General features: G+C 43.7%; 9 protein-coding genes, 2 long non-coding RNA genes and 2 other non-coding genes across 32 annotated transcripts; 8 read left to right on the top strand and 5 right to left on the bottom strand.

The window, feature by feature from the left end:
- Window positions 1-39,302: 39,302 nt before the first annotated feature.
- On the top strand, window positions 39,303-68,089 carry SRCAP (Snf2 related CREBBP activator protein). 6 transcript variants are annotated; one of them, XM_017642709.3, is made up of 34 exons: window positions 39,303-39,580; window positions 41,036-41,109; window positions 41,682-41,944; window positions 43,085-43,336; window positions 44,572-44,757; window positions 44,995-45,135; window positions 45,482-45,704; window positions 45,820-46,097; window positions 46,724-46,817; window positions 46,959-47,048; window positions 47,535-47,723; window positions 47,814-48,139; window positions 48,241-48,418; window positions 48,940-49,076; window positions 49,311-49,480; window positions 49,600-49,792; window positions 50,906-51,042; window positions 51,128-51,314; window positions 52,760-52,929; window positions 53,319-53,584; window positions 53,812-54,099; window positions 54,653-54,817; window positions 55,103-55,288; window positions 55,506-55,769; window positions 56,115-57,622; window positions 60,488-60,753; window positions 60,888-61,090; window positions 62,622-62,791; window positions 62,939-63,135; window positions 63,234-63,348; window positions 63,546-63,665; window positions 64,487-64,681; window positions 64,835-64,918; window positions 65,028-68,089. In XM_017642709.3, the coding sequence occupies exons 3-34, from the start codon at window positions 41,891-41,893 to the stop codon at window positions 67,692-67,694; spliced, it is 9,699 nt and encodes a 3,232-aa protein (XP_017498198.3). In that variant the 5' UTR covers window positions 39,303-39,580; window positions 41,036-41,109; window positions 41,682-41,890; the 3' UTR covers window positions 67,695-68,089. The 6 variants fall into 6 exon arrangements, with proteins under 6 accessions (XP_017498198.3, XP_073071405.1, XP_073071406.1 ...); XM_073215304.1 differs by lacking the exon at window positions 39,303-39,580 and adding an exon at window positions 39,736-39,874 and having other exon boundaries at window positions 45,820-46,088; XM_073215305.1 differs by lacking the exon at window positions 39,303-39,580 and adding an exon at window positions 39,736-39,874 and having other exon boundaries at window positions 53,929-54,099.
- LOC118972626 (small nucleolar RNA SNORA30/SNORA37 family) lies at window positions 46,499-46,627 on the top strand. Its single transcript, XR_005061679.1, has one exon. It is a non-coding gene; the product is annotated as a small nucleolar RNA SNORA30/SNORA37 family (small nucleolar RNA).
- A 1,556-nt stretch (window positions 68,090-69,645) lies between the features above and the next one.
- Window positions 69,646-73,230, top strand: TMEM265 (transmembrane protein 265). The gene is given in 2 exon segments (XM_017642829.3): window positions 69,646-69,815; window positions 71,080-73,230. Coding segments are annotated over 2 exon segments (330 nt in total). The 5' UTR covers window positions 69,646-69,647; the 3' UTR covers window positions 71,242-73,230.
- A 2,681-nt stretch (window positions 73,231-75,911) lies between these two features.
- On the top strand, window positions 75,912-85,864 carry PHKG2 (phosphorylase kinase catalytic subunit gamma 2). The gene is made up of 10 exons (XM_017642777.3): window positions 75,912-76,063; window positions 76,389-76,501; window positions 81,074-81,249; window positions 81,507-81,561; window positions 82,600-82,665; window positions 82,752-82,915; window positions 84,649-84,739; window positions 84,832-84,985; window positions 85,058-85,183; window positions 85,287-85,864. The coding sequence occupies exons 2-10, from the start codon at window positions 76,407-76,409 to the stop codon at window positions 85,578-85,580; spliced, it is 1,221 nt and encodes a 406-aa protein (XP_017498266.2). The 5' UTR covers window positions 75,912-76,063; window positions 76,389-76,406; the 3' UTR covers window positions 85,581-85,864.
- Window positions 85,865-85,979: 115 nt separating this feature from the next.
- Window positions 85,980-89,677, bottom strand: CFAP119 (cilia and flagella associated protein 119). 3 transcript variants are annotated; one of them, XM_017642818.2, is made up of 9 exons: window positions 89,315-89,677; window positions 88,922-88,953; window positions 88,287-88,352; window positions 87,947-88,116; window positions 87,251-87,321; window positions 86,970-87,086; window positions 86,817-86,886; window positions 86,632-86,721; window positions 85,980-86,158 (listed from the first exon to the last, which is right to left on the bottom strand). In XM_017642818.2, the coding sequence occupies exons 1-9, from the start codon at window positions 89,339-89,341 to the stop codon at window positions 85,980-85,982; spliced, it is 822 nt and encodes a 273-aa protein (XP_017498307.1). In that variant the 5' UTR covers window positions 89,342-89,677. The 3 variants fall into 3 exon arrangements, with proteins under 3 accessions (XP_017498307.1, XP_017498288.1, XP_036875498.1); XM_017642799.3 differs by having other exon boundaries at window positions 89,247-89,658; XM_037019603.1 differs by lacking the exon at window positions 86,970-87,086 and having other exon boundaries at window positions 89,247-89,656.
- On the top strand, window positions 89,666-108,343 carry RNF40 (ring finger protein 40). 4 transcript variants are annotated; one of them, XM_037019600.1, is made up of 20 exons: window positions 89,666-90,024; window positions 90,116-90,319; window positions 97,136-97,303; window positions 97,439-97,580; window positions 98,204-98,410; window positions 98,964-99,085; window positions 99,207-99,353; window positions 99,449-99,523; window positions 100,309-100,428; window positions 100,525-100,704; window positions 100,903-101,038; window positions 101,881-102,002; window positions 102,094-102,521; window positions 102,607-102,724; window positions 102,845-102,994; window positions 103,173-103,385; window positions 103,462-103,587; window positions 104,530-104,670; window positions 104,783-104,884; window positions 107,101-108,343. In XM_037019600.1, exons 2-20 carry the CDS (start codon window positions 90,188-90,190, stop codon window positions 107,275-107,277), a joined length of 3,006 nt encoding a protein of 1,001 aa, XP_036875495.1. In that variant the 5' UTR covers window positions 89,666-90,024; window positions 90,116-90,187; the 3' UTR covers window positions 107,278-108,343. The 4 variants fall into 4 exon arrangements, with proteins under 4 accessions (XP_036875495.1, XP_036875494.1, XP_036875493.1 ...); XM_037019599.1 differs by having other exon boundaries at window positions 89,666-90,034; XM_037019598.1 differs by having other exon boundaries at window positions 89,666-90,319.
- Window positions 108,344-108,806: 463 nt separating this feature from the next.
- Window positions 108,807-120,870, bottom strand: ZNF629 (zinc finger protein 629). 4 transcript variants are annotated; one of them, XM_017642749.3, is made up of 3 exons: window positions 119,529-120,870; window positions 116,970-117,077; window positions 108,807-116,815 (listed from the first exon to the last, which is right to left on the bottom strand). In XM_017642749.3, the coding sequence occupies exons 2-3, from the start codon at window positions 117,040-117,042 to the stop codon at window positions 114,279-114,281; spliced, it is 2,610 nt and encodes an 869-aa protein (XP_017498238.1). In that variant the 5' UTR covers window positions 117,043-117,077; window positions 119,529-120,870; the 3' UTR covers window positions 108,807-114,278. The 4 variants fall into 4 exon arrangements, with proteins under 4 accessions (XP_017498238.1, XP_017498245.1, XP_017498251.1 ...); XM_017642756.3 differs by having other exon boundaries at window positions 119,600-120,870; XM_017642762.3 differs by lacking the exon at window positions 116,970-117,077.
- Window positions 118,728-127,502, top strand: LOC108385406 (uncharacterized). Its single transcript, XR_001850281.3, has 3 exons — window positions 118,728-118,855; window positions 124,353-124,479; window positions 127,051-127,502. It is a non-coding gene; the product is annotated as an uncharacterized lncRNA (long non-coding RNA).
- A 4,003-nt stretch (window positions 127,503-131,505) lies between these two features.
- LOC140844065 (uncharacterized) lies at window positions 131,506-199,079 on the top strand. The gene is made up of 3 exons (XR_012122228.1): window positions 131,506-132,166; window positions 186,676-187,829; window positions 191,592-199,079. It is a non-coding gene; the product is annotated as an uncharacterized lncRNA (long non-coding RNA).
- Window positions 166,458-166,568, bottom strand: LOC118972629 (U6 spliceosomal RNA). The gene has a single exon (XR_005061682.1). It is a non-coding gene; the product is annotated as a U6 spliceosomal RNA (small nuclear RNA).
- On the bottom strand, window positions 189,240-222,188 carry BCL7C (BAF chromatin remodeling complex subunit BCL7C). Of its 2 annotated transcripts, none has more exons than XM_073215303.1 (6): window positions 221,856-222,188; window positions 221,123-221,201; window positions 220,684-220,792; window positions 220,429-220,590; window positions 218,898-218,983; window positions 189,240-189,455 (listed from the first exon to the last, which is right to left on the bottom strand). In XM_073215303.1, the coding sequence occupies exons 1-6, from the start codon at window positions 221,945-221,947 to the stop codon at window positions 189,255-189,257; spliced, it is 729 nt and encodes a 242-aa protein (XP_073071404.1). In that variant the 5' UTR covers window positions 221,948-222,188; the 3' UTR covers window positions 189,240-189,254. The 2 variants fall into 2 exon arrangements, with proteins under 2 accessions (XP_073071404.1, XP_017498347.1); XM_017642858.3 differs by lacking the exon at window positions 189,240-189,455 and adding an exon at window positions 218,178-218,371 and having other exon boundaries at window positions 221,856-222,178.
- A 2,162-nt stretch (window positions 222,189-224,350) lies between these two features.
- On the top strand, window positions 224,351-242,421 carry CTF1 (cardiotrophin 1). 6 transcript variants are annotated; one of them, XR_012122226.1, is made up of 5 exons: window positions 224,351-224,462; window positions 225,637-225,755; window positions 226,583-226,981; window positions 231,674-231,856; window positions 235,849-242,421. XR_012122226.1 is itself a non-coding variant. In XM_037019474.2 (4 exons), the coding sequence occupies exons 1-4, from the start codon at window positions 224,438-224,440 to the stop codon at window positions 231,779-231,781; spliced, it is 651 nt and encodes a 216-aa protein (XP_036875369.1). In that variant the 5' UTR covers window positions 224,351-224,437; the 3' UTR covers window positions 231,782-232,255. The 6 variants fall into 6 exon arrangements, 3 of the variants coding, with proteins under 3 accessions (XP_036875369.1, XP_017498375.2, XP_036875373.1); XR_012122225.1 differs by having other exon boundaries at window positions 235,840-242,421; XR_012122227.1 differs by having other exon boundaries at window positions 224,365-224,462; window positions 225,640-225,755; window positions 235,840-242,421.
- Window positions 228,501-230,651, bottom strand: LOC108385428 (cardiotrophin-2; the record flags this gene model as incomplete). Its single annotated transcript, XM_017642875.3, has 2 exons — window positions 228,501-228,959; window positions 230,502-230,651. Coding segments are annotated over 2 exons (609 nt in total), but the record flags the coding sequence as incomplete, so codon positions are not given.
- Window positions 242,422-258,562: the final 16,141 nt, after the last annotated feature.

The following is a 258,562-nucleotide window of genomic DNA, read 5'->3' as shown; positions in this document are numbered from 1 at the left end:
ACTTTGCTGAATTCAGATGTTAGGTCTAGTAGTTTTGGAGTGGATTCTTGAGGGTTTTTTATTTACAATATCATGTCATCTGCAAACAGGGACAGTTTAACTTCTTCCTTGCCAATCTGGATGCCTTTTTTCTTTGTGTTGTCTTATTGCGGTGGCTAGGACCTCCACTACTATGTTGAATAGAAATGGGGAAAGTGGGCATCCTTGTCTTGTTCCCTATCTTAATGAAAAAGCTTTCAGCTTCTCTCTGTTAAGTATAATGTTGGCTGCAGGTTTGTCATGTGTGGCCTTTATTATGTTGAGGAACTTGCCTTCCCTACCCATTTTGTTTAGAGTTTTTATCATGAATGCATGTTTGAATTTTGTCAAACGCTTATTCAGCATCTATGGAGATGATCATGTGGTTTTTGTCCTTGTTTCTGTTGGTGTGGTGAATGATATTGATGGATTTTCGAATGTTGTACCATTCTTGCATCCCTGAGATGAATCCTACTTGATCATGTTGAATGATCTTTTTGATGTATTCTTGAATTCTGTTTGCTAATATTTTGTTGAGTATTTTTGCTTCCATGTTCATCAGGGATATTGGTCTGTAATTTTATTTTCTTGTGATGTCTTTGCCTGGTTTTGGTATTAGAGTAATGCTGGCCTCATAGAATGAGTTTGGAAGTATTCCTTTTCTTTTTTTTTGGAAAACTTTAAGAAGGAAGAATGGGTATTAGGTCTTCACTAAATGTTTGATAAAATTCAGTGGTGGAGCCATCTGATCCAGGAGTTTTGTTCTTAAGTAGTTTTTTCATTACCAGTTCAATTTCATTGCTAGTAATAGGTCTGTTCAGATTTTCTGTTTCTTCCTTGGTCAGACTTGGAAGGTTGTATTTTTCTAGAACATTGTCCATTTCTTCTAGGTTATCCAGTTTGTTAGCACATAGTTTCTCATAGTATTCTCTAATAATTTTTTGTATTTCTGTGGTGTCAGTAGTGATTTTTCCTTTCTCATTTCTGATTCTGTTCATGTGTGTAGACTCTCTTTGTATCTTGATAAGTGTGGCTAAGGGTTTATCTATTTTGTTTATTTTCTCAAAGAACCAGCTCTTGCTTTCATTGATTCTTTCTATTGTTTTATTCTTCTCAATTTTATTTATTTCTGCTCTAATGTTTATTATGTCACCCCCTTCTACTGACTTTGGGCCTCATGTCTTCTTCTTTTTCTAGTTTCATTAATTGTGAGTTTAGACTTATATGGATTGTTCTTCTTTCCTGAGGTAGGCCTGCATTGCAATATACTTTCCTCTTAGCACAGCCTTGGCTATGTCCCACAGATTTTGTGGTGTTGAATTATTGTTGTCATTTGTCTCCATCTACTGCTTGATCTCTGTTTTTATTTGGTCATTGATCCATTGGTTAGTTAGGAGCATGTTGTGAAGCCTCCATGTGTTTGTGGGAATTTTCTTTTTCTTTGCATAATTTATTTCTAGTTTCATACCTTTGTGGTCTGAGAAACTGGGTGGTACAATTTCAATCTTTTTGAATTTACTGACTCTCTTTTTGTGGCCTAGTATATGATCTATTCTTGAAAATGTTCCATGTACACTTGAGAAGAATTTGTATCCTGTTGCTTTTGGGTTTAGAATTCTGTAGATGTGTGTTAGGTCCATCTGTTCTAATGTGTTGTTCAGTGCCTCTGTGTCCTTACTTATTTTCTTTCTGGGTGATCTGTCTTTCAGAATGAATGGAGTGTTGAAGTCTCCTAGAATGAATGCATTGCATTCTATTATCCCTTTTAATTCAGTTAGGATTTGTTTCACATATGTAGGTGCTCCTGTATTGGGAGCATAGATATTTATAATGGTTATATCTTCTTGTTGGATTGACCCCTTTATCATTATGTAATGTCCTTCTTTGTCTCTTGTGATTTTCTTTGTTTTGAAGTCTATTTTGTCTGATAGAAGTACTGCAACTCCTGCTTTTTCTCTCTATTAGTTGCATGAAATATCTTTTTCTATCCCTTCACTTTTAGTCTGTGTATGTCTTTGGGTTTAAATTGAGTCTCTTGTAGGCAGTATATAGATGGGTCTTGTTTTTTATCCATTCAGTGACTCTCTGTCTTTTGATTGGTGCATATAGACCATTTACATTTAGGGTGATTATCAATAGGTATGTTCGTATTACCTTTGCAGGCTTTAGATTCTTGGTTACCAAAGGTTCAAGGTTAACTTCCTTACTATCTAAGAGACTAACTTAACTCACTTATTATGCTATTATGAACACAATCTAAAGATTTTTTTCTTTTTCTCCTCCTTTTTCTTCCTCCTCCATTCTTTATATATTAGGTATCACATTCTGTACTTTGTCTAACCCTTGATTGACTTTGGGGATAGTTAATTTAATTTTGCATTTGCAAAATTAAATTAGCTGTTCTACCTTCTTTGCTGTGGTTTTATTACTTCTGGTGATAGCTATTAAACCTTAGGAACACTTCCATCTATAGCAGTTCCTCCAAAATAGACTGTAGAGATGGTTTGTGGTAGGTAAATTCTCCCAGCTTTTGCTTATCTGGAAATTGTTTAATCTCTCCTTCAAATTTAAATGATTATATTGCCAGATAAAGTAATCTTGGTTCCAGGCCCTTCTGCTTCATGACATTAAATACATCATGGCACTCCCTTCTGGCCTGTAAGGTTTCTGCTGAGAAGTCTGATGTTAACCTGATGGGCTTTCCTTTGTATGTGATCTTATTTCTCTCTCTGGATGCTTTTAATAGTCTGTCCTTATCCTTGATATTTTTCATTTTAATTACTGTATGTCTTGGTGTTGTCTTCCTTGGGTCCCTTGTGTTGGGAGATCTGTGGATCTCCATTGCCTGAGAGACTATCTCCTACCCCAGATTAGGAAAGTTTTCAGCAATTACCTCCTCAAAGACACTTTCTATTCATTTTTTCTCTCTCTTCTTCTTTTGGTACCCCTATAATGCAAATATTGTTCCATTTGGATTGGTCACACAGTTCTCTCAATATTCTTTCATTCTTAGAGATCCTTTTTTCTCTCTGTGCCTCAGCTTCTTTGTATTCCTCTTCTTTAGTTGCTATTTCATTTATTGTCTCCTCCACCATATCCAATCTGCTTTTAATTCCCTCCATTATGCTCTTCAATGATTGGATCTCTGACCAAATTCATTCCTGAGTTCTTGAATCGTCTTTCTGTACCTCCATTAGCATGTTAATGATTTTTATTTTGATATCCCTTTCCGGAAGAGTCATGAGGTCCATGTGGTCTTTCTCAGGAGTTATATTAATTTTACTCTGGACCAGGTTCCTTTGGCATTTAATATTTGTATATGGCACCCTCTAGTGTCCAGAAACTCTAGTCTCTGGAACTGCTCAGCCCCTGAAACCATGTCGGGGGTCACAGGGGAGTGGTATTTGTGCCTGCGGGAGGACAGAGCTGTTTCCTGCTTCTCAGCCGCTATGCCTGTCTCCTGCCTGAACCAGTGGGCTGAGCACACAGGTATAAGCCTCTATGCTTTGCGTTTGTAGTTGCTATAGACAGGTTTTCCCTCTGGCTGTCCTAATGCCAGGGTAGGGTTTCCCGGTTTGTGAGCCAGGTCTGGCTGGCTGAGAGAAAGGCACAGTAGGCTGCCTATCACAGAGGGGGTCCCTGGAGCTGCGTAGCCTGCCCGAGCTGGAGCACCTGGTAATCATGAAAGCTCCCACCCTGCTGGACAAGGTGCACCTGGACAATTTTGTCTACCTGTCTTTTCTCCTGAGCAGTAAGCTTTGTGCAATCCTTGCCCCTTTAGCAGCCCTCCTGCTAAGGCCTTCCTTGTTAGGAAGTCTCTCAGACCATTCGCCCTTCCTTTGTCCCAGAGCAGCCGGACATGGATCCCTGCTTTCCACAAGTGGCCAGAATCTCAGTCTCTCCAGGAATTTTGCCTGTCCTAGTTTTCCAATCCCCCAATCATGAGAGTATCATGAAAACCCCATGAAATGTAGGTTTGTGCTCCCAGAGCAGATATACAGAGTTAGGTATTCAGCAGTCCCAGGCCTCTATTGTCTTCCTGTTATGTTTCTCTTCTTCCCGCCATTGAGCTGGGTGGGGGAAGAGCTCGGGTCCCACTGGGTCACATCTTTGGTATGTTACCCTGTTCCGTAAGGTCTGTTCTTTTCTCCAGGTGTATGCAGTCTGGCACCGTCCTCCTTCCTGGTGCTCTTTCAGGATTAGTTGTATTAATTATATTTTCATATTATATGCGGTTTTAGGAGGAAGCCTCTGTCTCACCTCTCATGCCACCATCTTTAATCCTCCGGTTCCATATGAATTTTATAACTATTTTTTCCAATTCATTGAAGAATGCTGTTGGTATTTTGATAGGGATTGCATTGAATCTGTAGATTGCTTTAGGCAGGATGACCATTTTGACAATATTAATTCTTCCTACTCAAGAGCATGGGATGAATTTCCATTTATTAGTGTTCTCTTTAATTTCTCTCATGAGTGTCTTGTAGTTTTCAGGGTATAGGTCTTTCGTTTCCTTGTTTAGGTTTATTCCTAGGTATTTTATTCTTTTTTATGCAATTGTGAATGGAGTTGTTTTCCTGATTTCTCTTTCTGCTAGTTCATCTTTAGTGTATAGGAATGCCACAGATTTCTGTGTATTAATTTTGAATCTGCAACTTTGCTGAATTCAGATATTAGTAGTTTTGCAGTGGATTCTTTAGGGTTTTTTATTTACAATATCATGTCATTTGCAAACAGGCACAGTTTAACTTCTTCCTTGCCAATCTGGATGCCTTTTATTTCTTTGTGTTGTCTGATTGCCTTAGCTAGGATCTCCAGTCCTATGTTGAATAAAAGCAGGGACCATGGGCATTCTTGTTCCCAATCTTAGATGAAAAACTTTCTGCTTCTCTCTGTTAAGTATGATGTTGGCTGTGGGTTTGTCATATATGGCCTTTAGTATATTGAGGTACTTGCCCTCTATACCCATTTTGTTGAGTTTTTATCATGATGGGTGTTGAATTTTGTCAGATGCTTTTCCAGCATCTATGGAGATGATCATGTGATTTTGTCCTTCTGTCCTTCTTTTTGTTGCTACAGTTGATGATGTTGATGGATTTTTTAATGTTGCACCATCCTTGCATTCCTGGGATGAATCCCACTTGATCATGATGTATGAGCCTCTTGATGTATTTTTGAATTTGGTTTGCTAATATTTTGTTGAGTATTTTTACATCTATGTTCATCAGGGATATTGGTCTCTGTAGTTTTATTTTTTAGCTATGTAATCTTAAGCAGGGTGCTCATTTCTGTGCATGGTTTCTTTATTCATAAAATGGAGAGTTTTTAAAACTACTTTCCTTAGAATAAATCCACATACTTACAACTCACCAGTCTATAACTGATTTGTTTCACTTAGCCTTATAAACATGCAGGGTTCATCCATGTCACAGCTTCATTCTTTTTTTATTGTGCAGTAATATTCCATTATATGGATATACAAATTGTGTTAATCCATTCTTCAGTTCATGGACATTTGAGCTGTTTCTTTTGACTACTATGAATAATGTTGCTGTGAATATCCATGTACAAGTTTTTGTATGAACACGTTTTCAATTCTCTTAGGTATAGAACTTGGAGTGGAATTGCTGGGTAATACAGTAATTTTATGTTTAACATTTTGAGGAGCTACCAAACTAGTTTCCAAAGTGAACTATTTGACTTCCTATGAGCAATGTATGAAGATGGAGTTTAATGGTTTCTCCCACCATTACTATATGAATTCACCAAGTTAATAAGCATGAACTTTTAACAACAGTGCCTGGTGCAGAGTAAGTGTTCATAGAATGATTGCTATCATTGCTGGTGATGCCTTTCTGATCAGAATCTCTGAGAAGCACAGTATTAGAGCTCGGTTAAGGAGAATGCTTACATACATGCACTTCATTGGAAAGGAACATCTTTCCAAAAGAGTTTTGAAGTGGGCTCCATCTGTCTGTGGGCATAGAAGGAAGGAGAAGCCCAAGCCAGGGAAGAACAGGTTTAGAGCCTTTGACATCAGACAAATCAGAATTTGAATTTGGCCTCCATCTACCAGCTCTGTGACTTTGGTCAGTTGTAGCCTATTTCCATGTTGGACAAACAAGGAATTATAACCCAGCCCACAAATTCATTCTGATGGTTACATGGGATAATGCATGTAAACGATGCTTAGCACTGACTTTTGTACACAGTGAACACTCACTAAATTAGTGTTATTGATTGTAGTTGAAAAGACTAGAAATAATTCCTTGATTTCAAGATGGGTAAATTGAAATTCAGAAAAGTTACATAACTTAGGGAGTTAGGAGAAGAAAGAAGCCATACTTACCTGGGCAAGAGGTTTTAAAAAAACTTCATTATTTAGAATGGTTTTAGATTTACAGAAAAATTGCAAAGATGGTACAAGAAGTTCCTATACACCCAGAACTCAGTTTCCTCTATAACATCTACTTAACATTTCACATTTGTTCTAATTAGTGAATCAGCATTGACCCATTATTATTAAGTCCATACTTTATTCAGATTTTCTGTTTTTATTTAATGTTCTTTGTTCTAGGATCTCACAAGGACACCACATTACATTTACTCTTTGTGTCTCCTTGGGCTCCTCTTGACTGAGTTTCCCAGACTTCCCTTGTTTTTGATGAAGTACTGGTCAAGTGTTCTAGAAAATGTCCTTTAACTTGGATTTGTATATTGTTTTTCTTAGAATTAGATTAGAGATACGGGTTTGGGGAGGAAGCAGAGGCAAAGTGCCATTTTCACCTCATCATCTTATGGGTACATGCCTTCAAGATGATTTATCCTTGTTGATGTTGACCTTAATCACGTAGCTGAGGTAGTGCTTGTCAGAGCCCACTGCAGAATTGTTCTTTCCCCACTTCTATCCCTATTCTAATCTTTGGAAGGAAGGCATTATGTAGAGCCCATACTACAGTGGTTGGGAAATTATGCTATACCTCCTTGAGGGCAGAGTACCTACATAATTTATTTGGAATTCTTCTACACAAGAAATTTATCTTCTCTCCATTTATTTATTCAATCATTTATTTATATTATAATAAATTCATGGGTATTTATTTTATAGTTTAGGTTACACTCCAATACTACTTTATTATGCTCCAGTTTCAGCTGGCTCATGTACCTTTGACATATCACCATTATGGTGGGGTGTTTGTTTTAGCAGAGACTGACTTTTTACTGTTTATCCTTTTGTGTCTATTTGGATTTTTGTGTCCTGCAGGTATTACCTCTTTTTAAAAGTTGAAAACAACAGCTAATGATCATCTGTCATAGGATTTATTCCAGGGATGCAAGGATGGTACAGCATTAGAAAATCCATCAACATCATCCACCACATCAACAAAAAGGACAAAAACCACATGATCATCTCCATAGATGCTGAAAAAGCATTTGACAAAATTCAACATCCATTCATGATAAAAACTCTCAACAAAATGGGTATACAGGGCAAGTACCTTAATATAATAAAGGCCATATATGACAAACCCACAGCCAACATCATACTCAACAGAGAGAAGCTGAAAGCTTTTCTTCTAAGATTAGGAACAAGACAAGAATGCCCACTCTCCCCACTTTTATTCAGCATAGTTCCAGGGGTCCTAGCCATGGCAACCAGAAAACACAAAGAAACAAAAGGCATCCAGATTAGCAAGGAAGAAGTTAAACTGTCCCTGTTTGCAGATGACATGATATTCTACATAAAAAACCCTAAAGAATTCACTCCAAAACTACTAGATCTAATATCTGAATTCAGCAAAGTTGCAGGATACAAAATTAATACACAGAAGTCTGTTGCATTTCTATACACTAACAATGAACTAGCAGAAAGAGAAATCAAGAAAACAATTCCATTCACAATTGCATCAAAAAGAATAAAATACCTAGGAATAAACCTAATCAAGGAAGTGAAAGACCTATACTCTGAAAACTACAAGACACTCATGAGAGAAAATAAAGAAGATACCAATAAATGGAAATACATCCCTTGCTCATGGATAGGAAGAATTAATATTGTCAAAATGGCCATCCTTCCCAAAGCAATCTATAGGTTCAATGCAATTCCTATCAAAATACCAAAAGCATCCTTCAACAAACTAGAGAAAATTGTCCTAAAATTCACATGGAACCACAAAAGACCCCGAGTAGCCAAAGCAATCCTGAAAGGGATGAATAAAGCAGGTGGAATTATGCTCCCCAACTTCAAGCTCTACTACAAAGCCACAGTAATCAAGACAATTTGGTACTGGCACAAGAACAGACCCATAGACCAATGGAACAGACTAGAGAGTCCAAATATAAATCCAAGCATATATGGTCAATACACAAAAAAGGGAACATGGATATACAATGGGGGAAATGACAACCTTTTCAACAACTGGTGTTGGCAAAACTGGACAGCTACATGTAAGAGAATGAAACTGGATTATTGTCTAACCCCATATGCAAAAGTAAACACAAAAGGGATCAAAGAAGTGAATATAAGTCATGAAACCATAAAACTCTTAGAAAAAAACATAGGCAAAAATCTCTTGAATATAAACATGAGCAACTTTTCCCTGAACACCTCTCCTCAGGCAAGGGCAAAAGCAAAAGTGAACAAATGGGAATACATCAAGCTAAAAAGCTTCTGTACAGCAAAGGACACCATCAACAGAACAAAAAGGAATTCAACAGTATGGGAGTATATATTTGTAAATGACATATCTGACAAGGGGTTAATATCCAAAATATATAAAGAACTCACACCTCAACACCCAAAAAGCAAATAACCCTATTAAAAAATGGATGATATGAACAGACACTTCTCCAAAGAAGAAATTCAGATGGCCAACAGGCACATGAAAATATGCTCCACATCACTAATTATCAGGGAAATGCAAATTAAAACCACAATGAGATATCACCTCATACCAGTTAAGATGACCAACACAGAAAAGACTAGGAACAACAAATGCTGGTGAGGATGCAGAGAAAGGGGAACCCTCCTACACTGCTGGTGGGAATGTAAGCTAGTTCAACCATTGTGGAAAGCAATCTGGAAGTTCCTCAAAAAACTAAAAATAAAAATACCATTTGACCCAGGAATTCCACTCCTAGGAATTTACCCTAGGAATACAGGAGCCCAGTTTGAAAAAGACATATGCACCCCTATGTTTATCACAGCACTATTTACATTAGCCAAGAAATGGAAGCAACCTAAGCATCCATCAGTAGATGATGAATGGATAAAGAAGAGGTGGTCAATATACAGAATGGAATACTATTCAGCCATAAGAAAGAAACAAATCCTACCATTTGCAACAATCTGGATGGAGCTAGAGAGTATTATGCTCAGTGAAATAAGTCAGGCAGAGAAAGAAAAATACCAAATGAGTTCTCTCATTTCTGGAGTATAACAATGAAGCAAAACTGAAGGAGCAAAGCAGCAGCAGACTCACAGACTCCAAGAAGGGACTAGTGGTTACCAAAGGGGAGGTGTGCAGGGCTAAGGGGATTGAGGGATATTATGATTGGCACACATGGTGTGGGTTGGGGGGGGAGTCAGGGGGAAAACGGTGTGGCACAGAGAAGCAAATAGTGACTCTGTGGCATCTTACTACACTGACGGACAATGACTGCAATGAGGTATGGGGGCATACTCGATAATATGGGTGAATGTAGTAACCACATTGTTTTTCCTGTGAAACTTTCATAAAAGTGTATATCAATGATACCTTAAAAAAACAGGTAGTGTAATTAACATAAAAAATTTGTAGCTTATAAAAAAAGGTAGAGTAAAAAGGTTCCGTCCTTCCCTATTTCATTTCCCCTTCCCAGAGATGCCATGTTGATTTGTCGTTTGTTTCTCCAGACAATGATTTTTTTTGTTATTCTAAAGATATAAAAAAGATATAAAAAAACATATAGTACACACTATTCTGTATACTGCTTTTTTCTGTAACTGTCTTTTGCAGGTTATTCCATCTCAGCTACATAGAGGTCTACCTCCTCTTTAGCCTCCTCATAGTATGCCATTGTAAGGCTATATGATAATTTATTTAACCAATCTCTATCTCTATCATCAGGCATCTTTCCAGTCTTTTACTAGGACGGAAGTGCTGCAGTGAATACCCATATCTTTGTATACTTGAGCTAATAAATCTGCGGGAGAAATTTCTAGACATGGAGTTGATGAGCCAAAGAGTATATATGCTTTCAAAATTGAAATGTTGCTAAATTATCCTCTACAAACCTTATACCAATTTTCACTCTTACCAGCAATGTATGAGAGGACCTGTTTTCCCCACACCCTTGCTAACATGGGGAATTAACAAGCTTTTTGATCTTTGCTAATCTGGTGGTTGAAAGATGGTGACTCATAGAAGTTTAATTTGCATTTTTAAAAATTGTGAGTGAAGCTCAACATCTTTCCAGACATTTACAAATAATTCATATTTTTGTTTTCTGTGAATTATCTCTTCAGATCCTCTGCTGGGTTCCCCCTCTCCCAGCCCTTTGTTTTGTGCCTCTGTGAAAGCTACTCATTCATTTGTTCCATCAACAAATATTTACCGATCACCTACTGTGTATCAGACTCTGTTTAAGCAATATGGCAGTGAACAGAAAAGACAAAGGTATTTTTCTCTGGGAGATTAAAATTCTAGAGGGGACAGACAGAGTAAAGAAATAAATATATGTGTGTTGGTGATAATTGTTATGGAGGAAAAGTAGGGTATGGACTAAAAAGTTCTGAGGTGCTATTTTATATAGAGGGATTAAAGAAGGTTTCTCTAAGGGATGCCACAGGAGCAGAAATGGGAGAAGAGTCAGGAAATGAACCATGCAATTTTCTGGGAGAGGAATGCTGTAGGCAGAGGGAGCCTCAGTGAAAAGTGTCTGAGGTGGGAATGTGCTGGGTGAGCTAGAGAGTCAGCCAGGGGGCCAGTGTGGCAGGAGCAGAGTGAGCAAGAGGGAGACGTGTGGAAGATGAGGTCACAGAGGTGATCATTTAGTGTCTTGTAGGCCTTTGTAAGGACTTTGGCTTCTACCCTGAGTGTGATGCTAGCTATTGCATAGTTTATTTATTTTGGCTGCACTTTTTTGGGGTAGAGTTTTGTAGCTGAGGAATGGCATTACCCAATTTAGTTTTTTTAAAGGCCCACACAACAGGACAGTCTGGAATTGGGACATTACAGTACATGTTATTGGGGCATTTCCCATCATTAGCCTGCTTTAACTGGAGTTAGCCTGACCTGCTTAAAGCAAATCAAATGTGTGAAAATCCAGATGGACCTAATTTTTCTAAGGGACTGGGCAGTCATTGCCATAGGTAAGTGCTCAGTATGGTGGGGGTAATGTGGTGATCCCAAGCCACCTGGCCCAGAGCTTTTGCTTGTGGGTGATGAATAAGCCCCACCTTTTTTTGTCATTTGGGAGTGAGGAATTGGAAGGAATCATCTCCCCAGAGCTCATCAACTGCAACTCTAGAAGAGCCTCCTGCAGACACATTCATAAAGGCTATTACATTGTGTCCAAGAATGTTCCCAGAATTAGATAGTGCTAATAATTGTACTGTTTTTTGAATATACTAAAAGCCCATGAATCGTATATTTTTAAAGCGTGAATCTATGGTATATGAATTATAAAATGATTATAGTAGTAGTAATAGTAGTATTAAAGAATGTTCTCAGAAACCACCTTTGTCATAGCACAGACTGGAAACAACCCAAAAGTCTATGCACAGGGATCTGTTAAATGAATGTGCATGATCATCAGTGGACAAATAGAGAGGTTTTTAAAAAATGAGGTGTGTCTGGATTTGCAGATGAGGGAGGTAGGGATAGTTCTCTGTGATGTAGTGTTAAAAGAATTAAGGTGAAGAACTGCATGCATAGTGTGCTACCATTTCTATTAGAAGAATATATGCACATGTACAGGAGAATAGTTCTTAAGATATCTGACAATTTCTTAATGGGAACTTGCAGGGAGTAGAGATAGAGTTTCATTTTTACTGATAATGTTAGAAGAAAAGGCTTTGAGGAATGTTTGTGGAATGCTTTCTACATGCCAGTAATTTTGTTAGGAGTTGTGGGGAAGACTGACAAATGCCTTCGCCAAGTCCCCAGTTTCCCCCCAACCCCTCCCAGAGCTGTGGGGAGCCCCGCCCTGGGTCTTGGAGAGAGTCCTCTCTTGCCTTGCTTCACTCTTCTCCCACCTTTTTTTCAGGGCCCTTCAAATCCAGAGTAGGTACTGAACCTTGAGCAAAGAGTTCACCTTTCTGAACCTTAGTTCCCTCATCAGCAAAATGGGAATTATAATAAATCCTATCTCAATGGAGTTGTTGTGAGGATTACTGGTGGTCTGGAAATGGTTAGAATTATTACTAATACTGTATTAGTCTGCCTCCAGCACTGACTTGCTTGGGTTAGCTATTCAGTAATAATATAATGCTCATGATTATACAGAGGCAGGCAAGACTGGCATGACTATCCCATTTTGTATAAGCACAAAAATGAAATGGGCTCATCCAAACAGCCAAAAGTACAAGATTAGCAAAGTTAAGAATTGGGCAAAATATGGGTTTACATCCCAGTTTTGCTAGTTATTTGCTTTGTGATTTTAGGCTATTTACCTCTCTGAGCCTGAGTTAACCACAACCAGCAAAAAGGGACAAGGCCTCAGACCTCACAGGACTTGGATGATTAAAAGTTACTGCACAAGTAAAAGCTTCCCACAGTTCCTGGAGCAGGATAGAGGCCCAGGAAATAGCAGCTATTAGGGTCATTATTCTGTAAATGTTCTGAATGATAATAATATTCATAGAGCTAGGTGTCAGACTGGGTTAGGTGCCAAGATTAGAGGAACTGTGACCTCTAGCTCTTTCCCTAACACCAGCTCGACCCTCCCAATCCCCACTGTGAACGAGGGAGAGGCCCTCAGAGATGCAAATGATGTTGACTTTTTCATTAACAAAAGAAGGAGCCAGTTGATGTGTATAAGAGAAATGTTTAGAACTTTGAAAGGATAACAAGTGTTTATTGATAAACTCATACCCCTCTCTACTTGTCAACGAACATTCCTCAGGCTTGCTGGGACAACCCAGGTTGTAATCCGGGTGGGGTCTCTAAAATGCTTTGTGAACTGGGTCCTCAACAATGTCTTTGTCTAGTGTAGGAATAACAGCGAGGTAACAATGTTAACTTCTCAGGGCTGGTAGGTCACTTTAATGAAACATGTATGAAAAACTTGGCAACCCTTAGAAATGAAGCAATTTTTCCTTTCTAAAGAAATCAGTTTATTTTACCCCAAATCTCCCTACCTCACCCCTAACATCAGAAATGATTGTAGACTCCCTAGCAGACCCTGATCCCAACCCTTGGGGATCACAGAGTCACTGCCAGTCTCCTGGGAAAGACTTGGGAAGGAATATGGTGAGGAATAAGGACTGAGGATACCTAGTGCCATAATGTTGAATGCAGAGTAGTCTGGTTAAGTAAGTAGTAAAGAGATAATTAAAACACACACACGCTGTCATATACATAAAGGCAGATATTCACTCCAAGTGTATCCACTAAAATGTTGTTTCTAAAGATAGACAATGAAAATAGTTCAAGTGTCCAAAATAGAAAATTGATTAAATAAATCATTTGACAATCACACAATAGACTAGTATGATCTTTTAAAATATAGGGTGGATCCCAACCTGCAGATCTGGGATAATCTTTAAGATTTTTTAAATAAGTAAATGGAGATAATCTTGTGTTCATGGATGGGAAGACTCAGTATTGTAAAAACATAGTTCTCTCCAAATTGATCTCTAAGAATCAGTGCAATGCTAATAAAAGTTAGAACAGGGTTTTCATGAGACACAACAAGCCAATTAAAAAATATATAGGGAGGAATAAAATAATAAAGTAAAGAGATTTGCTTTATCAGAATTGTTGAAAGGCTATAGTAGTGAAGACAAGATGGTATTGGTAGCAACAGGAATTCACCAAAATCAACTCATGAATATAAGAAACTTTGATAAATGACAGGGGTGACATGGCAGATCAAAAGAGGGACTATTCAGTAAGTGGAGCTGGAAAAAATGGTCATCTATATGGGAAAAAATGAAATTAGACCACTGACTCACACTACACAGGAAAATCAACTCCAGGTACTTAAGGGCTTAATTATTAAAAGCAAAACTTTAAAACTTTTAGGAGACAATATAAGGGAATTTCTTCTGACCTCGTGGTCATGAGGAATCTCTTAAACAAAGCACAAGTTAGTTATAAAAGAAAATATTGATAAATGAAACTATTAAAATTAAAGAAAATGAAATTATAAGATACAAATTTGAATAAGATATGTGCAAATAGCAATAACCATTCAAAGATATATATTAAGATATTCTGAACACCTTCTACAAATCAGTAAATGACAATAAGCCAGTAGAAAAATGGGAAAAGACTCAAACATATGTTCCAAAGAAGAAGAAATATGGCTAAAAAGCTCTTGAAGAGATGCTTGATATCATTAGTAATGAAGAAAATACAAATCAGAATTGTAATGAGATACCGTATCAGTTTACATCCCATCTATGGAAAAAATTAAGAAGTTGGTAACACTAAATATTGGAGAAGAACAATAGGTCTTTTATACATTGCTGGTGAGAATATATATCCATACAACCATTTTGGAAAACGATTTGTCATTTTCTTGTAAAATCAAACATTTACATACCTTAAAACCCAGCAGTTTCTCTCTTGGGCAAATATCCAGGAGCATGTCTAGCACAAGTGCTCCAGGAGACATATGCGTGAATAGTCAAAACAGCAGTAAACAAATGATGAACAGAACCTGAACTGCCCCTAAGCAGGAGAATGGATAAATACATGGGGGTACCTTGACAAAATGAAATATTACGCAAGAGTGAAATCTGAGTGAACCACAGCCAGACACGATGGTATGGATGATTTTTATTAATATAATATTGAGTGTAAAAAAAAGAAAGACCCCAAGGAATACCCACACCACTATACCCTTTTTCTAAAATTCAGAAACAACTAAAGCCAAACAATATATTGTTTAGTTATCATATAGAACACAAAACCACAAAACCACAGGCAAAAAAACAATAAATGCAAAGTTCAAGATCATGGTTTCCTGGTTTGGGGAAGGGGAAAACAGCTTGAATAAGATAGGAGTAGAGTCCATCAGAGGATGTGAATTGTTGTCAATATTACTATAATATTAATAAGTAAATATATAAATAAGTGAATAAGTAAGTAGAAAAACAAGTAAATAAATAAAAGAGGGCCATGAACAGAAAATAACAACTTGTCACAGATTAAAGATTTTAATTAATCCAACTTTTTGTACCTGAGGTCCTTTCTTTTAAAAAAGCATGCAACATCCACTACTCTTTGTGTAAAAATTAGTGGGGGAAATGCCCATTATCCATACATATGAAACTGTGTTTTCATAGAACAGCCTTTCTCAGGGTAACAGGGTTGGATGGGGTGGGAGATCATGGATAGGGAAACTTTCTTTTTACTCTATACTGTTGTATACTGTTGGGGAATTTTGTTTTACCTTAGGCATAGAATAGTTTTTCAACAAGAGTTTGTGTCAAGATAAAAAACTAAAATAAAAACAAAGCTTTCAATTCAGTACAGTTGATGTTTTGCAGCAAATCTTTCAAGAGCTTACTAATTAATGAAATAGGCCAGGAAGTGGCAAATAGGCACCTTTCATGCCCTGTTGGTGATGCTAGAAATTGGTGCAGCCTCCTTGGAAGGCAATATTTAGCAGCGTCTATGGAAATCTTAAATTCACATACTCTGACCCAGTAACTCTTCAACTTTAAGAATTTATCTTACATATTTACTTGCACAACTCAAGATATAAATATGCGAGGTTGTTTATCAGAGCATGGTACAAAGTTAGCTACACATCATGGTATAGCTACATAATTGACTAGTAGTCCAGCAGTTATGTAAAAGTAAGAGGCAAATCTATATGTATTGTCCTGGAAAAATGTCACAATACATTAAGTGAAAAAAGGCAAGATGTAGAACAATATATATAGTATGTCATTTGTAGACATAAAAGACACATTCATGAAAAATTTATGAGGAAGTGCAAGCAATTGTTAACATTGGTTACTTCTGGGAAGTGGAACCAAGAAGGTGAAGGGAAGGACATATTTTTTTTATTTATAGTTCATAATACATAGAAGTAGAGTCCATCAGAGGATGTGAATTGTTGTCAATATTACCATAATATTAATAAGTAAATATATAAATGAGTGAATAAGCAAGTAAAAAAACAAGTAAATGAATAAAAGAGGGCCATGAACAGAAAATAACAATGTGTCACAGATTTTATATTTTATAAAGAGCACACACTTATTACTGCTGTAAGAAAATGTATTTTAGAAGTTCAAAATGACAATGTTATATGTCAATTATATCAATAAAGCTGGGAGGCAAGTTAATAAATTAAAAAGAAACAATGTGTGCTCACTGAAAAAAATATTTTTAAAGAAAATATAGGAGAATATAAAGAAGAAAAGATCACAGTTTTTGCCTTCTTATCCTCAACAAGATCACATTTAACAGTTTGGGGTATATTTTAAAATTTTTGCCTACTTTTTTGTTTACTTACTTGGATATATTTATTTCTACAAAATAAAATCATATACATGTTAGTTTTTTTCATATTTTATCATGTCAGTAATATATATCTACAGCATTTTTTCCAAAACAAGAAATAATTGTATTTTTTTCTGATTATACAAGTATGATTCACAAATAAAATATCTCTTTAACTGCACTGCTAAATAAGAAATGCAAGCTGTAGAATAATGTACAGTGTCATTTCACTTTTGTTAAAAAGAGAAAATGTGTGTGTGTTGGTGTAAAGGTCCAAAAAACAGTCTGTGAGGAGGATAGTGGGTAAACTCTGGTCAGACTAGTTACATGTGGGAGATTGGATTGAGATGGTTTGTATTTTTATTGTGTGTTGCTTTTATAATGATTTTCACATGTGATCAAAATGTTTAAAATTCAAGCAAACATACAAAACGTTGAAATTATACCCATATCCTACCACCCAGAGATAAGCCCAGTTAACATATGGGTGAACCCTTTCATATTTACTTCTCTACCTATACAAACATATTCATTCTCTCAATTTATAAATTGGACTTATACAAAATATACTACTACTCTGCACTCTGCTGTTTTCAGTATGTCCCATGTCAGTACATCACTCTAATGATTGTATATTATGCTATTATAATAGCTCTACCCTAATGTAATCAAGCAATCCCTTACTGGTGCATGCTTTTTAAAAACTTAATTGTAAAATATAAAACACATCAGAAAAATGTATAAAACATATGTACTTTAAAAAATATGTACGTTTTAAAGAGTAATTAGAAAGCAAGCTTTGTGTTACCTCTACTCTAGAAACATTTTTGAATTGTTTTTAAGTTAAAAAATAAGAACAGTATAAAAACACCTATGTACCACTCTCCTAGAATTAACGCACACACATTCCATTATTTTTTACTACCTTTTTTCTTTAACTAACAAGACAACAACATAAAGTACTATATATGTTCCCTCTTATTGACCTTAGGTCAATATTTGCCTTTTGAGGTTTCAATGGTTTTTGCACTGGCCAGTGGGAGCCCCCTTGTGAAGCTTCTTGTATTTTTGCAACAAGACTTCATTTCACTATTTTGAAAACTGCTTGCTTCCTGGTTTAGCCAGATGTTCCAGGCTCAACTTGTTTCAGCCCTAGTCACAGACTCAGCCTTTTCTGCAACAAGTCCTTTCAGAGACCATAATTTGGGGTGTAGAATTGTTAAATAAAATGCAATTCTACAGATAGAGGCAAAGTCCTCTCTGCTCTGTGAAATTGTGTTTTCACTTTATATTTCTCTGATTATTCGTGAAGGTGACCATATTTTCAGTATATTTATTGGCCATTTGAACTTTCTTGTCTCCCAACTACTTCATCCTAACTTGTCCATCTTTCTTTTGTTGAACCTTTATGTCATGTCCGATTTTGTTTTGTTTTTATAAATAATGCTGTGATGAATATCTTTGTGCATCATATTTGCTCATTTTTTCTAATTCATTCCTTAGCATGCATTTATAAAAGTGGAATTTCTGGATCAAAGGATATTTTTTAATTTAAAACATATTTTCTTTTTAAGAAACAGTTTTAAAAAAACCCAAATAAAAAAAGAGAATGCACATTTACACTCCCCCCAGCAGCATGTGAGTGCCTGTCTTTCCACACCCTTCCTAGAACTGGATGTCATGATTTTAGTTTCCTTCTTTTAGGGTAGGGTGGTTTCCAATTGGTGAGCTTGATTACGATGTGCTGGATTCAACCTGGGAAGTTAGCACTCTTGGCTGTGATCTAAGAAGTTCCCAGTCCTCCCAGAGAGAAGAGACATGTGCTAGCAGCTCCTTCCCCACACTCTTCTTGCCTCCTGGGACCTCAGCACTCTACAGCTGCCTTCTGGAGGGTCTTTTCAGAGGTCCCCCATTAGAGTTATTTGCTAAATCTGGCAACCCTGCCCTCAGATTCCCATTCTGCTTAAAAATTTCAGGCTCTACCAGCTCTCACCTAGACTATAGCAATCATGTTAGAATCTCACCACCGCAGTCCATTCTCAGAACTGCCTCTGCTCAAAGCCTTTTAGCTCACACTTGGAATTCCATTCAAAGTCCTTAATTTGGCCTTCAAAGCTGTGCTAGATCCCGGCCTGGCCCTCCTCTCAGACCTCATCTCCTCCTCTTTCTCTTTCCCTGGCAGCCTCCTGCTTCCTGTCAGGATAAGCTGGGGTGGCCTCAGAGTCCTTGTAGTTATTTACCTCTGCTTAGAATGCTCTTCCCTCAAAGCATTTTCTGGTCAAACATCACCACACCACGGATGCTTTACTATACCACCTCATCTAAAAATAACACTTCTTGTGTCCCTCACAACCTCCCCCCAGCCCCACTTAGTTTTTTCATAACACATATTACCCGTCATTATTTTATACTTTTACTTGCTTATTTGTTAACTTTGTCTTCCCCCACAAGGCATATAAGTTCAATAAAAGCTGGAACTTTGAGAGTTTTTTTACTGGTTTGTTTTTCCAATATTATTTTCTTGGTGCCTAGATTAATATCTGACACTCTGCAGATCTGGATTGACAGGTTGTCCTGCACAGCAGATAAGCGCATACACATAAGTGAGTTTCTGGGTTCAATCCCTGCCCTGCTGTTTTCCAGCTGTGTCACTGGGGACAATTATTTAACCATCCTTTTCACTATCTGTGAAAGAGGGGTGACAATCTACTTAATAGGGTTATTGTGAGAATTAAGTGAAATAATTTGTGTAGAAACACAGGTTGATGCTTAGTATTTATCACTATAATACATTTTTGAGTGAATGTAACACACACACGTGGACATCAACCAACCCCTATCTTTTGATATTCACTCACCCAGACAACAGGCTCAGACACATGCACAGAAGTAAGACAGATAGAGGTGACCCCTTTCTTATCACGAGTCTTTTGGAACTCAAAGAATTATTCCTACTGTTAAAGTGCTGAAAGGCAAAAAACTCACAGAATGTTACAGGAGATGGAACATAGTTGGAGGGCCAGGGAGGGATTCTGGAGGTGGTAATGTTACCCTCTAGGTTTGGACTGGGTGGAAAGGAAAGAGAGAACATGTGTAAGAAAGCCCAGAGTGGAGAAACAACCTGGGAAGAGACGCAAGTGGGAGCCAGCATGGCTGGAGAGCAGCGAGCCTGCAGAGATGAGGCCGGAGAATGTGGCAGGGGCCAACATGAGAGCCTCAGAAAGGATTTCATGGGAGCCTTGGAAGGACTTGAAGTAGAGTGTGGCTACATCACAGCTGCTGTTGGAAAAGATTTCCCTGGAGGCTGTGTGGAGAAACTTTCATGTCTCTTTTCAACTGTTCCCTCACCAGAGACCACCTTTTCAAGAATGGCATCTGCTCTGCCCTTCATCTCTGATCCCTCCACCTGCCTTATTACGTTATGAGCCCTCATCAATCCCTGACATTATATTACATTCTCACATGCTTGGTCTCTGTTGACCCCATTGGAATGGAAACCCTCAAGAGCTGGGACTTCACGGAGGAGGAGAGACAGGCCTCGGGGGGATGGATTAGAATGTTGGTGCAGATGGCCCAAGCTCTAGAATTTTTTTAAGGTATCATAGATATACACTTATGAAGGTTTCACAAGAAAAACAATGTGGTTACTACATTCAGCCTTATCATGTCCCCCCCATACCCCATTGCAGTCACTGTCCATCAGTGTAGTAAGATGCCACAGAGTGCCTATTTATTTTCTCTAAGCTATACTGTCTTCCCCATGACCCACACACACCCTGTGCACCAATTATGATACCCCACAATCCCCATCTCCATCCCTCCCCACCTGCCCTCTCACACCACTAGTCCATTCTTGGAGACTGTGTGTCTGCTGCTATTTTGTTCCTTCAGTTTTGCTTCGTTGCTATAGATTCCCAAATGAGGGAAATCATTTGGTATTTGTTTTTCTCCACCTGACTTATTTCACTGAGCATAATACCCCTCTAGCTCCATCCATGTTGTTGCAGACTGTAAGATTTGTTTCTTTCTTATGGTTGAATAATATTCAATTAAGTATATGAACCACCTCTTGTTTATCCATTCATCTACTGATGGACAGGTTGCTTCCATATCATGGCTATTGTAAATAGTGTTGCAATAATCATAGGGGTGCATATGTCTTTTTGAATCTGAGAAGTTTTCTTTGGGTAAATTCCTAGGAGTGGAATTCCCAGGTCAAATGGTATTTCTATTTTTTGTTTTTTGAGGAACCTCTATATTGCTTTCCACAATGGTTGAATTAGTTTACACTCCCACCAGCAGTATAGGAGGGTTCCCCTTTCTCCACATCCTCGCCAGCATTTGTTGTTCCTAGTCTTTTCTTTTATTTGTATATATATTTTTTAATTTTGGTATCATTAATATACAGTCACATGAGCCAACACTGTGGTTACTGAATTCCCCCCATTATCAAGTCCCTACCACATACCCCATTACAGTCATTGTCCATCAGTCTAGTAAGATTCAATAGAGTCACTAGTTGTCTTCTCTGTGCTATACCGCCTTCCCCATGCCCACCCCCCTGTGTTATGTGTACTAATCATAATGCCCCTTATTCCCCTTCTCCCTCCCTTCCTACCCATCCTCCTCAGTCCCTTTCCCTTTGGCAACTGTTAGTCCATTCTTGAGTTCTGTGAGTCTGTTGATGTTTTGTTCCTTCACTTTTTGCTTTGTTCTTATGCTCTACAGATGAGTAAAATCATTTGATACTTGTCTTTCTCCGCCTGGCTTATTTCACTGAGCATAATACCCTCTAGCTCCATCCATGTTGTTGCAAATGGTAGGATTTTTCTTCTTCTTATGGCTGAATAATATTCCATTGTGAATATGCAACCACGTCTTCTTTATCCATTCATCTACTGATGGGCACTTAGGTTGCTTCCATTTCTTGGCTATTGTAAATAGCGCTGTGATAAACATAGTCTTTTTGTGCATATGCCTTTTTGAAACTGGGATTCTGCATTATTAGGGTAAATTCCTAGGAGTGGAATTCCTGGGTCAAATGGTATTTCTATTTTGGGTATTTTGAGGAACCTCCATACTGCTTTCCACAATGGTTGAACTATTTTACATTCCCACCAGCAGTGTAGGAGGGTTCCCCTTTCTCCATATCCTCGCTAGCATTTGTTGTTCCTAATTTTTTCTATGTTGGTCATCCTAACTGGTGTGAGGTGATATCTCATTGTGATTTTAATTTGCATTCAATTTTAGTGATGTGGAGCATCTTTTCATGTGCCGGTTGGCCATGTGAATTTCTTTTTTGGAGAAGTGTCTGTTCATATCCTCCACTCATTTGTAAATAGGGTTACTTGCTTTTTGGATGTTGAGGTGTGTGAGTTCTTTATACATTTTGTATGTTAACCCCTTGTCAGATATGTTGTTCAAAAATATTGTTGTTTAAAAGTAAGAATTTAGAATATTCTCCCATACTGTAGGAATATATGTTGTTTAAAAGTAAGAATTTAGAATATTCTCCCATACTGTAGGATTCATTTTTGTTCTGCTGATGGTGTCCTTTGCTGTACATAGGCTTTTTAGCTTGATGCAGTCCATTTGTTCATTTTTGCTTTTGTTTCCCTTGCCTGAGGAGATGCATTCAGGAAAAAGTTGCTCATGTTTATATTCAAGAGATTTTTGCCTGTGTTTTTCTCTAAGAGTTTTATGGTTTCAGGACTTACATTCAGGTCTTTGATCCATTTTAAGGTTACTTTTGTGTACAGGGTTAGACAATAATCCAGTTTCATTCTCTTGTATGTAGCTGTCCAGTTTTGCCAACACCAGTTGTTGAAGAGGCTGTCATTTCCTCATTGTATATCCATGGCTCCTTTATCATATATTAATTGACCATATGTGCTTGGGTTTATACCTGGACTCTCTAGTCTGTTGCATTGGTCTATGGGTCTGTTCTCATGCCAGTACCAAATTCTCTTGATTACTGTGGATTTGTAGTAGAGTTTGAAGTTGGGGAGCGTAATCCCCCCTGCTTTATTCTTCCTTTTCAGGATTGCTTTGGCTATTTGGGGTCTTTTGTGATTTCATATGAATTTTAGAACTATTTGCTCTAGTTCATTGAAGAATGCTGTTGGTATTTTGATAGGAATTGCATTGAAATTGTAGATTGCTTTATAGGCAGGATGGCCATTTTGACAATATTAATTCTTCCTATCCATGAGCACAGGATGTGTTTCCTTTTATTGGTATCTTCTTTAGTTTTCCTCCCGAGTGTCTAGTAGTTTTCAGAGTATAGGTCTCTCACTTCCTTAGTTAGGTTTATTCTTAGGTATTTTATTCCAAGCTCTAGAATTTTCACTTGCGAGGAGGGTTTGGAGCAGCTGTTTCACTGATAGAGATTAGGAGGCTAGAGAACCTGACTCAGTTTGAAGCTTCATTTGCATAGCACTTCAGGGAAGACTGATAAAAGAGCAATTGTCCATATCAAAGAATGGGGTGGGGAGGCAAGTGGAGATAATGGTAGTAGGGAGGGTGACTAACGTCCCAGCAGTCCCATGAACCAGAACTGTCACTGACTGTAAGTCATCAAGAGGTAAGGATTGGCTATGGGACTGGAGAGATTGATAGAATGAAGTATTTAAGATACTGTAATGGACATGACTTAGTGGCTGGATGTGAGGCATGAGGGAAAACAGAATGTGATGCCCACTTTTCTAGATTGAGCAACTGGGCAGATGGTGGGCCAACACTCCAGAGCAGATTTTGTGGTTCAGATCATGAATGCAGTTTCAGATGCATGAGTCTGAGGTGCCTGGGATGCCTGCAGGAGGAATCCAGGAGTTAGACAGATGGGAACCCATGTTCCAAGCTGAGATGGTCCTTGGCTTAACAGATGGTAATGGAATGCACGGTGAAATCATGACAAATAACTGGAGCCTTAGGGATTAATGCCATTTTCTTCTGAGATCTCTTTAGGCAAATTACTAGAATGCTTAAATGTAAATGCTTTTTTAATTTTTATTATTTATTTTGGTATCATTAATGTACAATTACTTAAACAACATAATGGTTACTAGACTCCCCCTATTATCAAATCCCCACCATATACCCATTACAGTCACTGTCCATCAGCGTAGTAAGATGCTGTAGAATCATTACTTGTCTTCTCTATACATACTGCCTTTCCTGTGTCCTCACCCACTACATTATGTGTGCTAATCATAATGCCCCTTTTACCCCTTATCCCTCCTTTCCCACTCATCCTCCCCAGTCCCTTTCCCTTTGGTAACTGTTAGTCCATTCTTGAGTTCTGTGAATCTGCTGCTCTTTTGTTTCTTCAGTTTTTCCTTTGTTCTTATACTCCACAGATGAATGAAATCATTTGATACTTGTCTTTCTCCGCCTGGCTTATTTCACTGAGCATAATACCCTCTGGCTCCATCCATGTTGTTGCAAATGGTAGGATTTGTTTTCTTCTTATGGCTGAATAATATTCCATTGTGTATATGTACCACATCTTGTTTATCCATTCATCTTCTGATGGACACTTAGGTTGGTTCCATTTTTTGGCTATTATAAATAGTCCTGTGATAAACATAGGGGTGCATATGTCCTTTTCAAACTGGGCTCCTGCATTTTTAGGGTAAATTCCTAGGAGTAGAATCCCTGGGTCAAATGGTATGTCTATTTTGAGCTTTCTGAGGAACCTCCATACTGCTTTCCACTATGGTTGAACTAGGTAACTGCTTTTTGGTTGCAATCTGGCTTCCCCACCTCCTCTAGACTGCTCTATAATCCCCAGATACTTCTAGCAATAAAGGCTCCTTGTACAGAAGGGGTTCTGAAGCTTAAGCTTCATTAGCTTCAGTGTATCTGCCTCTGCCCTTGAGAACATGTTGAATGAGAGAAGGCAATCGGGGAAGAATCCTGAGGAACTCTTACAACTGATGGAAAGGTCTAGAAATGGCCTGTAAGGGAGACAGAAGGAGCATCCAGGAAGGAAAGTGGTAGGAGGTAGAGGAAGACTGGGAAAGGCTGGCTTCACAGAAGACAAGAGGAAAGGCTGCTTAAGAGGCTTATCACTAGAGCAAATGAACTGTCTGCCGAGTTCTGCTAATTCTTCCTCTGCGGTGTCTCCCTCCATCTCCACTGCCACCACCTGGCCAGTAGCCCCCACTGCAACTGGGTAATTACTCAAACTTTTATGTCTCCAGGCTTACACCTAAACTATCTTTACAGCCATCCCATACATCGTTAGATGATCCTTTGGAAATTGGAGCCTGGACCATGCCAACCATTGCTCAACAACTTGAATTGCTCTTTGTCACTTCCAAATTAACTCCTACTACCTAACCTGGCATGCTGGGCCTTTGACTGCCTACCTCCTGGTGATCTATCTGTCTCAGTCTGCTCCCTTTTAAGATAAGAAGATAAGCTGGTTCTATTCTTTGTCCCCGCAGTCCTGAACCTTGTTGAAGCTATGTAATCTTCCTGAAGTGCCTACCCTTTATGTCTATATTTTTCAAGGCCAGGCACTCAAACAACACCTTCCCTAGGAAGCCCTTCCTGATACCCCACAGAATCTGACGTGACCCTGGACCACTTTCTCCTGTGGCATCAAACATGCTGCTCTTATCTTAACCAAGCTAAATTCTTGAGAGCAGGGACTATGACATCTTCCCTCTTTCCTCTCCCACTTCACAAAGTAGGAGGGTTAACACTCAGTGGGTAGAGGAAATACTGGTGAGGAAAGTACAACCACTTACATTCATGGGTGAGGAACAAGGAGTCTCAGATTCAACTGCCTTCTGGAGCCAGACAGATATGACAATGTACAAAGTTGCCCAGTGCAAGAAAGTTTGGCATGGTGGGGCCTGTGGCAAGTAGGAAACTTCATTCTCTTGCTTTAAGTTTTAATAACATGCAGAACATTAAAACATGCTGTAAAGCACATTCGAAGGCTAAACTTCTCCTGAAGATCACGAGTTTGAGACTGAAATATAAGTCCAAAATACACCGTTGCATTGAGGTGGTTCTTTAGAGCTTTCAGAGCATTTTTCTATCAGCAACTCTATCCCCACTTTACAGATGAGGAAAGTGAGACTCAGAGAAATGAAGTGAGTTTCTGAAAGTCACATAGCAAGGAATTAGTAGCATAAGGCTTGGTCCAACCAATTCAGACTCTGGCCTGATCTCTAGTTTTTTTGGTTTTTTTTTTTTACTATTTTGTTATCATTAATCTACAATTACATGAAGAAGATTATGTTTACTAGGGTCCCCCCTTGACCAAGTCCCTCCCACAAACCCCATCAGTCACTGTCCATCAGCGTAGTAAGATGCTATAGAATCACTACTTGTCTTTTCTGGGTGTACAGCCCTCCCCATGCCCGCCCCCCCATTATACATGCTAATCATAATACCCCTTTCTTTTTCCCTGCCCTTATCCCTCCCTTCCCTCCCATTCTCCCCAGTCCCTTTCCCTTTAGTAACTGTTAGTCCATTCTTGGGTTCCGTGATTCTGCTGCTGTTTTGTTCCTTTAGTTTTTGTTTGTTCTTATACTCCACATATGAGTGAAATCATTTGGTATTTGTCTTTCTCCGCCAGGCTTATTTCACTGAGCATAATACCCTCTAGCTCCATCCATGTTGTTGCAAATCTGACCTCTAGTTTTGAGAGTGATGGGAAGGGGGTCTAAAAAGATGAGCATCATTAACTTAAAAAATAATTAAGACTATTTTTTAAAAGCAGTTTTAGGCTCACAGCATTGAGAGGATGATACAGTGATTTCTTAGATGGCCCCTGCTCCCACACATGCACGATGTACCCCATTAACAACATCCCTGATTAAGCAGTACATTTGTTATAGTTGGTGAAATTACACTGACACATTACAGTATTCCCAAGTCCATTGTTTATGTTATGGTTCACTCTTACTGTTATACATTGAATGGGTTTGGACAAAGCATAATGTCATGCATCCACTATTACAGTATCATACAGAATATTTTTTGCTCTAAAAACCCTCTGTGCTACTGCTGTTGTCTCCCCACCCCCCAAAAATCTGACAACCACCGATCTTTCTACTGTCTCCATAGTTTTGCCTTTTCCAGAATGTCATATATGTAGAATCATACAGTGTGTAGCCTTTCCAGATTGGCGTCGTTCACTTAGTAATATGCATTTAAGCTTCCTCCATGTTTTTTCATGGCTTGATAGCTCACTTCTTTTTAGTGCTGAACAATATTCCATTGTCTGGGTGGATCACAGCTTATTTATCATTAACCTATTGAAGAACACCTTGGTTAATTCCAAGTTCTAGCAATTATGAGTAAAATTGCTATTAATATTTGTATGCAGGCTTTTGCATAAACCTAAGTTTTTAACTCTTTTGGATTTGAGAGGAGCATGATTCCTAGTTTATATGGTAAGGGTATGTTTGCTTTTGTAATAAATCACCAAACTGTCTTCTAAAACAGTTGTATCACTTTTCATTCTCACCAGCAATGAATAAGAGTTCCATACCCTCCATTGCTCCATACCCTCATCAACATTTAATGTTGTCAGTATTCTGAATTTTGGCCATTCTACACACATACCAGGTGTGTAATGGTATCTTGTTTTACTTTGGACTTCCCTGATGACATACAATGTGGAGCATCTTTTCATGTGCTCATTTGTGATCTGTATATCCTTTTTGGTGAGTTGTCTGTTAAGGTCCTGGGCCATTTTTAAATTGTGTTGTGTTACTTTATTTTATTTTTTATTTTTTAAAATTTTTTCTCCTTTTTTGAATTAAGATATTATTGATATACACTCTTATGAAGGTTCCACACAAAAAACAATGTAGTTACTATATTCATCCATATTATTGAGTTTCTCCCCATACCCCACTGCAGTCCCTGCCCATCAGTGTAGTAAGATGCCAGAGTCACTACTTGTCTTCTCTGTGCTACACTGTCTTCCCCATGATCCCTTGTACACCATATGTGCCAATCATAATGCCCCTTGATCCCCTTCGCCCTTCCCAACCCCTCCCCTTTGGTAACCATTAGTCCCTTGGAGTCTGTGAGTCTGCTGCTATTTTGTTCCTTCAGTTTTGCTTTGTTGTTATACTCCACAAATGAAGGAAATCATTCGGTATTGTCTTTCTCCTCCTGGCTTATTTCACTAAGCATAATATCCTCCAGCTCCATTCATGTTGTTGCAAATGGTAGGATTTGTTTATTTCTTATGGCTGAATAGTATTCCATTGTGTATATGTACCACCTCCTCTTTATCCATTCATCTACTGATGGACACAGGTTGCTTCCATATCTTGGCTATTATAAATAGGGCTGTGATAAACATAGGGGTGCATATGTCGTTCTGAAACTGAGAACTTGTTTCTTTGAGTAAATTCCTAGGAGTGGAATTCCTAAGTCAAATGGTATTTCTATTTTTAGTTTTTTGAGGAACCTCCATATTGCTTTCCACAATGGTTGAACTAGCTTACATTCCCACCAGCAGTGTAGTAGGATTCATCTTTCTCCACATCCTTGTCAGCACTTGTTCTTAGTCTTTTTGATGCTAGCCATCCTAACTGGTATAAGGCGATATCACATTTTGGTTTTTATTTGTATTTCCCTGATAATTAGCGATGTGGAGCACTTTTTCATGTGCCTGTTGGTCAGCTGAATTTCTTCTTTGGAGAAGTGTCTGTTCTGCCCATTTTTTAATAGGGTTATTTGCTTTTTGGGTGTTGAGGCATGTGAGTTCTTTTTATATTTTGGATGTTAAGCCTTGTTGGATATGTTGTTTACAAATATATTCCCCCATACTGTAGAATGCCTTTTTGTTCTGTTGATGGTGTCCTTTGCTGTACAGAAGCTTTTTAGTTTGGTGTACTCCCATGAATTCATTTTTGCTTTTGTTTCCCTTTCTTAAGGAGATGAGCTCAGGAAGTTGCTCATGTTTATGTCCAACAGATTTTTGCCTATGTTTTCTTCTAAGAGTTTTATAGTTTCATGACTTACATTCAGGTCTTTGATCCATTTTGAGTTTACTTTTGTGTATGGGGTTGGACAATAATCCAATTTCATTCTCATGCATGTAGCTGTCCAGTTATGCCAACAGCAGTTATTGAAGAGGCTGTCATTTCCCCCATTGTATATCTATGGCTCCTATATTGTATATTAATTGACCATATATGCTTGGATTTATATATTTGGGATCTCTAGTCTGTTCCATTGGCTATGGGTCTGTTCTTGTGCCAGTACCAAATTGTCTTGATTACGGTGGCTTTGTAGTAGAGCTTGAAGTCGGGGAGCATAATCTCCCTCCCCACCCGTTTTATTCTTTCTTCTCAGGATTGCTTTGGCTATTCGGGGTCTTTTGTAGTTCCATATGAATTTTAGAACTATTTGTTTCACTTCATTGAAGAATGCTGTTGGTATTTGATAGGGATTGCATTGAATCTGTAATTGCATTAGGCAGGATGGCCATTTTGACAATATTAATTCTTCCTATCCATAAGCATGGGATGTGTTCCCATTTATTAGTATCTTCTTTAATTTCTCTCATGAGTGTCTAGTAGTTTTCAGAGTATAGATCTTTCACTTCCTTGGTTAGGTTTATTCCTAGATATTTTATTCTTTTTGATGCAATTGTGAATGGAATTGTTTTCCTGATTTCTCTTTCTGCTACTTCATCATTAGTGTATAGGAATGCAACAGATTTCTGTGTATTAATTTTTTTAAAATTTTGGTATCATTAATGTACAATTACATGAGCAACATTATGGTTACTAGACTCCCCCCATTATAAGTCCCCATCACATACCCCATTACAGTCATTGTGCATCAGCATACTAAGATGCTATAGAATGACTACTTGTCTTCTCTGTGTTGTACTGTCTTCCCCATAACCCCCCAAACATTATGTGTGCTAATTGTAATGTCCCTTTTACTCCTTATCCCTCCCTTCCCACCCATACTCACCAGTCCCTTCCCCTTTGGTAACTGTTAGTCCATTCTTGGGTTCTGTGAGTCTGCTGCTGTTTTGTTGATTCAGTTTTTTCTTTCTTCTTATACTCCACAGATGAGTGAAATCATTTGATACTTCTCTTTCTCCACCTGGTTTATTTCACTGAGCATAATACCCTGTAGCTCCATCCATGTTGTTGCAAATGGTAGGATTTGTTTTCTTCTTATGGCTGAATACTATTCCATTGTGTGTATGTACCATATCTTCTTTATCAATTCATCTACTGATGGACACTTAGGTTGTTTCCATCTCTTGGCTATTGTAAATAGTGCTGCGATAAACATAGGGGTGCATCTATCTTTTTCAAACTGGAGTGCTGCATTCTTAGGGTAAATTCCTGGGAGTGGAATTCCTGGGTCAAATGGTATTTCTATTTTGAGCTTTTAGAGGAACCTCCATACTGCTTTCCACAATGGTTGAACTAATTTACATTCCCACCAGCAGTGTAGGAGGGTTCCCCTTTCTCCACATCCTCACCAACATTTGTTGTTGTTTGTCTTTTGGATGGTGGCCATCCTAATTGGTGTGAGGTGGTATCTCATTGTGGTTTTAATTTGCTTTTCTCTGATGATTAGCGATTTGGAGCATCTTTTCATGTCTGTTGGCCATTTAAATTTCTTGTTTGGAGAAATGTCTGTTCAGATCCTCTGCCCATTTTTTAATTGGATTATTTGCTTTTTGTTTGTTGAGGTGCATGAGCTCTTTATATAATTTGGATGCCAACCCTTTATTGGATATGTCATTTATGAATATATTCTCCCATACTGTAGGATGCCTTTTTGTTCTATTGATGGGGTCCTTTGCTGTACAGAAGCTTTTTAGTTTGATATAGTCACACTTGTTCATTTTTGCTTTTTTCCCCCTTGCCCGGGGATATATGTTCATGAGGAAGTTCCTCATGTTTATGTCCAAGGGAGTTTTGCCTATGTTTCTTCTAAGAGTTTTATGGTTTCATGACTTACATTCAGGTCTTTGATCCATTTCCAATTTAGTTTTGTGTATGGTGTTAGACAATGACCCCGTTTCATTCTCTTACATGTAGCTGTCCAGTTTTGCCAACACCAGCTGTTGAAGAGGCTGTCATTTCCCCATTGTATATCCAAGGCTCCTTCATCAAATTATAATTGACCATATATGTTTGGACTAATATCTGGACTCTGTTTTCTGTTCTTGTGCCAGTACCAAATTGTCTTGATTACTGTGGCTTTGTAGTAGAGCTTGAAGTTGGGAAGTGACACCCCCCTGCTTTATTCTTCCTTCTCAGGATTGCTTTGGCTATTTGTGGTTCCATATGAATTTTAGAACTATTTGTTTCACTTCATTGAAGAATGCTCTTGGTATTTTGATAGGGATTGCATTGAATCTGTAGATTGCTTTAGGCAGGGTGGCCATTTGACAATATTAATTCTTCCTACCCAAGAATATGGGATGAATTTCCATTTATTAGTGTCCTCTTCAATTTCTCTTGAGAGTGCCTTGTAGTTTTCAGAGTATAGATCTTTCACTTCCTTGGTTAGGTTTATTCCTAGATATTTTATTCTTTCTGATGCAATTGTGAATGGAATTGTTTTCCTGATTCTTTTTGCTAGTTCATCATTAGTGTATAGGAATGCAACAGATTTCTGTATTAGTTTTATTCCTGCAACTTTGCTGAATTCAGGTATTAGTTCTAGTAGTTTTGAAGTGGATTCTTCAGTTTTGGTTTTTATGTACAATATCATGGCATCTGCAAACAGGGACAGTTTAACTTCTTCTTTACCAATCTGGATGTCTTTTATTTCTTTGTGTTGTTTGATTGCCGTGGCTTTCTTGATAATTCTGGCTAGGGGTTCATCTATTCAAATATGTTGAATAACAGTGGGGAGAGTGGGCATCTCTGCCTTATTCCCGATCTTAAGGAAAAGCTTTCAGCTTCTCGCTGTTAAGTATGATGTTGGCTGTGGGTTTGTCATATATGGCCTTTAGAGGTACTTGCCCTCTATACCCATTTTGTTGAGAGTTTTTATCATGAATGGATGTTGAATTTTGTTGATGCTTTTTCAGCATCTATGGAGATGATCATGTAATTTTTGTCCTTTTTGTTGATGTGGTGGATGATGTTGATGGATTTCCTAATGTTTTACCATCCTTGCATCTGTGGAATAAATCTTACTTGATCATGATGGATAATCTTTTTGACATATTTTTGGATTCAATTTGCTAATATTTTGTTGAGTATTTTTGCATGTATGTTCATCAGGGATACTGGTCTGTAATTGTCTTTTTTTGTGGTATCTTTGCCTGGCTTTGGTATTAGAGTGATGCTGGCCTTATAGAATGAGTTTGGAAGTATTACCTCCTCTTCTACTCTTTGGAGAAGTTTAAGGAGGATGGATATTAGGTCTTTACTAAATGTTTGATAAAATTCAGTGGTGAAGCCATCTGGTCCAGGGGTTTTGTTCTTAAGTGGTTTTTTGATTACCAATTCAATGTCATTGCTGGTAATTGGTCTGTTCTGATTGTTTGTTTCTTCCTGGGTCAGTGTTGGAAGGTTGCATTTTTCTAGAAAGTTTTCTAGAAATTTTTCTAGAATATTTCTTCTAGGTTATCCAGTTTGTTAGCATATAATTTCATAGTATTCTCTAATAATTCTTGGTATTTCTGTGGCGTTCATAATGATTTTTCCTTTCTTATTTCTGATTCTGTTTATGTGTGTAGACTCTCTTTTTCTTGATAAGTCTGGCTAGGGTTTTATCTATTTTGTTTATTTTGTTGAAGAAGTGGGTCCTCCTTTCATTGATTCATTTATTCTTCTCAATTTTATTTATTTCTGTTCTAATATTTATTATGGCCCTCGTTCTACTGTCTTTGCACCTCATTTGTTCTTCTTTACTAGTTTCATTAATTTTGAGTTTGGACTGTTTATATGGGATTGTTTTTCTTTCCTGAGGTAGGCCTGTATTACAACATACTTGTGTCTTAGCACGGTCTTCACTGCATCCCAGATTGTGCGTTGTTGAATTATTGTTGTCATTTATTTCCGTATATTGCTTGATCTCTGATTTTATTTGATCATGGGTCCACTGTTTATTTAGGAGTGTATTGTCAAGACTTTTTGTTTGTTGAGGTGTATGAGCTTTTTTGTGGGCTTTTTGTTTTATTTGAGTAATTTATTTCTGATTTCATGCCTTTGTGATCTGAGAAGCTGGTTGGTACAATTTCAATCTGTTTGAATTTACTGAGGCTCTTTTTGTGGCCTAGTATATGATCTTTTCTTGAGAATGTTCCATGTGCGGTTGAGAAGAATGTGTATCCTGCTGCTTCTGGGTGTAGAGTTCTGTAGACGTCTGTTAGGTCGTCTGTTCTAATGTGTTGTTCAGTGCCTCTGTCTCCTTATTTTCTGCCTGGTGATTGGTTGATCTGTCCTTTGGAGTGAGTGGTGTGTTGAAGTCTCCTAAAATGAATGCATTGCATTCTATTTTCCCCTTTAATTCTGTTAGTATTTGTTTCACATATGTAGGTGCTGCTGTGTTCAGTGCATATTTATAATGGTTATATCCTCTTGTTGGACTGAACCCTTTATCATTAAGTAATGTCCTTATTTGTCTTGTGAGTTTCTTTGTTTTGAAGTCTATTTTGTCTGATACAAGTGCTGAAACTCCCACTTTTTTCTCCCTATTAGTTTCATGAAATACCCTTTTCCATCCCTTCAATTTTAGTCTGTTTATGTCTTTGGTTTTGAAGTGAGTCTCTTCTAGGCAGCATATAGATGGGTCTTGTTTTTTTATCCATTCAGTGACTCTATGTCTTTTGATTGGTGCATTCAGTCCATTTACATTTAGGGTGATTATAGGTAAGTATGTACTTTTTGCCACTGCAGGCTTTAGATTCTTGATTACCAAAGGGTCACGGGTAACTTCCTTAGTATCTAAGAGTCTAACAACTCACTTAGTATGCTATTAGAAACACAATCTAAAGGTTCTCCCTCTTTTTTCTTCCTCCTCCATTCTTTATATATTAGGTACCATATTCTGTATTCTTCATCTATCCCATGAATGACTTTGGAGGTAGTTGATATAGTTTGTATTTACTTAGTAATTAATTGTTCTACTTTCTTTACTGCAGTTTCATTACCTCTGGTGATAGCCATTTAGCCTTAGGAAAACTTCCGTCTTTGGAAGTCCCTCCAAAATACACTGTAGAGATGGTTTGTGGGAGGTAAATTCTCTTAGCTTTTGCTTATTTGGAAATTGTTTAATCCTGCCGTCAAATTTAAATGTTAATCTTTCTTGGTAGAGTATTCTTGGTTGGAGGCCCTTCTGCTTCATTGCATTAAATATATCATGCCACTCCCTTCTGGCCTGTAAGGTTTCTGCTAAGAAACCTTAATAGCCTGATGGATTTTCCTTTGTATGTAATCTTTTTTCTCTCTCTGCCTCTTTTTGATAGTCTGTCCTTATCCTTGATCTTTGCCATTTTAATTATTATATGTCTTGGTGTTGTCTTCCTTGGGTCCCTTGTGTTGGGAGATCTGTGCACCTCCATGTCCTGATCAGATTGGGGAAGTTTTCAGTGATTACCTCCTCAAAGACATTTTCTATCCCCTTTTCTCTCTCTTCTTCTTCTGGTACCCCTATAATGTGAATATTGTTCCATTTGGATTTGTCACAAAGTTATTTCAATATTCTTTCATTCTTAGAGATCCTTTTTTCTCTCTGTGCCTCAGCTTCTTTGTATTCCTCTTCTTTAGTTTCTATTTCATTTATTGTCTCCCCCACCATATCTAATCTGCTTTTAAATCCCTCCATTGTATTCCATAATGAATGGATCTCCATCCTAAATTCGTTCCTGAGTTCTTGAATATTTTTTACACCTCCATAAGCATGTTTATGATTTTTATTCTGAAATCTCTTTCAGGAAGATTGATGACATCAGTTTCACCTGAACCTTTTTCTGGTGTTTGTGGGATTTTAGTTTGAACCAGGTTCCTTTAATGATTCATATTTGTACATGGCACCCTGTAGTGCCCAGAAGCTGTACTCTCTGTAGGTGCTCAGCCCCTGGAGCAATGTCAGGAGTTGCAGGAGAGTGGTGCTGGTGCCTGTGGGGAGGAAAGAGATATTTCCTGCTTCCTGCCTGCTATGCCTGTCTCCACTGCCAGAACCAGTGGGCCAACCTCATAGGTGTAAGCCTCTATCATTTGCATTTTTGGCTGCCATAGGCAGGGCTTTCCTCTGGCTTGCCTGACGCCAGGGCAGGGGTTGGTGTTTGCAAGCCAGGTGTGGGCTGGCCAGGAAGAAGGTGCAGCAGGCTGCTATCATGGTGGAGGGCCTTGGAGCTGCATAGCCAGCCAGGGGGTTGGAGCACCTGAAGCTCCTGAAAGTTCCCAACCTGCTGGGCAGAGCATACCCAGAAAATTTTGTCTACCTGTCCTTTCTCCTGAGAAGTAAGGTCTGTGCAATCCTTGCCCCTTTAGCAGCCCTCTCGCTGTTAGGAAGTCTCTCAACTTCCCACCTTTCTATTATTGTCCCAGAGCAGCTGTATATGGATCCCTGTTTTCCACAAGCGGATGGAATCTCAGTCTCTCCATGTATTCTGCCCATCTTAGCTTTCCAACCCCACTAATCACCAGAGCACCAGGCAATGTAGGTTCACGCTCCCAGAGCAGATGTCCAGGGCTAGATGTTCAATAGTCCCAGGCCGCCACTCCTTCCTTGCTCCGTTTCTCTTCCTCCCACTGGTGAGCTGGGGTGGGGGAAAGGCTTGGGTCCTACTGGATCACGGCTTTGGTACTTTACCCTGTTCCATGAGGCCTGTTCTTTTCTCCAGGTGTATGCAGCCTGGTGCAACCTTCTTTCCTGTTGCTCTTTTAGGATTAGTTGTATTAATTATATTTTCATATTAAATATGGTTTTGAGAGGAGGCCTCTGTCTCACCTCTCATGTTGCCTTCTTTAATCCTGTCTGCTGTGTTACCTTATTTTTAAGTCTTTTTAGGGAATTGTATTTTGGATAACAGTTCCTTATCCTTTTGTTGTTGTTACAAAATATCTTTTGCAAACATTTCCTTCTAGTCTGTGGCTTGTCTTCTCATTCTCTTGACATTGTCTTTTGCAGACCATAAATTTTTAATTTCAGTGAAGTTCAGCTTATCTATTATTTCTTACATGGATTATTCCTTTGTTGTTGTATCTAATGTTATTATAGTTATATGCAAGGTTATCTAGGTTTTCCTTATTTTATCTTCTAGGATTTTCATTGTCTTGTACTTTAAGGTCTGTAACCCAATTTGAGTTAATTTTCAGGAAGAGTTTTAGATGTGTGTCTAGATTGTTTTGTATGTGGATGTTCAGTTGTTCCAGCACCATCTGTTGAAAAGACTCTTTACTCTATTGTATTGCCTTTGCTCCTTTATCAAAGATCAGGTGACTACATTTATGTGGGTTTATTACTGAGCTCTCTATTCTGTCCCATTGACCTATTTTCTATTCTTTTGCCAATGTCACAGTCTTGATTTCTGTACCTTTTTAGTAAGTCTTGAAGTCAGGGAGTATCAGTCCTTCAACTTTGTTCTTCTTCAATATTGTGGTGGTGACTCTCGGTCTTTTGCTTCTCCATATAAACTGTAGAATCAGTTTGTTGATACCTACAAAATAATGGTTGGATTTTGATTACACTGTATCTACAGATCAAGTTGGGAAGAACTGATAATTGCCAGTACTGGGCCTTCATCATTCACTTTTCATTCAACAAAAGTTTCATTTGTCAAATGGAACAAACAAGCTATTCTTCACAGTGTTGTTTGAAATACTTTTTATTCATTCAGTAATTGTCTAGAGGGTACTGTTTACCCTGTTACAATGTCTGTTCTCTCAAGGAACTTATCTTTTAGTGGGCAGGGGGGCAGACAATAAGTAAGCATACAAATAAATGCATAATTTCAGGTATGTGTTGTAAAGAAAGCATGTGACAGAGAGAGTGACTGGCAATGAAGGGCTATTTAATGTCAGGGAACTTCTCTGAGGAAGCGTTTGAGCGAATGCATTCATGAAAAGTGCTGTGGGGGTGCTAGCCATGAGAAAAAACTTTCTGAGGGGGAAAAAAACAGAAGGCCCTGGAAGATTAAATGAACTTAAGGGATAGTGTGGAGAAGAGCATTCTGGCTGTAGAATAGTGAGCAGTGGTGAATGAGGTTAAAAAAAAAGGTAGACAGGGTTACTTTATTTTTTGATTTAGGTATAAAATACATGCTGTGAGGTATGTAAAGTGTACTTTACATACAGACTTTAAGTGCACAGCTCAGTGAACGTTTACATCAGTATATACCCATGGATGTGACCTCACCAACATCAAGATATAGAACAAGGGTCAGCAAACGTTTTTTGTAATGTGCCTGAGAGAAAATAGTTTAGGCTTTGTGGGCCTCTGCTGCAACCACTCAGCTCTGTCATTGTAGTAGGAAAGCAGCTATAGATGCAATGTAAATGAACAGACATGGTGGGGGTCCAACATAGTTATGGACACTGAAATTTGAATTACATAGAATTTCTATCCATCCCAAAATATTTTTCTTTTGCTTTTTCCTCAACCATTTGAAAATGTAAAACTATTTTTTGTTTGTGGGATGTACAAAAATCAGCAGTGGGTTGGACTTGCCCTTTGGGCCATAGTTTATCAGCCTCTGATATATTTCTACTATCCCCCTTGTGCTTCCACGCAAGTTAAAATCCCTCTTTCTTAATGGTTATTGTCTTGATTTTTATCACCATCAATTAATTTTGCCTGCTCTTGAACTTTATATAGTGGAATCATATGTATATAACCTTGTGTCTGGCTTCTTTGGCTCAACATGTCTGTCCTGTGGGGATTTTAAACCATGATACATAATTTGGGTTTTCATTTAAATGGACTAAGATGCTATCTGTGGGTCTTAAGAGTGAGAGCAACATGATCTGACTTAAAGGGTCACTCTGGTTGCTGGGATGGAGAATGGAGTAAAGGGAAACAGAAGTGGAAGTGGGAAGTCCAGTCAGGAGTAATTCAAGCAAGAGATGATGGTAGCTGGGTCAGGGTGATAGTCAAGGAAATAGATATTTTGGATTAACTTTGAGTTTGAGCTCATTAATCTATTATCAGTTGTTTTTATTTTTAATAAAGTGTTATAAATAACTCACACTAATACATTTTTTGAATAATCTTTTTGAGACTGGCATAGTGTATTTTCATGTATAAACCATGCCCCTACCCTTAAGGGGTTAGTAATGTTTTTCTGGGATGGGTTGGACAGTTCATTAATACAGATACACAGCAATCAATACTTCATGAAACCCAAGAGGCTATGGGAGCCAAAAGGGATATTAACCAGCCTGAGGGTGGTCAAGAGAGATCACCTGGGGGTTGTGGCCCTTCAGCTAAGTTTTGAAGGAATAGTTGAAAAAAGGATGAAAAAGCATAAGGGAAGACCAAGAGATGTGAGTTCTCTTGGGAGTTCCATGTGGTTCTATAATGTGGTCTCAGAAATATGTAACCTTGGTGCGGAAAATACTTTGAACAGGGCCTAAATGGTTGGGCATTCATCCACTTTTTAAATCAAACAATCTGTCCTGGGTGCTTCTAAGTGCCTTGAGGCTTCAGCATAGGCCAAAGGTAGCAAACTGGCAGCCTGTGGCTGAATCTGACCCTTAGATGTATTTTGGCCCACATTCCTATACAGTGACCACTGGAATTGTGGGCTGAACAGTTGCTGCTGCTTTTGGACAGAACATATATATGGTCTGATCCTCACCTGCCCCTTTTCACTTTATTTCCATTACTTCCTGGACCTTTTGGGTTTTTAAGTTTTCAGTCTTTGGCCTTCGCTGTGAGAAAAAGAGGACTTCAAATCAGTGACAGAGAATGATTAAGTCTTTGAGCAGAATAGGGAAGAGCTAAACTGAGTGGATGAAAAAGCTGAATGAGAGCTTTATCATGGCTTTCTTATCCGGCACGTAAGGGGTATTTAGGTGGTAAATTTTGAGAGTGTGCATATCCTTGTGAGAGACTGCTTGGGTATGAATGCTGTTCTGCCGCTGGATATCCATGAGCCTCAATCCATCTGTAAATTGGGTCATTGTTGGGATTAAAAGATTAATCAGTGCACAAAGTGGCCCCAGTAGAAGGCAGCTGTTATTACTCTAAGGGTGAGGGTATCAAAGTCTTAAAAGGGTTCTTAACCTATTAAGTTGGCCAACAGGTGACTTAGGCGCTTGGAAGCTATTGGGAATACCACCAGAGTTAAACGCAGCAGCTCTGTATAAATGGACCGCCATGGGAATCTACAGGTCTATGCTTCACTGCTAATTTGCTGAAGGTATCTTGACGAATTGCTTCAGCTCTCTGGGTTATCTATTTTTAAAAAGGAGTAAATGGTCCGGGTTCGCAGTTGCATGGCAGCTCTCCTGTCAGGGCAGCTTCTGCGGGAAAGACGCGCTCTTCTGTGAGCTAAACGCATAGCCTCCGGACGGACTACATCTCCCAGCCTGCCTTGCGCCTCCGGCAGCACCCGACGCTAGCACGCGAGCCTCCCGGCTCCAACCTCAGTTAGTCTCTCGCGAGAGGACGAGCCGCGCCGGCGGCAGCGATAGCGAGCTGTGTTGGTGGTAGTGGTGGTGGTGGTGGCGGCCGAGACGGCGGCGGCCATTTTGGCGAGGCCTCGGAAGCAGCGGCGGCAATTCCCTGGGAGTAGCGTCTCCCATTTTCCCCACCCACCGCCTGCATCTCTGTGCCGTGAGAGAAACCAGTGGAAGCAAGGCGGTGGCAATAGCCGTGGGCCCCAGGGAAATTTAAAGGCCGCGAAGGCGGTGGCCAAGAGGGGGCCCTCCCCCCTCCTCGGCGGGAGGGGGGTGGTGCGCACGCCCCCGAGGACACAGGTAAGGAGAGGGAGACAAGATGGCGGACGCTCCACAGTTCCCCCTCCCCTGACGGGTGACTGCGCGCGCAACTTTCTACCGCCGCCTCCCCTCCCACCTTCCCGGGTTGCTGCGCGCGCACCTTCGGCCGTGGCCCCGGGCCGGTGCGCGAGGCTGTCGGCGCGCGCCCATAGAGACAGGCTGAAGTGGGGCCATGCAGGCCGGTACTGGGCCGGGGCGCGTCTCTTCTCCCCTCCGTCCCGTCTGCGCACGCGTGCCCGAGTGAACGAACGAGCCCTGAAAGAACGGACCCAGGTGCGCTCCTGCCCGCTCGCTAACTCCAGCCCCCTCGCTCAGGGGCGCGCGGGAAGAGAAAGGGGGGCGTGGGACGAGCAGTCGGGGCGCGCGCCCACCATATCCAGTCAGAAACCAGGACTTGGCGGCACGAACCCTTCCTTATCTCAGCCTTTCGCGGTCTGGTGGTGGTGGTGGTGGTGGTGGTGGTGGTGGTGGGGGCTTCTTGATGGGCAGGGATGAGAGGATCCCCAGCCCTGCGACCCTTCCGTGCGTGGGTTTAGGTTCCGGCGGGAGCCCCCGGGCGGTGCGCGCAGCCGGAACACTCCGCCTCCAGGCGCGCACGCGCGGGCCCCTCCCCCAGTCAGTTGCGCACGATGGGTGGGGTGGGAGTCTGGGAGGGGGCGGGGCTATTTTAGGGCTAGTGGTAACTTGGGGCAGAGGTCGGGGGTGACGTTTGGTCAATCTGTTGGAAGGGGTTGGGGGACGGTACTGAAGCCTGGGGTCGAGAGTTCAAACGTCTTGGATTCTGGTTAGTTTGGGTCTGTGAATCTGTTGTGGAGGAGGGAGTGAATCAAAGGCTGCACGATAGTTAAGGAATTACCTTAGACAGTGGGGAAACACTTCCGGGCCTTGTGTGGGTTTACCCTGCCTGTTTCCGGGGCAGGTTCTTTACAGTTTGTGGCTTTCCTCCCATCTGACTGATCCTCTGTTGTCTTTTGCTCAAGTTCTTGTGTTTGTGGAAGTACGGCACAGGTATAGGAGTCACAGGGCCCTGACCTGAAGAAGAGAGGATTCTCCTGTGACTATGTTAAGCCCTCACTGGAACGGAGAGCAGGCAGCCAGCACCTTTTTTAGCTCTTCTAGATGCGACAGCTCTTTTGCTTTATTTGCCTTCCATTCAGTGGTTGGGGCCTTAAGCTTTTTAAGCTTTTTTGTTGTTTCACTTCCCTGCGCCTCCCCATATCTTAACGTCCCTAGGGAATTACATTTTCATAAAACACGATTTGCTTTTATTATTCCAAAATGTGAGTTTTTCCTGCTACTGTAACTCTTCTTTTAAGCCTTTGAACTGACTTAATTATGTTTAAAAACCTCAAAAATTGGTGTAAAGAAGGCTTTGATGGATGTTGGTGAATGGGATTGGTTCCTCAGTCGTATTTTGCTGCTCTTCTGTTGCAGGCCTGATTCTCCTCAGTACGGCGGCACCGTGGAAGTACAGACTTCCACAGGGGCTGTGGTCTCAGCTCACAAAGGTGAGGGTTCAGATACCATTTTGTGTACTGATGTTTGAGATAATTAGTGAAAGAAGTATCTCTCGTTTGATAACAGTGACACAACAGAACTGGGACTATGTATAAAGATCAAATTACCCTCGCTCTATCAAGGAGTAGCATTAGTACGTCCTCCGTGGTTTTGACATAAGACTACGTAGGTTTAAGTCTTCCTACCACTTTCCTCTGTGTGACCATATGCAAGTCATTTGGTCTCTTTGTGTCCTTATTTCCTAATTTATAAAATAGAGAAATATTAGAATAGAAGCTCCATTTAGGTCAGGGATTTTTTTCTGCATGGTTTTCTCCTCATTGTGTAGGAGAAGCTAAATAAAGGTCAATTTTATTACTGTGTGAAAAGCATCTTGTTCATAAGGTAAATATGAGGATTGTAGAACACATAAGGTAAGTACTTAGTAGAATATGTGGTACATAGTAGATGCTCAAGAAATGTAGGCTAATATTACTGTTGATATATCTTTTTTCCTTAATTTACTCCTGTTTTCTTTTTTAATTTTTTAAAATACCATTTCTACTCTTTTTCCCAACTGTAGTTGCTCCAGAGGCCAGTGGACCTGAGCGGAGGCTGGGACGCCCTAGTGGGCCCCGGGCCCTGGAAGGCGGGTCCCGGTGGCCGGTGGCCCAGAATGAGGCCAGCTCCCAGCATGCCCTGCAGTCGGACGCCAGCCCCTCGGCCAGCAGCAGTGGTGACAACAACCCAGTCATTCTTCAGGCATCCAAAGAGGAGCCTGGGAGTGGGACCATGCAGAGCAGCCCCTCCCCTGCTCACCCTCAACTCCCAATCCTGCAGACACAGGTTTGAAAGTGGGGAGGGTTTCTTCTGTGCTTCTGCCTTGTGGGCTGCCAGCTCTGAGGCAGAAGGAATGTGGCAGGTTTTAGCCACATTTCTATGATTCTAGTTACCTGGATAGCTGAGTTTGTAGAATCTTTGGTGATCAGGTGGGCTGTCAAGCCTATTGGATACTCACATTCTACTTGTATCATTGAACTCTCAGAGTGTGAAAACTCATTACCTGAAAATGCTTGAATTAGGCCGGGTTGGAAATGGAGATTGGGACATGCTTCTGAGACTGTGGGCTTTGAGGATAGCTCAGTTTCTTTTGGAACTGAAACAAGGTAGGCATTATTTGATGGTGTGTAGTGTTCATTCTTTTTTCATACCAAAGAAGTGCAGGGGGTAGGAAAAATGGCTTTTGTCATCAGACAGACCTAGGTTTGCATACAGTAGGCCTTTAATGGTTATGGATTTGATACTTATAATTTTCATGAGCAGCTAGGAAATTTTGTGACATACTGTCTTGTTGAAATGAGGTAGTAATTTGAGTGCACACTGGCAAGTTTGTGTGCTGGAGTGAATTTCATGAGTTCCCTCACTATCCACATTTAAGTAGGAACTTGAACTCTACTTCTTATTGCCTGTGCAGTAGCTTGTAATAGGTGGATGTTTAAGAACAATGGCCAGTCCCACCTGCCTCCCCAGTATAGGAAACTACCAAGATTTGTGATGAACATAAAGAGAGTTAGGTAATTTTGGGGGGTTTTTGATGCCATTTGAATTTGGTGGCTTTTGGAATTCATTTGCATAGGTGAATCTGCCATACTTGCTGTGGAAAGGAGGGAAAAATAGTTGTTTCTGTGAGTGAAGTCATTGAATTTCTGAAAGGACCATTAAAATTTGAAGTCATATGCTATAGTAGTATTCTTGAACTTGGCAACTGCATAAATGTCAGGCTGTGATGATTCTTGCATGCCAACCATCCAGTATAAACTTGGTTCTGCCATCTTGAGTACTTTATGGAACCTATCCCAAATGTTTGTATTTATAAAAATGAGAATACCTTACTCCAGGGTTTTTCCCTTGTGAAGGTTAGAATGATAGGAAACTCTTGGTACAGTGATAAGTATTCATTTTATCAACCATTTTCCCCTTTTCTAGATGGTGTCGGACGGCATGACAGGCAGCAATCCTGTGTCTCCTGCCTCATCCAGTTCCCCAGCCTCTAGTGGGGCAGGTGGCATCTCCCCCCAGCACATAACTCAAGATTCCTCTCTGGATGGACCTTCAGGGCCCCCAAATGGTGCCACAGTGCCCCTGGAGGGCCTCAGCTTACCCCAGGCTGCTGACTTTGCTAACAAGGGCCCAAAGTGGGAGAAGAGCCATGCTGAGATTGCAGAGCAGGCCAAGCATGTATGTATTGGGAAGGTCCATGAGGCTTCTTGGTAGTCTTCTTCCTTCAATTCTTAATGTCCCACGGGCATTTACATTTCTTTCCTTGTCATACACTTAAGATTATAGGCTCTGTCTTACATGATCTTGAGCAGGTTACTTGAACTCTGAGCCTTATTTCCTTTTCTATAAGAGGGGGAGAGTGTAATAATCTCCAGACTATTATGAAGTTTAAATTAATGGGGAAAGTATACATGAAAGTGCTTTGTAAATGTGAGGCTCTTAAGATTTATTCATTTCTACTTCTCATTTCTGTCTCATAGCCTTTTAATACTTATGCTGTGGTAAGTGCGGTCCCTAGGCCAGCAGCTTCATTATCACCTGAGAACTTGATAGAATGCAAATTCTTAGTGCCCCTTTTCCACTTACTCATTTTAAAACTGTGGGTGGGGCCCAGCAGTCTGTCTTACAAAGCACTCCAGATGATTCTGGTGCATGCTCAAATTTGAGAGCCATTGGTTTACCACCTATGTCTGTCATGATGTTTCCTTCATCAGACCACTTAGTTCCCTGTTTTATCTCTGGTCATTACTTCTTCTGATATAGATTTTGTCAGGAGAGGACAAGAGTAAAGCAGTTGTCATGAGTTCTTAAGTCACCTCTGTTAAATTAAAAAAAAAGCTCAAATGCTGTTATTTTTTCCTTATGAAATATAATCAGTATAGAAAATGATCTTTTTATTATGCTAACCACTGTTAATATTATCATGTGCAACTTGTCAGTATTATCTTCAACAAAATATGCCATTTCATAAAAATATTTTTAAAAACAGAAACCAAGATTGTGTAAACTGCACTTTATAGCATATTTCTAAGCATGAAGAGATCCTTGCATAAGTGGAATTCTATTGTGATAAAAATCCTTTGAATCTAGAGTCAGTAAGGAAGCATGCACTCCCTGCTCTGAGAAGTTCCCCTTGGGGTGTTTTCCCACATCTCCCTTATATTCATGGGGCATGGAAATTTCAATGGAAATAATGGAAAGAGCATGAAATCTGGCATCTGAAGTCATTAGAACTGTTTTTTTTACTCACCTGAAGAGAGTGGTATGTGTAGGATTGGTATGTGGATTTAAAACAAGCATAAAACAATCAGTCCAGTCAGTGCCTATGTGTAGTCAATGCTCAGGAATTCAGCCATGGTAATGAGGTGGAGTATATTTCTGGTAACTTGACTGACCTAGCTCTTTCTCATTAGGAGGCTGAAATTGAGACTCGGATTGCTGAGCTGCGGAAGGAAGGTTTTTGGTCACTGAAGAGACTGCCTAAAGTGCCTGAGCCTCCCCGCCCCAAAGGCCACTGGGACTATCTGTGTGAAGAGATGCAGTGGCTCTCTGCTGACTTTGCTCAGGAGCGCCGTTGGAAACGGGGTGTGGCTCGTAAGGTATGTCCTCAACTGGGCCTACCTTCCATTTCTTTCCCAGGTTTGCTTTTCCTTGGTAGGTGGATTGGTTGGAAGGTAACCAAACAACAGTAGAGATTGTTTATCAATTCCCAGTCCCAAGAGGCAAGCTCTGACTTCCCAGGTTTCTTAGCATTGATTTTTCTCTTTGCCTTTAACTTGGGGAGGGGCGAGGGACTGACCTTGGAGTGTTTTCACACTGGATCCTCATTCCTGCAGGTGGTGCGCATGGTGATCCGGCACCACGAGGAGCAGCGGCAGAAAGAAGAACGGGCTCGGAGGGAGGAGCAGGCCAAGCTGCGCCGAATTGCCTCTACCATGGCCAAGGATGTCAGGCAATTCTGGAGCAATGTGGAAAAGGTAGGCAACAGGGATTGGGAAAGAAATGCCTTGGGTTTGGTTGGTGGGTAGTATGGTAGCATGAATGATCAAAACTTTTCCTTGAGAGAGTGGGTGTTACAATTTTGAGAATTTTAATGACATTTCTGTTGCTGTCTCATCTCTTAATGACATTAAGCTGTCTCATCTCTCCCCTGTACTTCTTTATGCTTTCTTCAGAAGCACGCTTAGGGTCTTTTAGCTCTTCTCTGCTGAAAAGCCAGCCCAGGGCCTACCATAGAGGAGGCTTCCCTAAATGTTGGGTAAAAGAGCACATGAATACATAAATGATTATCTTGGTGACCTGTCCATTTCATCCTTGTGGCAGGTGGTGCAATTCAAACAACAGTCTCGGCTTGAGGAAAAGCGCAAAAAAGCTCTGGATCTGCACCTAGACTTCATTGTGGGGCAAACTGAAAAGTACTCAGATCTTCTGTCTCAGAGCCTCAACCAGCCACTAGCCTCCAGCAAAGCAAGCTCTTCCCCTTGCCTTGGCTCCTCCTCAGCTGCCTCTAGTCCTCCACTCCTGGTTTCCCAGCTGGATGATGAAGGTGTGTGTCCTCTTTAGCTCTGTTACTATTCCTCATGTGCCCTTTCCAGAGCTGAAAACCCACCCTGTGGCTTGCAGGGCCCCGTGGACTTTGTGACCTTGTTCTCCTGCTATAGATGGGGACTTCCAACCCCAAGAGGAGGAAGAAGAAGATGATGAGGAGACGATTGAGGTTGAAGAACAACAGGAAGGAAATGATGCAGAGACCCAGAGGCGTGAGATTGAGTTGCTTCGCCGTGAGGGAGAACTGCCACTGGAAGAGCTTCTCCGTTCCCTCCCCCCTCAGCTGCTAGGAGGGCCTTCCAGCCCCTCTAGAACCCCCTCATCTCATGATAGTGATACCCGAGATGGGCCTGAAGAAGGTGGTGAAGAAGAGCCCTCTCAGGTATTAAAGGTAAGGACAGTGGGAGGGCTCAGAGTGGGAGCAGAGGGAGAGAGATTCAAGGACTGAGTTCTGCACTTACAAGTTTGTGGTTTTTAGGAGTCCTCCCTGATTAAGGGCAACTGGCTTTCATTTGGGGATGGATAGGGAAGAATTATGGTTTGGGGCAAGTTGGAGTCTGCGGTGAGCAGTTTCTGATGCTGTAGTGGAAGAGTGTACTGTACTATTCTTTAAATAGTGTGACCTTGAAAAAATGCTTTTTCTGGCCTTTGCCACTTGTCTGAAATGGCCCTCATACTCCCTTACTGGTTTGTAGGTTTGGGTCTTGGATGGTAACCTTAATATCTATTGCAGACCTAACCTCTGTTTTTCCATGTCTGAGTGCTTTGGGATGGTGTTAGGAACCTACATTTCTAGCACTTTCATAGGTCCTTCCCCAGGCAGTGGGGCCAGGATTTGGTAGCTGGTGCTGAAAGAAAACCCTTGATTTCATCCTTGCCCTGGGACTATGCCAGTGGCAGCTGTCACTCAGTGGGACAGAGAGACTATGTTGTGATATCTTATTCAGTATCGTGCCTTTCTCTTGTTCTAACCTTGGGCCCTCTCCCTTCTCTCCTTTTTCATCCTTTGCCATGCAGGTAAAGCGCCCACATTCCTCTGTCACACAGTGCAACAAACAGCCTTGGCATCCAGATGAGGATGATGAAGAGTTTACTGCCAATGAGGATGAGGGTCAGGCCTGTTTTTTTTTCCTATTGCCTCTTACCCCTTGAATTGTCTGGACCTAATATTTCAGGCTTTTTCTTACCTTTTCCACTTAGGCTTTGTTTTGTGGCTCTGTCCTCACTGATCTTGCTTCATTCTTTTCTGTAGCGGAAGATGAAGAGGATACCATAGCAGCTGAGGAGCAGTTGGAAGGGGAGGTGGATCATGCCATGGAGCTGAGCGAGTTGGCTCGAGAAGGTGACATTCACTAGACATTTTACTGAGCATCCACTAAATGTCTCCTCTGTGGAGAGTGCCAGGGATAAAGATATGAATAAGATATTTTTTATCCCCCTTGGAGGAATTTCAGGTCTAATGACAAAGATTTATAAACAAATAATTACAAATAGAATATGATGCCTGGTTATGCCGGGCAAGTGATGTGATAGCTCAATGGAGGGAAGAGTATTGTAAGAGGGTATTGGTCACGTTTGACTTGAACCTTAAAGGGAAATTCATAGATTGATAGTGGCCTTCTCAGCAGAAGACAGCATTATCCACGGTTCTAGCCCAGGTTGTAGGGCTTGGTTTTAGTAGCTGGTACTGAAAGTAAACTTTTGTCTCTCCTCAGATGTGGGACTAGCAATGTCTACAGAGACTTAGGTAAAATGAACTGACACCACTCAGATCTCTCCTTCTTCCTCCTCCTCAAGCACCCAAAGCTTAACCCCATTTCTTCTCCAGGTGAGCTATCTATGGAGGAGCTACTGCAACAATATTCAGGAGCCTATGCCTCTGATGCCTCTCTCCCAGGTTCTGGGAGTAGCGAAGAGGAAGATGAAGATGAGGTTGAAACTAACAGCTCTGACTGTGAACCAGAGGGGGCAACAGAAGCTGATGAGGTTCCTCAAGAAGATAGTAGCAGTCAATTAGGTGAGTGTGTGGTCATGAGACAGGAGCTGGGGAGGGCAGGCACTGGAAGAGCAGTTATGTTGAGCAATAAGCCTTGGTCTTGTGTTTTAGATTCTGCTGAAGAGCAAAGCGAGGAAGTGGAAGATGAGCATTCAGAGGAGGAAGAAATAAGCAGTTCAGAATCAGAGGAATCTCAGTCTGATGAGTCTGAAGAGTCCCAATCACAGAGCCAAGTAGATGAAGAAGAGGAGGAAGATGATGACTTTGGAGTGGAGTACTTGCTTGCCCCGGATGAAGAGCAGAGTGAAGCAGATGGAGGGAGTGGACCTCCCACCCCAGGGCCCACCACCTCTCTAGGTCCTAAGAAAGAAATTACTGACATAGCTGCAGCAGCTGAAAGTCTCCAGCCCAAGGGTTACACCTTGGCCACTACCCAGGTATCCTCAGGCCAACCTTCTGTTTTTGCATATCTTGACATTTCTGTTGCTCAGTGACAGATGCCTCAGTTCCACCATGATACCTCTCTTCTTCCCACCAGGTGAAGACACCTATCCCTCTGCTCTTGCGGGGTCAGCTCCGGGAATACCAACACATTGGGCTGGACTGGCTGGTTACAATGTATGAGAAGAAGCTTAATGGCATTCTTGCTGACGAGATGGGACTAGGCAAGACAATCCAGACCATCTCCCTGCTTGCCCACTTGGCCTGTGAGAAAGGTAACTAGGCAGGTTCTTTCCTCTTGGGTCTCCTTGGCCAACTCCCTGGGAAGCTTGTTTAGTGGTGACTCCAGCTGCAAGATAGTGAAACACTCTTACTACCTATCTTAGCTTCATTCTGGTCAGTATTGAGAGGCCAACATAGGTGCTAGGATTCTTAGGCAGAGCCTTTAGGTCAGAGTGGTCAGGGTTATACCTGAGGAAACAGAACCTCAAGTTTGTTTTCTTGGCATCTCTCATTTTTGTTTTTTAATTCTGTATTTAAGACCTTTCTTATTTTTTAAAATTAAGGTATAATTGACATAAAACATGTTTCAGAGGTACAACATATTTCCATATTTGTATATGTTGTGAAATGATTTCAGTAAATCTAGTTAACATCTGGAATCACAGTTACAAAAAAAGTTCTTTTTCTTACGAGAATTTTGAAAATCTACTCTCTTACGAACTTTCAAACATGCAGCGTCATATTATTAACTATAGTTACCTTGCTGTACATCTCTCATTCTTTTGCTGAACAGGTAACTGGGGTCCCCATTTGATCATTGTCCCCACCAGTGTGATGTTGAACTGGGAAATGGAGCTGAAACGTTGGTGTCCCAGCTTTAAAATCCTTACTTACTATGGAGCACAAAAAGAGAGGAAGCTCAAGCGGCAGGTTTGCTCCTTCATATGATCACTTCCGCTCACTCCCTGTTGGTGCCTGTTAACTTTTAGGCCTCTTTCCTCAGATGAGTTCCTTTCCCTCCCTTTTTTGTTGCTACATTCTGCTCTTGGGACTTTCTCTTTTCTCCCAACCTCAATTCTGTCCCTTGAGGACTTTAGCATGTCTTCCCTTTGTCCTTTCTTTTTTTTTCACCCCACTGTCTGCTACTTTCTCCTGATACCTCAGGGCTGGACCAAGCCCAATGCCTTCCATGTGTGTATCACGTCTTACAAGCTGGTGCTGCAGGACCACCAGGCCTTCCGCCGCAAGAACTGGCGCTATCTCATTCTGGATGAGGCTCAGAACATCAAGAACTTTAAGTCACAGCGCTGGCAATCACTGCTCAACTTCAACAGGTGGAGATGGAGATGATGGGGATTTGTTGGGATGGTTGCCTTGGCCTAAAGGGTGGGATGCTCAGATGTTGGGGACCTTACTGACCATCCTCCCTCTTATTTCCTCTCATTTTTTGCAGCCAGAGACGCCTGCTCCTGACGGGAACCCCCTTGCAGAACAGCCTTATGGAACTGTGGTCCTTGATGCACTTTTTGATGCCCCATGTCTTCCAGTCTCATCGCGAATTCAAAGAATGGTTCTCTAACCCCCTAACTGGCATGATTGAGGGCAGCCAAGAATACAATGAAGGTCTGGTCAAACGCCTACACAAGGTAGGGCCTTAACATTTTGCCATAGGTATTGGGGAATGGTGAGGAACCAAGGGCAATTCCCAGAAAACTTAGGGAGAGGGAGGTCAACAATGAGCTGAATTCCCCTAGTTATCAGGCTTCAGTGTTCTAATGACTAAGCCTTTGCCAAATTGAGTGACCTCATCTTAGGCATTTTTTTAATGGTGATATTTCTGTTCTTCTCTGAGTAGAATCACACTGGTGATCAGTCCCTGCTTGGATTTCTTTACATCCGGCTTTCTTCAGCTTTATATTTATGTTTTCTGTCTCATTGTCTCTCTCCTTTCTTTTTTTTTTCAGTCTTCTCTGATTCCTCTTCCTTTGTCCAGCTCTTCAGTAACATCTCTCGGCATTCTGATCTTTACTTTTTAGTTTTCCAATTTACATATATCATAGGCATAATCATTCATAAGGCTTTAAGACTCTTCAATTCATATTTTTAATCCCTTGACTCTTTGAGTCACTTGACCTGTATTCAGACTTCTGACTTGATGTCTTAAATTGAAAGTTCCTCTTGAACTCATTCTGTCCTTATCATTTTGACTTCATTTTGGTCAATCACACTATCATTTTGGTAAATCAAATCAGAAACCAAGAAGTCATTCTTGATTATACTTGTTCCTTCATTTTATTCCCTTATTTAAATTTTTCCATGTCAACTTGATGACTATGTGCTGTCAGATTTTACCTCCTAAGATCATAGATTTGCCTTTTGTTTTCTATGCTGTTGTCAGTGCCTCAGTTTTTATTCTCCCCTTCTCTACTGGCTTTACTTTTGTAATCTTATAAATTTACAGTTACTCCTTGAATGTAAGTTGAGTCGTCCCTTTTGCATAGTTAGTTGCTCTGCCCTTAGTTTTATGATCTCAGATGTTACAGTATCATCAACTTTATATCTGCTTCAACAGAAAGTAAATTCCTTGAGAGAGGAGGGCTTGCACCTGACTCATCTTTGTGTTATTGGTTCCTCGTGTTGCTCTATGAGTGTTTACTGATGGGCTAAGCTACTTCTTAGTACATCATCAGGGCAAGGCCCAGCTAGAAGGACTCAGTGCCTGCTGTTCTTCTGTCACCCTCCTGCTTATTTGCTTTTAGGTTTTGCGGCCTTTTTTGCTGCGCCGAGTTAAGGTGGATGTTGAGAAGCAGATGCCTAAAAAGTATGAGCACGTTATCCGCTGCCGGCTATCCAAACGCCAACGCTGTCTCTATGATGACTTCATGGCACAGACCACGTAAGGGAGAACTGAGGGTGAGCCCTGGGACCCTAGATTAGAGCAGAGGTGACAGGATGTCCCATTTATTTTTCTTCTCTCCCAGAACTAAGGAGACACTAGCCACAGGCCATTTCATGAGTGTCATCAACATTTTGATGCAGCTGCGTAAAGTCTGTAATCATCCAAATCTATTTGATCCTCGACCTGTTACCTCCCCGTTCATCACACCAGGCATCTGCTTCAGCACCGCCTCTCTAGTGCTAAGGGCCACTGATGTTCATCCCCTCCAGGTAAGTAGTTGCTTCCAAGGTTATTAGCATTAATCCATCCCTGTTCCTTTTCCTTAGGCTAGAGTCTGACCTGCATCCTTACCTCCGGGTCATCTCAGCATGATTTCCCTAGTTTTTTTGTTTTCTAGCTGTGTGGCTTGGGGCAAGGTACTTATTAACCTCTAACCATAAGTTTGTTTGCACTTCAAAATAGTGATCAAAAGGCCTGTTCTGCAGTGTTTGTGAGAATTGTGTTAATATTTTTGGAAGTCCCTGGCATATTAATAGTTGTTAGATATTATTTTTCGTACCTACTCCTTCCCTCTTTATGGCCACTTACCACTCCCATAAATTTTTGTTCTTATTGTGGTGAAATATGTGTAGTAAGTTTTTACCATTTTAACTGTATGGTTCAGTGGCATTAACTACATTCACATTGTTGTGCAACCATCACCACCGTCCATCTTCAGAACTCTTATCATCCTTCCAAACTGAAACTCCATACCCATTAAATAATAACTTCCCCTTTCCCCCTGCCACCTCCTCCCAGCTTGATAGCCACTATTCCTTTCTGTTCCCATGACTACCCTACGTACTTACATAAATAGAATCATACAATATTGTCCTTTTGTGACTGGCTTATTTCACCTAATAATGTCTTTAAGGTTCATCCATCTTGCAGCATGTGTCAGAATTGCCTTCCTTTTTAAGGTTGGGTAATATTTCATTTTATATATATATACATGTATATATGTAAAATTTATCTGTGTATAGAATATTTTATCTATCCATCAGCGTACACTGGGTTGCTTCTACCTTTTGGCTTTTGTGAATAATGCTGCTATGCACATACGTATACAAATATCTGTTCAAGCCCCTGCTTTCGTTTCTTTTGGGTATATCCTTAGAAGTAGAATTGCTGGGTCATATGGTAATTCTAATTTTAATTTTTTGATGAACTGCCATACAGTTTTCCACAGCAGCTGCACTGTTTTACATCCCCACCAGCAGTTCATAGGAGTTCCAGTTTCTTCACTTCATTGCTATCACCTGTTTACTGCTTTTTGATAGTAGCTATCTTAATGGGTATGAGGTGATATATCATTGTGATTTTGATTTGCATTGCCCTAATGATTGGTGATGTTGAACATTTTTCATGTGCTGAATTTGTATCTTCTTTGGAGAAACGTCTATTCAAGTGTTTGCTGTTTTTTTAATTGGGTTGCTTTTTTGTTGAATTGTAGGAATTCTTTATATGTTCTGGATGTTAATCACTTAGCAGATACATGATTTGCAAATATTAGTTCCCTTCTAGTGTTGCCTATTCTCTCTGTTGATAGCATCCTTTGATGCAGTGTAATTTATCAATTGTTTTTTTCGTTGCCTGTACTTTTGGTGTATAGCCAAGAAATCATAGCCACACTGGTTCCTCTGACACCATGCTTTTGTGCCCCTTCTTGTGCCAGCGGATAGACATGGGTCGGTTTGATCTTATTGGCCTGGAGGGTCGTGTCTCTAGATATGAGGCTGACACTTTTCTGCCCCGGCACCGCCTCTCCCACCGGGTACTACTAGAGGTGGCTACTGCTCCTGACCCCCCACCCCGACCCAAGCCAGTCAAGATGAAAGTCAACAGGTACCAGGGCTAAGGCATAAGGGGGTGGGGTTCCTAGAAAAAATGGCTATAGCTGGCTGAGAGGAATTGGGATGGAAAGAAAAGAGTTGGAGGCTAGGCTAGAATGTTTATATGGGATGCATGCAAAATACTGTGGAAGGAAAGGGAAGAGAATGACTAGAAGAGGGTCTTGGGATGGGCCCTTGTGTTTGTCATTGATTTTCTTCCCCCTCCATCTGTTTGGTGCTTTTCATTTATCTCTGATGTCTTTCCCTTTTTCTCTTTTGGGTCTTTTCCATTTTTCCCCTTTCCTTTTATAATCTCTATTTTTCTGCTTCGTTTTCCTTATTCCTTTCTTTTTCTACTTTTTATTTGTCTTCTCCACCCATCCCTTTGTTTTTTCCTCATAGGATGCTTCAGCCAGTGCCCAAGCAAGAAGGCCGGACAGTGGTGGTGGTGAACAGCCCACGGACCCCTCTGGGCCCCGTCCCAGTCCGACCCTCTACAGGCCCTGAACTCTCAGACCAGCCCTCTCCTGGCCCAACACCTCCAGTTTTGCCAGCACCACTGATGGTGTCGGCCTCACCTGCTGGGCCCCCACTTATTCCAGCATCCCGGCCTTCTGGCCCAGTGCTGTTGCCCCCACTGCAGCCAAACAGTGGGCCTCTCCCCCAGGGTGAGTTGCAAGAGAGACAGGATGTTGGGGGCGGGGATTGGGGTGGCAATAGTACTTAACTAAATTATTCAGACTGGGGAAGAAGAAGTGAAATTAGGGTGTTTGAGGAGCTGGTTTAGAGACAGGTGTGGTATTTGACTGGTAGAAGAGAATATGTGTGGTGGTTTCTGGGAGCAGGCTAAGGCTCCAGTCAGTATATCTGACAGGTGGTTGCTTTGTATCTACAGTGTTGCCATCCCCCCTGGGGGTCCTGAGTGGGGGGACCTCACGGCCTCCCACCCCAACCCTATCCCTGAAGCCAGCCCCACCTGCCCCTGTTCGCCTGAGTCCTGCTCCACCCCCAGGCTCCTCCAGCCTATTGAAGCCCCTGACAGTGCCACCAGGCTTCACCTTCCCTTCTGCTGCCACCACCACCTCTACCACCACAGCCACTGCTCCCACCATGGCAGTGCCAACTCCTACTCCTGCACCACAGCGCCTCATCCTGTCTCCTGATATGCAAGCTCGCCTGCCCTGTAAGTTCCCAAGGCTTTGAAAGGGTAAAGGACTTGAGATAGGAAGAAAGCTTATCTGCCATGGAGCTGGAGAAGAAAAAATCTCAGGGACATTAAGAGTGTCCTCAAAGGATATCCTTACATTCTTACATTATCAGCCTTTATGTTTCTTACATTCTAGGTAGCTAACATACATTATGTATTTTACCAGACATTGATAATTTGTAATCAAGTAAGGGCCCTCCAGGAGTGGGGCGGATGACACATAGATGGGTAAGTAGGTCAGTCTAGCAGTAGAAAATTATTTGGGATAAAAGTTCAGCATAGACGAGGGGGTGGGATTAGCTCAGTATGGTGGCAGGCCATTAGAGGATGTAAAGTAGATTGCTAAGCAGCTAAGTGGGACTGGAAGGAGTAGTGTGTCAAAAGCTCAAAGGCTGTAGGTGAAGGCTATTGGGACATGGTAAATTGAGGGAAAGGGTTGAAGAACTGGAGACTTCTGCCTCTTGAGAGTCTGTGAGGTGGTCCTGAGCAGAGTGAGCTGTGTGTGCATTAAGCCCTTCTTTGTTTGTAGCAGGTGAAGTGGTCAGCATCGGGCAGTTAGCCTCACTGGCACAACGTCCAGTGGCTAGTGCAGGGGGAAGCAAACCTCTCACCTTCCAAATCCAGGGCAACAAGCTGACTTTGACTGGTGCCCAGGTGCGCCAGCTTGCTGTGGGGCAGCCCCGCCCGCTGCAAAGTAGGTAAAACCCACCCCCTGTCCTGCCTTTTTCCTTTTTTTCTTTGTCCCCTTGTTTTTGTGGCTCTTTTCAGATGTTAGTCTTTATGTTTCTTTGCCTAGCTTTTGGTGGGTGGCGCCAAAGGGAATGTTTGGAGGGGGTCTTTTGGTAAAGATAAAGATAAAGATAAGGTCATTCTAGAAAAGTTATCCCCTCTCTGTTCTTTCCCTCTCCTATTGCCCTTGCCTCTGCCCTCCTCTGGCTGATTAGCTGCTTCTCTCTCTTTCTCTCTTCCCTTAACCCAGGGAATGTGGTGCACCTGGTGTCAGCAGGGGGGCAGCACCACCTCATCAGCCAGCCTGCTCATGTGGCCCTCATCCAGGCTGTGGCCCCGACCCCTGGCCCCACCCCTGTCTCTGTGCTGCCTTCTTCGACCCCCAGCACCACCCCTGCCCCCACTGGCCTCAGCCTTCCGCTTGCTGCTAACCAGGGTGAGGCTCCTGGCCTTCCTACTTACTTAGCCCTTGCTGGCCTCAGTCCTTCCAGGCATGCCCTGGGCTATTGTCCTTCTAGCCTTCCCTCAGTGTTGTTTTCCTTTGCCAGTATCTCCAGTATCTGTCTGCTACCCTCTCCTGCCCTGGACTTCTTCCATTCTTTGGGTCTCTTGTTTCTTTTCTACCTTCCTCTCAATGTAGCTTCCTCTTGCAGTGCCACCAACCATGGTGAATAATACAGGCGTGGTGAAGATTGTAGTAAGACAGGCCCCTCGGGATGGACTGACTCCTGTTCCTCCGTTGGCCCCAACACCCCGGCCTCCGAGCTCTGGGCTTCCAGCTGTGTTGACTTCACACCCCACATTAACCCCTGGCCGGCTACCCACACCTACGCTGAGTACTTCCCGGGCCCCCATGCCCACATCCTCTCTGATGAGACCCCTTCTCAAGCTGGTCCACAGCCCTCCTGAAGTCAGTGGTGAGTCCAGGTGGCTGAGGCCAGAAATTTTTGTCAGGAACAGAAATAGGCTGATGGTTCTCAGGGTTTCTTAGTCAAAACAGATCCCTTCATTATCAGCATAATGACTCCCTTTGCAGTGGGCCCCAGAACTAGGCTGCTGAGCCCTTGCCTAATTCCAAGATATGTTTGTTGGAACCACAAGGGAAAGGAGATGTCACATTCCTTGAATCTTTGACCGTATGGCATGGGAGCAAAGGTTTTCTAGGAAACAGGTGAAGCTTTGGGTTAAGAGAAAGGGTGGGTCAGGGTAATAGAAGGAGCAAGAAAAGAATTCTGGGGCTAACTCATCCTCTGTCTCCACAGCTTCATCACCCGGAGCTGCTCCCTTGACCATCTCTTCTCCTCTCCCTGTGCCGTCCTCACTCCCTGGGCCAGCCTCTTCTCCGATGCCAGTTCCCAACTCCTCTCCCCTTGCTAGCCCTGTGTCCTCTACAGTTTCAGTTCCAGCGTCATCTTCATTTTCCATCTCTGTCTCCACCACGCTTCCTGCCCCAGCCTCAGCTCCACTTACTATCCCCATCTCTGCCCCCTTGCCTGTTTCGGCTTCGGGCCCAGCTCTGTTGACCAATGTGACTCCAACACTAGCCCCTGTTGTCTCAGCGGCTCCTGGACCTCCCTCTTTGGCACCAACTGGGACTTCCCCATCAGCGTCAGCCTTGACTCTAGGTTTGGGCACAACTCCATCCCTCTCCCCATCTCAGGCACCTGGTCACCCTCTGTTGCTGGCTTCAGCCTCTTCACATGTTTCAGGGTTGAACTCAGCGGTGGCCGCAGCATGTTCACCCGTCCTGGTGCCAGCTTCTGCTCTAGCCAATCCTTTTCCAGCAACACCAAATCCAGCTCCAGCTCAGGCTTCCCTTCTGGCTCCAGCACCTTCTGCATCTCAGGCTCTGGCCACCTCTTTGGCTCCCATGGTGGCTCCACAGACAGCAATCCTGGCTCCTTCTCCAGCTCCTCCTCTGGCATCTCTTCCAGTCCTGGCTCCATCGCCAGGTCCTGCTCCTGTCCTCGCTCCATCACAGACTCCGGTTCCAGTTCTGGCTTCATCATCTACTCCAGGAACTCCTTTAGCCTCAGCTTCTTCACTGGTGCCAGCTGCAGCTCCTGTCTTGGCTCCATCATCAACTCAAACTGTGGTACCAACCCCAATTCCATCACCTCTCCCAAGCCCAGCTTCTGCACAGACACCGGCTTTAGCCCCAACTTTAACATCCACTCTTGGTGGCTCATCTCCATCTCAGACACACTCTTTGGGAATGGGGAACACCCAAGGGCCCTTTCCAGCTCAGACATTGTCATTAACTCCAGCAGCATCCTTATTACCAGCTCCAGCACAGACACTGTCTTTGACACCAGGACCACCCCTGGGTCCATCTCAGACGCTGTCTCTGGCTCCAGCACCCACTCTGGCTCCAGCTTCTCCAGTGGGCCCAGTCCCAGCTCACACACTGACTTTGGCTCCGGTATCATCATCTGCTTCCCTCCTGGTCCCAGCTTCAGTGCAAACACTGACCTTGAGCCCTGCCCCACTTCCAGTGCCCACCTTGGGCCCAGCCACAGCCCAAACTCTGGCACTGGCCCCAGCTTCAACACAGGCCCCAGCTTCCCAGGCATCATCCCTTATGGTTTCGGCATCTGGTGCTGCTCCCTTGCCTGTCACCATGGTATCCCGGCTGCCTGTTTCCAAGGATGAGCCTGAGACACTGACATTGCGCTCTGGTCCCCCGAGTCCTCCCTCCACTGCTACCTCGTTCAGTGGTCCTCGGCCTCGACGCCAGCCCCCACCACCACCTCGTTCCCCTTTCTATCTGGTAAGTTTTACTGCCTCAAAGGAGAGGGAACAGGAAGTTGAGTTTCTGTGGAATGTTGGTAGTGTTGGTTTAATAAAATTATGCCACTTTTATCTTAGTAAATTACAAAGCTGAATTTTGTGGATCTAATACTTGAATGACATTGGACAAGTCCCTGCTCTTCCCATGGGCCTGTACTCTTACCTGTAAAATGGGAATAATCATGTTCTTTTCTCAGAGGAATAATTGAGAAGTTAATGTTCTTAAAACAGTGAATTGCTGATACGTTCAAGGTCACTGTGTTATTACTGGTCTCTTTGGTTCTTGCTTATTCTTTTGAGTTAGTGTTGCTATCTTATTGCCGCACTTGACAGAGGAAGAAACTAGTCCATTAAGTGATGGTACAAAGGTTACAAAATTTATGACAACACAGATGTGTGGATTCCATTGCTTTTTCCTCTTCCCCACAGAGGCAGTCCTCAGAGACAGACTTTCTCAGTTGCTAAGACCTCACCATTGTCAAGCATTTGGACTTCTAAGGGAGGGCTGGCACCACAAAAAATCATGAGCTCTGACTTTGATGGTTATTATCTCTTACAGTTTTTTTATCTCCCTGGTGATTAAGTAGGCAATAAAAAGAACTCTCTTTTTTTTTCTGTCATAGATAATAGGTCCATATGTGTTTGATTAAGTTAAACTTAGCAACTCAAATTAAACAACCCAAGAACTAAAAAGAAGAAAGGTCTAGTCAGTCTCTCCAGTCACTCATGTCTTTTTCTCACTCTGTTTTCAGAGCTGATTTTTACTCTTTGCCTCAGCCCCAGTTCCCTACCCTTTGTCAGTGTCGCTGACTCCACCTTTAGTCTTTTTCTGTTGTCAGGTTGGTCTGGCTTGTTACAGTAGAGAGAAGAGAGCCTCAATCCTAGTCCAAGGGTGGCAGTCCCACCTGTGCTAAATTTTGCTCTCTCTGCAATTAGCAGATTCTTGACACTGTACTGTTTGAGATATAAATCATATACCATACAGTCACCTATTTAAAGTGTGAAATTCAGTGACTTTAGTTCATTCACAGAGGTGCAGCTATTGCCACAGTCCATGCTAAAACATTTTCATGGCCCTAGGAAGAAACCCTACACCCTTAGCCATCATCCCTGAAGCCCCCTCCATCCTTTCTAGCTCTAGCTAGTCACTAATCTACTTTCTGTCTCTCTAGATTTGCCTATGGAGTTACATAACGTGTGGTCTTTTGTAACTGTTCTTTCCCTTAGTTTAGTGTTTTTGAGGTTCATCCTGTGTTACAGCATGTAATTAATACTTCATTTCTTTATGTTGAATAATAATCCATTGTATGGATATGCCATATTTTATATAGCTATGTGGGGGCATTTGGATTATTTCTGCTTTTTGGCTGTTAATGAATAATGCTGCTGTGAGCATTTGTGTGTAAGATTTTTGTGTCTTTGATATATTTGCATTTATAATGGGTGTATACCTAGAAGTGGAATTTCTGGGTCATTCAGTAACTATTTAATGGTTGCAGAAGTGCCAAACGGTTTTTCAGAGTGGCTATGTCATTTTACATTTCTGCTAGGCCTGTAAAGGTTCCAGGTTGTCCATCCACATCTTTGCCAATGATTGTTGTCTTTGTTGTTATAGCCATCCTGGTTGGTGTTAAGTGGTATCTTGTGGTTTTGATAAGCATTTTCCTAATGACTAATGATGTTGAGTGACTTTTCAGTGGTTGTTGGCCATTTGTGTATCTTCTTTGAAGAAATGTCTGTTCAGATTTTGCCTTTTAAAGTTTTAATTGGTTTATTTTAATTTTATTACTGAGTTATAAGGGCTCTTTATAAATTCCGGATACAAGTATCTAGGTATATTTTCTGATACATGATTTGCAAATATTTTCTCCTTTGCTACTACTTTTGAGAGCTGGCCTATATTGATTTTTTCCCTCTGCTTGGATGCTTTCCTTGCTCACTTGTATCACGAGGAGCCAAGATGTCAAGCTTAAGGTAGCAGTCAAGGGAAATTTGGGATGCTGCCTTTTTTTAGGACCTTTCCTAAGGTCCACTCTCCTTCATTATTTGTGTATTCTAATAACAGATACTTATTGTGAGCCTACTTTGTGCCAGATACTGAGCAGAATACTGGGTGATTAAAGTTAGCAAGATCAGATACAGTTCATGTTATATTGGGCTTTTACAGTTTAGTGGTAGAAAACATTAATCAGAGAACCATGTAAGTGTAAAACTACAAGTGTGATAAATGCTACAAAAAAGAGTTTGGTTTTATTGCCTGTGAAACTGGAAGCACAGAGATGGGAAAGGTTTGGGTCAAAGTCGTATGATTTCCTGTCTGCTAGGGCACTCCCTGTTTCTCAGGATGCTGATACCTAGATGGTTAGTTAGCCTATCCAATCCCAGCCCATTCCATTCTGTCCCTTGGCAGAAACCAGCTGTGGATTTGATTAGCCCCTCTGTTCTGGTCAGTGATTTCAGGAAGGCTTTTCATGATTGTTCTGGATCCTCTGCAAGAAGGTAAATTTAACTTGGATGTTCCAGAGTTATGTGTTTTATAGACTGGATGATTTGTGGGTATTTTCCTATATACTTGCTGGATATGTGATCTTAATTTAGAATATTCAGGCATTCTGCTTTGGTATGCAAGGGAAGATTAATTTTCTCTTGCAGAGAAGTTAATTCATTTAACATTGTGAAAGGAATAACTTCCATTATTGACAACTTGGCAAATTACTAAAAGCATAGTATATTTTTTAATCTTACGATTTCCATAGGTTATGTTTAATTCTGGGAGGAGCTGTCAGGTTTTCTGTTGAGGACACCAGTGACTTTTCTTTTTTTTTTTTTTTTCTGTGATCCCCAGGACACTCTGGAGGAAAAGCGAAAGCGACAGCGGTCTGAACGCCTGGAACGGATTTTCCAACTTAGTGACGCTCATGGGGCCCTGGCACCTGTGTATGGAACTGAAGTCCTGGATTTCTGTACCCTGCCCCAACCTGTTGGCAGTCCCATTGGTCCTCGTTCTCTTGGCCCCAGCCACCCCAGCTTTTGGACTTATACTGAGGCTGCCTGCCAAGCTGTACTGTTTCCCCAGCAACGACTAGACCAGCTGTCAGAAATCATTGAGAGGTTGGCAGGGCTAAGTGCTAATGGGAAGTGGGTCTTGGGGCCTCTGAGTAGATGTAGTAGTAAGGGCTGGTGGAGGTGCTAACTTTTGGGGCCTTTCAAAGTTCCATCTTTTATACTACTTCTTCCTTTTGCAGGTTCATCTTTGTCATGCCTCCTGTGGAGGCACCTTCCCCTTCCCTGCATGCCTGCCACCCACCTCCTTGGTTGGCCCCACATCAGGTAGCCTTCCAGGAGCAATTGGCCTGTGAACTCTGGCCCCGGGCTCGTCCTTTGCACCGTATTGTGTGTAACATGCGCACCCAGTTCCCTGACTTGAGGCTCATCCAGTATGACTGCGGTGAGTTCACTGGACAGTGAGCGTCCCTTGACCTCTTCCTGTCTTGGTAGCGAGAATGTTTTATATCAAAAGAATGCTGTACATAAGGTTTCTGTGGATTTAATTAAACATTAGACAGTTTTATAAATTCTGCTTACAGGCAAGATGGAGAAATAGAGTCTTTATGTTGTATTCTTGGCATTCATTAATTGACAGATGAAACTTGAGATGTGTGCTAACTCATTCAGTGATTATTTTATGAATATCTGATAATTTGGGACACAGTGGCAAATAAGATAGCACAGCATAGAGTTTTCAGATTAATGGGGAAACGTGTGTGGTGGTACAAGACGGCACAGTAAATAGTACATTTTGTTTGGGGAAGAGGCAAGGCTATTTATTGGTTGTAATGCATTTGGCTTCAAATAACAGAAAACCAACCAACAGTGGCTTAAACCACAGGGGCATTTATTGTTTACTTAATGAGAAATTCTGAGAATAGTGGTGTATTCATGGACTTAGGACCTTCTGGTCTTTGTATTTTGCCTATCATCCTTAGCTTTTATCTTTTTATTCTCATGCTTATTTCTTCATGGTCTTAAGGTGGCTGCATAACTTCAGGGAGGACACCAAGGCCCCAAGCAGGAAAAAAGGGTTTGATAAGTCTTCTTTTCTTGGAAAGAAATTCTTACCAGTTGACTGCTTCACAGCTCATTGGCTCAGATTGGGCCACATGCCCATCCCTAGTCACTGAAAAGGGGAAGGATGGCTTATTTAGACCAAGTATAGTTCATGTTCTTGGGTTGAACTGAGGCTTGCCTTCCCTGGGAATCAAGGAATCTCTGCCAGGTCTTCATGGTGTTAATCAGGTTCTGTTAACCAAGAATGGTTGGACAGTAGTGGATAGTTTCTGCTACAACCCTGCACAGATATGTCTATAGTAACATGTTAAGGAGATTTCCTAAATGTCTTAGAATATAAGAAAGTCAGTAGATTTTTTTATTAATATGTGCTCAATAAATATTTTAGTAAAATAATTTTATAACATTTGAAGTCATTCAGAGTAGATGAAGTCTTGTTAAAAGTGTTCAAAATGACTTAATCCAAAATGTTATAGAAATTATTTCTCTGTTATGGGAGGTTGAATTAGGTAGATTCACAAGATCCTGCCTTTGTGGTTCTGATCTCAGTGACCTTCAGTCCCTGTCTATAAGCCATAACATCAATAAATCCTATGAATCAGTTTTGGTTTCAGTTGGTATAATTCAGCTGGTAGTACTTTAAGGTTTCCTGCTTATGTACCACTCAGGATTCCTTTTCCCCCCTGAGAGTCTGTATTATCCTACTCCTAGTTAGAGAGGCTAGATATAACACAGGAGCAGACTGGAGAAGGGAATCTAGGGAAGTAAATATATAAAAAATATTTTTGATTTCTCAGCTTAATTGAAAACTCTGGCCCAAAGCTTTGATTATCTTTCATCTACAGCCTTCAGTGCTGTACATTCTTCCCATTCTAGCTTCTAGCTCCCTGCACTTCTTCATATCTCTTTAGGAAAGTTGCAGACATTGGCTGTGCTGTTGCGACAGCTCAAGGTGGAGGGCCACCGGGTGCTCATATTCACCCAGATGACCCGAATGCTGGATGTACTGGAGCAGTTTCTCACCTACCACGGCCACCTCTATTTGCGTCTGGATGGCTCTACTAGAGTTGAACAGAGACAGGTAACCCAGGCATCTGCATCCCTTAGAGGCTCACCTTAGCTTCTGCCTCCTTTTTCTAGGCCTGGGTGTCCCAGGAGGGGCCCACTAAACCTTGAGTCTCTTTTTGAGATATGTCTCCCAATACTATCTTTGTTCCTTTCCCTCTAGGCCTTGATGGAACGATTCAATGCAGACAAACGCATTTTCTGCTTCATCCTTTCAACTCGGAGTGGGGGTGTAGGTGTGAACCTGACAGGAGCAGACACCGTTGTTTTTTATGACAGCGACTGGAATCCCACCATGGATGCTCAGGCCCAGGATCGCTGTCACCGAATTGGCCAGACACGAGATGTCCACATTTACAGGTATTGCCTAGACTCTCTTCATTTGTTTCCTCTTTGCTGATAGGGTATTATTGATGTATTTGGTTATTTATACATACATGGCCTTCATCACCCCCTAGGCTTATCAGTGAACGGACAGTGGAGGAGAACATTCTAAAAAAAGCAAATCAGAAGAGAATGTTGGGAGACATGGCCATTGAGGGAGGCAACTTCACCACAGCCTATTTTAAACAGGTACTCAGATTTCGCAGCCTATGTGAGAGAGAAAGAAGCAGTCTGCCTGTGGGAGTTACTCCTGCTTATTATAAAGAGAATGCTTTGGCCTCTTCAGTGATGCTTCTGATACTTTCAAGAGCTATGAGCCTTATAGCTGTAGACCTAGGACCAGCATTCCATTGGCTCTGACACTTTTTCCTCTGTTCTCTCCAAAGCAGACCATCCGAGAGCTGTTTGATATGCCCCTAGAGGAACCATCTGGCTCATCTGTACCTTCTGCCCCTGAAGAGGAGGAGGAGACTATGGCCAGCAAGCAGACCCATATTCTGGAGCAGGTGAGAAAAGAATGAGCAATGTGTAGAGTAGAGCTAGTTGTTATAGTGTGTTTTGTATCATAGACTGTTGACTTTGTCTGGTGGTGGAAGAACTGTTCCTGCTACTTCCCAGATTACAGTTGGTCTTTGTTAGCTGTGAGTACATTGCATATTGGTTCACATGATTTTACAGAAAAAAGACAGGATTTGTAGTCCTTAGTTCTAGGTTGAATTTGATCAATGCTTCTTCATAATTGTGTTTGTTAAGCCAAGTCTGTTTAATCTTCTGAGCCTCACTTTCCACTTTCCTGAAAAGCTAATGAGAAGGAGCTAAGAACTAAATGGCATAGTGGACCTAAGAAATGATTTTTGTACATAATGTAAAACTATTTTCCAAACATTGATGCATAATAGGATCACTTGGAAAACTTTTTGGAAGGTTTAATTGCTGGGTCCATCCCATCTCAAAATCCACTGAATTCTGATTTTGAGGGATTGTGGTCTAGATGTTTTATTTTTCAGAAGTAGATAGTTATTTAGGAACTATAGATGTAGAGTATCAAGGATATGTTTTTCTCTACCAATGCCTTCCTCTTACTGCTTAGCGCAGTGTAGTCTACTTCCCTCAGTGACTTTGGTGTAAGCGCCCCTTGTAAGATCAGATGTAGTTGATTGGTCTGTTGTCAGGAGGCATCTCAGTGAAAACAATTACAGATTTCAAAAAAGAGTTGAATTTTGTTGTAAACTTGGTTTGGTGTAAATTTGGCCTCAAATTTTTGCCATAATCAAATCACAGGATGTAGAGTTCTATTTTCATGTTTTTCTTCCTCACACCCTTGTAGGCATTGTGTCGGGCAGAGGATGAAGAAGATATCCGTGCAGCCACCCAGGCTAAGGCTGAACAGGTGGCTGAGCTTGCAGAATTCAATGAGAACGATGGGTTTGCTGCTGGTGAGGGAGAGGAGGCTGGTCGGACTGGAGCTGAGGATGAGGAGATGTCCCGGGCTGAGCAGGAAATTGCTGCCCTTGTTGAACAGGTCATTTTCAGACCCACTGGTTCTCAACTTCACCTTCCACAACTCCTTCCTCTAGACTCTGTGACCCTCCTTCTTTCTTCCCTGGTGAAAATCAAGGGTGATGGGCCCTGGGCCCCAAGTCCCTGTGTTCATCACCACTGCTCCTCCCCACAGCTGACCCCTATTGAGCGCTATGCCATGAAATTCCTGGAAGCCTCATTGGAGGAGGTGAGCCGAGAGGAGCTCAAGCAGGCAGAAGTGAGTATTTCCAGGGGATGGAGATGGAAATGGGAAGCTGCTTGCTTTCTGTTCACTCCCAGCCCTGCTTGTCTCTCTCTGACCACCCCTTGGGCTCTGCTGTTGGTAGGAGCAAGTGGAAGCTGCCCGCAAGGACCTGGACCAAGCCAAGGAGGAGGTGTTCCGCCTACCCCAAGAGGAAGAGGAGGGGCCAGGGGCTGGAGATGAGGTTTCCTGTGGGACTGGTGGAGGCAGTCACCGGCGCAGTAAGAAGGCCAAGGCCCCTGAAAGGCCAGGGACTCGCGTCAGTGAGCGTCTTCGTGGAGCCCGGGCTGAAACCCAAGGGGCAAACCACACTCCTGTCATATCCACCCATCATACCCTCAGTACCTCCACACACCCTCGCTGCAGCCCTTCCAGGGAGCGAGTTACCCGGCCAGCACCTAAGCCTCGACCCACTCCAGCTTTAGCTCCTATAATTCCTGCCCCAATCCCCACACCAACCCCCATTTCAGCCCCAAATCGAATAACCATGTTTCCTGTCCATATCTTGCCTTCTCCACTTCCTCCTTCACAGATTCCTCCCTCTTGTTCTTCTGCCTGCACCCCTCCTCCTGCCTGTACCCCTCCACCAGCTCATACCCTACCTCCAGGCCAAACTTCTCTCTTAACTCCTTCCTCCCCTCTTCTGCTTAGTCTGCCTTCTTTGCCCATCTCCCCTCCAGTCACCAACCTCCCTTTGGGCTTGGGGCATGAGGCAGAACTGTGTGCACAGGCATTGGCATCTGCTGAGTCCCTGGAGCTGGATGATATGGCCAATTCCGAGACTTCCCCACTTACTCTTGTGCCCCCTCAGGATCTCTTGCCACTTGCTGTTGAGATCCTGCCTGTGTCAGAGAAGAACATTTCTCTCACCTCTTCTGCACCTAGCCCAACTCTGGAGGATGACAGCATCCCCAACGGTCAAGAGCAGGAGGTGCCAGAGCCTGCTGAGGGCACCGTCCTCACAGTGCTGCCTGATGGTGAGGTGCCCATGTGTCAGAGTGAGAGCAATGGGCTGGAGCTCCCACCTTCAGCAGCATCTGATGAGCTACTTCAGGAGCCGTTGGAGGCTGACAGGAACTCAGAAGAGCTGGTGGAGGCCCAGACCCCAACCTCCAGCCCTGAGAAGCTGCAGGAACTTGTTTCACCTGAAGTCGTAGCCCCATCAACCTCATGCTCAGCCACCTCCTCACCTGAGGGTCCTTCATCTGCCCGACCCCCTAGGCGTCGCACCAGCGCCGATGTAGAAATTAGGGGTCAGGGAGCTGGTCGGCCAGGGCAGCCTCCAGGCCCCAAAGTGCTTCGCAAGCTGCCAGGACGGCTAGTGACTGTGGTAGAGGAAAAGGAACTGGTGAGGCGACGGCGACAGCAGCGGGGAGCTTCCAGCAGCCTAGTGCCTGGGTTCTCTGAGACTGGTGCCAGCCCAGGAAGCCCATCTACCCACAACATGTTGGGGCTGGAATCCTCACCTCCCACCGGTGGGCCCTGTGAAGCTGCACCCCGATCCACACTGCCCACTTCAACCCAGCAGCCCTTCATAGCTCGCCGTCACATTGAGCTGGGGGTGACCGGTGGGGGCAGCCCAGAGAATGGAGAAGGGGCACTGCTTGCCATCACACCTCCAGCTGTGAAACGTCGGAGGGGGAGGCCCCCCAAGAAGAACAGGTCTCCAGCAGATGCTGGGCAAGGGGTGGATGAGGCACCTTCATCCATCTTTAAGGGAAAAACCAATGGGCCTGACTCAGTCCTTGGGACTGAGACCCTTATTGTTGCAGAGCCTGCCCTGGGAGCCCAGCTAATTCCTGGGCCCCAGCCTCTTGGACCTCAGCCAATTCATAGACCAGAGCCCATCATCCTATCACCTGTGGAGAAAAGAAGGCGTGGCCGGCCCCCTAAGGCACGAGATTTACCCATTCCGGGGACCATTTCCTCTCCAGCGGATGGCAGCTTAGAGAGCCGGACACAGCCACCCCAGCTACCACCACCCCTGCCACCACTCCCACCACTCCTAGCCTGTCCCACTGCTACTGTCACCAACACTGTCACCACTCTAACCATTTCAACATCCCCACCCAAGCGGAAGAGGGGCCGGCCTCCCAAGAATCCACCATCACCTCGGCCCAGCCAGATCCCAAGTTTGGACCGTGACAGCTCTTCTGTCCTTGAGAGTTGTGGATTGGGGAGGCGGCGGCAACCCCAGGGCCAGGGGGAGAGTGAAGGTAGCTCCTCTGATGAGGATGGAAACCGCCCCCTCACTCGCCTGGCCCGCTTGCGGCTTGAAGCGGAGGGAATGCGGGGACGGAAGAGTGAAGGGTCCATGGTAGTGGCTGTAATTCAGGATGACCTGGATTTAGCAGATAGTGGGCCAGGTGGGATAGAATTGACACCACCTGTGGCATCATTAGCTCCAAAACTGCGTTCAACCCGGCTGCGTCCAGGGTCTCTAGTTCCCCCACTGGAGACTGAGAAGGTGCCTCGCAAACGGCCAGGGGCTCCAGTCAGTGGGGGTCCTGGGATGGCAAAGCGGAGCCGCTTACAGCCTCCAAGTCCCCTGGGACCTGAGGGTTCAGTAGAGGAGTCCGAAGCTGAAGCCTCAGAAGAGGAGGAAGGGGATGGGACCCCACGTTCCCGGCCTGGGCCCCGCCGGCTTGCTGGAGCCACCAACCAAGGGGACCAGCGCATCTTGCGCAGCAGTGCCCCTCCCCACCTGGCTGGCCCTACCATTAGTCACAGAGGCCGCAAGGCCAAGACGTGAGAGGGCTGCCCTTCCACCTAGGCTTTCCACCATGGCCCCTCTTCCTCTATGACCAGGCCTGACTCTGTTAACCACTACTTGAAGTCTTTTGAGGGGGAAAGCCTCCAGGGAGACAGAGGGGCCTTCTCCCTTCTTTCCACCAAAGTAGGGGGTAGGCAACTGGTTATCATGGAAATGGGGCTCTTCACGTATCCCCTTCCCTTCCACCCCACATGGCTGGGCAGTGTTAAGGGTGGCAAGATAGTCTCTTTCCCCACCCCCCTGTACTTGATTCCCCAGCTATCTTCACAGTCCCCCACCCTTAGGGAAAAGGGGAGGGGCTCTCTACAATGAGGTTTTTTTTTCTTTTTTTTTTTAAGAAGAAAAAAATAATAAACTTAGTTTCTGTATGAGCATCCGCGTAAGGAGGCTTCTGATTTTCTGGTCTGGTGGAGGGCTGGGTGGGAACTTGGGCATTGTTTTTCTCTCTCTTGCTCTTGCCAAACCCTAGTCTGATCATTAACCCAGAATGACATATCTTTGAGGCAGAAATCACCCAGCACCCAAGACTAGGGGAAATTGGTCAATCTGATGAAAGGTTCCTTTCCCTAAAGTTTCAGTTTGTCATTCCAACTCATAGTTTGTCCCTCCTTCCATTTCCTTGGTTCTGGACTTTATCCCAGAGCTCTCTGATGCCTCAGACTTTTACCTGCTTTTATCCCTGTTAGGTGCTTTCATTCCTTTTCCAGAAGGCGGGTATCCTACCTCTAGTTCCATCTTTTGTCCTTGATTTCCTCTAGCCAAACTGGTTTGAGGCAGTCACACCCCTTTACAAGCTCCTGGGGCTTTAAAGGTGGTGGCAGGCCACCCAACCACACCGCTGGGCTTGTGTTGGAGCCCTGAGTCAGCTCCATCTCCACCCAAGCCAAATCAAACCTGAGGCAGAAGCTGAAACTCAAAGTTCCTCAAGGCCCATAGCCAGGTAAGCGCCCCTGTTTGTTTTTTCCTTTTCTCTGATCTCAACTCGGTAGACCCCTGTGTTGTCTGAAGACTGTGTTTACCTCATCTGATTTCTCATGCCCACTCACCTGCAGCTTTATAGCACATTACCATTCTTTGCTCTCTGCTTACCCTCCCTCTTTCATCCTTTCTATCCTTGGTTACTGCTATTCAAAGAACTGCAAATGGTTCCATTTTGTCTAGGATGTAGGGGAATGGTTGGAAATGAGGGTGCCAGAGCTCAGTGGACTTGGGGAATAGGGAGATGACAAATGATTAAGTAGGGCATCATGCAGCTTTCTGTTTGGGCTATGAGGTCATTTAGACTCAAGAGTGTTAATCAAACTGTGTGGCTTGGGTTAAAATGGAGAGGAGGTGGCAGAGAGCATAGTAAAGGAGGCCCCAGTTGGGGGAGGTAAGGTTTTGCTGATGTTTCTCCCACCATAAAGAGCTCAGTTGGTGGGTACTTTTTCCTTTCTTTACCCCATTCCAGAACTTTTCACATGAAATGACTGTTTTGTTTGAAGGGCCCAGGATCTAGGGTGCCATTCTCTGACCCAATTGGGCAACTTCTGAGGAACTTAAGGGAATTTTAGGGCCCTTTGAAATACAGTGTAACATCATTAATTTGGATAGTCTCAGATTCTTAGCATCTGAGATTTGTTGTTTCTCTCCTGCTTCAATGGTCACCTGTCATTTTGCTTTTCCCCACTTGTCAAAACAACAAGTAATGCAGATAATGCTGTGTTCACACTGGCTTGCCTGTAAAGATTCAGAATCTTAGGCTGAGAAAAAGGATTCCAGCCACACATACCCTCTCTTGCTCTATGAGTCACTAGAGGAACTCCCCAGTAAGGCAGCATTCCTTAGGGACTAGGCCATGAGGATATGATCACAGAGGGGTGGAGTCTGAGCAAGACAGACCGAGGGCTCAGTTGTTGGGCTTACAAGTACCTTGACTATCGCCCACAGGTGATGGAGGACGAGGAGAAGGCAGTGGAGAGCTTGATGAGCAACATGGAAGCTGCTTGTTCTCCATCCCCCATTCACTGCTGCTGGCTCCGCCTCCACTGCTGGGCAGCTACTAGCATTATCTGTGGCTGCTCTTAACTGGGAGTCCTGGCACTTGTGTTTGCCATCAAGGTGAGGAATGCAATTCCTATGGGAGCATGGGGCGAGTATAGCCAGGCAGTAGTTTCATATATTTCATCCATTTACATTAATCAGTTACTAAGTACCTGTCAGAGCTCGGCTCTGGGCCTAGTACCAGAAACAATAAGACATGGTTCCTGCTGTCAAAGGGCCCACAGTCAATGAAAATGATGGCTGTGAAAATGGATAATTACAAATGAATGCAGCTGATGAGTACTATGATAGGGGAAGCACAGCATGTTCTGGGAGTTAAGACAGGATACATATGTGTGGTATGTGTGTATAGTAGAGTAGGTGAGAGGAAAGGCATCCTAGGGGAAGTGAAAGGAGAGTAACCTTAAAGGATGAGTGAATAAGAGTGAAAGGGCATTCCAAATAAGGGGGACAGTATGTACAAAGACCTGGATTATTATCAATTCAGCATGATGAGACCAGGGAGAAATAGTGAGAGAGGAGGTCAGAGGGCTCCCATATCCAAGGGCTTCCAGTGTTGTGTTTTGGAGTTACAACTTTATATTGAAAGTACTGGGGAGCTATTCAAGGTGTTTTGCAGGGGAGAGTGATGCGGTCAGATTTGTTTTCAGTAAGATATGCTCTCAAGGCCTACATGGAAGGTGAATTGGAAGGGGCAAGACTTGAGGTAGCTGTGCAGTGATTAGAACCATTTGAAGGAGTTTGTAATGAAGCTATGGAGTTTTTGACAGGGCTTTACCATTTCAAAACACCTAACAGAAACTGCACATGTACCTTTTGAAAGGCCACACAGGCTAATACAAACATCCTGCTCAATTTTTCTTAACCCTAGTTATATTTTAACAATCAGAAACTGTATTCCTATAATCATAAAAATTTCTGAATTTCATTAGGGCAAAATAATAAAAAGAATCCTTAATGAAAAGCTGAGGCCCACTGGGCTAATGAGAATGGGGTGTTGTCTAGACATGAGTGAAAAACTCCAGGAATTCCAAACTCTGAATGAATCTTGGATGAATAGAAAAGGATGGAGAATGAAACAGTTTAAAAGTACTTCCCTGTATGTGATCCTTTGTGCTAACAATGCCACCCTGAAAAGTAGGTAGAGCAAAGTGGCTGCCTTACTTTGCAGACAAGGCATGAGAAATAGAAATTAGAAAGGAAAGTAAAAGGTTTGGGTGTGAGGTTGTGAGCTGGAACAAGAATGGAAGATTGGAGTGGGGCAATGGGCACTTTGGGGCAGAAGCAGGGGAAGAACCTAACCAAAAACCTGCCCCCACAGGCGGAAGAGCGGCATAAGGCAGGCCAGTCCGAGGAGGCAGTGCACTGGGGGGCCCAGGCCCGGAGGTTCATCCTGGTCAGCTTTGCTGTCTGGCTTGCTGTCTTCATTCTGGGTTCCATGCTTCTGTGGCTGCTTTCCTACGCCGTCGCCCAGACTGAATGACTCTTGGTGGCCTCTGCCTAGAGTCAGCCGAGACCTCCTGGATCCTGCAATGTGGTATTGCTAGGATCCAGTGCCAGCAGTTGTCCTTCCTGGAAGGATAGTTCCCCTTTCAAAAGGCTTTGGAAGAGCTCTTCTAGCCCTTTATATAAGGAGGCAACAGCTAGGACCAATGAGGGGAGATCAGTCTGCTCTCTTCTTTCAGTGCCTACCATCTATCTCCTCTTCCCCCCAGCCTCTTCCATCCTGGGGGCCTCTACCCAGAGGTGGGTCGAAAACCAGGCCTGATTTTATTAGAATTTGTTTTGTAATAAAAACCTTTCTTTAGTGGTGAAATGCTCCTAATTGTTCTTCCCCTGCTTTTCCCTCGGCCCTTGGACATCTGACTGATAGCAGAAGTCTGCATTTCCCCCTCCTAGGAGTTCCAAGAGAAGGAAAGTCCTCCCCTTTTCCTTCTGGAAGTTTCCTTCTTGGAAAGACCCCAGCTTTTCTCCCTTACACATCAACAGAGACCCTGGAGGAAGGGAAGAGAACTAGTAGCAGCAGCTACTTACTTCTTAAGTGCTCATTGTATTCCAGGCTGTGTTCTCATACTTCCTATTTTTTAACTCCTTCAGTCCTCACATTCACTCAATAGTAGGATCATTGTTTTCATATTATAGTTGAGGAAACAGGCACACATTACCCAACACTACACAGCTAGTAGGTGGTGGAGTTGAGATTGAACCCAGCAGTTTGGTTTCAGGGTTGAGAGAGGAGTGAAAGGGTTGGATAATAGCAGCCACCACTCTGTATATGGAAATTTGCATGATTAATGTATTTTCATATCCTTTATCTTAGGCCTAATATTTTAAGCATTTTGTGAATCATGAGATAGATCACAATATAGGAAAATATCCAAAAAAAAATACACAGCTCAATAATTTAACACGAATCAAACATCTGGAAGCCAATATTTAGTCAAAAAATTGCTCTGCCAGCACTCCAAAGCCTCCTTTATACCCCTCCCAATCACTAGTCCGCCCTTCCTTCACAGGTAACTACTGGTCTGACTTTTAACAATGTATTTTAGTTTTGCCTGCATTCAAACATTGTATAAATGGAATCATATATATTCTTTGTATGTCTGGCTTCTTAGCATTGTGAGAGTCATCACTATTTGGAGTAGCTGTAGTTTACGTTATTGTATAGTATACCATTATAGGAATATATTACGATTTGTCCATTTTCTGTTAGTGGACTTCTGGGATATTTCCAGTTTGGGAATATTATGGGTCATGCTGCTATGGACGTTCTTGTACATGTCTCTTGGAGTACACGTGCCTTGAGAATGGAATTTGTGGGTTATTTGATCACCACTCAGAGACCAGCAGAGCGCCCAAAGGAATTAGGAATGTTGCACACTGAAGAGAGAAGATTAAAGGGGAAGGAGAGGCACATGATGGTTGTCTTCAGTGTTACAAAGTGCTCCAAGAAGAAATGAAGACAATCTGTAGTTGGTCCCAGGGGTTAGAATTTACAGCAATGGGTAGAAGCCATACATAGGGCAGTGGTTTTCAACTTTGGCTTCACAATGGAACCAATGGGGAGCCTTAAAAATTATTTATGCCTGGCATTTACCCTTAAGAGATTCTGATACAATTGGTGTGAGGTGTTGCCTGGGGAAACAACATTTTAGAGAAATTTTTACAGAAACTTTCACAGCTAATATTTGATCAGCTTTAAGTTTACTAGAATAGAATATCCCATTCCCCCAAACTGAATAAATGAGGTTTCACTATTTTTTAACTCTTTATTTTGAAAAGATTTCAGACCTGCAGAACAGTGATACAGTATAATTAAGTCATGTATTTTTCACCTAGGTTTATTATTTATAATTTTTAACCTTTCACCTATTTGCTTTACACAGGCATACTTTGGAGATATTGCAGGTTCAGTTCCCAACCACTGTAAAAGAGCAAATATTGCAATAAAGCAAGTGAATCAAATGAATTTTTGGTTTTCCAGTGCATACGTGTAAAAGTTAGGCTTACACCATACTGTAGTCTATATCTAAAAAACAATGTACATACATCAGTTAAAAACTTTATTCCTAAAAAATGTTAATCGTCATCTGAGCTTTCAGCAAGTCATAATCACTGATCACAGATCACAAGAAATACAGTGAAAAAGTTTGAAATATTGCAAGAAATACTAAAATATGACACAGAGACTTGAAGTGAGCAAATGCTCTTGGAAAAATGGCACCAATAGACAACATAGGGTTGCCACAAACTTTTCAATTTGTAAAAACAGTATCTGCAGAGCACAATAGAAAGTGAGCAATAAAATGAGGTATTCCTATGTTTTTCTAAATATACTTACTATTATTGCTGAACCATTTGAGGGTAAGTTGAAGGCCCTTCATCCCTAAATAGTTCATAATCTGTCTCCTCAGAACAAGGATATTCTCTTACATAACTCGAGTACAATTATATAATTCCATGAAGTTAACATCAGTACAATATTCTAATATATACTCAATATTCAAATTTGGCAGTTGTTCCAATAACATCCTTTATACCAGTTTATTTTCTGCTTTAGTTCCAGTGTGTGAATACTCTGCATTTAGCTGTCAGATCCTTAGTCTCCTTCAATTTTTAGTAGATTCTCATCCTTTCTATTTTTGCCTTTCATGGCATTTTTGAGGCAAGGCCCATTTGTAGAATATCCCTCAGTTTGGGTTCTTATGAATGGATTTAGGTTATGCATTTTTGGCAGAAATATGGAAGTTTTGTGTCCTCAGTATGTCACATCAAGGGCACATGATGTCAGTTTGCCCTTACTGTTGATGGTAACATTGACAGTTTAGTTAAGGTTGTGTCTGTCAGATTTCTGCAAAGTAAGGATAACTTTTTTCCATTTTAATTAAAAAGCAATCAGTATATATAGTCTGTTCCCCAGCAAATTTTCACTAATAATTTTAATGCCTATTTTGCCCAAGGCAGTTATTAAGAGGCTTCAGTTATGTGTTGTTATTCTGCCTATGTTTATTAGTTTGCATTATGTGAAGTCTTTTTCTCCATTAATTTACAATTTTTAGTGTTAGTATGGTCTCGTTTTTTTAGTTCATTATATGCATTACTGTCATTTTCCTTAAAATGTTTTGTTGAGGTACAATTTACAGTAAAGATACAAAGCAGATCTTAAGTGCACGGCTTGGTGAATATTTTTATATGAACACACCTGTGTAATTACTACCTAGGCTAATTAGACCATTTCTAGCACATTAGAAGGCCACCTCATGGCCCTCTCAGTCTCATTGTTCTTATCTATGCTTTTGATTTGTGGAAACCCCTTCAACCTAGTTCTTGTGTCCTTCTGGTAAGTCCCCATCTTCCTTCATTTACTTTCTGACACCAATTATTTCGTGCTCATCTTACTTCCTCTGCTCCAGCCTGAGAACTAGCTGTTGTCTCCCAAGGAATACTGGTTCCTTTTATTGGGTACTGTTACTTTGAAACCAGTGTCAAGACACTAGCTGTGCTCCTTCTACTGGGATGTTACTGTTTCTAGGCCCTTCGAGAGGTTGGAGCTAGCCTAATTTTACCTATTTTTAAAAATACCTCCAATTTCAATCAGTCATAAGGTTGTCTTTCCCCATTCCAAATTTGGTATTCCCACAGTAAGGACCTTGACAGCCAACTACATCAATATGTTCCCTTGCTCAATTTCAGCATAATTAGCCCACTTATACTACCAAACAAGTTTATTCAATTTTTCTTTGCAATTATTTTGTCATTAGATTGATGGCATAAAAGTCAAATGATTCTGTTAAAAAGTTACTTGGATTCGTTTTTCTCCTATATGGTTGAAATCCCAAAATGTGACATTTTAAAGACATGTGTTAGAAGATTATGTGAATTCCATCTGTGCCTCTCACCAGACTATACCTTCACAAGAGTAGGAACTTTCCTTTGTCATTGCTGTTACTTTGGTGCTTAGGCAATAAATATTTATTCAAATAAAAACATTCACCAAGAGAATGCCGGGTTTAGCTGGGCACTGAGGCTTGTGAAGTCGCTCCTGGCCGAATTGCACAACCTGGCAGGCTTGGAACGAGGGTGATACTTCTCAAGGCTTTTGGAAGTGGGTGGTGGAAGATTAGGAAATGTATAACCCCAGACGGTGAGCATTAGACTGGAGGAACTGAAGAGTCGGAGCAGCCACAGAACGAGAGAACCTCTTCTGACTGACCGTCCACACCAAGTTGACCAAGTTAGGGTCCAGGATGTCTGTGCGAAGCATTTTAAGAGCTGGAGTCTGCCTCTCAAGGCTTTGGACTAAGCTGCTAACATTTAAAAGCCGAATTCAGATAGGGATGCTGTGAGGAGTCTGAAGGCGCCATGTCCAAGCCCAGAGCGACAAATCCCGCGTCCAGATCAGATACCTAAAGGTCAGGCGTCTCTGTAAACCTAACTTCCGGGTCCTGCTCCATGCCTTCAGCACTACCCGTAAGCAAGCTCCACCCTCTGCTGCCTCCAAGCAGACGCCGATTGCTGATTGGCAGCATCCAAAGCTCTGCCCTAGCGTCGCAGCCTTTGGTAACTGAGGTCCAACGTCTGCGCCAGGCTCGAAACTCTGGGCTTCCTATTGGACTACCAATTACCAATTGGAAGGGTTTTTGAACCTTCGTTTTCGGGCGGTGCTGGTCATTGGCAGACAAGATAGGGGCGGGGCCTAATGTTTTTGCCGGCCCCGCCTGGGCGTAAGGTAAACGAATACAGACGAACCCCGAAACCTAGCGACCTAGTGTTGACCCTGGCTTCTTTTCCCGCCCCTGCAGGTAAGCCTGCACGAGACCCCGCGCCCCATCCCAGGACCCGCCCAAGTGCGCCTGCGCAGCAACAGCCAGCTGCCAGTGTGCCCCTTCCCTTCCTCCGTACCTTTTCCCCTCACCTCCCCGTCCCTGTCCCTGTCCTGCCACCTCTCCCGCCTCCTAGGCCTTTTCGTGGGGTCTCCCCAGTCCCGATCCTTCCCCCACCCCGTCCCCAACCCCCAGGTTCCTGGCGCCCCAGACGCAAGGGCTGCGCGTCCGGGAGCCACGATGTGCGTCCTCTCAGAGCACATGGGCCTCCCTGCCCTCACTGCCCTCCGTTTCCTCCACAAAGGCCCCCACCGCCTACGGAATGACGCTGGACGTGGGGCCAGAGGATGAGCTGCCTGACTGGGCCGCTGCCAAGGAATTTTACCAGAAGTACGACCCCAAGGACGTCATTGGCAGGTGAGGCGTAAGCCAGGGAAACGGAGGTCCAGGGAGGTCGGGTCCTAGCCAAGATACACAGCCGCGTCTGAGGGAGGGGTCAGCGGGTAACCGAGGAACATTCGGTGACTAGATTCGTATTCTGGGTCAACCCCCACTTTTTCACAAATTCATTCATGTATGTGTTCAACAGACGTAGTTAAAGCACCTGTGTATGCCAGGCACAAAGCTGAACACGGAAGAGATGTTTAAGCCCTGGAGGTACACCAGAGGAAGTATCTGAAAGAGACACAGGAGCATTAAAAAACTATCAGGTTTTATAAAAGGTGCCATGGGGACTCGGAAAACCACAGCTTCCTAGAAGCCACGATATTTGAGTCTTGAAGGATGAGTAGGAGTTAAGAATACAGAGAATAGAAAGAAGGCCTCACATGTGAAGGCAGTGGCAGATGACATTTGTTCATCAAAGGTTTCCTAAGCATGTACATTGTACTGGGTGCACTGTACTAGGCACTGGGGATACAAGACCCATAAGGTTTCTGTTCTGGAATTTATATTCTAGTGGTAAAACAGATAATAAACAGGAAAACAAGATAAAGATCAACGTGAGTGCTGGGAGGAAATAGGGTGATGGAATGAGTGTAATTAATGGAGCTGAGACTTGTTCATTCTTGAATGAACAAGTAGAGAGCCGAATCAAGATATATTTAGGGCAGAGGGAACAGCAATTGTAAAGGATCAAGGCAGGAAAGGGCTTATGCATAAAATAGGTAGATAATCATAGTGACTAGAATGTAATAAGGGAGACAAGGAGGAGAAAATTAAGTTGGAGAAGTAAATAGAGGTAGTTTGTATGGGGCCTTTAAGCCATGATAAGGAACTTAAATTTTATTCTAGTGAAACTCATGGTTTCAAGCAGGGTAGTAACATGATCTGATTGACATTGCTGTGATTTGGGGGCTAGGAACTTAACCTTTCTGTGCCTCAGTTTCTCTATTGTAAAATTGTGAGTAAAAATAGATCCTACCCTCTTCTGTGAGGAGGGAAAGAGTTAAGATACTCTTAGAACACTTTCTGGCACATAGTAAGTACTCAGTACAGGTGTATTACTGCATTTTAAAAAGATCATGCGGGCTCTTAGGCAGAGAATGGAGAGGAGAGGAGCAAGAATGAAACAGAAACCAATTAGGAAAAAGAAAAAAGAAGAAACCAATTAGGAAGCTATTGATGGTGTTGGTTTAGACTGGTGATGGTAGAGATGGAGAGAACAGATCGAGTTAGGTGATGGTTTGAAAGGAGATTGATGTAGTTTCCTCAAGGATTGGATATGGACCACGATGGAAAGGAGAGAAACAAAAATAACTTCTAGGATTTAGATTTGACCATTTGAGTACCATTTACTGAAATGAAGGAAAGGATTAGATTAGGGGGAGCAAGTCAAGAGTTCCGTTTTGGAAGTTAGGTTTGACATATCCAACTGGAGCTGTCAAGTGAGTATATGAGTCTGGAACTCAAGGGAGAGAGCTGAGCTAGAGCTATAAATTTGGGAGCCATCAGCATATAGTTGACTAGAAAATAGTGACAGAGAAGTGAAAGGGGCCTAGGCTCAGGCCCTGGGGCATGTTACTATTTAGGGGTTAGAGGAGGAGGAGCCAGTAAAGAAAACTTAAGGAGAAGCCATCTGTGAGTTAAAAAGAAAAACAAAAAAGAAAAGAATGTGCTTCTGGAAGGTTGGCATGGTCTGCTATGATGAATGCTGCTGAGGCCAGGAAAGCAGGCAGGGGTGTGACGATTAGAGTTGTTCAGACTCCTTTTGGATATTGCTTGGAGATGTCAAAAAGGCTATTAGGGTCAGGAATTCTGAAGTGAAATCAAGGCTTGAGACAGTTTAGCAGGAGTAATTTTCACATAGTTGGTATTTAATTCCCTTGGGACTGGATGGAGGTTACCAGGGGAGAGAGTATTGGGAAAGCTGAAATACAGGTCCTGAGATGCTGCAGAGATTCAGGATCAGGTAAGATAGGATTCACAGGCTGGGAAGAGTCCTTAGGCAAGAGCAGTGGTTCCACTGCCGAGGTGTGCAGAAAGAGCCTTTTTGGAGAAGACAAGTCAGAGGGTAGGGTCCTTTTCATCCCATCCCCCCATCATTGTGGTGGTATGATCCCTTGTCTCTCTCCTCCTCTTGTCTGTTTCTCTTGTACTTTAAAGTACCTGTACATGCTCACTAAATTACTTTTCCCAGAGTATTAGTTTCTTCATGTATAAAGGCCTGAGGCTTTAAAGGAGCTTTGCGCATTCTGGAACGTGGTGATAAGTTCCAAGTCACTGAAACAAAGATTGGATAGCAGAGTCTTAGCCAGAGATGAGGCTGAAAAGAGACTAAGACTGTTTGGTGAAGGCCTCGAATGACAGATGAAGGAATTGGTATTTGATTATTATCTTTTAAGTAATAGGAAGGCAGTATGGAAAGAAATGTTGAGTGCATTCCGCAGTTAACTAGGTGGTTGAAAGTATTAGGTCTTTCATTTAAAAAGAGAACAATTACTATAGGGCTCTGCTGAGTAATGAAGAACACTTAGAACTTACTAGAGAATTAAGCTGGGAAGTGTTTAAGCAGCAAATGATATGATTGAGGCTGTTTTAAGACGCTAATTCTAGAAGCATTATGGCAGATGGGTTGTAGTGTGGTTGAGATTGATAGCAGGGAGATTAGTGAGGAGGCTGTTGTGGTTGTGGCGGTGAAGTACTAGGAAATAGATTTGAGAGGTATGCAGAATGGACTGGACTGGTTGATTGTGGTGGATTGTGAAGGAGAGGGAGAAGCCAAAAATGGTACCAAGATTTCTGTTTCTAGTTTATGATTCCAATGGAATGGTATTGCCATTAATTGAGCTAAGGAATATGGATTGAGAAGCTAGTTTCGGCAGAAGATGAGGTGTTCAATGCTCATAATGAAAGTGAGATCTTTCTAGGACCCTCAGGAATAATCTTCAGTGAGACATGTTAGCCTGACACCTAAGGGAGACTACAGGGCATGAGGGTTGAAGTCATGTTGATGGGTAAGATTACTGAGGGAGAGTGTACATAGCCAGAGAACAGGGCCAAGGATGGGATTCTGAGGAAGCTTTAACATTTAAGAGGTGGTCAGAGAACAAGGTACTAGGGTGTATCAATAGAACTAGGACTTTGAATCTGAAGACCTGGGTTTCCCATGTAGATAGTCATGGTACACAGTAGGAAGGCTTAATGAAGAGTGAATGCTTTTACAGGTAAGGTGCTATGGGATGCCAGAGAAGGGAATGGCCCCTTCCTCCTGGGGAAGACACAAAGAATTGGTGGAGGGGTCATTTACATTAGGTCTTAAAGCAGGGATTCTTAGCTGGATGGCTTGGAGGGTCTTTGAACCCCCAGAAATTGTAAAACGGTTGTATGGGCCAGAGGTCTCCAGCTTTCAGCAGATTCTCAGAGGTTGTTAAAAGATGATTAAAAATTAGACAAGGAACCACAAATCAGATGCCCTTAGTGATCGGGCATGAAATCAAAACTGTGAAGTGGCCAAGAGTAAGATGGTAGTAAATGGTGAGCACAGTGGCAGCTGGAGAGTTCTTGTCCCCTCTAAGATATGTGTGTTCAGATTTGTAAATAATAGTGCACTGACTAAAACAGAACACATCTGTGGGCTGTATGTCTGGAAGGTCGATAGTTTGCATCTCTTGACTGAACCACAGATGTGGGTGAGTTATTCCAAGCAAAAGGAGTTGATGTAAGGAAAGGAGGCCATGAGAGCATAGCAGTAAAGTTGTGTGAAGGCAGTCAGAGAACTAGCATACAAAATATGTGAGGTCTGGTCCTGGAGAGATTTGCACCTTAACCTAAGGTACTTGTAGGGTCATATGGAGTCAGTGACAGAATCTAAGCAAGGTAATCCCCATCTATGACTTTCTCTTTACAATGCCAAATGGGCTTCCCTGTCTCTACCTCATTAAAACCTTTTGACATCCCTCGACGGTATCTTTAGCCATGTTTCAGAGCTGGCAAAGTGCAAGCCCAGACACTTCATGTCCGTGGGTCACTTGGAGATTAATCAGTGGCAAATCTGGAGCCTAAACTAAGGTCTCCTAATTCTCAATTTGGTCTTCCAGTCAGTGGCCCAATACTTGTGTGGAGCCTCTGACACTTGGGTTATATAGAGGAACTCTGGGATTTGGTGGCATTATCAGGGAAGTGTGAGTATAATTTGGAGGGAGCCTTACATAATTTTTTCCCACATTCTCCTTGGAGGATCCCAGGGCAAGGGGCAGATTTTGGGGCTCAGTGTGGAAAATATTTACCCATGGAGGGTGTTGCAGACTGGATTTGAATCCAGGAAACCCCTGCCTTTCCTTTGAGCTTCATATTGCACCTTGTGGGTACCTAGGTTGCTTGCTGAGGCTGCAGTGAAGCTGCATGAGGCCAGGGTGAGCTCCACCCTGGTTGCATTGTTGTCTGGATGGGTCTTCAGCGTCTGGTGTGTGGGTATCCAGATGCTGAGGCTCCACTCTTGGAGATGGGAGAGCAGGAGTCCATGACTTGGGTGTTGTCTGACTCTGGCAGAGGAGTGAGCTCTGTGGTCCGCCGTTGTGTTCATCGAGCTACTGGGCATGAGTTCGCTGTGAAGATTATGGAGGTGACAGCTGAGCGACTGAGTCCTGAGCAGCTGGAGGAGGTGCAAGAAGCTACACGCCGAGAGACTCACATCCTTCGCCAAGTCGCCGGCCACCCCCACATCAGTGAGGCTGCATTCCCTGCTACTGTTAGCTGATAGCCACCTCCTGCTAGCCCTGCCCACAGCCCACTTTCCCCAACACTGCCTCCACGCCTCTGTTCCCTTCCTCCTGGCTCTACTCCCCCTCAAAGTGGGTCCCTACTGTGGCCTGTGGTTCTTCCTTCCCAGGAACAGCCCACTGCTGCCTCAGGGTGGAAAGCCCCTTTAACATGCAACCGCTCCTTTCCAGCTCTGTCTCTGCCTTTCTGCCTCTTTCCCCAGTCACTCTCATCGATTCCTACGAGTCTTCTAGCTTCATGTTCCTGGTGTTTGACCTGTGAGTATCTCCCTGCCCTGATGTGAGAACCCTCCTCCTCACCAACATGCATGGCTCAGCCTTAGAGCACAGTGGGCTGTAGATCACTCTGCTCACACCTTCCTCTACTCTAGCTAGGCCCTGCCTGCCCTACCTGTGGCTCTGGCCCATCTTCCTAAGTGCCCTGATTGAGGCAAGTTCTTCAAGAGTAATCATGACCAGCCAAATACAATGGGTCACTGTCTCAGTCACCCATGGTTATAAGGTTAGCAGGGAAGAAAAGGCTGTTTTAAGAGGAGAGTGTCTGTAAGGTGACCACTTATAAAGATTCTTGCTCACCAGTCTCTCACTGTTTAACACCCTACACTGGTGTCTGTCTCTGCCCAGCAGTTCTTTTTCTGGTCTGAATCTGAATGTCAGAGATTGTACAATATAATGCAAACCAGTTGCAAAGGTACTTCAAAAGAGAATGATTTGAATACCAGATTTTTAAGAGAGGCCCTTGGAAAAAATGCAGAGTCTTCATAGAGAAACAACCCTCTGCAGAAGTCAGAGGGGAGGTAGGAAGTATCTGTTCCTCTGTGCAACTTTGCAAAACAGTGCTACTCCCTGAAACAAAGCCTGATGTGTTCTTCACTTCAAGGATTGATGGAGTTAACCTCAATTGTTAAAGACAAGATAAAATAAGCAAAATTAAAAATAAAGTCCATTTTTGGTCACTGTTAACTGAAATTTTGGTCCGTGGTCTAAATAGATTAACTTTAAAAGGACTTTTTTGAGTGTGGTTATTCTTAGTTAACAGGGATCTCCTCCTATAAACTACTTTCACAAGGAGGCACTGATTCTTGATAAAATAGTATAGATATTTCAACTGCCAACCCACTGGGTCAAATTGTCCCTGGCATCCAATTCAGTTTTGGAGGACTCTCTCTTGAGATCCTTCAGTTTATCCACAGAGGAATCTCTTTAACTGGGCTTCTTTCAAAGTATGGGCACTGGCTTATCTTCTCAGCCCCCACAGTGAGGTACACCTCCCTTCCAACCCCTCCTATCCCTTAGGATGCGGAAGGGAGAGCTGTTTGACTATCTCACAGAGAAGGTCGCCCTCTCAGAAAAGGAAACCAGGTAATGGCTGAGCCTGTCTGCCGTGGGGTGAGCAGGGAGTGGGGCAGGGCAGGGAGCAGCAGAGGAGGAGACTGCACCTCCCCCAGGTCCATCATGAGGTCTCTACTGGAAGCAGTGAGCTTTCTTCATGCCAACAACATTGTGCATCGAGACCTGAAGCCTGAGAATATTCTCCTAGATGACAATATGCAGATCCGACTTTCAGATTTTGGGTTCTCCTGCCACTTGGAACCTGGCAAGAAGCTTCGAGGTGAGGGGACCTGGTTCCCTTAAGAGGCTTGGGAGGGTAGGAGACCCAGCCTGAGGCTTGTTGGCTGGGTCTGACAGTTGAGTCCCAGATACCAAGAAAAGGGGAGAAGTCAGTGAGCGCTTCCCAAGTACCCTCTGGGTACAAAGCCTGGTATGCAACTCAGTGGGCTTCCTGACCTGTGGAGGATGGAGATGGACAAGGGAGCAGATAGTGTCATACAGTGTGCAAGGGGCCATGCTGGGGAAGGCCAGAGAAAGAGCACCTAATTCAGGTGGAGGGGCCCATGAAGGAGGAGGCTCTGGATCTGGGCCTTGGGAGGCTGGGCTCGTCCCAGAAGGAAAAATAGGGAACAGGGGATGACAGGGCTCAGCTGCATGTTAGGGTTCTGGCAGAGGTACAAGGCCATGGGGTGCTGCTCAGGTGCCAAGGAGCCTGATGTGGCCAGGCAGCACTTCTCACCTGGTGCCCTGGGACTTGGGCTTACCCATGTCCATACCTGTTGTGACAGAAATATTTCTAGTGCAATTAGAAAACAAGTTTCAACTGTGGGGCTCCTCAGAGCCTTTAGTGTGTCACCTTCTCTCCCTTCATGGCTTTGTACTAGACGTACTGATAGCTAACATAAACTGGGCATTTACTGTGAGTTAAGCACCAGATTAAGTCTTTACATGGCTTATTTCTCAAGATTCTTTCAACAACTCTTTGAGAGAGATAGTATTTGTGTCTCCAGTTTATAGATGGGCTTAAAGAGGTGAGGTGACTTGCCCAAGGTCAGGTAGCTGGGATTTGAACTTGGATAGTCTGACTGGAGCTCATGTCCCCATCCTGTGGGCTTACACATCTGTCTTGTAGATGCTGTGCTTTGTTTCCCTTTGGGCTTCCACATACACTTTACCCCCTTCTGGATTCATCTTTGTCCCTGCCCACTCCATCCTTTCCCTTGGCTTTGGTAATTCTAGATCCCCTACATTTTGTTATTATATATTCTCCCTGCATGACACACCTTTTACTCTATTATTTGTCATTTGCTTTCTGGTAGACAGTGGGCTTGGTAAGGGCCCATGTAGTTCACCACTGTGTTTAGTATGGTATTTGGTACATGGTAGGCATTCTTAAATACTTGGTGTAGGAATGAATTTCCTCAAAGATTTGTTTTTAAATTTAGGCCTATTTTAGAAGTATGCCATGGAACACAGTTTAGAAATTGCTGGAATAGAAGAACTGATGTCTGAAAGTGGTAGAAGCAGCTAAAAATTGAGGCTTGGATCAAGTCATGGAGGGTTCTGTGCAGCAGGAGTCTAGATCCTGAGGCCATAATGGGGAGCCAGGGAAGGGATTTAAACAAGGGACTTAACCAGCATGTGCTTTAAGAAATCCCATATTCCCTGTTGTTTGCTTTGGTTTGAGTGGTGGTTCTACTAACCAAAGAAAAGATGACAAGAGGAGGAATAGATTTAGGCAGAAAGGAATGCAGAAAAGACCTAAGTTTTGTTTTCTGTGTGTTAGGTATGTAAAAACCTGGTAACAAGTTGTGTGAGGAGTGGGTGGGTTGGCTTGGCTGAATGTTTGGAGAAGGCAAATGATACGGTTAGGTAGGACCTTGAAGTCAGTCCAAGTCAGGTTTCCCCAACAAGGCCACCAGGAGCCTTGGTGGGTATTTGAGTTGTTCAGCAGGGGTTAAAGGCCATGAGGGGGCTGGTAGCATCCCATCAATCTCAGCCCTCTCTCCCCAGACTTGTGTGGGACCCCCGGGTATCTGGCACCGGAGATCCTTAAGTGCTCTATGGATGAAACCCACACAGGCTATGGCAAGGAAGTCGACCTGTGAGTTTCTGGTCTCCCCCTTCCCTTTGTGTACTGTCCTTTAACATGTTTCCCTATTACCTAGTCCTGTCTGACTCTGGTCTCTTCCCCAGCTGGGCCTGTGGGGTGATTTTGTTCACACTCCTGGCTGGCTCACCACCATTCTGGCACCGACGCCAGATCCTGATGTTGCGCATGATCATGGAGGGACAGTACCAGTTTAGTTCACCCGAGTGGGATGACTGTTCAAATACTGTCAAAGACCTGGTGAGCTGGGGCTGTGAGAAGGTAAGGAGGGAGGCCCAAGAGCTGCCCCTCATGCTCTGGGGTTTCCCCTAGATCTCAAGGCTGCTGCAGGTGGATCCTGAGGAACGCCTGACAGCTGAGCAAGCCCTACAGCACCCCTTCTTTGAGCGCTGTGAAGGAAGCCGATCCTGGAACCTCACACCCCGCCAGCGGTTCCGGGTAAGCCTGAGTGTGTCAGGGGCTGGGCCTGCTCTTCTGTCCCATGCTTTTTGTCCTGTGATTGATGCTCCACTGGAGCTCACACTGTGCCCCTCCTTCCCAGGTGGCAGTGTGGACAGTGCTGGCTGCTGGACGAGTGGCCTTAAGCATCCACCGTGTACGTCCACTAACCAAGAGTGCACTGTTGAGGGACCCTTACACACTGCGGCCAGTGCGGCACCTCATTGACAGCTGTGCCTTCCGGCTCTATGGGCACTGGGTGAAGAAGGGTGAACAGCAGAACCGAGCAGCCCTCTTCCAGCACCAGCCCCCTGGGCCATTTCCCATCATAGGCCCTGAAGAGGAGGGAGACTCAGCTATTATCCCTGAAGATGATGCCATGGTGGTACTGGGCTAGCACCTTAGCCCTGGGGAATCCCAGAAGGCAGGAATCTCCAGGAGGAGAATCTTTATCATTCCATTCCCTCTGGGCTCTGGCCTCAGGCCCCTCCCACCCCAACATTCCTGGCCAGGCCCACGACCGATCATACTACCATAAAGACCAGCCCTGTACACCTAACCTCACCAGTCAGGGCTTTGGGCTGAGAGCTGAGGTGGAAGGGAGCCACTCAGAATGCTAAGCCGGGCCTTGTCAGTGCTGCCTGTGCTGCCTATGCAATAAAGTCTGCTGCGGACCAGGGAGCCAGTGCCCCATGTCTGATGTCTGGCTTTCGCAGGAAAGTCCAGAAGGTGCTTAGGAGGTGGGGCAGGGAGGGGGCCATTCTGGCTCAGGCCTTTATTGGGGAAAATGTTGGGGTCATTTGGTCTTGTTCTTGCCTTTGCTGGGAGGTGGCTGGAAGGGCCGCTCTAGTATGGTTAACTTGCTGCTGAGTCTGTCCTCGCTGGCCTTGAGCCTTTCTCCCACCAGCTGTTGGAGCTGCCTTAGCTCCTCATTCAGCTGGGTCTTGATGTAGGCTTGGAGGTTGGAGACCTGGCCTGTGGGGCATGGAAGAAGGGGCATGTCAGGAGAGAGGCTTCTGGAGGTGAGTAGAGTGGCTATGCCTGACCTTCTGGATTGCTGCTTAGTGTTGTGTGGCCTTAGGCAGGTTATTTAACCTTTCAGTCCCTCAGCTTCCTATGTAAAATGTGGATTATGATAGCACCTAGTGCCTAGGATTGAGGGGGAGTAAATGGGTTAACATGTAAAATGCTGAAAACAGGGCCTCTCTGGCACATGGTTTGCCAAATATGTGCTGGCTGTTATTGTCATCGGTTTTATAATAATCTCTTTCTGGAGCTCCTGCTTCACTGACAGCAGCTGTGCTTTATCTGTCATCTTGGACTTAGGAATAATTTGGAGAAAGGACACCATAACCAGAACAAAAAGTCTGAAGCCCTGATGTGGTCTAAACCCTTAATTTTACATCTGCCCCAAGTCACATGGGATCCTACCCCCTCCAGATCCTCACTTGGCTCTTGCTTTGGCTGGACCACTGTTTCTGGTATCTCTTCCTGTGGGGTTACTGCCTGCTCCTCTACCTCCTTGCCTTCTTTTTTCTCTGCAAGCCAGAAGCAGAAAGAGGCTTCAGCCCCAAAACCAGCACCAGCTCAGCCGCAGCCTAGCCCTAGCCCTATTCATGACATTCTCCCTTACCCATCTCATCTTCTGGCTGGAGCTTGGGTGGCTGGAGTCCCATGTAAGTCAAAGATAGATCCAGCCGCACCTGCGAAGACGGAGGAAGAGGGCATCTGCACTGAGGGAAAGGGGAGCTTGAGGAGTGGCCTCTTCTAGTTTGTGGCCCAGTACCTGGGGCCTGAAGACATATTTGTAGAGCTTGAAGTGTCGGAAGTAGGTGTTGACCACGTAATTTGCCAGGGTCAGCAGCTGTTCCTCCTTAAAGAGGTCAATACTGAAGGGGGGCCGCTGTGGGATGATTGGGAGTTAGAAGCCCTGGCCTTTTCTCCAAGTGCCCAGCATCAGAAGCAGGGAGAGCCCACTGAGGCCTTCAGAGGAAGATGAGGGTGAGTGAGGAGAGGGTGAGAGATTGGGCTAGCCCTTGTCTGGAGCACAGTGAAGAGGGAACTGACCCTGACTCCATGGCAAAAAAGAACACTGGTGAAGTAGCGGTAACATTCCTCCACGTTGCCCAAGGGGGTTGCTGGGAGTGAAAGCAAGATGTGACAATGAGACCTCTCCCTGACAATCATTCGTTTCACTCACTAAACAGTGACTTTATTGAGCATGAGCTTTAGAAGGGTGGACATATCTAGGTTTAAGTCTTGATTGTTTTAATTTCAACAAATACTGAGTACCCACATATTGAGCACTGTTCTATGCACTGAGCAAGACAGACAAGGTCCTGCCCTTAAGAAGCTTATAGTTTAGTGGAAATAACGTACAATAAACTAACATAAAATAACATACAATTTCAGCTCTTGTCAAACATTCTGAAAGAAAATCAGTTCCAAGAATAAGGGGAGGGGGTAGGTGGGGTTAGGAGATATTTTATTGAGCACTATACATAAATTAGCATATAATATATATATAATATATATAATATAATATATAATAGTATTTCTCAGAACAGCCTCATAAAGTAGTGCTGTATCTTATTATATAGATAAGAAAATGGAGAGTTTCAGAGTTGAAATAACGTGTGTGGTAATAACACTGCTAGTAATGACAGAACAAAGATTCCAGGTGGTAATCCCCCTACTTCTACTTCCCACGGTCACTTTTGCCATCCTTCGGGCTGAAACCCTCTGGTAGCCATCTCCTCTCACCAACACAGGCCTTGTGAAGATCTTGGAGCAGGGCACAAGCCGTTGATGTCTGTTCCAGTGAGAAGCCCTGCTGGCGGCAGAAGAGAAGTGCATGGGAGAAGAGGTCCAGGGTGATGGCATTCCTCAGGCTCTGCTTAGGACAGCCTAGCCCTAGCAGCTCAGCCAGCACCCTTGGGAGGGAGGGAGGAAGGAAGGAGTAAATGACAAATGGAACCTCCTTTCACCACTCCACACTAGTGCCCCACATGATTTGGTGGTAGGCATTCCTCATGCCTTTCAAGCCCACCCCCCACAGCCTTCCCCAAGAGCTAGCTCTTTCCCCCTCCGTTATCCCCCATACTCCCTCATCTCTTCAACGGTGGCTGTCTCTTCTAGCCTGTGCATGGAGTGGATGTCCAGGTACTTCCTGTCAGGAAAAGAGGAGAAAAGATGGTGGTGGTCATCATGCATTTGTCTCATGACAGTGTTATGAGGCCTGGAGCATTGAATTGGGAACCAGACAGGAGTTTGGGGTTTGGCCCTTCCACTAACTTGCTGTGTAGCCTTAGGCAAGTCACTTCCCTCTCTGGGCCTCCATCTTTCTCCATCTTTAATAAGGGGAATAGCTTAATGACCTTTTGTGATCCTTTTCACTTATAAAGCCTAAGGTTAGGAAACTTTGGTTCTTGTCTCTGCTCTGCCACTCCCTTGCTATATGACCTTGGGCAAATTCCCCCTGTGGGCCTCAGTGCCCCATAGCTATGATGTTTTGTTTATATCCTCAGTCTTTGGTTCCCTTCTTCTCACACAACCTCTTTGAGCTGGGGAGGCGGGACTGCTGGCTTCTAGTCACTTGGGGAATTGCATCTCTGGGCCTCAGTCTCCTCATCTGCAAAATGGGGGTGCCCTGGCTGTGTGACAGGACTGTCGGGGAGGCACTAAAGGAATAATACAAGTGTGAAGTGTAACTTTCCTCCAAGTCTTCCTCACACTCACCACATGCAGATCCGGGGCTGGGGCAGCGGCGGCTGCGGAGAGAAAGTAGGTTGGGAAAGGCAGAGCTGGGTTGTCCCTGCTCTCTAGTCCCTGGCCTGTTGCGAATTTCCAGCAGGTCTGAGAACGCGCAAACTTGCCTTCTCATTCTAAAGACTATAAGGAACGCCATTGGGCTAGGGTTCAGCAGGCCCTAAGTATTCTTGAGCCTCCTCGCCAAGGCAGCCCGGGAAACGTCTTTGACGTTAGTAAACAAAAGACGAGTGGCGCCCTGGCGGGGAGCTCTTTTAGAAACCTTCCGAAGCAGACCACTGTCTCCCGCCCTCACCGGGAACAAGTTGGCTGCAGGATCTTCATCTTCCACCGAAGCCGCGGTCCCGGACTCAGTCCGCACACCTGTTCCAGTCCGCGTAGTCGATTCATTGACTGAGCTGAGGTCCTTCTCGGGTTCCCGCCGTAATTCGGAGGCCTTTTGAAGTTCCGATTGTATCCTCAGTCCCAGGAATTGGCTGGACTTCTGGCGGATCATGTCGTTGCTCCGCTGTATCACCACAGACTCTCTCCCGCCTGGGTTCTGGGATAGTCTGTTCTCTAGCAGCGACTGCTAAGCCTGGCCCTCTACCGACGATCCAGCCAATCTACGCCGCAGAGAGCCTGGTGTAGCCAATCTGCCGGGGGCGTCTCCCTCCGTCTCGGCGGCGACCGTTGCTAAGGGAGTTCGTGAAGGAAGGGAAAAAGTGTAGGGCGCTCACCTATCAGTGAGAGGGCGATGCGCGTGCGTAATAAGCCGCAGACCCAACCCCCGTGCCCCCTCTGCAGCGGTAATAGGCAGGTGATGTCAGGGCTCGGGAGAGGAAGTGTGGGGGTCAGTTACTACGGGACCTGAACGCTGGCCAATCGCCGAGAGAAGGAGGAGGCCTTTGGGAAGAAACCAAACAGGACCCGAGAGGCGGGACAAAGCGTGACCAATAGAAATAGGAAATGAAGTTTCGCCACATCCGGCACTGCCTCTGGCGCCTGCGCTGGATGCTGGGGAGGCTGATGCCGACCGGTGAAGTGCAAGATGGCGGTGCTGGGCTGATCCTGCTGCTGCTGAGGGGCCCAGGGCAGGCGGGGGTGGGGATCGACTAGGGAGCTGGTGCGGAGCTCGGGCTTGCGGAGCACCGGCAGCTTCGGCAACTTTGCTCTCTTATGTAGGTGACAGAAGTGCCGTCTCCGCCTGTCTGACGTCCCTCGGGAGACCCTGCGCTGCACCTTGCTGCCGCAGCCATGTATGGGCCCGGCAACAAACGAGCCGCTGGAGATGGGGCATCGGGACCCCCAGAGAAAAAGCTGAACCGTGAGGAGAAGACCACAACCACGCTTATAGAGCCCATTCGGCTTGGAGGCATCTCTTCCACGGTTCGTGGGCTCCTGCCCCAGCTTTTTTTTTTTTTTTGGTATCATTAATCTACAATTATATGAGGAACATTATGTTTACTAGACTCCCCCCATCAACCAGTCCCCCTGACAAACCCCATTACAGTCATTGCCCATCAGCATAGTAAGATGCTGTAGAATCACTACTTGTCTTCTCTGTGTTGCACAGCTCTCCCTGTGCCCCCCAACACATTATACATGCTAATCGTAATGCCCCCTTTCTTCCCCCTCCGCCCCCCACCCCCGCCCCTTATCCCTCCCTTCTCACCCATCCTCCCCAGTTCCTTTCCCTTTGGTAAGTGTTAGTCCATTCTTGGGTTCTGTGATTGTGCTGCTGTTTTGTTCCTTCAGTATTTTCTTTGTTCTTATATTTCACATATGAGTGAAATCATTTGGTACTTGTCTTTCTCTGCCTGGATTATTTCACTGAGCATAATACCCTCTAGCTCCATCAATGTTCTTGCAAATGGTAGGATTTGTTTTCTTCTTATGGCTGAATAACATTCCATTGTGTATATGTACCACCTCTTCTTTATCCATTCATCTACTGATGGACACTTAGGTTGCTTCCATTTCTTGGATATTGTAAATAGTGCTGTGATAAACATAGGGGTGCAGATGTATTTCTCAAACTGGGCTGCTGCATTCTTAGGGTAAATTCCTAGAAGTGGAATTCCTGGGTCAAATGGTATTTCTATTTTGAGCTTTTTGAGGAACCTCCATTCTGCTTTCCACAATGGTTGAAATAGTTTACATTCCCAACAGCAGTGTAGGAGGGTTCCCCTTTCTCCACAACCTCGCCAACATTTGTTGTTGTTTGTCTTTTGGATGGTGGAGATCCTTACTGGTGTGAGGTGATATCTCATTGTGGTTTTAATTTGCATTTCTCTGATGACTAGCGATGTGGAGCATCTTTTCATGTGTCTTTTGGCCATCTGAATTTCTTCTGAAGAACTGTCTTCGGCTCCTATGCCCATTTTTTAATTGGATTATTTGCTTTTTGTTTGTTGAGGTGTGTGAACTCTTTACATATTTTGGATGTTAACCCTTTATTGGATCTGTCGTTTATGAATACATTTTCCCATACTGTAGGATATCTTCTTGTTCTATTGACGGTGTCCTTTGCTGTACAGAAGCTTTTCAGCTTGATATAGTTCCACTTGTTCATTTTTGCTTTTGTTTCCCTTGCCCAGGGAGATAAGTTTATGAAGAAGTCATCCATGTTTATGTCCCAGAGATTTTTGCCTTATGTTTTTTTCTAAGAGTTTCATGGTTTCATGACTTACATTCAGGTCTTTGAACAATTTCGAATTTACTTTTGTGTATGGGGTTAGACAGTGATCCAATTTCATTCTCTTACATGTAGCTGCCAAGTTTTGCCAACACCAGCTGTTGAAGAGACTGTCATTTCCCCATTGTATATCCATGGCTCCTTTATCATATATTAATTGACCGTATATGTTTGAGTTAATATGTGGACTCTCTATTCTGTTTCACTGGTCTGTGGCTCTGTTCTTGTGCCAGTACCAAATTATCTTGATTACTGTGCCTTTGTAGTAGAGCTTGAAGTTGGGAAGCGAGATGCCTCCTGCTTTATTCTTCCTTCTCAGGATTGCTTAGGCTATTTGGGGTCTTTTGTGGTTCCATATGAATTTGAAAACTATTTTTTCCAGTCGTTGAAGAATGTTGTTGGTATTTTGATAGGCATTGCATTGAATGCAGATTGCTTTAGGCAGGATGGCCATTTTGACAATATTAATTCTTCCTAGCCAAGATCATGGAATGAGTTTCATTTGTTAGTGTTCTCTTTAATTTCTCTTAAGAGTGTTTTGTAGTTTTCAGGGTATAGGTCTTTCACTTCCTTGGTTAGGTTTATTCCTAGGTATTTTATTCTTTATGATGCAATTGTGAATGTAATTGTTTTCCTGATTTCTCTTTCTGTTAGTTCATCGTTACTGTATAGGAAAGCAACAGATTTCTGTGTATTAATTTTGTATCCTGCAACTTTTCTGAATTCAGATATTAGTTCTAGTAGTTTTGGAATGGAGTCCTTAGGGTTTTTTATGTACAATATCATGTCATCTGCAAATAGTGACAGTTTGACTTCTTTACCAATCTGGATGCCTTGTATTTCTTTGTTTTGCCTGATTGCCGTGGCCAGGACCTCCAGTACTATGTTGAACAACAGTGGGGAGAGTGGACATCCCTGTCTTGGTCCCAATCTTAGAGGAAAAGCTTTCTGCTTCTTGCTGTTAAGTATGATGTTGGTTGTGGGTTTGTTGTATATGGCCTTTATTATGTTGAGGTACTTGCCCTGTGTACCCATTTTGTTGAGAGTTTTTATCATGAATGGATGTTGAATTTTGTTGAATGCTTTTTCAGCGTCTTTGGAAATGATCATGTGGTTTCTGTCCTTCTTGTTGATGTGGTGAGTGATGTTGATGGATTTTCGAATGTTGTACCATCCTTGCATCCCTGGGATGAATCCCACTTGATCATGGTGTATGATCCTCTTTATGTATTTTTTAATTCGGTTTGCTAATATTTTTTTGAGTATTTTTGCATCTATGTTCATCAGGGATATTGCTCTGTAATTTTCTTTTTTGGTGGGGTCTTTGCCTAGTTTTGGTATTAGTGTGATGCTGGCTTCATAGAATGAGTTTGGAAGTATTCCCTCCTCTTCTATTTTTTGGAAAACTTTAAGGAGAATGGGTATTATGTCTTCTCTATATGTTTGATAAAATTCAGCGGTGAATCCATCTGGGTCAGGTATTATGTTCTTGGGTAGTTTTTTGATGACTGATTCCATTTCTTTGCTGGTAATTGGTCTGTTTAGATTTTCTGTTTCTTCCTTGGTCAGGCTTGGTAAGTTGTATTTTTCTAGGAAGTTGTCCATTTCTTCTAGGTTTTCCAGCTTGTTAGCATATAGATTCTCATAGTATTCTCTAATAATTTTTTGTATTTCTGTGGGGTCTGTCATGATTTTTCATTTCTCATTTCTGATTCTGTTGATGTGTGTAGATTCTCTTTTTCTCTTAATAAGTGGCTAGGGACTTACTTATTTTGTTTATTTTTTCAAAGAACCAGCTCTTGGTTTTTTAAATTTTTTCTGTCGTCTTATTCTTCTCAGTTTTATTTATTTCTTCTCTGATCTTTATTATGTCCCTCCTTCTGCTGACTTTGCACCTCATTTGTTCTTCTTTTTCCAGTTTCAATAATTGTGACTGTAGACTATTCATTTGGGATTGTTCTTCCTTCTGTAAGTAGGCCTGGTTTGCTATATACTTTCAACTTAGAACTGCCTTCACTGCATCCCACAGAAGTTGGGGCTTTATGCTGTCATTGTCATTTGTGTCCATATATTGCTTGATCTCTGTTTTAATTTGGTCACTGATCCATTGATTATTTAGGAGCATGTTGTTAAGCCTCCATGTGTTTGTGAGCCTTTTTGTTTTCTTTGTACAATTAATTTCTAGTTTTATGCCTTTGTGGTCTGAGAAGTTGGCTGGTAGAATTTCAATCTTTTTGAATTTACTGAGGCTCTTTTTGTGGCCTAGTATGTGGTCTATTCTGTAAAATATTCCATGTACACTTGAGAAGAATGTGCATCTTGCTGCTTTTGGGTGTAGAGTTCTGTAGATGAAGTCCATGTGTTCTAGTGTGTTGTTCAGTGCCTGTGTCCTTACTTATTTTATGTCTGCTGGATCTGTCCTTTGGAGTGAGTGGTTTGTTGAAGTCTCCTAGAACTAATGCATTGCATTCTATTTTCCTCCTTTAATTTTGTTAGTATTTGTTTCACATATGTTGGTGCTCCTGTATTGGGTGTATATATATTTATAATTGTTATATCCTCTTGTTGGACTGACCCCTTTATCATTATTATGTAATGTCCTTCTTTATCTCTTGTCACTTTCTTTGTTTTGAAGTCTATTTTGTCTGATACCAGTACTGCTACACCTGCTTTTTTCTCCCTATTGTTTGCATGAAATATCTTTTTCCATCCCTTGACTTTTAGCCTGTGTATGTCTTTGGGTTTGAGGTGAGTCTCTTGTAAGCAGCATATAGATGGGTCTTACTTTATTATCCATTCTGATACTCTGTTTTGATTGGTGCATTCAGTCCGTTTACATTTAGGGTGATTATTGAAAGATATGTATTTATTGCCATTGCAGGCTTTAGATTTGTGGTTACTAAAGGTTCAAGGGTAGCTTCTTTACTATCTAGCTGTCTAACTTAACTCTCTTATTAAGCTATTATAAACACAGTCTGATGATTCTTTATTTCTCTCCCTTCTTATTCCTCCTCCTCTGTTCTTTATGTTAGGTGTTTTATTCTGTATTCTTTTGTGTTTCCTTTGACTACTTTTGTGAGTAGTTGATTTTATTTTTTGCCTTTAGTTAGTATTTGGTTGGTCTGCTTTCTTTGGTGTGATTTAATTTTCTCTGGTGACATCTATTTAGCCTTAGGAGTGCTTCCATCTAGAGCAGGCCCATTAAAATATCCTGTAGAAGTGGTTTGTGGGAGGCAGATTCTCTCAGCTTTTGTTTTTCTGGGAATTGTTTAATCCCTCCTTCATATTTAACTGATATTCATGCTGGACATAGTATTCTTGGTTCAAGGCCCTTCTGTTTCATTGCATTAAATATATCATGGCATTCTCTTCTGGCCTGTAAGGTTTCTGTTGAGAAATATGATGATAGCCTGATGGGTTTTCCTTTGTAGGTGACCTTTTACTCTCTCTGGCTGCCTTTAATACTCTGTCCTTGTCTTTGATCTTTCCCATGTTAATTAATATATGTCTTGGTGTTGTCCTCCTTGGGTCCCTTGTGGTGGGAGTTCTGTGGGCCTCCATGGTCTGAGAGACTATTTCCTCCCCCGGTTTGGGGAAGTTTTCAGCAATTATTTCTTCAAATACACTTTCTGTCCTTTTTTTCTCTCTCTTCTTCTTCTGGTACCCCTATAATGTGGATATTGTTCCTCTTGGATTGGTCACACAGTTCTCTTAATATTCTTTCATTCCTGGAGATCCTTTTATCTCTCTCTGCCTCAGCTTCTCTATATTCCTGTTCTCTCATTTCTATTCCATTAACGGCCTCTTGCACCTCATCCAGTCTGCTCTTAAGTCCTTCCAGAGATTGTTTTATTTCTGTATTCTCCCTCCCTACTTGATCCTTTAGCTCTTGCGTATTTCTCTGCAGGTCCATCAGCATGGTTATGACCTTTATTTTGATTTCTTTTTCGGGGAGATTGGTTAAATCTATCTTCCCAGGCCCTCTCTTGGGGGTTGTCTGGGTAATTCTGGAGTGGACCAGATTCTTCTGCTTTTTCATGGCAATAGAGGTAGCTGTAGGCAGGTAGCACGTGTGTCAGCTGGGAGAACAAAGCCCTTTCCTGCTTGCTGGTCACCTTGCCCTTCTCCGCTGCGTGTGTTGGGTACCCGCACTCCTGGAGCAGCCTCCGGATTAATTCCCTAAGCTGCCGTGGGCAGGGTCATTGTCAGGGTAGCCCAGAGCACTGCAGGAAGTGGCACCTGCGCCGGATGTGCTCTCGTGTAAGAGCGGCGCCCCTTCGCACCTTGCCCTGTTTCTTCTGCTTGCTCTAGGGAGCTGCGCACTGGCAGTAGCCTTGGGTCTGGCCCAGGTGTCTGTGCATCAGGAGGAGATCCTGGGCGGCTGCTAGAGGCATGTGTGCTCCTGGGGTGGTACCCTGCTGCCGCAGGCACGCTTGGCTAGTTCTACCGCCAGCACATGCGCCCGTTTCCAGGCCACTTGGCCACCACCGCTTTCAGGCTACTGGGCCGCCCTGTTGGGAGCCTCGCCAGCCAGGGGAACAACTGGCAGGCTGCTTATCACCATGAGGGGCTTCAGAGCTGCCCTGCCACCCAGGATTAGGGTGCCTGGAGTTCCCTGGGGTTTCCAGCTGCTGGGCTGAGTATGCCAGATGATTCTGTCCAGCTGTGAGGTCCCTGTCCCTTTAACTCTTGCAAAGAGCCCTCGCTTTTCTTTTGTCCCAGGGAGCCGGTTGTGGGGACCCACTCACAGATTTTGCTTTTCTGTTTCTCTAATATCCAGCACACCGTGCACTGTATGTCTGCGCTCCCAGTGCGGGTTACTAGAGCTGGTTGTTTAGCAGTCCTGGGCTTTCACTCCCTCCTGCTCCAACTCTTTTCCTCCCACTGGTTAGCTGGGATGTGGGGAGCTCTCGGGTCCCGCCGGGCTGCAGCTTGTATCTTACCCCCTTTGTGAGATGCTGAGTCTCGCAGATGTAGATGTAGCCTGGCTATTGTACTGTATCTTCTGGTCTCTCCTTTAGTTGTATTTGTTGTATTTTTAAAAATATATATGGTTTTGGGAGGAAATTTCCGCTGCCCTACTCATGCCACCATCTTGGCTCCTCCTTGCCCCAGCTTTTATAACTTGCCAGCCTCCCATTTCTATTCTCCACCCAAATCATCAATAACCTTATTCCCAGTTCCCCAAGCTTCACAGGATCCACTTTACAGATTACTCCATTGAAGGAAACCCAGGACATGAAGTCTGCCTTCCCGTTACAGATAGGAAACAGTTTCCCATATGGATGTGATTTGTCAAAGACTTGAAGAGGCAGAAGCATAGTGTGATCCCTCTCACAACCAAGATGTTTTCTTTGGTTGCCTAAGCCTCTTTAAATCCTTTTAGGAGTTTGTCTGAGGATACTTCCCTTTCACACCTATTCTAGTTGCTGTTCTTTGTCTGTCTCTCTCTCTGGTTCTTGGGCCCTGCTTGCCCCTCTCCTCAGCCTCTTCATTTTCTTTGGTAGGAGGAAATGGACCTGAAGGTTCTGCAGTTCAAGAACAAGAAACTAGCAGAGCGGTTGGAACAGAGGCAGGCTTGTGAAGATGAACTCCGAGAACGAATTGAGAAGCTGGAGAAGCGGCAGGCCACAGATGATGCCACACTCCTCATTGTCAACCGCTACTGGGCCCAGGTGGATGTCCCTCTGCTTTCCAAGAACTGGCCTTGATCCAGCTGTCAGTTCTCAGACTCCTATGCTGGGAAAGGACTATCATGCTGGGAAAGCAACTGAGGGATTTATAACATTTTTGGTGCTTTCTCCCTCCAGCTGGATGACACTGTGGAAGCCCTTCTCCGACACCATGAGAACCAGGGGGAGCTGTCTTCGGGGACAGAGGCACCTGGAACCCAGGAGGGCCCGACACATGATGAAACCCCTCTCACAGAGCCAGGGACATCGGAGTTGAGGGGTAGAGCTGGAGCCCTAGGATCCGGGGAGCTTAATTAAATTCTGGGAAAGGTCTTAGAGAGGAGGGGAATTTGATATTAGGCTCCTGAATCCTCTGCCTCCCCTCCCACACACACAGTTGATTTCAGTTTCGGCAGCAAAGTGCATTGGGTAAGAACACAGGCTTTAGAATGTTCATGACTTGGTTCATAGTGCAGTTCATGTTTTGACACTCATTTAGTTCAAAAAAGTATTAACAAGTGTGAACTATATACTTGGCTTGAAGGAGACAAAAATAAGCAGAAAGAAATACTACCCCTACCATCAGGAAAGAAGTGATCATAAGCCATAAGTAAAAGCTGCAGAGGTTCCTCAAAGGGGATTAGTGTATGTATACACAGTGTGGTTCTAATTTAGATAGGAAGCAGACAAGGCTTTCTTGAGTGATTTGGGAGTTCTGTGGCTTTGAGGAAGTTACTCGCTCACTCTGAACCTCAGTTGTTTCATTTTCAAGGTGGGGCTGACTACTACAGGTGTTGGTTATGTTGACTCAGCAGTAGTGTTGAAGGGCTTAGTCCTGAGCTTGGTACAGAGTGGTGATAAATGCTGCTGTTGTCTTCATAAGGGTTTGTCCATCCCTCCCAGAATCTCTGCCAGTGCAGCTGCGGCCGCCTCTCAGTGAGCCAGCCTTGGCTTTTGTGGTTGCTCTGGGTGCCAGCAGTAGTGAGGAGGTGGAGTTGCAGCTGCAGGGCCGCATGGAGTTCTCTAAGGCAGCTGTGTCCCGTGTGGTAGAGGCCTCAGACTGCCTACAGCGTCAGGTGGAGGAACTCTGTCAACAAGTATACAGCCAAGGTTAGTTCTTTGTGCCCCCACCCCAGGAGTGTCTGTTCTCATTTGCATTGTTATATTCTCTCATCAATGCCCTTGGCCCACAGGCAGCCACAATTCCCCAAGGAATAAATCAGTCATGTTCTCAAGGAAAGGATTATGTTGTAGATGGGAGATTCTGCCTTGATTCCCAGAATTGATCTCTAGAGAGGGTGGGAGGAGTTGTTGAAGCTTGTGAGACCACCCTCTTATGACTGGAGACCTCTGGAGCACTTTGCATAAATCTTGGTGGCAGTTACTGATCCACAAGGCATAGCAGCAAGTGCCCAGGCTTTGCAGACTGACAGGTTTCTCCCAGTCTTAGGTGTCATTCTGGCCTAGGCATTTTGAGCAAATGGCTCTTCTCTCTGAGCTGGTTTAGTCCTTTGTACAGTGGGGATAAAGACTCCTGGCTTTGTCAGGAGAAATTGGCAAGACAGCTAGTGGATCACACTGAGCACATAACAGACTCCAGAATGAGTTAGTACTTTGACCCATTGCCCTGGACTTGGCTCTTAACCGAGCCCTACCTTTCCAGGGGACAGTGAGCCCCCCAGTGAGGTGGCTCGGGCACACACCCGGGAGCTGGGATGTGAGAACCGGCGGCTACAGGACTTGGCCACCCAGCTACAGGAGAAGCACCACCGCATCTCACTGGAGGTGGGATTTGGGCTTTTGGGGTTGGGATTAGAACCAGGGCAGGGTTTGGGTCAGATGGGCACCCGAGGCCCTTGGAGCCAGGACCCCTCGTCTAAGCATCTGCTCCTTTCATTGTCTCCAGTATTCTGAGCTCCTGGATAAAGTGACATCAGCAGAAACTAAGGTGCTGGAGATGGAGACCACGGTAGAGGACCTGCAGTGGGATATTGAGAAGTTGCGCAAGCGTGAGCAGAAGCTCAATAAGCACCTGGCAGAGGCCTTGGAGCAGGTGAGGCTAAGAGTTCTGGGTCCCATGGAGCCGGGGCTGGGTAAAGCCCTAGCTTCTCCCCTTCCCACCCACTTCTCTCTCTCTCCTCTCCACAGCTCAACTCTGGCTACTATGTGTCTGGGAGCTCATCAGGCTTCCAGGGGGGCCAGATCACACTCAGCATGCAGAAGGTGAGCAGACTTCATTCTTTCTAATCTCTCCCATAACCTTTTTCTCTATGCCACTCTTGAAATTACCCTCAGAATTAAGGACAAACATCTGCTCACAGTCTCTGAGTCTTTTCCCCTTTGCCTGTCACTCACCTTGTTATTTTTTCATTCATTCACATATGTATTCAGCAAATAATTGCTGATTGCTAAGTCTTAGGCACTGTGTTAGGGAGCGGGCATATTGGAGAACAAAATAAATAGAAATCAAAGCTTACATGGAGCCTAGATTTTATTTAGGGGAATAGACAAAAGTAAGTAAAGTGACGTATCAGTTGGTCAGAGTTACAACAAAGGAAAAACTTAGGAAAGAAAGAAACAGAACTATGTTGGAGTCAGTTGGCATTGTCATTGGGTGGCTGAGGAATGGTCTCACTGAGAGGGAGCATTAACTCACTGTCTCTTTCCCTGTCCTGCCTTGGCTCTCTTGCCTCTGGGTTATTGCATATTTTCTTCATTCTGTGGGGGTCACAGTGCTGTTTCCCTTTACTTCAGTTCACTTTTCAGGTCCTTGAGGAAGGCTTCCCTCACTCTTTGTCAGTTACGAGTGTTGGTTCCCAGCACTGATTGTGCAGTATTAAATTTTCTCTCACTTGCCTGGGAGTCTGGCTTGGGTCTGGCTTGTTCCTGGGTCTTCAGAATCCATTGCTGTACGTAAGAAAGCTGGATGGATGGGGCATATGGTAGAGATGTGAGGGAAGCATGATTCCTGGCCTGGCCCTGCCTCCCATAGTGCTCTCACCCCACAGTTTGAGATGTTGAATGCAGAGTTGGAAGAAAACCAAGAATTAGCCAACAGTCGCATGGCAGAGCTAGAGAAGCTGCAGGCTGAACTTCAGGGGGCTGTGCGGACCAATGAGCACCTCAAGGTAGGCTGCGTTTGGGGCTGGGAGGCCTGAGCCGGCAAGGTAGGGGCTGAGCCCTAAATCCTCTTACTGATCACTTTGGGGCATCCCCACCCCTAGGTGGCGCTGCGGAGCCTCCCTGAGGAAGTGGTTCGGGAGACAGGGGAGTACCGAATGTTGCAGGCCCAGTTCTCGCTGCTCTACAATGAATCACTGCAAGTGAAGACCCAGCTGGATGAGGCCCGAGGGCTACTGCTGGCCACCAAGAACTCCCACCTGAGACACATTGAGCACATGGAGGTATGGTCCAGGAACAGGGATAGGGTAGACCCTGAGAGTTACAGTGTTCCAGGACTTTGAAAAGGCTTTGTGTCCTGCCAGGGGTCCCTTGGGAATAAATTCTTTCTAAGCCACTAAGGACTGAGACCAAAGGAAAAAGGGAGGGTTTTGCCAGGGGGGCTAGGGTGTTATATGGGTCCTAAATGCTTCAACCCCCAGAGTGATGAGCTGGGGCTGCAGAAGAAGCTACGCACAGAGGTTATCCAGCTGGAGGACACACTGGCCCAGGTACGCAAGGAGTATGAGATGCTGCGCATCGAGTTTGAACAGAACCTGGCAGCCAATGAGCAGGCAGGTATGTGGTGAGGACAGGGTGGAAATGGGGCCTTGCCTGAGATGGTGGGCCCTGGTGTGGGGCTGCTACTTAATCAGATGCAGGAGGTTAAGCCCCTTCCTTTCCCAGAGCTTCATCTCCCTGTGGAAAACAGCGATCACACCACCTGGCTCCAAGGCACAGCCAGCTGAGGCCACTGGTAGAGCCAGCTCAGCCCGAACATGTGCTCTTGGCCCCATCTGTGGTTCTCTAGCCTTAGGATGTCTTCTCTTAGAAATAGTCACTCACTTTACGAAGATTTATTGACCACCACCTGTGAGCCAGGCCCTGTTCTAGTCTTTGGGATTGTGCCTATGGACGAAACACAAAGAATGCCTGCCGTTGTGGAGTAGAGTTGTAATGAGGGAGGACAGACAACAAAGAAGGAAATAGAATGTGTATGTTACATAGGAACAAACACGACAAGGAAAGTAAAAGCAGAGAAGGAGGATAAAGAAGTATTAGGAGAAAGGGTATTGCAATTTTGAGTGGGAAGGCCAAGAAAACATAACTTGTTTAAAAATCTGAAGTAAGTGAACTAACTAACTTTGGTAAATGTTGCAGGTATGTGTTCCTGAAGGAAATTTGGAAATATTTTTAAAAGTCTATATTAGTGGGAATAACACAATTAGGCAATATAGAGTTTCTTTTGGGTGGATTTCCTTCAAGTCTACCTTGTTACTTTGATGAGATCACACTCTCTGAGGCCTGAGTTTGTCTTTCCTCCATAATGGCAGTGATAACTCTGGCTCTGCCTCTTCCCCCATTGAGGATTGGGCCCCTATATTAGTGGCCAGTTCCACCCCTTCCTGACCCTCCCCCAGGGCCTATCAACCGTGAGATGCGCCATCTAATCAGCAGCCTCCAAAACCACAACCACCAGCTAAAGGGGGATGCCCAGCGGTACAAGCGGAAGCTGCGGGAAGTGCAGGCTGAGATTGGCAAGGTGAGGAGGGGACTGCTTGGGGAAAAAAGCCTTGGCTAATCCCCAATGAGCACTGTCTCACTTCAGCCCTGTGCTCCCTCTGTCTTTGCAGCTCCGGGCCCAGGCCAGTGGCTCTACCCATTCCATCCCCAACCCGGGCCACCTGGAGGACTCCAGCCTCAGTGCCCCAGCCCCAGGGAAAGAAGAGGGTGGGCTAGGCTCTGTCAGTTTCCCTGATGGTAGAAAGGAAATGGCTTCAGTGCCTGGTGCCACCACTCCCACCACCTCAGTGAAGAAGGAGGAGCTGGTCCCCTCTCAGGAAGATGTCCAGGCCATAACACTGGGATCCCAGGGCCCCTCCTCCCGGGGCCGAGAACCTGAGGCCAGGCCCAAGCGGGAGCTTCGGGAGCGGGAAGGGCCTGGCCTAGGACCCCCAACTGTGGCCTCAGCTCTATCAAGGGCTGATCGGGAGAAGGCCAAAGTGGAGGAGGTGAAGAGGAAGGAGTCAGAACTCCTCAAAGGTCTCCGAGCAGAGCTCAAGTGAGGCCTTATTCCTGTCTCCTTTCTACCCCTACCAAGTGGCCTCCAGCCTGACTCACCAAGCCTGTCTTTGTGCCTCCCCCAGGAAGGCCCAGGAAAGCCAGAAGGAGATGAAGCTCCTGCTAGACATGTACAAGTCAGCACCCAAGGAGCAACGGGATAAGGTGCAGCTCATGGCAGCTGAACGTAAGGCCAAGGCTGAGGTGAGGGCAGGTGGGGCCCATGGGGCATGCAGAGATGGCCCCAAGGGGTTCTGACCAAAGCAGAATCCTAGGTCAGCAGGGGGCAGTGACAAGAGTGCTCCCTCCATCTGGTGGCTGTAGGTTGATGAACTGCGGAGCCGCATCCGGGAACTGGAAGAGAGGGATCGAAGGGAGAGCAAGAAGATTGCAGATGAGGATGCCCTGCGGCGCATTCGGCAGGCAGAGGAGCAGATAGAACACCTGCAGCGCAAGTTGGGTGCCACCAAGCAGGTATAACCCCCATTGTTGTTCTGCTTGCTTCTGGAGGTTGGGATCCCTTAAGCCCCTGTTGGGTGTTCTAGCAGGTGGCGTGGGTTCACGCCATGATTCTCAGGCATGTTTTCCTGTGGGTTCAGCTGTGTTGACCTGTCCTAGCACATTCCATCTCATCCCCGCCTACTTGCTGCAGGAGGAGGAGGCTCTGCTGTCAGAGATGGATGTGACAGGGCAGGCTTTTGAGGACATGCAGGAGCAGAATGGACGGCTGCTACAGCAGTTGCGGGAAAAGGATGATGCCAACTTTAAGCTGATGTCAGAGCGGATCAAGGCCAACCAGATTCACAAGCTACTGCGGGAGGAGAAGGATGAGTTGGGCGAGCAAGTTCTTGGCCTCAAGTCCCAGGTATGGCTACCCTGGACTTGGGTGGAGCTGGAGAGGCAGGAGCTCCTTAGCACTGAGTCCCTACCTCTGTCCTTAGGTGGATGCCCAGCTGCTGACAGTGCAGAAACTGGAGGAAAAAGAACGGGCCTTGCAAGGTAGCCTTGGGGGCGTGGAGAAGGAGCTGACACTGCGCAGCCAGGCCCTGGAGCTCAATAAGAGGAAGGTGAGGCCAGAGGGAAGCAATGTGCCTTCTCTCCCAACCCAGCTCACTTCTCGAACACTTAACTGTGTTCCATACCCTGTGCTGATGGCTTTCTGTGATTAGTCACATCATGGTCTCACAATAATCCTAACATGGTTTTTGTTGTTATCACCTTTCATAAGTGAGGAAATTTAGACTCAAGGAGGTCAGTTGACTTGCTTGAGAAAGAGTGGACCTGGGATTTGGGTCTGGGTCTCCTTTGGCCCCAGAACCCACGTCTTGACCACTGCAATGGTTAGTTGTAAAATGGGGATGCTGGGTCTCATCATGTAGTTGTATTAAACCCAAGAAATATCTAGCTTCTAGTAAGAGTTTAAGGTTAACATTGATTTTTATCTTTCCCTTACTGGGCTTTTATTTTCTTCATTCATTTAAGCAGTATTATGACCTTGTTACTTACCAGGATCTGTTCTGTGTGCTGGGGAGACCATGCAACAAGAGGGTTGCCCCATAAGTGAGAATTCCCAGTTTTGAGGTGCAGATAGCAAACCAATAATCCCACAGATAAAATGATGTTATAGATCAGTAAGCTTTATAAAGTAAACTAAGGTGTTATGAAAGAATAGCAAGGGAGCCTCTTCTCAGCAGCTATTGGAGCTGACACGTGAGGGAGTTGCAGGAAAAAGTGTGTGTCGGGGGAGTCAAGGGGAGCAGAGAGGAGCCTGTGAAGGTTCACAGACAGGAGGGAGCATTTGCAGGTGACGAACTCTTAAGTGTTAGGAGTGAGGGAGAATAGAAGGTGGTGAGGGTTGAGTGGTTAGGAGGCAGGATCAGCTCCAGTGAGGATATTAGATTTGATCCACTAGAACATTTGACGCAAGCACCCATGGACCATGACTCCAAACACCTGACTCCCCAGGCTCAGGCGAATGGTGCCCTCCTCCCTGTCCCACCCACTTTCAGGCTGTGGAAGCAGCCCAGCTGGCTGAGGACTTAAAGGTGCAGCTGGAGCATGTGCAGACACGGCTTCGAGAGATCCAGCCTTGCCTGGCAGAAAGCCGGGCTGCTCGAGAAAAAGAAAGCTTCAACCTCAAGAGGGCTCAGGTGTGTGCATGGGGTGGTGGCAGGGTGGCCCAGGGTCACTGATGTAGCCTGGGGATATGGGTGGTTCAGGATGAAGTACTTTGCATTTAGTCTAGCCCCTCTCCTGCCCCAGGAGGATATCTCACGACTACGGCGCAAGCTGGAGAAACAGAGGAAGGTGGAAGTTTATGCAGATGCTGACGAAATCCTCCAGGAGGAGATCAAGGAGTACAAGGTGGGACTGTGGGGCCAAGTTGTGCCACAGCAATCCGGGAATCTTAGCTGGGAGGTTGGTGAGAGCTATAGTGGGGAACCTGGAAATAAGGTAGAATAGCGGAAAATGAGTAGAACCCTGGTTGTGGAGGTCAGACAACTAACTGACCAAGGATTGTACACATTTTACATGCCAGGCATAGTGCCTGGCTAGGTGTGGAAGGACTGAGAATTAGACCTGGTCTCAGACCTATTGAAACTGACAGTCTTTTGGAGGAGACAGCCAAGTAATTCTCCTGTTCAGTGGGTGAACAATGTGATGGCAGGGGAAAGAGGGACCATAGGAAGTCAGCGGAGGCACTTAAACCAGCCCTGGGGGTCAGTAGGCTTCCTGGAAGGAATATCATCCAAGGGAAACCTGAAGAATGTGGTTCAGAGTTGGCTGTGAGGAATGAGGATGGGGTTCCAGCAAAGGGAAAGGCAGAGGTGGAGACCCCTAGTTGAGAGAGGCATGCAAGAGGACAGATTGCTGGACATTGCAGTTAGAGGACAACATGGTTTTGTTGTGAATGGCAGGTCTGGGGATGTTGGGCAGTGTCAGATCCTGAAGGGCTTGGTGAGCCAGATTGAGGTGCTTGGCTTTTCCTGTAGGCAGTGTGGAGACATCAGAGGATTTTAAACCAGAGTGATGTGGTCTGATTTGCTGCTGGATTTGGGCTAGAGAGGGGACAGACTAGAGGCAGGTAGATGTATTCAGCTTTTGCCATTATTGAGGCAAAAACAATATTCAGCTAGCCTAAGGTGTTAGAGACAAGGAGATCAGAAGTTATTTAGGAAGCGCAAGTGCTTGGACTCTGGGATGGATTGAATGCATTGGAGTGAGGGAGAGGGAGGTACTGAGGAGAACTGGATTCCTGATTTGAGAAATTAGGTGGATGACAAATGACACTTAGTGGAATTAGGAAGGCTGTGGAGGAGCAGGCTTTTGGTGGACAATGCTCAAGGATGCTGACAACAAGGTTCCTGTGGGACCTCTTGGGAGGCTATTTAGGAAGGCACTCAAAGCAAAAGGGCTGGTTTGGAGAACAGAGGCTTGAGATGGAAGCCCCATTTTGACTGTGGTCACCCAGGGAGGGAGTGTGACATGAAAAGGGTGGGTCATCCTTTTCCTTTATGGAGGAAGAGAGAGAAGCCTGTGGTTCCAGAGGAGGGAGTGATGGAGAGCAGATTGGTAGGGAAGAGTTTTCAATCAGCTGGGGCAGGCAGGGTCCAGGCTGGCAAGAAGGCAAATAACATGAGTGTTGAGAGCTGCCCTTGAACTTGGTAGTCTTGGTGGGAATGGTTCTTTGGTGGAGGTGGAGCTTGGATCACCTGCACTGTCACCAGCTAGATGGAGGGGGGAGCAGAGGGTGAGTCAGTAAATAAGAAACCTTTTAAAGCAGTTTGGTCTTGATGGGGCAGAGGCATCTGCAGGCAACCATGGGGAGAAGGGAAGGGTCTCCCAGGAAGAGACTGACTTGGGAGCCTGTTATGCTGTGAGGAAGGTTCTAAATGACTGGGAAGAGGTGAAGCTGGGGGTGTTGCTGAGGCAGTGGGTTGGGCTGGGACTTGATGATTGGAGGAGGAATGTTCTCATTCCTGGTCTCAGGGAATCATGTCTGGTATTGGAGGTAAGACCTGGTGGCAGGTGGAGAGATCTGTGAAGCCTCTGCAGTGAAGTGAGCCCAGGAACCCATAGCAGGATCTCTGGGCAGCACCAGGGGCAGGCCAGATGAGGGTAGAGACAGCCAATTTCTTGTAGCACTGCCATATCCAGCTGTGACTTAAGAGGTACAACTGAAGAGAAAGTAGATAGTTGGCTTATGCTGGGATTGGGGTTTTGCTGGAGAAGGCAGAAGGGCAACAGATGAAACCCCTGAGTAAAGGAGCCCAGGCTGAGCCTGTGAGTCATTGGTCTTAAGAGGAGACATGTTGACCACTGGCTGTCACTGTCCAGTTTAGAATCTGGACTCAGCTTTCTAGTTCTAAGGCCTCTGCCTCTGAGCCTCAGTTCTTCATCTGGAGAGTGCTCATTCCCACCTCCCAGGTTATAGGGAGAGTTAGATGTAGTCAGCCCCTTAGCTGAACCAAGATCATCAGGTTATAGGTTGGGCTTTAGCCTGGACCATCTCCTGCTGTCAGCATGGGGTCTGGGCACCATCAAGATTGTTCCCGAGCTGATGCCTTTGCCCGGCCCAGGCGCGGTTGACCTGCCCCTGCTGTAACACCCGCAAGAAGGATGCAGTCCTTACCAAGTGCTTCCACGTTTTCTGCTTCGAGTGCGTGCGGGGCCGCTATGAGGCCCGCCAGAGGAAGTGCCCCAAGTGCAACGCAGCCTTTGGTGCCCACGACTTCCACCGTGTCTACATCAGCTGAACCCGTAACTCAGGGGACTTTGGAATACCCATGGACCCTGGGGGCTGTGCTTCCAGTCCTTCCTCTGCCCACATCCAGTTGCCCCTGCCCTCCATTCCAAATTCTGTGGACCCAGCCCCTCTGTACTTGGGTGGTTTGGGGGCCCCAGTGCATGCCAGTGGGAGTGGGATCAGCCAAGCTCAGTTCTACCTTTCCTATGGTCACAGCTTCAGCCTAACGGGTACCTGTACTGCAGGAAGGGTCTGCTATGAGAGGCTTGAGGGTCCCAGAAACTCAAGTGAGTCTCCTGGAAGCTGGCCCTAACCTTTCCCAACTATTTCCATGGGCCCACCCTAGCCCAAAGGGGAAAATTCTACCCCCTCCCTGAGAGGAAGCTCACTTGCTGCTTTACATACCCACAAATGAGGATCAGGGGTGGACCAGATCCCCAGCCCCTTGCTCTGAAACAGCTCTGGGCCCCAGGGAGACTTTCTTCACCCACTGCCTCCCAGGCCTGAGCAGGGCTTCCCTTCTGTGGAGTTCCCTGGGCTCTTTAGTCTGGCTCTTGTGCTGAGGGATGAAGGAGGTACCCCCTTGGCAGGGCACTGGCCTGTTCCTCTGGGAAGCTCTATATTGCTGCAGTCACCCTGCCTTCATCTTGGGAATGCTGAACCAAGATCATCAGGTTATATTCTTATCAGGCCCCTCCCAATCTCTCTCTCTCTCAAGCCCACTTACCCCCACCTCATGCTTCCCAAAACTTCACTGGGTCCCCAGTCCTGACCCTGCTTTTATCCTGGTGGACTTAATTGTAGTGGAGGTGAAACTTCCAGCAGGGAAGAAACAGACTAGCCACTGGGCCAACTTCCAGTCATTCCAGGTAGAAGAGCTTCATCTAATACCCTATGACTGAGCCCCCCATTATACTTCTGTGCTGTCTGGCCAAGCAAACTCCAGGGCCTGGAAGGTGGAGCTGCTGACAGGTGCAAGGGTCCACCTAGACCCACACCCCCTGCTCTGGAGAAGTCTTGTGTAGGCTATTAATTGTTATGAATAAACGTCCAGCCCTCAGGCTGTGGTCCCAGTAGCCAGTCTTCCTGTGCTAAACATGGTCCCAGATTTTACCTGCTAACACCTGTCCAGGAGCTGTCCTGGCTAGTGTGTGAACCTGGAGGACGTGTGCAGATGAGAGACCCTGCTCCTGCCCACTCCCAATACTTGGTTATTACACTTAGACCTAACTGCGATCTGGGGTCATGGACTGGGTCCTTGGGAGCAGTTTGTTTGCAAAGAGCGTGGTCGAGGCCTTTTGCCAGTGGATCTTCCCGCTCCTACGGGAGTGGACTGACTCCCAGGATACGCTTTTTGGGCTGACTCGCCACGTCCCCTGCAGTCATTGCCGGGAACCACGAGTTGCATCCTGGAAAATGTAGGCCTTTATTGTCACTTAGCAGCGAGGTCCTCAGAGGGGCAGGCAAGGACTTTGTCCCGTCCCTCCCTAGCAGCTTTAACCCACCCCTCCCTCTCGGACAGACTGATTAGGACACCTCAGCGAGTGACTTCCTTCATTACAACTTTGCGCAGGCTGAGTCCATGGACACCGTGCGTTGAGTGGCGCCTGTGATTCAGGGCGCTGTCAGGCCTGTGGAAGGAGCCCATCATTGAAGCTGTCCTGGAGCCTGCGCTAGGCTGGGTGCTGAATGTGGTTGGTGTTGCAGCTGGAGTTGGGTACATGGCCACAGTAGCAGCCGCGGGCTTGGCAGCAGTCGTACCTTCAGGCCCCATCTGGCATGCAGCATTTCAGTGTAGCCGCAGTGGCTGGACCAGGTCGGACTAAAGACTGAGATACATGCAACAGTGATTTCCGGCGCTGGGCTGGTGGTGGTGGGCATGCTTGCTGAGGCACGGGCTGCGGCAGGGGATGGCAATGGTCCACCAAGGAAGTGGCCTGTGGCTGGGATGAGCTGCGGCCAGGGGTGGGGAGAACGCTGCATATTACATCATAGAGATGGGGCAGGACAGCTGTTCCCAGGAGCGGTTGGAGTCAGCCAATCCTCTGGGCTCTACCCTGTCCCAGGAGTCACCTCCACATGGGCCCTTTAAGTAAATGCAGGTAATCACACATCACCTTTCCAAGTATCTGCCCTAGGCCGGTCTTCATATCCACAGGGCCTAAAATCTTGTGAGTCCTCATACCTAATAAAGTAGGCATCAAGCCACTTTTTCAGGCTCAAGTTCAAAGGAATAGTATAGATGCCAGAATTTCAGTGGCAGGAGAGTAAACTCCATTAAAGTTGATTTGTAAAGAACCTGCCCAGTGCTGGGAGGATCTGCTATAGGAGCTAGTGAGGCTCCTCCACCAGCAGACCCAGTGGTCTCAGTGGCAGTGAGGCCCCCCCTGGGATGGGTAGGCCAGAGCTCGCAGTGGACCAAACTTGACTTTGGCCTGTTGGGGGTGAGCAGATGTTGGTCTCAGTGGCAAAGGTGCTTGTTTTAGCCAGAACTAGGGCTACTGTCTGTGACTGGCTACAGGCTCTAGTGAAGCATTTGACCTTGACTACTCTCTTCAGACTTCCCTTGGGCCCTGTAGTGCTACACTCTCCTGGTTCAAGAGAACTTGCTGTCTTCTGGGGTCCTCTTCCTCTACCCCTAAGCTGGACCCTCTTTCTACTCTGCCACTCTCCCCAGGTGTGCCAGTCCATTGCCATGGCTACAGCTAAGCTGCTATGGCCGAATTCCTCCAGCCCAGTTCTCTTTCCTGAGCTCCAGACCTGGATAATCACCACTGCAGGTGGAGTGGGGGTAGGAAGGTGGAGGGGTGGTTGTTGGGGTAAGATCATGTCACTCTCCTTAAGAAATTCCCCATCGACATTGGTGCCTGATCCCCAAGACCCTCAAACAAGACACTTCACATTTGGCCTCTACTCTCCATCAGGCTCATGCATCTGTGCTCTTAAGCTGCCACCTATTATGCACCACCCATCTCCCATCCCACCCCTGGTCGCTACCTGTGCTACTTACTGTTACTGCAACCCTCATCCCTCATCGTGTTTACTGACTCACCGCTGGGCAGGCACTATCTGGGTTCATGGCTCCTTCTGCTAAGTCTGAACCAACCACTGCACCAGTGCCTACTCTTTTCCTCACTTCCCTGGGGACTCCTGTGCTGGGACCAGTTCTGATGTACTTAGGTGCCCACAGCCTGGCAACACAGGGAATGTAGGAGAACCTTCATTACCCCTGTGTGAAAAGCAAGTCCCTTCTTTCCACTACCTCCTTGCTTTCCAGATGGGGAAGGGGAAGGACAAACAGGGAGCCTGCCTGGGGAGTCTGGGTCAGAGAGGCACAGGAAGGTGGAGGCAGCTTCCTGGATGGGGCAGAGGCAGATGATGGGTTTGAGCAAATCACAGCCACTGAGGTGCCATGGCCAGATGTAGGCCCAGGAGATAGTGCTGAGGCAGGCCTAGAATTGAGGATTTCAAGCAGTCCTGCCTGGCCCAGACAGGGTGGAGCCCAGGTTAGGCCTGGGCAGGCCCAGCAATGGGGGAGGCTTGGTTGGCAGCAGAGCCTGCTCCTGGCCATTCTGGTTTCCCTGTCTGCCTTATTGGGGATCTTGGGCAAGTTGCTGCCCTTCTCTGAGCCTCAGTCTGGACCTAGCTCTGGGAGAAGACAAGCTCTTTCAGCTTGCTGTAGGCTTGAAAGAGAAGACAGCAAACACCCAGGAAATCTTATTCCCTTTATTCTCTTCAACTAATCAACATGACCAACGGTGACACAACACTGTTATGGACACACAACACTCTAAAGTGGGGCCGCTTTTCACTCCAGGGGGACAAATCAGGTGAGGGGACTTAATGGGTGCAAAGGAGTCTGGGGGCTGCTCATCTCAGGGGCAGCTGTCATAGAACCCCACCTCTTGGTTGTGATGGTTTTAAGGTTCCCCATCATTCAGGATTCATTCCCAGTTCATTCAAGTTGCTGTCTGATCTCCATATCCATAGCAGTTTCAAGTCTCACCCAAAGCTCAGGATCAGTTTCTACTCTCCCCTCTGCTTTCACCAATGACTGTGACCTTGTCTGTTGGGCCCCTCCATTGGGGTACTTCTGGAGTCAGGCCTGGATGGAGTTGGATAAGAGGGTTTGGCAACAATTGTGCCTTCCAGACTTTTGGTGGACAAGTGCTGCGACCCCTGGGTCTCTGGCTCAGTTGATGAGGGATTCTGGACACTGCCACCTCCCCCAGCCTGCTTAGTTCCTCCCAAGATGTAGCTTGCTCTGGGAGGGAAGCACTTGGCTAAAGGGAGTTTGAGGGCAAGAGAAAGCAGGCCACACCCCCAGATTCTCTGATTCTGCCCCTTTCCTTCTATGAGACCCCAGACCCCAACTAAGAAGTGTCCACATGATCCATCAGTACCAGGACTGACAACCCTGGCCCTCACCCATGCCTACAACACGCGAGTATCCTATATATGCTACACCCTAGTCCTCAAGAGGCCTGCAGTTGGCCATTGACCACACTGACCACTTCCCCACGGACTGTCCACTGAGCCCAAAAGACTGCTCCCCAGGGCTCTTCTGGAGACAGATCTCAGCCTTGTTTCCAAGGGGATCTGCTGCTGCTTTACAAGGGGTTTGTTTTTACAACTGAAGTTTCTTTCTGCTACCATCTTAGAGGGGGGAAAAAATCTGCTTTGCTTGGAGGATTGTCTCCTTTTTCCTCAGTCGCAGGGATACTCCCTTTGTTGATGCTTCTGTCAGCAGAGATTCAGCAGGCTCCTTGCCTCTCAGCAGTGCTTTCAAGCCTGGCACTTGGGTGGGTTGAGGCTTTATGCAGATGTTAACAAGGATCTCCCCACAGACAAGGCCTTCCTTTTCCTTATCCCCAGCAGACCTGGGTTTTTCCTCCTACAATATTCTAGATTTTGATCCTTGAATTTGAGGGTTATCCCTTTGGGGGCAAGAGAAACGAAGGGTGAAGACTTTCACCTTTTAAACATTAACATAATGGAATTAGAGGTCTCTTCCACAGCTGTGTAGAAATTCGGGTCACCTCTTCAGGGATGCAACTCCTGAAGGGCCACCTCACCTGGTATCTCAGTTCTTACTGCAGACCACTGGTGCCAGTGTGTGTCAGTGGCACTTCTCTGGGTCCAGCACAGGACAGAGCCCTCTCCTTTTTTAAGGGTCTCTAGGGCTAGGGGGTAGGGTTCTGTTACAGATGTTTCAAGAGATTTCTCTCTTCAACCATTTCACAGGGCAACAGTTTCTCTTGCCACACACACCCATTCACGTCAGCAGCTTTGGCTGGGTTTAATGCAGGTGTGTAATTGTGTGTGATGTGTGAGGACAGGAGACAGGCCTGGCCGGGAATGTTTCTCATCCTTCCATTTCCCTCTGAAGGTTTCTGGCTAAGGAGAGGAGCCAAGTGGGTGAAATGAATCCCTTCCCAAGACCGTGATTGGATGGGGTTGTCACAACCTCAGAGGGCTCCGGGTACCAGGGTGAGGAAGGTGGTCAGGCCTCCATATAGTCTCCAGGGACCTGTGGTGCAGTCTGTGGGATGTTGGGACACCCACTGCTATATGCAAGCTGGCTCAGCCTGCCAGCAGCCTTGCCAACAGCTCAGATGAGAGGTTTAAAAGCATGTTGCTGGCTAATCAAAGCTCTCTGTTCTGTCGACTTGCTGTTCTTTGTTGCCACAGAGAACCCACAACTGGCTCTTGTTGACTTGGAGAAGTCTAGGGAGGATTTAACCACACACAGGCCTTGAATCTCTGAAGGGCTTTATTCTTTGGAGGACGACTAGCAGCAATTCTCCCTCTCCACTGAGGACAGAGGAAATGGGCTGCCACTGCAGCAAGACTGGTGGCAGTTAGATGTCAGGAGAAGCTTCCTGACAGTGAGACCTGAGAATGTGGCAGGAGGGACCCTCCATCCCTGGAGGTCTCTCAGAGTACAAGGCCCCAGCTGGGCTGGGGAAAGGGTGGTCCTATCTGGCTGGGGGAGAGCCCTAGTGGTCTGAGCTGCAATCTGCTTGTACTTGAAGTTTAACAAGCTCCCAGAAACAGGGAGGATAAGGCAGCCAGTTTGCTGGGTTCTGTCTGAACACAGCTTCTCCACCTAAGTTTGCTTTCCTCAAAGAACTCTAACAGAAATCCCCCTAATTTGTGTGGTAATTTCCCAGTATTCTTAAAATTTATATGCACCCCAAACTTCAGCTTTTAAAAAGGCTTGGCATCATTTTTTCTCCTTCCCCATATTTGGGCTCTTTCTGATAAGGAATTCCATGGGCCTCTTCCTCTAACACACATTTAAGATTGGCCTCATACCCCAAGGGACTCCCAGTGCAAGGAGCCGGACTTTCTCTTCCTAGCTCCTGGGTTGTTTCCCCTCTGTGGATCTGAGTGCTCCTCAGCACTTAGTTTTCTCCTGTTTTCTTCCCTTTTCCAGTGCCTCCCAATTCCTACGCTACTCCCCAGCTGAGCATTTTCCTCAGTGTCATTGTCCAAGGCTTCTGGGAGAGAGGCTCCCCCGTCATCCAGTGGGAGAGAACGCTGGGACAAGTCCACGGGAGGTTCTTCTATACCTCCTGAGGGTCACTCCTTCCAAGTCAAGGCCATCATACTCCCTGCACTTCCCTGACCCTACAGTTTCACAAGGATTTCAATACAGTTTTATAGGGTTGTCTAGAGACATATTGGGACCTCTTCCTACAATTAATAGGGCTTTTATCCACTATGGTTTATAGGTTTTTTTCTGCTAGACTTAAAGGGCTTTTTTTTTTCCTACATATTTATAAGGTTTCTAACCCAACAGTTTTTCTCTACTGCCTTGTAAGTGGTTCCCACCAACAATTTTATAAGGTTTCTCATCACTGATGTAAAAGCACTATTTTTACCCAGGGTTCTTTATCCTCCACATCTCTACAATCTGATAGGGTTTTCCTCCTTTCCCCATGTAATTTTAGGGGAGATCCAGTGTTCCTCTCAATTAGAGAGAGGCTCCTGGTCTCCAGACCCATTTCACAGGGTGATCCCTGGGTGGCAGCTCCTATGGAGGAGGAGGGCTGCGACTTCTTTGAAGCCATTTCCACACTCAGGGCACAAATAGGGTTTTTTTTTCAAGAGGGTTTTGGGGTTTTCCCCTTCCCCTTCCTGGTGGCTGCTGCTCCCTGTTAGGGTTGGGGCTTCTCCCTCATCTTCCTGGTTTGTGGTCTGCGTGGCTGGCGCTGGAAGGGGGTCCTCGGGTCCAGGGGACTTTTCTGGGGTGTGGGTCTCCTGGTGCTGGGTGAGGGCCAGGCAATCAAGGAAGGAGGACCCACAATCTGAGCATCTGTAAGGTCTGGCCCCCAGGGGGCTCCTCAGGTGCTCCAGGAGGACAGAAGAACTCTTCCCCAGCTCTGGACTCTTCGGGGGTTTCCCACCTGCATGGACTTTCTGGTGCAGCAGCAGCTCAGAGCTGAGGCCAAAGCTTTTTTTGCATTCAGGGCATTTAAAGGGCTTCCCACTTAGAAAGCGACTGGGACCAGCCCCTTCCCCTAGGCCAATCCTATAATCAGGAAAGAGAAAGGGCTTTTCGTTGCCATGGGTGAGCTGATGTTGGAGGAGCACAGCACGATCCAGAAAGCTTTCTCCGCAGTGGGAACAAATGTAGGACTTGGAGGAGAGCAGGCCTAGCCTCTGGCTGAAGCACTCCTGCCCATCAGGCATCTTAAAGGACTGTCCAGGAGGGTCAGCTCTGCCCTCTGCAGCACCTGGATAGGAATTCCCTCCAAAAGGGAGCCTCGGAGGTCGGAACTGAGGTGGCTTGGGGGCTGGGTTTGCAATGAGGCCATCTGCATTTTTGTAGGGGTTTTCTCCAATATGGATCCTCTGGTGCTGCATGAAAATGCCCTCATCATTGAATCCTTTTCCACAGACAAGACACTTATGTGGTTTGGCTCCGGGAGGTGGGGTCAGCAGGGCAGGGTCCCCAAGCCCCAGTAGGGTGTCACCCTGAGCTCTTCGGGCTGGGGTCTTCCCCCTCTCGTGGACCACTCGGTGCTGCTCCAGCTCGTGCGCCTCCAGGAAGGCCTTCCCGCAGTCGGCGCACACGAAGAGGTTCTCATCCATGTGGGTGCGCACGTGGGTGATGAGGTTTGAACTCTGGCTGAAGCTCTTGCCACACTCCGGACACTTGTAGGGCTTCTCGCCCGTGTGGGTGCGCCGGTGCTGGATCAGGTGGGAGCTGCGGATGAAGCTCTTTCCGCAGTCGGAACACTTGTAGGGCTTCTCACCTGTGTGGATGCGCTGGTGGCGGATGAGGGTGGAGCTCATGATGAAGCTCTTGCCGCAGTCGGCACAGATGTAGGGCCGTTCACCGCGGTGGATGCGCTGGTGGTTGATGAGGTTGGAGCTGACGCTGAAGCTCTTACCACACTCCGGGCACTTGTAGGGCCGCTCCCCAGTGTGCGTGCGCTGGTGCCGCAGCAGTGTGGCGCTCAGCGTGAAGGTCTTGCCGCACACCGGACACTTGAAGGGGTCCTCGCGTAGGTGAGTCCGCTGGTGCTTGATGAGCGTGGAGCTGTGGCCGAAGCTCTTGCCACACTCCAGGCACTCGTAGGGCTTCTCGCCGGTGTGCGTGCGCTGGTGCTGGGTCAGTTCTGAGCTCTGGATAAAGCTCTTGCCACACTCAGTGCAGCGGTATGGCTTCTCACCAGCATGGATCTTCTGGTGCTTGAGGAGGTTGTGGTTCTGGCCGAAGCGCTTGCCGCACTCGGGGCACTTGTAGGGCTTCTCACCCGTGTGCGTGGCCTGGTGCTGGATGAGGTCCGAGCTGCGGTAGAAGGCCCGCCGGCACTCACCACACTTGTACGGCTTCTCGCCCGTGTGCGAGCGCTGGTGCTTGATGAGGTTGGTGCTCTGGGTGAAGGCCTTCTCACACTCAGTGCACTTGTAGGGCTTCTCGCCTGTGTGCGTACGCTGGTGCTGCACCAGGTTGGAGCTCCAGCTGAAGCACTTGCCACAGTCGGGGCACTTGTAGGGCTTCTCGCCAGTGTGCGTGCGCTGGTGCTGCACCAGATGCGAGCTCTGGGTGAAGCTCTTGCCGCACTCAGAGCAGGTGTTGGGCCGCTCACCTGTGTGGATGCGCTGGTGCCGGAGCAGCTTGGACCACTGGCTGAAGCTCTTGCCGCACTCATTGCAGATGTAGGGCTTCTCCGCCCCAGATGGGCGGCCTTGCACCAGTTCCCGCAGGCTGGGCTCGTTCACTGGGACTGAGGGGCTGTTCCATGTGGTCAGGGTCCCCCACTGCCAACTGGCCTCACAGGCCTTGGTCCAGTCAGATGCGGTGGGTTCTACTTCAGGGGTAGGGGTATCCAGAGGGGTCTGATGGTCCAAGGGGTTGGAGTCACCCAGTGGGGTTGGAGAGTCCTGGGGGACTGAGGGATCCTGGGAGGCTCTCTCCAGGGGCATCTCTGATGGGTCCTTGAATTCTGGACTCTGAGCTGGATCTCCCAAGATGATCTCCTCCCCAGAACTTTCCTGCTGAGGGCTCTCCTCTTCGTTCCCACTGTCGGCACCTATAGAGAGAAAGGGAGTCTCCAGCCCCCATCTCCTTCCAGAACATGGGGTTGGGTCTCTCTTCCCTCCCCTGGGTTTCCCCAGAGTCTGGGCCCCTCCCTAAACTGGGTCCACTGTCTTGTCAGGACTACAGTCCCTTCTTGTGCCCCTCACCTCTGTGAGCATCGCTGGGGCTCTGCTCAGAACCCTGCAGATCTGGGCCCCACAGTGCCACCTCAGGCTCCATCCCAGAGCTCAGGACTGCCCAGTGTTGCAGGAACCCTGGGGAAGGAGAGAGGAGCACACATGGGAGCCGATCTCCAGCTTCCCATCACTCCCCAAGCCCTACTCCCCCACCTGCCCACTTGCCATCCCTATTCTTCCTTATGTGAACTTCAGATTCCGATTCCCCAATTTAGGGGGCGTCAGGTCTCACTGTGGCTCCCACAGGCCTGATTCCCACTCCAGATCTTAAGATCACAACTAAGCAAGTAGGTGAATTTAAGAGAGTAATTAAAAGCTCATCAGTCATAACCCTTTGAACCCAGACTGGGGGCTGAAGAGGTATCCCACACCCACAGAGGAAGAAGGCACTCACCCCACCCCTGTAATGCCCAGAGGCTGGGAAACCTGTTATTTTGCAAATCAGAGGAAGCTCATTAAGGCTCTAATTTTCCTCCTTAATGGGGCTGCTAATTGGGACCAATAAACTTCCTTATGAGCCCCACAGAGAACTGGAACCCTTGAAGTTAAAAAAAATCCAGAAGAAACCACCACAATTTCCCTGAGGGGACAGAGGCCTCCAAAAGGACAGGGCCCTTTCCCGTTATCCCAGCACAGAAAGGTCAAGCAGGAGGTAAGGGAAAGGGGCAGTTTGAAGCCATCAGGGGCTTCTGCAGGGATGACCATGAGAGGGAAACAAAGGAAAAGAGAAGGGACAAAGCTTGGACAGTACCCAGCAGCGGACACAGTGCCTGCTGTGCTGTCCTTGTTTTTTCACCCAGTCCTCCCCCTGTCCTGTGAGGAGGCCCAGGAATTGGACTGTCCATTTTACAGATTAGGAAATCAACGCCCAGGGAGCTTTCTCCAAGGTCACAGGCTGGGAAGTGACAGAACTAAGACCAGAAACGCAAGGCTGTGTCTGGCTTGCCCCGGACTCAGAGAGAGAGAGATGACCTTGGGAGTCATGTGAAACTCATAAATGTGGGCTGCTGGTAGGAGTTGGGTGATGAGGAAAGCTCAGACATAGTCTGCTGGCCATGAGAATGGGGTGCAGGAATTCCTGGGACCAAGAGGATTCCTTAGCTGTAAAAGGAGGGATTGGATCCAGTGATTAGGCCCAACAATCTGCGTCCATGAACTCACAGTCCTCCCGACCAAAGCCTTTCATTATCATTCCCATCCTGGTACCCCTTCTTCTAGGCTGTTTGTTTTGTTGCTGTTGCATCCCATGCCTACAATGATGCCTAACACATAATAAGTTCTTGGTAAATTTTTGTTGAATTAATGTGATGCTCCTTGCTCCTGGAAAATCTGTTTGTTTCATTGTCTTTAAAGTTCAGTTGGCTAGGGGATGGCAGCAAAGGAACAGGAGTTCAGAGTGTCCTCCTGGTAAAACTTTACCAGCATCCCTCCAAAAAAGCTGCCGTGATTCCAGGATGAGGGAACAGGGCCACAAGAGCTAAGTATACAACTTCCACAGTATTTAGACCCTTAAAAGAGTCCCTGGGGGAGGACCTGGGCTTTGGGTGGTCGTGGGGGGTGGGCACTGTGTGTCTTGGAGGCAGAGGTGCAAGGAAATATGGGCAACAACCTGGAGGCAGCACAGGGAGGCAACCAAAATGAAGCATGAGCTAGCTGAACCCTGCCAAACAGCAGGAGGAGAGAGAGCAGTTAGACTTGGGGAAGTAATTAATTTCTTCATCTCTGCAGCAGCTCAGGCTATGAGAATCCTCCTCCCCCATCTGTAAGTGTCTTTGGGGAGGTGGAAGCAGGAACCTCTGTTAAACTGGGGGCTGCCTGACTACTTGGAAGAGGCCTGCTGTGTTTGCTGAAGGCAGGTAAGAGCTTCTGTACCTTAATTGTTCAGAGAAATTCAAACTCAGAGGTCCAGAGTAAAAGGGAAAGGGTTAATGATAAGGCCCACATGCAGGAGGAAAGTGGGAAGACCGAGGGAGGCAAGATGTGCTTGGAGCCGACCCAGGCCTGGTCCTCAGAGTACCGGCCTCCGACCTCGCCCAGCCCCGTTGCCGCGGTAGGGAGGGAGAGAAAGAGGCTGCCCCTCAGAGGTGTGCAGAGCGGCCTAGGGTGACCCTGACATGGAGGCAGCTACAGGAATGAAGCCACCCTTGCCCCAGCCCCCCCACGCCCGCCCCGGCCCACACCCTGGACTTCAGCTCCCGCTGGTTTCGCGTCCCTCTTCTGGCTCCCAGGGGGAGCCGGCATCCTCCCCTCCCCGCCCCCGGGGCACCCGGCCTGGCTCGGAGCTGCAGCCGGGCCGAATTCCCTCTTCCCAGAATGCTCACGCCCTCCCCTCCCCCATAGCCAGACCCTCGCGCTCTTCCCAGAATCCCCGGCCCTTCGCGGCCCCTGCCGGGCCCCCACCGCCCGGCGCCCGACGGGGAAGGGGTTCGGGCCCAGCGCCCAGCCCCCGCCTCCCACGCCCCATTGTTCCCGGCGGCCGTCCCGGGCCCTCCGGGCCACCCCCCAGGAACCCAGGCGTCCCCAACTCACGGCTCTGGGGTCTGGGAAAGGCCGGAAGGCAGAATTCAGCCCCAGGGGACTTAACCCCTTGAATGCCCTACCTCGGGGGGCAGGCTAGACGCCTAGGACTCTGGGGTCCTCCTCAAGGGGTGATCCCAGGCTGAGGACCCGGGGACCAGTTCAGGGTGACTGGGACAGAGCAGGAAGTGACCCCAGCTTCCCGGGCCCCTCTAGCCTGGAGTCAGAGCATCAGCTCTATGGGATTTAACCCTTTGCCTTCCACAGCCTGGGAAAAAAAGAGGATAGGGGAACAGCGAGGTGGCTGAGATGGCACCCTGCTCTCTGTCTCCAGTGGAAGCAGGTTCTCGGGGGAGCCCAGAAGCCAGCGAAGGTCTCCGGATTCCTGGGCACTTTCCATCTCCCAGGGGCTCTGCCAGCTGCTTCTGGAAAGCCCTATCTCGGATTTGGTGGCTGCTGGTCCCCTGGGGCCTGCCTTTGTTGGGACTCCAACGTGGGGATAGGGCTCCGAAACCTGGGTTGTGGGGTGGGAGCAGGGGCTGGCAAGGTGGACCAAGAGAGGGAACATTCTACAGGCTAAAAATGGCTTAACTGAAATAAGTCATGGCAACAAGAGTTTGGGCTGAGGGGACACGCAGCCAGAAGGGATTTGTGGCTGCGTCTGCCCCCCGGTTACCAGGACAGGTGTAAGGCTCCTCTTTCTCCATGAATTCCCCTCAGAGGAGGAAACTGAGGCTCCTCTGGTGGCCTGAGCAGAGTCAATAGGAGGTTCCCTGATCAAGGAGGGAAAGAGCCTTTCACAGTAGCTCAGGGGGCTCCCAGCTCATAGCAGGAACACCAGTGACCTATCACGGCCCAGGTTATCTGGACTTTGCATTTTTTAGCCTTTATCTCATTTCCTTATCACAATCTGTGATTATCCCCCTTTTACAGGAGAGGAAACTGAAGTAACATGCTTAAAGCCATGTCATTATTTCAATTGAACACATTTTCATATTGAAGCCTATTATTTCAGGGCCCTGGGGAGAACATAGAGGTAGGGGGAGCTCAGAATTGAAAAAGAATCAAGGCTTTCTATCCTCAAGAACTCAAGAAGTTTGGTAGTGTGTGTGTGTATTATAGACACAAAGGAATTACAGGAGAATGTGAAAAGGTTATCTGTCCAGAGATGGGGAGGGGGGAGCAAACCATATGTCAGAAATTGTTCAGGATAATGCAGCTCCTCTGGGCCTGCCTCTGGGGTTCAGAGAGTGTGTCCACCAGGAAAAGAGGGCCTCATGGGCCCTGCTTTTGCTTACTTCTCAACGTTGTCTCCACCCATCTTCCTAGCCAGGCACATCTCCGTCTTATCCTGGGCTCCCTTTGACACCACTCTCAGTTCAGGGCCTTTGCCCCTCCTTGGTCCTTGCCTGCTCTGTTTCTCACAGCACGTATCAGAACTTTTGCAGGTTTACCATCTATCTCTACCTGCACCTCCCCCTCCCAACCTGTATGCATGCACATGGGTTAACATCAGTTCCACCCAAGTAGGGGCTTGGCCTCTCAAACTCACTGCTGTCTCCCCAGTGCCTAAAACAGTGGCTGGCGTGTAATAGGTGCTCAATTGACCCAATCGGTGGAATGAAGTCACTTTCCCGCCTCTTTAGTGTTTCTGAATCAATCTCCAGACTGGACAGATGGCGTAACGTTGGGCAGAATCCCCACTGCAGGGCTCCCGCAGCATAACCACACTCTTTCACAGACACTCTCCCACCCCTCACTCAGAGAACTGGGTGAGAAGAAGGCCAGCTTGGGATTAATCAATCGGTGGAATGAAGTCACTTTCCTGCCTCTTTAGTGTTTCTGAATCAATCTCCAGACTGGACAGATGGCGTAACGTTGGGCAGAATCCCCACTGCAGGGCTCCCGCAGCATAACCACACTCTTTCACAGACACTCTCCCACCCCTCACTCAGAGAACTGGGTGAGAAGTAGGCCAGCTTGGGATTTGAGAGGCTTGGGAATATATCCCGCCTTCACTACTGTCTCCTCCCTTGAAGGGCTATGGAGGCCTGACCTGGCCTTGGAGCAGTGAGTGTACAGGACAGCTGCACCATGGAGACTCAGAAGAGTGGCCTACACAGTATTTGTTTTTAAACTGAATTAATTGCCACATTTAAAAATCAGTACATTTCATATGTAAGTCCAAACTTTTCCACCTCTTTAGAAAATCCAAAGATGTGGCAATGTTATGTTGCCAAATTTTCACTTGGCAGCACCTGGCTGGGCAGTAGCTTCCTTTTTTAGAGGGGCACTGGCTTTCTGATTGTCACAGTCCCTACCATTCTTATGTCCCCAGCCATAAAACTGAGAGGTGGTTTCGGTATATCAATTATCTTTCCCTGTTGATGCTCCAATACCCATCTAACTGTAGGTGTTGATTCTGTACCCTTTGGTCTATGTCCCTCAGGTTCAGAGCAATAAATAAATATGAGGATGATGTTGTCTGACATAATTACATTTGTTGAGTTATTTACTATGTGCCAGGCACTCTTCCAAGGGTTTGCATGTAGTAATTCCATGACCCTTCACAACAACTCATGAAGCCGATACTACTATCGTCCCAAGGGTAGTCACTTGTATACCGCTTACTAGTGACAGAGCTGGATTCAAACCCAGGAGTATTGACTTCAGAGCCACCATGGCTCCTAACCACACAATTCTCAGATCGGCTCGTGTGTGCCTGGGACCACAGGATAAGCCTTTCAGCCCTGCCATCTTGCTCCAGGACCTAAAGAGAGGAACCAGGTGGAGGTGGGGGCACTCCTGTATGGGCCACACCATTCCCTGGAAGAGTTTGCATGTCCTGCTCCTAGGGAGGCACAGTATACTATGTAGGCAACAGAGGCCATGAAGGAGCCCCTTCTGACAGGATGAAGATGACCCACCCCTCTACTGCCATGCCTTTCCTGGACAACCATCACCGTGCTCTTGTTGGTACCAGCTCACCAGCCTCCCAAATGATCTTTTAATGCACGCCCTTGGGCCTGAGGGCCCAGGTTGCTGAGAGAGCAGTGAGGTCCTGGAGGTAGACCCTAGTCCAAACCCTGCTCCATCCTCACTGTCTGGTGTGATTTGGGGCAACTCACTTTGCCTCTTGAAGATTCAGCTTCCTCTTCTTTGGAAAGGGGATGAGCCTTGGTTCCCAAGGGCAGGAGGAATAAATGTGATTAATTCAGTAATTCAGAGCTGACCAGCTCTAGCCAGGTCTGCCTCACTCTCACTCATCAGAGTACATGGTCCTTAGCCTGGTGCTCAAGAGAGCCAGAAGTCTGGAAACTGCATTCTGAGACACTCAAGGGGTGTGTAGCCTGGGAGGACTTGGGGCCGTGACCAGATGCTCCAACCCTCTGACCCATGGATGGGAACACTCTCAGGGTGGGATGTGAAGGCTGGGAAGGTGAGCCTGAGAAGGTACCTCACCTCACCACCCAAGGTGCCTTTCCACCAGGATAGCTGTGTAACCACAGGTAGGGGAGGGGGCAATGTGCTGCTGCCAGGAAAGGATGGGGCCTTCTTCTCTGAGGTGTGTATGCCCACAGGGTGTATGTGGCCAACTTTTCAGGAATAGTTCTCAAATGTGGGACAAGAGCTGGGTCCAAGGACTGAGAGGTCCCTTCCACCTCTGAGAGTGGGATTCCAGGATCAGCTGCTCTGCTCCAGAACCTGCAGGGGCTGCCTGAGTATTTTCTTATCAAGTCCTACCCTTCTGGTGCCTCCTAGCCACTGTGTTCCTTCAGGCTCAGAAACAAGTCCTTTATGTTTCCATCCTCAAAAATCTCCTACTCTGATGTGGTCAGTTCCAAAATCCTTAGATGTTAGCTGCCCAGCCCTGCCCCTGTCCTTGAGGGCTTGCACTTTCTCTCCATTTGCTTAACAAGATTGTCCACTTCACACTCAACCCAGACTCAGCTGCTCCATTTCCTGATGTGATACCTAGACATCCTGTTCCCAATGGCCTGGGCAGTGCCCTCCTCTGCATGTCCCTAGTCAGTAGGTCCTCAGGCCCATGGCACCTCTGCTGAGTCTGCCCACCAGTTCCAGCCCCCTGCTCCAGGCTGCAGTAGCCCCTGCTTCTAATTCCTACACTGCTGCTATAACTTTCTGAAGGGTCCCCCTGACTCCAACCCCCTTCACTTCTCCCCTCCCATCTGATAACAAGGTCTTCCCAAAAGCACCATTGTGTTCACCCTCAGAACGCCTCCACCATCCTCCATCCTCATTATCAATAGAGAGTTGGGGTTTTTTTTTTCATTACTTTGGAAGTTTCAGAACTTTCATATTTTTGAAAAGTCAAAATAACTTTGATTAAGCTATAGAAAACTGTATTTATAATTGAATAAATAAAACAAATTTACATGTTAAGTTACTGTTTTGTAAGCAAATATTTGCATTATGGAGTGATCTGAAATAAGTCACTAACTGCTGGGCCTCAGTTAACTCATCTGAAAAATGACAGGGTCAGATCAGAGGTTCTCCAACCATAGGTGTCTGGCTCCATGAATAACTTTTATGTAAATCTTGACTGTTTTGGAGAGGATATGTAAGTGCCTGGAAGCAATAGTTGCTTCTGGGAAGAAGGTCTGAGGATCTGGGGAAAAAGGAAGACAACTTTGTAAACTTTTGTTCTGCTTAATGATTTCCAAGTTTTAAAAAAAAAGCTTTTTAAATGGTAAATATTTAGAGGATGAAGTTAATCCTGGGTTTAAAACATACTGATTTCCTTTTCAGGTTTGTATTGACCCAAGTCATGTTAAATCAAATTTAGCTGATTTCTTACTCATATGTGACCCATAGGCTAGCCTTTTGGAGAGATCCCCATCATCCCTGGGGACACAGCTCTGTTGTGGCCTCAGCATGGGAAAGGAGATTGAAGACAGATGGAGAGATGATATTGCCACACACAGTTTAAATACTTAATACGGTAAGCTCTCCAAACACTTGAAGCCTGATTCTACCCTGGCATACCCAAGGAACCTAGAATTGTGCCTGTAGAACAGTGCCATCCAACTCCCCACTCCAGGGCCTGGCCCCAACTGCAAGCAGCCTTTCTGCCTCCCTGCACAGTGCTCTCCTAGGTAGTACCTGCTGCCATGCAGCACCAAGCTCTTCCACCCAACCCTCCCCAACACAGTCAGGACTGTCCAAATTCTGGGCCTCTCACCAAGCCCTGACTCACTCCTGTTCCTCTAGAATGCTTCCCCTCCTCCTCTCCTCTTGGGCAATTATGTTGGCTGGCATGTGAACAGGACTCTGAAGTTCACCTGCCAGCCAACGTAAGTCTAGGCTCTGATACTCACACTGATGAAGCATTTTACAACTTATACTTTCATGTGATTCAAGGCATTTGGTTGTCTTGAGACCTCTGAGAGGCTGGTGTTATCCTCCTCTTTTTTACTCATAAGGGAACAGGACTTCAGATAGGTCAGATAGCATGTTGCAGTCACAGAGCAACTGTGAGAAATTGGCATCTGGGGGTTTGGATTTTCTGACTTCATGTCTTGGGCTTCCTTCTTCAAAATCCAGCCAAGTCCTACCTTTCCTTCCTGACTGCAGCTTCCCCTGGATAACCGCCCTTATCTTTATCATGGTCTGACTGCAGGATCCTAAGTTTTACTCACCATCTTTGCCACATCTGGGCACCCTCTGTACTGTTATTTATTTGATATTTTTCATCAATTTGATTTATTTTTCTTAACTGCAAGAAGCATATCTGAGGAGGAAACTCAATGTCAGAATAATAAATAGAAAATTTCTTGTTAAAAGTATAAAAATAAATACAATGCAAAACTAACTCAAAATGGTTCAAAGGTCTAAATTTAAGACCTGAAACTCTAAAACTTTTAGAAGAAAACATAGGGGTACATCTTCATGACCTTGGATGTGGGCATGGTTTCTTAGATATAATACAAAAGTACAAGCAAAAAAAGAAAAAATAGGTAAATTGGACCTCATCAAAATTAAAAAAAATTTATATATCAAAGGAAACTATCAAGAAAGTGAAGACAACCCACAGAATGGGAGCAAACATTAGCAAATCACATATGTAATAAGGGACTTAATATCTAAACTATATAAAGGTATTATATTCAACAATAAAGACAATCCAATTTAAAAATGGGCAAAGAACTTGAATGGACATTTCTCCAAAGAAGATATACAGATGGCCAATAAGCAAATGAAAAGATGCTTATCAGGGAAATGCAGAATCAAAACCACAATGAGATACCACTCTGCACCCACAAGGACAGTTATAATAATAACAACTTTAAAAACTATGAAAATAACCAGTGTAGTTGAGGATGTGGAGAAATTGGAACCCTCATACATTACTGATAGGAATGTAAAATGGTACAGGCACAGTGGACAGCGGTTGAGTGATTCCTCAAGAAGTTAGACATACAATTACCATATGACCCAGCAATTCCAGGTGTCTACCCAAGAGAAATGAAAACATATCCACACAAATACTTGAACACAAATGCTCAGGGCAGCACTATTCATAATAGCCAAAAAGTAAAAACAACTCAAATGTCCCTTAACTAATGAATGGATAAACACAATGTGGTGTGTTTCTAGATTATGGAATATGATTCAGCCATAAAAAGAAATGTCATACTGACACATGCTAAGACATGGAGGAACCTTGGAAATGTTATGCTAAAGGAAAGAAACCAGATAGAGAAGGCTGCATATTTTATGATTACATTTATATGAAGGTGAATCCAGATTTGTGGTTACTGGGGCTAGAGGGAGGAAAGATGGGGAATGACACGATTTTCTTTGGGGAGATGAAAGTGTTTTGGAACTAGATAGTGGTGATGGTTGCACATCACTGTAAATGTACAAGATGTCCCTGAATTGTATGCCTCAAAATTGTTGAAGTCATGAATATTTTGTGAATTTTACCATAATAAAAAATTCAATATTAAATTATGTTAATAAATGCCACCTATATATTGTTGCGTAATCAAGGCAAAGGCTCTGGGTCTAAGGGGCTTGTTTTGTGTGTATGCATGAGAGAGAGTGGCAGAGACAGGCACACAGAATTGAGAGGTGTTACAGGCCTACACCTGACCTGAGACTCTCTCCTGGTGGAATCAAATGGCCTGAAGGAGAACAGAAGGATGCCTTTTTTGTGGTGGTACTATCTCAGAGAGAGCACTGAGGGACCACCTAAGATCACCTGGGCACCATCTTGCCTGCTAGGTGGGTGCTGGTGCATTTTATGTCTTGCACAGAGCTGCTAGTGACAGGGACAGATGTGGTTGCATTTCAATCGAGGCTTAGTCCAAAAGCCAAAAGCTGTGGCACCAGCTGCTTCTGCCCAGAGGAGGGGCCTTTCTGCAATTCCTCTGCACCTAAGGGGCACCTTTCTGTAAATGGCCCAAAGGCACCCTCTTCTATGTGGTGTGGGGGAAACCTGGTAGGGAAAGGCTATGAACTAGAAAACTAGTCAGACCTTGTCACAACTCTTGTTCCTACCACATTCTAGGTGTGAAACCTTGTTCTAATTTCTGGACCTTCTCTGAATCTCCATTTCTTCATTCATAAAACGGAAACAACTTCTCAGAAGAGTGAATGAGGTGTGTCCACACACTGACATGAGTTTTCTTCCCGTCTTCTTGTTTCTCCCATTAATTAACATCATATTTCATCTTCAGCTCATATACATTTTTTTGCAACAGAAAATTAAAGAAATATAAAGAAAGCTCTCATTTTCACCTGCCCCTAGTTAAACCATTTTTGCCTTTTGTTGCATTTCCTTCCTGTATTTTTTCTAAGCTTATTAGTTTTCGTTGCTTTACTGTATTCACATTCATAATTTTAATGGCTGTATATACAATTCCTTCCACATATATTGTATTTTGCTGATGTTTGCTGCTATTGAATATTTACACTGCCTCTATGTTTTGCTTTTATAAATAAAACTTTGATGAACATCTCTGAGAATATATGTCTCTGAAACTTTGACTGTTTTCTTAAAATATAGTCTCAGAAGAAGAAATATTAGGTCAAATCTATGAGCATTTCTTTGGCTTTAGTGACACATAATCTTGTGATTAGTTGTGACTCTAAATGCAGGATATCTCACCTGTATCTTTCTACTGTGTAAAAGATTAGAGGAGGGATTTTATTAAATGCGTTGCTGAAATTTATACAAACTAGATCTTGAAAATTTCCTTGGGCTGTGAACCTAGTAACTTTGTAACTATAGAAAATAGAAAATAGTTCCTACTTGATAGGGTGGATATGAGGATTAAACTCATTAACGCAGGACAGTTCTTAGACCAGGACCCAGCATGAGTGACCACACGGCCACTGCCACTCCCCATTTTGTTGTTTCACTATATAAAGGCCATGAGAGTAGTCTGGTATTGGGGTTTTCTGTGGGCCTCCAGTGATCACTGCATTCCTTATTGGGGCCTTAGGGGTTGAGGTTTATAATGATTTTATCACTTTACTAATGGCCCCTGACTGCTAAGAGGTTCTTGTTCTGCTTTGTAGATTTGTTTATTCCCAAATTACAGGTTCATAGGAGAACTATGAAATCAAAGAAGTGCAGCCTTTCTTTAATATATCTGGTTCAGATATTAAAGATGCTCTAAATGGGTGCCAGATGAGGGAATCTGGCAGTTGTGTTTGTTTGTTTCTTTGTTTATACCTTGCTTGGTTTCAAAAAGGACTGGAGGCATTTATAGATTCATATTTTATACAACAGGTGCCTGGCATCGAGTAGGACTGATAGCTGCTGAACACTGGCCATTATCTCTGATAGTAGCAGTAGTAGCAGAGTGTCATTAACAAGACAAAAACTAAAACAGCAAAGAGAAAATAAGGGGGAAAATGATAACATGCATCCAGGGTTAGCACACAAAACAGATGATATAAAGCTTTGTTTATATAATTGCTAAAAGTGGGTTATGGATTTGCAGAGCTTTCTAGAGGCTCTAGCAAATATGGGTTGCATAATTCATGTGAGGCTCAGGAAAAAGTTCTCCTTTGAGTCCTCACTAAGATGACATTTTGTGATGCAGAGGGCCATGTCTTCAGTCCCATTCCCTAATTCTGGATCCAGTCCAACAGAGAGCCAGATGGGAGAACAAAGCCCCAGTGGTGTCTGACATGGAGCATGGCTGGATAAGTCCAGTCACTCATGCTTTTAAAGCCACTGTTTCAAATTACACATTCGGCCGTAAACGATCCCAATAAGAGGATTAGCTACAATATATATCTTTTTGCTCTATGGGGTTGGTAGAAAGGTACACAGTATTTCCTCTTGACAGCTCCAGGGGCCATTCACAAGGAATGAAACATGGTGGGCCCTAGAAATACCCAACTGGTAAGATGGTTTTGTTTCACACTGTAAGGGGGATAGTATTTGGAGGTTTGGAGGTTTTGTGGTTTGTCTGTTTTTTTACCCCTGGGATCTGACCATTAGGTTTGGTGCAAGCCCGCCTTTTACCAGGCAATCAAAGCTGTGCTGGCTTTCAGCTGTTCAATCTCCAGGTTATCTGTCCAGCCTTCTTCCCTTTTTCTCGGGGCCTGGGGCCTATAACCCCAGAGGGTTTGGATTTGACCTTCTTCTTTCCATTTTAACTAATATCTTTTGTGCCAGGCATTTTACATGAATTATTTTAGTTTTTGCTGTAACTCTGGCGGCTGGCTCTGCTGTTCCTATCTTATTCTGAAGAAATAGAAGTACCTTGTCCAAGGTCACCCTGCCTGTAAGTGCTGTGATTTAACGCAACCCTGCAGGGTCAAGGCCCTTCCCTGCATCATACCATCTCACTGACAAATCACCCATTTCATGATGTGATTTAGAATTCCAATTGAAAAGAACATCAAGCTTCCTGGTATTTGGTTTGTATTATGAATATCTTTCCCCTTGTATTACTTGTCCAAGGAGTCAGGTAACTTGGAGTGCTTATTGACAAAATTTTCTTATTTTACTTGTCTAAGTCAGACCAGAAGACATAGATTCATTCAAAGCAGCACAATGCTTTCCTAAAATTTTATACCTCTGAGTTAGGTTTCAGTTTCCTCTTACCAGTGTTTGTTACAAAACAAATCTCCTAATGCAAATAAAAACAATCATGAAATACTATTTTTAACCTAAAAGTTGATCAAATATAAAAAAAAAAGTTTATATGCTATGTGGAAAAATAGGCACTCTCAAACATTATTATTAAGAGCATACATCTGCACTGTCTCTTAGAAGGAAAGAAAATTTGGTTACAATGATTCAAAATTCAAACACTCTTTGACCCAGTAAGTCCACTTCTAGATCTTACAGGCTTGGTGACACATGTGCACAAAGATGTGTGCACAATGATAGTCCCTGAAATGATGTTTGCATAGAAAAAGATAGAAGTAATCTACATGTTCACTGGTAGGGAAATTGATTAATTATGCCAAATCCATATAATAGGATACTCGGCAGCTGTGAAAATTTAAAGCAGATGTGTACAAACTGACATGGAACATTCTCCAAAATATGTAGTCATGTGAAAAAAAGGGGAAAAGCAAGTAACTACAATGTCCTATCATTTTTTGGTTTTTCTAAAAGGACACTCTCACATATTCAGACTATCTCTAGAAAAATGCACAAGAAACTGGTAACAGTGTTCACCTCAGGAGTTGATGGTAGGGGATGGGGAAATGTATAGGCAGAAGGGTGGCCTGCTTTTCAGTTTTATCTTTTTATATTGATTTTTTTTTCAAAATATAGAAAAGTGAAAGGAAAAATTTAAAAGAAGTCTTACAGGAAAACACCCACCCTGTACTCTTCAGGCATGCTCTTCCTTAATGGAGAAAGTGTGTAAGGTCTTTGAACTAGGGCAGCACCCCTGTCCTCTTCATGCCCTTGGGTACATTTTGCAAGCTGCTCAGTGCCCCGTTCTATCTAAACCACTAACCTGTGGAGTGATCCTGGGAAAGCCCACACTTTCTCTGCATTAGGGTGCAGAAGAAAAGATAGACAACATCCTGTCCTCTCAAAGCTTAAACCAGGTGATGGGAGCAGCATGGTCAAGGGTATGAAGGTGAGAAAGTCTGCATCATCAACTCCAGCTCCTCATCTTGCCCTGGCTTCTCATCCTTGTCAATCACAGTCTTCATCCCCACACTTTCCTGGGCCCCCTTCTTATATGTCTAGTTGTTAAATCCCTAATGCATGAAAAGATGAAAGGACAGCCTGACCGTGTTATCCAGGCTTTCACAAACTTTGAGGACCTTTGGTACTAAACACTGGAGCTGAATGGAAACTGCCCAGAGAGATATTGACAGTGGAAACGGTAGATAATGGTCCATCAGACTGGCCTGTGAGGTTGTGTTAAAGGTCAGACTGCACAGTAACCATTTTTGCCATAAAAGCATGATTTTATTTTATCCTTAAAATATATCCTCAGTGCCGTTCTCTCTTTGGATGTCTGCACCTTGCTTCTTCTTAAGGTCACAAGATCCTTTTCTCTAAGCAAGGATGGTGTCCATTCTGGGACGGCACCATTCATTATTGTGTTCGTTTGTTGCAGGAGTTAGGATTTTGCATGGCCTCTTCAACTCTGGACTAACTAGGCATCCGTGTTTGTGGCAGCACCATGGGCTATGATGCTGTAGTTTGGAATTCCCAGGAAAGGTCTCCAAAATCAGAAATGTAGTGTGGGGGAGAGGACAAGGCACAACACTGAAATCAGAGGGTCTTAGTTCAAATCACACTCTGACTCACACCCAGTTCTTCAGCATAAAATGGGAATGCCAATCATACTCCCTTCACAGAACGGCCCTCAGGCACTGAGATATGGTTGGTAAGGGACCCATCACCCATCACAAAGAAGGCTGTCAATAAATAGCAGCTCTTACTATCATTTCTGTCATGCACCTTATTCTCATGTCACAAAACTAACCCTCTACCAACCGCCCTTTTTTTCAAAAGGAAGCAGTAAAAGAATAGTGATGACGCCTTTATTGAGCACTTTTTATGTCAGGTACTCAATTGTAACTGCTTTACGTGTATTAATTCGTTGATTCCTTACAGCAAGCCTTTGAGGTGGATACGGTTATTTTACAGATCAGAAAGCCGAGGCTCGAGGAGGTGAAATAACTTCCCAAGGTCGCTCACACCTTACTGAGCTGGGATCTGAACCCGGGCAGTTTGACTCTGCCCTCTGAATACAGGTGCCGTAATCATCCAATCGTTGCTCTACGTTGCAGGGCGAACCCACTTCTCCAGCAGTAGATTAGCCTGCTGGGGCCGAAGGGGTTATTCCCACAGAGACGCCGGCGCCCGGGGCTCCTAGAGAGGCCCGGTGTGGGCGAAGGAAGAGGAGCTTCCGGCCGCGGCCGGGACTCCGGGAGTCCTCAGGGCGCGCTCCCGGCTCGGGCTCGGCCTGACGTGCCCGCGGAGAGCGCGGTGCAGCGACCGGCGGAGGACGCGATTCCCCGCGAGGCAGCCCTGCCCGCGAGTTCCAGAGGAGCGGCTGTGAGCTGCGATGGGGCGCACCGGGGGTCATGGCAGGGTGACTCTGAACTTGGCCCCGCGCTGCCTTCGTGTCCTCTCCCGGCAGGCTGGCCGCCCCCTCCCTGAGACCTGGAGCCTTCCAGAGCCCCGGGTAAGAAAGCTTGTACCTCCTTCCCCCAAGCGCACACCCGTCCGCCGCCTCCTAAATCCCCACAACCACCCTAAGAAGTCGGTGGCATCATCCCCTTTTACAGGCGACTTGCTTTAAAGTCCATTTTATAGACGGGGTGGTCCTTGACGCTCAGCGTGCAGGGAGTGGAGCCATCACTGCTTCGCGCTGTTAAGCCCTCCCCCTTTGGAGTGATGACTCAATCATCAGGCTAACTTTTCTAAACCCAGCGGACCCGAAACAACCTGACTGGCCTTCCTCTTCCCAGCAAGAGAGATGGTTCGTTCTCAGTCAAGTGGGAGTTCAGTTATCCTTTTTCCTGCCTCTCTGCTTTGCTCCGTCTCTCCTTACCATTTTTTTTTTTTTTTGGTTCAACCAATTTTTCCAATTCCATTGCCACCGTCTTTCAACCACATTGTCACAAACCTGTGTTATTGCAGTAACCTGACTGCTTCCATTGCCACGCACACCACTCCACCAGTCCCCAGACCCTTGCATCAAGCCATTCCCTTGTTCAAAGAACGCTTGGAGCCTGTAAAATTAAAGCTGTCTGTAAGTGCAAGTCAAAACTCTTTAGCTTGGCATTCAAGGCCATTTGAAACTTGGCTTCAGCCCACCTCTCTAACCTGACCTCTCTTGGTTCCCTAAGTAGAGGTTACAGACTCGTAGCTACTACTGGAAAATGTGTTTCAGCTGGTCAGCAGAGTTTCTTTTTAAAATTCAAGTTGATATTTACTTTAAAATTGAGAGATTTTATTTTGAAAGAAACTAACAGATATCCAGCTTTTGATATATCAGTAGAGCTGGAAACAGTTGGCCCACATTCTTGTATTCAGCAGCTGGTTGGAACTGAGAAGGGGCTGCCCCTTTTAGATGGGGCTGTGTCCTCAGGTCACTTTAGTCCCCTCCACTCCCAATTACTCCCTGTCTCTCAGCCTGAGGATCAGCTGTTGTGCTTACAACCATGTTTTTCCTACAATAGGGAAACAGGTTTTTGATACCTGGGTCTCTATTAGAGTACATAAAGGGAAAGTAAACCAAGAGGAATTCATTTGAAATGACAGCACAGTAAGCACCCGGCCTCCGTCACACATTTCTTTTCTTTCTTGGACTCCACAGGCATTTGAGTTTCCACTCAGGCCCTACAGGAAGCTTCACAGACAGCTAGATTAATTAATTACCTTGCAGCCTCTCAAGTGAATTTGAGGACCATATCTTTGCACCATCTTCTCCAGTGAGTAAAATCTATATAGTAAGGTCCATGGCTAGTTCTACTCTGTGAAACTTTCCCTGACAACTAGTCATCAAACCAACTCCATCCATTGATCTCATCAGCTTTTCTGGAGGCCAGGCATTGGGTTCACCCGGTATAACCAAACCACCACCGTTTCTCCTTCCTTGAAGTTTCTGTTGCTGAGCCTGAATCAGTGTCTTACACAATGTCTTGCACATGGTAGGTGATCCATAAATAATTATCAACTGGGTAAGGCACACAGCCACACACATCTTCTCCCCCTAGTTAGATTGTAAAATTCAGGGCAGGGTCCAGATTTTATCTATCTTTGCATTGCCCCAGCATCCAGCACAGTGCCTGGCATACAGCAGACATTTGGTAATGTCTGACGAAATATGTGCCATAGGGAGGTGCCCCAGACCAGCACTAGATAGTGACTACCTGGAAGCAGCAACCCACCCCGCAAGCCCTCCCAAGCCTTGGTGGTGCAGATGAATGGAAGGTGGCCCCAGAGAACAGGCCTTAATCAGTCCTGAGAGGCAGGAGCACTTCACAGACCCCTTGAGCTGAAGGCTCTGCTCGGGATCCAGCCGAAGCTATGTCTGGGACCCAGCTGTATCCATGTGACCTTGTGAGCAAAACCCAACCTGATTCTGATTCTGAATTCCGAGCTCTAGAATAACAAACAATGGTTAACATGTACTGAGGCACTCTGAGCCAAGTACTGCCAAGTGCTTCATACCCATGGCTTCCTTCCAGCCTCCCCAGCCCTGTGGAGCCAATACTATGAGTATCTCCTCTTGGCAGATGAGAAGGGTGAGGTTCCAGTGCATGAGTAACTTGCCTAAAGCCACAGAGTAATAGGCCCAGCTGGGAGTTTGAGTCCACATGGACCCATACAGGACTCCTGTGCATAGCACTGTGCTCCTTCCAGACATCTGAGGCTGTGTTTAATATCACTGAACTTCACACTTAAAATGGTTAAGATGGTAAGTTTTATGTGTATTTGAACTCAACAACAAAAAAAAAGGCAGAAAAAAATCTTGACTGTGAAGAGGCATGTTGGGCAGGACCCAGAGACTCAGCTGTCAGCTTATTCAGGTTTTGGGCGATATGCCAAATAGTAAACCTAGAGCAAATGCCAAACCCCAACTCCTTTCTACTGTTTTTCTCTCACATCCTTTAACTCCCTACCAAAGAATTAGGATATATATCTTCAAAATCAATAAACTCTTTTAGAAAGTCCAAAGAAAAAACTTCAGATTTTAAAAAATATCAGACTGATAATGTAGCTTCAAACTCTTGAGTAACAAGCCTGTATTCACAGGAGAAAATCACAGAAGGGAGTTGTAGCTTCCCCAACAAGGTACTGCAGAGAGGGAAAGAACACCTACTGTGTGCCAGAGACTGATTAAACACTTTCATCTTTTATCTCACCTGATCCTTATAACTATGAAGGTATTCTGTTATGCAGAAGAGGGAAATGAATCTTAAAATGTTATGCAATTTTGCAAACATTATACTGATACTGACAGCTACAGCTTGGATCAGAATCCAGTTCTCATCATTAGAAGGGTGTCTGGCATTCATCCTTTACTGTGTGTCTCTATATGAAACAGTCCAGTCAAAGTGCATTGTATATATAAAAAATAAAAGTGCATACTGCAGTGTATGTTATTACTATCTCAGGATCCTCTGCCTCCCCTGCCTCCTGAAAGTCTACCCTTATGGAATTTAAATGATTTTAGTGTTATCTTTGGCTTAAAAAAGCCCTGGTTCTGTGAGCTTTGTTATTTCTTGAACTGGAGGCTGGTTCCAAAGGAGTGTTCACTTAGGAAAATCCAGTCTACACTTAACAATATGTACACTCATATATGTATATAGTATTTCAATACGCTTTTTAAAATTGTACTCTAGAATGTTGCAATTTTAGTTCTTGCAATTTAACTATCTGCATTGAAAAATATAATCTAGGTTTCTTAAATCCTACTCCCCTCTGTGTTCCAATCTGGAATGTCAGCATTGCTAATAAATTTCTTCTGATCCCCAAAAACAAAACAAAACAAAACAAAAAAACCCTAACCCTAACTGTTGACTTCTGGGTTACGAGTCCATCACCCTAGCCCTTCACTGCCCAAATGTCATTTTAGACTTTTCTTTCCTTGTACTCAGGACCTTTTTTTAAGTGGATCCAAATGAGAAAAAAGTCTCATGTATTTATCTTCCTTGCCTCCTTGCTACATATCTGCCAGGTTTACAAGATACTCTTTTAAGATTTTCTCTCTTCATTGCAAAAGAGCTCGGCATGGAGTAGTTTCATTAGTTCACTCATTCATTCAATCAATACATACTGAGTACTTTGTGCTGTTTTAAGCATGTAGATATGGTTGTGAATAACACAGATAAAAGTTAAAACAATGAAAAAATTACTTCCCTTACAGTGGTTAAATTCTAAGAACAGATAACAAATAACAAAAATTACATGGGGAGAAGGGGCAGGAAGTGTCAGGGCCAAGGAGAGTGCTGGAGTTTTGGACAGGGAAGTGGGGAGATGGGGAGACCCGAGGAGGTAAACTTTTAGAGAAGACTTAAAGGAAGTAGTTGTGTAACTACCAGCTGTGTGATGCTCCAAGAACCCCAGCAAGAAGACAATGTAGACCATGAAGGAAGCTACTCAACTACTACTTGCCGCCCCCAAAATAGTACAGGATGGGAAAAAAAATCACAAAAGATGGAAGCTAATTATTTTCCTTCTCAGAAGTCCCTTTTGTTCTTTCTGATTCCCCCTGTCTGAACAGTTTCTCACTTCTTCAATCTCTTGCAAGACTCACCTCTGTTTTGCCATGTATATCTTTCCTTTCTTTATCCCAGTTCTATCCAGGGTAGCCAAGAAGTGAGGTGACAGCTGAGCGGGTGATCAGGGGGGCTAGCATGCTTCCTTCCGTTACATGGTGCTGGGCACAGTGTAAAGCGGTGGCTGGGGCAGGAGGTCCGCAACCCTCGGGGTGACACACTGGGAGATGCAGAAAGCTTCTGCAAGGGCAGTTGGCCCAGAACAGCCAGCCAGATCTAAGAATGAGAGTATGAGGATGTAAACACACAGAAGTAAGGGAAAAAGCAAATGCAAACGCTGGTTTGTTGTATTTGCTTTGTGGTACATCTCTTGTAAGAGCTTCATTGAGAGATAATTCACATTCCATACACTTCACTTCACTTAAAATGGACAATTCGGTGATTTTTAGTCTATTCAGAGTTGTGCAACCATCACCATAACTTTAGAACATTGTTATCAGTCCCAAAATAAACTTCATGTTGACTAGGAATCACTTCTTATTCCCGTTCATCCCCTTCTTGCCTCTGCAGCTCACATACCCTGCACTCCAGGCAACCTTCCATGTAGTGTCTAGATTTGCCTAGTCTGGACGTTTCACATAAATGGCATGTCTTGTTTTTGGCTTTAATTGGCTTTTTTGGGGGAAGGTAGGTGGGTGACCACTAAAGAATATCACAAAGAGGCATTGAACATCAGAATGTAGCAGCTCTTCCAGGAGATAAGGGTAGAAAGAAAAACAAGAGGGAAATAACTTGCTTCTGTTTTATTTTTTATTGCGCTGTTACTACTCTGTAAGTCACCCCAAATGTAGGCCGGATAGAAATCCTAAGTAAGTGAAAGTGTGAAGTGCTACAAATTAAAGTGTTTGCTTTTATTTCTGTGGGCAATTTACCTGTTTTTACACATTTATGCCTTTTGTTTGCCAATACAACATATAAAGGGACTGATCAAGGAGTCGAGTAAAAAACCTGGATTCTTCCTCATATTAGCCTGAGAAGTTGCTCTCAACGTTTTCTCTTCTGTAAAGTGAGGGGGTTAAAGTATAGCATATAGAGGATTATCCCGCTCATCTCCAGCATCACCTCCTTAGCTGCAGGCAATCAGCCTTTCAGGTATCTGTTGACAGTCTCTTGTTTTATTTTGAGGTGCCATTCTAGACTTTTCTCTATATATCTGGAACTTCTATTGTCTGGCAGCTGCATCTGGGGAGGTTTCTCCTTGTGAACTAGGTGAAACCTCAACCTGGACCGGGGAAGGTTCTTGACTGTGGTCGAGGAAGAATTCTCTAAGAGGTTGGATGAGTGTAGGTAAGGAAGAAATTCTTTAAAGCGAGAGTAGTACTAAAGGGCAGCAGCCATGAAGGCAGCAGAGAGCAAGGGAGAGCAGAGGGAGGAAAGGGGAGCTCATTGAAGTCTTGCTTGGTTTGGGCAAATCCCTTGCCAAATTCTAAAGCCAGGGTTACCTGGCGTCCAGTGATCACTTAAATCTGCATGGCGTGGGAACTAAGCCCCTTATACCCCAGGATTTGGGGGAGCTGTGGAGTGAGGTTATGTTCTGAGAACTTAACTAAAGCAAAGAAAGGAAATTTTCGGGTAGGCTGCTAAAAAGCATGATCTTACAGCTGCAGTCTCCTCTGGGTCACCCAGGCAACAGGAACTTGAAAGCCCAAATCAGAGATCTCAGTAACCCTTCCCTACTTGTCTGAAGTAGAACAGAGAGAGAGAAGACTAGTGCTTAAGTCTAGAAAATAGAATGAAATAAATAGCAAAGATGCTTACCACGGAAGAGTGCAGAGACAAAACACAGTAGGTTGAGCAGAAAGAAGTCTATTTAAGGCAAAAAGTACACACTTGAAGAAAGGGGAGTACACACCAGCAACCTCAGAAAGGAGGTGCACTTAAGGGCTTAGGATTAGTTTTTTAAGGCTTTCAAGAATGGGACAAAGGTGAGAGGGAAGGGGAGGGAGTGATGTGTGTGAGCTTGACATATGGTCTCATGATGTCTATCTCCAGTGAGAGAGAGACATATCACCATCCATATTCAGTCCTCTAGATATTCTGTAAGATAAACTTGGCACAAGGAATTTCTTGATTCTCTATTTCTCCAAGACACTGGTTACCTTCAAGCTGTGGGGACATTATCATTTAGGACTGCTTTTCCTGCCTTAGCATATGGTCAGTTATTGGCTGATTATCATAAGATATTTTAGGAATCTTACCTCCTAACTCCCCGGTTTTTAAAATGTTATCTTATCCTTAAGATGGAGTCCCTTCTGCTTTCTTACTATATTATTTACATCTTGGCATTTTAAATCATAGGTAGGAAAAATTAATCATGATGCTTGTCCGGTGTCCCTGCCCTACCTCACTTCTGAGTACAGAAAGCGGAGGAGGATAGGGAGTTAGCAATATGAATTGCTTACAATTTGTATATACATCAAACATTTACAAAGAACCTTTACACATGTTATCATGTCTGTTTCATAGCTAGGAAGAACTAGAAGGGACTTAAGAGAACATCTAGTCCGATCCCTTCACATTGAGATGAGAAAACAAGCCTAGAAATAAGGTGACATGTACAAGGCTACGCAGCAAGTAAGTGCTGGAACCACGGCCGGTTCTGAATGTTTATTCATTTACATCTGAGGAAGCCAAAGCCCAGAGAAGCTCAGGGACTTCCATGGACAATAGGGCCCGTCACACAAGGCTGGCTCCTCGGAGATCATCTATTGAGTCCGATCCCGTTTCAACAGATGCTTAGAAGAGGTGCTGCCATGCACCGAGGTTTCTCAGAATTTACTAGCCCTCGCACGGCGGCCTGAATCAATAACCAGGGAGCCTATGTTCGCAGGGTCCGGGGAACAAGCACCTCTCCCTGGGCCGGGCCAGGGCGAATACTCGGGGAGGCGCTAAGGTGTCCTGGCCTTGGAAGTCCCCTCCGCATGCAGGAGCCTTGGAACCTATCCGCAGCTGCCAACCGTTGGGGCGCGTAGCAACGCCGGGGGTTCGGGGCGTGGCTAGACAGTGGCGAGCCGGTCCCGGCCGCGCCGTGGGTAGAGGCGGTGTGTCTATCTCTCCGCCCCGCCTACTTTCCTCAGCTACGGGAAGGCTTTGCGGTGACCTAGGCGACCGCCCCAGAAGAAGGCCCACCTGCTGTTTGCTTCGCCCCGCCCCTCTTGGCACAGCCGTTTAAGGGGAAAAAAGGACAGAGATTTTGATTGGTTGGTTGATGAGTCGAGTACCATCACCGGAGTGACCCTGGCGCTGGGGGAAAGCGGACCTCGGCCAGGTTGGACGCGATGAGCCTCAGACGCCCGCTTTTGAGAAGCTGAGCAGAGAAAGGGCTTTGGTGAACTGAAAATTCCGTGTTTCCATTCAAAGTAGCTGCTCTCCTAGGTGTGGGTGAAGTAGAGGGAGTCTAAGAACCCCTGGGTTCCCCACCCCCATATTGTTAGTTATACTTCTTAGCTGGAGTATTGGGAATATAGGCACTTACTGTCTAAATTAAATATTTATTGAGCTACTTTGTGTGCTGGACACTGTTCAAAGTTTTGGGGCTCAGTGAACAAAACAAACTTCTTGTAGCTTGTATTCTAACAAGGGAGATAATACATTATGTAGTGTTAGAAGACCGGACGAGGCTGTGGAGAAAAAAACAAAAAAGCACAGTCATCGCCCCTTATCTATGGCAGGTATTTTCCAAGAACCCCAGTGGATCCCTGAAACTGCAGATGGGTCCTTGAAACTACAGGAACCCTGTATCTACTATGTTTATTCCTATACATACATACCTATGATAAAGTTTAATTTATAAATTAGGCACAGTGAGAGGTTAGCAATAATAACTAATAATAAAATAGGACAGTTTTATAACAATATACTGCAATAAAAGTTTTATGTGAATGTGGTCTCTCTCTCAAAATATTTTATTGTACTGTACTCACCCCTCTTGTCATGATGTGAGATGATGTAGTGCCTATGTGATGAGGTGAAGTGAGGTGAATGACGTAGGCTTTGTGACTTAGTATTACGCTATGTTGACCTTCACATGACGACCTTCACATGACCTGTCAGAAGAAGGATGTCTGTGTTCATCTGCTGCAACGGCCCTGGGCAACAGAAACTGTAGAAGGTGAAACTGTCGGTAAGGGAGGACTACTGTGGAGCAAGATAAGAGGGAGCAGGTTGCATCATTAAGTGGGTCACTGCCAGGTTAGACAACAGTGAGAAAGGAAGATCTGATCAAAGAATTTAAGGAGGCCAATGGGCTATCTGGCAGAAGAGCATGCCAGGCAGAAGGAATGGCTGACTCAGGTTACTGAAGAACAGCATGGAGAAGAGAGTGACTGGAGCATGGCGAGTGAGGAGAGTGGTGGGAAACAAGGAGGAAGTGCAGGTCTTGTATTCTTGGCCTTTGCTCTGATACAGGGAGACACTGCAGAGTTTTGAGCAGAAGAGTGACATCGTCTGATTTATATATTAAAATAACCATTCTGGCTGCTATGTTGAGAACCAGTCAAAGAAGCAAGGATAGAAGCAGGGAGGCTTGCTAGAAGGTTATTGAAATAATGCAAGCCACAGTGTGGAGGAGATGATAGTAGTTTTTATCATGGTGAAGTGATGAGAGGTGGTCAGATTCTAGATATGTTTTGAAGGTAGAGCCCACAGGATTTCTCGAAAGATTGGAAATGGAGTATGAGATAAAGAGAGGAGTTAAGAATCACTCTAAGGTTTTTGACCTGAACAACTGAAGGAGGAGTTGCCATCAATTGAGGTAGAATGGGCTGCGGTGGAGGAAGCTTGGGTCTTGAGAAAATAGATATTTACAATATTTACAAGTGAAATGTTTCAATCAGAGGATACAGATGTGACTGGAGCACAAAACAGGGTTTGGTAGTCAAGGGTCAACATGGCTTCCTCTTGCTCTGTAAGGGCGAAGAGCTATCAACCCTGGGTGAGTCTCTAATGAGTGAGGGGGTCTTATCAGAATCACTTGGGAAATCTTTTCAATTTAAACCACTAAGGCAATCTTAACTCCCTCAAATCTTGATTATGGTGGGGGGCGGGAGAAGGGGCAATGGAGTAGTGGCTGCCAGAGCACACAGTGAGTACAACACTGTAGGCCAAAGACAGGGAGGAGAAGAGAGGGAAGGGCAGCTACTCTCTAGTAAAGAGGTCCTCTTGCGGAACAATTTCCCCAAATTGGAAATCAGCTTTCAAGTGACAGGACCAGTAAGAAGCCTCTAGACTTTTATCTGTTTAGTCACAGTTTTATTGGTAAACATGATATAACAATGACATTACTGGGAGACTTTTGTTTAAATCTGGTGGTCTGCAGACACTTATCTCTAACTTTCCCTGAAACTCTTTGAAAAATGATAGTAAACGAGTTTTTATCAAGTTTAGGCACACAAAGACAAAGAGAACTAGAGAGGAGATGAGAGCACCCAAGGGATAAATAGCACTTTTTGAAGCTTGAAAGCAGAGAGCCCTTTCTGGTAAATATGGCAGGTTATTTAGACCAGTATACTCACTAAAAACAATAAGAACATGGGATAACATATACAGTAACCCCCTTACACACACACACACAAACACACACACACACACAAAAACTTCTTAAAAGTGCTGAAAAACCAAAGAAGGAATTACCAGGCTAAAATCTAGGTAAAAGTATGAACCCAGAGAGGAACCTGAGCACTGAGGCTGTCTTTTCCCTGAAAGAATTTTTCAAACCAGGTGAGAATGTGACAGAACAGAAATCCAAGCCCCTGGATCTGCCTGTGATAAAGAAGAGATGATGCCTTGCTGTGATCAAAAGGAGTAACCAGGAGTAACCCAGAAGTAACTTGACTCAGGCTCCTTGCTCCAGGGGATTGCAAAACAAGTTCCTTGGTGCTGAGCAGCAGAGCAGAAGGAAGAACTTTCTGAGAAGTTGTGATGACAATCAAGCCCTGGGGTAGATATGTATGTAGCTCCAAGACACATCACTTGTGTAGCCAAAGAGAAAGAGAGAGAAAAAATCTTCAAGCTGTAAATTTAGTTTGAGTGACTGTATATTGGTAGCATTTAAGCAAATGGTGGAAACAAATTCTGACTGTATATAAGAATAATATACAGTCAGAATTATGTAAGCACACAGAAAATAACACAAAGCAGAAACCAACCTGTAAACATTTCATGTATTGGAATTCCCACACCAAAATTATAAAATATCTCTGCTTATTATGTTTAAAGAAAGAAGACATAGAACTGAAAAATCTTTGCAAGGAGCAAGAAACACCTGCATCAGCATTGCCAAGTGACCTACCAGATTTTTAAAAAGCTAAATAGAACTTTTAGAAATTAAAAACACAATAGCTGAAATGAAAACTCAATAAAAGGGAACTTCCTCATCTTATAAAATAAATACATGAAAAATCTACAGCCAAGATCATTCTTTTATTTACAAATTAAGGTATCATTGATATACACTCTTATGAAGGTTTCACATGAAAAACATTGTGGTGGTTTGGTACTGGCACAAGAACAGACCATAGACCAATGGAACAGACTAGAGAGCCCTGATATAAACCCAACCATATATGGTCAATTAATATATGATAAAGGAGCCATGGACATACAATGGGGAAATGACAGCCTCTTCAACAGCTGGTGTTGGCAAGAGAATGAAACTGGATTATTGTTTAACCCCATACACAAAAGTAAACTCGAAATGGATTAAAGACTGAATGTAAATCATGAAACCATAAAACTCTTAGAAGACAACATAGGCAAACATCTCCTGAATATAAGAATGAGCAACTTCTTTGTGAACCCATCTCCTTGAGAAAGGGAAACAAAAGGAAAAATGAACTCATGGGACTACATCAAACTAAAAAGTTTTTGGATGGCAAAGGACATCATCAACAAAACAAAAAGGCATCCTAGAGTATGGGAGAATATATTTGTAAATGACATATCCAACAAGGGGTTAACATCCAAAATATATAAAGAACTTACAGACCTCAACATCCAAAAAGCAAATAACCCAATTAACAAATCGGCAGAGGATATGAAGAGAGTTCTCCAAAGAAAAAATTCAGATGGCCAACAGACACATAGAAAGATGCTCCTCATCACTAATTATCAGGGAAATGCATATTAAAACCACAATGAGATATCACCTCACACCAGTAAGGATGGCCAACATCAAAATGACTAAGAAAAACACATGTTGGCAAGGATGCGGAGAAAAGGGAACCCTCCTACACTGCTAGTGGGAATGTAAGCTAGTTCAACCATTGTGGAAAGCAATATGGAGGTTCCTCAAAAAACTAATAATAGAAATATCATTTGACTCCAGAATCCCACTCCTTGGAATATACCCAAAGAATACAACTTCTTAGATTCCAAAAGACATATGCACCCCTATGTTTATTGCACCACTTTTTACAATAGCCAAGATATGGAAGCAACCTAAGTGTCCATCTGTAGATGAATGGATAAAGAAGATGTGGTACATATATACAATGGAATACTATTCAGCCGTAAGAAAGAAACAAATGCTACCATTTGCAACAACATGGATGGAGCTGGAGGACATTATGCTCTGTGAAATAAGCCAGGCGGAGAAAGACAAATGCCAAATGATTTCCCTCATTTGTGGAATATAACAATGAAGCAAAACTGAAACAAAATGGCAGCAGACTCAGAGACTCCAAGAATGAACTAGTGGTTACCAAAGGGGAGGGGTGTGGGAGGGAGGGTGGGGAGGGAGGGAGAAAGGGACTGAGGAGTATTATGTTTAGTACACATGGTGTGGGGGATCATGGGGAGAACAGTGTAGCACAGAAAAGGCACATAGTGGATCTCTGGCAACTTGCTGCTATGATGGACAGTGACTGCATTGGGGTATGGGTGGAGACTTGATAATATGGGTAAATGTAGTAACCACATTGTCTTTTCATGTGAAACCTTCGTAAGAGTGTATATCAATCATACCTTAATAAAAAGAAAAGAAAAACACTGTGGTTACTACATTCACCCATATTATCAAGTCCCCCTATACCCCATTGCAGTCACTGTCCATCAGTATAGTAAGATGCCACAGAGTCACTACTTGTCTTCTCTGTGCTACACTGTCTTCCCCATGATCCACCCCCCAACACACCATGTGTGCCAATCATAATGCCCCTCAATCCCCTTCTCCCTCCCCTTTGGTAACTGCTAGTCCCTTTTTGGAATCTATGAGTCTGCTGCTGTTTTGTTCCTTCAGTTTTGCTTTGTTGTTATATTCCACAACTGAGGGAAATCATTTGGTACTTGTCTTTCTCTGCCTGGCTTATTTCACTGAGCATAATACCATCTAGCTCCATCTATGTTGTTGCAAATGGTAGGATTTGTTTTCTTCTTATGGCTGAATAATATTCCATTGTGTATATGTACCAAATCTTCTTTAGCTGTTCATTTACTGAAGGACACTAAGGTTACTTCCATATCTTGGCTGTTGTAAATAGTGCTGTGATAAACATAGGGGTGCCTATGTCTTTTTGAATCTGAGAACTTGTTTTCTATGGACAAATTGCTAGGAGTAGAATTCCTGGGTCAAACGGTATTTCTATTTTTAGTTTTTTGAAGAACCTCCATATTGTTTTCCACAATGGTTGAACTATGTTACATTCCCACCAGCAGTATAAGCAGGTTCCCCTTTCTCTGCATCTTTGTCAGCATTTGTTGCTCCTTGTCTTTTGGATGTTGTCCATCCTAACTGGTCTGAGGTGATATCTCATTGTGGTTTTCATTTGTGTTTCCCTGATAATTAGAAATGTGGGGCATCTTTTCATGTGCCTGTTGGCCATCTGAATTTCTTCTTTGGAGAATTGTCTCTTCATATCCTCCACCCATTTTTTAATCGGCTTATTTGCTTTGTGGGTGTTGAAGCATGTGAGTTCTTTATATATTTTGGATGTTAACCCCTTGTTGGATATGTTGTTTACGAGTATATTCTCTCATACTGTGGGATGCCTTTTTATTCTACTGATGGTGTCCTTTGCTGTACAGAAGCTTTTTGCCTTGATGTAGTTCCATTTGTTTGTTTTAGCTTTTGTTTCCCTTGCCCAAAGAGATGTGTTCAGGAAAAAAGTTGCTCATGTTTATATTCAAGAAATTTTTGCCTGTGTTTTTTTCTAAGAGTTTTATGGTTTCATGACTTATGTTCAGGTCTTTGATCCATTTCGAATTTACTTTTGTGTATGCAGTTAAACAATAATCCAGTTTCATTCTCTTGCCAACACCAGCTGTTGGAGAGGCTGTCATTTCCCCCATTGTATGTCTATAGCTCCTTTATCATATATTAATTGACCATATATGCTTGGGTTTATGTCTGGGCTCTATATTTTGTTCCATTGATCTATGGGTCTGTTCTTGATTACTGTGGCTTTGTAGTAGAGTTTGAAGTCGGGGAGTGTAATCTCTCCAGCTTTATTCTTCCTTCTCAGGATTGCGTTGGCTATTTGGGGTCTTTTGTGGTTCCATATGCATTTTAGAACTCTTTGTTCTAGTTTGTTGAAGAATGCCATTGGTATTGTGATAGTGATTGCATTTAAACTGTAGATTGCTTTAGGCAGGATGGCCATTTTGACAATATTAATTCTTCCTAACCATGAGCACAGAATGTATTTCCATTTATTGGTGTCTTCTTTGATTTCTTTCCTGAGTGTCTTGTAGTTTTCAGAGTATAGGTCTTTCACCTCCTTGGTTAGGTTTATTCTTAGGTATTTTATTCTTTTTGTTGTGATTGTGAATGGAATTGTTTTCCTGATTTCTCTTTCCACCAGCTCATCATTTGTATATAGGAATGTCACAGATTTCTGTGTATTGATTTTGTATCCTACAACTTTGCTGAACTCAGTGATTTTGGGGTGGATTCTTTAGGGATTTGTTGTGTACAATATCATGTCATCTGCAAACAGTGACAGTTTAACTTCTTCTTTACCAATCTGAATTGCTTGTATTTCTTTGTTGTCTGATTGCTGTGGCTATCACCTCCAATACTATGTTGAATAAAACTGGGGAGAGTGGGCATCCTTATCTTGTTCCCAATCTTAAAGGAAAAGCTTTCAGCTTCTTGCTGTTAAGTATGATGTTGGCTGTGGGTTTGCCATGTGGCCTTTATTATGTGAGGTACTTGCCTTCTATACCCATTTTGTTGAGAGTTTTATCATGAATGGATGTTGAATTTTATTGAATGATTCTTCAGCATCTATGGAAGTGATCATGTGGTTTTTGTCCTTTTTGTTGAGATGGTGTATGATGTTGATGAATTTTCTAATATTATATGATCCTTGCATCCCTGAAATAAGTCCCACATGATCATTTTGGATGATATTTTTATGTATTTTTAAATTCAGTTTGATAATATTTTGTTGAGTATTTTTGCATCTATGTTCATCAGGGATATTGCTGTGTAAAGTTTTCTTTTCTGTGGTGTCTTTGTCTGGTTTTGGTATTAGAATGATGCTGGCCTCATAAAATGAGGTTGAAGTATTCTCTCCTCTTCTACTTTTTGGAACACTTTAAGGAGGATGGGCATTAGGTCTTTGCTAAATGTTTGATAAAATTCAGTGGTGAAGCCATCTGGTACAGGAGTTTTGTTCTTACGTAGTTTTTTGACTAACAATTCAGTTTTGTTGCTGGTAATTTGTTCAGATTTTCTGTTTCTTCCTGGCTAAGCCTTGGAAGGTTGTATTTTTCTAGGAAGTTGTCCATTTCTTCTAGGTTATCCAATTTCTTAGCATATAATTTTTCACAGTATTCTGTAATAATTCTTTGCATTTCTCTTGTGCCCATAGTGATTTTTCCTTTCTCAGTTCTGATTCTGTTTATGTATGTAGACTCTTTTTTCTTGATAAGTCTAGCTAAGGGCTTATCTATTTTGTTTATTTTCTCAGAGAACCAGCTCCTGCTTGCATTGATTCTTTCTTTTGTTTTATTCTTCTCGATTTTATTTATTTCTGCTCTCATCTTCATTATGTACCCCCCTTCTACTGACTTTGGGCATCATTTGCTCTTCTTTTTCTAGTTTCAGTAATTGTGAGTTTAGACTGTTCATATGGGATTGTTCTTCTTTCCTGAGGTAAGCCTGTATTGCAATATACTTCCCTCTTAACACAGCCTTCACTGAGTCCCACAGATTTTGCAATGTTGGGTTATTGTTTTCAATATTCTTCATATATTGCTTGATCTCTGTTCTCATTTGGTAATTGATCCATTGGTTATTTAGAAGCATGTTGTTAAGCCTCCATGTGTTTGTGGGATTTTTCATTTCCTTTGCATAATTTACTTCTCATTTCCTACCTTTGTGGTCTGAGATGCTGGTTGGGACAACTTCAATCTTCTTCAATTTACTGAGGCTCTTTTTGTGGCCTAGTATTTTATCTATTCTTGAAAATATTCCATGTGCACTTGAGAAGAATGTGTATCCTGCTGCTTTTGGGTGGAGTGTTAAGTAGATGTCTCATAGGTTCATCTGTTCCAATGTATTGTTCAGTGCCTCTCTCTCCTTACTTACTTTCTATCTGGTTGATCTGTGCTTTGGAGTGAGTGGTGTGTTGAAGTCTCCTAAAATGAATGCATTACATTCTATTTCCCCCTTTAATTCTGTTATCATCTTTATACATTGTATGCCAATTAACATAGATTTATAATTATTATTTCATTCACTGCCTTTTAAATTATATAGGAAAAAAATAGAAGTTACAAATCAAACCAAAAATAGAATAATACTGGCTTTTATATTTAGTTATGAAATTACCTGTACTAGTGTTCTTTATTTTTCCCTTCAGCTAAGACAGCAGAAGAGATGATTTATTGTACACGTGTTACATTCAGCCTGAGTTCACAACTGAGAACATGAATAGTCCAGAATGATGCAGATCCAAGGCAAAGGACCAAAAGGAACTGTTTTATTATGAGTCAGGTGGGTCTCTCAAAGGTGGGCCCTACAATCAAAGATGATGGATATTCTAGATGCATTGAGACAAGTTATAGACAGTAGGCATGCAGTCCAACAATCTGTGCCAGTGTCCCTAGCCTCTGCATTTCCTTATTTCTGCTCCTGTGGCTTCCATGGTGCACAAACTAGTGGTTTTCTTGGGCCTCTACTTCATCTTTCTTGTTTTTTGCTTCAAGCCTGTGCATTGCTTCTTCCTCCACTTTGCTCTCATAGTATAAAGGTTTCTGAAAAAATGGTGCTAAGGCTGAGAGACCCTTTGCAAGTGTTCTTAATTTTTTCTTATGGCTTTGTGTTACTGTCTAGTATCTTTTCATTTCCTCCTGAAGTAGCCCCTTTAACATTCCTTATAAGGAAGGTCTACTGACAATGACCCTCCTGAACTATTGTTTATTTAGAAATGTCTTAATTTATCCTTAATTTTAAAAATTTTGGTATTGTTAATGTACAATTACTTGAACAACATTATGGTTACTGGATTCCCCCTATTATCAAGTCCCCCCCACATACCCCATTACAGTCACTGTCCATCAGCATAGTAAGATGCTACAGAATCATTACTTATCTTCTCTGTGTTTACTGTCTTCCCCATACCCTCCCCTACATTATGTGTGCTAATCATAATGCCCCCTTTTCCCCCTCATCCCTCCCTTCCCACCCATCCTCCCTAGTCCCTTTCCCTTTAGTAACTGTTAGTCCATTCTTGGGTTCTGTGAGTCTGCTGCTGTTTCGTTCCTTCAGTCTTTCCTTTGTCCTTATACTCCACATATGAGTGAAATCATTTGATACTTGTCTTTTTCCACCTGGCTTATTTCACTGAGCATAATACCCTCTAGCTCTATCCATGTTGTTGCAAGTAATAGGATTTGTTTTCTTCTTATGGCTGAATAATGTTCCATTGTGTATATGTACCACATCTTCTTTATTGATTCATCTACTGATGGACACTTAGGTTGCTTCCATTTCTTGGCTACTGTAAATAGTGCTGTGATAAACATAGGGGTGCATATGTCTTTTTCAAACTGGGCTCCTGCATTCTTAGGGTAAATTCCTAGGAGTGGAATTCCTGGGTCAAATGGCATTTCTATTTTGAGTTTTTTGAGGAACCTCCATTCTGCTTTCCACAATGGTTGAACTAATTTACATTCCCACCAGCAGTGTAGGAGGGTTTCCCTTTCTCCACATCCTTGCCAACATTTGTCGTTGTTTGTCTTTTGGATGGTGGTGATCCTTACTGGTGGAGGTGATATCTCATTGTGGTTTTAATTTGCATTTCTCTGATGACAAGCAATGTGGAGCATCTTTTCATGTGTCTGTTGTCCATCTGAATTTCTTCTTTGGAAAAGTGTCTGTTCAGCTTCTCTGCCCATTTTTTAATTGGATTATTTGCTTTTTGTTTGTTGAGGTGCATGAGCTCTTTATATATTTTGGATGTCAACCCCTTATCAGATATGTCATTTATGAATATATTCTCCCATATTATAGAATGTCTTTTTGTTTTACTGATGGTGTCCTTTACTGTACAGAAGCTTTATTTCGCCTTAATTTTTAAAGGATAATTTTTCCAGGATAATAGAATTCTTGGTTGACAGTGTTTCTGATAGAATTGAAGACAGAAATAGACAATTCAACAATAATAATTGGATAATTTTGTACCCACTATTAATGATAGAGCTACTAGACAGATGGTCAAGAAGAAAATAGAGGACTTGAATATGATACACCAACCAGACTTGACAGAATTCTAGAGAATACTCCATACAGCAGCAGAATATACTTTTTAATCTAGTGTATATGGAATGTTGTCCAGGAGAGACCATATATTAGGTCACAAAACATATCTTAGTAAATTTAAAAGTATTGAACCATACAACTTCTTTTGTGGTACAATCAATGTTGTAATATTATATTATTTACAGGGGTACAATGTAATGATTTCATATTGCAAATCATCCATAAATGCAAATGATTTGATATTTCATCCACTGACAGTGAAAAATGAATCATACAGCTTTCATAACAGTACAATGAAATTATGAAGCAATAACAGGAGGAAATTTGAAAAATATACAAATACATGGAAATTAAGCAAAACACTTAAAAAATCAATTAATCAAAGAAAAAATTACAATGAAAATTAGGAAATATTTTGAAATGAATGAAAATGAAAACATTACATACCGAAACATATGAGATGCAGCTAAACCAGTGCTTAGAAAATTTACAGCTGTAAATGCCTGCCGTAAGTCCAATTTGTCTATTTTTTTCTTTTATTATTCATGCTTTTAGAGTCATAAATAAGACTCCATTCATTCCAAGGTCATGAATATTTACCACTTTATTTTCTTCTAAGAGTTTTATGCTTTTAGCTCTTTCATGTAGGTTGTTGATCCATTTGGAGTTAATTTTTATCTATGATGTGGGTAGGGATCCAGCTTTATTCTTTTGCATGTGGATATCCAGTTGTCCCAACAGCATTTTTTTCCATATTGAACTTTTTGGTACCCCTACAAAAATCATTTGACCTCAGATGTATGGCTTTATTTCTGGACTTCCATTTCTATTGCACTGATCTGCGTCTATCCCTATACTAGTACTACAGTGTTTTGATTTCTATAGCACTAGGAAGTTTTGACATTGGGAAGTGTGAATTCTTCAACTTATTCTCTTTCAAAACTTTTGGCTCTTTGGGTCCCTTTGGGATTCGTGAATTTGAGGGTTTGCTCTTCCATTTCTACTCAAAAACCCATTGGAGTTTTATAGATATTACACTGAATCTATAGATCATTTAGGGTAGTATTGTTACCGGGAGGTGGACTGTCGAATTAATCAGTACTTGTATTCTGTCTCCTTCAAGGAAAGAATTCAGTTGAGAGAACTGATAGGGAGTTAAAGCTGCAGGGGTGGGGGGTTATTTAGTAAAGTGAAAGGAAAGTAAGCTCCAGAGACAGAGGAACAGGCTGATTTTTACATTGTGTCTTTTATGGGGGATTATTTGGATGCTTCCTTCCCATTTTGTCATTTTTCACACTATCTTTTGGATCACCTTGTTCCCTCCCTTTTAGCTTCTTTTTGCAAGTTTTTGTTTGTCATTTGTCTCATGAGCATCTAAGAGAAACTCATGGTGGGCCCAAAACTGTAATATAAATGATATAATGATGTTATGATGGCCCCGGGAACAGAAGCAACAATGCTCCCTTAAGTGCATATGATCTAAAATTGGGAAGGTCCTAGTGACCAGTATTTATACTTATGAGTTTGTGCTGAACTGCAAATGGGGTTGGCATAAGGGAGACAGGGAAGTCTGGGTGGAGACTGGGTAGAAACTGGGTGGTCTGTCCCCCTCCTTTCTCCCCTCCTGTTCATGTCTATCTAGCTGCCTCCACTAACAGTATTGCCATCTTAACAATATTAAATCTTCCAATCTAAAAACGAAGGATGTCTTGGCATTAATTTGGGTCTTCTTTATCTCTCAACAATGTTTTGTGATTTTCAGCATTCAACTCTTTTGCATCTTTGATTAAAAATTTATTCCAAGGTATTTCCTTATATATTTATATTTTTATTCTATTTCTTTATTTTTTATTTTGGTATCATTAATCTGCAATTACATGAGGAAAATTATGTTTACTAGACTCCCCCCATCACTAAGTTCACCCCACATACCCCATTGCAGTCACTGTCCGTCAACGTAGTAAGATGCTGTAGAATCACTACCTGTCCTCTCCGTGCTGTACAGCCTTCCACGTGACGCCCCCCACACACATTATGCATGCCAATCATAATGCCTCCTTTCTTTCCCCCACCCCCTTATCCCACCCTTTGCACCCGTCCTCCCCCATCCCTTTCCCTTTGGTAACTGTTAGTCCATTCTTGGGTTCTGTGAGTCTGCTGCTGTTTTGCTCCTTCAGTCTTTTTCTTTGTTCTTATACTCCACAGATGAGTGAAATCATTTGGTACTTGTCTTTCTCCGCCTGGCTTATTTCACTGAGCATTAATACCCTGTAGCTCCATCCATGTTGTTTCAAATAATAGAATTTGTTTTCTTCTTATGGCTGAATAATATTCCATTGTGTGTATGTACAATATTTTCTTTATCGATTCATCTACTGATGGACACTTAGGTTGCTTCCATTTCATGGCTATTGTAAATAGTGCTGTGATAAACATAGGGGTGCATATGTCTTTTTCAAACTGGTCTCCTGCATTCTTAGGGTAAATTCCTAGGAGTGGAATTCCTGGGTCAAATGGTATTTCTTTTTTTTTTTATTCCATAATTTATAATTTATTGATTCTTTGATTTGAAAAAAATTTTTTGAGAGGGTATCTCTCATATTTATTGATCAAATGGTTGTTAACAACAATAAAATTCTGTATAGGGGAGTCAATGCTTAATGCACAATCATAAATCCATCTCAAGCCTAATTCTCGTCAGTCTCCAATCTTCTGAAACATAACGAACAAGTTCTTACATGGTGTACAAATTCTTACATAGTGAATAAGTTCTTACATGGTGAACAGTACAGGGGCAGTCATCACAGAAACTTTCAGTTTTGATCACGCATTATGAACTATAAACAATCAGGTCAAATATGAATATTCGCTTGATTTTTATATTTGATTTATATGTGGATCCCACATTTCTCCCTTTATTATTATTATTATTTTTAATAAAATGCTGAAGTGGTAGGTAGATGCAAGATAAAGGTAGAAAACATAGTTTAGTGTTGTAAGAGAGCAATTGTAGATGATCAGGTGTGTGCCTGTAGACTATGTGTTAATCCAAGCTAGACAAGGGCATTAAAACATCCACAGATGCAGAAGATTTCTCTCAAAACAGGGGGGAGGGGGGAGGTTCTAAGCTTCACCACTGTTGATCCCCAATTTCTCACCTGATGGCCCTCCTGCGAGTGTGCCTGTCTTAGGTTGTTCCTCCCTTGAGGAATCTTACCCATCTCTGGCTAACCAGTCGTCTTCCGGGGCCATACAGGGAGATGTAAAGTTGGTAAGTGAGAGAGAAGCCATATTGTTTGAAAAGGTTAGCTTTTTACTTCTTTGCAGATTTATGCCCTGTGGCTTCTATGCCCAGCATTTGTCTTGAGGTATCTTTACCACTTGGAGGAATTATGATACTCGGTAAATTCGATATGAGGCACGAATTCTATTTAAGGGTTGTAATTAGGAAGGAAGAAGAAATCCTATAGAGGTAGCAGATGGAAGAAAACATGGGAGGATTGATTATTTCTTTGACATATCTTCTTGTAGAGTAACTTAAGCATGTATAGGTTTTAAACTACTAACTAAATTGCGCACACATATTAACATAATAGGAATACAGTTACATAAACAAAGCAGATCTATAATTAGTTAGGCTTATTCCTAGGTATTTTATTCTTTTTGATGCAATTGTGAATGGAATGGTTTTCCTGATTTCTCTTTCTATTGGTTCATTGTTAGTGTATAGGAAAGCTACAGATTTCTGTGTGTTAATTTTGTATCCTGCAACTTTGCTTTATTCCGATATCAGTCCTAGTAGTTTTTAGTGGGGTCTTTAGGGTTTTTTATGTACAATATCATGTCATCTGCAAATAGTGACAGTTTAACTTCTTCTTTACCAATCTGGATTCCTTGTATTTCTTTGTTTTGTCTGATTGCCATGGCTAGGACCTCCAGTACTATGTTAAATAACAGTGGGGAGAGTGGGCATCCCTGTCTAGTTCCCGATCTCAGGGAAATGCTTTCAGCTTCTCACTGTTCAGTATACTGTTGGCTGTGGGTTTATCATATATGGCCTTTATTATGTTGAGGTACTTGCCCTCTATTCCCATTTTTCTGAGAGTTTTTATCATGAATGGATGTTGAATTTTGTCAAATGCTTTTTCAGCATCTATGGAGATGATCATGTGGTTTTTGTCTTTCTTTTTGTTGATGTAGTGGATGATGTTGATGAATTTTCGAATGTTGTACCATCCTTGCATCCCTGGGATGAATCCCACTTGGTCATGGTGTATGATCCTTTTGATATACTGTTGAATTCTGTTTGCTAATATTTTATTGAGTATTTTTGCATCTACATTCATCAGGGATATTGGTCTGTAATTTTCTTTTTTGGTGGGGTCTTTGCCTGGTTTTGGTATTAGGGTGATGTTGGCTTCATAGAATGAGTTTGGGAGTATTCCCTCCTCTTCTGTTTTTTGTTACACTTTAAGGAAAATGGGTATTATGTCTTCTCTGTGTGTCTGATAAAATTCCGAGGTAAATCCGTCCGGCCCCGGGGTTTTGTTCTTGGGTAGTTTTTTGATTACCGTTTCAATTTCTTTGCTCATAATTGGTTTGTTTAACTTTTGTGTTTCTTCCTTGGTCAGTCTTGGGAGGTTCTATTTTTCTAGAAAGTTGTCCATTTCTTCTAGGTTTTCCATCTTGTTGGCATATAGGTTTTCATAGTAGTCTTTAATAATTCTTTGTATTTCTGTGGAGTCAGTCGTGATTATTCCGTTCTCATTTCTGATGCTGTTGATTTGTGTTGATTCTCTTTTTCTCTTAATAAGTTTGGCTAGAGGCTTATCTATATTGTTTATTTTCTCAAAGAACCAGCTCTTGGTTTCGTTGATTTTTGCTATTGTTTTGTTCTTCTCAATTTTGTTTATTTCTTCTCTGATCTTAATTATGTCCCTCCTTCTGCTGACTTTAGGCCCCATTTGTTCTTCTTTTTCCAGTTTCGACAATTGTGATGTTAGACTATTCATTTGGGATTGTTCTTCCTTCTTCAAGTGTGCCTGGATCGCTATATACTTTCCTCTTAAGACTGCTTTCACTGTGTCCCACAGAAGTTGGGGCTTTGTGTTGTTGTTGTCATTTGTTTCTATATATTCCTTGATCTCTATTTTGATTTGTTCATTGATGCATTGATTATTTAGAAGCATGTTGTTAAGCCTCCATGTGTTTGTGAGCCTTTTTGTTTTCTTTGTAGAATTTATTTCTAGTTTTATACCTTTGTGGTCTGAAAAATTGGTTGGTAGAATTTCAATATTTTGGAATTTACTGAAGCTCTTTTTGTGAGCTAGTATGTGGTCTATTCTGGAGAATGTTCCATGTGCACTTGAGAAGAATATATATCCTGTTGCTTTTGGATGTAGAGTTCTATAGATGTCTATTAGGTCCATCTGTTCTAGTGTGTTGTTCAGTGCCTGTGTGTCCTTACTTATTTTCTGCCCGGGGGATCTATCCTTTGAGGTGAGTGGTGTGTTGAAGTCTCCTAAAATGAATGCATTGCAGTCTATTTCCCTCTTTAGTTCTGTTAGTATTTGTTTCACATATGCTGGTGCTCCTGTGTTGGGTGCATATATATTTAGAATGGTTATATCCTCTTGTTGGACTGAGCCCTTTATCATTATGTAGTGTCCTTCTTTATCTCTTGTTACTTTTTTTGTTTTGAAGTCTATTTTGTCTGATATTAGTACTGCAGCCCCTGCTTTCTTCTCGCTGTTGTTTGCCTGAAATATGTTTTTCCATCCCTTAACTTTTAGTCTGTGCATGTCTTTGGGTTTGAGGTGAGTTTCTTGAAAACAGCACATAGATGGGTCTTGCTTTTTTATCCATTCTATTACTCTGTGTCTTTTGATTGGTGGATTAAGTCTATTTACATTTAGGGTGACTATTGAGAGATATGTACTTATTGCCATTGCAGGCTTTAGGTTCGTGGTTACCAAAGGTTCAAGGTTAGCCTCTTTCGTATCTTACTGCCTAACTTAGCTCGCTTATTGAGCTGTTATATACACTGTCTGGAGATTCTTTTCTTGTCTCCCTTCTTATTCCTCCTCCTCCATTCTTCATATCTTGTGTGTTTTGTTCTGTGCTCTTTTTAGGAGTGCTCCCATATAGAGCAGTCCCTCTAAGATGCCCTGGAGAGGTGGTTTGTGGGAAGCAAATTCCCTCAGCTTTTGCTTGTCTGGGAATTGTTTAATCCCGCCATCATATTTAAATGATAGTCGTGCTGGATACAGTATCCTTGGTTCAAGGCCCTTCTGTTTCATTGCATTAAATATATCATGCCATTCTCTTCTGGCCTGAAGGGTTTCTGTCGAGAAGTCTGATGATAGCCTGATGGGTTTTCCTTTATAGGTGACCTTTTTCTCTCTAGCTGCCTTTAAAACTCTTTCCTTGTCCTTGATCCTTGCCATTTTAATTATTATGTTTCTTGGTGTTGTCCTTCTTGGATCCTTTCTGTTGGGGGTTCTGTGTATTTCCGTGGTCTGTTCAATTATTTCCTCCCCCAGTTTGGGGTAGTTTTCAGCAATTATTTCTTCAAAGAGACTTTCTATCCCTTTTCCTCTCTCTTCTTCTGGTACCCCTATAATACGGATATTATTCCTTTTGGATTGGTCACATAGTTCTCTTAGTATTGTTTCGTTCCTGGAGATCCTTTTATCTCTCTCTATGTCAGCTTCTATACGTTCCTGTTCTCTGGTTTCTGTTCCTTCAATGGCCTCTTGCATCTTACCCATTCTGCTTATAAATCCTTCCAGGGTTTGTTTCACTTCTGTGATCTCCTTCCTGACATCTGTGATCTCCCTCCAGACTTCATCCTATTGCTCTTGCATTTTTCTCTGCATCTCCGTCAGCATGTTCATGATTTTTATTTTGAATTCTTTTTCAGGAAGACTGGTTATGTCTGTCTCCTTCTCAGGTGTTGTCTCTGTGATCTTTGCGTGTAGTTTTGCCTTTTCATGGTGATAGAGATAGTTTGCAGAGCTGGTACGAGTGACAGCTGGATGAGCTTTCCTTCTTGTTGGTTTGTAGCCTTTTCCTGGGAGAATAGCGACCTCTAGTGGCTTGTGCTTGGCAGCTGTGCACAGACAGGGCTTCTGCTTCCTGCCCAGTTGCTATGGAGTTTATCTCTGCTGTTGCTGTGGGCGTGGCCTGGCTCGGGCTGCTCCTTCAAAATGGTGAAGCTCCGTTGGAGGGGGAGCGGCTGGGAGACTATTTATTTCCATAAAGGGCCTCTGTGCTCCCTGCTGCCCAGGGGGTTAGAGTGCCCAGAGATCCATAAATTCCCTCCCTCTGGGCTAAGTGCCCTGTCCTGCCCCTTTAAGACTTCCAAAAAGCGCTCTCCAAACCAAAACAACAACAGCAACAACAAAAGAAAAAAAAAAAAAAGGAAAAACACGCGATTTTCTTTGTCCTCAGGCACCGGTCTCAGGCACCTGCTCACCGGTCTTGCTGCCCTGTTTCCCTAGTATTGGGGTCCCTGTCCCTTTAATGCTTCCAAAAAGCACTCACCAAAAAAAAAAAAAAAAAAAAAAGCCACTCCCGTTTCTTCGTTCTCCGGCATCAGCCTCAGGCACCCGCTCACCGGTCAGGACCTGTTTCCCTAGTATCCAGCACCCCACGCATGCACTGTGTCTGTGCTTTGGTCCGGAATCCTGGGTCTGGGTGTTCAGCAGTCCTGGGATCCCTCCCTGCTGACTCCTCTCCTCCCGCTGGGGATGGGGGGAAGGGGCGCTCAGGTCCCGCTGGGCCGGGCTTGTATCTTACCCGCTTTGTGAGGCGCTGGGTTCTCACAGGTGTGGATGTGGTCTGGATGTTGTCCTGTGTCCTCTGGTCTCTATTTTAGGGAGAGTTGTCTTTTTTATATTTTCACAGATAAATGTAGTTTTGGGAGGAGATTTCTGCTGCTCTACTCACGCCGCCATCTTGGCTCCAAAAATCCTAATGGTATTTCTATATTGAGTTTTTTAAGGAATCCCCATACAGCTTTCCACAACCGTTGAACTAATTTACATTCCCACCAGCAGTGTAGGAGGGTTCCCCTTTCTCCACATCCTTGCCAACATTTGTCATTGTTTGTCTTTTGGATGGTAGTGATCCTTACTGGTGTGAGGTGATATTCTCTGATGACAAGCAATGTGGAGCATCTTTTCATGAGTCTGTTGTCCATCTGAATTTCTTCTTTGGAAAAGTGTCTGTTCAGCTTCTCTGCCCATTTTTTAATTGGATTATTTGCTTTTTGTTTGTTGAGGTGCATGAGCTCTTTATATATTTTGGATGTCAACCCTTTATCAGATCTGTCATTTATGAATATACTCTCCCATACTATTGGTGGTGTCCTTTGCTGTACAGGAGCTTTTCAGTTTGATGTAGTTCCAGTTGTTCATTTTTGCTTTTGTTTCCCTTGCCCAGGGAGATATGTTCATGAAGAAGTCACTCATGTTTATATCCAAGAGATTTTTGCCTATTTTTTTTTCTAAGAGTTTTATGGTTTCATGGCTTACTGTCATGTCTTTGATCCACTTCAAATTTACTTTTATGTATGGGGTTAGACAATGATCCATTTTCATTCTCTTACATGTAGCTGTCCAGTTTTGCCAACACCAGCTGTTGAAGAGGCTGTCATTTCCCCATTGTATGTCCATGACTCCATTATCATATATTAGTTGACTGTATATGCTTGGGTTAATATCTGGATTCCCTATTCTGTTCCACTGGTGTGTGGGTCTGTCCTTGTGCCAGTACCAACTTGTCTTGATTACTGTGGCTTTGTAATAGAGCTTGAAGTTGGGAAGCGAGATGCCCCTGCTTTATTCTTCCTTCTCAGGATTGCTGTGGCTATTTGGCGTCTTTTGTGGTTCTGTATGAATTTGAAAACTATTTGTTCCAGTTCATTGAAGAATGTTGTAGGTATTTTGATAGGGATGGCATTGAATCTGTAGATTGCTTTACAGAAGATGGCAATTTTGACAATATTAATTGTTCCTAGTCAAGAGCATGAAATGAGTTTCTATTGTTAGTGTTCTCTTTAATTTCTCTTAAGAGTGTCTAGTAGTTTTCATGGTATAGGTCTTTCACTTCCTTGGTTAGGTTTATTCCTAGGTATTTTATTCTTCTTGATGCAATTGTGAATGGAATTGTTTTCCTGATTTCTCTTTTTGTTAGCTCATCATTAGTGTATAGGAAAGCCACAGATTTCTGCATATTACTTTTGTATCCTGCAACTTAGCTGAATTTAGGTATTAGTTCTAGTAGTTTTGGAATGGCTTCTTTAGGGTTTTTTATGTATAATATCATGCCATCTGCAAATAGTGACAGTTTGACTTCTTCTTTACCAATCTGAATGCCTTTTATTTCTTTGTTTTGTCTGATTGCCATGGCTAGGACCTCCAGTACTACATTGAACAACAGTGGGGGGGGGGTAGTGGGCATCCCTGTCTTGTTCCCGATCTTAGAGGAAAAGTTTTCAGCTTCTTTCTGTTATGTATGATGTTGGCTGTGGGTTTGTCATATATGGCCTTTGTTATGTTGAGGCACTTGCCCTCTAAGCCCATTTTGTTGAGAGTTTTCATCATGAACGTATGTTAAATTTTGTCAAATGCTTTTACAGCGTCTATGGAGATAATCCTGTGGTTTTTGTCCTTCTTTTTGTTGATGTGTTGGATGATGTTGATGGATTTTTGAATGTTGTACCATCCTTGCATCCCTGAGATGAAACCCACTTGATCATGGTGTATAATCCTCTTGATGTATTTTTTAATTCGGTTTGCTAATATTTTTTTGAGTATTTTTGCATCTATGTTCATCAGGGATATTGGTCTGTAATTTTCTTTTTTGGTGGGGTCTTTGCCTGGTATTGGTATTATAGTGATGCTGGCTTCATAGAATGAGTTTGGAAGTATTCCCTCCTCTTCTATTTTTTGGAAAACTTTAAGGAGAATGGGTATTATGTCTTCTCTATATGTCTGATGAAATTCAGTGGTGAATCCATGTGGCCCACGGGTTTTGTTCCTGGGTAGTTTTTTGATTGATGATTAAATTTCTGTGCTGGTAATTGGTCTGATCAGATTTTCTGTTTCTTCCTTGGTCAGTCTTGGAAAGTTGTCTTTTTCTAGGAAGTTGTCCATTTCTCCTAGGTTTTCCAGCTTGTTAGCATATAGATTTTCATAGTATTCTCTAATCATTCTTTGTATTTCTTGGGGGTCCGTCGTGATTTCATTTCTCATTTCTGATTCTGTTGATGTGTCGATTCTCTTTTTCTCTTAATAAGTTTGACTAGGGGCTTATCTATTTTGTTTATTTTCTCAAAGAACCAGCTCTTGGTTTCATTGATTTTTTTCTATTGTTTTTTTCTTCTCAATCTTATTTATTTCTTCTCTGATCTTTATTATGTCCCTCCTTCTGCTGACTTTGGCCCTCATTTGTTCTTCTTTTTCCAGTTTCAATAATTGTGACTTTAGACCATTCATTTGGGATTATTCTTCCTTCTTTAAACATGCCTGGATTGCTATATGATTTCATCTTAGAACTGCCTTCACTGTATGCCACAGAAGTTGGGGCTTTATGCTGATGTTGTCATTTGTCTCCATATATTGCTGGATATCTGTTTTAATTTGATTATTGATCCATTGATTATTTAGGAGCATGTTGTTAAGCCTCCATGTGTTTGTGAGCCTTTTTGTTTTCTTTGTACAATTAATTTCTAGTTTTATGCCTTTGTGGTCTGAGAAGTTGGTCGGTAGAATTTCAGTCTTTTTGAATTTACTGAGGCTCTTTTTGTGGTGTAGTATGTGGTCTATTCTGGAAAATGTTCCATGTGCACTTGAGAAGAATGTGTATCATGCTGCTTTTGTGTGTAGAGTTCTGTAGATGTCTGTTAAGTCCATCTGCTCTAGTGTGTTGTTCAGTGCCACTGTGTCCTTACTTTTTTCTGTCTGGTGGATCTGTCCTTTGGAGTGAGTGGTGTGTTGAAGTCTCCTAGAATGAATGCATTGCATTCTATTTCCTCTTTTAATTCTGTTAGTATTTGTTTAACATATGTTGATGCTCCTCTATATTTGTAATGGTTATATCCTCTTGTTGGACTGACCCCTTTATCATTATGTAATGTTCTTCTTTATCTCTTGTTACTTTCTTTGTTTTGAAGTCTATTTTGTCTGATGCCAGTACTGCAACGCCTGCTTTTTTCTCCCTATTTTTTGCATGAAATATCTTTTCCCATCCCTTGACTTTTAGTCTGTGTATGTCTTTGGGTTTGAGGTGAGTCTCTTGTAAGCCGCATATAGGTGGATCTTGCTTTTTTATCCATTCTATTACTCTGTGTCTTTTGATTGGTGCATTCAGTCCATTCACATTTAGGGTGATTAGTGAAAGATATGCACTTATTGCCATTGCAGGCTTTATATTCCTGGCTACCAAATGTTCAAGGGTAGCTTCTTTACTATCTAACCGTGTAACTTAACTTGCTTATTAAGCTATTATAAACACAGTCTGATGATTCATTATTTCTCTCCCTTCTTATTTCTCCTCCTCCGTTCTTTATATGTTAGGTGTATTAATCTGTACTCCTTTGTGTTTCCTTTTGACTCCTTTTGTGCATAGTTGATTTTATTTTTTGCCTTTATTTAGTATTTGGTAGGTCTGCTTTCTTTGGTGTGATTTTATTTTTCTCTGGTGACATCTATTTAGCCTTAGGAGTGCTTCCATCTGGAGCAGTCCCTCTAAAATACCCTGTAGAGGTGGTTTGTGGGAGGCAAATTCCCTCAACTTTTGCTTGTCTGGAAATTGTTTAGTCCCTCCTTCATATTTAAATGATGATCATGCTGGATACAGTATTCTTGGTTCAAGGTCCTTCTGTTTCATTGCATTAAGTATATCATGCCATTCTCTTCTGGCCTGTAAGGTTTCTGTTGAGAAGTCTGATGAGAGCCTGATGGGTTTTCCTTTGTAGAAGACCTTCTTTCTCTCTCTGGCTGATTTTAATACTCTGTCCTTGTCTTTGATCTTTGTTATTTTAATTATTATATGTTTTGGTGTCGTCCACCTTGGTCCCTTGTGTTGGGAGTTCTGTGGCCTCCATGGTCTGAGAGACTATTTCCTCCCCCAGTTTGGGGAAGTTTTCAGCAATTATTTCTTCAAATACACTTTCTATCCCTTTTTCTCTCTTCTTCTTCTTCTTCTTCTGGTACTCCTATAATGTGAATATTGTTCCGTTTGGATTGGTCACACAATTCTCTTAATATTCTTTCATTCCTGGAGATCCTTTTATCTCTCTCTGTGTCAGCTTCTCTGTATCCCTGTTGGACTGACCCCTTTATCATTATTTATCATTTCTATTCCATTAACGGCCTCTTGCACCTCATCCAGTCTGCTCTTAAGTCCTTCCAGAGATTGCTTTATTTCTGTTTTCTCCCTCCTAACTTGATCCTTTAGCTCTGGCATATTTCTGTGCAGGTCGATCACCATGGTTATGACCTTTATTTTAAATTCTTTTTCAGGAAGATTGGTTAAATCTATCTCTCCAGGCCCTTTCTCAGGGGTTGTCTGGGTAATTCTGGACTGGACCAGATTCTTCTGCCTTTTCATGGTGATAGAGGTAGCTGTAGGCAGGTAGCACCTGTGTCAGCTGGGAGAACAAAGTCCTTTCCTGCTTGCTGGTCACCTTGCCCTTCTCCACTGCCTGTATCTGTTACCTACCATCCTGCAGCAGCCTCCGGATTAATCACCTAAGCTGCCATGGGCAGGGTCACTGTCAGGGTAGCCCAGAGCCCTGCAGAGAGTGGTCTGCATGCCAGGTGTGCTCTCCAGGAAGAGGGATGCCCTGTCATGCCTTGCCCCAGTTTCTTCTTCCTGTGCCAGGCAGCTGCATGCCAACAGCGGCCTTTGGGTTTAGCCCGGGCAGCTGTGCACCAGGAGGAGATTCTGGGAGGCTGCTGGGGGAATGGCTGCTCCACTGCAGCTCTTCAGCTGCTGGACCACTGTGTCAGGGGCCGTGCCAGCCAGGGGACTGACTGGCAGGCTGGTTACTGCCGTGAGGGACTTCTGAGCTGCACTGCTGCCCAGGGGATTAGGGTGCTTGAAGTTCCCCAGGATTCCCAGCATCTGGGCTTAGTGTGCTGGGATGCTTCCATCTAGCTGTGAAGTCCCTGCCCCTTTAAGACTTTCTAAAAGCACTTGCTTTTTTTTTTGTCCCTGTGGTGCTAGTTTCGGGGACTCACAGATTTTGCTTTTCCATTTCTCTAATATCCAGCACACCATGCAGTGTGTGTCTGCACTCCTGGTGCAGATTACTAGAGCTGCTTGTTTAGCAGTCCTGGGCTTTCACTCCCTCCCTGTTCTGACTCCTTTCCTCCTCCTGGTGAGTTGGGGTGGGGAGTGCACTTGGGTCCCACCAGTCCATGGCTTATATCTTACCCCCTTCGTGAGATGCTGAGTTCTCCCTGATGTAGATGTAGCCTAGTTGTTGTACTGTATCCACTGGTCTCTCTTTTAGGAATAGTTGTATTTGTTGTATTTTTAAAAATATAAAACAACAACAAATGTTGGCGAGGTTGTGGAGAAATTGGAACTCTCCTACACTGCTGGTGGGAATGTAAATTAGTTCAACCACTGTGAAAAGCAGTATGGAGGTTCCTCAAAATGCTCAAGATAGAAATACCATTTTACCCAGGAATTCCACTTCTAGGAATTTACCCTAGGAATGCATCAGTCCAGTTTGAAAAAGACAGATGCACCCCTTTGTTTATCACAGCATTATTTACAATAGCCATGAAATGGAAGCAACTAAGTGCCCATCAGTAGATGAATGGATAAAGAAGAGGTGGTACATATACACAATGTAATATTATTCAGCCATAAGAAGAAAACATATCCTACCACTTGTGACAACATGGATGGAGCTAGAGGGTATATTATGCTCAGTGAAATAAGCCAGGAGGAGAACGACAAGTACCAAATGATTTCACTCATGTGTGGATTATAACAACAAAGAAAAAACTGAAGGAATAAAACAGCAGCAGAATCACAGAACCCAAGAAAGGACTAACAGTTATCAAAGGGAAAGGGATTGGGGAGGATGAGTGAGAAGGAAGGATATGGGGGTGGGGGGAAGAAAGGGGGCATTATGATTAGCATGTATAATCTGCAGGGAGGCATGGGGAGGGCTGTGCAACACAGAAAAGACAAGTAGTGACTCTACAGTATCCTACAATGCTGATGGAGAGTGACTGTAATGGCGTTTATCGGGGGGACTTGGTGAAGGGGGGAGCCTAGTAATGTTACTCATGTAATTGTAGATTAATGATACAAAAAAAATACCATGACAAGAAAAAAAAATATGTATATATGTATGTGTATGGTTTTGGGAGGAGATTTCCACTGCCCTACTCAAGCCACCGTCTTGGCTCCTCCTCATTGGTATTTCCTTCTTTTTAATGATACTGTAAATGGAATTGTGTTCTCAATTATTGTTTTGGATGGTTATAGCTGATGTACAGAAGATGACTTCTGTCTGCTAATCTTGTACCCTGAAACTTTGCTGAACTTATTAGCAATAGTAATTTTTTTGTGGAATGTTTGAGATTTTCTATATATAGGATAATGTCATCTATGACTAGAGATAGTTTTATTTCTTTTTTTCCAATTTGGATGCTTTTTGTTTCTTTTCCTTGTTTAATTGCTCTGGGTAGAACTTTCCATATAATTTTGAAGAGCTGTGGCAAAAGTTGGCATTCTTGATCTTACAGGGAAAGTTTTCAGAGTTTCACCATTGAGTAGGATTTTAGCTGTGGGTTTTCATTAATGCATTTTACCATGTTGAGCAGCATCCCTTCTATTCCTGGTTTACTGAATGTTTTTATCATGAAAGGATGTAGATTTTTATCAAATGTGTTACTGCATCAATTGAGAGGACCATCTGTTTTTCTTACTTCATTCTCCTAATGGATGTATAACATTGATTTTTTTGTATCATTAATCTACAATTAAATGAGGAACATTATGTTTACCAGACTCCCACCATCATCAAGTCCCCCCCACATACCCCCTTACAGTCACTGTCCATCAGCATAGTAAGATGCTGTAGAATCACTACTTGTCTTCTCTGTGTTGCACAGCCCTCCCCATGCCCCCACATACATTATACATGCTAATCATAAGGCCCCCTTTCTTCTCCCCCCATTTCTCCCTCCCTTCCCACCCATACTCCCCAGTCCCTTCCCTTTGGTAACAGTTCGTCCTTTCTTGGGTTCTGTGAGTCTGCTGCTGTTTTGTTCCTTCAGTTTTTCCTTTGTTCTTATATTCCACATATGAATGAAATCATTTGGTACTTCTCTTTCTCTGCCTGGCTTATTTCACTGAGCATAATACCCTGTAGCTCCATCCATGTTGTTGCAAATGGTAGGATTTGTTTTCTTCTGATGGCTGAATAATATTCCGTTGGGTATATGTACCATATCTTCTTTATCCATTCATCTACTGGTGGACACTTAGGTTGCTTCCATTTCTTGGCTATTGTAAATAGTGCTGCGATAAACATAGGGGTGCATCTGTCATTTTCAAACTGGAGTGCTGCATTCTTAGGGTAAATTCCTAGAAGTGGGAGTCCTGGGTCAAATGGTATTTCTATTTTGAGCTTTTTGAGGAACCTCCATACTGCTTTCCACAATGGTTGAACTAATTTACATTCCCACCAGCAGTGTAGGAGGGTACCCCTTTTTCCACAACCTCGCCAACATTTGTTGTTGTTTGTCGTTTGGATGGTGGCGATCCTTACTGGTGTGAAGTGATATCTCATTGTGGTTTTAATTTGCATTTCTCTGATGACGAGTGATGTGGAGCATATTTTCATGTGTCTGTTGTCCATCTAAATTTCTTCTTTGGAGAAGTGTCTGTTCAGCTCCTGAATTAATCAAGCTGATTAAAAACTTGGCATAGGATATGAAGAGAAAATTCTCCAAAGAAGAAATTCAGATGGCCAACAGGCACACAAAAAGATGCTCCATATCACTAATCATTAAGGAAATGCAAATAAAAACCACAATGAGATATCACCTCACACCAGTTTGGATGGTCAGTATCAAAAAGCCTAAGAACAACAGATGCCGGTGAGGATGCAGAGAAAAGGGAACCCTCCTATACTGGAGGGGATGATATTATGGGTGAATGTTGAACTATTTTGTTGTGTATTTGAAACATCATAAGTTTGTATATCAACATTTTGCCCATTTTTTAATTGGATTATTGCTTTTTGTTTGTTGAGGTGCATGAACTCTTTATATATTTTGGATGTCAACCCATTATCAGATCTGTCATTTATGAATATATTCTCCCATACTGTAGGATGCCTTTTTGTTCTTTTGATGGTGTCCTTTGCTGTACAGAAGCTTTTCAGCTTGATATAGTCCCACTTGTTAATTTTTGCTTTTGTTTCCCTTGCCTACATTGATTTTTAAAACTATGGAACTCTCTCCAAATTTGTGTGTCATCCTTGCACAGGGCCTATACTGTTTGTTCTTCTCTGTATTGTTTCATATTTATTTATTTATTTGTCTTTTTAAGTATATGTGCTGCCAAAGTGAGCACATACACTAATTTTTGTATGTTGAACAACCTTGTCATTTCTGGGATAAATCCCATTTGGTCATGGTCTATATGCCATTGGAGTTGATTTACTAGTATTTTCTTGGAGGATTTTTGTATCTGTACCCAAATGGAATATTGGTGTGTAATTGGTGATGTCTTGGTCTGACTTTGGTGTCAGGGTAATTCTTCCCTTATAGAATGAGTTATGAAGTATTTCCTTTTTTCTTCTTGTTTTTGAAAGAGTTTGAGGAAAATTTGTGTTATTCTTTAAATGTTTGGTAGAATTCACCAGTGAAGCCATCTGGAATTGGAGTTCCCTTCTTGCAAGAACTTTTATTATAATTAAAATCTCTTCACTTGTTATAGGTCTCTTCAGATTTCCTATTCCTTTTTGAATCAAGTTTGGTAATTTGTCACTCTCACTTTGCATCTAATTTATTGGTGTACAGTTATTTGTAGTATTTCCTTACAGTGTTTTTCATTTCTGTAAGGTTGGTAGCAATGTCCCCACTTTCATTTCTGATTTTTTTGTGACTTCTCTCACTTTTAACTGCAGAATTGTCAAGTTAAGAAATCCTCAAAGAATCAACTTTTTTGTTGAGTTTATTGTTTTACTATTTTTTACTTCATTTATCTATGCTCTAATCTTTATTATTTCCTTTGTTCTGCTAGCTTTGGGTTTGCTTTGCTTTTTCTTTTATGGATGGCTTCAAGAGCCTTTGGGTTCTTGTTTTTTTTTTAATTAAAGTAACTTGATATACAAACTTATGATGTTTCAAATACACAACAAAATAGTTCAACATTCACCCATAATATCATCCCCTCCAGTATAGGAGGGTTCCCTTTTCTCTGCATCCTCACCGGCATCTGTTGTTCTTAGTCTTTTTGATACTGACCATCCAAACTGGTGTGAGGTGATATCTCATTGTGGTTTTTATTTGCATTTCCTTAATGATTAGTGATATGGAGCATCTTTTTGTGTGCCTGTTGGCCATCTGAATTTCTTCTTTGGAGAATTTTCTCTTCATATCCTATGCCAAGTTTTTAATCAGCTTATTTGCTTTTTGGGTGTTGAGGTGTGCGAGTTCTTTATATATTTTGGATGTTAACCCCTTGTTGGATCTGTTGTTCACAAATATATTCTCCCATACTATAGGACGCCTTATTGTTCTCTTGATGGTGTACTTTGCTGTACAGAAACTTTTTAGTTTCGTGTAATCCCATGTGTTTATTTTTGCTTTTGTTTCCCTTGCCCGAGGAGATGCGCTCAGGAAAAAGTTGCTCATGTTTATATTTGAGATTTTTGCCTATGTTTTATTCTAAGAGTTTTATGATTTCATGACTTACATTCAAGTCTTTTATCCATTTCGAGTTTACTTTTGTGTATGGGGTTAGACTATAATCCACTTTCATTCTCTTGCATGTAGCTGTCCAGTTTTGCCAACACCAGTTGTTGAAGAGACTGTTACTTCCACATTATATGTCCATGGCTCCTTTGTCATATATTAATTGACCATTACATGCTTGGGTTTATATATGGGCTCTCCAGTCTTTTCCCTTGGTCTATGCATCTGTTCTTGTGCAAGCACCAATTATTGATTACTGTGGCTTTGTAGTAGAGCTTGAATTTGGGGAGCATAATACCCCCAGCTTTATTCTTCCTTCTCAAGATTGCTTTGGCTATTCAGTCTTTTTTGGTTCCATATGAATTTTAGAACTATATGCTCTAGTTTGTTGAAGAACGCTGTTGGTATTTTGATAGGGATTGCACTGAATCTGTAGATTGCCGTAGGCAGGATAGCCATTTTGACAATATTAAGTCTTCCAATCCATGAGCATGGGATGTGTTTCCATTTACTGGTATCTTCTTTATTTTCCCTCATGAGTGTCTTGTAGTTTTCAGAGTATAAGTGTTTCACTTTCTTTGTTAGGTTTATTTCTAGATATTTTATTCTTTTTGATGCAATCTGGATGGAATTGTTTTCCTGATTTCTCTTTCTGCTAGTTTATCATTAGTGTATAGGAATTCAACAGATTTCTCTGTATTAATTTGGTATCCTGCAACTTTGCTGAATTCAGATATTAGATCTGGTAGTTTTGGAGTTGATTCTTTAGGGTTTTTATGTACAATATCATGTCATCTGCAAACAGGGACAGTTTAACTTATTCCTTGCCAGTTTCGATGCCTTTCATTTCTTTGTGTTGTCTGATTGCCATGGCTAGGACCTCCACTACTATGTTGAATAAAAGTAGGGAGAGTGGGCATCCTTGTCTTCTTCCAGATCTTAAAGGAAAAGCTTTCAGCTTCTCACTGTTAAGTATAATGTTGCCTGTGGGTTTGTCATATATGGCCTTTATTATGTTGAGGTGTTTGCCCTCTCTACCCGTTTTGTTGAGTTTTTATCATGAATGGATGTTGAATTTTCTCAAATGCTTTTTCAGCATCTATGGAGATGATCATGTGGTTTTTGCCCTTCCTTTTATTGATGTGGTAGATGATGTTGATGGATTTTTGGATGTGGTACCATCCTTGCATCCCTTGATGAATCCCGTTTGATCATGATGGATGATCTTTTTTGATGTATTGTTGAATTTGGTTTGATAGTATTTTTTGAGTATTTTTGCATCTATGTTCGTCAGGGATATTGTTCTGTAATTTTCTTTTTTTGTGGTGTCTTTGCCTGGGTTTGGTATTAGAGTGTTGCTAGCCTCATAGAATGAGTTTGTGAGCATTCCTTCTTCTTCTAGTTTTGGAAAACTTTAAGGAGGATGGGTATTAGGTTTTCACTAAGTGTTTGATAAAATTCAGTGGTGAAGCCATATGGTCCAGGAATTTTGTTATTAGGTAGTTTTCTGATTACCAGTTCAATTTCTTTGCTGGTAATTGGTCTGTTCAGATTTTCTGTTTCTTTCTGGGTCAGCTATGGAAGGTTGTATTTTTATAGAAAGTTGTCCATTTCTTCTAGGTTATCCAGTTTCTTAGCATATAAATTTTCATAATATTCTCTAATAATTCTTTGTATTTCTGTGGTGTCCATAGTGATTTTTCCTTTCCCATTTCTGATTCTGTTTATGTGTGTAGACTCTCTTTTTTTCTTGATAAGTCTGGATAGGGGGTTATCTATTTTGTTTATTTTCTCAAAGAACCAGATCTTGCTTTCATTGATTCTACTGTTTTATATTTCTCAATTTTATTTATTTCTGCTCTAATCTTTATTATGTACCCCCTTCTACTGACTTTGGGCCTCATTTGTTCTTCTTTTTCTAGTTTCATTAATTGTGAGTTTAGACTGCTTGTATGGGATCGTTCTTCTTTCCTGGGGTAGGCCTGTATTGTAATATACTTTCCTCTTAACACAGTCTTCGCTGTGTCCCACAGGTTTTATGTTGTTGAATTATGTTGTCATTTGTCTCCATATATTGCTTGATCTCTGTTTTTATTTGGTCATTGATCTATTGGTTATTTAGGAGCCTGTTGTGAAGCCTCCACGTGTTTGTGGGATTTTTTCATTTTGTTTGTGTAATTTATTTCTAATTTCATAGCTTTGTGGTATGAGAAAAACTGGTTAGTATGATTGGAATCTTTTTGAATTTACTGAGGCTCTTTTTGTGGCCTAGTATGTGATCTGTTCTTGAAAATGTTCCATGTGCACTTGAGAAGAATGTGTATCCTGCTGCTTTTGGGTGTAAAGTTCTGTAGATGTCTGTTAAGTCCATCTGTTCTAGTGTGTTGTTCAGTGCCTCTGTGTTCTTACTTATTTTCTGTCTGTTGGATCTGTTGTTTGGAGTGAGTGGTGTATTGAAGTCTCCTAAAATGAATGAATTGCATTTTGTTTCCTCCTTTAATTCTGTTAGTATTTGTTTCACATATGTAAGTGATCCTTTGTTGGGTACATATATACTTATAATGGTTATATGCTCTTGTTGGACTCTCCCCTTTATCATTATGTAATGTCCTTCTTTATCTCTTGTGACTTTCTTTGTTTTGAAGTCTATTTTGTCTGATACAAGTACTGCAACTCCTGCTTTTTTCTCCCTATTAGTTGCATGAAGTATATTTTTCCATCCTTTCACTTTACATTTAGGGTGATTATTGATAGATATGTACTTATTGCCATTGCAGGCTTTGGATTTGTGGTTACCAAAGATTCAAGGGTAGTTTCTTTACTATCTTCCTGTCTAACTTAACTCGCTTATTAAGCTATTATAAACACAGTCTGATGATTCTTTATTTCTCTCCCTTCTTATTACTCCTCCTCCATTCTTTATATATTCAGTGTTTTATTCTGTACTCTTTTGTGTTTTCTTTGGCTCTTTTTGTGAATAGTTTATTTTATTTTTTGCCTTTAGTTAGTATGTAGTTGTTCTGCTTTCTTTCGTGTGATTTTATTTTCTCTGGTGACATCTATTTAGCCTTAGGAGTGCTTCCATCTAGAGCAGTCCCCTTAAAATACCCTGTAGAGGTGGTTTGTGGGAGGCAAATTCCCTCAACTTTTGCTTGTCTGGAAGTTGTTTAATCCCTCCTTCATATTTAAATTATAATCGTGCTGGACACAGTATTCTTGGTTCAAGGTCCCTCTGTTTCATTGCATTAAATATATCATGCCACTCTCTTCTGGCCTGTAACATATCTGTTGAAAAGTCTGATGATAGCCCGATGGGTTTTCCTTTGTAGGTAATCTTTTTTTCTCTCTCTGGCTGCATTTAATCCTCTGTCCTTGTCTTTGATCTTTGCCATTTTAATTATTATATGTTTTGGTGTCATCCTCTTTGGGTCCCTTGTGTTGGGAGATCTGTGGGCTTCCATGGTCTGAGAGACTATTTCCTTCCCTAGCTTGGGGAAATTTTCAGCAATTATTTCTTCAAAGACACTTTCTATCCCCTTTTCTCTCTCTTCTTCTTTTGGTACCCCTATAATGCAAATATTTTTCTGTTTGGATTGGTCACACAGTTCTCTTAGTATTTTTTTCATTCCTAGAGATCCTTTTATCTCTCTCTGCCTCAGCTTCTCTGCATTCCTATTCTCTGATTTCTGTTCCATTAACAGTCTCTTGCACTTCGTCCAGTCTTTTCTTAATTCCTTCTATTGATTGTCTCATTTCTGTTATCTCCCTCCAGACTTCATCCCTTAGCTCTTGCATATTTCTCTGCAGGTCCATCAGCATGGTTATGACCTTTATTTTGAATTCTTTTTCAGGAAGATTGTTTATATCTATCTCACCAGGCCCTGTCTCTTGGGTTGCCTGAGTGATTTTTGATTGGACCAGATTCTTCTGCTTTTTTCATGGCATTAGAAGTGGTTGCAGGCAGGTGGCGTGTGTGTCAGCTGGGAGAACAAAATCCCTTCCTGCTTGTTGGTCACCTTGCTTTTCTCTGCTGCCTGTGCTGGTTACCCACACACAGGGAGCAGCCTCTGGGATAATCTCCTGAGCTGCTGTGGGTGGGGCGACCCTCAGGATAGCCTAGTGCACTGTGGGGAGTCGCAGCTGCACCTGGGTGTGTTCTCTTACAAGAACAGCAACCCTTCATCCCTTCCAGACCTTGTTCTGGCCTCCACTGCCTGTCCTGGTTTCTGCACACTGGGAGGAGACTCTGTGTGGTTGCTGTGAGTGGGGCCTCTCAGGCTGCTCTGAAGCTGTGATGTGTCAGCCAGTCTGCTTTCAGCGCTGGCCGGAGGAAACAAATGGCAGGCTGCTTATCACTGAGAAGCTTCGGGGCTGTTTAACCCCTAGGGGGTTAGGGTGCCTGAAGTTCCTCAAGATTCCCAGCCTCTGGGCTGAATGTGCTGGGACGATTTTGTTTAGCTGTTGAGCCCTTGTCCCTTTAAGACTTTTAAAAAGTACCTGCTTTTCTCTTGTGCCAGGTAGGCCGGCTATGGGGACCTGCTCATAGTCTCCATCTCAGACCCTACCCTTCTATTTCTCTAATATCCAGCACACCATGCAATGTGTGTCTGTGCTCCTGGTGCAGATTACTAGGGCTGGTTATTTAGTAGTCCTGTGCTTCCACTCCCTCCCCACTCTGACTTCTTTCCTCCCACCAATGAGCTAGGGTGGGGGGAGTGCTCAGGTCCCGCCGGGTCACGGCTTCGTATCTTACCCCCTTCATGAGATGTTGAGTTCTTGCAGATGTAGATGTAGCGTGGCTGTTGTACTGTATCCTCTGGTCTCTGTTTTAGGAATAGTTGTGTTTGTTGTATTTTCAAAAATACATATGGTTTTGGGAGGATATTTCTGCTGCCCTACTCATGCCACCATCTTGAGCCCCTCCCTCTCTAATCTGCTTTTAAAACCTTCCATTGTGTGTTTCATTTCTGATACTGTGTTCCATAATGATTGGATCTCCGACCGGAATTCATTCCTGAATTCTTGAATATTTTTCTGTACCTCCATGAGCATGTTTATGATTTTTATTTTGAAATCTCTTTCAGGAAGATTCTTGAGGTCAATTTCATTTGAATCTTTCTCAGGTGTATTCATAATTTTGCTTTGAACCAAGTTCCTTTGACACTTCATATTTGTATGTGGCACCCTCTAGTGCCCAGAAGCTCTACTCTGTGGAGCTGCTCAGCCCCTGGAGCAATGTCAGGGGTCACAGAGGAGCGGTGTTGGTGCCTGGGGGGAAGAAAGAGCTGTTTCCGTTTCCCTGGCTGCTATGCCTGCCTCCACTGCCTGATCTAGTGGGCTGAGCACACAGGTATAAGCCTCTATGCTTTGCGTTTGTAGCTGCTATAGGTGGGGCTCCCCTCTGGTTGGCCTAACACCAGGGTAGGGTTTGCTGGTTTGTGAGCCAGGTGGGGCTGGTTGGGAGAAAGGCGTAGCAGGCTGCATATAATGGAGGAGGGCCTTGGAGCTGCAAAGCCAGCCAGGGCACTGGGGTGCCAGAAGATCGTGAAAGTTCCCAACCTGCTGAAGAGAGTGCACCTGGACAATTTTGTCTACCTATCCTTTCTCCTGAGCAGTAAGGTCTGTGCAATCCTTGCTCTTTAGCAGCCCTCTCACTGTTAGGAAGTCTCTCAGACTGCCCATCTTTCTTTTGTCCCAGAGCAGCCAGATATGGATACCTGTTTTCCACAAGCAGCTGGAATCTCAGTCTCCCCAGGTATTCTGCTTGTCTTAGCTTTCCAATCCCTCTCATCAATGAGAACACCATGAAATGTAGGTTTGTGTTCCCAGAGCAGATCTCTGGAGTTAGGTATTCAGCAGTCCCAGGCCTCCACTCACTCCCCACTCCGTTTCTTTTCTTCCTGCCAGTGAGCTGGGATGGGGGAAGGCTTGGGTCTCACCGGGCCATGGCTTTAGTACATTACCCTGTTCCATGAGGCTTATTCTTTCCTCCAGGTGTATGCAGTATGGTGCAGCCCTCTTTCCTGTTGCTCTTTCAGGATTAGTTGTATTAATTATTTTCATATTATATGTGGTTTTGGAAGGAGGCCTCTCTCTCACCTCTCATGCCACCATCTTTAATCAGTTTTCTATTCTTCTGTGTCTCTCTTAACTTTTTCAACATATTTAGCTCAGTTATAATTACTATTTTAATGTCACTCTAATTCTAAAATTTCTTCCAGTTCTGGGTCACTTTCAATAATTCATTGGTTATTCTTCTCAGTATGTTTTCCTGCCCCTTTGCATAACTGGTAATCTTTTATTGGATGCCAGACATTGTAAGTTTTACCATCTTTGTTGTTGGATATTTTTTATTCATATAAATCTTGCACTTTGATCTAGGATATAGTGAAATTACTTGGACATGTGTTACTTTTATGATTTGTTAGGCAGGCCCAGAACAGTGCTCAGTCTAAGGCTAATTATTCCCTATGGTAGAGGCAAGACCTTTAAGTACTTTGCCAACTCCTTCATAATGTATGAGCTCACTGGGATGGATGGATGGCAGCAGGGACCATTACCATCCTATATGAATTCCAGGCACTATTCTAACTAATACTTTCACACAGTTCTTTCTCTGGTGTCATGTACTTTCTTCATACTCATACACCTAATACTCAAGGGAAGTCTTCTGCAGCTCTTTAGAGTTCTCTCTGTGTACAGCTTTCTCATCCCAGGTAGTCTTCCCTGTGAACTCTATATGCCTTGGTTTTCTTGGACTCTGAGGTCTATCTTCTCAATGCAGAGTCCACCAGGCTCTACCTTCCCCCTGCCTGTGCTGCATCTTGGAAACTCTCAATGCAATAGGCTGGGGCTGTTTCAAACTCATGCTATTTCCATCTTACAGGGATCACTATCCTTCACTGTCTTATGTCTGGTGTCTTCAAAATCATTGTTTCATGTATTTAGTCTTTTTTTTTTGTCCTGGGCAGGAGGGTAATGTCATCCCAGTTACTCTATTTTGGCCATGGGTGAAAGTCACGCCAATGCCTTTGTTTTTTATTGTGGTAAAATATACATTATATAATATTGGTCATGGGGTGCTCAGGTCTTTGGTTAAACATTATTTCTGGATGTGTCTGTGAGGTTGTTTCTGGATGAGATTACATCTGAGTTAGGGAACTGAATAAAGCAGATTTCCCTACCCAGTGTGGGTAGGCCTCATCCAACCCATTGAAGACCTGAATAGAATAAAAGGCTGAATAAGAAACAATTCTCTCTGCCTCACTGTCTTTGAATTGGGACATTGGTCCTCTCCTTCTTTTGTTCTCAGACTCAGACTGGAACTTACACCTCAGTTCTCCTGGGCCTGGACTTCTCAGTCTCCATGACTGCACAAGCCAATGTGTTACCTAAATCTCCTTATATATATATCCATCCTATTGGTTCTGTTTCTCTGGGGAAACCTGGAAAATCACCATTATAGCCCTTTTTAAGTACAATTCACTGACATTAAATATATTCACAGATGTGCAATCATCACCACTATCCATTTTGAGAAATTATTCATCATCTCAAGTGGAAATTCTGTACTCACTAAACAGTAACTCCCATTCCCCTTTCCACCATCCCCTGGTAACCTCTATTCTACTTTTTGCCTGTATGGATTTGCCTGTTCTAGGTACCACATATAAATAGAATTATACAATATTTGTATTTTTGTAACTGGCTTATTTCACATAATGTCCTCAAGGTTCCTTCATGTTGTAGCATGTGTCAGAATTTCTTTCCTTTTTGAGGCCAAATAACATCCATTGTGTGTATAAATCCCATTTAATTTATCCATTCATCTGCTGATGGGCATTTGAGTTGTTTCCCCCTTTTGGCATCTGTAAGTAGTGCTGCTGCAAATCCTGCTGTGCAAGTAAGCCATATGCCTTTTTAAGTTCACTGCCCTGTTCATCAAAAGAACTATGCAGTGGGCATCAGCTTGTCACTGTCCAGCACCCTTCCTTCCTTCTGCCACAACCCCTCCTTCATAGGATAGAACAGATTCATGGAGCTTCGTCAGGAATCACCTCAACTGTGCTGACTCTTTTGCCCTAGTTGTGGCCATTTGGACCCAAGTTGGACAAACCAGAGCTAGACCTGAGGAAAGTAGACAGAGATGCTGTTTGCAGCCTTGTTTCCAACTATTTGGAAATACTGCTCCGAGGATAAAGCAGACATGAGTGAATCATAAAGTTGGGAAGAGAATGCTCCAATTTCAGATGCCTCTCTGGCCCAGGTGTACCCCTTTCTTGTGATTACTTGAGATACCCCAGAATCCTTCTAAGTCCCCCATTCTTGTCTAAGCTAGTACTTCTTGGGTTTATGTCCCTTCCAATCAAAGTGACAAACTGACTACTATGCTCTCTCTATATAAGAATCCCTCCTGTCAAGAAGGAGTGAAACTGTCTTAGGTCATATTCTCTCAGAAACTAAACCTGAGTCAAGGACTGAAATACAAGTGATATTTTAGAGCAGTATTCCCAGGAAAAACCAGTAAGGGAGTAAAGAATGCAGTTTAGCAAGTGTGGAAAAAAGCCTACCAAGGGTGTGAGCAGCTCTGGAGTATAAACAGCACTTTAGAGTTTGTCCTACTTCAGGCAAAAGTGCTGGGCTTTTGTACTCAGACACCCATCATTGGCTATAAGACCCTCTGGGGAAGGGAGGGTGGGGGGACATAAAAGTTCCCATAGATGAAGCACCTCTAGTGTCCAAGAGCAAGCCTCTGAAGGTTGAGGGTATAAGCCAGTGGTAAGGAAACATTACAGAATCCAGGATCACAGTGCTGGTAAAAGGGATCTGAGGGTCTGGGGGGATGGTGGAGGCATGGTGTTTGATACAACCTCTAGGGAAAGGTTGGGCTCTCTCTTCCTCCCATCCCACCTGCTGTTCACCCCTATCCCCTACAAAATTAGAGTGTGCCTCTAATACATGCCAATGCATGGCTGACCCAGTGATTCCGCCATCAAAACTAAAGTGTGTTACTATGTATTTGCATGCTGGGAAGCTGTCAGCCATTTTTTCCTTCCTGTTTTTCACAATCACTTACAGTATTCTATGTGAAGCATTCTGTTCATCAAATGTGTACTGGATTGCAAAAAAGAACAAAGTTCCTAAAGACCTTTTCTCTGTCTCTACAGCAGAAACCTCAAAAGCCAGTAGTAATAGTGAGTGAGGCAAGGTAACAATGATCTTAATGGTGAATTCTAGCTTTATCGGGCACTGACTGAATGCCAAGCAGCATTCTAAATGCTTTACATTCATCATCTCATTTAATCCAACAACTAAACAAGGGCAATATTGTCATCTCCATTATATGGATAAGAAATCTAAGCTGATAAATGGTGGAGCTGCAGTTTGAATCCCATCTGTCTTGACTCCAGAATGTGAGCTCTGAACCTCATTCTCCAAAAGGTATAATTAACAGTGAAGGGGTTTACTTTCTCATGTGTTAAATAATAAAGATCCATGAGATGGGAGGGAGGAGCCAACATGGCAGTGTGAGTAGGGCAGTGGAAATCTCCTCCCAAAACCATATATATTTTTGAAAATACAACAAATACAATTACACCTAAAACACAGTCCAGTCCATAGGATACAGTACAACAGCCAGGCCATATCTACATCTTCAAGAACTCAGCATCTCATGAAGGGGGTAAGATAAAAGCTGCGGCCCGGTAGGACCCGGGGGCTCCCCCCACCCCAGCTCCCCAGTGGAAGGAAAGGAGTCAGAGTGGGGAGGGAGTGGAAGCACAGGACTGCTAAATAACCAGCCCTAGTAATCTGCACTGGGAATGCAGACATACATTGCATGGTGTGCTGGATATTAGGGAAACGGAAAAGTAGAATCTGCGAGCGGGTCTCCACAGCCAGCTCCCCTGCGACAAAAGAAAAACGAGTGCTTTTTGAAAGTCTTGAAGGGACAGGGGCCTCACAGCTGGATGGAATTGTCCCAGCACACTCAGCCCAGCAGTCTGGGAATTCTGAGGAGCTTTGGGCACCCCAGCCCCCTGAGAGGCAGCGCAGCTCTGAAGTCCCTCATGGCAATAAACAGCCTGCCATTCATTCCCCCTCTGGCACAGCTCTGCTACAGTGGTGGAGCATCCTGAGAGCAGCCACACCCACAGCAGCTGCCCAAAGTCTCCTCCCAGCACAGAGCCACCCAGGCCAGACCCAGGGGCAGCCGATGGCATGTGGCTGCCTAGCACAGGCAGAGGAAGCCAGGTCAGGGTGCGAAGGGCTGCCATTCTCTCAGGAGAGCACACCTGGTGTGCCTGCCTCTCCCCTCAGGGCTCAGGGCTATCCTGAAGGTTGCTCCCGGTGTGTGGGGAACCGACACAGGCAGCAGAGAGGGGCAGGGTGACTAGGAAGCAGGAAGGGACTTTGTTCTCCCAGCTGACAAACATGCCACCTGCCTACAACTACCTCTATTGCCATGAAAAGGCAGTCCAGAATTACCCAGACAACCCCTGAGAAAGGGCCTGGAGAGAGAGATTTAACCAATCTTCCTGAAAAAGAATTTAAAATAAAGGTCATAACCATGCTGATGGACCTGCAGAGAAATACGCCAGAGCTAAAGGATCAAGTTAGGAGGGAGAAAACAGAAATAAAACAATCTCTGGAAGGACTTAAGACAGACTGGATGAGGTGCAAGAGACCGTTAATGGAATAGAAATGAGAGAACAGGAATACAGAGAAGCTGAGGCAGAGAGATAAAAGGATCTCCAGGAATGAAAGAATATTAAGAGAACTGTATGACCAATCCAAACAGAACAATATTTGCGTTATAGGAGTACCAGAAGAAAAAGAAGACAGAAAAAGGGATAGAAAGTGTATTTGAAGAAATAATTGCTGAAAACTCCCCCAAACTGGGGGAGGAAATAGTCTCTCAGACCATGGAGGACCACAGATCTCCCAACACAAGGGACCCAAGGAGGATGACACCAAGACATATCATAAATAAAATGACAAAGATCAAAGACAAGGACAGAGTATTAAAGGCAACCAGAGAGAGAAAAAAGGTCTTCTACAAAGGAAAATGCACCAGGCTATCATCAGAATTCTCAACAGAAACCTTACAGGCCAGAAGAGAGTGGCATGATATATTTAATGCAATGAAACAGAAGGACCTTGAACCAAGAATACTGTATCCAGCATGATCATCATTTAAATATGAAGGAGGGATTAAACAATTATCACAGCAAAGAAAGCAGACCAACCAAATACTAACTAAAGGCAAAAAATAAAATCAACTATACACAAAAGCAGTCAAAGGAAACACAAAAGCGTACAGATTAATACACCTAACATATAAAGAATGGAGGAGGAGAAATAAGAAGGGAGGGAAATAATGAATCATCAGACTGTGTTTATAATAGCTTAATAAGCAAGTTAAGTTACACGGTTAGATAGTAAAGAAGCTACCCTTGAACCTTGGTAGCCACGTATCTAAAGCCTGCAATGGCAATAAGTGCATATCTTTCAAAAATCACCCTAATTGTAAATGAACTGAATGCACCAATTAAAAGATACAGAGTAACAGAATGGATAAAAAAGCAAGATCCACCTATATGTTGCTTACAAGAGACTCACCTCAAACCCAAAGACATACACAGACTAAAAGTCAAGGGATGGAAAAATATTTTTCATGCATACAATAGGGAGAAAAAAGCAGGCGTTGCAGTACTGGTATCAGAAAATACACTTCAAAACAAAGAAAGTAACAAGAGATAAAGAAGGACATTACATAATAATAAAGGGGTCAGTCCAACAAGAGGATATCACCATTGTAAATATATATGCACCCAATAGAGGAGCACCAGCATATGTGAAACAAATACTAACAAATAGAATCAAAGGAGGAAATAGAATGCAATGCATGCGTTCTAGGAGACTTCAACACACCACTCACACCAGACAGAAAATAAGTGAAGACACAGAGGCATTGAAAAACACACTAGAACAGATAGACCTAACAGACATCTACAGAACTCTACACCCAAAAGCAGCAGGATACACATTCTTCTCAAGTGCACATGGAACATTTTCCAGAATAGACCACATACTACACCACAAAAAGAGCCTCAGTAAATTCAAAAAGATTGAAATTCTACCGACCAACTTCTCAGACCACAAAGGTATAAAACTAGAAATAAATTGTACAAAGAAAACAAAAAGGCTCACAAACACATGGAGGCTTAACAACATGCTCCTAAATAATCAATGGATCAATGACCAAATTAAAATAGAGATCAAGCAATATATGGAGACAAACGACAACAGCAGCACAAAGCCCCAACTTCTGTGGGATGCAGCGAGAGCAGGTCGAAGAGAAAATATATAGCACTCCAGGTCTATTTAAAGAAGAAAGAACAATCCCAAATGAATAGTCTAAAGTCACAATTATTCAAATTGGAAAAAGAAGAACAAATAAGGCCCAAAGTCAGAAGAATAAGCGACATAATAAAGATCAGAGAAGAAATAAATAAGATTGAGAAGAATAAAACAATAGAAAAAATCAATGAAACCAAGAGCTGGTTCTTTAAGAAAATAAACAAACTGGATAAGCCCCTAGCCAGACTTATTAAGAGAAAAAGAGAATCTACACACATCAACAGAATCAGAAATGAGAAATGAAAAATCATGACAGACCCCACATAAATACAAAGAATTATTAGAGACTACTATGAAAACCTATAAGCTAAAAGCTGGAAAACCTAGAAGAAATGGACAACTTCCTAGAAAAATACAACCTTCCAAGACTGACCAAGGAAGAAACACAAAATTTAAACAAACCAATTACGAGCAAAGAAATTGAAGCCATAATCAAAAACTACCCAAGAACAAAACCCCCGGGCCAGATGGATGTACCTCGGAATTTTATCAGACATACAGAGAAGACATAATACCCATTCTCCTTAAAGTTTTTAGAGAACTTTAAGAACAAAACCCCCGGGCCAGATGGATGTACCTCGGAATTTTATCAGACATACAGAGAAGACGTAATACCCATTCTCCTTAAAGTTTTCCCAAAAATAGAAGAGGAGGGAATACTCCCAAACTCATTCTATGAAGCCAACATCACCCTAATACCAAACCAGGCAAAGACCCCACCAAAAAAGAAAACTATAGACCAATATCCCTGATGAACATAGATGCAAAAATACTCAACAAAATATTAGCAAAACGAATTAAAAAATACATCAAAAGGATCATATACCATGACCAAGTGGGATTCACCCCAGGGATGCAAGGATGGTACAACATTCAAAAATCCATCAACATCATCCACCACATCAACAAAAAGGAGGACAAAATGCACATGATCATCTCCATAGGTACTGAAAAAGCATTCGACAAAATTCAACATCCACAGGGAGGGCTGTGCAACACAGGGAAGACAAGTAGTGATTTTGCATCATCTTACTACGCTGATCTACAGTGACTGTAATGGGGCATGTGGGGGGTACTTGGTGAAGGGGGGAGCTTAGTAAACAATGTTCCTCATGTAACTGTAGATTAATGATACCAAAAAAAATCCATGAGATGAAATATTTAGTAATACATGAGAAACAATTTTATTGGAAATACTCTAACATTTTCTGAACAAGAAGTCAAAAAATAGATAAGGACATAGAAGATACAAACATACAAATAGTAGGAAATAGGAAAATGAATAGTATACCTTCTTGTCAAGTGTAATGGACAGTGACAAAATTCAATAAATAAAGCTACATAGAATATTTTGGTAAATTTGGAAAAGTGGAAATTTTAGAACTTGGTCTCTTATCAAAATGCTATACAACTAACGATATAAAATGTACTACTTGGAAATTGAAAAACATAAATACCATCTCAAATTACCTTGGGACAAGAAGTAAATTAAGAATAAAAAACAGACTATTTTGAAAATAATTTTTATAAAGTATACATTCAAAGCTATCTGCAGATGTAAAATTAACAGCAGTAAATGCTTTAATGTCAAAAAGAGAAAAAAAATGAATGAATGAAGCATGCAAGTTAAGATTTTTAGAAAAGAGCATAAACCCCTCCCCCCATGGATGAAAGGAAATATTTGAAATGGAAAACAGGAAAAGAAACATCAGAAGCCTAAGAGTAGGTGAGATGTGCTTTCCAGCTTGTGGGCAAAGAAGTGTGTAGCTGTTCTCCACGGGAACTTCGTCCTCTGACACATGTCCTCAGCCCTCCCCCTTCTCACTGCTATTGCCCTGCCTGGTATGCTCATTTGTTCCCAAGCCCTCAGCTACCTGGAGCTCCTTGGTCTATGTCAGCACCACGTCTTGTACACACTGTGCCTCTGTGGTGACACCTATGTGTGTTCTATGATAAATGGTTTTCACTTGTGACTCCCTTTCTATTAGACTTGAGGTCTTCAGGATGCGAACAATGTCCTGACATCATCATACCCTCAGTGCCTGGGATGTGGTGGCATCATTACTTAATGATGTTTTCTGAAGGAAAGAATGAGTGGATGGGCTCAAGCACTGATTCCTGAGTTGCATTTCTTTCCAAGTTGCTACTGTCCTCACTTCCCAGGCACAGGCCCCAAGCCAATGTCATGAGGCTTAGAATGAATCATTCCAAGAGCAAGAGGAATGATCGTGGAGTGTCCGCCTAATGGGATATATATGTGACCAATAATGGTCGTGTTGACAATGTTAATAATATATGAGTGAGTGGGGCTTTGAAATTCTTTTAATTTCTTCTTTACCCCTGAATAATCAAGTATTCCTTTTGTGAAATAGAAAATAGCCCGCTCTACCCCAAAGCTCAGTTTAAATGCCACCTTCTCTGGAGACCTTCCCTGATTTCTCCAACTAGAAATAATCAATAATCTTGCCTTTTAAAATTATGCCTTAGTTATTTATGTCTCCAAATGGGCTGTGGATACCCTCTAGGTAGGACTCCATGCCTGCTGTGCAGTGCTACCCGTGTAGAGGATGCACTAGAATGTTCAACCAGACTCAACCCATCTTCCCTTGGCACGTGTGGGGGTAAGGAGAGGACAACGTACAGGTGTGAATGGGCGGTTGCCTGGTTGACAGAGAGCACAGTGAACAAAAGCATTCTGGGATCAAGGCTCATGGTGCCCAAACAGACTCATGAAAACCTCAGGGACCAGCCCATGCACACTCACACCCACGCTGCACCTGGCTGGGAAAAGTTTCCAGATGCAACTTGTGTGGCTCCCAACAAAATGAGGAGGGGAGATAGGGGTTTACTGTCACATTACCTCAGGCTTTTTAATCATCACTTTTGTGCCCTGATGAACAAGGAGAGGGTATTCCTAGGCAAAGGGATCCATCTGAGCAATCTCCAGTGGCAAGAGACATGCAGATACACTTCAGAAAGGACCTTAGCATTAGCCACCTCCAAACCTTCTTTACTTGGCTGTCAGAACAATCTTTCTAGAACTCCACTCATACCCTGTTACTCACCTACTTAGAATCTTTCAGTGGGTCCCATAGTCTTCAGGATTTGGCCTGACATTCCAGGCTTCATGTGATCTGGCCCCAACAGACCTCTTCATTGCCACCTCCTGCCACACACCTCTACAACCCAAACAGTGATTCTCAGTGTAGCCTCTCAGTACTCACTACATGTTCTCCTCTGACATCATTTCATCCGGGACCATGGATTGAAAAATCATCCACATGTGGAAATCCTACATTTTCTTCTGGTCTGGACTTCTCTCACCAGCTCCAGAATAATATGTCCAACTGTCTACTGGACACTTCACTTGGATGCCAAAGACATCTCAAACTCAACTGTCTAAAACACCCATCCCACCCAACCCCCTTATGCTGCATGTTTTCCCCACGTTAGTAACCATCTCCACCGTCCACCCAGCTGCTCTGGGCATTCTGGACTCCTCCCTCTGTGATGGCTCACATATTCCAGCCACCACTAAGTCTTGCCAATTCTACAACCAAACATTCTTGAACATTCATCCATTCCATTCGTAATATTTGTCACTCCTTAGTCTAAACCACACCTTCCACCTGAACTACACAGGAGCCTATCAGGTCTCCCTGCTTCCTCACCCCTGCCCCTATGATGCATCTCACACTGCAGTCAGAGTGGTCTTATATGCAAATTCAATCATGCCACTCCACTGAAGCTGGGATAAAATCCAGACTTCTAGCTTTAAGGGGCTCACACTGGCCAGATCTGGGACAACTTGAGTACCAAAATAATTAAGGTTAGTAACTATAAATATATAAGTGAATGGGCAGAGGAATGTCAAGTGACAGGAAAGCTAGAGTTTAAGTTATCATTTTGTGACCATGGTGATAGAGACTGATTTGATTCAGGCAAGCACCAGCCACAGATGTTAGATCTCATCTATTTCATAATCTATGGAGCATGATATCTACATGGTTGAACATATCTCCCTGATTGCTTATCAGCAACAGCAGAAAAATAGTAACTATATATTGACGAAATCAGACAAAATTAAATGCCCTAAGAAGAAGCAGAGACATTATACACCTCTTGTCACACTGAGAAGGACATAATAACATTTATGCGGTCTTCCAGCCAGGAGTGCATGACCCATATCTAATAATGAAGAAGCAGGAGAGAAACTCAAAATGAGGGACATTCGATTAAAGAGGAAGATTGCATCTATCATAATGTCAACATCATAAAAGACAAAGGTTAACATTCCAGATTAAATAAGATTAAACAGAAGTGACAATTTAATGCAATTCATCATTTCTAGACTGGATCCTGGACTAGAGGGAGAAATGCTGTATAAAGGATATTGAGACAAATGACAAAATGGGTGGTAAATCAGATACCACATATTATCAGTGCTAAATCTAGTGAAGTGGATAACTGTACTGTACTGTGGTAGGAAACACACGTTGTAAGCATTTAGGGGTAAAGAAACATGATGTATGCAACTTATTCTCAAATAGTTCAGAATAAAAATCACATGTATATACTATATTATAGAGAAAGAAAGTAGTTTTAACAGGTAAATCTGGGGTAAAGGTCATACAGATGTTCTTTGTATTATTCACTTTTCTGTAATTTTGAAATTATTTCCAAATACAAATTTAAACCAAAAAATTCAGGCTCTTTATTATGGCTCAGAAGGCACCTGCCACCATCCCCAGTGAGCCTCTCCAGTCTGATCTTGACCACATGCCCCAGCACACTCAGCTTGTTGACATAGGTTGCCTTTCAGTTTTCCCAATATACCAAGTTCTTTCCCACACTGGGCCTTTGTCCATTGCACCTACTGTTGCCTCCATATGGAATTCTCTTCCCCCAACTCAATTCTCAGGGATACAGTAATTGTCATTTTCTCAAAATGACCTTTCACACCCCACCCCCAAATTAATACAGATCTATTACATTCTTTCATCTTTCCTTGAACTTTTCCTTCATGATACTTATCAGAGTTTGTAAGTTTGTATTTTGGGATTGCTTAATGTCCATTTCTCTAGTACCCTGAAGACCCTGAAGACTCCCTGAAGCCAGGAATCCCATCTGTTTCACTCACGAATGTATCTCCATCCTTGCTACTAGACCTGGCACACTGCTAGACACTTAGCAGACAGATGATGAAATGATGAATTCCACCCTCCAAGTTCACCCCCAAACTGTTGGCAGCTCTCAGAGAACACACCCTACAGTCTATCTGTAGCCCCAAGAACTGATTCAAGAGGTTTCGTCTATGAAGGCTTCTTGGATTTCCCACCGATACACCAGCATTTGAAACTAAGAGGCCATGATAAGGAGGACGGGAAACTCAGGAGATCTGTTAAGGGAGAGATGATGAATTCGGTCGGGAGCCTGGAACCTCATCCCCAGCTCAGGGGGATGTCAAGGAGGCAGTTGGCTGGTTCAGGCTGGGGCTCAGAGGGGCAGTCTAAGATTAGAATGAGAGAGGACCAGTAGCTGAAGTTGTGGGCATAAAAAAGATCCCTCATAGTCTTGTGCAAAAGAAAGAGAAGAGAGTCCAAGGATGGGGCCCAGAGAACCCAGGCTTAAAGGCTAAGCAGAGAAAAACATCCCTGGAAGGAAAAAAAGAGTGTCCAGAAAAGCAGAGTAATATGGGGAGAGAGAGTTGTCACAGAAGGCAACAGAGGAGGCTGCTTTGGTGCTAAACCTCATAATTTGTGTTTCGTTCTTCCCTGTTCAAGCTCAGCACCTGGCACCTGGTGAGTTGAGGCAGCCTGGCAAGGGCTGAGGTCTGGGACTCTTGTCCATATATCCAGAACATACAGGCTATGTGGCTTGGGCAACGGACTTGACTTTGCCAGACTCTTAGCCCTCATCTGCAAAATGGGAGTAGTGGTAGTATTTCTCTGATGGGTCTGCTGTCAGGATTACAGGAGATCACCTTTGGAAAGCCCTCTGATCCATGTTTGGTCTACAATATGAGCAGGAATGAGTATCATAGGTGCACACACAGCAGGAGCAGGAAGGCTGGTTCTGGCTAATGGGACTGTGTTAGCCAGAGACCAGGCTTCAACAACCTCCCCACTCCTTCTGTGAAAGTCCTTGTCCCCTGATTCAATCCCTATTAAACTTCCAGGGTGCAGGCTCCGCTTAACACTGTCCTTTCTCCAAATCCTCCTTCTGAAAATCGACTTTTCCCCTGTCCTCCAAATGTCCCCCAAGTCAAGGTGATGCCAGAGTTTGTGTACTTGATTGCAACTAAACCCTGTTTTTCCAGGTCATCATAGTGCCATGTCCTCCTCAATGCGGCTACCTTCTATGGACATCATAAGTATTCTCAGGCCTCTTACTTGGAGGTGACACCAATGTCTTCCAGTAGCTTCTGACATCTCCAGTGGAAAGAGAAGCATGTGGGTACCACTTCACAGCTTAGAAAGCACTTCCATTACACAACTTCCCTTTCTTCCTCACAACCACCCTGTGAGGTAGGTACAGCAGATGATAACTACACAGATCAACATCTATCAAGCATTTACAACATATAAAGTATTACAATTCTCTTGTGAGAATTAATGCTTAGCAATAAGCATAGAGGCATTCCTGGTTTGAAAGAATCCAATGACATCAAGTAACAAGTAATGCTGGCACATAGAGTCCAAGGTTAAGGTACACAGTTTTGGAACTTGGGACAGGAGCACATTAGAAAGAAGTGGTGACAATATGATTAGTCTTTTTTGTAGCTGTTGCCATATTAAAAGTGTATCTGTGGCCCTGTCTGCTGTTAACAGTGAGTCATTTTCATAATATTAATCAGTTTACATGCATCATATGCCTTACACAAATTCTAGGAATGATGTCCTAAGAAATATCAAGTTTTGGAAACAAGTAAGTCCTTAATTGTGTAGTGCAGTTAATTTTGTTGAAGATTTAAACACTCTGTTATTCAAATACTACCCAATAATGTTCGCCTGTATTTTCTGGTTTTTGAGTATTTGCTATAGTCTACAGCTTTTGAAACTACTACTAAATGTGTATTTCTTACTAATAATTAAAATAATGTTTTGAAAAATGCATGAATAACATGATTTCAGGAATTCCCAAGAATTCTAATTTTTCATTCTTAAATCCTGAGGATTAATATCTGCTGGAATTTGGAAACCTTAGCCCAGAGGAACTGGATGAGCTTCCCAAGCAACCACGTGGGCTAGTACACTGTGGAGAGGCCATTTTCCTTGGCCTCCAAGAAGGCTCCACACTGGAGCTGGTCCTGGAGCAGAGCTTCCTTGGTCAACAACTGTCTAAAAGCAGAGGTCTGAGAAGGGGTCACTTCAAGGGTCTGTGGGCTGAGCCTGAAGAACTGGCCTTAGCATGAAATTTCTATGACAGTCTCAAGTTTTACCTCAACTACTGGTGCAAAAACTTTCATTTCAGGTACTGTCTGCTCACATTAGCATACAAAGTGTTTTATGTAATTACCACAAGAAAAATGGATGCTCCATGAGTGATGCCCTGCCAAACTTGCAGGAGAAGCGTGCAGAAAGTCAGGCTGTGGAAGGGAACCTGGGTCTGAATGCTGTTCTGCCACATACTGGCTGTGTAGTTTTGGGCAGATTCCTAAACCTCTCTGAGACTTAGTTTCTCCTGTAAATGCTGATATTGAGAACACCAAGGTCACAGGGATGTTATAAGATTAAACGAAATAATTCCTATAAAACACAAGGCCTGGCACAGAGTAAGCCCTCAATAAATGGAGACATTATAAGTTCATAGTGTGACAGACCCAGCAGTAGAGTTGGGAAGCAAGAGCTTGGTGAAAGCCCTTGGACCTCTAAAGCAGCTCATTCGCCCTGGGACTTCTCCAGGTGGAGATTCTTCAGGTGTGCTGGGGCTGGCTCAGGGCTGCACCAGAAGCCTTGGGCCTTCCCCACGAGTCCAGGCTGCCTTCCCCATCTCCACGTAGGTAGCACAGTGCAAGACCCTGAGGCAGGCACCTGGGCAGAAAAGGCCTCTGGCCCATTGGGTTCCCAGGGAACTGGCAAGGTTGGCATCTGTTGGAAGCTCTTGCTGCAAGTCCTCTGGTGCTTGAGGTAACCCCGCCAGTGCCTGACATCTGTGGGCCTGCTGGGGTGGAAGAGGCTGCAGGTGGGAGTGGAGGTGTGGGTGTAGGAGTGGGTGTGGGGTGTGGGTGGCTGTGGGTAGGAGAAGGTAGGAGAAGGTAGGGGAAGGAAGGGTAGGGCTAGAGTGGGGCAGGGGTAGGAAGGATTGGGGTGTGGGTGGGGCTGGAGGTGGAAGTGGGAGGGGGTGGAGTGGGTAGGGGAGGGTGGGGGTCGGAAAGGTGGGGGCGGGGGCTGAAGGCCTTGCGGGGCCCGGGTGCCACCCCGCCCACAGGCATGGCCCCGCATTGCGAGAGGTGGGAAGCCAGCGGGCTCCGGGGCGTTGCTCTGGTGCTGCCCCCTCCCAGGGTCCGGGTGCCTGCGCCCTGCGCGCACCGGGCGGTAGCGGAGTGGGAGCGCGGGCGCAGGCGAGGTGAGCCCTGGGACCCTGGTGCCCAGCCCACACTCCAGCGCAGCTGGGGCGTCCGGCTGCCAAGCGGCTCAGGCGCTGGGGGTGGTCCGAGTGCGCCCGAAGCCGTGCCGGTACTGGGGGTGCTGGTGGGCCGGTGGGCCGGCTCATCGTGCAAGTGTCGCTGGGTGCCGTGACCTTAGGTTCCGGGCGGGCTCGGGCCGCTCGCCCCCCACGTTCCTGTGGCGGCTGTCTAGCCAGGAAGTTCTTTCCACCCTCGGGGCACGGGTGGGTGGCTGGATCTTGGGGAGGCCTAGAGAGGCCTAAGGGCCTCCCCTTGCCTGGGGAGCCGGCTCACCTGCCCTTTCCCTGGGGGATCATCCTGGGCGCCCTCGGGGCCTTGCTTCCTCCCCCAGGCGCTCTGGTGTCCGGCGGCACCGCGGGACTGGGCCGGGCATTTGTTCGGAGGCCCCTTCTGGGAAGGAGCCTCTTGAGAGGCTCTGTCTTCAGGCCTTTCTCATGGAGGGCTCTCCTGGTCATTCTCCCTCCTGAATCCTGCAGGTGGAAAAGAAGAATCTGTGTAGTGTTTTCTCTTCTCTTTAACCTACCTAGGCCTAGGAAGGCACTGTCTTGGGAGTCCAAATTGGTGGAAAATCTTTGCAAATGACAAAGTTCTATTGAGGGCAGGCAGTGGTTGAGGCGGGGCCTTGTGGGAACTCAGTCTCTGAAATGTGACACAGCTGGTCCGCGCGGCACTTGCGACCTGCGGTGATTTTAGGCAAGTTACCTGACTTCTTGCAGTCTCAGTTTGTTCAGCTATACGGTGGGGATAGCGGTAAGGGCAGCCTCGAAAGGCTGTCAGTGTGATCAGGAATCCACAGACAGGACAGGGCACAGCAGCGATATGTTAAATTGTAAAGATCAATATGAACCTATACCTTGAAAATTTCTTCCAACTCTGTCACTACCAAGTGAGGTCCAGTCCCACCCGGCTAACTGTCATGTATATCACTAATGACCAGATGTTGGTATCTTATACTACTTACTATTAAAATAACAAGGAGCTGTCCGAGAATAGCTGTTTCCATTTCTTGAGACAAGAAAAACTCAGGATGGGTCTACAAGCATCGCCGTTGATGCCCGAAAGCAAGGATATTTTCGAGGATGTCAAGTAGTGTCACAAAGACACAGATGTCACTGTCCAGGCTGTAACAATTTGAGCACCCTAAAATATATAATCATTATGTGTAAGTGAAGTGTCTGGGAATGGTTGTGACTCCATAAGATACTCAAAAGAAGAAAGTTCATATATGAATGAAGTCTTCAAAAAGGTAGTTGTACTATCTGAGAAAGGTGATAAGAATTGATATGCATAATCTGGGTGATTTTTATAAGTAGGAGAGTATTAATATATGAATATTTTGTCTCTTCTATTCTTCCTTTATTTATAAGCCATAAATATGAACTCTTTTCTATCTGTGCAAGGAGGAAAGAACAGATCCAAGGAACTGTAAGTGCAGTGACACTGCAAAAATCAGGGTTCTATGACCTTGAAGACATTATGCTAAATAAATAAGCCAGTCATAAAATGACAAATATTGTATGATTCCACTAATATGAGGTCCCTAGAGGGGTCAGATTCATAGAGATAGAAAACTGAATGGTGGTGACCAGGGGCTAAGGGAAGGGGAATGGGAGTTAGTATTTAATATACACAGAGTTTCAGTTTTGTAAGATGAATTCTGGAGGTGGATGGGAGCTGGTCATACAATAATGTGAGTGTACTTAATACCACTGAACTGTATGCTTAAAAATGGTTAACGTGGTAATATTTATATTATGTGTATTTTACTATCACCACTGCCATCAAAGACCCCCAAGATTCTAAGTGCAACCAGGCCTGAGATCCTTTGTCAGGGTCAGGGCATAAAAGGGTATGTATGAAACTTCAGTGACCTTACCAATCATAAATTAATAATGGAATAGCTAGGTTTTAATATATCAGGTCAATATATCATAATGAAAGAACAATAAACAGTTCAGGTATTAATGGCCATATAAAAATTGAATGTATCATCTCTAAGACACTAAGGTTCAAAAATTGATACCTGTATAAAAACCAGTACATATAGATCTTAATTGGATTCTGATTCAAATGAACTGAAAAAAAATTTTTAGTTGGCATTTATGGGACATTTATTCAAATTGAAAATACAAATATACTGGATAGTCAATATTAAGGAATGATTATAAAAAAATTTTTAATTGTGATAATGGCATGTGGTTTAAAGTCCTTATCTTTTAGAGAATCATACTGAAATAATTCAGATGAAATTCTGTAATGTCTGGGATTTGTTTCAAAATAATAAGGGAGGAGAGTCAGTGCCCATGAGTTGAAACTGTTAAAGCTGAGCAGTGGGTTCATGGAAATTCCATATACTATTGTATTTACTTTTGTATTTGTTTGAAATTCTCCATAATTAAGTTTTTAGGTTTTTTAAATAAAAAAGCATATGGAAAAAAGAGACTTAAAAGCCCCATAAGGTAACAAGAAAAACTACCATAAGCTGGCGCTAGGCAAATGATCAGTAGCTCAGCTTTGAATCCTCATACTTGTGCAACCTGATCTCATGTCTCTGGCCAGAACCTGCAACCTCAGCTTATTCTGAGACAGTTTTCTTTTTCTTTCAGGCCTAGTAGAATTACAAAGACTCTAGGAAGGTATAAAAATAATAACTGGTAAAATCATAAAACTCTTAGAAGAAAACATGGGCAAAAATCTCTTGAATATAAACATGAGCAACTTTTCCTGAACGCATCTCCTCAGGCAAGGGAAACAATATAAAAAATGCAAATGGGACTACATCATGCTAAAAAGTTTCTGTAGTACAGCAAAGGACACTATCAGCAGAACAAAAAAGGCATCCTACAGTATGGGAGAATATATTTGTAAATGACATATCTGACAAGGGATTAACATCCAAAATGTAAAAGAACTCATATGCCTCAACACCCAGAGAGCAAATAATCCTATTAAAAAATGGGCGGAGGAGATGAACAGACAATTCTCCAAAGAAGAAATTCAGATGGCCAACAGACACATGAAAAGATGCTCCACATCGCTAATTATCAGAGAAATGCAAATTAAAACCACAATGATATATCACCTCACACCAGTAAGGATGGCCAGCATCGAAGACTAAGAACAACAAATCCTGGTGAAGATGCGGAGAAAAGGGAACCCTCCTACAATGGTGGTGGGAATGTAACTAGTTCAACCATTGTGGAAAGCAGTATGGAGGTTCCTCAAAAAACTCAAAATAAAAATACCATTTGACCTAAGAATTCCAGACCTAGGAATTTACCCTAAGAATGCAGGAGCCCAGTCTCAAAAAGACATATGCACCCCTATGTTTATCGCAGCACTATTTACAATAGCCAAGAAATGGAACCAACCTAAGTGTCCATCAGTAGATGAATGGATAAAGAAGACATGGTGACTATATCAAGCTGAAAAGCTTCTGTACAGCAAAAGGACACCATCAATAGAACAAAAAGGCATCCTACAGTATGGGAGAATATATTCATAAATGACAGATCTGATAAAGGGTTGACATCCAAAATATATAAAGAGCTCATGCACCTCAACAAACAAAAAGTGAACAATCCAATTAAAAAATGGGCAGAGGAGCTGAACAGACAGTTCTCCAAGAAGAAATTCAGATGGCCAACAGACACATGAAAAGATGCTCCACATCGCTAGACATCAGAGAAATGCAAATTAAAACCACAATGAGATATCACCTCACACCAGTAAGGATTGCCACCATCCAAACAACAAACAACAACAAATGTTGGTGAGGTTGTGGAGAAAGGGGAACCCTCCTACACTGATGGTGGGAATGTAAATTAGTTCAACCATTGTGGAAAGCAGTATGGAGGTCCCTCAAAAAGCTCAAAACAGAATTACCATTTGACCCAGGAATTCCACTTCTAGGAATTTACCCTAAGAAAGCAGCAGCCCAATTTGAAAAAGACAGATGCATCCCTATGTTTATTGCAGCACTATTTACAATAGCCAAGAAATGGAAGGAACCTAAATGTCCATCAGTAGATGAATGGATAAAGAAGATGTGGTACATATACACAATGGAATATTATTCAGCCATAAGAAGAAAACAAATCCTACCATTTACAACAACACGGATGGAGCTAGAGGGTATTATGCTCAGTGAAATAAGCCTGGTGGAGAAAGACAAGTATCAAATGATTTCAGTCATCTGTGGAGTATAAGAACAAAGCAAAAACTGAAGGAACAAAACAGCAGCAGACTCACAGAACCCAAGAATGGACTAACAGTTACCAAAGGGAAAGGGACTGGGGGTGGTGGGTGTGAAGGGAGGGAGAAGGGGCATTACGATTAGCACACATAATGTAGCGGGGGTGCACGGGAAGTATGGCACAGAGAAGACAAGTAGTGATTCTATAGCATCTTACTAAGCTGATGGACAGTGACTGTAATGGAGTATGTGGTGGGGACTTGATAATGGGGGGAATCTAGTAACCACAGCGTTGCTCATGCAATTGTATATTAATGATACCACAATAAAAATAATAATAATAATAATAACTGGTAGAATTACTGAAACTCTAGAAATATGTAAAAATTGGAACCTCAGGAAGATGTCAGAAAAGGAATAAGAAAAAGTTAAATCTATGTAACTTTTATAACCAGTTTTGATGTCAGGGTTTTAGTAAACTCTACAATTACTCTATTTGTGGATGCTTAAAGCTTATGAGTAGTCAAAAGAATCAGCCAATTGAATTTGTATTTGCAGTTAAGTTATTCAAGATAATTTAATTCATCAAATCTGTACTCAAAGGTTATATTCCCTATGGGAAAAAAAAGACTTTCAGTTTTTTCCTTTTTTTGTTAAATATAATCTAATAAGGTGAACATTAAACAGAAAACAGAAGAGAGTGGATGTTTTTCTCCAGCCTAAACATCTCTCAAATATGAAATAAATAATGTACCAGGGAGTTCTTACTTCACTTGAAGGAGAAGATGCAGGGCACAGGGCCTGCCGCACTGGATGTTCTGAAGTTCACTGAAATTAGTTCAGATGAGCTAATTTATTGAAAAGAGAAGGTGGTGGTAGCAGGAGCAGACATCAGAAAGGCAGAGCAACAGAGCAGAGCTTTCGCAGATATGCTGTCTGCCTGGCTGATCAGGCATTCAGTCATTCAGCAAATGCTAACTGTGCACCGTTAAGGAGCCCAGAGGAGACCCCATGGTGAACAAGACAGGCCCTGCCATTTTTCCTCCTCCAAGTCCCACTGTCTATCTTTCTCTTTTAGCCATAAACAGCTCCCTACCACACTTTTCCCTTCAGGCCATTCTCATAAATACAACTAAAACATGCCAGGCCTGGCTTGTTCCCTGTGCCAGGTTGGGCCATTGACCTCACCACAGAGAAGCTCTGGCTTCTATTCAAGAGGCAGAGAGCAAAGGTCTCAATTAAGGGCATAGGCACTCAGCTAGTCTCCACTTAAGTGGTTGGGAGTGTGGGCTTTGGGTCAGATGGCACAGGTAGTCCTGACTCAATTTCTTTTTGTCCTTACCTTGGGTGAATAACTATATCACAGGCCTCAGTTTTCTTGTCTACCTAATAGGGATAATAATCCCTATTCAAAAGTGTCCCCTGTGAGAATTAAATGAGAATATATATATATATGTGTGTGTGTGTGTGTGTGTGTGTGTGTGTGTGTGTGTATGTGACAGGGACCATGGGTTTAGACAGAGTAGGGTGAGGGCCTCCGGAAAAAAGCAAAGCAGGATAATTACAGTCAGAACAATATAACAATGTGCAAAGAAGTCTCTATTATGACTTCATGTTAAGCGATACCCAAAGTCAAGAGTCACACTAATTCGCTAGGGTAGAGATACCAAACTAAGAATATAGGCATTCTTCAGTGAAATCAGTTAAACCTCAAAGGCCAGGAGCAACTTGGCCTGGAATGTTTGAATGTTCCTCAGATAAAGAAAAGTCATAGCCAATGACTTCACTGTATCAATTAGATCATGACATTGTAAAATTTACCTTAGCCTGCTAAAAGGCCCAGCTTATTTTTAACTTTACCTATATGCTGTTTTTCCTTCTCTAATCCTAATCAAGTAATCTGCAACCTGGATAAAAGATTAATTTGGTAAGCAAGCCCAGCTATAAACAGCCCAAAAAGTCAAGGAGTAAGATTCTTAACACACTCTTTAGCAAACAGACAACCCAGCCCACCTTGGGGGAAGGGCAAATAGTTTTAATTGATATGCTCCCAGAGGGAAGCTGCTTTCCTGAGAAGGAATCAGAGCAGCAAATTTCTTTCGTTACTCATCAAAAATGATAATTCTAGGACCACTTAACAAGTCTATACCCCTAGCCCTTTTACTGCATTGCTAAAAATCCTCAACTGCCTATAAATTCCCTAGACAACGCACCACTATGGACTCTCTTGTCTCATCCTGGTGTGGGCTAGGAGCTCTGTCCTCTCACTTTCTCTCTAAACAAAAGCCTCTCCCTGGCTTGCCTACCTTGAGTGTTTGTGAAGTTGATTCTTTCACTCCATGAACAAGAACCCCAGCATCATATATATGTATTATATATATATATATACACACATATACACATCTCATATATATGTCATATACATGTATATATATACATGATCTATATATATGTATAGCGATAGGTACTGGGTAACATTAGCTGCTGCTGTTTTATCTTAACATTGCTGTTACTTCAGAGTTTGCTCCTTGGAAGATCTTGGATATTTGCTTATGGATATAACCAAACAGATTTAGATCAGACCAGTCACGATTCTCGTTTTCCTCAGTATTAATTCATTAGCCTATGCAGTCCAATTGATGGCCACTTTATGTCATATTTCCCCCAAATCATCAGCAGATCAAAATAAAACAATGAAGAATGGCCCAGAATGAAGAGTTCTGGAGGGAAAAGGTCTCTATAGACAACAGTTAATGTGGGCACGTGGTTGGAATGGAGAGGGTGTGTCTAATCCCACTGGGATCAGGGCTACTGTTCATACTTGGAGGTGCCATTCACTTCCTGGTAGAAATTGGTATAGTTATTACAACAAATTTCCAACAGATGGCAGTAAATTTTTTAAAGGAAGGAGCATCTTTTTCTAATTCACACAAAGTTGCTAGGAATTTATGAACCAGTTGAGGAGCTGACTGTGGTCTCTCCAGAAGAGAATCATATACCACACTTTGTTTTCTGTACCAGGCTAGGATCTAAGAAACCTGTGGTAGAGAAGGACTGCCTTCTTTCAAGGTCAGGGCAAAGATGGGGATTCTTTGTGTGGTAGGCAGAATTCTAAATTCCTGCCCCTAGTTATTCAACCAAACACTAAATCTAGGTACTGCTATGAAGGGGATTGCATATATAGTCAAAGTTCCAAGTCAGTTGATATTAAGGTAACAGAGATTATCACCCAACCAGGCAACCATTTAAAAGCAGAGTTTACTCCAGCTGGTAGCAAAAGTCCGAGATCTGAAAGACAATGGGGAGTGGAGTCACTGCTGGCTTGAAGATGAAGGGAGCCAGGTGATGTTAGCCACGGTTGTGCCGGCTAACAGCCAGCGAGGAAACACTGAGCACAGCCCTATACTGCGAGGAACTGAATTTGGCCAACAATCTGAGCTATATTGGGAGTGGCTTTTCCCCCAGAGCTTCCAGATAGGAACCCAGCCCAGCCAACACCTTGACTTTGGCCTTAACAGACCCTAAGCTGAGAACCCAATCAAGCCCATAGGATCTGACTATAGAACTGTGAGATAATAAATAGGTTTTGTTTTAAGCTGCTAAGTTTGTGGTCATTTATTATGCAGCAAGAGAAAACTAATACACTCTAATACACTTGGTTTCATGAAAGAGCTCAGCTGGAGAGAACCTGGGAAGCCCTTCAGGGAAGGGCCATAGCGCCCCTCTTGCATAATGTTGGTGGGAAGGACACATTTCTCCCACTCTTAGTATTTGATTTTATGTAGAAAGGGGACTATTGGTACACACTCCTGCCTTTCCCCATTTCCTAACAACTAGAAAGGAGAAATGATGTACTCATATAGCAGTTTCTTCCTTGATTTTCCCCCTTGAGAGAGTGCCTGCTGGCTAGAACTTGGGTTCTGCTTTACGACTTGACATTCCAAGTCTTACAGGGGAAGGCTGCCATGGTCCAGTACTGCCAAGGACTGTGGATGGATAAATCACTAACTTTGGGATTAAGTAAATTGGCCCAGAACTCAAGAAGATAGGTAAACATAATGGGCTCCCTCCTCTTCCCTTGCAGCCCTGCAGGACCCTACCTAATCTTCTCACTTTTGAGGACCTGCAAGGGACCTGCAAAAGTAAACTGTCTTGAGAAGACTTTGCCGCCTGCACTTGAACACTATGTGTGAGGCTTCCTCTTAGTGTTTTAGCAGTAGGATAATGGCTATGGGCTATTATGGGATGAACTGTATATCCCTCAAAAAAAATTCACTGATGAAGTCCTCACCGCTAGTACCTCAGAATGTGACTATATTTGGAGACAGTGTATTTAAAAAAGGTAATTAAGTTAAAATAAGCTCATTAGGGTAGGCCCTAATCTGATATGACTGGTGTCCTTATAAGAAGAAGAGATTAAGACACATATACACCAAGGGAAGATCATGTGAAGACACAGGGAGAAGACAACCATCTACAAGCCAAGGAGAGAAACCTCAGAAGAAACCAACCCTGCTGGATTTCTAGCCTCTACAACTATAAGAAAATTAATTTCTGTTGTCTCAGCCACCAGTCTGTGGCACTTTGTTGTATATCCTTAGCAAACTAATACACTGGCTCACTAAGATGAGACTGTTGCCTTACACTATTTGCCTCTGTTTGCAAGAACCTAACATCCTGTTCTGACTGCTAACAGTAGATAAAATCATGAAGTTAAAGGGCTAACAGCCCATCTAAGAGGATTCAGAAACCAAACTGGGCCCATGGATGAAATGGCTCCAAATGGAGTAAAATTGATGGAGGAGGACTGATTAAAAAAAAGTTACAATAGCTCAAACTTCCTTATCCCCAGCCTTCCAATCCTATTCCTTCCAAGTCCCTGGCCATCCAGCCAAACCCTTAGCAGCTGAGCATGAATTAGTGTTGGTGCGTCTGACTGACAATTTCTCATGCCAGATACAGGGAGCAACCAAATGCACAGCTCAAGGGTCTGTCCACTGTGAAGATTTTTCTTCAGGACTCTCTTTCCAGCTCATCCACAGGGGTATGTAGTGCTGCAGCTAATAGCACAGCAAACAGACTTATCTGTAAGTAGGCTTGAGGTTTTTCTTAGTCAGCTGGGCAGTAGGGACATCATGGTGGAGTCATAGGCACTGACTGAGGGAGAGAAAACAGTGCAACAGGAACCACCTGCTAATGTAAATGGCTCCTGCCTTCTGGACCTTTCCAGGCCTGATCTCTTGTACTCCAATGATGATGGATTGCTGCTGTGCACCCCAACCTTATGGTTGGGTTGGTCAGGTAACATTCATGATGAGTAGCTCAAGTTGCATGGTCACCTGATGTCCCCTGGTTAGGCGCTCATCAGTCCCTACCAAGTCCCAGTAGCAAACCAGAAGCTGTTTCTCAAAAGTAGAACAGTTTCTTGTAGAAAAGGGCCTAAATTTATAAAAAATGTTGTTGAGTTTGTACTTAATTCTGCTACCAATGCTTGCTAGAGATTCCATATGGCATCCCTGTTTTCCATGGACACTCTGAGTATCACTGGATCTGCTGGAACCCAGACACCAAGTGGTAGGGCAGCATGTATTGTAGCCCAAACCTGCTGTACAGCCTTCTCTTGCTCTGGCCCCTACTCATACCTAATGCCTCACAGGGGACTCTATTGATGAGATATGTTGCTTCCAAAATCCGGATAGGCTACCAGGCATTATGCCTCTTTTGTGGAGAGGAGGTTGTAGAGGTACAACTTGTTTTCACCTTGGAGAAGAGATCTTTACATACGCTGTATCACGGAATCCCCAGAAACCTCAGTGAAGTCATGGGCCCCGGAATCTTCTGTGGGATTTATTTTCCACCTTCTAGTTTGCATATGTCTTACAAAGGCAATTAAAGTATGTGTTACTTACTGCTCATTAGATACCACGTTGTCAATAGAGTGGACCAGCGTGGTGTTTTGTGGGATATTAAGATGATCAGGACCTCTGCAGACTGTATTATGGCAGAGCAGAACTGACAGAGGAGCCCTGAGGCAACCTGAAGACACACGGTGCCCTTACCACCTGAAAGGCAACTCCTCTGGTGAACCTTGCATATTGGCAAAGAGAGAAAGTCAGGTCAGTAGCTGCATGCCAAATACCAGGGCTGTGTTAATTTGCTCAGGGAGACATACCAAATCTGGGACAACAGCTGTAATTGGAATCATCACCTGATTAAATTCATGATGGTTCACAGTCATTCCCTAATATCCGTCTGACTTCTGTGCAGGCCAGACTGGTGAGTTAAGTTGGGGGTATGTGATAGGTCTCACCACCCCTGTTTCTTTCAACTCTGACAATGGCATGAATCTTTGTGCTTCTCCCAGGGATGTGGTCTTTTTACTGGTTTGCTGTCTTTGTTTGGGGGAGAAGTTCCAGGGACTTCACCTAGCCCTTCCTTTAGGCCCCCAATCCGTGGGTCAGAGAGCCTCTACAGGGATTCTTCCATTATGTCCGTTTCCAATTTACTGCCTCCAGCAATTCACACTTCAGAGATAATGGGCTGGACTAGCACGCATTTCTCCTTGCTCTGAATGTGACATTAAGCTTTGTCAGTAGAGGGTGCTGGAGAGACGTTGAAAGACGAAGGCTATGCGCTTTCTGGTTCTGGTCTTGTTGAGGTTTCATTTTTCTTGCTCTAGCAGCATTTTGAAGGGGCACATGTATGTGGGCACATCCAGTGGCCCTTTGTCTTAGATGTACGTCCAGAGTGAGAAGTCCTTTGGGGAGCTCCCAGCCCCCAGCTCGCAACCACTTCGACACACTTTCCAACTGTAGACACCACAACCCGAAGACCAAGCTGCTTTTGCAGTAAGTGGATTTCTGACACTTGGATTATTTTGCACACTCACCTACCCTCGTGCAGGGGCCTTGACCTTCGTGCAGCTCTCTCTAGCGCTGAACTCCTGCAGAGCAGGCTTTTTCCAGCACTTGATTTCTGCTGCACTCTGGTTTTCTCCAGCATTGTGCTCTTACCAAGTCACTTTCTCTGACTTTGGCAATGGCATGGCTTGCCACAGCACTTGATTCCTCTATTGGTGCAGCTTTCTCCAGCACTGGGCTCTTGCTGCATATGCATGCTTTAGGGCTTGGCTCCTGTAATGGCATGACTCTCCAGGGCTTGATCTCTGCACTGGAAAAGCTCTTTCCACCACTGGGCTCCTGCAGAGTACACTTCTTACAGTCTTGGTTCCAGTGGTGCTCAGTAATTATCAGCTTCACTTGACATCCCAGAGGGCATATTTCCAGGAAATTCCTTTGGTGAGATACATCAGTGACTTCTTTATCATGCCCTTTCAAATGACGTCTGTATCTCAGCCCTGGCGAGCGAGGACTCTTTCTTGGGTACTCAATCTCAGCCCTGCGGATAGTAGCTGATCATTATATCTGCTACTTCTGTATGAGAAGTGTGTTTAGCTCTCACTAGCCAAATTATCTAGTATTCTGAGCCCTTATTAGTAATCCTTTATGCTAAACTTTCCCTTGTGGCTTCTGTCTCCTGATTCGACCTCGAATGATATAGAAATTGGCACTAGGAGTGCTGCCAGACAGACCCAGATGGTTTTTTGCAACTGATTGACCATACTCATGGGCAAGCAGTGCTGAGTTCTTTGCCAGTGGGATATGGTATGCTACTAATCCACAGTATGCAGTGGCCTAACAGTTAAAACTGTCACCTCTGGTTGATTGTAATGAAGTGCAAACTGGAGCACATGCCTTGGGAACCCAAATGGCTGCTGCCCTTGACTGCTCTGGCAGTAATGATGACTAATGACTGTGATATAGGATGCATTATTTTCAGTACATAGGAGCAATTACAGAGAGAAAATGACAAACTCAGGTCTTTTAACTCCGAGCACAAGTGACAGTCTAAGAATCAGGATGCTTCCATGACAGTTCTACAGTTTCGAACTTATGTTGACCCATAGCTGATATCGATAAAAGTCAAACACAAAATTTAATTGTGTAGGTTGCTGAATTAAAATGACAGTTGAAACCAGATTTATCAGATTTATCAAAGGAAATCTAGGCATTGATCTGTAAAGAATAGGATCTAGAAGTCTGGGATGGTGCATTTGGTTGGTCCCATATGAAGTAGACAATATTGAACTCCAAAGTCATTCTGCATCTCCCTTGCCAGTGGTAGTAGCTTGCCCTTCTGTTTCTGAAGACACTGGCTTTCCTCTGCCTTAAAACCCTTGATAACCTCACCTGGGACAAATACCTTGAAAGAGGATCTTCATTCCCCTTAAAATACACAAGTTCCTTGCTGCCACTAAACCTTTAACTAGAGTATATCTCAGCATATACCCTATGATCCAGGTACACACTATGATCTAGGATGAAACAGCTTACACATGACAAGAATTGTAATATATTACTAATATATAGGCAAAAATTTAATATAATGGAAGTGTGTGAGAATGGATTCTAAGGGTGTTAGGCCAAACGAGGGTACAATATAGCACTATATAGGGCCAGATTCATCAACATGGGTGCATTTACTAGGGATTCCAGATTTAATGTGCTAGTTCATATGACTGAAGTGGCTCTAAGAAGTTACTTCATTAGTGGACTGAAAGTTGTACTTGATGGTAGCCAACTGTTAGTGAAGTTAAAATGCCAGAGTTTTCCTGGCACCACATGGAAGAAAAAATCCAAAGGCTTAGGGTGACAGAATGGATTTGTCATATGGAATTTGTCAGCTGTATTCTGTGAGAGTACCCAGAAGACACTTCCTTTGCTAAGGTATTGAAGGGAGCGCCTCCATCCTTGAAAAGCTCTCTGGTTACTCTCCCTTGTAGGCCAGGCATAGCTGTAAGGGATACCATTGAGATGGGTTCCCTAATCTCAGCAGGTATGATGTGATCCAGGCAAGGTGAACACATCAGTCATATGGGGCAGCAGGGACCTGATCTCTTAGTTTGCAGAGGTCTTCAGAAATTGGTAATTGATCACAGTATCTCTACGAATGAAATAGATAGGCAACCTACTCTAGTATTGCTTAATCTGTTTCCTTGTTGATAATCTCTCTAGTTAGTCTATCCATTATCGAAACTAGGGTATTGAATTATCCAACTATTATTGTTGAATTGCCTATTTCTCCCTTCAGTTCTATCAGTTTTTGGGGTTCTGTTGTTAGGTACATATATGTTTAAAATTATCTTGTCTTCCTGTTGGATATCATGTCTTCCTTTTTTATCTTTATAAAATGTCTCTAGTAACAAGTTGTCAAATTGTTTTATCTGGTATTAGTATATCCACTCTACATCTCATCTCTTATGGTTACTTTAGCATAGTGTATCTTGTTCTGTTTCTTACTACTTTCAACCTATTTGTGTCTTTGATTATAAAGATAGCATATAGTTATATCATGTTGGTTTTTTTAAAAAAATCTGTCAATCTCTGCCTTGACTACGATTACATTTAATGTTATTATTAATAATATAGAATTTACATCTATCATTTTGCAATTTATCTGTATGTATTAACCTTTTGTTCTATTCCTCTGTTACTGCTTTCTTTTGTGTTAAATATTTTCTAGCATTCCATTTAAATTCCTTTGTTTCTTTTTTTGGTATCTGTAATCTACAATTACATGAGCAACATTACGGTTACTAGACTTCCCCCATTATCAAGTCCCCACCACATAACCCATTACATTCACTGTCCATCAGCATAGTAAGATGCTATAGAATCACTACTTGTCTTCTCTGTGTTATACTGCCTTCCCGAGCCTCCCCACCCACTACATTACATGTGCTAATCATAAAGCCCCTTTTTCCCCTAATGCCTCCTTTCCCTTTGGGAACTGCTGGTCCATTCTTGGGTTCTGTGATCCTGCTGCTGTTTTGTTCCTTCAGTTTTTGCTTTGTCCTTACACTCCACAGATGAGTGAAATCATTTGATACTTGTCTTTCTCCACCAGGCTTATTTCACTGAGCATAATACCCTCTAGCCCCATCCATGTTGTTGCAAATGGTAGGATTTGTTTTCTTCTTATGGCTGAATAATATTCCATTGTGTATATGCACCACATCTTCTTTATCCATTCATCTACTGATGGACACTTAGGTTGCTTCCACTTCTTCGCTATTGTAAATAGTGCTGCGATAAACATAAGAGTGCATATGGGCTCCTGCATTCTTAGGGTAAATTCCTAGGAGTGGAATTCCTGGGTCAAATGATATTTCTATTTTTAGTTTTTTTGAGGAACGTAGGAGGGTTCCCCTTTCTCCGCATCCTCACCAACGTTTGTTGCTGTTTGTCTTTTGGATGGTGGCGATCCTAACTGTGTGAGGTGATATCTCATTGTGGTTTTAATTTGCATTTCTCTGATGACTAGCAATGTGGAGCATCTTTTCATGTGCCTGTTGGCCATCTGAATTTTTTCTTTGGAGAACTGTCTGTTCAGGTTCTCTGCCCATTTTTTAATTGGATTATTTGCTTTTTGTTTGTTGAGCTGTGTGAGTTCTTTATATATTTTGGATGTCAACCCTTTATCGGATCTGTCATTTATGAATATATTCTCCCATACTGTAGGATGCCTTCCTGTTCTATTGGTGGTGTCCTTTGCTGTACAGAAGCTTTTTAGCTTGATATACTCCCACTTGTTCATTTTTGCTTTTGTTTCCCTTGCCTGGGGAGATATGTTCATAAAAATCTCATGTTTATGTCCAAGAGATTTTTGCCTATATTTTTTTCTAAGAGTTTTATGGTTTCATGACTTACATTCAGGTCTTTGATCCATTTTGAGTCTACTTTTGTGTACGGGGTTAGACAATAATCCAGTTTCATTCTCTTGCATGTAGCTGTCCAGTTTTGCCAACACCAGATGTTGAAGAGGCTATCATTTTCCCCATTGTATGTCCATGGCTCCTTTATTGTATATTAATTGACCATATATGCTTGGGTTAATATCTGGACTCTCTATTCTGTTCCACTGGTCTGTTCTTGTGCCAGTACCAAATCGTCTTGATTACTGTGGCTTTGTAATAGAGCTTGAAGTTGGGAAGCGAGACGCCCTCTGCTTTATTCTTCCTTCTCAGGATTGCTTTGGCTATTGGGGGTCTTTTGTGGTTCCGTATGAATTTTAAAACTATTTGTTCCAGTTTGTTGAAGAATGCTGTCGGTATTTTGATAGGGATTGCATTGAATCTGTAGATTGCTTTAGGCAGGATGGCCATTTTGACAATATTAATTCTGCCTATCCAAGAGCAGGGATGAATTTCCATTTATTAGTGTCCTCTTTAATTTCTCTCAAGAGTATCTTATAGTTTTCAGGGTATAGGTCTTTCATTTCCTTTGTTAGGTTTATTCCTAGGTATTTTATTCTTTTTGATGCAATTGTGAATAGAATTGTTTTCCTGATTTCTCTGCTAGTTCATTGTTAGTGTATAGGAATGCAACAGATTTCTGTGCATTAAGTTTGCATCCTGCAACTTTACTGAATTCAGATATTAGTTCTAGTAGTTTTGGAGTAGATTCTTTATTCCCTTGTTTCTTATACTCTATTCACTTGAGTTACTTCCTTAACCCACTTGTTCACACTAGATTACAATTAACATCTTAAAACAATCTAGTTCACATGAAAACCAACTTAATTTCAGTAGTATACAAAACTTTGTTCCTTTATGTCTGTTTCCTCACTCCTACCTTGTGCTATTATTGTCATCAAGTTACATCTTTATGTAAGTCCATAAACACAGTTTTACAATTATTGCTTTTTGTTGTCTTTAAAACATATAAAAGAAAAAATGTAAACAAAAAAATCACTTATACTGTCTTTTCTGTGGACCTATATAATTCCCTTTATTGGAAATTTATTTTTTTTTCATGTAGATGTGAATTACTATCTAGTCCTTTCATTTCAGCCAGGACTCCCTTTGTATTTCTTTTTTTTTTTAACCTTTTTTTTAAGAACATTATGTTTACTGGGCTCCCCCCTTCACCAAGTCCCCCACACATACGCCTTCACAGTCACTGTCCATCTGCATAGTAAGATGCTGTAAAATCACTACTTGTCTTCTCTGTGTTGCACAGCCCTTCCCGTGCCCCCCACATGCTAATCGTAATGCCCTCTTTCTTTTTCCCTGCCCTTATCCCTCCCTTCCAACCCATCCTCCCCAGTTCCTTTCCCTTTGGTAACTGTTAGTTCATTCTTGGGTTCTATGATTCTGCCGTTGTTTTGTTCCTTCGGTTTTCCTTTGTTCTTATACTCCACATATGAGTGAAATCATTTGGCACTTGTCTTTCTCCGCCTGGATTATTTCACTGAGCATAATACCCTCTAGCTCCATCCATGTTGTTGCGAATGGTAGGATCTGTTTTTTTCTTATGGCTGAGTAATATTCCATTGTGTATATGTACCACATCTTCTTTATCCATTCATCTACTGATGGACATTTAGGTTGGTTCCATATCTTGGCTATTGTAAATAGTGCTGCGATAAACACAGGTGCATCTGTCTTTTTCAAACAGGATTGCTGCATTCTTAGGGTAAATTCCTAGAAGTGGATGGGTCAAATGGTATTTCTATTTTGAGCATTGTGAGGAACCTCCATACTGCTTTCCACAATGGTTGAACTAATTTACATTCCCACCATCAGTGTAGGAGGGTTCCCTTTCTCCACAACCTCGCCAACATTTGTTGTTTGTCTTTTCGATGGCGGCGATCCTTACTGGTGTGAGGTGATATCTCATTATGGTTTTAATTTGCATTTCTCTGATGATTAGTGATGTGGAGCATCTTTTCATGTGTCTGTTGGACATCTGGATTTCTTCTTTAGAGAACTGCCTATTCAGCTCCTTTGCCCATTTTTTAATTGGATTCTTTGCTTTTTGTTTGTTGAGGTGTGTGAGCTCCTTATATATTTTGGATGTCAATCCTTTATTGGATCTGTCATTTATGAATATATTCTCCCATACTGTAGGATATCTTCTTGTTCTATTGACGGTGTCCTTTGCTGTACAGAAGCTTTTCAGCTTGATAGAGTCCCACTTGTTCATTTTTGCCTTTGTTTCCCTTGCCCAGGGAGATATGTTCATGAAGAAGTGACTCATGTTTATGTCCAACAGATTTTTGCCTATGTTTTTTTCTAACAGTTTTATGGTTTCATGACTTACATTCAGGTCTTTGATCCACTTCGAATTTACTTTCATTTATCGGGTTAGACAGTGATCCAGTTTCATTCTCTTACATGTAACTGTCCAGTTTTGCCAGCACCATCTGTTGAAGAGACTGTCATTTCCCCATTGTGTGTCCATGGCTCCTTTATTGTATATTAATTGACCATATATGTTTGGGTTAATGTCTGGAGTCTCTATTCTGTTCCATTGGTCTGTGGCTCTGTTCTTGTGCCAGTACCAAATTGTCTTGATTACTGTGGCTTTGTAGTAGAGCTTGAAGTTGGGGAGCGAGGTCCCCCCCACTTTGTTCTTCCTTCTCAGGATTGCTTTGGCTATTTGGGATCTATGCTGGTTCCATATGAATTTTTGAACTATTTGTTCCAGTTCGTTGAAGAATGCTTTTGGTAATTTGATAGGAATTGCATCGAATCTGTATAATGCTTTGGGCAGGATGGCCATTTTGACGATATTAATTCTTCCCAGCCAGGAGCATGGGATGAGTTTCCATTTGTTAGTGACTTCTTTAATTTCTCTTAAGAGTGCCTTGTAGTTTTCAGGGTATATTTCACTTCCTTGGTTAGGTTTATTCCTAGGTATTTTATTCTTTTTGATGCTATTGTGAATGGAATTGTTTTCCTGATTTCTCTTTCTATTAGTTCATTGTTAGTGTATATGAAAGCCACAGATATCTGTGTGTTAATTTTGTATACTGCAAATTTGCTGAATTCCGATATTAGTTCTAGTAGTTTTGCACTGGATTCTTTAGGGTTTTTTATGTACAATATCATGTCATCTGCAAATAGTGACAGTTTGACTTCTTCTTTACCAATCTGGATTCCTTGTATTTCTTTGTTTTGTCTGATTGCCGTGGCTAGGACCTCCAGTACTATGTTGAATAACAGTGGGGAAAGTGGGCATCCCTGTCTTGTTCCCGATCTAAGAGGAAAAGCTTTCAGCCTCTTGCTGTTCATTATGATGTTAGCTGTGGGTTTATCATATATGGCCTTTATTATGTTGAGGTACTTGCCCTCTATGCCCATTTTGTTGAGAGTTTTTATCATGAATGGATGTTGAATTTTGTCGAATGCTTTTTCAGCATCTATGGAGATGATCATGTCCATTTTGTCCTTCTTTTTGTTGATGTGGTGCATGATGTTGATGGATTTTTTAATGTTGTACCATCCTTGCATCCCTGGGGTGAATCCCACTTGGTCATGGTGTATGATCCTCTTGATGTATTTTTTAATTTGATTTGCTAATATTTTGTTGAGTATTTTTGCATCTACATTCATCAGGGATATTGGTCTGTAGTTTTCTTTTTTGGTGGGGTCTTTGCCTGGTTTTGGTATTAGGGTGATGTTGGCTTCATAGAATGAGTTTACGAGTACTCCCTCCTCTTCTATTTTTTGGAAAACTTTAAGGACAATAGGTATTGTCTTCTCTGTATGTCTGATAAAATTCCAAGGTAAATCCATCTGGCCCGGGGGTTTTGTTCTTGTGTAGTTTTTTTATTACCGCTTCAATTTTGTTGCTCGTAATTGGTCTGTTAAGATTTTCTGTTTCTGTCTGGGTCAGTCTTGGAAGGTTGTATTTTTCTAGGAAGTTGTTCATTTCTCCTAGGTTTTCCAGCTTGTTAGCATATAGGTTTTCATAGTATTCTTTAATAATTCTTTGTATTTCTGTGGGGTCCGTTGTGATTTTTCCTTTCTCATTTCTGATTCTGTTGATGTGTGTTGACTCTCTTTTTCTCTTAATAAGTCTGGCTAGAGGCTTATCTATTTTGTTTATTTTCTTGAAGAACCAGCTCTTGGTTTCATTGATTTTTGTCTATTGTTTTATTCTTCTCAATTTTATTTATTTCTTCTCTGATCTTTATTATGTCCGTCCTTCTGCTGACCTTAGACCTCATTTGTTCTTCTTGTTCCAATTTCGATAATTGTGACATTAGACTATTCATTTGGGATTTTTCTTCCTTCTTTAAATATGCCTGGATTGCTATATACTTTCCTCTTAAGACTGCTTTTGCTGTGTCCCACAGTAGTTGGGGCTTAGTGTTGTTGTTGTCATTTGTTTCCATATATTGCTGGATCTCCATTTTGATTTGGTCATTGATCCATTGATTATTTAGGAGCATGTTGTTAAGCCTCCATGTGTTTGTGAGCCTTTTTGCTTTCTTTGTACACTTTATTCCTAGTTGTATACCTTTGTGGTCTGAAAAGTTGGTTGGTAGGATTTCAATCCTTTGGAATTTACTGAAGCTCTTTTTACGGCCTAGTATGTGGTCTATTCTGGAGAATGTTCCATGTGCACTTGAGAAGAATGTGTATCCTGTTGCTTTTGGATGTAGAGTTCTATAGATGTCTATTAGGTCCATCTGTTCTAGTGTGTTGTTCAGTGCCTCTGTGTCCTTACTTATTTTCCTTTTGTATTTCTTGTAGGACAATTCTGCTGGAAGCAAATTCTTTCTGTTTTTATTTATCTGGGAATGTCTTAATTTTTCATTATCTTTTAAAGATATTTTGTTGGATGTAGATTTCTTGGTTTACAGTTTTGTTCTTTCAGCATTTTGAATATGTTATCCTACTGCCTTCTGGCCTCCATAGTGTCTAATAAGAAGTCAAATGTTAATCTTATTGAGGATCCCCTGCACATAGTGAGTTGCCTTTTCTCTTGCTGCTTTTAATATTCTCTCTTTGTCTTTCTACAATTTGACTATGATCTGAATTGTCTCGATGTGATTCGTTTATCCTGCTTTGAACTTCTTGGACGTAAAGATTAATGGAGTTTTCTGTTTTGTTTTAAATAAAATGTGAGAAGCTTCTATCCATTATTTCTTCAAATATTTTTTCCCCCTTTCCTCTCCTAGAGTCCTAGAGGACTCTCATTATATGCATATTTGTACCCTTGATGGTGTCCCACCAGTCTCTGGTGTGCTATTCATTTCTTCATTCTTTTTTGTGTGTCCCTGAGATTGAGTAATATCAATTCCCACCTTCAAGTTTGCTGATTTTTCTGCCAAGTCAAAACTGATAGAGCCCCTTAAGTTAATCTTTCATTTCAGTTACTGTTCTTTTATACATTTTAACTCCAGAGTTTCTGTTTTTTCAACATAAATATATTTCTACCTACTTATTAATTTCTCTATTTGGCAAGACACCATTCTCATACTTTCAAATTTTTAGATATGGTTTCCTTTACTTTGCTGAATATATGTATAAAACTGTTTAAAGCCTTTGTCTAGTAACTTTAGTGTCTGGGCTTCTTCAGGAAGTTTCTCTTTTGACTGCTTTCTCCCTTTGCATGAGCCATACTTTCCTGTTTCTTTGCATGTCTCATAATTTTTTACTGAAAGTGACATCTTAAATACTATAATGTGTGAACTCTGAAAATCAGATTCTTCCCCTCTTCAGGCTTTGTTGTTGCTGCTGTTTTGTTTTTTGTTAGTGACTTTTTTGTAGACTAATTCGGTAAAGTCTGTATTATTTATTTGTGGCCACTAAAGTCTGTATTCAATTAGCTTAGTGGTCAGCTAATGGTTGGACAAAGATTTCCTTAAATGCCTTCAACCAGTAAGTTTCCTCATCTTTTCTAGGGGTCTCTATGTTTGTTTGCACAACACTGCTTTAATCTTCACTTCCTGCTTGCACAGCGCCTCCAGGTCAGCTATAGGTGAGAGCTTAAGGTCTTCTCAGGTCTGTCCTGACATGCTTTCAAGGACCATCTAAGAATTCCCAGGGATATTTCAGAGCTTTTCAAAGCCTTAGGGTATCTCATTCCCTAGCTTTTCCTTTTAACTTTTTTTTCTTTAGCATCTTGTTGCCATCAACTGGTATCACCTCAGGCAGCTGTGATGTTAAGCAATTGCCACTGATTATTTGTTAAAATGCTCTAGGGCTGTGTCTGTTATCACAGGAAGAATTCTAAGTCAGGTGAAATACAGAAAAACCCAGAGAGTAGAGCTTTTCAGAGAGGTATCAGACAGGCCAAACAGTGACACTTCTCTGGGGATGGAGCTGAGGAAAATGAAAGGATGCAAAGACACCTGATCCAGGACCCTATCATTTAACTTAGCAGGGTCTGTGAAACCACTCCCTGCCAACCCCCAGATCTTCTCCCAGTGGCAAACTTTTGCCCCTTTGTGAAAGGATTCGGTGTTCTGCTAATATTTCCAAAAACAGATCTGCCAATCAAGTGAGACAAACCTAGGTTTACAACCCTCTCTAGTTCGCCACTGACTTCATCATGATTCTGGATAGAATCGCCCTGCACCTCACTTTTCTTAGTTGTAAAATGTGAGTAACAGCGCCCACCTCAGGAGGCAGTAAGAATGAGAGGATACGCCGGTAGCGCCCCTAACACGCCGCCGTAAACTTTCAGTGGTGGCTTTTATCAGAAATGTCCTTAGACGACTCCTGCAGCAGCAGCGCTAGTCAAGGGATATGGCTTTGACCCCTTTTTCTAGTTAGGGATCCGCCCTAACTAGAAGCTGGTGGAGAAGCGGGCCTCTGCTATTCCAAAGTAAATTCCTCTTTCTGGGTCTGTTTTCGTGACGTTACAACAGGGAAACAGCGGATTCCAGGCTGCAATTTGAAGAAACCTCTGTCCTCGTCTAGCACTAGGATCCTCACGGTTGCATCACAGCAGGGGAACCCCAAGCCCAGAGGAGCTCGGAAGCTGCCCACGGTCAAAACTGCTAGGCCGGCACTCCGAGGACAGGGACACGTCGGCGGAGGCCTGTTCTAGGAGTCCCGGCTATGCCGCCGCAATGCAGGCTGTGCCTTAGAGATAGAACCCCGCACCCAAAGCGCGGCTGCCCGCGGGAAACCCGCGGCGTGCAGGTGAGGGGCCACTGGGACCCGCCCTTCCCTTTGTGACTGCGGGCTACCAGCCGCTGGCACCGGAAGTCCGCCCACGGCCTCTCTAGGACGCCCCGCGTGGCGCTCGGTGCCCTTAACCCTTGCGACGTCGCGGCAAGCTCTCCTCGCGCGCTGCCGCTTCCCAGGCACTCTGCCCGCCTTTGTTTCTTCTGGGCTTCGCAAAGGCTGACGGGAGAAGGGCCTGGGGATCCCATTATACGGACAAGACCAGTGAAGCAGCCGAGCCAGAGCCGGGGCGTCCCGTTATGGGCTGTTGTCATTTATCCCAAATAACCTCCCTACAGCTCCCTCATAATACCTTGAAATACATACATTAAAACTTCAACTGGGGTTATTACAGATTACAACAGATTTTACTTTCTTTTCTTTGGCACTGCATTTCCTACAGTATCTAGAGTGCCTGTGATCCTACGGGTGATGCTAAAAATGAAAGGTTGGAAATAATTCACTTTACAAAAAATTGATTTACATATATCTTGTCACATGCATGCTCTGCACTTGGTTCACATATGGTTCAAAGACAGATGACCCCAAAGATAAGGAAAAGATTATTGGCTCCATGTTTCAAATGAGACAACTAAGGTTTAGATCAGGAAGTGACTTGCCCAAGATCACACAGTACTTTATCAGCTGAATCGGGAAAACCTCCATTCCTATTCTGTGGCCTGACCCTTCACTACAGAGCTGCCTCCTAGAGCTGATAGGAAGAATGGAGGGGAACCACAGAAAAGTCACTGCCAACTGAAAATTGATAGACAAATGTAAGGGAATGGAAAGTAAGTTACTGTGCTCTGCCCTTGGGCTTGCCCAGTGTGGGGCCCTGGGTCACTAACCAGATCCAGCCCTACCTTCACAGCAGGGCAGGGACCCAGTCAAGTGATGTGGGGATTCTGCCTGTTGCTGAGTATGCCTTTTCCAGTTATGCATTTGAAACTAGGAAAACAACCACAAGATGGGTTTGGGGACCCATTGGTCCACTGTGAGATGGACCTGAGCTCAGTGAGGTTTTGGGTCTCAGGGAATCAGAGTTGAATGCTAAAGTACACATGTGACCAGGAGTAGGATTTTGCCAGTGGAGAAAGGGTATGTGCTTGCTTTTGTTCCTTTATTCATTCACCATTAGTGAACACCTACTGTTTACCAGGTACTGCACGAGGCCCTAGGAGGACAGAAATGAACAACATGGCCTTATTCTAGCAGGGGAAATGAGATGTGAGGTTAAAGAGGAAGTACAGTGGCTGACTAGGTTCTGACCTAGTTTGAGGGTCAGGGAACCTTCCTGAAGACTGTGAGATCTAAGCCAAGGCCTGGAAGATAAGTAGGCTTTGGCAAGGAAGAAAGAGAAAGGGAGGAAGGGAAGAGTTTCCCAGACAAAAGAAGCAGCAAGTGATAAGAAGGGAACTAGCCTGGCCAGCCTCAGTGTGTTTAAAGTTCCATGTGTTAGATGGTAGAGAGCTCAGGGGAGGGGGAGAGAGAGGTGGGGGGCCAAATTGAGCAGGTCCTTGTCTGCCATGATGAAGAATTTGGTGGGAGAACTGCATAGGCAAAAGCAGGTGTAAAAGGGTACCTGCCAGACAGAAGGAAGAGAGATAAGTACACTGAAATAGGAAGTGAAGGAAGAGGCTGAAGAGGTGAGCAGAGGCCAGCACCTGGAAGGCCTTGAATGCCTGGCTGCAGAGCTTGGTCATTAGCCTGTAGACCATGCACATGAACATAAATGAGCAGAGTAACACACTAGGTAGTGGTGGGGACTGGTCACTGGAGAGCACATGCCCATCTCCAAGGGCAGCCAGTGCTCCCTACCCCCTGGTAGGTTGGAAGTAGACTTGGCATCTCAGACCTGCCTTATCAAAATAGGGAGTCAGATTTTTATATGAAATTACTTGATTTTAAATGTTGGCAACATATTCAACACCATTTGAGCAAAACAAATCATATCTACAGGCCAGTCACTCCCAAACTTTGTAGCATATCAGATTACCTGTGGAGCTTTTAAAAATACAACTGCCCAAGTCATATACTATATGAATTAAAAAGTCTGGAGGTAGAAGCCAGGCATCAGAATTCATCAGGTGGTTCCAATGGGCAGCAAAGTTTGAGAACCACTGCTATAGGCTTAGTATATCCTTTGGGTTGCCAGGTAAAACCATAGGGAGCCATGGGAAGTTTTAGAGCAGGGAAGGAGCAGATTAACTGAGTTTAGGGAAAATCAGTCTTCATGAGGGATTGTAGTCTACGGCGAGAATGGGCCTAGGGCCATAGGGGCAGTTGTGGGATCCTGCTAGGGTGACTAACTATCCCAGTGTGCCTAGGACTGAGGGGTTCCCCAGGAATGGAACTTGAAGTGCTAAAACCTGAAAGTCCTGGGCCAACCAGGATGCTTGTTCACCCTAGATTCTGCCCCTGTGCCCCTGATATAGTTCTATCTCCACAGATTTCTGGGGGACTGATGCTATAGACTCTACCTTCTAGAAAGGCTCCTGGGAAAAGGCTATTCATCTCCCTGGGCTCTACAGGCTTATGCAGGGGACTAGAGACAGGGAGAGGACCTGGACCATCTGCTGTCCACCAGACAGAGCAATCCTAGTCAAAGCCAAGTCTATGGACTGTAACCCATCGATAGAAAGGAACAAACTACTGATCCAAGCAACAGTATGAATAGTTCTCAATAACATCATGCTGAGTGAAAACAGATGCAAAGGAACACATACTGTATAATCCCATGCATATGAAGCTCTAGAATAGATTAACCTAATCAAAAACAAAATCAGAACAGTGGTGGCCTCTGGGGAGTTGGGGAAGGGTAAGAGGCAACAGGGTGTCGTGATATATGTGATAAGAGTCTGAATTATGCAGATGTATGCATTTGTTAAAAATTATAGAATCACACAGTTAATACCTTTGCATTTTGCTATATGGATACTTAGCCTCGAAGGAAAGACAAATCTGTAAGTAAATACTGGACTCTAGTTAACAACATGCATGCTGAAGTGTTTACAGGTAAGTATAGCATTGTTTGCAAGTTATTTTGAAATGTATCAAGAAAATGATAGGTTGGTAGATGGATGCATATGGCTTGTGATGAAGCAAATACAGAAGTTATAGAATCTAGGTGGTGGGTATATATACATGGGTATTACCTGAACAATTCTTCCAATTTCACTGTGTTTAAAATTTTTTATAATAGAATATTAGGGGGAAAAAAACTCTAAATTTTATCATGTTACTCATCTGCTCAACCCCTTCAATAGCTCTTCATCTCACCTGGAGTAAAAGCAAGGTCCTGACCATAACCTCCAAGCAGGATGATCCTACATTCTGGTTTTCCCAGGTTTCCCCTATTGTCTGGGCTTAATTATTAATCTGTCCTCTTTATTCTTAAAATTTGAATGATAGATATGTTCCTGCCCTGCCTGTGAGGTCCTACCTGACCCCACCGCCCACTGCTCTCTCCCTCCCTCCCCCTGCTTCAGAGGTACTGATCTCATTTCCAGGCACACTCCCCCTTAGGGCTCTTCCTTCTGCCTAGAATGCCCTTCTCCCAGATACCTGCATGGCTCTCTCACTTTCTTCAAGCTTTTCTTCAAATGTCTCCATAGGCCTCCCCTGAGCTCCCTATTTAAACTTGTAGTCTGCTCTTTCCCCATCTCCCTTACTCAGTTTTCGCAAAGTACTTATAACTTCTTACATGTGGTATCATTTACTGAAGGTAAACTCTGTGAAGGCAAGGACTTTTTTTTTCTGTTTTGTTTATGCTTTATCCCCAGGGCCTAGAATAGTGCCCAGCAAACTGGAAGGGCAAGATAAACGTTACTCTGAATAAAGGAATTCCCCCACTCTCAATCTGTCTCTTTCTAAAGAGCAAAGCCAATGCAGATCACCACAAGGCAGCACCTAATGCTCATGAAAGGGCAGAGGAGGGGGAGGGGGCAGAGGTCATGAGGAAAGGAGAAAAGACATCACCAGGAAGCTGAGGTTTGAAAAACATCTCCCAGATGAAGAGGGCATGACAGGAGCAGTCCCGGCCCAGCAAATAGCATGAGCAAAGCCCTAGAGAGGAGACACAACAGAGTGCACTTGGGGACAATTATGAGCAGTTCTCAGGGTGACTGTGCAGGGATGGGGTGGGGTGATAAGGCACAGGCTCCATCCTGCAGTTAATGAGAATGGGAGGTTTTCACTGGGGCAGAATCATCAGCAGATTTGGCTTTCGGAGGCTGCCCACCTTCTCAGTGGGAATTACCTAGGACAGAGACTCAACAGGATATGGTGGCTCACAGAACCCTGTGTTCTGGGTGCTCTAATCTTGGCCAACTCCTGGGATTGTGGGGCCATTTCTGGGCATAGGGGGTGGTGGGGACAGGATGAGAGGAGGATGAGGCTGAGGGTCTGTGGGACATCCAGTGGAGATATCATGCACGCATTTGGCTCTTTGAGTCTGGAGGTAGGAGGCAGAACTTAGAGGAAGAGACTTGGAAACTGTTAATTCAAGAAGTAGGTGGGACCTGGCAGGAAGCATGTTCATGAAGGGAAGAGCTAGGTTCACAGATATTTAAGGAATCAGGATGAGGAGAGAGTGGAAGCATGAGAGAGGGAAAGAGAATGGGGGAAGAGGCGAGGGCCTGAGGCCAGGGGTGAAGTTATTCCTAAAAGAGAGTATGGACATTGGAGAGGGTGTGGAATGTGAGGGGAGGTGGGGAGGACATGGCAAGGTGATGACCAGGGTGTGGAGGGAAGAGGTGGCTTTTAAACAAGGTCACAGAGTGGACTGTAGAGAGGGTGAGGGCAGGCCTAGGCTAGCAATTGCCTGGGTTCTGGGGTCAGAACCTTTCAAGGCTGCCCAGAAATGGACTCCTTCTGCCCAGTCTCACTGACAAATGAGTCTCTGGCCTCTATCCCTAAATCCTCATCTGTAAAATGGGGTAAAAGGAAAAGCATCTGCCATTTATTGAGTACTTACTGTGTGTCAAGCCAAGAATTCTCTCTCCATGTAGTGCCTCACTTAATCCTCACAATAGTCTCACCAGGTTGTTACTATTATCCCTATTTTACAGATGAGAAAATTAGGCACAGAGAGGTTAAGTCATCGCTCAAGTCACACAGCAAATGAACGGAGATGCTGAGATTCAAATCCTGAGCCTGAATTCTGGGACTTAATACCATACTATTAACCTATAAAAAGCACTTTACAGTTTACAGAGTACTCTTATCACCTCATAGGATGGTTGAGGGGAATAATGAGATGACCACCACATCCAGTAAATGGCTGTGATTATTACCATGTGTAGCAGGCTGACAATGGCCTGCGAAGTTGTCCACACCCTAATCCCCAGGACCTGTGAATATGTTATTTAATGAGGCAGAGGAGGTTTTGTAGATGTGATTAAGGATCTTCAAGTGGGGAAGAGTATCCTGGATCATCCAGGTGGGCCCAATGCAATTACAAAGATCTTAGGCAGAAGAGGCAGAGGAGATGTGATGATGGAAGCAGAGGTGGAGAGATGGGAGGATGCTAGGCTGCTGGACTTGAAGACGGAGGGAGGGGCCACAAGGCAAGGAACACAGGTGGTCTGTGAAAGCTGGAAAAGGCAGGGAGACAGACACTCCCCTACAGCTCTGGAAGGCACCAGCCCTGCTGATGCCTTGACTTTATTTTAGCCCAATGAGACTAATTTTGGACTTCTGACCTCCAGAATGGTAAGATAATAAATTTGTGTTGTTTTAAACCACTAAATTTATTGTAATTCATTATAGTAGCAACAGGAAATGAATATACCACATCACTGCACAATTGGCTCCCCTGGCCAGTCCTGGCTCAACTATTACTACTGCAGCTGCTATGAGGAAACACCCTGACGTTTTTTAATAGCTCTTTAAAGTTCCAACTTGCTCCTCTCTGAACCTCAGTTTCTTCCTTTGTTAAAAATAGAAATAGTGCTAATACATCTGACTAAATCTCTTTTAGGCTCAGAGTGAAGTAACCTACTATTATTTGAAGGTTTCAAAAGCCACTGGGGTAGATGAGGCCTAGTTATTGTCCTCACTGTTCAAATGAACACACTAAGGCTTAGAGGGGAAATGGCCTGTGTAGAGCCACACAACTAGTGAGTAAATAGAGCCAGGACTTGAACCAGGACTTCTGACTCCAGATGTACCACACAAGGGTTCATGCCTTAGGTGCCACCTCCTCAGAGAAGCCTCAGCCAATTCATTTATTCATTTGTTCATCAAACAGTCGCTACAACTGCTCTATGCCCAGTGTGGTGCTAGGTATGGCTGGGCACCAAGTTCTCCCCTCAGGAGCCCACAGCCTAATGGTCAAGACAAACACACAAACCAATCATCCCAAACAGCCTGAAATACCGAGACAAAATGAGGGAAGCACAGCGGGTTGTGGTAGCCCAAAAGAGTGAAAACTGACTGAGCCTGTGATCAGGAAAGGCTTCCTAGAGGAGGTGGTACTTGAGCTGAGGGTATGTTAGACTCAACCAGAGTGTCAACAGGAGTTCCAGTGGAGGAATGGCTAAACAGTAGCAGGGAAGCATGATGCTATAAGCTTCCCGAGGGCAGGGAATGGGTTGGGTCATCCCAGATCCCCAAATCCCTCTGGGCCTCCATGTTCCTACGTATGAACAGGAATCATGGGACTAGCTGCGCAGAGCTTTGGTAATTGCTGGGCTCAGGGAAAAGTGAAGCAGGAAGAGGGGTCCTGGGATTCTCTGAGGAGGAGGGTTAAAGGTCACTAAGGATCAAAGGTAAGGAGGACAGGGAGGATGGAGGGAGTGTTAGGGAGGCAGGGTCCTGGCTCAAGCCCCCATTCCATGTCTGACTCACGGCATAACTGTAGGAAGGTCCTCTTAGAGCCTTAGTGACCCCATCTGAGAAATGGAGCACGAGACAAAACTGTCTCCAAAGACCCTCTCCATCCCAAAGGGGAAATGACATGACACAAAATTACAAAAGGGTCTTTATTTGTAAAAAGCCAAAGGAGCCCCTGGGGTGACAGCAGGCAGACCGGCTTCTCAGGGGTCAGGGGCATTTGGGCAGATGCGCTTGAGTTGGGGGGCGCCCTCCGAGTCCTCTGTGTCACCCTGGGCTGCCTCAGGGACAGGTGGCACTGGCTCAAAGACAGGGTAAGCTTCGGGGGCCTAAAGAGGAAGGGCGATAGATGTGAGCTCCACCCAAACCCAGGAGTGTAGAATCCTAGCCTCTGCCTTGTCCAGAGCCTCCCTCCACTCCACTCCCCTCCCGGGCTAAGGACCTAGGATGCAGATGAAGTAGGACACTGGAAACAACACCGTTTTGAGGGAAGAAGTTGATATTCGATATTTGTGAAAAATGCATCAAGGTAGTCCTTGTGGGAAAAGTCAGAAGTTTTTGAAGGACTTTCTTAAGCTAACTTTATAGTTTAGGATATATATTTTTAAAAAAACGTGGAGTACCATAATCTTTTCAGGCTTTTAATGGTCTTAAATCAGCCCCTACCCAGCCCTCAGGACGTTGCCTTAAAACACCTTTTTCTTTTCAGTCCCAAGAGCCCAGCCTCTGAGCCTTTAGCTGTGTTTGAGGTCTGTTTCCCACCGGCACCTCAGGAGTGCAGCCCCCAAGCCTTGGCTGCCCCAGAGCTCTCATTCCCTCAATGACCCAGGAGTCCAGCCTTCTGGTCTCTCTCACCTCAGCCTCCACCAATTCTGGAACAGGCTCCTCCTTGGTCAGCATTGGGGGTTCATCGGTGCTGCCTGAAGTTGTGGCCCCGGGATCTGGAAGGTCAAGTTAACAGACATTCCCTGAGGTGCTGCCCTGGGACATGGCACAGACCAGGGGAGATACAAATGCCAATCACATAAGCCCAGGGGCTGAGGGAGCACTCAGGAGGGAGCCAGCAACCTGATTATAACCCAGGAAGAAGACAAGGGAAGGATATTTAGGGGGGATCTTGACAGGTGAGTAGGCTTTCATCAGGTAGACAAATGGGGAGGTAGAGCACATTCAGGCAGAGGGAACATAGAGTAGATTCTGGGGTTGGACTGCCTGGGTTCAAATCCAGACCTTGGGCAAATGACTTAATTTCTCTGGGTCTCAGTTTCCCCATCTGTAAAACAGGGATAATGATAGTAATTACCATATGAGACTGCTATGAGGATTAAATGAGAGAATATAGGTAAAGGCCTTAGCATAGTGTCTGGCACATAGTAAGAGCTCAATAAATGCCAATTATTGTTTTTATATTAGTAAAGGTATACAAGTACATGGCACAATCTAGACATCCCATAGGCCCAAGTCATGTTGTTCTTGGAAGAGAACAAGGTTTCAGGGAATAGTTCACAAAGGGCCAGAGTGCCATGCTGAGGAGTCACAGGCCACAGGGAGCCACTGAAGTCTTTGAAGCAGAAAAATGACCCTGTCAAAACCGTGCTTTAAAAGAAGTTCTGGCGGTTGTGTGGAGGCAACTGGAGGAGAGGAGATGCATGAGGAGGCTGGAGCTGGATGTGGGTGAGAGGTGACAGAACCTGGGGAGGGAGAGGAAAGTAGACACATTTGGAAGGTGGTTCTGACCAAACAGGGAATTAACTATATGGAAGAAAGAGGAGCTGAGGATTCAAGGTGCTGGCCCAGGGTGCTGGTTCACCATCTGTGTGAGCTTGGGCAGCTTACTTAACTTCTCTGGGTTTCAATTTCTTATCCACAAATGGGGATCATAATGCTCAAAGGGTTGTCGTGAGGATTAAATGAAATAAAACATACACAATGTTTAGAAGGGCACCTGGCACAGTGGGAGCCCAATAAGTACTACTGTTATTATCACTTGTTATGAATCACTTATACGAGTATCACTATTTGCTCCTCCACAAATATTTATTGAGTGCCTACTGTATGTCCCCCATTGTTCGAAGGATACAGTAGTGAACAAGATCAATATGAGCCCAATGTTCAAGAAGCTGACATGAGGTGGGAGTGAGGGAGAAACTTAAGTAATAAAAAGTTAAGTGTACATGAAAATCTCAGATGGTGATAACTTATCTACAGACCAGAAGAAGCCAGAGGAATGAGACAGAGTCCCCAGAGGTAGTGTGGTGACTTTCCAAAGGAGTCAGGGAAGGCATCCCTGAGGAGGCAACACAGGATGGGAAGCAGGTGCAGGGGTAAGCTGATGGTTTCAACTTTGGAGAAGACAAGACTCAGAGGAGGGGGCTCCTGGTCCTACCTCTCTCCTGGCCCAGTTGTGGGGGCTGAGCATCCTCTGGGACCCCTTCCGGTGGTCCAGCCGGTGATACAGGGCAGCTGGGCTGGGGAGTGCCTCCAGGGCTGGGCTCAGTGCCCTTTTGCAGGGAACTTTCTGAATGGAAACTCTGGTTACTGTTATCATCTGTGGAAGCAGAAGCCAAAATAGTTGGACCTGGAAGCCCCTAATCTCTTGCCTCAATCCCCACAGTTCCCAAATCCCAGGATCCCTACATACCATTGAGATCAAGCAGGATGAGAGGGCCACCCACTCTGGGACTGGCACCCCTGCCCCGCCGCTCCCGGCCTCGGGATCTCTCTGCCCCGACACCTGCCCTCCGGCGCTCCTGTGGGTTAGAAGGGTAAGGGTCAGAGGCAGAGTTCTACTTAGTGTTTACAAAGTCCCCATTGTACAAATAAGGAAACTGAGGCACAGAGAAATAAAATTCCCTGCATGAGGTGTCACAAGTTGGCACACTGGCTTAGGTCTTGAACTCTGGGTTCCGAATGAAGCAGCAAAAAGGGAGAAGGGGGTGGAGTTGCTAGTAATTTTTAACATCTGTCTGAGTTGCTGCACTTGAGAACTCAGAGTGGGGCCTGGAGGTGGAGGCCTGGGTGGGTAGAGGATTGCCTGAGGTCCCACAGATGCAGGGCCTGGTGTGGGGGAGCTCGCTCACCTCCTCCTGGGGGTCCACCACTGGCACCCACTTGAAGATTCGAAGGGAAGTGTCGCCCACAGTCACCCAGCGCTTCTCCCTGTGGGAGGGTGAGGGACTAAGTCAGAAAGGCCCCACGAGAGGGCCCCCCAGAAGCTGGACACATCTGGGGATACCCGTGAAGGTGGGGGGTGATGCACAAGGGAGGGGGCAATTTTGCTAATGGGGCATAGTTAGAGGTAGAGAGCACTGCAGATTCCAGATGGGGGTGCTTCTGGAGACCAGACAGGTGAGTAGGCTTTCATCAGGTAGACAAATGGGGAGGTAGAGCACATTCAGGCAGAGGGAACATAGAGTAGATTCTGGGGTTGGACTGCCTGGGTTCAAATCCAGACCTTGGGTTCAAATCCAGACCATAGCTCTGCAGACACCTGGGGCATACATAGGGAGCAAGGCTTAGGACCTCGCTGGGGACCATAGCAATGAAGATCCCAGCCACACTTGCCTGAGGAGTGTCAAAGCTTCAGGGGGCGGGGCATAAATGAGCGCTCCTGCTCTGGGAGGGCACCGCTGGGGAGCACGCTTTGTAGACCCCAGGGTGTAGCCAGAAGGGGGAAAGAGCTCTGCAGATCCAGGGCGCAGCTGAGGGGCACACCTAACACCTGGACACCACAGCTAGCGAAGGGAGGGTAGAAGCATTTGGGAGAGGAGTGGTCCCGCCATGTCCTGTCCCTGGTCCCCAGAAAGCGCTCACCATCTCCGGACCTTCTCGATGGTCGCCATCACCTTCTTGATGTCATCCTTGGCCCGGCTCCGGGTCTCAGCCCGCACGGTCCGGCCGGCCATGCTGGCGGGTTGGGGCCGAGGCCGAGCCCGCAGCTGGACCGCCTCCCGTCCGGCAGGCTCAGGCTTGGCGCCAGACCCGGGAGCCTCTCACTGGGCCTGCCGTCCCTCCAGGAGTTAGCCGCGCCCTCCCTAGCTCCCCAACTCCTCCGCAAGTCCCCGCCCCGCTTCCTGCCGCCGCGCCCCGCCCCGGCCCGGCCCGGAGCGGCCAGGAGGCGCGGACAGCCAGAGCCCAGGCCTGCCCGCCGGCCGGCCCCGCCCCGCCCCGCCCGGGCCCGCCCTCTCGGGGCGCCCGGACGCGCAGCGCCCCCTGCCCGCTGCCGCGAGTGAGGGTTGGGGCAGCTCCACCACTGGACGCGCGACGCTGGGCGGAGATGGTGCGTTCAGACCACGTGCGCTCTGGGAGCGCGAGAGTGTCCGTGTCTCTAAGTGCGTCCGCTGCGCGTGGCGGTCCCTGGGATGCTGTGTGGAGGGACTGTGTGTCCACCCTCGCCGAGCTGGCTGCCTCTGTCCTAGTCTTCTTTCAGCCAGACATGCATTCAGTTGTCTATTAGCTGAATGCCAAATGCGTGCCCGACGCTGCAAATAGGAGAGTGAGTCTCCACCCATCAGAATGACTAAAATGAGAGTGACGGGCCATAGCAAGTGTAAGCAAAGTAGAGCAACTGGACCTCTCATATTTCTGGGGGAATGTAAATTGGTAGAGATCAAGACCAAAAAACTGTACTGGAATGTTCATAACACTATTCATAATAGCGTCAAACAGGAAAACAACCCAGCAAGTGGAGAGTGAAAAATGAATTGCAGCCTTTTCACACCATGGACACAGCAAGGAGAGTGATTGATGTCTGCTACACCCAACAACCGCTACAAGTCCCATGAAAGAAGTCAGATACAACCGTACACACTGCGTGATTCCATTTATATGAAGTTCAAAATAGACAAAACGAATTTATTATGTGGGACCTCAAGATAGTGGTTGCCCTTAAGACTGGAAGGAGCTAGGAGGGCTCTGGACGCCAGATATTCAATCTGGTGCTGTTTCCCTGGGCATATTTATTCCGAAAATTCACCGAACTGTACACTTATGATGCATGCATTTTTCCTATGTATCTTATATTCACTGAAGTTTTACTTAAAATGAGTGTGTCTTGATTTTATTTGAGGCTGTGTTTGCCAGCAGATATGTCCAAATTTATGTTACTATGTGTGCCTGTTTTTCAACGGTGTGGCTATGGTGTCTGTTGTGGTGTGACTATGTCCAGAGAGGTTAAGATGTAGGAGGGTGAGTATGACCACATTTCAGGAGCCAAAGTGCTGGGGTAAAATCCCCACTCTGCTTGTCCAGTGACCTTGGACGAGTCACTTATCTCTATTTCCTCAACTACAACATAAAAGAAAGTTAAGATGTCTATAGCTCTTAGTGCAATGCCTTGCATATAGTAAATGCCCAATAAATATTCACTGTTAATAAGTAGTGATTGTGGCTCCTACCAATAGCAGAGTTTCAACTGCACCTGCTGTGCCTTTCATCCTACATTCTTGCAGTTTTCGGCTCATCGTAATATTCTCACAGACATATATGCCTCCTTCCCGGTGCCTTTACTCACAAATTCTGCTGTGGATGGTCTCCCCTATCAGACTGTGAGCTCCTCAGGGAGCCAGAGACCAAGTACAGATGGGATCGTCTCTAGATCCCAGAGCCCAGGACAGAGTGAGTGCTTGGGAACCGTTTGTGGGGATAAGTAAATGTATACAGTCTTTTCAGCATTTGCACCACGTCAGAGGGGTTGACGTGTGGATGTGACCGTCTCTGAAGCTTGTTCCGGTGTGATAATGAAGTCTGTAAGCAGTAGATGTAGATGTGTCAGAGGGGTTCCCTTACTGGGTCTGGTACTGTGAGGTGAGGTGGGCTATCTGTTCCTCTCCTAATATCTGTGACACTGAAAGCGGGAGCAAGAAGTATCTAAGATAGGCCAGGAGGTGTTTGTTTGAGCAGGTGTGGCTCCAGCCTGAGGGCTCCCATTGTGGCGTCTCGAGTGCCCGGCTCCCCCACCGCAACCAAGAAGGAGGGCCAGCACTTTCCTGTCCTGCCAGCTGCGCCCTCTCTTATATCCCTACCCCCGTTTTCTCCAAAAAGCAGCCCAGGCGCCTAGCCTTGCTCCAGGTGGAGCCTGGGCCTCCTTCTCCTGGCGGGACGCAGAACTGCCTCCTAGTCTCCGGCATCCCCACCCTCGAGGTCCCTAGTCCACCTTGCTCACAAACTGTCGCCCCCGTCAGGCCCCTTTCCCAAGGAGGCCGCGAAGTTAGGAGCTAGCTGAGCAGGGCCAAGAAATCCTGCCGGGGGCGCAGAGCGGGGAGGCGGGGCGAGGGGAATTGTTTGGGGTCTGAGCCTTGATTGGCTGCACCCGGGCCACGCCCCTACCCCATTCCCCCTGCTCCCCACCTTCGGAAGGGGGGCATGGAGACAACCGGGATCAGCCTGGGGCCAGCATGAGCCTAAGGGAGGGAAGTCTGGGTAAGGGCCTGAAGGTCTGAATGCTGGGTGTCCGAGGGGAGCAGGGGTCAGAAGGGCTGGAAGCTGGGTCTGGGTCCCCGCTATCCCCGAGGCCAGGAAGGGAGCGGCCTGAGCCGGGAAGCGGAGGGCCCCGGTGTCAGGTAACGAGCGAGTGCGCTGTGGGTGAACTATGGGAAGGGGAAATGCCAGAGTTTAGAGGCCGAGGGCTGTGCATTCAGGTACTTGGGCTCGGGGGTTAGATCACCAGTTCGAGTACACCCTGGGGTTGGACTGGGGTCGTGGCTGGGGCTTGACGTTTGGATCATCTGAGTATTGGGAAAGAATCAGAGATGGGGTCAGAGGGAGAGTAAGAGTTAGGAGAGGAAGTCTTTGGGCCACAGGAGCCAGTCACTGACAACAGGAGGCGAAAACCGAGGCTGTTAAAAGCTAGGGACAGGCGGTGGGAAACTCAGGCGGGGGGCGGGGGGCGGGGGGCGGGGCTGGAGTTACCGCGCCAGACTACACTCCCCAGCATGCCCCGGGCTCGCGCGCTGGGCATCTCGAGAAATGTAGCTGTCCGCTAGAGGCGCCGCCCTCTAAACTTGTGCTGGGGAAGGCCGGTCGCTGGATCGTTCCCAGCCCTACGCTTTGCAGAGGAGGGCCATCGGAGGAAATGGGACGTTGGTCTTCCAGTTCATAAAATGGGCTTAAAGGCACATTTTGATTTGAAGTCCTGTGTTTCAGTGAATAATGAATTCCACCAACAATCACTGAGGTACAGAGATATGGGAGCCCCACCTTCAAAGGGCTCCCAAACTGAGGCAGATTCACACAGATAAAAGCCATTAAAAGAACTACTTGGAAGTATGAATAAATGGCTTTAAGGAGAAGGAAGAAGTTCATTTAAAGGAGGGGTGAATCCGGAGGCTGCACTGGGAAGGCGATATTTTAATTTGGCTTTAATAAGATTTCAACAGTGATTCGGGGACAGAGAACATTTCAGGTAGAACAACCATTTGGCAAATGTCGGGTGCCTCATTATACCTCGGTTGGAATGGGGCAGAGCCGGCCTGTCTACAGGTCAGAGAATTCAAAGCAGAGCTTCTGAGTTCAGGAAGGAAGAGCCAGGCTGGAAGTAGTCAAGAAATAGGGGGTTGGGCTGCCACCCTTCATTCTGCTCCTCTTTTCCCACCAGAAGACCCACAGGCTGACTCTTCAATCTCATCTGTTCCCCACCTGGAGGCCAAGATCCGTCAAACACACAGTCTTGCCCACCTCCTTACCAAATATGCTGAGCAGCTGCTCCAGGAATATGTGAGTGGGGTTGGGGGTAGAGGTACCAGGGACCTGGGGAATAGGGAAGGACAGGTCACAGGGTCCTTGACCAACCATTTTCTCAACCTCATTTCCCAGCTATGGAAATTGGCCACACAGCAAATTCAGGAGGATCCTTTCTGTGCCCCAAATGCCCCTCCAACCGTCCGCCTCAGCTTGGAGATTCCCTCCTTGGTGCTTTAAGACAGGCATTCTGCGAGTGTGAAGAGAACTCTGGTCTGAAAGTCAGGAAACCTGGGGTCTAGGCTCTGTATAATATTATCATCCTACCTCTATGGACCTTGGTCTTCCCAACTGTAAAAGGAGACACTGAACAAGATGAGCTGTGAACTGTTCTACCTACGCTATGCAGAGAGGCCAAAACCAGGTTTCAAGCTGGAACAAAAATTCCATCCCCAGAGGGGGCTTTGACAGAGGGGAATCTGCTAACATATTTGGTTTTCCTGCCCAAGGAAAGAAGGGATTTCCCGAAGTTGATCTGGTGTAGTGTAAGGAGGGTACAGTTTTGAATATGAGTACCGTAGGCCTGCCAACTTGATGTGACCTTGATGACATTAAAATGACTTTAATGATAACATTAAAAATAATTATGTAACTTTTATGACGGAGGGTGGTAGGACCACAAAGCTAGTTCTATTATCCTACCATGCACTGTTTGTTTTGCGTTATCTCAAACACAGCATCTCTGTTAAAAGGAATGTCTCTTTTGCAAGATGAGGAAACTGAGGCCCGGAGAGGGTAGGTGGAGTCACTGCCCCCTACGCCGTCGCTCCTCCGGGAGCCCCCTGACGGCCATGTCTCCGCAGGTGCAGCACCAGGGAGACCCCTTCGGGCTGCCAGGCTTCGCGCCACCGCGGTTGCCGGTAGCCGGCCTGAGCGCCCCGGCATCGGGCCACGCGAGCCTGCCGGCGCAGGAGCGGCTGCGGCTTGACGCCGCGGCGCTGGCTGAGCTGTCGCCGCTGTTGGACTTTGTGCGCCGCCGCCAGGCCGAGCTGAACCCGCGCGCGGCGTGCCTGCTGCGGCGCCTGGAGGACGCGACGCTCCAGGCCCGGGCCCTAGGCGCCGCAGTTGAGGACGTGCTGTCCGCGCAGGGCTCCGAGACCCGAGGGCCCCGGCCCGAGCCCGCCGCTGCTCCAGCCGCCACCGCCGGCGTGTTCCCGGCCAAGGTGCTCGGGCTCCGCGTGTGCGGCCTCTACCGCGACTGGGTGAGCCGAACCGAGGGCGACCTGGGCCAGCTGGTGCCCGGGGGCCCAGGCTGAGCGCGGGCGCGGGGAGCAGCTCGCTGTCACCTCTAGAGTCTCTCTCCATCTCTATCAGTGTCTGATGTGCACGGACCGTCTCCATCCTCTGTGTGTCTGCCTTCTCTATTTGCTTTTTTGTGCTCTCTGTCTCTTTCTCTCTCTCGGTACCTCCTTGTCTCGGTATGTGACTTGCCATGTCCATCATTTTCCTGCTCTGTCCCCCACCCCCCACTTTTTCCCCATCGCTTGGCCCTGCCTCCATCTCTCTTAGTCTCCCACCATTACTCATCTCTGAGGGTCTTTTTGTCTCTTTTTCTCCATCTCTTGTCTCCCCATTGGCCCCATGTGAGCATGTGTACATCTCAGCTTCACCTGAAGGAGGGGACACTTCCTTGCTGTTTCCCTGTCCCTCTCTCTGACCTTTCCTGGGCTGTTGTGGGAAGGCTACTCCAGACAAATTTCAGCCACCTCCCCCAGGGGTCACTCCCTGGGCTGCCCTCCCCACCATCCCATCCCTTTGGGCCCTGCCCCCCTTTCCCTTTGATGTCCTTCCTCTCCTTCACTCCCCTCTGCCCTATCCCTGCACATCCCCTCCCCCAGGTCTGTGGAGAGAAAAAAATCAACACTTTTAAGAGTTTTATTTCTGAGAATAAATTAATTTTTTGTAAATAAAATGTTTAATAATAACAAAAAAATGCTAAAGTTATCAACATATGGACTTGTTGAAAATGGGGAGACACCTTTGAGAAGAATAAGATTCTTGGGTTGCATCCTGGTCCCCCAGACATAACCACAAGCCACAGTATTAATAGGAAATTCATGACAGCCCCAGGCCAGGGGTGCAATCTATCAACCCAGAACAGGAAGTGGATGTGTCCTGAGCAGGAAACAGATGTGACATGAGTCCTTAGTTTTCAAGAACTGGATTTCCATTGATCGGGAAGTTAAGTAAGCCCCATTAAGATGGGAAGTTGGAACAGTGATCACAGTCAGGGAGGTAGACTAGGGTAAGAAATGAACTCCAGCACGAAGAGAATCCTAACTGCTCAGAAAGTCCTAATCTTCATATAGGAAGCAAGGCAGCCCCTGGGCCTCCCCAAAATTACAGAAAGGGGAAAATCTCCAGGAGGGCTCAGAAAAGAGACCAACTGTCCTTTCCTTGCAGAGTGGGAAGTGAAGACTCTTAAAGAGGCACTTCTTGCCACCCAGGAAATAGGCAACCAGTACCACTGGATTGGGAATCCATGAAGTAATATCCATAGGGTCCCACCCAGATTTGGAAGGGAGGCTGTAGGACCTAGGCAGGAAGGCCTAGGCAATAGGAACTTGAGGCCTTGTTTCTAGGAAATATTCCCAAATACATGGCACATAAGCCCTGTCTGCTAGACAAGATTTATCTCCTTTCTAGCCAAGCATCAAGGCACAGAAGAGTCCACTGTGAAAGAAGAGATTTTGTAGCTTCTGATAGGAAATCCCACCACCTCTATCCAGGGTATTTGACCTTGAGCAAAGCCAAGTCCCTCACAGCTCGGTCTGTCCAGTGGCCATATTCCCGGGTCACTATATAGCCTCGACATTTCCTCTCGAAGGCTGAGGCCCCAAAGGGCACAAGCCCAAGAGTGTCCTCTTCAGGGGGGACGGGCAGGCCCAGAGCAGTCATGATGGTAGCCATGTTGCCCAGTAGACCTTGGGCCCTGAGTCTTGCAGCCCCAAGCTGAGCCAGCAGGATAGGACTGCCAGGGTTCAGATCTCTCTGGTCGTCCCCCACAAGCTGTAGGTGCTGGGTCAAGGCCAGGAAGGCCCCCTGAGCATGGCTCAGCCGCTCCCCATCATCCAAGGCATGCCAGGTCTTGAAGGAGATGGCAGCAGGAGGCAGGCTGCTGAGCTGGAGCTCAAGGGCTGAGAAGCCAGGGTCACTAAAGGGGCTGCCCTGGTACTGGAGCTGCATGAGGGACAGAGACAGACAGGAGTGAGGAGACCAAAGGAGTGCTCTGGGGCTCCCTGAACTTCACATCTGCCTTCTATGAGACTAGCATCTTCCCAGGGAGCAGTGCCTCTCACTACCTCTCAGAAAATTGGTGGGATGTGCTAGCACAGAGCTTGGGCTCTGTTAGGATCCAATTTAGATTCTTCCAAGTACAAGTTGTACAACTTTGATTCACAGCTTTAATAATTCCCATGTGGCAGTATTATCGTGAAGATGATAAGAAGTAATATACATAAAGCATTTAGCACAGTACCTAACATATAATAAGGGCATGATAAGCCACTGTTAATTAATATATTTATATTAATATGATGAACACTGATATCATGACCTATAAATCATCTATTGTAATATTCTCAATCTATATTGTCAATGTCATTATAGCCCTATACATTTCTATTTTATTTACAGCATTTAGTTATGTTTGTTAATTTTATTATACTCATTAATAAATAATTGTTAATATTATTAAATTTAGTTTAGCCTTCTCCATTAAAGTTCTTGCCTCTGTAGACCTCGAGCCACAGAATCTTAGTGCACACTGATAAAGCCCCTAATTGGTAGATCACCTAGTCCTAGATCCCCATTTTGCAGGTGGAGAAATTGAGGCTCAGGGTGCCCACAGCCACCCCTGGAACAATGGTAGATAGGGGACTGGAAACCAGATTTTACTAACTTCACAAGGGTCTGGAATATACTTCATTGGAGGCGTCAAACCCTGGAGCCACCAGGGGTAGGTCATGTAACCTGGGGAAGAAGACAGGCCTAAGATGGGGTCAGCAGACAGGAGCTTTGGTCAACAGGATCCCTGCACCTGTTTTAGACACATTCATATCCAAAATTTTAACAAGCACTGCATGGCTCAACTAGAAAACATCTGGGTCAGACCCAGTCACAGGCTGCCAGTCTGAACTTCTAGACAGTTGGTAGTGGGGTGTGGGGGGGGGCATTGGCATCTAATGCCACAGACCTGCTTTAAAATCCTGGCACTGCCAGTTATTAGCTATGTGACCTCTGGCAAATTATTCACCCTCTCTAAGACTCAGTTAACTTATCAGTAAAATAGATTATACTTCCATCTCAGAACTGTTTGAGGAGTCAGTAAGGTAATGGGATAGAGTACCCAGCATGGCACAAGGCTCAACTAGGCAAACAGCACGATGTGATTGTAGGAATAATCAGAACCCTGTAAAGCCCTTCCCTTTACAAGCTTCCTTTCAATCTTGTAACTGTTCTGAGAGGTCAGCAAAGGCAGGATCACCATTTTGTTTTGCAGATAAAGAAGCTGAGACCAAGAGAGAAGGAATGACTTTGTCCAAGGTCACTAGCTGTCAATGACAGCATTCTGTGGCTGTATCTCTAGTAGACAGTGCCCCTGGACCCTTAGACCCATTGGAAGAGTCTTCTCCTGGCCTTGTTCTGCTTCCCCTACCCAGGGCTGGGCCAGGAGGGCAGGTCCCTCTCCCTTCATCTCTGTTCATGCCCAGTGTCGCTCACGTAAGTCTGGAGCAGTGTAGATGTATTCTTCTGCATGTAGAGGGCCAGGCTGTAGGCTTGATTGATAGGCTCAGCTGGGGAGATGGGGGCCCCTGGACTGAGGGGTGGCAGCAGAAGGGTCAGCAGGCAGAGGGGGGCTGACAGAAGAAATCAGAGGTGAGCACCGAGTCCCTGACTCCACCTGCTTATTCATTCATTCTTCAAAACAACTCCTCAAATGGGTGCAGCCCTTATGACTTATAACAATCTGTGTATCCAAGTCAGGGTAGAATCATCCTATAAAGAGATTATTTCCAGCCCAGAACATTACCCTGAACTCCAGACCCATGTATTCAACTTCCTGCTTGACATTTTCCCTTGGATTTCAACCAGCAACTCAAACTTGAAATGTCCAATACTCAGCTCTATATCCCCACCCCTACCCACCTCCCCAAGTCTTCCCATCTCAGGTTATAGCACTTCCAGTCCTCCAGTTGCTCAGGTCAAAACCCTGGGGCGCTCTTTGATACCTTCTCTGTTTCTCTGCACATTCAGCCCTACAGCAAATCCTGTGGACTCTGCCCTTAAAACATAATCAGTTTAGGTCTCTGTTTTTTGATCTGAGTGCTTATGACAAGGATATGTTCACTTCATGAAAATTCATTGAGCTGTTCACTTGTGACTTGTGCAGTTTTCTGTAATTTGTTATTTTCGGTGAAAAATCTTAAATGATGAAAAGATATATCCAGAATCTAACTACTCCTCTCCTTCCACTGCTACCACCAGCATGTCTCCCCAGACTATTACAGTCACCTCCCCACTGGTCTCTGCTCCCACCCTTGCCTCCCCTCTCCCCTCCACAACGCCCCATATCCAAGGTCCCTCCTCTGTCCGAAACGTCCTGTGGCTCCCACCTCACCCAGTGAAACCAAAGTCCTCCATGTGGCCTAGAAGTCCTGTGCCTCTGCACTGGCCTCCTTTCTGTTCTGCAGCCTTTCCCACTCAGGCCTTGCCCCTTGCTGGGCCCTGCCAGAACTACCCTCCAAACCTTTCCAAGGCTTGGCCTCTTCAGATAAGCTGTCCTGACAGCATATAAGAAGCCCTTCCCTCTCCCTGATTTAGTCTTCAGAGCCTTGCTCTTTGAAGCTACCTGATTTATTTGTCTACTTGCTTGTCATTGTCTCTTCCCTTAGAATGTTGACTCCAGGAAAGAGGAAACCTCACCTGGTTCATTCACTGCTGGTTCCCCAGCACCTAGCACAGAGCTTAAATACTTGTTGAGTGAATTAATGCTGCTATGAACATCCTTACCCTGACCTCTTCGGGCACTGTTGAAAGTGGAAATATCTGGATTGGAGGCTATGCTCATTTTAAATGTGAGTAAATGCTGACAAATTGTCTTCTTAAGGTCAGGCCTAGTTTGTGTTTCCACCAACAGCGTGAGGCTCAGGGAGGAGGGAAATTACCTACGGTCACCAGCAGGAAGAGATGGAGATAAGAAGCAAAGCAGAATGGACTTTTTTGTGCCCGTTTTCACATTCCTGAGTTCTCAGAAGTTCAGAATTTAAAGGCTGAAAGTGAAGGCCCATTCATTCATTCATTCATTCATTCAACAAACTTGAATCCTTGCACTCACCTTCTTTCACATTGGCATTATAATTTACTTACTAATTATGTGTATTGTCTGTCTGCAGAATGAAATCTCCATGAGACCATAGATTTTTGTCTGTTCACTGCTGTATCCCCAAATACTATCTAGCACATAATAGGCACTCAATAAATATTTCTTCAATTAATGAATGAAAGATTAATGCAGTCATCTGTGTGTAAGAATTTAGAGTTTCCCAGCATATACAAAGATAGCCAGGCACATGAGTTCAGTGGGCCAGAGGTCCCAGGCAGTACTCTACCCACCCACCCTCAGTCTTGGTCCTGGTACCCAGTCTCCCTCACTCACCCAGCAGACAGCTCATGCTCTTTCCTTGGCTCCTTCCTCTCTGAAGTCTCTAGGTTGTTCTAGGGCACCTGTCTTTCTTCCCCTCAGGTAGCTTTATAGCTGGGGCTGAGCCCTGGGGCCGCCCAGGAGGGAGGGAAGAAGTCACACCCTGGGTTGGGGGGACAGGTGCAGAAGCCCCAGAAACAGGGAATAGGCAGGGAAAGGGACACTGAGGTGACACCTTAGTCCCCACAGCCCCCAAAGTCGACCTTAAACCCTAGTTGTTGGGAGGGAGGGGGCAAGGGCGGGGAGGGGATTATAGGGGGACAAAGGGGCCGCCCTGCTCCCTGCTGCTCTGCACGTCCTGGGATCCAGTTTCCCGTGAGGAGGCGGCCCCCTGCTCCGCCCCATGGGGACCCAGGCATTGGGCCTTGGCTTCCAAGGAGTTTGGAAAAGGGACAGGAGGGGTGGCATGTGAGTGACATCACCCAAACCCAGGTGCACCCTTAGACACAGGAGCATGAGCATGTCTGCACACATGTTGGCACATGGGCACACACATGCTAGACGTGCACACACTTAAATACATTCATTCATTCAAGTGTACATTGGCACCTACTGTGTGCTGGTCCCTGTTCCAGGTGCTGGGATAGAGCAGGGAATAAATCAGACAGAAATCCATGCCCTCATGGAGATGACTTTCTAACAGACATGCTTACACACGTGTTGTAGCACACACATACATCAGACCTACACATGTTAGAGAAAGCCAGACAGAGCAGACACACATATACATGGGGTGTGCATGCATCATGGCCACAGTGCATGCACACAGACATGAGTGCAGCCAGGGGTTAGGAGATCTAGCCATGTCTCAGTCTTGCTATCCTGGGAGATCTTGGGCCGGTGGTTGCCCTCTACCCAAACACAGCACACACAGACATACACATGCACCTGAGAACCTTCTGCCCAGGGAAGCCTTGTGGCAGATTGGGAGGGCAGGGAGACAGGTACTGGGTTCTGGACCCTCTCCAGAGCTCCCTCTGTATCTCCATAGGGGAGCAGTGTTCCGCAATTCTCAGCCCCTGTTCATCGGCTGCATCAGAGAGTGGTCAGTCATACCCCCACCCTGTTTCCTTCCTTTTTGCGGTGGAATACTCTCCTCCCTCCTGCCCTGTTTGGGGCTGGTGTGGAGGGAGGAGGCCCACCCCTTCCCGTGAAAACAGGAGATACATTGTTCATTCATTCACCCATGTATACATTCAATCAGCAGATATTGACAGAGCACCTACCTGGAGGCTGGCTCTGGGATAAATAATAAGGCTGGTCAGGTCCCTTCATCCCAGGTGTGGTCTAGTTGGGCAGACCACCAAACATGTGATCTGATACCAAACCGCATTTCCTAAAGCAGTGAGGTGTGAGAATAAGCCAAAATAGGTTGATGTGATTAGCTGGGGATGGAAGAGACTCAGATAAGGAGCCTGAGGAGGCCCAGAGAGAGGCAGTTACTTACCTGGGGTCACACAGCAAGGCCAGGACAGAGCCTAGACATTGGTCCCCAGCATCGGATTGGGCCTGGAGTGTCTCAGATATGAACTGTGAGCTGAAGGAGGGAGGAGGCTGAGAGAAGGACAGGTTGTGAGGCATGGGATCCTAAATTGGGTCTCCAAGGCTAGGGGCTACAAGAACAACCAGGCAGGGCCTGTACTGAGCAGGCAGTGATATCAGGGGATTAGACTGGGCCCATTGAGTGGGTGCACTGAGATGTGGGCCAGAACAGGTAGTGGAGGAAGAGAAGGAGGAGGAGGAGTACAGGAGGGGAGGAGAAGAGGGAGGCAGTTACTCTATCTGGTGCTATTCTCAGGCAGACAGGATGTGGGGCTAGGCCTCACTGGACAGGACAGGCTCACCCTTACCCAACCCCCCACCCCCACCTCCTTCTCAGGGGCTTTGCTTCCTCTCTCTCTGGTCCTTCATAGCTAGAGGAATTGGCCCCCAGCCCAGGCCCAGCTTCCTCCCCAGGCAGAAGTCTGTCCTGGCAGAGATCATCAGCTCCCCTGCCCCATGTACAAAGAAGACACCTCAGTGAGTTGTCTGAGGAAGACAGGAGCATAATGGTTCCAAGTGGGAGCTCTACAAAGCCAAGCTGAGGAATCTGGTCTGCTGAGAGCATGTGATGTCAGGGAATGCCCACGTCAGGGTCTTGATGGGGTAGCTGGCCCAAGGGGCAGAAAGGATGCGTGAAGAAAGGCCCTCAACACAGGACTACCAGGGTGAGGAGCACAGCCCATTCCATTCATTGATTCCATGAGCCTTTGCACCACCATTCCAGAGACTGGGATGGTGGTGAACCCAAGAGCGAGGGTTCCTGCCCTCCTGGATCACACAGCCTTTCAGCTCAACCTTCTTCACTGTCATCACTAACATTTCTTGAGCGCTCACTAGGGGCCTGGTGTTGTTCTAAACTCTCTCTGTACATTAACTCATGTTTCCTTTACAAAACCCCATGGAGTGGATAGTACTGTTTCTCCACTTTACAGATGAGGAGATGGAGGCACAGCAAGGTTAAGTGATTCATTCAGGGTCACACAGTTAGTAGGGAGCAGTAGTAGGATTTGAGCTCAGGTTCCAGAGCCAGGGCTCTATACTGTTATTACCATCTCTAGTCTCTGGGGTATGACACTTTCCAGTCTATGAGCCCTTTCCACAGCCCTTGTCACTCTGAGTTCCCATCAGGGTTATCTGACAAGGGGCTCTCATTCCTATGTTGCAGATGAGATGCAGGGGAAGGAAAAAGAATCACATTTCTTAGCCTCTGTTATGGTCCAGTCACTTTACATACATAGACATTATTCCATTTAATCCTTAGAACAACCCTGTGAAGTAGGTCTTATGATTATTACCCCCCCCCTTTTACAGAGGATGTTCAGAGGGGTTCAGTGGCTTGCCAAGAATACAGAGAGAATGAATTGTAGAGGCCTTGAAAATCAGGACTGGCTCCAATGTCCAGGCTGTTCTCTAAAATTCCCGGTTGTAGCTCCTCTGCTCTCCCATCTGCTGTTGCCATGCTGGGACATGTAGTTGGACACCATGATGACCAAGATGGAGACACAGATTCCCCAGTGCTCTGCCTGTATGTTTACCACTTAGGTGATCCGCTGGAACATATCCAGATATTACAATGAGTTTTAATTGTAAATGAGCAAGTACTATAGCTGTGGCATGATAGGGCTTGGTAATCAGGGACTCAATCATTCAGAGATGGGGGCTAAGATCAACCCAGCAGCAAGCTATGGAGACCAGTGGAAATACCAGCTGAAGCCAGGGGTAGAAGGGAAGAGGGAGGGCTAGACTTAGTGAGTGACAGAGGAAGGAGATGATGACCACCAGTTAAGGTTCTAGAACTAATTTTCCTCTTCTAAGTTTACCCAGAATTGTGACCAATCAGAATCTGGAGAAGCTGCACCAGGATCGAGTGGACTTCATGGGAAAAGCAACTAGATCTGAGCAGTGCGAAGGTGAACTGTAGTGCACACTGTTGGTGCCCTATCCTGCTCCCTTCACCAATAGTACATCCATCAATCCATTGTCCAGTTGCGTCTTCCTCTGGAGAACTGCTCAGCATCCTTCCTCCTGGCAGACCTTGGCCAATGACAGACTGGCACATATGTATAAAAGGTCTTACCTCCATGTGGAACTAACTTGGTGGTGCAATTTGGGCTCCATAGCTTTCTCTGGGATCAGACCAAAGATGGTTGCCAGCCGAAACCACATTCTTGCTCAGCTTTTCCTCACTTTCCTATTACGATGACCTTATTATCCTTCTTCTGAAAACACTTCCCCAGTCACTTTGTCAAGAATCCCCATTTTGGGCTTTGGGAACCTAATGTAAGGCAAATCCCTTTCTAACATCTTTTTTAAAAAAAAGATAGAGGACATTGTTTTAGGATCATGGGAAGATGGCGGCATGAGTAGTTCAGTGCAAATCTCCTCCCCAAAATGTATATATTTATGAAAATACAAAAATACAACATTCCTAAAAGAGACACCAGTGGATGCAGTACAACAGCCAGGATACATATACATCTGCGAGAACTCAACATCACACGAAGGGGGTAAGATACAAGCCACGGCCAGGTGGGACCCGAACGCTCCCCAACCCCAGAACCCACCAGGAAGAAAGGAGTCAGAATGGGGAGGGAGTGGAAGCCCAGGACTGCTAAACAACCAGCTCTAGAAATCTGCACCAGGAGCGCAGACACAAGATGCACAGGGTGCTGGATATTAGAGAAACAGAAAAGCAAAACCTGCATGCAGTTCCCTGCAACCAGCGCCCCTGAGACAAAAGAAAAGCAAGTTCTTTTTGCACGTCTTAAAGAGACAGGGACCCCACAGCTGGACGAAGTCATCCTGACACACTTAGCCAGCATCTGGGAATCCCGGGAATTTTAAGCGCCCTAAACCCCTGGGCAGCAGCACAGCTCTGAAGCCCCTCATGGCACTAAGCAGCCTGCCAGTCATTCCCCCAACAGGTGCAGACACTGGCACACCAGCCCAGTAGTGGGAGAGTGGCAGCGTGCGTCAGGGGCAGCAGCGCCGGAGGGGACCAGGAGTGGCTCTTGTGGGCTGGCGGTGCCAGAGAGGATTCGGAGCGGCTTGTACGAGCCCGCCATAGCGGCGACCAAACAGCCCAGAAGCGGCCCACAAGCGCCGGCAGTAGTGGCGCCAGAGGAGCCTGGAAGAGGTCCTCGCGGGAGAGGCCCACGCACTCCTGCAGCAGTGCCAGAGGGAGCAGCTGCACTCCCAGCAGCTGACCAGAATCCCAGCCTGATGCACAGCCACCTAGGCCAGACCCAAAGGCCGCTGCTGGCACACAGCTGCCCAGCAGGGGCGCCGCTATTGCGGAGGAGCGCACCTGGTGTGCCTGCCACTCCCTGCAGGGCTCCATGCTGCTCTGACGGAGACCCCACCCACAGCCTATGGGATTAACCCAGTGGCTGCTCCAGGAGTGCAGGTAACCGACACAGGCAGCAGAGAAGGGCAAGGCATCCAGAAAGCAGGAAAGGACTTTCTTCTCCCAGCTGACACACCCGCAACCTGCCTACAGCCACTGCTATCACCATGAAAAGGCAAAAAAATTGAGTCCAGTCCAAAATAGTTCAGACAACACCTGAGAGAGGATCTACAGAGACAGATCTAACCAGTCTCCCTGAAAAAGAATTCAAAATAAAAATCATAAACATGCTGACAGAGCTGCAGAGAAATATACAAGAGCTAAGGAATGACATCTGGAGGGAGATTACAGAAATGAAACAATCTCTGGAAGGATTTATAAGCAGAATGGATAAGATGCAAGAGGCCATTGATGGAATAGAAACCAGAGAACAGGAACACATAGAAGCAGATTCAGAGAGATAAAAGGATCTCCAGGAATGAAACAATATTAAGATAACTGTGTGACCAATCCAAAAGGAACAATATCTGCATTATAGGGGTACTAGAAGAAGAAGAGAGAGAAAAAGGGATAGAAAGTGTCTGTGAAGAAATAATTGCTGAGAACTTCCCTAAACAGGGGGAGGAAATAGTTGCTAAGAATACAGAGGCACACAGAACTCCCGAGAGACGGGACCCAAAGAGGACAACACCAAGACACATAATAATTAAAATGGAAAAGATCAAAGACAAGGACAGAGTATTAAAGGCATCCAGAGAGAGAAAAGGTCACATACAAAGGAAAACCCATCAAGCTACCATCAGACTTCTCAAAAGAAAACTTACAGGCCAGAAGAGAATGGCATGATATATTTAATGCAATGAAACAGAAGGGCCTTGAACCAACAATACTGTAGCCAGCACGATTATCATTTAAATATGAAGGAGGGATTAAACAGTCCCCAGACAAGCAAAAGTTGAGGGAATTTGCCTCCCACAAACCACCTCTTCAGGGTATTTTAGAGGGACTGCTCTAGATGTGAACACTCCTAAAAAGAGCACAGAACAAAAGGCCCAACATATGAAGAATGGAGGAGGAGGAATAAGAAGGGAGAGAAATGATCATCAGACTGTGTTTATAATAGCTCAATAAGTGAGTTAAGTTAGACAGTGAGGTAGTAAAGAAGCTAACCTTGAACCTCTGGTAACCGTGTATCTAAAGCCTGCAATGGCAATAAGTACATATCTTTCAATAAATACTCTAAATGTAAATGGACTGAATGCACCAATCAAAAGACACAGAGTAACAGAATGCATAAAAAAGCAAGAACCATCTTATGCTGCTTAAAAGAGACTCACCTCAAACCCAAAGACATGCACAGATTAAAAGTCAAGGGATGGGAAAAGATATTTCATGCAAACAACAGGGAGAAAAAAGCAGGTATTGCAATACTAGTATCAGACAAAATAGACTTCAAAACAAAGAAAGTAACAAGGGATAAAGAAGGACATTACATAATGATAAAGGGCTCAGTCCAACAAGAGGATATAACCATTATAAACATATATTCCCCCAATACAGGAGCACTAATATATGTGAAACAAATACTAACAGAATTAAAGAAGGAAATAGGATGCAATGCATTCATTTTGGGAGGTGTCAACACACCACTCGCTCCAAAGGACAGATCCACCAGACAGAAAATAACTAAGAACACAGAGGCACTGAACAACACAGTAGAACAGATGGACCTAATAGACATCTATAGAACTCTACATCCAAAAGCAACAGGATACACATTCTTCTCAAGTGCACATGGAACATTCTCCAGAATAGACCACATACTAGGCCTCAGTAAATTCCAAAAGATTGAAATCCTACCAACCAACTTTTCACACCACAAAGGTATAAAACTAGAAATAAATTGTACAAAGAAAGCAAAAGGGCCCACAAACACATGGAGGCTTAACAACATGCCCCTAAATAATCAATGGATCAATGACCAAATTAAAATGGAGATCCAGCAATATACAGAAACAAATGACAACAAAAACACAAAGCCCCAACTTCTGTGGGATGCAGCAAAAGCAGTCTTAAGAGGAAAGCATATAGCAATCCAGGCATATTTAAAGAAGGAAGAAAAATCCCAAATGAATAGTCTAATGTCACAATTATCAAAATTGGAAAATGAAGAACAAATGAGGTTTAAGGTCAGCAGAAGGATGGACATAATAAAGATCAGAGAAGAAATAAATAAAATTGAGAAGAATAAAACAATAGAAAAAATCAATGAAACCAAGAGCTGGTTCTTCAAGAAAAAAAACAAAATAGATAAGCCTCTAGCCAGACTTATTAAGAGAAAAAGAGAGTCAACACACATCAACAGAATCAGAAATGAGAAAGGAAAAATCACAACGGACCCCACAGAAATACAAAGAATTATTAAAGAATACTATGAAAACCTATATGCTAACAAGCTGGAAAACCTAGGAGAAATGGAAACAGAAAACCTAAACAGACCAATTACCAGCAACGAAATTGAAGCGGTAATCAAAAAACTACCCAAGAACAAAACCCCCGGGCCAGATGGATTTACCTAGGAATTTTATCAGACATACAGAGAAGACGTAATACCCATTCTCCTTAAAGTTTTCCCAAAAATAGAAGAGGAGGGAATACTCCCAAACTCCTTCTATGAAGCCAACATCACCCTAATACCAAAACCAGGCAAAGACCCCACCAAAAAAGAAAACTACAGACCAATATCCCTGATGAACGTAGATGCAAAAGTACTCAACAAAATATTTGCAAAACGAATTAAAAAATACATCAAAAGGATCATACACCATGACCAACTGGGATTCATCCTAGGAATGCAACGATGGTACACCATTCGAAAATCCATCAACATCATCCACCACATCAACAAAAAGAAGGACAAAATGGACATGATCATCTCCATAGGTGCTGAAAAAGCATTCGACAAAATTCAACATCCATTCACGATAAAAACTCTCAACAAAATGGGCATAGAGGGCAAGTACCTCAACATAATAAAGGCCATATATGATAAACCCACAGCTAACATCATACTGAACAGCAAGAAGCTGAAAGCTTTTCCTCTGAGATAGGGACCAAGACAGGGATGCCCACTCTCCCCACTGTTATTCAACATAGTACTGGAGATCCTAGCCACGGCAATTAGACAAAACAAAGAAATACAAGGAATCCAGATTGGTAAAGAAGAAGTCAAACTGTCACTATTTGCAGATGACATGATACTGTACATAAAAAAATCTAAAGACTCCACTCCAAAACTACTAGAACTGATATTGTAATACAGCAAAGTTGCAGGATACAAAATTAACACACAAATCTGTGGCTTTCGTATACACTAACAATGAACTAATAGAAAGAGAAATCAGGAAAACAATTCCATTCACAATAGCATCAAAAAGAATAAAATACCTAGGAATTGAAAGACCAAGGAAATGAAAGATCTATATCATGAAAACTATAAGACACTCTTAAGAGAAATTAAAGAGGACACTAATAAATGAAAACATCCCATGCTCCTGGCTAGGAAGAATTAATATTGTCAAAATGGCCATCCTGCCCAAAGCAACATACAGATTCGATGCAATCCCTATCAAATTACCAACAGCATGCTTCAATGAACTGGAACAAATAGTTCAAAAATTCACATGGAAACACCAAAGACCCCAAATAGCCAAAGGAATCCTGAGAAGGAAGAATAAAGTGGGGAGGGGATCTCACTCCCCAACTTCAGGCTCTACTACAAAGCCATAGTAATCAAGACAATTTGGTACTGGCACAAGAACAGAGGCACAGACCAGTGGAACAGAAAAGAGACTCCAGACATTATCCCAAACATACATGGCCAATTAATATACGATAAAGGAGCCATGGACATACAATGGGGAAATGACAGTCTCTTCAACAGATGGTGCTGGCAAAACTGGACAGTTACCTGTAAGAGAATGAAACTGGATCACTGTCTAACCACATACACAAAAGTAAATTTGAAATGGATCAAAGACCTGAATGTAAGTCATGAAACCATAAAACTGTTAGAAAAAAACATAGGCAAAAATCTCTTGGACATAAACATGAGTGACTTCTTCATGAACATATCTCCCCAGGAAAGGGAAACAAAAGCAAAAATGAACAAGTGGGACTATATGAAGCTGAAAAGCTTCTGTACAGCAAAGGACACCATCAATAGAACAAAAAGGCATCCTACACTATGGGAGAACATATTCATAAATGACAGATCCAACAAAGGGTTGACATCCAAAATATATAAAGAGCTCACACAACTCAACAAACGAAAAGCAAATAATCCAATTAAAAAATGGGCAGAGGAGCCGAACAGACAGTTCTCCAAAGAAGAAATTCAGATGGCCAACAGACACATGAAAAGATGCTCCACATCGCTTGTCATCAGAGAAATGCAAATTAAAACCACAATGAGATATCACCTCACACCAGTAAGGATCGCCGTCATCAAAAAGACAAACAACAACACATGTTGGCGAGGTTGTGGAGAAAAGGGAACCCTCCTACACTGCTGGTGGGAATGTAAACAAACTAGTTCAACCATTGTGGAAAGCAGTACAGAGGTTCCTCAAAATAGAAATACCATTTGACCCAGGAATTCCACTTCTAGGAATTTACCCTAAGAATGCAGCACTCCAGTTTGAAAAAGATAGATGCACCCCTATGTTTATCGCAGCACTATTTACAATAGCCAAGAAATGGAAGGAACCTAAATGTCCATCAGTAGATGAATGGATAAAGAAGATGTGGTACATATACACAATGGAATATTACTCAGTCATAAGAAAAAAACAGATCCTACCATTCGCAACAACATGGATGGAGCTAGAGGGTATTATGCTCAGTGAAATAAGCCAGGCAGAAATGGACAAGTACCAAATGATTTCACTCATATGTGGAGTATAAGAGCAAAGGAAAACTGAAGGAACAAAACAGCAGCAGAATCACAGAACCCACGAATGGACTAACAGTTACCAAAGGGAAAGGAACTGGGGAGGATGGGTGGGAAGGGAGGGATAAGGGTGGAGAAAAAGAAAGAGGGCATTACGGTTAGCATGTATAGTGTGGGGGGTGGGGCACGGGGAGGGCTGTGCAACACAGAGAAGACAAGTAGTGATTTTACAGCATCTTACTATGCAGATGGACAATGACTGTGAAGGGGTATGTGGGGGGGACTTGGTGATGGGGGGAGCCTAGTAAACATAATGTTCTTCATGTAATTGTAGATTAAAGATACCAAAATAATAAATAAATAAAGATAAAGTGATAGATAAAATATTTAAGTGTGAAAGAGATCTGTTACATTGTTAAACAAAGATATAGAAAATTAAAAGCTTGGGCTTGCAACATTATAACAGCCAAGACACAGAAACAACCTAAGTGTCCATGACAGATGAGTGGATAAAGAAAATGTATAGACCTACAACAGAGTACCATTCAGCCATTAAAAAAAAGGAAATCCTGCTATTTGCAACAACATGAATGCATCTTAAGGGCATTATACTAAGTAAAATAAGTCAGACAGAGAAAGACAAGTAGTGTATGACCTCATTTGTATGAAGAATCTCAAAAATGCAAACTCATGGAAAAAGAGATCAGATTTGTGACTGCCAGAAGTAGGGGGTGGGAGGTGGGAGAATTCTGTGAAGCTAGTCAAAAGACACAAACTTCCAGTTATAAGATAAGCAAATACTGACGATGTGATGTACAGAATGGTAACTATAGTTAGCACAGCTATATGGTATTATTTGAAAGTTGCTAAGAGAATAAATCCTAAAAGTTCTTATCAGAGGGAAAAAAATAGTTTTTTTGTAACTATATGAGGTGATGGATGTTAACTAAAGTTATTGTGGTAATCATTTCCCTATATATATATATATATATATATATATATATATATATATATATGTTAATGCCTTATGCTATACACCTTTAATTTATACAGTGATATATGTTAATTATATCTTGATTAAACTGAAGAAAAATAAAATAAAATATAAGCTGCATCTAAGGGAAAGCCTTCTGAAACAAGTCACAATACAATACCCATAAAGTATAAAGTAAAATAAATTTAAATACATTTCTCTCTTCCTTTTTTTTTTTTTTTTTTTGCTGTTAAGTACACCTAGATATTGTTCGTGGTCACTGACATGCACTCTCTCACAATACAGAACACTAATGGGTTATGCCTCCATGAACACTTTCACCAGTATCCTGATGATTTTAGAATAATGTTCATAAATTCTTTGACATGCCTTCCTTCAAAAGGAGGAGGCTGAATTCTTCTGCACTTGAATGTGTGCTCATTCTAGTGACTTGCTAGTAACAACAGAATGTGGCATAGGGGATGTTGTGTGGCTTCTGAGGCTAGGTCATAAGAATTGTCTCTTTGAATACTTGCCCTTGAGACCCAGGACCCATGTTGCAAAGAATCCCTGGCCACGTGAGAGGCCACATGTGTAGGTGTTCTGGCTAACCGTCCCAGGCTAGCCCTCAGCCAGTAGCCAGCATTAATAACTACACATGTGAGTGAATGAACCTTCAGATGACTCCAGCTCTGAGCTTTTGAGTCTTCTAGCTGAGATCCCAAACACTGTGGAGCAGACACAAGCCATCCCTACTGTGCCCTGACTGAATATCTGACCCACAGAAACCATGAGAGATCATAAAGTATTGTGGTTGTTTAAAGCCACTAAATTTAGGAAACAGTAGATAACTAAAACACAAACAGCATGAAATAAAATACATAAAAATGAAGAGCAAATGAATGACAGACACAAAAGCAATTTGCAGAAAGAATCCAGATTGTTCAAAACACAAAGTAAACCCAAAGTTTTTAACACTCAGACTTCTTAGTATTTCTTAAACCTTCAACACTTCATATGCAACCGAGCTGGTTTTCTCATAAATAAGTGTAAGTTGTGTTAAATATGTGAAAAGTAGCATGCAGAAGAAACTTTTGTTTGGCGTACTGAAAAACCAAATTGGATCTTCTGTGCAAGGACTTGAGTGTGAATATGCTTCCCAGCCACAATGAGGAGGATAAGTGTGAAAATACCCCAAGGCCCAATTCCTCCACTCTACCTACAAACCAATCCCTTTCTTTCTCACAAAAGAGATCAAATCCATGAATCAAGAGAATGAGAAAGGGAGCAGCTAGGTGCAACATCCTATGAAGTAAATATTGTGAGGATCATATCTAATGGATGAGGGTCACAAAATACCCCTGACAGCTAGTGGTAAAACCAGGTCTCTAAACCAAGTCTGATTCCAGACTTTAGTGGACAAAAAATCCCCTGGGATGCTCTTACAAATACAGATTCCTGGTCACCAATCAGAGATTCTATAGGGCCAAGAAGCCAGGCATCTGCATGCTTAGTATGGGGCCACCTCTTCTCATCCCATTACCCAGGGGGTTCTGGGTCCCACGTTGAGGGATACTGAATAATACATACAACTCTGTCTTCCATACAGGCCCAGGCCTGGCAAAAGCAAGCAAACAAACAAAAAACACACAAGAGGTAATGAACCTGTTATGGATTAAAGAGATTCAGGGACAAAACAACAGAAATAGTTATCTATTGCTGTATAACAAGTTACCCCCAAACTTAGTGGATTAAGAAAACAAGATTTATTATTTAAGTTTCTGTGGGTCAGGAATTTGGACTGAGAAGCTCTCACAAGGCTAAAGTGAAGGTCAGGGCTGTAGTCATCTCAAGGGGCATGAGTATCTGCTTCCAAGTTCACTCATGTGGCATTAGCAGAATTCAATTCCTCTAGGGTTGTTGGTCTGAAGGATTCAGTCCTTTCCTGGCTATTAGCTAGAAGCTGCTCTCAGCAATTTGTCAAGCAGTTCACAGAATGACATCTTGCTTCTTCACAGAAGCTGAGAAGAGCCAAAGAGAGTTGTCGGTTCCTGCCTGTCTATGACCCACAGATAAGGGAGGAGACGCGAACAGATATCAAAAACCTGAAAGGACCAGCCAGGGGACTCGAGGCGTAACAGCACAAGAGTGGTGCTGAGAGGGCACCCTTCATATTTATTGAGCAAATACATGTTAACAACAATAGAATTCTGTGGAGGGGACTTAATAGACAACCATTAACTAACTCTAAACTCAATTCTCCGCAGTCTTCAGTTTCCTGGGGTGCGACGTCCTACAAAGTATTGAAACAATAGCAAGAGCAATTAGGTCACAGAAACTGTTTTGGTCTTGTTTGTTCTGTTCCTGATCACTTATCAGGAATTACAGGAAAAATAATCAAGTCATATATGATTATACATTTGATTTCTATACTTGATTTATATATTAATCCCACATTTCCCCCTGCTTCTTTTTTCTTTTTTTTGGTATCATTAATCTACAATTACATGAGGAACATTATGTTTACTAGAGTCCCCCCTTCACCAAGTCCCCCACACATACCCCAGTAGTCACTGTCCATCAGCGTAGTAAGATGCTGTAGAATCACTACACGTTTTCTTTGTGTTGCACGGCACTCCCTGTGCGCCCATACACATTACACATGCTAATTGTAAGGCCCCCTTTCTTCTCCTTCCCCCTTATCCCTCCCTTCCCACCCATCCTCCCCAGTCCCTTTCCCTTTGGTAACTGTTAGTCCATTCTCGGGTTCTGTGATTCTGCTGCTGTTTTGTTCTTTCAGTTTTTCCTTTCTTCTTATATTTCACATATGAGTGAAATCATTTGGTACTTGTCTCTCCTTGGCTTATTTCACTGAGCATAATACCGTCTAGCTCCACACATTTTGTTGCAAATGGTAGGATCTGTTTTCTTCTTATGGCTGAATAATATTCCATTGTGTATATGTACCACATCTTCTTTATCCATTCATCTACTGATGGACATTTAGGTTCCTTCCATTTCTTGGCTATTGTAAATAGTGCTGCAATAAACATAGGGGTGCATCTGTCTTTTTTAAACTGGGATGCTGCATTCTTAGGGTAAATTCCTAGAAGTGGAATTCCTGGGTCAAATGGTATTTCTATCTTGAGCATTTTGAGGAACCTCCATACTGCTTTCCACAGTGGTTGAACTAATTTACATTCCCACCAATAGTGTAGGAGGGTTCCCCTTTCTCCACAACCTCACCAACATTTGTTGTTGTTTGTCTTTTTGATGACGGCGATCCTTACTGGTGTGAGGTGATATCTCATTGTGGTTTTAATTTGCGTTTCTCTGATGACTAACAATGTGGAGCATCTTTTCATGTGTCTGTTGGCCATCTGAATTTCTTCTTTAAAGAACTGTCTATTCAGCTCCTCTGTCCATTTTTTAATTGGATTGTTCACTTTTTGCTTGTTGAGATGTGTGAGCTCTTTATATATTTTGGATGTCAACCCTTTATTAGATCTGTCATTTATGAATATGTTCTCCCATAGGGTAGGATGCCTTTTTGTTCTATTGATGGTGTCCTTTGCTGTACAGAAGCTTTTCAGCTTGATATAGTCCCACTTGTTCATTTTTGCTTTTGTTTCCCTTTCCCGGGGAGATATGTTCATGAAGAAGTCATTCATGTTTATGTCCAAGAGATTTTTGCCTAAGTCTTTTTCTAAGAGTTTTATGGTTTCATGACTTACATTCAAGTCTTTGATCCATTTCAAATTTGCTTTAGTGTGTGTGGTTAGGCAGTGATCCAGTTTCATTCTCTTACAGGTAGCTGTCCAGTTTTGCCAACAGCAACTGTTGAAGAGGCTGTCATTTCACCATTTTATGTCTATGGTTCTTTTGTCATATTTTTTTTTCCTGATGAACGTTTTATTTATTTATTTATTTTTAATTTTATTTTGGTATCATTAATCTACAATTACATGAAGGACATTATGTTCACCAAGTTCCCCACATACCCATTCACAGTCACTGTCCATCAACATAGTAAGATGCTGTAAAATCACTACTTGTCTTCTCTGTGTTGCACAGCCCTCCCCATGCCCCACACACACACTATACATCTTAATCGTAATGCCCCCTTTCTTATTTCCTGCCCTTATCCCACCCTTCCCAACCATCCTCCACAGTCCCTTTCCCTTTGGTAACTGTTAGTCCATTCTTGGGTTCTGTGCTTCTGCTGCTGTTTTGTTCCTTCAGTTTTCTTTTGTTCTTACACTCCACATATGAGTGAAATCATTTGGTACTTGTCTTTCTCCTCCTGGCTTATTTAACTGAGGATAATACCCTCTAGCTCCATCCATGTTGTTGCGAATGGTAGGATCTGTTTTTTTTCTTATAGCTGAGTAATATTCCATTGTGTATATATACCACATCTTCTTTATCCATTCATCTACTCATGGACATTTAGGTTCCTTCCATTTCTTGGCTATTGTAAATAGCGCTGCAATAAACATAGGGGTGCATCTGTCTTTTTCAAACTGGAGTGCTGCATTCTTAGGGTAAATTCCTAGAAGTGGAATTCCTGGGTCAAATGGTATTTCTATTTTGAGCATTGTGAGGAACCTCCATACTGATTTCCACAATGGTTGAACTAGTTTACATTCCCACCAGCAGTGTAGGAGGGTTCTCCTTCTCCGCAACCTCGCCAACATTTGTTGTTGTTTGTCCTTTAGATGGTGGCAATCCTTACTGGTGTGAGGTGATATCTTATTGTGGTTTTAATTTGCATTTTTCTGATGACAAGCGATGTGGAGCATCTTTTCATGTTTCTGTTGGCCATCCGAATTTCTTCTTTGGAAAATTGTCCTTTCTGCTCCTCTGACCATTTTTTAATTGAATTATTTGCTTTTTGTTTGTTGAGGTGCATGAGCTCTTTATATATTTTGGATGTCAACCCTTTGTCAGATCTGTCATTTATGAATATATTCTCCCATACTGTAGGATACCTTTTTGTTCTATTGATGGAGTCCTTTGCTGTACAGAAGCTTTTCCGCTTGATATAGTCCCATTTGTTCATTTTTGCTTTTGTTTCCCTTGCCCGGGGAGTTATGTTCAAGAAGAGGTCACTCATGTTTATGTCTAAGAGATTTTTGCCTATATTTTTTTCTAAGAGTTTTATGGTTTCATGACTTACATTCAAGTCTTTGATCCATTTCAAATTTACTTTTGTGTATGGGGTTAGACAGTGATCCAGTTTCATTCTCTTACATGTAGCTGTCCAGTTTTGCCAGCACCATCTGTTGAAGAGACTGTCATTTCCCCATTGTATGTCCATGGCCCCTTTATCGAATATTAGTTGACCATATATGTTTGGATTAATGTTTGGAGTCTCTATTCTGTTCCATTGGTCTGTCGATCTGTTCTTGTGCCAGTACCAAATTGTCTTGATTACCGTGGCTTTGTAGTAGAGCTTGAAGTTGGGGAGTGAGATCCCCCCCTCTTTATTCTTCCTTCTCAGGATTGATTTGGCTATTTGGGGTCTTTGATGTTTCCATATGAATTTTTGAACTATTTGTTCCAGTTCATTGAAGCATGCTGTTGGTAATTTGATAGGGATTGCATCGAATCTGTATGTTGCTTTGGGCAGGATGGCCATTTTGACGATATTAATTCTTTCTAGCCAAGAGCATGGGATGAGTTTCCATTTGTTACTGTCCTCTTTAATTTCTATTAAGAGTGTCTTGTGGTTTTTGGGGTATAGATCTTTCACTTCCTTGGTTAGGTTTATTCCTAGGTATTTTATTCTTTTTGATCCAATTGTGAATGGAATTGTTTTTCTAATTACTCTTTCTGTTAGCTCATCGTGAGTGTATAGGAAAGCAACAGATCTCTGTGCATTAATTTTGTATCCTGCAGCTTTGCTGTATTCCGATATTAGTTCTATTAGTTTTGGCACTCCAAACTTCACTAGTCTTTAGGGTTTTTTATGTACAATATCATGTCATCTGCAAATAGTGACAGTTTAATTTCTTCTTTACTGATCTGGATTCCATGTATTCTTTATTTTGTTTAATTACCTTGTCTAGGACCTCCAGTACTATGTTGAATAACAGTGGGAAGATTAGGCATCCCTGTCTTGTTCCCAATCTTAGAGGAAAAGCTTTCGGCTTCTCGCTGTTAAGTATGATGTTGGCTGTGGGTTTTTCATATATGGCCTTTATTATTATGTTGAGGTATTTGTCCCCTATATCCATTTTGTTGAGGGTTTTTGTCATGAATGCATGTTGAATTTTGTCGAATGCTTTTTCAGCATCTATGGAGATGATCATGTGATTTTTGTCCTTCTTTTTGGTTATGTGGTGGATGATGTTGATGGATTATCGAATGTTGTACCATCCTTGCATCCCTGGGATAAATCCCACTTGGTCATGGTGTATGATCCTCTTGATGTATTTTTGAATTCGGTTTGCTAATATTTTGTTTAGTATTTTTGCATCTATGTTCATTAGGGATAGTGGTCTGTAATATTCTTTTTTGGTGGGGTCTTTGCTTGGTTTTGGTATTAGGGTGATGCTGGCTCCATAGAATGAGTTTGGGAGTATTCCCTCCTCTTCTATTTTTTGGAAAACTTTAAGGAGAATGGGTATTATGTCTTCTCTGTATGTCTGATAAAAATTCCGCAGTAAATCCATCTGGCCCCGGAGTTTTGCTCTTGGGTAGTTTTTTGATTACCGATTCTATTTCATTGCTGAAATTGGTCTGTTTAGATTTTGTGTTTCTTCCTTGGTCAGTCTTGGAAGGTTGTGTTTTTCTAGGAAGTTGTCCATTTCTTGTAGGTTTTCCACCTTGTTAGCATATAGATTTTTGTAGTATTCTCTAGTAATTCTTTGTATTTCTGTGGGGTCTGTCATGATTTTTCGTTTCTCATTTCTGATTCTATTGATGTGTGTAGGTTCTCTTTTTCTCTTAACAAGTCTGGCTAGGGGGTTATCTATTTTGTTTATTTTCTCAATCAACCAGCTCTTGGTTTCATTTATTTTTTCTATTGTTTTATTCTTCTCAATTTTATTTATTTTTTCTCTGATCTTTATTATGTCCCTCCTTCTGCTGACCCTAGGCCTCATTTGTTCTTCTTTTTCCAATTTCAATAATTTTGTCTTTAGACTATTCATTTGGGATTGTTCTTCCTTCTTTAAGTATGCCTGGATTGGTTTATACTTTCCTCTTAAAACTGCTTTCGCTGCATCCCACAGAAGTTGGGGCTTTGTGTTGTTGTTATTTATTTCCATATATTGCTGGATCTCTATTTTGATTTGGTCATTGATCCATTGATTATTTAGGAGCATGTTGTTAAGCCTCCATGTGTTTGTGAGCCTTTTTGCTTTCTTTGTACAATTTATTTCTAATTTTATACCTTTGTGGTCTGAGAAGTTGATTGGTAGAATTTCAATCTTTTTGAATTTACTGAGGCTCTTTTTGTGGCCTGGTATGTGGTCTATTCTGGAGAATGTTCCATGTGCACTTGAGAAGAATGTGTATCCTGTTGCTTTTGGATGTAGAGCTCTATAGATGTCTATTAGGTCCATCTGTTCTACTGTGTTGTTCAGTGCCTCTGTGTCCTTACTTATTTTCTGTCTGGTGAATCTATCCTTTGGAGTGAGTGGTGTGTTGAAGTCTCCTAAATTGAATTCATTGCATTCTATTTCCTTCTTTAGTTCTGTTAGTATTTGTTGCACATATTCAGGTGCTCCTGTGTTGTGTGCATATATATTTATAATGGTTATATCCTCTTGTTGGACTGAGCCCTTTATGATTATGTAATGTCCTTCTTTATCTCTTGTGATTTTCTTTGTTTTGAAGTCTATTTGGTGTGATAGTAGTACTGCAACACCTGCTTTTTTCTCCCTGTTGTTTGCATGAAATATCTTTTCCCATCCCTTGACTTTTAGTCTGTGCATGTCTTTGGGTTTGAGGTGAGTCTCTTGTAAGCAATATATAGATGGGTCTTGCTTTTTTATCCATTCTATTACTCTGTGTCTTTTGATTGGTGCATTCAGGTCATTTACATTTAGGGTGATTATTGAAAGATATGTACTTATTGCCATTGTGGGCTTTAGGTTCGTGGTTACCAAAGGTTCAAGGTTAGCTTCTTTACTATCTGACTGTCTAACTTAACTCACTTATTGAGCTATTATAAACAGTCTGATGATTCTTTATTTCTCTCCCTTCTTATTCCTACTCCTCCATTCTTTACATGTTAGGTGTTTTATTTCATGCCCTTTTGTGTTTCCTTTGACTGCTTTTGTGGGTAGTTGATTTTATTTTTTGCCTTTAGTTAGTGTTTGATTGTTCTGTTTTCTTTGCTGCGATTTTATTTTTTGGCCTTAGGAGTGCTCCCATCTAGAGCTGTCCCTCTAAAATACCCTGTAGAGATGGTTTGTGGGAGGCAAATTCCCTCATCTTTTGCTTGTCTGAGAATTGTTTAATCCTTCCTTAATATCTAAATGATAATCGTGCTGCATACAGTATTCTTGGTTTAAGGCCCTTCTGTTTCATTGTGTTAAATATATCATGCCATTCTCCTCTGGCCTGTAAGGTTTCTGTTGAGAAGTCTGATGATAACCTGATGGGTTTTCCTTTGTAGGTGACCTTTTTTCCTTCTCTGGCTGCCTTTAAAACTCTGTCCTTGTCCTTGATCTTTGCCATTTTTATTATTATGTGTCTTGGTGTTGTCCTCCTTGGGTCCCTTGTGTTGGGAGTTCTGTGTGCCTCCGTGGTTTGAGCGACTATTTTCTCCCCCCGTTTGGGGAAGTTTTCAGCAATTATTTCTTCAAATACACTTTCTATCCCTTTCTCTCTCTCTCCTTCTGGTAACCCTATAATGCAAATATTATTCCATTTGGATTGGTCACACAGTTCTCTTAATAGTCTTTCATTCCTGGAGATTCTTTTATCTCTCTCTCTGTGTCAGCTTCTCTGGGTTCCTGTTCTCTGATTTCTATTCCATTAACGGTCTCTTACACCTCTTCCATTTTGCTTGTAAGTCCTTCTGGAGATTGTTTTATTTCTTTATTCTCCCTCCTTAGCTCTTGCATATTTCTCTTGCAGGTCCATCAGCATGGTTATGACCTTTATTTTGAATGACTTTTCAGGAAGATTGTTTAAGTCTATGTCCCCTGAGAGGGGAGGATGTCTGTGTGATTCTGGTCTGGATCAAATTCTTCTGCCTTTTCATGGTGACAGAGGTAGTTGTGGTCAGTTGGCGCGTGTGTCAGCTGAGAGAACAAAGTTCCTTTTTGCTTGCTCCTTGCCTTCCTCTCCTGGGAGGACTACAACCCCTAGGGGCTTGTGCTGGGCAGCTGTGTGCATATGGTGTCTCTGATTCTTTCCCGGGTAGCTGTGGAGGTAACTCTGTGGGACTGCTGTGGGTGTGGCTGGTCTCAGGCTGCTGCTCAGCTATGGCAGGGCCACGCTGGAGGGGGAACAGGTAGGAGGCTGTTTATCACCCCTCAGAGCTGTGCTACTGCCCAGGGGGTTAGGGTACCCAGAGTTCCCTGGGATTCCCAGATGCTGGGATGACTGTGCCAGGACACTTCTGTCAAGCTATGAGGCTCCTGTCCCTTTAAGACTTTCAAAAAGCACTCATTTTTCTTTTGTCCCAGGGACACCAGCTGTGAGAACCCGCTCGCAGGTTTTACTGTTCCATATCCCTAGTATCCAGCACACCACACACTGTGTGTCTGTGCTCTGGTGCGGATGGCTAGGGCTGGGTATTTAGCAGTCCTGGGATCCCTCTCCCTCCCTGCTCTGACTCCTCTCCTCCCACTGGGGAGCTGGGGTAGGGGTGGCGCTCAGGTCCTGCTGGGCCGCGGCTTGTATCTTATCCCCTTCGTGAGGTGCTGGGTTCTCACAGATGTAGATGTAGCCTGGCTGTTGTCCTGAATCTTCTGGTCTCTCTTTCAAGAATAGTTGTATTTGTTGTATTTTCAAAAATATATATGGTTTTGGGAGATTTCCACTGCCCTACTCACAGTGTCAACTTGGCTCCACCTCCCCTTATTTTTTTAAATAAAATGTTGAAGTAGTGGGTAAATGTAATAAAGATTAGTTTCTAATAGAAAGCTTTTTAATACAGTTTACTTTTTCATAAAAGATCATCTGTTTTTTAAATCTTGTGATGTAATATAAAGATGGAAAGTAGAGTTTAGTGCAGTAGGAAGGCAAGTGTAGGTGGTCAGGTCCATGCCTTTTAGACTAGGTATTGATCTGAGCTAGAGAAGGGCAACAAAACCACCGTGGGTGCAGAAGATTTCTCTTAAAACTGGGGGCTGAGGTTCTATGCCTCACCCCTGCTGACCCCCCATTTCTCACCTGATGGCCCCCCCTGCGACTGTGCCTTAGGTTTTTCCTCCCTTGAGCAATCTTACCCATCTCTGGCTAACCAGCCATCTTCCAGGGCCATACAGGGAGATGTGAAGTTGTTAAGTGAGAGAGAAGTAGTATTCTTTGAAAAGGTTAGCTTCTTACTTCTTTGCAGATTTATGCCCCATGGCTTCTATGTCCAGCACATGTCTTGAGGTATCTTTACCAGCTGGAAGTATTATGATACATAGTAATTTTAAGCATGAGGCATGAATTCTAGTAAAGGGCTGTATTTAGGAAGGAAAAAGAAAAGCTATAGAAGTAGCAAAGGAAGAAAATATGAGAAGATTATTTATTTGACACTTCTTGTAGAGTAATGTAAGCATGCATAGGTCTTAACAAACTAATTAAATTACATACACACATTAACAGAACAGGAATACAGATACATAACAAAAGCAGACCTACAATTACTGGCCATATCCAATAAAACCTAGAAAACCGATTAGGTAACCCAGGCATTTGTGAAAACTTATTAATAATATGATGAGTATTGTCTAATAGATTTTGAATAGTTTGAGAAAAATCAGACAAATTAAAATAGCACATTCCTGGAAACTGTTCACATCCCATATGGTCTTTTAACAGCAGACAGTCTATAGAAGCATGATTCTGAAGTACCATAACTCGCACTTCTCCTAGCTCTTGATTGAGTTCAGATAATACAGAAGCAGTCAAATTTGTTGTCTTATTATATACACAGGCCAGCTTAGATATCTCTTTTTGCATTCCACCAAGATGTCCAGGAACTGGAAGGATGAATGCAGCTGCAACTGCAACAGAGGTGGGATCTAAAAGCTTCAAGTTGTCATCACAATCAGATGGCAGAGCTCAGAGAAATCTTTCATGACTATTTCCGGGATAATCTATTAGAGCAGGAAGGATGCACCGCATGCCACATATACTTTGATAATGTGAAGAGAGGGCTTAGGGTGTGGATTTGTACCACCGCCCTGCCCCTGAGGTGGGCTGGGTTGCTGTCTGTTTGCTAGGACTGTTTACCGTGAAGTCACAGGTTATGATGAGATACCCTTCTTTATTTGTGGAACACTCATACATTCCAGGCCAAGTTGCTCCTGGCCTTTTGAGTTTTAACTGTTCTCACTGAAGAATGACTCTAGAGCTTAATATTTAACACAGAGTTTTGGTGGGGGGTTTCCTTGCATGTAGTTACATTGCTCTGACTGCAAATATCCTGCCTTGCTTTCTCCGGAGGCCCTCACCCTATTCTGTCTAAGCTCAAGGTCCCTGTTTCATTCCCCCCTCTATAGATGGAAACCCTAGCTGCTGCTAGGGAAAAAGTGCAACCACTGTTCTGGCTGCTTTATGCTGAGAGGGGACGCATAAAGGGTGCAATTAGGTCTCCATCAGTGGTCAGTTGAGAGGGCCTCAGAATATTAGCGCTTCTATACTGGGTTCCATTTCTATTACTATTTGCAGTTTTATGGCTCTAGGCAAGATAGGACAAATCGTGTTATTGGGTTAAGAAGCAACATCTGGAGTTGGATTTTCCTTTTTGGAGAAACTTGACAAGATTAAGAATGTATGGCTGAATATGAGGAATAGAAACAGTAAAATTTTAATTGAAATGATGGGAGAAAACTAAAACATCTGGAGAATCATAGCTAGATATTTTGGGGAAACTAGAATTCTGGATCTAGTCTATGTCCCAATGACTAGTATTAGGATTTAGTATAGATAAGGCTGCATTATTGAAACAATACTTTTCTCTAAAATCACCCTCATTTTTTTTTGAAAGGGTATCTCTCATATTTATTGATCAAATGGTTGATTTGGCTTATTTATCTGATATATATTTACCTGGAAAGCACTGTCAAAGGGAATGATGCTAAACTTTGTTACTGAATGTTCTATGTTACAGAAATATTCAAATTTTCAACAACAAAATTCTGTATAGGGGACTCAATGCTCATTGCACAATCATTAATCCACCCCAAGCCTAATTCTCGTCAGTCTCCAATCTTCTGAAGCATAACGAACAAGTTCTTACATGGTGAACAAATTCTTACATAGTGAATAAGTTCTTACATGGTGAACAGTACAAGGGCAGTCATCACAGAAACTTTCAGTTTTGATCACTCATTATGAACTATAAACAATCTGGTCAAATATGAATATTCGTTTGATTTTTATACTTGATTTATATGTGAATCCTACATTTCTCCCTTTATTATTATTATTTTTTTAATAAAATGCTTAAGTGGTAGGTAGATGCAAGATAAAGGTAGAAAACATAGTTTAGTGTTGTAAGAGAGCAAATGTAGATATCAAGTGTGTGCCTGTAGACTATGTAAAATCATCCTCATTTTTATTATCAGTAACTAGATTAAGAAATTTATTAAGACTTGGCTTGACTATTTGCATAAGTGCAGCAAGAAGAGCAATTGATTACATAGGATCTTTTAAATGTGCTTTGCTGGAACTTTTTATAAGGAATTTCAGATTGGACTTTTAAAGGCCTCTAGAGGCCAGAAAACCAAGCCAGATTTGACATCAGGTTTTGCCTGCAGTACCTGTATATTTGGGTGAATTCCTCTCTTCTTGAGGTCCCCAAGACATTTTGAGGTTCCTGCACCTGCCAGGAAATGACCTTCCTTACTCACCTGGTAGGGCTGCTGGCAACCCTGTAAGCAAGGTACCAGGCCAGTTCTTCCAAGGGGCTTTGTTGGCTATATAAAGTCAACCTTAGTTCCTTAAAGCTGTTCATATCTTGGTTTATGCACATGTCTCTCAGGTATGAAATTCCAGTCAAAGCCGTGGTAATATAACATGTGTTTTTAATTGGTCATCTTACAAGGAAAGCAGATTCTTATTGAACTTATGCAAATAAACATATTGCCATGAAATATAAAAATACTGAAAGCTTTTAAATTCTTGAGTGGTCAAATAGAAAGAAACATAAATGTTTCAATTCTGCTTATAAAGGTATTGTCATTTATGAAATTGTCAGTCAGCTTAAGAGAAAAAGCTTAAAACACTTTATCAGCAACATTTGAAACAAAAGGTCACAAAATCATATCCCTTAGTTTACTTAATCCTATGTAACCAATACCTGTTCTGCTGAAATCTAGTTCTTTACTAGCTTAGGAGTAATAAAACAGTGACAATAAATGACAAAAGACTTGCAAATGACAATGATTAAAAGACCAGATGAGAGCTTACTATAAGACAGTTGACATAAGAAAATTTGAATATTTCTGTAACATAGAACATTCAGTAACAAAGTTTAGCATCATTCCCTTTGACAGTGCTTTCCAGGTAAATATATATCAGATAAATAAGCCAAATTAGCCAAATATTTTTCCCGATGAGGAGAAAAATTCCTCTGACATGTTCCAGGGGCCCTCTGGAAAATATCAGAGTTAACTAGAGGTAAAAGCACCTTTTTGAATTTGATTTTGGAAAGTTGTCAGAAGAAAGTTTCTTTGGCATTTGCTTAAATAAGATTATAGGTTGCCGTGAAACAATACTTATCCATTTAACTAGAATGACAACAAAATACTTCAAAGGCAGATACAGAAGTTTACATAGTTGTTATCAAAGTTTAACTTTTAGTCCTTTAATATTAAGATCTCATTTTCTTAAATACTCAGACAATTCATTGAGACTTTAAGCATGAGAAACTGTTTTGATAAAACAATTAGAAAAACCTTTTGCAATCTTTCAACATTAAGAGCAGACTAACAGTTTTTTCAGTTAAAAAAACTTTGTCTTTTTAACTGAAAACAAAATCCTAATTTTGCTGTGTACTTGGTCCTGAGACTCATTTGCTTTAATTTTATATAGCAGGACCATATTAAATTCTTCCACAAGCTTTCTACCTTCCTTTTACATTCAGTGTTCTCCCTCTTTAAATAAATAGCTGTACTTTAGAACAATTACCTTCTTTTACCCTCAACAAAATGAATTTCCATTCTTTATACTTTCTTTTATTAAAACACACATCTTTTTTAGCAAGTGGAGATGTTTTCTTCTTTATATAGCTTTAATTAGGCCTTAAAACCATTAGGAACTTTAATTTTCAGTGAACACTGAGAAGTGGGCTATTGTAAACCATTGCACTAGCATTCTTTAGATTAACAAACTTATGAACACACTTTATAATTCCTGGAACCATGTGCTTTACAGCATAATCTCGAGGCACAAAATATGTATACTTAACTTAGCAAAACTTTAAGGTTTTAGGTTACTACAAAGATTCTCAGGCTGTTTGTAGGTATACACACTGTAACACACTGTAATACATTAACACACTATAATTAAGATGTTTATTTGCTACACTTATTTAATTTACTTATTCCTAACAACTATGCTCACAAAGCTTTTACCAAACAATAGACAAAGTCAAGCCCCTCTTTAAGCATTTTTTCTTGAAAGATTTAACAAATAACATCAACTTCAATGACTTTAGGTAAACTTAGGCAGCTGGTAACCATAAGGACATGTCTGTTTCAGTTTAACTTAAATTAGCATTAATGCTTAGTATCTTTTATTAGAATTTTCTGGAAGTTTTAGAATGCCCAATTTTTGCAAGTGCTTGTCTTTAGATAAATTTTTATTAATACCATCCAGAAAATATTTTTCATTTACACACTTAGACACGCAAACATACAGATTGAGACATAATGGCTACAGTTGGAAACACTTCATAAAAGAGCATATAGGAACCAAGATGGCGGCATGAGTAGAGCAGCAGAAATCCCCTCCCAAAACCATATATATTTTTGAAAATTCAACAAATACAACTATCCTTAAAAGAGAGACCAGAAGATACAGGACAACAGCCATGCTACATCTACACCTGCAAGAACCCAGCACCTCGCAAAGGGGGTAAGATACA

Source organism: Manis javanica, chromosome 10 (assembly GCF_040802235.1).
Source record: "Manis javanica isolate MJ-LG chromosome 10, MJ_LKY, whole genome shotgun sequence".
Classification (NCBI taxonomy): domain Eukaryota; kingdom Metazoa; phylum Chordata; class Mammalia; order Pholidota; family Manidae; genus Manis; species Manis javanica.
This window is presented reverse-complemented; position numbering and strand designations above follow the sequence as displayed.

What these genes read in the sequence shown, in the direction of transcription:
- PHKG2 (XM_017642777.3), top strand. Translation starts at nt 76,407, where the DNA reads ATGACGCTGGACGTGGGGCCAGAGGATGAGCTGCCTGACTGGGCCGCT. An exon ending in ATGTTCCTGGTGTTTGACCT is followed by an intron (nt 81,562 to 82,599) that starts GTGAGTATCTCC and finishes CCTATCCCTTAG; the next exon opens with GATGCGGAAGGGAGAGCTGT. An exon ending in CTCTCAGAAAAGGAAACCAG is followed by an intron (nt 82,666 to 82,751) that starts GTAATGGCTGAG and finishes CACCTCCCCCAG; the next exon opens with GTCCATCATGAGGTCTCTAC.
- ZNF629 (XM_017642749.3), bottom strand. Translation starts at nt 117,042, where the DNA reads ATGGAGCCTGAGGTGGCACTGTGGGGCCCAGATCTGCAGGGTTCTGAG. An exon ending in CCCCAGCGATGCTCACAGAG is followed by an intron (nt 116,816 to 116,969) that starts GTGAGGGGCACA and finishes TTCTCTCTATAG; the next exon opens with GTGCCGACAGTGGGAACGAA.
- BCL7C (XM_073215303.1), bottom strand. Translation starts at nt 221,947, where the DNA reads ATGGCCGGCCGGACCGTGCGGGCTGAGACCCGGAGCCGGGCCAAGGAT. An exon ending in CATCCTGCTTGATCTCAATG is followed by an intron (nt 220,591 to 220,683) that starts GTATGTAGGGAT and finishes CTGCTTCCACAG; the next exon opens with ATGATAACAGTAACCAGAGT. An exon ending in CAGAATTGGTGGAGGCTGAG is followed by an intron (nt 189,456 to 218,897) that starts GTGAGAGAGACC and finishes TTCCACCTGCAG; the next exon opens with GATTCAGGAGGGAGAATGAC.
- SRCAP (XM_017642709.3), top strand. Translation starts at nt 41,891, where the DNA reads ATGCAGAGCAGCCCCTCCCCTGCTCACCCTCAACTCCCAATCCTGCAG. An exon ending in TCTGGAGCAATGTGGAAAAG is followed by an intron (nt 45,136 to 45,481) that starts GTAGGCAACAGG and finishes TCCTTGTGGCAG; the next exon opens with GTGGTGCAATTCAAACAACA. An exon ending in GACTTCATGGCACAGACCAC is followed by an intron (nt 51,043 to 51,127) that starts GTAAGGGAGAAC and finishes CTTCTCTCCCAG; the next exon opens with AACTAAGGAGACACTAGCCA.
- RNF40 (XM_037019600.1), top strand. Translation starts at nt 90,188, where the DNA reads ATGTATGGGCCCGGCAACAAACGAGCCGCTGGAGATGGGGCATCGGGA. An exon ending in TCAACAAGTATACAGCCAAG is followed by an intron (nt 98,411 to 98,963) that starts GTTAGTTCTTTG and finishes CTACCTTTCCAG; the next exon opens with GGGACAGTGAGCCCCCCAGT. An exon ending in TCAACCTCAAGAGGGCTCAG is followed by an intron (nt 104,671 to 104,782) that starts GTGTGTGCATGG and finishes CTCCTGCCCCAG; the next exon opens with GAGGATATCTCACGACTACG.
- CTF1 (XM_037019474.2), top strand. Translation starts at nt 224,438, where the DNA reads ATGAGCCTAAGGGAGGGAAGTCTGG. An exon ending in CCTAAGGGAGGGAAGTCTGG is followed by an intron (nt 224,463 to 225,636) that starts GTAAGGGCCTGA and finishes TTTTCCCACCAG; the next exon opens with AAGACCCACAGGCTGACTCT. An exon ending in GCGGCCTCTACCGCGACTGG is followed by an intron (nt 226,982 to 231,673) that starts GTGAGCCGAACC and finishes CTCTTCCCTTAG; the next exon opens with AATGTTGACTCCAGGAAAGA.
- CFAP119 (XM_017642799.3), bottom strand. Translation starts at nt 89,447, where the DNA reads ATGATCCGCCAGAAGTCCAGCCAATTCCTGGGACTGAGGATACAATCG. An exon ending in TTTTTTGCCATGGAGTCAGG is followed by an intron (nt 87,087 to 87,250) that starts GTCAGTTCCCTC and finishes ATCATCCCACAG; the next exon opens with CGGCCCCCCTTCAGTATTGA. An exon ending in AATATGTCTTCAGGCCCCAG is followed by an intron (nt 86,887 to 86,969) that starts GTACTGGGCCAC and finishes CCGTCTTCGCAG; the next exon opens with GTGCGGCTGGATCTATCTTT.